This window comes from Lissotriton vulgaris, chromosome 2_1 (genome assembly GCF_964263255.1).
Source record: "Lissotriton vulgaris chromosome 2_1, aLisVul1.2, whole genome shotgun sequence".
Lineage (NCBI taxonomy): Eukaryota > Metazoa > Chordata > Amphibia > Caudata > Salamandridae > Lissotriton > Lissotriton vulgaris.
Window position 1 is genome coordinate 85,085,829 of NC_141687.1, and position 244,437 is coordinate 85,330,265.

The window sequence follows — 244,437 nt, forward strand, 5'->3', positions numbered from 1 at the left end:
GATAAAAGTGAATAGTAACTTGGTAAAAGGAGTAATTCATTTCCCGTAGTGCGTGTTGGAGTCCTGGCGGCCTTTTGGCGCCAGGCCACATACAAGTAATTCCTCTTTCCACCTTAAACCATTACTCAAAGACAATTGAATATTATCCATTATGATACGATTAAGTTGCTCAACTAATCCATTTGCTTGTGGTCTGAATAGCGCCACCCTTTCATGCTTAATACCCAATCCTGTAAGAAACCTTGCCATCACATTGGAAACAATTGAACTCCATTGTCTGTAACTAAGCAGTTAGGTATTCCTTCTTCCAAAAATGCATTCCTTAGAAATTCAATTACAACTTCTGACGTAATATGTTCTACAGATTTCACTAGAAAACATTTACTGTGGTAATTAACTAAAACAATTAAAAATCTACTTCTTACACCTAACCTATCAATTGGACCCATAAAATCCATCGCTAATTTCTCCTGGGATCGATTAGGAACACCTACACACCCCAGTGGTGTTTGCCGGATCACTCTGCATTTGTCGCTATTACTACTCGCTTGGCAGTCTTTTACAACCTTTCTTCCTCCCTATCCATTTCAGGCCACCAAAAATTCTGTTTCAATCTTCTTTTACACATGATTATCCCTAAGTGTCCTTCGTGTACAAGTTTGACTAATTTCCCTCTCAACATACTAGGTGGAACCACACGATTACATCTCAAAACTTTATTCATTTGGATACTCAACTGATCTTTGACCTTCAAATATTTCTTTAATTCTTCATTCAAAGTCATCACATTTTTCGAACCATCACGTATTCCATCCTTAAGCTCCATATACTCCATATCACTATTCAAGGCTTCATCCCACTCTTATTGTTTGAAGGCCAAATCTAAATCATTGATAATGCATAGAGATTCCACTTCAGATACTAAGGAAGAATCCTCTTCTTCTCCCTCAACCGGCATGCGCTACAAGCAATCAGCTATGACATTCTTGTTACCCCTGACAAAATCTATTGAAAAATTATAATCCAACACTGACAACAGCCATCGAGAAATTTGTGGAGTCATAGTCCCTTCAATACCTTTTCCACCTTTGAAAATGTACACCAAGGGCTTGTGATCAGCCCTGAGAACAAAAGGCAATCCCCATAAATAAAATCTAAAATGATTTATTGACCAACAGCAACCCAAAGCCGCCTTCTCAATAGCAGAGTAAGATCTCTCTGCTCCCTGCAAATGTCGTGACGCAAACCCAATCACACTTTCTCCAACTGCTGTTCTCTGGGTTAAAACAGCACCTAACCCTACATTACTAGCATCAGTCGTCAACATAGTTTTCCTTGTCCCATCGAAAAGAGCTAAGGAAGGTGCGGTAACCAATGACGTTTTAATCTTCTCAAATGCTGCCTCACATTAAGCATTCCATTCAAATGACATTCCTTTTTTTAATAACATCCTCATAGGTTCCACAGTATCCGAGAAGTTAGATACAAACTTTGAACAATACTCAGCTAGGCCAAGGAATGATTCTAGGCCAAGGAATGATTTTAACAAATCCTTGTCTGTTGGTTGAGGGGCATCTACAATAGCTTTTACTATACTTTTCTTTGGCCTAATACCACTGGCAGATATCTCATGACCTAGGTAGTTTACTTGTTCTTTTCTCAGTTGGCATTTTTCTTTCTCTATAGTCAACCCATGGTCAGCAATTCTTTTCAAAACTTCACTGATTAAATCATCAGGATCTTTAAAAGATCTACCCACGACCATTATGTCATCCTGAAAGTATAAAACTCCATGCATTCCCTGAAATATGTTCTGCATAATCCTTTGAAACACCGCAGAGGCTGACGCTAACCCAAACGGCATACGGCGGTATCGGTAAGCCCCTAACGGTGTGACAAAGGAAGTTAAGGGTTGTGACTCCGGATGCAAATTTACCTGGTTATAAGCGGCGGACATGTCTAAAACGCTAAAAATCTTTCCACCACCCATCACACTCAACATCTCCATTATATTTAGTAGTGGTTGCCGATCAACCCATATGTTTTGATTCAAGTCTTTTAGGTCTTTACATAGACAAATCTTATTTCCTTCCTTGGGTGCCATGACAATCGGAGCAAGCCATTTTGAAGATTCAATTTGCTCAATAATTTTACATTCAAGCAATTTATCAAGCTCCTTTTGCAACGGTTCTCTCATTAACACAGGTATGGGCCTTACCTTATGCACTACAGGACGAGCATTCTTTTTCAGGATAATGCGGTGAGTAAAATTTTTTAGCATACCTAAATTATCAGTAAATGCATGGGGTAATGACGTCATCAAACTCTCCCCCCAGTCTGAATTATCTTTTACAACAGGTAAACTGCATTCTTGTGCAGACTCTACCACCATCACAGGTTCCTTAGCATTTGGATCAAGAATAATGTTCAGATATTTTTGATGTCGCCATCCTTCTTCAGTCACATATACTCTACCATGAACGCTATTATTTTTAAAAAACATGTCCATCCATTCCATTCCCACAATGGTTATCCTTTTTCCACCATATCCCACAGCACTTATATCGGAATGTTGTAAGTCCTTCAGGTTTTTCTTCAATTCCCTCTGGTAAACTTCTTTAGACATCAATGTAAATAAACTACCTGAATCTACTAACACCTTAATCTCAGTATTCCCAAAATTAATTCCGTAATGGGGTTTCTCTTACTTCTCCGTACTTTCCATTTTTTACCTTTGTTCTCATTAATAATCACCTTATGTACTGACACACCGCATTCATCTATAGAAAGCATCAATTCTTCTTTTTTCTCTCCTAAATTTTCCACAGTCTTTATACTGGGGCTTTCCAAATATGGTGGCAATGCCTGGTGGTCTGTAATGATAGTGAAACGTTAACCATTAAAATAAAAACAAACAAGTTAGTTTCGCCTATGAGGGCAGCCTCCAGCTTCTGGGTCTTGGAGCGGCACATGCTGACAGAGACCGCTCCGCCGCCCCTCCTAAAGAGGTGGGTAATGCAGTGACCAGAACCCAGGTGACCCGGAAGTGTTTAATTGCTTCCGGGTTGCTGCACGCCTGGCTACCAATGCATGCGCCTATTGCAGGCTGGTGTCAGCTGTGTCATACGCTGCCGCACCCAGTCACACGGACAGGCACTCATCGCCCTCCAGCCGGGGTGGCCTTGGTAGACTCTCCTTCTCCGGCTCAGAGTAGGAACACTATTTTTCTGACAGGCTTCTACTGGCATAGGCCGCAAAGTGTCTCTGGTATTTCAGATGGCCGTTGTGTTGAGCAAAGATTGCCCCCATCCCCTACGGGCTCGTATCTACTGTGATCTCAGTATGTCACTTGTAGTCAAAATAGGCCATTTCAGTTGCATTCTCAATTGCATGTTTTATTTCTTTGAAACTTTGGTCGCAATCAGGAGACCACTGGAATGGGATGTTCTGCTTTGTTAAGTCTCTCAATGGGGCACTCATTGTAGCAAAGTCATGAATGTACCTTGATCAATAACCTGCCATGCTTAAGAGGATCGCAGCAAGGTCACGTCTTGTGAGGGGCAAGTCGACTGTGCTTGCACCGTATCCGTATTTAATTTTGGTTTTGTGAAACTCACACTTTGCTGCATTCAGATTGAGACCTGCATCAGCAATTCATTGGCACACTTGTGTAAGAGCCTTGTCATGCTCCTTTTGTGTTGTCCCAAGTACAAGTATGTCACTGTAATTGAAAGCAGGTGTAAGAGGTTGAATTACTTGGCAAACAATATCCTGAAATCTCTCCACAGCTGAAGATACTCCAAAACTCAGTCTTTTGTATCTGAACAAACCAACATGAGTCATAAAAAGTAGTAATGTTCCTACAGTTCTCTTCCAGCTTGAGTTGATGGTATCCTTTGTTCAGGTCAAGAAGGGAGAAGGATTTGGCTCTGTTCAGCTGCATGATCATGTTTCCTATGTGGTAACCAAGATGTCTTTCTTTCTTGATTGCTTTGTTGGCCTGGCGCTTATCAACACAAATGCACACTGCCCCTCTATTGTCCTTTTTTGGTACCACAACTATGGGCAATACCCACGGCGTAGGACCAGTGGAGCGTTCAATGGTGTCATGCTTCAACAGTGTTTCCATTTCTTTTTCAATGGCTTCTTGTAGGTGAAAAGTAACTCAGTCTTGCTGTGGGCAACAGGACGAATGTCCTCATTAATGTTAAGTTGCACTTTCATTTGCTTGAGTCTTCCTAGGCCATGGAACAACCACAGGAACTGACTCACAATTACAGACTGAGCATGGATGTTGTAGTTGAGAGCTATCTGTCCCATGTCAGCAGCAACGGCAATGCTAAGTAGGCATGTACTAAATGAAATTCCTTGAAGGACATGATTTGGCGCTCGCACTGATGTCATTTTATGTTGCATGGTTGCTGACTCTGTAACGGTTTAGAAGCAGCCCACATGTATACCTATATAGTTGATTGGGTAAGGCGTGGCACAGGAGATAGGTTGTTGAACTTTTATACTGGCATGATATTAATTGACACACCACTTTCTATGAGGAAGGTTATGGGGTAACAGTTCTCCTTTAATGTAATTTTAGGACAGTGTCAGTCATTCCTTAGTCGATATCCTCAGCACGCATCTGTCTTCAGCGCTAGTGCTTGATAATGACGCTGAAGAGAGCCTTTATATGATGACTGTGCTTGGTTTCTACTTGTAACTGATGTTGCCTTTTGGCTTAGTGGGCATGGCGTAAATGCTTCTGGAACCTTCGGGTGTTCATTTTCTCCTCTCACTGTGATGCATTTGGTCTCTCTTTTGCTTTACAGACCATTATGTAGTAGTTTCTTTAGTCCGTAGCCTTTGCATATGTGTCCTATGGCTGGAAATTTAACTTTGTGGGGAAATGAAAACCCACATCGGAAGAATAACTGTTTCTTCTCTGGAGACGTCAACTTGTGTGCATCTATTTTGTGCTTATGCTTACTTTTCATGATCAATGCTGATTCATTACGCGCTGTTCCTGCTTTAATATCAGCAGCTTGTCGATCTGCTCATTCTTCTGCCTTTGCAGCCATTAGCATTTTCTCTAAACTGAATGGCTCTCTCTCAACATGCGTCTCCTGAAAGTATCTGAAAGACAGCCATCAACGACTCTGAGGAGCATGTCTTCTTTATAATTAAAGGCACAGAACTAACATTGTTTGATAAGTGCATCAAGTCTTTCAACCAACGTATTCATCATTTCACCAGCCTTTTGTTGTGCTTGGTTGAAGATGTACCTTTCATAGTTTACAATTGAAATTGTAGTGAACTTGACTTCCAACTCTTCTTTTATCTGTCTGTATGATATTGCATCAGTTTCTGAAACTTTCTTTAGCCCTTCTTTCACTCTATTACCAACAAAGTTTTTCATATATTTAATAATTTTCTTATTGTCTTCTTTTTCTAGCGCATCCATGAAATCATCGAATGTTTCGATCCATGCAGTCCACCTGTCACCGATGGTCTGTTTCTTTACAGCGTCAGATGGTGGAGGTGCCTTCAGGAATCTAGCAGTGGTATATTTTGCACTCCCTTCTACTGCCATAGAGAGTATATGCTATTCAGGCAGTGCTCGTTGGATAGGATGCTACCTGCAACTGTTGCACTCATCAATCTCATACAGGGGCTGCTCACCCGCTAGGGCGGAGGAGTGTCACCCCAGTGCTCTCAGAGCAGGAAAAATAAATGATAATGACATGGTTATCATTTTATTTTTCTTTGCTATGGCGCTAGGTTAGGTTAGTGGGGGGCTGGGGTGAAAGGGGGAGTACTGGTGGGCATAATCTAAGTGCGCATGACTGTTTGGCCGGACGTCTTGCACTGGCCAAACAGTCACATGCACATTGCATGTTCCCCACCAGGCCGTCATACACAGCCTAGTGGCGAACATGCACAGGCTCCCTGTCCCCAACTGAGCGCCGAAACCACGGTGCTCAGACCAATCACAACGCTGTATTGCAGCTTTGTGATTGACTGAGGGGAGCCTGTGTGCTTCCTTCTTCCGGGACCGAAGCTGAGGACAGACGGTGGTCGTGAGAAGATAAGTGGGTATTTATTTTTTATTTTTCGTTCCCCCACCTCTGTACCCCCACCCTGCCAGCCACCATTCCCTGCCAACCACCACTGGCCCCTTGTTTGAGACTGGGTCATCATGTCCTATTCGAGGGCGTGCGGTGCTTTAATTGCCTGTGTTGGTAAGTTCTCATACCTGATCATCACTGCCATTAGTATTTGCTCCATATGGATGATGGCTCTGTGTTATGGCGCGGTGCAGTCTTTCTTCTTTCAGACTTACCAGCGGGTTCTGGCAGACTTTTTTGGGGGGGGAATGTACTTCTCTGAAGGGCCTTCAACTTCTCCAATAGCTGTGTATGGGCTAGAGCTGGGATTTGACTCCACATACACCAACCACAGATTGCTTTGCACTGATTTGGGATGCACATGGCACATACAAGCAGTTTGCTTTACTTTTGCAAACTCTTTGGAGAGCAGCCCTGTTTATTTGGGGCATGTATCACCTACTCAATGCCAGTTGTAGCGTTCTCCACAGCCTAGGAGCATGCAAATGAATATGCCACACATGGAGCTCTGTAAAAGATGTCTTTATTTTTCAACATACGATCACTATCTGTACACACTGCATCATAACTCTCATAACCACATCTTAACACCTCCCAGCAGACTACGTAATTTCTGTTTAGAGTCTGTCAAGAAATGTGAGGGTACTAGCGTGCAAAATATCAAAGACACTGCAATCGTGTTCTATCCTTCCCAAGGAATACAGGAGCAAGTGGACAATACTCTCCATCAGGGTATATCAGCGGGGAAGAGCTGTCACTCTGTGGGAAAAATGGGAGTAGGAGTGTCCCCAGGGATATCTTGCTTTTCCTCTTTCTCTCAGGAACAGTGTTCTTATAAAGAGGACTTACTTATTAGATTGCTGAGAGACATGTTTTGTCTAACCCTGAGGGAAAGGGACCATAAATACATATCTAAGAGCCTCTTATCCTGTTTAAAGAAAGAATGAAGCATGATTAAAGATATTTATGTTCTTACCTGGTATGAAAAACTATCCAGAAAACCATGACTAGAAGAAAATGTACCTGTAACCCATGTGAGCCCTTGTGTACGTTTGTACAAAGCGGTATCAGAAGAACTCTCGTGAACATGGAGTTGATTCTACAGAAACAAGCAGAAAGTCAGCAGAAATTAAGCCAAGTCCTCTGGCATCAGCAGGTTCAAACAGATTGTGAAACTTCGAACAAGCAATTCAACTACTGGCGGGGCTCATCAACTGGTGACGAACGACTAACATCAAGGAGCTGTCACTCACGGCACATAAGTTATCATCCTCTCCCTGTGCCTTCCTAACATTCCTCATCACTGGGGAAGATTAAGAATTTTTTACAGCCTTTGAGAGGGTAGCCCACAATACCAATTGACCGCATGAATACTTAGCCTATTATATAGCTCCTTTCTTTTTTTTTTAAACTCTTTTTATTGAAAATAGAACAATAACAAACAAGGCAATAGTAGGCATACAGCTGGGTACCTGTTCAAGTAGGGGAGAAAACGCATCACAATGTAATACAGAACATCAGTAAGAGAAATAGGGGGAGGGGAGCAGGGGGGAAACAAAGCCGCTTTACATTAGGATTAGATAGCATTAGGATTGTCGGATCAGGGGGAGAGAGGAGCATCCAGAACTTCGGTGAGGGGAGGTGTACACACATCGTCCCGGTACGCATTCCATTGACCCCAAATTTCACCCCACTTCCTCGGTCTACCACGTGCCACATACACCGTTTTCTCACGAAACATACACCAGTCCATGTTCTCCTTCCATCCCGAAACCGTGGGCGGCCTCTGGGAGCTCCACAACTGTGCTATATCTGTCTTGGCAACCATATTCCCCAGGGTCGCCCACTGAGTCTGGGCCACATTATAATCAGTCGGTTCCCATACATTCAGCAAGCAACGCCTGGCTTCGGGTAGTAGTGCAACTCCCGTGACCTCTGTCATCACTGCGTGCACTCGATTCCAGAACACTGCTATCTCCGGGCATTCCCAAATTATGTGGAGGAAAGTACCAGTTAAACCGCACCCACGCTTGCACAATCCATCAACAGAATAACCCATCCGAATCAAGCGAGGGCCAGTCACGTAGATCCGGTGCAGGATCTTAAGCTGCACGAATCGAAGACGGGCAGGAATCGCGGCCTCCTTGGGAGAGGATATCGCAGATTGCCAGTCCTCATCATCTAATTCTAAACCGTCATTGGTCCAAACCTCTCCAAGGTGTATCAACAGGTCAGAACAGTCGTTAATCAATTTTTTATATATCAGAGAAATAGTGCTGTCTGGAACGTATCCATCAAGCACCCGATCTTCGAGTGGGGACGATTCCGGGATAGCAACACCTGCAGGAAAAACCGAATTCACTTGTGGCGGACCTGTATATAACGGTAAAACTCCTTGTCATTAAGTTCGTACTCCATCTTCAGCTCCTCGAAGGTCTTAATCCTACCCTTGGCCCAGAGGTCGCTTACCTTGCTAATACCGATCCTATCCCAGTTCGCAAAGCCTTTCGTCCTCCACAAGCTACCCAATTTATCAGACGCATAGAGCGGAGTAGCCCGGGTCAAACGGTCCGCCCATCCCATTGCCGCGTTCGCACACTTCCACACTCGCACTGCTATATTAGTGGGTCCCAACAGTTTCCCTCCCGCAGATTTGGAGTAAAGCGCCCTGTTATAGTCTCCACCCGGTAGCTGCCACTTATCCATCTCGAACGCGGGGTTCAAAACCGGACCGTACATTCCATGGTTGATCGCTCCCAGCTGGGAGGCCCAGTAGTAACGCTTGATGTCCGGAAGTGCGATACCGCCGTCAATTTATCGAGGGCCATTTGCGGACGTCCGCCCTACACCAACTGCCTCTGTAGACTCTCAACCTCATGGAAATAACCCGCCGGAATTACATCAAACGTGTTCTGAAGCGCATATAAAAACCGCGGCAAGGACATCATTTTGAACAGGGCTGCGCGCCCCAGAGGGGACAATGGCAATCTACTCCAGGCCGCCACATCAGATTTTAACCGTTGGAGTGGAGGAAGCAGATTCCGTTCATAACGGACACCGGGATCCAGTGTAATATAGACCCCCCCAGATATTTAAATCCCGTCTGTGTCACCTGTATCGGACAGCCGCGCGGTAAAGAGGGAGTGTCGCCCGAAAGTACGTAAACACAGGACTTAGTCCAATTAATCACAAGGCCGAAGTTCCTCCCGAACGAGTTCAGTACATCAATCAGTACTATCAAGGACTTTCGAGGTGACGAGAGATACAACAAGATGTCATCTGCGTATAATGATATTCGATCCTCAAATTCTGGGGTCCACTGAATACCCTTCATTGATGGTTCCCACCGCAGCCAAGCGGCTAAAGGTTCCAAGGCGAGGGCGAAAAAGAAGTGGGGACAACGGACACCCCTGTCGCGTGCCCCTACCCAGAACAAAGGACCTGGAGACCCAACCATTTACAACAACCTGAGCCAATGGTTCCTCGTACAGAAGTTTTACCCAGCCGATGAAACCGGAGCCGAAACCAAACTTTGCAAGAGCAGCCCAGAGATATGGCCATTTCACCGTATCAAAGGCCATCGTAGCATCCAAAGAAACCAAGATGGCCGGATCACGCAGCGACGTCGCTCTCGCCAGGACGCCATGCAGGCGTCGCAGGTTCAGCGCTGTGTTGCGATGTGGAATGAAACCAGATTGATCCGGATGGGTCAGGTCACCGATCACCTTTATCAAGCGGTTTGCCAATAATTTAGCTAGAATCTTGGGCTCCGCATTAAGGAGCGATATTGGCCTGTAGGATGCGCCGCGATTTCGCGGTTTCCCCTCCTTATGAATCACGATGGTCGCAAGTCGCTGATCATGGGGAAGGGAGCCGATGTCTCGCGCTTCTAGGAACATAACACGAAGATGTGGCGCCATTTTGTCGGGGCGCAGTTTGTAAAGCTCAATGGGGAGACCGTTGGGGCCCATAGCTTTTCCCGAGCGGACGGATCGGATAGCAGCCGCCACCTCATCAACCGAAAATGCTTCGTCCATCAAATCCCTATCTGAGTCCGATAGGCGCGGCAACGCGATGTCCCTTAACAGTAAATGGGAATCTTCCTCCGGTCTATCGGAGACTGGGGAGTATACATTTTGAAAATGTTCCGCAAAACACTCCACAATCTCAACCGGGTCAGTCACACGCACTCCATCAGCTCTCTCAACCACAGGAACTACACGACTCGCCCTCTCCTTTTTGTCTAACCAAGCGATCAGCTTCCCAGCCTTGTCTCCCACATCGTACAACCGTCCCTGCTGCTCTCTACTAGCAATTCTAGCAGCGTCCATTACCAAGGCTCTATAATCAAGTTGTTTGAGACCAGGACATGAACCATCTCCTGAGTGAAATCCACTTCTAAATCCCCTTCCAACTCCGCTATTTCGGCCTCTAGTCGGACCACTTTTTTTAGCAGCAGCGATTAGCGATAGCGCCTGTCCACGGATAACAGTCTTGAAAGCCTCCCACAATGAAACAGAAGAGGATACAGACCCCACATTCTCAGTGAAATAATGATCAAAAGACTTACTCAATTCAGCCCTGGTTTTGGGGTTACGGAGGTACCAGGGGTTAATCGGAGCCGGTCGACCCTCAGCACCCATCCTCATGTCTATCAAAAGCCACAGTGGGGAGTGGTCCGAAATACCCCTGGCAAGATGTCTAACTTCCCTAACCAAAGAGGCCTGCGCCGCCGGCATCAAGATATATTCAAGCCGTGAGAGGCTACCGTGGGCGCCAGAGTGAAAGGTGAATTGCGCCTGTCCCGGATGCATTAGCCTCCAACAATCTACCAGTCCCGGCATCTGCAAAAATTCACCTAACCATGACTGTGATTTCACGAGGTCCCGGGGGGGGCTGCGGTCCTCCCTACCGGAAACAACAGAGTTCAAATCTCCGCCCATAATCAGAGTGCCCTCAGGGAGCCATAAAACCACCCTCTACAGTTCAGCAAAGGTCGTGGTCTGCAGCCCAGGTGGAACATACACAGAGAGCAGTGAGATGGTCTTCCCCTCCCACCTACCGGTGAGCACAGCATAGCGTCCCCTATCATCAAGGATTATGTCCTCTACCTCCAGGGGGAGGGAACTCCTGACTCGGATACTCACCCCTCTAGATCCGGTGGTGAATCCAGAATGTGCAATCAGACGATATCCTCGCCGATTCATAGCATGGCATGTGTTGCCAATCAAATGTGTCTCTTGCAATAAAACTATATCAGGGGAAAGGCGTCTCAATAGTTGTAACACAACCCCACGTTTTATCCTGTCCCCCAACCCATTGACATTCCAGCACAATAACTTCAACCCCCTACCCCCATCCCAAAAGCAAGTGAGGAATCTACCCCATAGCGAACAGAACACCCAGATCAAGATGTACGACGATGTGTTGCCTTGAAACAAAATGAAACAAACCCAAACATCCCTCCCCACCCCCAACAAAGCCCAAAAATACACCCCTCCACCCTGCACCCCTGCGATAGACTCAAAAGCCACCCCAACTTGCAGTGTGCCTGTCGCCCAATTATTAAACTAGTCTTTAAAAAGAAACCCGGAGGAGGAAGAGTCCCATTCTCCCTCGCCACCTCTGGGTACACTACCATAAGTATCGCAAAAGTCATGAAACCATAGCTGCCAGTTCTGTACTTTGTCCAAAAAACAGCTACCACTTCTCATTCCTGTTTCGGCGGGCCACCCTCGGCTCTTTCAGTCCCACCAAAATGTTCCGAGCGATCACGCTGTGCGGGCAAGGTGTCAAGCTAGTCACTCGCGTTCTTGGGGCGATCAAAGAAGAACGTCCGTTCATTGTGTTCAACGTGTAGCAGAGTTGGAAAAAGCATTGCATATTTCATACCCATGTCTCGCAGTCGCCGCTTCACTCCCAAGAATCCCATCCTTTGTTTCTGAACAAACTGGGTGAAATCAGGGTAGAAGCTCACCGTTGTGTTTTCGAACTTCGTGGAGCCACCCACTCGCGATGCCTGCAGGATAGCGTCTCTATCTCTGAAATTGAAGATTCTGGCAATTATAGGCCGCTGCGGGGCACCCAGTTTCAGCTTCCCACCCGGCACTCTGTGTGCGCGTTCCACCGCAAAGAAGTTGCTCAGGCATTTGGAGGCGAAATGGTTCAAGATGAGATCCTCTACGAGGAGATCCGCGGTGAACTCTTCCGATTTTTCAGGGACCCCAATGATACGTATGTTATTACGTCTGGCCCGACTTTCAAAATCCTCCAGCGGACGGGCAAAGAGATCATTGGAGGATCGTAAGTTGCGAACCTCCGTCTGTAAATCGGAGACATCAGTCGTAAGGCTGGAGGTCTTAAGATCCAAGGATTTGACCTTCTCGTTGGTTTTCGATAGGTCAGTCCTGATCAGGTTAACATCAGTTGCCACGGTGTCAAGCTTTAGAGCCAGAGCCTCATATTGTTGACCAATGGATGTTTTCATGCTAGCAATGGCGCCCATGACATTGCGAAGGGTCAAATCATCCACAGCAGTTGAGGAGTCACCGGCGTCCTCCAGAGACCAACTCGCGCCACCGGGGGACCCTTTAGGATGGGTATAGCGATCCATTATGTTCGTTTGAATAGTGCCCCCTGTGTGAATGGTCTTGGTCTTTCGCTTCTCGCTGTCAGGATTGCCCGCCATATCGGGTGCTGCGCCCCAAAGTGGCCTTTGGGACCTGGTAAAAATGACTCCTCGCAATTCACCCACGGGGATCCCCGGATGCGAGCCCCGGCTGGGTGTCCCACGACTCAGGACACCCTGCAGTTGGCACACAGTGACGTTGCGGGGTCTGGTTCCCGGGCTGGCAAGGCAATGCAGAAATAGAAGGAGGCAAGGGGAACCAAAAACGAAACCGAAAGTTAACTCTGAGGTCGTAAGCGGGACCCCGTTGGCCGTTGTTGTTCAACTACCACCTGAGCACCATGATGACTCGAGCCCCGGGCAGTTCCATGGAGCAGGCCACAAAAGTTCAGAGTATCGTAGTTGCGGTTCCCGGAGTCCAAATCTATTTCTGGAAACAGCTATTAGATCAGCTGGGTCACGTTGTCAATAACCCGTCGTCGTAGTCAGGATAAAATTCAGGATAGATGCGGGAGGTGGCGAGGGTCTCGGGAGCCCTGTGCTCACCCGACCATCTTGGTTGCGCGCGAAGCTACTCCCTATAGCTCCTTTCTTGACTGGAGGAATGTAACCCATCTTTCAAGCCATAAACCAGGATGTGAATACCACTTATTCAGAGATCAAGCAGGGAGTGTTGGAATGACTTTGATGAGCATACTTATTGTCTTCAGTCCTGGTGCATCAATCTAGTGAGATTTCTTGCCAACTTCTTTTGCACACCTAGGATCTAATGATAGTTGGTTACAAACAGCCATGATCACAAAAGACGGTGTTTGAACTTAAGTAGGCCTAGAACAATTTACAGAGTCATTGCCACCCTCCATGCAAGGCAGGGTTCCCCTGAATCCCACCCCCACTCTCACTGGAGTAGCACATCTTGACTCGTCAGACCAACATGCAGGACCAAGTAGACACTTGACCCATGTTCCAGTTCCACAAGCAAGTTCAACTGTACCAAATGGAGTTTTTGGGAACCCTAGGTCACATAAAACCCTTCAACAGAGAGAGAAGTCTTTTGAAGGAAACAGGGAAGGGGACATGGCACCTCAGATGGGAGTCCAATGCTTTGTTGTGGGGCATAAGGTCAAATTGCCTGAATAGGTCCCCCCAAGATTCACACTGAACCCATATTTTGGCGATAGTCACACCATCTCACATCCCTTTCTAAAAAAAGTAAGTGCAAATGGAAAAATGGCTATGAGTTTATTAGACAGTATTATTTACATGATATGCTAAGTCCAAACTTTGCCCTGATACACCTACAGGGGGAGAGATGTATATGGTCTGCATACACAGGCACACCAAGGGATTTCCCGTCAAGACCACAACTGTGATTACAGATGAACATGACTTCCTAAATACAGTGGAGTATTTGCCAAACAGTTGGTTTTCGAAAGTTCTAGGTACAGATTTGCCCAACTGTTAAGAACTTCTTTTTGATCCTTTCCAAAATTGGTGGATAAATGCTCCCAGTCCACTGACGAACCTCCAAGGACCACTCCAAAGGAAAGGCTGAAGAACACGGTATAGAGAAGAACAGGGAGGGCCTTTTCTTCCGGCTCAAGGGGCAAATGCATGGAATGAGCCAACCGATTGTCCTTTGGAAGGGAGCAGAAACAAGATCTCACTCTACAGTGCATCTCACACACCTGCAATGAAGAGGCATGAACTCCTCTTTCATAGGGCCTTCAGTTCCAATAAGAAAAGGGGCTGGTGTATTGTATAAGAAACCAACCTCCTTCAAAACACTGTCTGTACAAGTTGTACTACAATCGGCTAACACTTATTTGATCAAAGGACATCGGGATACTGAGAAAACGCAAAAAGTCCTACGTCTGGGGTTCTTCTGGCCAGAGGTATGTGCAGAGACCACTCAATACTTTAAGAGATGTCCAAAATATAATCTAAAGAATGAAAAATATGTGCTAAAAGCTCCTGTAGTACTCCTTTTCTAGTAAATTGGCATGGGTTTGGTGGTTCATCTGGATTTATCCTGGTACATGCTGGTATTAGGAGACTATACTCTGAGGCGTTTCCTTTGCGAGGTATTACAGCTATTCACGTTGGGCGATGTTCTCTTTCTTTCTCTCCCCGAGTTGCTACCTCTGACAAAATCCTGGCAGATCCAGGATGGAGTTTTATGTCCCAGCTCAAGCAACCGATGTTACAGAAAACCCACCTGTAGACTTCTTTCTTCTATCTACAAACTGATGAGTTAGTACAATGACTTAACAAAACAATAAAACTGAAGCTGAGGAAAGCAGTCAGCTTGGATGGGAAAGAATGGGATAAAGTCCTGGCTGCCATTGAATGTATTTAGCTGAAACGCACCTAAGGCCTCAATGAGAGTTAGTTCTTTTGTTTAGCTTCCAACACGGGTTTTTGTTGGATATGGTCATAGACAAATGGACTGAGGATGACAATTACAAAAAGACAATAACAAAATGTCTTGGTAAGTTATAAATTACAGCAACTGTGGTTAAATGCCGTCCAACAGTTGGGCCTGTTGAATTTTTAGAGGGCCTATAGCAGTATTTAGAGGCTCAACAATGGTCAAGAAAAATAAGAGCCAAGGCAGAGAGGACTAAAAGCATAAATTGAGGGGAACAACAACAATGTGGAAGGAACAAAAGAACCTCAGCAATAATGCAACATGTGGCCAGGAACCTTCTTGCTGAAGAAAGGGTCTTAAATACTGCCATATTCCCATACCCCGGCAGTGCTCACCCTATGTAGGAATTGGGGAGCCAACCTGAAACTCAGGACATAATTTTAAATTTTTCATACAACGCAATAAGACGCCTTGCTGTGTTGTGTGTAAGAGAGAGTGCAAGAATGTGCCATATCTATCTTAATAGACAAAATCAATCCTGCCTGCAATCCAGGCATCCTTGCACCATGGGTCAAGAGTGCCTGCTTTGACACCAGGCTTCCAAAATTGCACCATCTCAAGCAGAGAGTAGGAGCCAGGTGAGTCAGGCCCTCCCTTGGTAGCCCCCTGGCCCTCCCAAGGTTCATATAAGAGTAGAAAAAATATATAAATATTTTTTGGTTTTCTTAATGTTTACATGGGCTTGCAGACTTGCTTTCTGAGCTTAACTTGCGAATTTATTGACAAATACCAAAGCGGTGGCTACTTGACGTGCCTGTGATAGGTTTACACAGTAGTAAAGAGAGGACATGTGGGCAGAGCTGCTGGGGTTTTGTGATTCTCCGGATGTGGTGATTTCCGCATAGCTATGAATTGTGTCACAGCGTGCCAATAATTTACTGACTTAAGCAAAGAAAATGTTTCTAGTTCAAGACGATCAAAAGTTACTGAAAACACTAGGGTGTGTTGCCACGCAGTGGTGGATTGTAATCTCAGGAACAGGCAGGTCACTTCCCTGTTGCTGATTTCTGTATTTAGGTGTTGAACTGATATTAGTGGGGTGATATCTTTGGTCACACAGAGTTAACGTGTAAAAATAAGAAAATGGTGACAACTGGTTCAAAATAGGCCACATTAGGCCGCATAAATTGTCTTTTGTTGACACATAATTTAGTGCATCTTGCCACATTATTGGGTCCTCCCTATCCAGGTAACTACAGTTGGCCCTGCATCTGGCAGAAACAATCTGAAAGAATCTTGCCATCCTAAGAAAAGTAATTGAGAATATGCATACAATCAATGTATATCTTAGTAGAGTATGGCTTTAGTTTCTTCCTGCCTTGACCCCCTCCTCTATGTGTAAATGAACTCTGTCAGTGCCTCTCGTTTTGGCGTTTCTGAATTGAAAAGATGTTTACACCTTTCACTGATGCAACCCAGATGCAGCATGGGCAGCAGCAGGGCAAGTTTCTGTTGTACAAAGACCAGTCTTGGCAGCTCTTCTGTGGCAGCACTGGCCTCATGCACTCCCCCTGCCCTCCCTACTCCCAATTTCAGAGGTGCTAGGCGAGTCTGACAGGATTAGAAGGCTCTTAAGGCAGAGGAAGCACCTGCTGGGGTGCAGGGACCGTGTATGTATATTCTCTTCCTGTCACATAGATAGCCTGCTGCAACCCCTCTGTCCTACACCAATCAGATAATATACGGGGCTAATGCACTTGCGACAAAAATGTTCCTACAAACTGTAGAGTTCAAGTATTGCTACTCAGCTTTTTCATTTTCGAGCAAATATTAGGACAGAAGACACTGAAAAACATTGTATGTCCTGCATCAATACATTCTGAGCTTCTAGGTGTCCCTGATCCCTGATAAACAACATGCTTATTTGAGCTGCAAATAATTGGGTTTTGGGGCATTTTGAAAGGCTGAGCACATAACCGGCTTAGACCTCTAATCTTATTAACTATCAATTAACTCACAGATGCGGTGGTGTCTTTTCATCAGGAGCCCATGTCTACAGCTTCCACTGGAAGCGTGGCTCAATGGTTAGAGCGGCAGACCCTGATGCAGAGGTCTGGCCCGGGACCAGGGTTCAATGCCCGCCTCGGCGGCTCTCGGACTCAATTTCCATGGACCTGATAATTCTCGCCTCGGTGCCTAGTGAGTCTAATCATGGGTCCCACTCTGTGACTCTAGGAAATAGCTTGCTTAATCTCCACAACGGCCCCAACAACGCTAGGATGCCTAGCCTCCACCTTGGGGGTGCCCAGGAGTGGACGCCTCACAGGAAAGCCAGGAAGGGTTCCACAGCGGTATGAATACAGCGCTAAGAGACCTCTGGGTTGAAGGCACTATATAAATACAAATACATTTACATTTACAACTGATGTGGCTATACTGAGTAGAGTCCTTAATAAAAAAACACTAGATTCTTGACAAGAGGAAATGGTGATGGGAATGGTGCAGAGATGAAAAATGGAGATTAATGAGAGTGTGAGGATAGAAAAGAAGAGGGTAAGGAAAAAAGGAAGTATAACAAAAAAAGAATTGTAAGGAAAGAGGTGGGTGAAAGAAGGGTAAAGTAGAGTAAAAGTGAAGAGAAAAAACACAACAGTAGGACTGATTGTACAAGAGTAGGTGAGTGATGTGTGTCATAAAGTATAGAATGTGATGAAGAGGTGTTAGAGGTGGATGCATAAGAGGATGTAGCAGGAGAATGAGGAGCAAAGTGGGTGATGGAAATTGGGGGATGGATCGATCCGAACTAAGAAAGGGACGAGAGATGGTGGAGAGAGAGGATTATAATAATATAACAAGACTTTATTGTTTGATTACTTAAAACCATTACAATTTAAAACACATTCGATTCGTTCGTATAAAAGACAACTGAATGAAAAACTACAAAAATGCGTTTTTCTTAAAACTCTCTAAAGCCCTATAAGCAATTAATGTTCAGCTAAGAAGCCAGGTTCAAATCTGCTGTTAATAGCAGTCAAGGGTTCTGTGATTGAGCCTATGGTCAGAATGCAGCACTGCTGGGGTGAGGGAGATTAGCAGCACTGGTATCTCCCAACAGTTTTGACGCCTAATTAGAACATTGAAAAGAATGGAGTGCCCCGGGCTTATAATGGCGGGTATAAGCCCGGAGCTACAACATTCCAATGCTTCTTTGTTCACAGCTCTGGCTGTGAACAAAGGCTTCAGGGAGCCTGGGGGATTCCAATCCCCTCACCCTCCCATAAGGCTTGATTCTTTTTTGTGAGAACATTCTGCCCTCTTGTCGCAGAATGTTCTAATAGACTTATAGCCCTTTGTAGCTGGTCTATACTGGCTATTAAAGTCCCTCTCCCTTGTAAAAGCCCCTCGCCTTCGGCTCGGGCCTTTAACGCTGGAGAGAGCCTGTAATAGCCGGTATAGCACTCTACAGCGGGCTATAAGGCTATATTAACAAATTTGTGAGCCCAATATTCAGCTTCGTGTTATCTGGGTTTAAGGCGGCTATTATGGCTTGATCGTACTCCCAGAGGTGGTGCAGAGAGAGGAGTAGGTGAGGGTGAAAGTGATGGCTGAGGGGCATAAAGGATTAGGATGATGAGGAACAAAGGTGATCAGTGAGGAGCGTTATGAGCAGATGCTAAATTTAAATTGTGTTGTGCAGAGAAGAAGTGTTAAGATGAGAGTGATGGGTGGTGATGGAGGCAGAGAGGGTGATGGAATAGAAGGGACGAGAGGGAGACATGCCAGCCACAATTTAGAAAAGACAGTTCAGTCTAGAGGCACTCACATGAGATATATATCTCCACAGTGTTCCCCCTAAAATACTTTCTACCCGAAGGACCTGCAGCTGAATATTGGTGGGAAAACTAACCAACAAATTACAATTCGAGTCATAATCCTCAGAATCAGGGCTCTTAGCACAGTGGCCAGCTGAGGGAAGAAACAGGCTCGCATTTGATGTTTGGTCAGTTGCCAACTTTGTTTGCTCTTTCAATTGTTACTACATTTATTTGAAGTAAATGGACAGGAGTGGGATCTTCAAAAAGTCGAGTATCCCTTCACAATCTCTTTGAAATATGCAGGTCCCTCAAGTGTTTGTGGATCTTCTGCATGCACACACTGTATAATCCAGGCCCTGGTGCAGCTGCTGATTGAAATGTTGAGAGCTGCCAGAGGACAATAGGTTCAGGGCAGCTGGATTGCAAAGTCCATTCCTGCACACCCACACAAGCACAACCCCCTGAGCAGAAACAGTTCAAGCTTCCTTTGCATACACAAAGTTATCACCCCATAGGCAGCAGCAACGAAGGTAAGGCTGACAGAAGAGGGTGAGGCGGAGAGAGTCGAGGTTGAGACGGAGAGAGAGAGAGGAGGTTGTGTTTCCAAGAGGGGTTGTTGAAGCAGAGAGAGGAAGCGATATAGGTAGGAGTGTGAGAGAGAGAGAGAGAGACAGGTGAGGCACAGAGAGAAAGGATACTTAGGAAGACAGAGTGAGGCCGGTGAGGTGAAGAGTAGAAGGAGGCGGTGAGGAAGGGAATGGGAGAAAGGCATGGCAGAAAGGAAAGGTGAAGCGAGAGAGAAGAATGAAGTGGAGACAAAGAAGAAGGTGGAAATGGAAGCACAGTGAGAGGATAGTGAGGTAAAAGAGAGAGGAGATTGAGGCACAAAAAGGGAGGGTGATGGGAAACAGAGATTCGAGTGAGATGGAGAGAGAGAAAGAGGTGGCTACTGCAGGGAGACACAAGGATAAGATGGGTGAGACAGAGAAAGAGGAGGGTGAGGTTAGTGGTGTAGCTGGGGGGGGGGGTGGGCGGGGAGGGGGAGGCGGTCTGCCCAAGACAATACTTTTTGGAGGAAGGCAGCGAGCCACAAGCGCATGGTACGTTTTTGTTTTTTTATGGTAAGTTTTTTATTGTTGTTTTGTTTATTTCCCCTCGCCGGCATTCATGCTTCTAATCGACCCCCCTCCCACTCGTTGTCACCTTTCACACGCATTCCCCCCCCCCCCGCTTGTCTTGGTCACTCGCCAGCACCCCGCCCTCCCTACCCCTCTTACCGGCACTGGACTGCGACATATTGATGTATCGTCCTGGGAGTCAAAAACTCTAGCCACACCACTGGGTGGGGTGACAAGAGACAACAGTGAGAGAGGATGATGCAGAGGGCTAAGAGAGCAAGGTGGGTGGAGACAGAGTAGAGTGAGGCATAGAGAAAGGAGGATGAGAGAAAGAATAGTGCTGTGGAGAGAAAGGAGCGTGAGAAAGAAAGAAAAGAGAGTGACACTGAGAACAAAGGAGATAAAGTACTTAGGTAGAAATTAAACACTTAGAAATTGAGGTAAAACGAGTAAAGCACGACCCCTACAGTTGGCAGCGCATCCCCTACAAGCCTATCCAGCATGCCCAGACCCAGGTTTCAGACACCCAGGAGATGCTACACAAATCCATTCATCATCATGGCCCACCCATGCTTCTTCATGGACCACTCATGCTTTCTCATGACCCTCCAAGATTCCGAAACCTGAAGCCAGGTCAGGGTAGGAAGGCACCTAATCTTAATCTTAATCAAAGGACTGCCTTGCTGCTTTATGTGGTCCACCAATGGAATCACCTCTATTCTGAAGCGAGTTGTCCTACCATCAGAATCAGATGTTTTAGTTTGATTATCAATCTGTATCCTCCTGATAACTTGTGAACTAGAAATATTATTGGGTAAATTCTTTCCTCCCAGTCTTGTGAGTGAACAGACACCTCTACCTTCTACATCTGGAGACCTTGAATAGCCTGAACAAATGACCTCTTCTTCTATGGACATTCTGCCCATGGAGTCTCCTTAACCCCTGAGTCTGGGGGAAGAGACCCAATCTCTGTCTAGTATCCTTTCCTGATGATGTGGAGAACTCAACAGACTGAAGAACACTCACCCAAGCCTTCCTGAAGAACTGTAGCCTTCCTCCAACTGGACATTCACACCCATTTCCAGAATTATTAGAGCTTTTCTTACATTCCAATTCCTTGTTTTAGCTTTTGAGGATATTTACTTAATGGATGTGTTAGGGAGATTGTTGCTGATGTCTCAAAGGCTGAAGAAAGGATTTCGCCCTGCAGCTGCTGAGAAGGTGTTTTCTGGGTCTGGGATATGAATGAAGGGGTATGTTTCTTCTCTGTGAATAGCTTTTGCATCTAGTCTTGAAGCTCCTGTTCAAACAAGGGTATACCTCCCACAGGCATACGTAAAGCTGAGGCCATTTGAGAGGAATCAGTGTGCCAGTCACTTAGATTTATATTATGTCTGCAGTCTTTTAGATGTATATTACATCTAGCAGTCTCTTAGATTCATATTACATCTAACAGTCCCTTAGATGTTTATTATGTCTAGCAGTCCTTTAGATGTATATTACGTCTAGCAGTCACTTAGATCTATATTACGTCTGAGCTGTCATAAGCTGAGGTCGTCAAAGGAGGGCAGCCTAGCGCAACAGTTATGGTCCAACCTGAACACAAAACGATGGCTAGAGGGGTACCGCTATTTGTCCTGCGGGCTTAACACCCTCGGCCTGAGCTAAGTCTGGGACCTAAATGTAAGCCAAAATGAGTTCAAGAGGCTAGCAAAAATTTGTGCGAAAAAGCTTTCCTCAGCAGAGGACAGGGCAAGTCTTGCAGCTGGAAGTCATGGTTGGTTGACCCTCAAGACATATGATCAGCTGAAATCTTAGTTATTTAACCTTCACCTTCAGTGCACGCACCAAGCTCCACTTTTTAAAATTGAGAATGGGGGTAGATCCCATTAATTTGTCATCTTCCCAAATGGAAAAGAAACCGTGCCATGGAATCATGTCGGCTTTGCGGCCATCCTAGGGAAGACCTGATGCATGTATTGTGCCTGTGTCCTAACCTCCTAAAGGAAAGAAGGGCTCTTCTACGGAGGGGCTGGAACGACAAGGAGGTCAGATCGTGCAGAGGTGCAGTATTGGCCTGTTTTGATCCCCGGATCTACTTAACGTTACCTCGGCCTGAGATACAGACCCCTGGCTCATCGCGATAGCCATTGAATAACTCTTCTGGCGGGGTCAGACAGGCACACGAATAGTTGTCGGAAACACCAAAATAAAATGACTCCTGGAAGGGGGACGGTGCATAGGCTAGCTAAAGCTGGGACTCAAAAGCTATTTCAACTAGGACTACAATTGCCCTTTAAGGGAACACCATTACAGGACTTATGGACAGTGCACGTACAAGAGAGTTTTACAATGGGGATGTTGGGTGCTTTTATCTACAGGAACCGGGGTTATTTTTAATAAATTCATTAAATGCTATATTTAATTTTTTGTATTTTGCAAACGTTTTATCGAATCATGCAATAAAGTTTTTCTATAGATAGTATATTACGTCTAGCTTTCCCTTGGATGTATATTATGTCTAGCAGCAGCAGTCTGAAGGAACGAAAGCTGGAGTTCAACACCAAAAGCCACCAACCTACTCTTCCACATACAGAAGTAAGATCTGATCTGGGGCCAATCCCCTTCCAAACCACTCAGGGCAGAAGACATAAGAACCAGGAAAAAAAAGAAAAAAGGCCCAATACCAACGTTACCCTTCTATATAAAACTAAGACATGCCAGACTGACAAGGAGATGCAGGTGTAACAAGCATTGAAAATGCAATAGCTCTCGCCTTTGATTAAGTTAAAGCCATTTGCTTTGCTAATGGTATTGTATAGCAAAGGAAATGGCTTTAACTTAATGAAAAGTGAGACCTATTGCAGCTGATCCTCTCCCTCACCAACGACCCCGCCACCGCCAAAGCCAACCTCCAGGAAGGAATGAAAGACGTCGCAGAATGGATGAAGATCCGCCGTCTGAAACTGAGCTCAGACAAGACGGAAGTCCTCATCCTCGGACCATCTCCCTCTGCATGGGACGACTCCTGGTGGCCCTCTGCCCTGGGCACCGCACCCAAGCCAACGGACCACGCACGCAACCTGAGCTTCATCCTGGACTCCTCCCTCACGATGACCAAGCAAGTCAACGCCGTCTCGTCCTCCTGCTTCAACACCCTGCGCATGCTCCGAAAGATCTTCTGATGGCTCCCCACCGAAACCAGGAAGACGGTCACCCAGGCCTTCGTCACCAGCCGACTGGACTACGGGAACACCCTCTACGCTGGAACGACAGCCAAACTCTAGAAAAGACTCCAGCGCATTCAAAACGCCTCAGCACAAATCATCTTGGACATCCCTTGCCAAAGCCACATCTCTGCCCACCTGAAAGACCTGCACTGGCTCCCCGTCAGCAAGAGGATCACGTTCAGACTCCTCACCCACGCACACAAGGCTCTCCATGACATGGGCCCGAAGTACCTCAACTGCCGCCTCACATTCTACACTCCCCCCCGCCAGCTCCAAACCGCCAGCCTCGCCTTCGCCTCCGTCCCACGAATTCGCAAATCCACCGTCGGAGGAAGATCCTTCTCCTACCTGGCAGCCAAGACATGGAACTCCCTCCCCACTCACCTACGGCTGACCCTGGACCATCTCTCCTTCAGGAAACAACTCAAGGCCTGGCTGTTCGAGCAGTAGCGACCCCCCCCCACACCCAGTGCCTTGAGACCCTTATGGGTGAGTAGCGCGCTATACAAATTTTTTATTGTATTGTATTTTTAATGCTTGTTTTTTGTTTTCATTTAAAGCGGGTACATATGCCCAGGGTGTTAAAGAGCTTTACAAAGATGTATGTTGAGAGGACAAGCATTTTTACACCAGGAAAACGGGAGTAAAGATAACAAAGAGACATTGTTTACAGACATTAACAAAATGTGTGGTAATCAAAGACATCACTTTGTGAATGAATGAAACACACACCACGCTTGGAAACTGGGGTGGAGAGAAACACAGTGACAGAAATAAAAGCACGAAGGGGGGGTGGGGGGGGGTGGGGGGATTGAGGGGCACATGGGAAATGCATTTTTTGCAAGCCTTGAAACCATGCTTTAATGTAACCCTCGCTACAAATGTTACTCGAAAAAACGCCTTTTCAGGAAATGTTGCTACGAATGTTGTCATTACACAAGAACTTGATACAAAGAACGAAGCTTGCAGGCATTTATTCTGAGTTTATAACATGTGGTTACAGTGTTTGAAAACAAAGAGAGGGCCTGCCGGGTAGAACCCTGGCATGGGAGATCAGGGGAACACATCTACTTTGCAGCCCGGGAAGTAGAGGGAAGGATGAAAGGCAGAGCATGTCCTCTATTTCACGCGCACAAAGGCAGCAGAAAGCAGCAAGTGCAACCATCATTCAGAGGATGCAGACGTCTCTCACACATGCACGCGCTGCTCCAGGAAGAAGAAATAAACAAGTCTTGGTGGCATAGTCTGCCACACTCCACCCACTCACTGGCGCCTTGCTTCTGCTTGCCAGCGCTCTGCGGAGGGGAGCCGTGGAGGGGAGCAGGCCGTGCACCCTGTCTTGTGCTGGCGCTGGGCTGCCCTTTGGCTCGGGTGTTGTTATACAGCAGGCCGGGGATGTGAACAGCTGATGCACAGCGCAGACTTCTTACTGCTGAGCAATGCATTAACAGTAGCGCAAGCCCCCGCCTTCTGCCACACCACGTGCTCCCCGGAAAGTAACTCAACAGGCCCCATCTCTTAAAATATACCCTTTGTATTTCTTATCTTTCAAAAGGGCTCGTGCGTAGGTCTGGGAGACCCGGGGAAGCCCTAGGAGGGGCGGGAGTAAAGACAAAAAAGACAACGGGAGGAGGAGGAAGTAAAGACAACACCTCCGCCTTCGATACGGTCAAGCATGACAACCTCTTGTCACTATTGGAACGAAGGATGCGCCTCTCAGGCCTCCTTCCGAAATAACCGAACACAAAGAATCAAGATGAAGAATTCACTCTCTCAACCTTCCGTGGTCACCCTGGGCGTTCCACAGGGATCAGCCTTATCACCTATTCTTTTCAACCTTTTAATGGAACCCCTGGCGAACGCACTGAAATTAGCAAACATTCTATGTCACCTGTATGCGGACGACACCCAACTGAATTTAAAAATCTCCACTCCAGAAGACTTAATTTCCCTCATCACTATTCTACAGAACACGCAAAGCTGACTCACTAACAACCACCTCATGCTGAATACCAAAAAAACAGAATTCATTCTCATCTCTCCACCGAATCACACACCTAAGATAGACCTATGGTTGAAACATCTAACCTTCTTTAACTGTGCTCCCCTCATCATTGACTCCGCAAAATCCCTAGGAGTCACTATAGACAAATACATGAATCTGCAGTCGCACATCACTAATGCCACTAAGGGAGTTAGTCACAAGTTGAGTATACTAAGGAAACTCAAACCCTTCCTCCCCCAGGCCGACCTAAAAATGGCAGTGCAAGCCCTAGTGCTACCGAGATTAGACTTTGAAAGCACCAGTCTTTTCGGTCTCCTCAAATACAAGCTGGCTCCGCTGAGGGCATCACTTAATGCGGCGGCAAGACTGGTATCAGGAACGAAAAGAAATAGCCACATCTCTCCGACCCGGAAAGCTCTGAACTGGCTGCCCTATGAGGCAAGAATACACCTAAAGGGTGCCTGCATGACCCATAAAGCACTACATAACAATATACCCAGTTACTTAGCGTTAAAGCTAGAAAGTCGGGAGAAGGCAGACAACTACGAAGTGAGAGTACTTTACTTCTGAAACCACAATCCTTCCATAAGAAGAGAACTGGCTGCAGCGCATTCTCAGGGATTGCTCCAAAGATTTGGAACTCCTTACATCCAGTGGTACTTGGAATCTCTTCCTTCACAGCATTCAAAAAAGAAGTAACAAATACTACTAATGAGCAAATTTAAGTCCTAAGACTTAGGGGCAGATTTATGTTGGGAATGCGCCACGTTTGCGCCACGCAATTGCGGCGTAAACGCGGCGCATCCCTATGACCCATTTACAACGTGACGCATCTAGGCAGATGCATCACGTTGTAAAGCCCTGCGCTACTTGTGGGCGTTCCGGCGCAGGGTGGGCGTTCCGGGGCAGGTGCGCCTCGCAAAAGTGGCTGAGTGAAATCTATAAGATTTCACTCAGTCACTTTCAGGCCAATGCTGCGTCAAAACCCTGCGCCTGCTTGACGTTGGCGTAGGTCTTCACGCAACATTGTAAAGATGGGGCACCCGCGAGCCTTGCTGGAGCTGCGTCGCGCTTGCGACGCAACTCCAGCAATGCGCCACCTTTACGGCACAGATGCGTCACGCATCTGTGCCGTTTTTGCCCCATGGTGCGCCGCATTGTCAATGCAGCGCATCATGGGTGGCGGAGCAGCGGCACAAAATATCTGGCACATCCCTGGGGATGCGCCAGTTATCATAAATCTGCCCCTTAATTTTTATGCTGACATCGAGTCACCTATTCGATCCTCTTGTCACTGCCTACCTCCGGTGGAATGAAGGAGAATATTGTATGTATGTTTACCACATCCACTTGATGCTCATTAACTATAGTCAGTGTAAAGCTCTGTTGGCCACGGGTCTCCTATATTATCCATAGACCTCATACCTATGGTGGATCACCTATGGTGGACACCACCTAATGCTCAATAACTGTATATAGGGCAATGTTCTGCTGGAGACGGGTCATCTATGTTATTCATATACTATACACCCCTTCTGTACGTAATGACAAATATCAAATGTTTGTATTCTACCTCACCTTTTTTTTTCTTCTTATGTTTTTATACTGTGTACTGTAAAGCACTCTGATACCCTCGTGGGTCACGTTCACGCTATATAAAACTTAAAAAAAAAAACACAGACATTGGGAGGAGCAGGAGAAAGACAACATGGACAACGCGAGGGGTACTGGAGTAAAGACAAATCCAACAAGGGGAGGGGGCGGGAAGAAATTGAATATGGACAATGGGAGTCGGGGGGGCTGGAAAGACAAAACAAACTACAGTGGGGAGGGGCCGGAGCAAAGTGAACACGGATAACGGGAGGGAGCAAAGTAAACAGGGACAGATAGCAGCAGAGCTCGTAACAGGACTGCTGCCTCTTCAGAGAAGTGAAACATCAGGCATGTGGGGCTGGTTTAAAAAATAAGCTGCGCCAGAGAAATGAAAGGCGCATCAGCCATTGTTGAAGATAAACATGGTAGTACCAAAAAAAAGTGCTTGGAGGCTAATTAAGAGACACTGTCTCCCGCCGCAAGTAAAAGATCCAAACCTGGTGGGCGGGGCCAAAAGCGGACAGGGTGGCAACCTGAAGAACCGGATTCACCTGTCTTGGTATACAGAGACACGGAATACTTCTGGGTGGCGTCAAAGACCAAATTTATTAGCTGCAGCTAGTAACAGAAATCCTAGAAATACAACACGGTGTACAACTCAGGAGACTGTGCAATTTTTGTAAGGCGAAACATCCCTTTTTATGCCGAATAATCACATTACAAATGCACACCCACTGCACAAAAGTCTAGCCAATAAGGTGCATTTTACCACGCAGCATCACATAGCAAAAACCTCAATTTACATTGTCCCAACCCACAAGTTAATTATTAGGAATGTCCCAAATCCAATCTCCACAAGCGGGACAAACCCATAATTGAAAGCACAATGCATGTAATGAAGAAACATAGAAAGGAAACAATGACAGATAACGAGCAAGATAAGGCATGTGTAAAGAACCTAAAAGTTAACGATGCCCTGAACATTGATTGGCAATCTCAGACAACGATAAACCAAGGAAGTTGGCTTAGCGAGGTCAGTTTCAGGTAAAGGAGTCAGTTTCTTACAGTTCACCTTAGAGTCAAGAAAAGGCCAAGTTAATAAGTGCATGAACAACGAAGCCCATGCAGCTTTGTTCGTTTGGTTACCTCCACGGTTGTACGTGATGGCAACGCAAAATGAAGGCACGGACAAAATGGAACCCATATTCGAGACAAATTCTCTGAATACGTAATGAACTCGCTAGTTAGCGTGACGAATTCACTCCATATTAGCCGTACTTACTAAATACGGTACAACATCACCAAAATCGTGACGGAACCATAACCTCACGGGACAAAACAGAATTTACAGAACCTCAGACCCTCATTTTGCCATTACGTAGGCAATAAACCAAACTCATGTTATTCTGAATCTAGGTCTATATCAATATTCATCAGATCATCAAGATGTTGCTGGAGCATCATCCTACTACTCTCTACTTCTCTTGAGACAGGTCTTCGCACACACAAGGTAGCACAAAAACTACAAATGGCGGGACCACACTGGATGCAAAGACAGCAAGAGAAAAGGATAGCTAAAACCATACCAAAGAATGTCAGAATCTTCCATCCCCATTTAGACAGTAGTCCCCAAAACCATCCAGTCAACGACCAGTCCCCGTCTACATGAATAGGCTCAGAGATCTTATGCAATTTAGAGATGACTTGGTATACTGTAGGGGCATTATCTTGTATGAAAACACAGCAACTAGATTGGATCAATTTACATACCCTCCTCTATTTGCGAGTATGATATCTAAAACCATATGGTTTTGTAACGTCATAAGACGATTCGCTCGAAGCTCAGCGGTAACATTACTAAGGGAACCTGCAGTTTCATTTATAGTGGCCTCAACCACTCTCGTAAGTTGTCGTATATTCCTGCTATTGGCCATAAGACCCCAAAACGGTAGGAAACCCTTGAAAAAGTCTCCTACTTCCTGTGCTGCGGTATCTTCCCGATCTAAGACACCTCTACCACATCTTGTCCTATGATATTCCGGAGTTGTAGTATGTAGGGGGAAGCAAAAACGCCACATAACAAGTTCCCGAAAAATCAGGGGGCAACCATGTATAGGCTCTGTCGTGACAAACAAAATATGTGCCTTTGAAAGGTGGAGAAGTCTGAGATGAATAGACATAGGTTTGAGCACACACACTCTTACCTAGCTGAGCTCTCGGATTTCGACCACTACCTTGCAAACAAAAGTGGCCTCGATGGGGTACAATCCAAATCGGGGGAGACCTTTTTTCGTCTCTCCTTCTCTGTCAAGCTAGTACTGTATCCGTCACGTTCCAACCAACGTATGCCTGCACCTCATCCTTAGGGATAGCATTATATGCATCAATATCTCGAATCATATCTACTATTCCCTTTATCAAGGCACTATTACTCGGATTGTCTTTCACGGAACGTAAGGGATATACCTCATTTGCATAGATGAACATAGTCTGAAAAGTCCATACAGACCCATTGAAAGAAAAAGGCAAAACCAAATAAGGCATACCTCTATCTGTCGTATGAGGCATACGTCCACAGACCCAGCAATTAGTGGTATTTACTACCAACTGATGCTGATACAACAGCTATATAAACGAATTGTTGACAAATTCTGACCTCCTTGTCTGTTCATGTTCAGGCAAACTGTAAAATTGGTGCAAAGAAACAGTAGTAAAGGAAAGCATAGGTTGGGAAGTGGGTTCAGATTTCAGTGGTGTAGCATAAACAATCCAACCCACACAAGCTAATGTGATACTTAAAAACATAAAAGAACACAATATGATAAAACATTTGCTACGTATTAACTTACAGAATCTTGTCTTAAAATCCATTTTCTCAACAACCCTTTCAGTTACAAAAAACTCCATCCTTTAATGTGCTGCTCACAGCAATCTTCCATCTTCACTTAAGTGTGCGTCCAGGCGTCCTAGACATCCTAGAACCGCAGACCATTCATCAATACGCAGGTCACCCCTTAAGAACTTATACCATGACCCGGCAGCTGAGCTCGGATGGTAGCTCAAAAAAGAAAAATAGAACAAAAAAGTTTCTTGTCTGAAAGAGTATAATTCTCAAAAAATTCAAATTTTATTTGTCCATGTTAGACCGCAGATTATAGCGTTCTTTACCAGGCACCGTCTGATCCTGGAAAAGTGTCTCTGGTTGCATAGTGTCAAGTCTCAAATGCAATGGCACAGCTTCTTGCAGAACTTAGTCATCCGCACGTTCCGACTTAGTCCATTTCAAATGTGCATCACTAAAAGGCACAAATCTTGGAACCCTTTCAGTCTCAGAATCGGCAAACCCGTCTCTAATCCACTGGTCGTATGGTAAGGGTAAGGGTACCCTTTTACAATGGGCGGCGTGCACCCAATTTTTCTTGCCGCAAACCTTGACAGCAGTCCGAGTCGCCAATAACACCTGGTATGGACCTGTCCACCTCAGTTCCAGATTCTTTGTCCTTTGAAAGTTTCTCACGAGGGTCCACTCGCCAGGTTGAATCGAGTGACCTGCATCCACAGAAGCTGAAGGTAAAGTATCATGCACCTGTTGGTGAAGAACACGCAATTTAACAGTCAAGTCATGTAAGTAATCAACCAACATAGGATACTCAATGTCGCTATATTCATTCGGCCTCGGCACACCCCAAACATTCGGTGGGCGTCCAAAAATAATCTTGTATGGGCTAAGTCCCACACGAGAATGTACTGTCGTCCTCGTTGACAAAATTGCCAACGGCAAAGCATCGGGCCATGTAAGGCCAGTGCTTGCTTGTATTTTGGCCAATTTAAGTTTAAGAGTGCCATTGTAGCACTCGACCAAACCAGACCAAACCAGCTGACTGAGGGTGATTCGCAGCATGATATTTCTGTCTGATTCCCAAACCCGCACACACTTTCTTCATAATCTGACCCCCGAATTCACTTCTGTTGTCACTCCATACTATTCTCGGCAAACCATATCTAGGGAAATATTCTTTGAGCAAAACCTTGGCTGTAGATAAAGCAGTATTATCCTTGAGGGGGTAGGCCTCTATCCATCTGGAAAAGGCACAAACAACCACAAGGACATACTTTAGGTTATTGCGTCTTTCCATGTGAATGAAGTCTAGCTGTAGCACCTCAAACGGATACGTTGGAGGAGCAAAATGACCCGCTGGTGTTGGGGTTCCCTTGCCAGGATTATGCATCAAGCAAATCATGCAGTTTTTAACCAGATTCTCAGCACATTTAGGAATTCCAGCATTCTGCCATACTGGAGCCAACAACTTACATGTCCCTTTTGAACTGATGTGAGCCAACCCATGAGCCATTGTAACCACTGGGAGCACATAAGCATCAGGCAACAACCATCGCTGGAGCTCCAACAACTCAACCCAACAGCCAGTCGAATCCAACATTCCCATAGTCTCTCTCCACACACTCAATTCTTTCTCAGTAGCCTCTGCCTGAATCAATTTCACACTTTCTATCGTGTCTTCACACATTCCTCCGGCCATAACCCATCGAGCAGGACCTGCAACATACATACGACTCGTCACATATTTCGTCGTTTCTCTCGCTACTTCATCCGCAAACGCATTGCCACGACCAACATCATCCGTAACTTTCCTATGTGCACTGCATTTCACAATCCCAACTTGTGTCGGCAAAGTAAGTGACTCAAGAAGTTCATTCACTAATTGTCCATGCTGAATTTTCGTACCATGGGAAGTAAGAAATCCTCTCTCTCTCCACAAACGTCCAAAGCTATGAGCCACACCAAATGCATATTGGCTATCAGTATACAAATTCACTCTCTTTCCTTTCGACAACACACACGCTCTCATCAGTGCAATCAACTCTGCTGCTTGAGCTGAATTCTGTGCAATACGTGCAGTTTCAACAATCGTGTGCAAAGTCGTAACCGCATACGCTGCAGTCGTATCGCCATTCGGAAGCTTAAAGCATGAACTATCTACCCATAAGGTACCATCTGGATTCGAAAGAGGAGTATCTTTCAGATCAACTCTACCCTTCGTTTCTTCCTCTGTCCGGAGAAAACAATCATGCTGTTCCTGAGCATCTGTCTCTACAGAAATCGGCCACAATGTAGCTGGATTCAATGTGTTGCACCACTTAATGTGCATGACTAGCCAAAAGCGTCAACTCATAACCTGACAAACGCGCACTAGTAAGATGTTGAGTCTTTGTTTTATTCAATAATGTATCCACTGCATGTGGGACCATCACAATCAATGTATTATCCAATACCAAACCAGCAGACTGTCGGATAGAAACAGCCGCTGCCGCTGTAGCTCTCAAACAACTAGGCAACGCCCTAGCTACCGGATCTAAAGTAGCTGAAAAATACGCACATGGGCGCTGCTTGTATCCAAATTGTTGCGTCAACACTGACAACGCACAACCTTCTCTCTTGTGTACATAGAGTGTAATAGGCTTACTGTAGTCCGGGGTACCCAACACCGGAGCAGAACACAATGCATCACGTAACTCAGAAAAACTCTTCTGACATTCGTCAGATCAAGGAAGAGGGTTTGGTGTTTCCTTAAGAGTAAGTGCCAACGAAGGCTTCGCTAGCAAAGAAAAATTCAGAATCCACTGTCTACAATACGAGGTGATACTCATAAAGGCACGCACCTCTCTCTCTGTGGATGGCACAGTCACTTGAGCAATCGCTTGAATTTGTTCTGGGGTCAATCGTCTTCCCTCCTTCGACAAGAGATGACCTAAGTAGGTCACTTCTTGGTGGCAATACTGTAACTTTGAGGGTGACACTTTATGATGAAGGTCAGACAGATGTCGTAACAAAGAAAGAGAAGCTTTTTTACAAATCTCTTCATCATCATCAGTGACCAACAGATCATCCACGTACTGAACAAGAGTCGCACCAGAAGGCAAGATAAAAGCATCAAGCTGAGTTTTCAAAGCCTGACTATAGATGGAGGAACTCTCACAATAACCTTGAGGAGCACGCTTAAACCGGAAACTTAGGCCTCCTAAAGAGAAGCCAACAATATCCCTACTTTCTTCAGCAATCGGAATACTAAAGAAAGCATTCTTCAGATCGATTACAGAAAACCAAGCAGCTGAAGCAGGGATCATAGTCAGTAAGGCAGTAATGTCCTGGACAACAGGAAACTGTAGCACGACAATTTTATTGACCTCTCGAAGGTCGATCACAAACCGAAACACAGGTGGCTGGGAAGAATCAGTACGCTTAAGGACAGGCAGAACAGGACTGTTACACACATTACCTCTTGTTTCTTCAATCACATCTTTCTCAACCAAATCATAGATAATCGCTAAAAGAGCTCTCTCACCATCACTAGAGATCTTGTATTGGGGAATGCGAGGTAGGTTAGCATTCGACTTGAGGGTAACAACGTAGGGTGGAATCTGTAAAAGGCCAACATAATTGGGACCTGTAGCCCAGAGAGTATCAGGGAGCGAACGCAATTCCAGTGGAAGCCGATCTTTAGACAAGTACATCGGAGAAATCACTTTCTTATCCAACGTAAGATGTACTCCTGAAGGAGAACAATGTAATGTTGCATGCAATCTTTTCAACAAATCCAAACCCAACAAATTCTCACCACAACCTATCGTTAAAATAAGGGGTGCTTCCAATTCACAAGGCCCAATAGAAAGAGGCAAAGGACTAGAAACCGGATTACGAACTGGGGCGCCAGAAAATCCTACTGAGACATTCATCAAGCAAGACAAAGGTGCGCCAGGGAGTTTAGAGTGCATGATAGAACCCTTAGCCGCACCAGTATCCAAAAGAAAAGGTTCTGCCACACCTGATGTAATCACTTCAACATAAGGTCCATTCTGGTCTACTGGAACTGACACTACTCCCTCCCTTTGTCCATGGCTGTCCTAGCTATCATTAAAACCAGCACTCTTGCTTACAACATAATAGTCATCCGTGTAGTACTGAGCAGACTGAACAATCGGAACATTCTGCTGATCAAAATAATTCATAGAATTCTGAGGGGGAAAGGAACGTTCATTATGAAAAAACGTACCACGTCCTCTACCCCTAGGTGCTTATTGAAAACCACCACGACCTCTCAGACCAGACATACCATTCGTACGTTGGAGCAAAACCAGACAACTATTCTTAAAATGACCTTCTTCTCTACAATAAGCACACTGATTAGGGCCTAGCGGAAGTTGTGGAGGAAAAGACTCAGGCTTCTGCAACAATCTCTGAAACTGTCAAGTCAAGTCAAGTCAAGTTTAAATTTGTATAGCGCACTACTCACCCAGAGGGTCTCAAGGCGCTTGAGGGAGGGGGAAGATTTACTTATCAAATATCCAAGTTTTTAGTTGTTTTCTGAAGGAGAAGTGGTTCTGTGTGAGGCGGAGGTGGGTGGGGAGGGAATTCCAGGTCTTGGCCGCTAAGTAGGAGAAGGATCTTCCTCCCATGGTGGATCTTTGGATGCGTGGAATTGGGGCGAGGGCTTGATTGGACGATCGAAGTTGGCGGGTGGGGGTGTAGAAGGACATTCGCGTGTTGAGGTATTCGGGTCCTAGGTCGTAGAGGGCTTTGTGTGCGTGGGTGAGGAGGCGGAACGTTATTCTCTTGTTGACGGGGAGCCAGTGGAGGTCTTTCAGGTGACCGGAAATGTGAGCTTGGCAGGGGATGTCTAGGATGAGTCTTGCTGAGGCGTTTTGGATGTGTTGGAGTTTTTTCTGTAGTTTGGCTGTGGTTCCGGCGTAAAGGGTGTTTCCGTAGTCTAGTCGGCTAGTGACCAGTGCATGGGTGACCGTCTTTCTTGTTTCGGTGGGGATCCAACGGAAGATTTTGTTGAGCATACGTAGGATGTTGAAGCATGATGATGAGACGGCGTTGACTTGTCTGGTCATCGAGAGGGACGAGTCCAGGATGAAGCCCAGGTTACGTGCGTGGTCCGTTGGTATGGGTGCTGTTCCCAGGGCCGGTGGCCACCATGAGTCGTCCCAGGCGGAGGGGGATGATCCTAAGATGAGGACTTCCGTTTTGTCCTAGTTTAGTTTTAAACGGATGTTCTTCATCCACTCGGCTACTTCTTTCATCCCTTCGTGTAGGTTGGTTTTGGCGGTGTTTGGGTCTTTGGTGAGGGATAGGATCAGCTGAGTGTCGTCTGCGTAGGAGATAATGTTGAGTTTGTGTTGGCGCGCAATGGATGCGAGGAGACTCATGTAAACGTTGAAGAGGGTGGGACTGAGTGAAGATCCTTGGGGTACGCCGCAGATGACTTCGGTGGCCTCTGATCTAAAAGGGGGGAGGCGGACTCTCTGGGTTCTTTCCGCGAGGAACGAGATTATCCAGTCCAATGCTTTTCCTTGTATTCCGACGTTGCTGAGGCGTTGTATAAGGGTGTTATGACAGACTGTGTCGAAGGCTGCGGAGAGATCGAGTAGGATGAGGGCAGCAGTTTCTCGTTGTCCAGTAGAGTTCGAATGTCGTCTGTTGCTGCGATGAGGGCGGTCTCGGTGCTGTGTTTGGCTCGGAAGCCGGACTGTGAAGGGTCGAGGGATTTGTTGGATTCGAGGAAGGCGGCGAGTTGACTGTTGACGGCTTTCTCAATGACTTTGGCAGGGAATGGGAGGAGCGAAATGGGGCGGTAGTTCTTAAGTTCAGTGGGGTCTGCTGTAGGTTTCTTCCAGAGGGCGCTGAGTTCAGCATGTTTCCAGCTTTCCGGGAAGGTGGCGGAGTTGAGGGAGCAGTTGATGACGTCTCGGAGATGGGGTGCGATAATGGAGTCTGCTTTGTTGAAAATGTGGTGTGGGCATGGGTCGGTTGGCGATCCTGAGTGAATGGTGTTCATCAGGCGGATGGTGTCTTCAGTGGTGATTTGGTTCCAGGCGTAAAGGTTGTTGGAGGGGGGTTTTAGTTCGTAGGTAGGTGGGGTGGGCTGGTTTCCAAAGCTGTTATGTATATCAGCAATTTTGTTGTGGAAGAACGAGGCTAGAGAGTCGCAGAGGTCTTGGGATGGAGTGATGTCGTTGGTGCCGGCGGTGGGGTTGGTAAACTCTTTGACAATGTTGAATAGTTCTTTGCTGTTGTGGGCGTTGTTGTCGAGTCGATCCTTGAATGCTGATTTCTTGGTGGATTGGATCAGTTGGTGGTGTTTGCGGGTGGCATTCTTGAAGGTGATCAGGTTGTCAGTGGTTGGGTTTTTTCGCCAGGCTTTCTCGAGGGTGCGACAGATCTTCTTGGATTTCTTAAGGTCATCATTAAACCAGGGGGCTTTTTTGCTGCCTTGCTTGATTTGATGGTTTTTCAAGGGTGCTAATTCGTCAGCGCTGTGGGTGATCCATTGTGTGAGGTTGGTGGCTGCTTGGTTTGGGTCTGATGATTTTGCAGGAGGGTTTTGGTGAAGCGATGTGAAGAGCTGGTCGGTGGTAATTGTATTCCAGTATCTCCGGGGAATTGGTTGTGGGTGGTTGTGGGTCGTAGTCTTTTTGTAGTTGAAGTGAAGGCAGCTGTGGTCCGTCCAATGGAGAACTGTGGTGTGATTAAAGGAGATGTGCTTGCTGGAGGTGAAGATTGGGTCGAGCGTGTGCCCGGCAGAGTGGGTGGAGGTGTCAACAAGTTGTTTGAGTCCGAGATTGGCGAGGTTGTCCAAAAGGGTGGTGGTGTTGCTGTTGTTGTTCTTTTCCAGGTGGAAGTTGAGGTCTCCCAGTAGGATGTAGTCCTCGGAGGGGAGGGCGTGAAACTGGGAAGGTTGCTGACGCTGATTAGAGCGAGGCGGATACACCTGCTGTAAAAGAACCTTCGTCTTCAATTCTTTAGTCTTCTTCTCTGCTTTATCCTTCTCATCTTTATCTCTATTCTCATAATATTGTGCAGTAGCCAGTATCTGGGCCGAGAAAGAAACAGCCCATGAACTCTCAGAGTCCTTTAACTTATTACAAAGCTCGGGAAGCAAATTAAAAACAAACTTGTCTACAAACAACCTTTGACCACCTTCTGTACTCATGTCCTGACCACTGTGATCAATGAATGTTTTCTCAAACCTAGTGAAGAAATCAGACACACTCTCGTCTTTCTTTTGTATGCATGCTGCTAACTTGTCCCAATTCACTCGCATAGGAGGCATCAAAGTTTTCATTAAATTAATAATCCTACCAGGTAATTCTGCAACTAAGGGTTCAGGTTTAGCACCTCCTACCTGTCGACCATCTGCAGCAACAATATTAACCCATGTATCTCCTAACTCTGCCGCATGATCCTTGTGACGGATCTTCGCCCACAAAGGTTAAGGAACTACATTACCCAACAACATATCCACGTCAGCTAAATTCATAACGAATGCATCAACTGTCTGAGACAACTCCTTGTAGTAACCAGCAGGATTTGTACGGGGTCAGGCAAAGTCTGCTTGAGAGCCAGGACCTCAGCTCTCTTTCATGGAACATGTACCCACACTCGCTGAAAATGAGCCGGTGCAGCCGCAATACCATGAGCAAACAAAACAGGTGATGGACCGAATGTGGATCAATGTCACACACTCACCCCAGTCCGAAGATCTGGGCCCAAATCCATCGTTTTTTTGCACTCCACACCACCCTGGGTTAGACAATGGCGATATGCAAATCAGCTCTGACCCTGTGCCCCATGGGAACAGTCCAGTCCGAACTACAAAAGCCATGTCCTTCCCAGAACGGAATCAAGCATCCGAGGACCGGACCGGTTTCGAGGTAACACCTCTCATCAGCCCGGCTAGCTTGACTCCAGTGGTGTGGAGTGCCTGGGACCCACGTCTGGGCATCCACTGGAGTCAAGCTAGCCGGGCTGATGAGAGGTGTTACCTCAAAACCGGGCCGGTCCTCGGATGCTTGATTCCGGTCTGGGAAAGATATGGCTGTGTAGTTCGGACTGGACTGTTCCCATGGGGCACAGGGTCAGAGCTGATTTGCATAAAGCCATTATCTAACCCAGGGTGGTGTGGAGTGCAAAAAACGATGGATTTAGGCCCAGATCCTTGTACTGGGGTGAATGTAAGACATTGATCTACATTCTGTCCATCAAATTGTTTTTTGTAATTTTCTCCCTGAGTGTACTGGGGTAGCTCAGACGTGGGTCCCAGAGCCTCCACACCACTGGAGTCAAGCTAGCCGGGCTGATGAGAGGTGTTACCTCGAAACCGAGCCGGTCCTCGGATGCTTGATTCCGGTCTGGGAAAGATATGGCTGTGTAGTTCGAACTGGACTGTTCCCATGGGGCACAGGGTCAGAGCTGATTTGCATGAAGCCATTATCTAACCCAGGGTGGTGTGGAGTGCAAAAAAAGATGGATTTAGGCCCAGATCCTTGCACTGGGGTGAATGTAAGACATTGATCTACATTCTGTCCATCAAATTGTTTTTTGTAATTTTCTCCCTGAGTGTACTGGGGTAGCTCAGACGTGGGTCCCAGAGCCTCCACACCACTGGAGTCAAGCTAGCCGGGCTGATGAGAGGTGTTACCTCGAAACCGGGCCGGTCCTCGGATGCTTGATTCCGGTCTGGGAAAGATATGGCTGTGTAGTTCGGACTGGACTGTTCCCATGGGGCACAGAGTCAGAGCTGATTTGCATAAAGCCATTATCTAACCCAGGGTGGTGTGGAGTGCAAAAAACGATGGATTTAGGCCCAGATCCTTGTACTGGGGTGAATGTAAGACATTGATCTACATTCTGTCCATCAAATTGTTTTTGTAATTTTCTCCCTGAGTGTACTGGGGTAGCTCAGACGTGGGTCCCAGAGCCTCCACACCACTGGAGTCAAGCTAGCCGGGCTGATGAGAGGTGTTACCTCGAAACCGGGCCGGTCCTCGGATGCTTGATTCCGGTCTGGGAAAGATATGGCTGTGTAGTTCGGACTGGACTGTTCCCATGGGGCACAGGGTCAGAGCTGATTTGCATAAAGCCATTATCTAACCCAGGGTGGTGTGGAGTGCAAAAAACGATGGATTTAGGCCCAGGTCCTTTTACTGGGGTGAATGTAAGACATTGATCTACATTCTGTCCATCAAATTGTTTTTTGTAATTTTCTCCCTGAGTGTACTGAGGTAGCTCAGACGTGGGTCCCAGAGCCTCCACACCACTGGAGTCAAGTTAGCCGGGCTGATGAGAGATGTTACCTCGAAACCGGGCCGGTCCTCGGATGCTTGATTCCGGTCTGGGAAAGATATGGCTGTGTAGTTCGGACTGGACTGTTCCCATGGGGCACAGGGTCAGAGCTGATTTGCATAAAGCCATTATCTAACCCAGGGTGGTGTGGAGTGCAAAAAACGATGGATTTAGGCCCAGATCCTTGTACTGGGGTGAATGTAAGACATTGATCTACATTCTGTCCATCAAATTGTTTTTTGCAATACCATGAGCGGCATCAGCCAAAACTTCCTCTCTCCATACAGGGGGAACCTCTCTCATCGGGTACTGCTTCACTTTTCTCCTAACAGAAGGATCAGGTTCAAACAACGACTGAGAAGGAAGTCTACACCTAAACGCAAGAAGCGTCTCTACCGCTTCCTCAACATCGGGACCCACTATCGTCCCTTTAGCATAGGGGTCTTCAAACTGTGGGGCGCGACCCCCAGGGGGGCCGTGGAGCGATGCAAAGGGGGTCGCGACTTCACAGTCATATTTCTTCCCAGGCCGAAGGGCTTCAGTTCAGCCCCCCTCCTCCCTCGTGGTGTCTCTCAGCCTGGCTGCTGCTGCAGTGTAACTCGAGCTGGGGGCTTGGCTGGGCAGTGTCTGGAGTCATCTCCAGCAGGCCCGAGTTTTTCACAGGTCTTTAAAGACCATTTGCATATTTACATGCCTTTGTTAACTGATTACAGAGGCTGTCTTTTTTCCTGGTTTCCGTACCCCCTGGGCCCCCACTGTGCCTGTTCCTTACATTTGTATTTTACAATTTATGCTGTAGTGTGAAAATGTATTTAATGGAAAGGAATATAAAGTAGGGTTTGCCAAAAGAAAAATGCCTGTTGTTTTGTTTAAAGAGCCTGCAAAGATCTCCTCTAGACACTAAATAGACTTTTAAATACAAAAGTATTTATGCATTAGTTATGTGACTTTTCTGTCTTTTTTCTCTTTGTCAGTCAGGTATCATTGAGGCAGCCCTAGAACACAATTAAAAGTGCTTTCCATTTATATGTGTTGTTCGAAGTATGCACAGATAAGTGCTTAAAATACAGCTTTAGGTGTCTGCTTATTTTTGTACCGACTGTGCCATCAAAATAATCTGCTGGCAACCCTAACCATAGGACTGTAAGTTTGTTGCAGGATCAGCACATTATTTATTTCCTCCACCCTTGATCCCCGATTAATGCCGCAATAGTTTAACTTAGATCTTAAACCCTACGCCGCCGTCAAGAACACACTGAATTACTTCAAGTGTATGGAAATGCACCCTGCATTCAGACAACTCGCTCCTCATTCTCGCCCTTCACTTTCACGCTCACTGTGCACTCACACTGATCACCCTGCACTCACAGTAATCACAATGCCCTCACATTGATCCCCATGCACTCACAGAATTGACCAGCTCAACCTGCACTCACAGTGATCTCTCTGCACTCACATTGATCTCCATGCACTCACACCATTCACCCGCTCACCCTGCACTCACAGTGATCACTCTGCACTCACAATGCACTTGCGCTGTTCACCCTATACCTCACCCTGCAGTCACACAAGTACACTACTCATCCTGCACTCATGTGACACTTCACTCACCTGACCCCCTCACTGCTCAATAAACAAGCCCATCAGTAATCATACATTCATTTGTCCCATTCTGAACTTTCACCCGCACCCAAATTCATAAATTCATACGCCACCTCACTCACCCTGCAGTCACTCCTCTTACCCTACTCTCGCACTGTTGCATCGCTCACCGTGCACTCACACAGGCACTCTTGTCACCCACACAGTGTGGAGAGGGTTAATGTGCCTGCTACAAAGAACGTGCACCATGCAGATCACAGAACTGAGTTTGAATAAACTATGAGTAGCGCTATAAAAAAATGAAATGTTTCTCAGAAAGGTGCTATCGAGAGATGAGGTGCATTATTAAAGTGAGAGGTTGAATGGGGAGAGTTCAGATGTTGTAAAAAGGGTGCAAGAAAATGGCCTGCAAAGTGAGAGAAGGATCCAGGGTTAGGAGAGAAGAGATGGATGGAAGGGAGGGGGTGAGAGGAAAGCTGCATGGGTAAACTGCTTAACTCTGCACAAAACTGCCAGGTTTTTAAGGGACGCCTGCCTCTCCTGGCCAGGGCCAGGTGAGCTTCTAAAGTGGCAGCACATATTCCTGCGGAGTGGAAGGCCCTTCTCAAAGGTTGACTAGAAATCTTTCTGATGTTAATTGCTATATTTTGGTTATAAACAGGTAGTGATGGGGTGAAATCTTTCCTCAGTGTTACTGTGTGTAAAAAATTACAAAATAATAAAGCAATGCTATCTCAAAATACGCGGCATCACATAACACCACTTACATTTTCTTCCCACACAATTTAGTCAAGCTTGTCGCGTAATTTGGTCCTCAATTGCCTCATAATTCTAGTAGCCCTGCCTACAGGATTAGAATTTTTTGTCAGGGGGGTCCTTACGCCTCAAAATGTTGACAGGGGGGTCTCGGCATCCAAAAGTTTGAAGACCTCTGCTTTAGCAAATCAGACTGAACATCAAGCACTTCCTGCGGAATCGGACCCAACTCATTATTTTCCCATTCTTCACGAAGAAAAGTACACATTACATCAAAAACATACCTTTGCTTAGGCGGATCCCACTGTAAGAAAACATCCATAACCGCTTGTAAATTATACCTAGAAACATTTAAAACCCATCTACGAGCCAAAAGATCCAATACTGCCTGCTCTTTGGGACCAGGAGCTGACTACGACTCTGCTTACGTTCCGAAACCGGGGTCCTATTTCGTGACCCAAAGAGTGGAGACAAAAGACTGGCAACAGTCTCAGCCATTTGTTTTCGAGTAGAAGGAGAAGAAGTTGACATAAGGACAGGAGACAAAGTGTTTTGAGGTGACAGAGACGTAGGGTCCGTAGCAAAGGAAGTTGAAGGTAAAGGAGAGGAAGGCAAAGGAGTTTGAGGCAGAACTGTTAGCAAAGTTCGCGGCCCTAGAGGAGGCTGCGCCAATGGAGGAAGAACCACCTGGGGAAGAGCTGGTGGCTGAACAACACCAGGGGGTTGAACAACTGGGGGTCGCGGAGGTGCCGCAGCACTCTGCACATATGGGGGTGGTAATCTCAACAAATGCGACATCAAAGGATCCTTTTCAGGGTCATTTGTCGCATTCGGAAGAAGAGGTGGCAAAGCCAGATAACATTTGTCAATGACCATGCAATGTTGTCTATCTGACAATTATTGGGAATGTCCCAAATCCAATCTCCACTAGCCGGACAAACCCATAATTGAAAGCACAATACATGTAATGAAGAAACATAGAAAGGAAACAATGACAGATAACGAGCAAGATAAGGCATGTGTAAAGAACCTAAAAGTTAACGATGTCCTGAACATTGATTGGCAATCTCAGACAACGGTCAACCAAGGAAATTGGCTTAGCGAGGTCAGTTTCAGGTGAAGGAGTCAGTTTCTTACAGTTCACCTTAGAGTCAGGAAAAGGCCTAGTTAATAAGTGCATGAACAACGAAGCCCATGCAGCTTTGTTCGTTTGGTTACCTCCACGGGCCTACGTGATGGCAACACAAAATGGAGGCACGGACAAAATGGAACCCATAATCCAGACAAATTCTCTGAATACGTAATGAACTCGCTAGTTAACGTGACGAATTCACTCCATATTAGCCGTACTTACTAAATACCGTACATCACCAAAATCGTAACGGAACCATAACCTCAAGGGACAAAACAGAATTTACAGAACCTCAAACCAGGAGGGATTAAAATGTCTCAGGTGTAATCATTACACTATGTTTTGCATAATCCATGACAACAAACGACGTGCACTAATGAAAATTGCAGGCGGAGCAGAGACACAACTTCTGGAACTGTATTAATTCCAAGAAGCTCTGGCATGGCGTAAGTAGCTCATACGCGCTGCTAATACCAGGCGAGACCTAAAATTAAAAAAAGGGTCCAGGCCCAGCAGAAACATTATAGCTACTCCTGAAGTCCCCTCTCAGATACAGGGATAAAAGACTCTGGGAATGCAAGCCACTTCATGGCACTCAGTAGAGGGGGTTCATTTCAGAAATTCCTGTTGTTTCCTGTATCCTGGAGGGAGAGTCACTTCATAGATAATGACTGGGAAGGAGGAGGTAATGCACAGGTACATGTTGTGGTGATTGCATGTGTGAGTTGGAACTGAATATGCATGTGATGGTTGTACAATCATGTGTGCATGGGGATTGCAGATGTTGGTGCTGGTTACACAGGTCCACGTGGCGGTAATTGCACAGATGCATGTGGTGCTGATTGCTCATGTAGGTGTGGTTGCACACATACTTGAGGTAGTGATTGTACATGCAACTGAGGTAGGGGTCACGGGTGTGCATGATGATTGCTGGGGCTGGTGGTAGTTACACAGGTACATGTGGCGGTAATTGCACAAGTGCATGTGATCATGATTATGTAGGTGCATGAGGCGGTGACTGTACATGCACCTGAAGTGGTGGTCACAGGTATCAACGGTGATAGCACGTTACATGATGTTATGATTGAATGTGTAACTGGGGATTGTACATGCACCTCAGGTGTGAATGGTGATTGCACGTGAACATGATGTTATGATTGCATGTGTAACTGGTGATTGTGCATGCACCTCAGGTGTAAATGGTCATTGCACGTGTACATGATGTTATGATTGCATATGTAACGGGATTGTGCATGCACCTCAGGTGTGAGTGGTGGTTGCACGTTACATGATGTTATGATTGTAACTGAAACGGTGATTGTGCATGCACCTGAGGTGGTGGTCACATGTGTGAATGGTGATTGCACGTTACATGATGTTATTGTGATTGAAGGTGTAACTGTGATTGTGCATGGACCTGAGGTGTGAGTGGTGATTGCACGTTACATGGTGATATGTTTGTATGTGTAACTGGTGATTGTGCATGCACCTGAGGTGTGAGCAGTGTTGCACGTTACATGATATGTTTGCATATGTACCTGGTGGCGGTCGCAGGGACCTTCCCGAGACCCCGCCTGGGTGCAGAGGAGCAAGCGGGCTGTCTGCCACCCTGCCCATCTCCTCTTCCTATAAGACAGGCCCTAATGATGATAAAGGGCTCTATTCCCCCGCACAGCTGGAGGCTGATTGCTCCGAGGATTAGGCCGCGTGTGCTCCCACGACAGCTGCTCCCGCCTTAATCAGGAAGCCGGGTGGGCCGCGGGATTACAGTGGTGGGCCGGAGGCCGGGAGCAGAGGGAGTGCGGCGGGAGAGGAGGCGTGGGGACCCCCGGCCGCAACAAGAAACTCCTCAGAGCCGGCGAATGAAGTCCGAATGGTTGGTCTGGCTCGAAAATAGCGCCCAGAAGCAGCCTATGCAAGGTGGGTGCGGCGCCAGTGCGTGAGTTTGTGACAAGTGTGTGTGAGGGTGTGGGGCGGTGTGCCACAGGTGCGTAATGGAGGTCCTGCCAACGCAGGTGGACCCCACCCTTGGGGGGAGGGGGGCTAGGGACCAACGGCGTATGGATATCTGTGATGTATGGGGGCCTCCGGTACCCCAACTCATTATCTTGCCCCGCCCCCCATATTTTTGTGTTTCGGTGCTGGTGTGTCACAGGAATAATGCGCCAGTTTATGTGAGGTGTGTGACCATACACATGAGTGTGTGTTGCTAAGATAGCGTTGCGTGTGTAACACAATAGTTTGTAGCAGCGCACCTGACAATGTGACGCAGCGCTATGTGCGTGAAGAAAGCTGAGAGGGTGCGTGTCTGTGACCGTGTGTGCGTAAGACCCTGTGAAAGTGTGTGTGGCATCGTCATTGATTCTGTGAGGAACCGTGTGCACCACAGCCTTTTTGCCGTATTCTATCGAATGATTGTCGCATACCTTTTATTGTTAAGAACTGTTCCTTACACACCGGAAGTGCCTGCAGACAAGTACCAGTGTGGTCCTGTGTTTTGTATTTTTACAGCGGCTTGAGACCCTCAGGGGTGAGTAGTCGCGCTTTATAAGGTCACTGATTTGTTGATCGATGTCCCACGTCGGTCTCTTGGCGAGGACTGTATTTGATGTCGCTGACTGGCCTAGGCCAGGTCTATCTCAGTTTTTCGAGGGAGAGGAAGGAAGCCGTGCGGTGCAAAGGGGCAGCGCATAAGCAACGTCGTGTAGTAGATGTCGTGGTGTGCAAGGCCACCCACGTGACAGGTGACGTGTCTCAAAGGCTTGCTTTGCACACCGGTAACCCCAAAGAGGCAGATCCAACGAGCCTTGGCAACGTCAAGCCTGTCAGCAACAACTTATAGTGGTACATCGAAATGGGACATTTTTTTCCAGTATGTCGAGGTGCCTCATAAAACATATACAATATAATGCCAATCTCCATGCTGCTAATATCTCATACTAAGTTAAGTACCAAATGTACCAAATTCACCATTACCGTTGTAGAGGGCGTAAGCATTACAAATATGCTCTTTTAACTACATAAAATACTTTTCACTAATACAATATTAAAACGGTTAAAAATAGTTAAAATATAAATAAAAGCGGGAATACTTTACCAGATAGATGAAAAGTATATTTTTCTTTCTGGCAGCAGTAACCTCTGATTCAGCTTGTTTGTGTTTCTGTTTGAGAGCCTTCAAGACATCACAAAACAAATACTACAGGGGGACAGGGGGAGGGATAGACAAGTTTGGTATAAAAAAGGGAGAAAAAAATCGAAAAGTAGAAAATATGAATTTCATCTGATGATTGCAGTAAGTGATTTAAATACTGATGGTTCTAAATTTACAATTTCAAAATATATATCTTTTTGGGATCGCACGTTAATTACGACAGTGTATATGTCAAATTCCATATCACTATCATTACTGGGTGTGAAAGTCGCAGAATTTCATTTGCAATATTATGGGAAATTTCATAAAAATTACACGAAGTTCTGAAAAACGCAAATATTTTACAGTGAAATGCGTCCTACTAATTCACTTGGGACAGGAGAATATATTTCACAATAAAAAATTGCGCAAATAATTCAAGTGCAGCAAACAACTACTGCTCACGTTCCATTCATTCGAGTCGTTCCAGTTGTTCCTTAATAGGATTTGACCTAAACAAAATTAAAATTATGTGTCGTGGTTTACTGGCTTAATTTTAAAAATTACATGTAACAAGTATCGTGTGAAATACAGCAATGATGTGAAATTATGCCGGCAGAATGAAAAATCCACGAAGCCTAATTATTATTATAGTACAACTAAAGTGGTTGAAAAAAATAATGCTTAATGCCTCACAGATTCTATTCTGGAATCACTTTACAAAAGAAACTTCATTGGGGCCATACTCCCAAGGACAGGTTATCATGTTATTCTCTAACTGCACATGTTTACCCCCCTGTGCTGTGGTTAGGGTTACACAACTTGCTGTCTAACTACTGCACACGAAACAACTGCTGGCACAAATAGTATATTACAATCTGCACATTAACATACAATATCAGATGTATATATATATATAAGTGTGTGTGTGTATCTATGTATGTCTCCATCTATCGCCCTCACTCACTCACTCACTCTATCTATCTATCTATCTATCTATCTATCTATCTATCTATCTATCTATCTATCTATCTATCTATCTATCTATCTATCTATCTATCTATCTATCTATCTATCTATCTATCTATCTATCTATCTATCTATCTATCGCCCTCACTCTATCTATCACCCTCTGTCTGTCTGTCTATCTATCTATCTATCTATCTATCTATCTATCTATCTATCTATCTATCTATCTATCTATCTATCTATCTATCTATCTATCTATCTATCTATCTATCTATCTATCTATCTATCTATCTATCTATCTATCTAGGATTAACCTGTAACAAAGCACCTGGACCCGATGGTATACCACCCGACCTATTTAAATCAAACATTTCTTTATAGGCACCAGTCATTACCGCAGTTGTAAATGCAGGTATTTTGGCTGGTTGCCCAAAAGCCTGGGGGTCCTCCACCATAGTCCCTGTTTTTAAGAAGGGTGATCGTGGTAGTGTTACATGTTACAGACCCATATCCCTGATTAACTCAGTCACAAAGGTGGTGGGGGGTATTATCCTAAACAGACTAACAGCCTGGGCCGATGATAATAACATACTGTCCCCAATACAATATGGGTTCAGACCAGGCCACTCCACGATAACCCAATGTCTGAACCTATATTTAATAAATAGTAAATACACCCTAGCAAGAAAAGGGACGATCCATATGGCCTTTATGGATTTATCGTCCGCGTTTGACTGCGTAGACAGAATCAGGCTATGGGAGGTGCTGTTAAAAATGGGGGTGGAACAAAACCTGGTCAACCTTCTTGTTGACCTCCACTCGGACACAAGAGCAAACGTCCGTTACACCCATGACTTAAAGGTAACCAGAGATTTTAGAATAACCCGAGGTGTCAGACAAGGATGCATCCTTGCCCCTTTTCTTTTTAATCTTTATATTAATGAGTTGGAGGAGCACCTACTAAAAACTGGTACAGACTTTCCTTACATTGGCAAGAAGGGCATACCGGTCCTATTATATGCGGACGACGCCGTGTTAATATCTAGAACGGCGCTTGGTCTCCAAATCTTGCTAGATTCTTTTAATGACTTCATGAACTCCCGTGGCCTGAGCATCAATAACTCAAAATCCTTTACAATGGTGGCAGGTGTATCTCCAAAAAAAGTATATCCTCACTCTGTAAATGGAGATAGAATACCCACCACAAAGACCTTCTCGTACCTTGGTGTTCTTTTTGACCACAAACTAACTTGGGCACCAGCAATACAAAAGAAAAAGGGCGAGGTAGCGCGGGCCAACGCAGCAATACTGGACTTCACTAGAAAAATGGGCAATAGCCCGGTGGCTGCTGTCTTGAAGTTATATCAAGCCAAAAGCACCGCTATCGCACGTTACGGAAGTGAAATCTGGGGATCAGAATCACTAGGTGCCCTTGAAGTTACTGAGAATAACTTCTTAAAAAAGGTCCTAAGGTTACCCAGGGGGACGGCCAACTTTCCGGTACATGAGGAACTTGGCATTCCACATCTAAGTGATAAGCTGGCAGTGAACCCCTTGTTATGCTGGCTGAATAGCTGGCTTAACACAGCCATACCTCTCACCAGAAGCATTCTTCAAGAGGCACTACAGTGGGATGGCAGACTTAAGATCCCATGGATAAAATACGTAAGAACGTGGCTTTTTGAATTAGGCCGACCAGATTTCTTTTTATCCCCCGAAACAATAACAAAAACTGATGTAACCTTTGTAAGGAACACTTTTATGCTGTCTAGGTGTATGACACGGGAGGAAAATGAATACAAGAAAAGCAGTGTGAGACAGTATGCCTTAACCAAAACCTGTTTATATATGGAACCCTACCTGCCCTGGCCCATGTCTGGTTATGACCGTTTTTTATTAACAAGGTTCCGATTTGACATGTTCCATTTTTTACTAGCTGTACCAAGTGGAGCGCACAGAGGACAAGTGTTGCCAGCTTGCGGCTGCGACAACAAGTCTCCGCAAGATCTGGCACACTTTTTATTTTTTTGTCAGTTTTATACACTCCCCCGAAACCTGTTTTTAAAACCTTTACTTAAGCACCTGAATTTTGCACAATACAGACCTGCACTGTGTCACCTTCAAATGCTAAACAGCGAATGTACCATGTTTGTATGTAGTTTCTTAAAACTCGCAGTTAAATATAGAAAAAGCATGGAAGGGTAACCAACCCAGCTGCTGATTGCACTCTCACTTTTAATGTATTTTATTCTTTTTAACCATATCATTGTGTATACGCTTGTGAATGTCTTGCTGTAATACTACTCTCCCTATTTTTATCATTGTATGGACTAATTTGTATGAAATGTTCTTTTATGATTGTTACATGTAAACAATCGAATAAAGATATTCTATTCTATTCTAGTATATTACAATCTGCACATTAACATACAATATCAGATGTATATATATATATAAGTGTGTGTGTGTATCTATGTATGTCTCTATCTATCGCCCTCACTCACTCACTCACTCACTCACTCTATCTATCTATCTATCTATCTATCTATCTATCTATCTATCTATCTATCTATCTATCTATCTATCTATCTATCTATCTATCTATCTATCTATCTATCTATCTATCTATCTATCTATCTATCTATCTATCTATCTATCTATCTATCTATCTATCTATCGCCCTCACTCTATCTATCACCCTCTGTCTATCTATCTATCTATCTATCTATCTATCTATCTATCTATCTATCTATCTATCTATCTATCTATCTATCTATCTATCTATCTATCTATCTATCTATCTATCTATCTATCGCCCTCACTCTATCTATCTATCTATCTATCTATCTATCTATCTATCTATCTATCTATCTATCTATCTATCTATCTATCTATCTATCTATCTATCTATCTATCTATCTATCTGTCTGTCTGTCTGTCTGTCTGTCTGTCTGTCTGTCTGTCTGTCTGTCTGTCTGTCTGTCTGTCTATCTATCTATCTATCTATCTATCTATCTATCTATCTATCTATCTATCTATCTATCTATCTATCTATCTATCTATCTATCTATCTATCTATCTATCTATCTATCTAGCTATCTATCTATCTATCTATCTATCTATCGCCCTCACTCTATCTATCACCCTCTGTCTGTCTATCTATCTATCTATCTATCTATCTATCTATCTATCTATCTATCTATCTATCTATCTATCTATCTATCTATCTATCTATCTATCTATCTATCTATCTATCTATCTATCTATCACCCTCACTCTATCTATCTATCTATCTATCTATCTATCTATCTATCTATCTATCTATCTATCTATCTATCTATCTATCTATCTATCTATCTATCTATCTATCTATCTATCTATCTATCTATCTATCTATCTATCTATCTATCTATCTATCTATCTATCTATCTATCTATCTATCTATCTATCTATCTATCGCCCTCACTCTATCTATCACCCTCTGTCTGTCTATCTATCTGTCTATCTATCTATCTATCTATCTATCTATCTATCTATCTATCTATCTATCTATCTATCTATCTATCTATCTATCTATCTATCTATCTATCTATCTATCTATCTATCTATCTATCTATCTATCTATCTATCTATCTATCGCCCTCACTCTATCTATCACCCTCTGTCTATCTATCTATCTATCTATCTATCTATCTATCTATCTATCTATCTATCTATCTATCTATCTATCTATCTATCTATCTATCTATCTATCTATCTATCTGTCTGTCTGTCTGTCTGTCTGTCTGTCTGTCTGTCTGTCTGTCTGTCTGTCTGTCTGTCTGTCTGTCTGTCTGTCTGTCTGTCTGTCTGTCTGTCTGTCTGTCTGTCTGTCTGTCTGTCTGTCTGTCTGTCTGTCTGTCTGTCTGTCTGTCTGTCTGTCTATCTATCTATCTATCTATCTATCTATCTATCTATCTATCTATCTATCTATCTATCTATCTATCTATCTATCTATCTATCTATCTATTCTTACTGAGACTTCAGAAAGTCAACACAGAACTTAGTACAAGCAGACAAAAATTAAATGATGCCATGAACTAATGTATTTTCTTCCAGTTCAGTGATTTGTCTAACGATGCATCCGCTTGAGGTCCTAGTTGACACTTACTGATGGCATGACAAATAAATAATTGCTCCGATTAATTATCCATTAACCTCATTTTTCGGAATCCTACTCTTTGCTGTCATCATCGTCGAAGCAGTATGAAAAGGTAACGCTCCGAGGATTTCACCTTCACAACAGCTGCTGCTCCTCCTTGCCCTGAAGGTGTGCATATCCTGGCCCTTCACCCGGAAGTGATGTTTGCAATGCTCAAGCAGTGTCACAGAGGCCCAAGACACAGATCCCACAGGCTGCAGGGTGGGTCCTCAGGACTGTGGGGTGGAAGAGTGTGAGGATTGCAGATTCATAATCAAATCTTCGCCACTTGTCCCTCTTCCCCACCCTGTCCTAATGCTTTGAGGAGTGTCCAGGCACTGCCTGGTCTTCCAATGAAACGCTTCGTGGTCAGTCACCCACTAATCAAATATCACTCACAACGCGTGGGTGAGTTCTGGTGACATCACACTGCTAGGGAAGATACACCAATGTTAGAGGAAATATAAAGTCAGCTGAGATGGGAAGTGTCACCGTAAGCCCACTGTAGAGCAACTCGGTTGCCAATTGGCAATTACACGTGTGACACATCCAATTATCAGCCACAAATCCCTGGCTGGTAGGGAGGGGGGGGGGGGGGGAGGCTCCTGTCCTGCCTGGGCTCGCCTCTTTACCTCATGTAGAGTTTATTTGCTGCCACTCTTTCCCCTCATACTTTGTTGTATACTGCATTATTGCATTTTAGCTGTGTAAAAGTACAAGAGTTTCAGGCAGGTGTGTTTTGTGAAGTCACACATGCGTAGTTGCTAGATGTAAAAAACGGGGGGCTGTTCACAAGGCATTCTGGAGCCTGTAATGAGGTGCCCCTGTAGTACTCTTTTACTTGCTCTTACATGTCTTTGTGAATTTGCCCCTAAACATGTAAACTAGAAACATTCAGGGGAATATGCATATACGACTAGTGAACATAGATAGGTCTTTGTACTTTGGAGTTTTGGTCCGGTTCATAAAGAAATGTAAGAGCACATAAAAGAGGACCCCCGCAGTTTTTATTTATTTATTTATTATACAGTTAATTAAAACCGTAACATACAAACGTCATGTTGATACTTGATAAAATATTAAAATATAAAGAATAATAAAAGTTGTGTACACATTTGTAAATTTGGGAATATGAATACATTTAAAATCCAAAAAACGAAAGAAAAAAAACGGAAAAAAGGTGTATAGTATAAGAAACATTAGCAAAAAGTGTCACAAATACTTTTTACTAAAAGTTTAACTTCCATAGACGTTCATTTGGGCAATAGGAGTAGGGCTTGTCAGTTTCTTAATACTCGGCATTATGCAGTGCAGTTAAAATAATGTTAACAAACTCCTGTAGTACTTTAGTGGAACGCGGGAGAACACTAACAACAACTATTAACCGCAAGCCGAGAGCCAAACCTCTATTCTTCTGATACCAGTTGTAAAAATTATAATATTAATCTGAGAAAAAAAATGGAACCTACTATTGTTACATGATTTCTTGTATAAAAATAACTGGAAGAGAAATTGGGAAAACAATGGCAAAGGGAGACTGCATGGATGAGAAAGTACCTGCAACAGTGGGATAAAGAGGTAAGGAGTGTTTGATGGTGGGTTAAAGAGGTATGAGGTGGAATCAAGACTCTGGAGCCTTGGCATACTGGCACCCGTCCTTCAATAATGCCGGCTTCTGAGCAAAACTTAAAGCCCTTTCGCGCTTTGCGCCAATAAACCAAGAAATATGTGCAGGGCACAAATTTGTGAGCAGGGTAAGATCTCATGTAAAAACCTGGACTTTTATCTGCATTTTGGCCCAGATTCACAAAGGTTTAGTGTCGGATTACCATTACTTTTGTAACGCTAACCCACCGCTAAACCTCTTTGGAGATCAACAAATAAATCGCTAATTGGTATTACCGTTGGTTTGTATGAGAAAGCAACGCAGAGCAGCGCAAAGTGCTGCTTTACATTACTTTGCGTCAATGAGGCAATACATGAGTGGTACCTGGGCCTTCCCAAGCAGCCACCCAGGCTTTTTGATGCTAAAACCCATCTACTAACAAATGTAGATGAGGTTTAGTGCCAAAAATTAACGCCGCTGGAAAACGGCATTAAAAGGCGAAATGTTTTGATTTCTCCTTTTTTTTCGGCTTTGCATGCATGCTGCACTGTGCTGCACACATACAAAATAGGACAAGCTTTGAGGTGTGCATAGCTAAGGGATTTTGTACAGGATGGATAGCCTTCCTGTACAAAACCTATGGTAGACACAGTCATGCACCCTATGTTTCCTCTAAACAGATTATGGGCACCATTCTTTGTTGCTAATTTTAGTGGCCAAACCAGCGATATTCCAAGACACCATTCTAACTGCCTCATTGGCCACCTTCCCCCTTATGTCTCCCCTGCCTGGAACTTGTGCGTGGGCTGGTTGCCCCTTATCTTTGCTCAAATCAACGTGCGCTAATTTTTGGGGATAATTAATCTTTAGGGGGGAAACATGCACCTTACAGATTACGGGGCGACTTTATAGTTGAGCAGAGGCCCTTTTCAGCTGCAAGATTATCTGCTATATCCCCTGAACAGAGTCAGTCGACACCCTCCATGTCCGCTAGTGCTGCAAAGCGTTTAAAAGTGGGCCAATAATAATCACTTTGATGGAACGTAGGTGGTCTAGGATAATCATCCTGCCTCTGAATGGGTGGCCCAAAACCAAAATTCCTGGGGCAGTATGAGGGGGTTGCTTGGTTGTTCTGCTGATGGTAAAAAATGGGTCTAAAATAGCCATCTTGTCTCTGAGTAGAGTGCCCACGACCCAGTTTCTGATGGCTGAATAAGGGGGTTACATGATTGTTCTGTTGGTAACTCAAAGGCCTATGGTTGGGTCTCGGGGCAACTATTCCTCTTGGGTAAAAGTAAGTTAAATCACGTATAGTGATGGCGTTGCCCACGTTTTGTGGAAACCCATTTACAATGTACCTGACTACTCTGTCATCTTGAAAATTTATGATGACAATGTCACCCGCTAAGCCCTTAATTCTTTTCCCCAACCAAGCTAAACGTCTAACGTTAAGTATTGCCCCGTTTATATCTGGTGGAAGTGGGCAATTCTGCCCCAGCCAATGTATGACTTTATTTTTTAGCCCACGTTGGTCTTCTGCACATCCATCCACAAGTGCTGGTACCCCGGTCAGGACTGCAACAAATGGCGCCGCTTCCGGGGGCAGCTCTACTCTGGGTTTCTTCGCTGGGAGTGTCCTAACAATTTTTTCTTGCTCAATGGGTTTAGAGGTTTTTGTGGGAGGGTGTAATAATGGTCCATTTCCTGGTTTGTCTAATATTGCCCCCTCTTGTATCTTCTTGGCCTTATTCCTACTATTTATCGCTTCAGCGTTAGTGGTTAATATTTTGCGGGGTTTCGGTTTGGGCAAGGACGTGGTTTTGGTACCCTTCCGAGCAACGGTATTTAGAGATGGTACAGGGTGATTGGGCTCTAGTTCAGGTTTGGAGGGATCTATAATTGCCGCTTTGATATCCCCTAAATCTTTTTCTAACTTCTCCATTTGGCCAGTTAATCCCTTTAATCTCTCAACTAGTGGCAACATGAACGATCTTTCTCTCCCTATTCATCCGCTGTGGATCGACAACTCTGAGAGAGTTCAAGGAGCTGCCCAGGTTGCTCCTGTGGGACAGCATTGGAATATCTATTTTCGGGGACCTGGGAGGGAATGGAGGGATTAAATCCTTCCAGGATCAACAGGCCGAGTTGGACCGCCATGACACTTGAGTCTTTCGCTATATCCAAATATGTCATGCCCTGCTCACTGAGGGTATAAAGTGGAACGAGCTGTAAGACAGTAGCCCCTTGGAAACAAGGATACTTCAGGACGACCTGCCTTCTAGGGACATTTCCTTAATGTATCGCACCCTTCTAAACAACAGACTAGACAACCTCTGGCCGCAGAGAGCCAGGTGGGAAGCGGATTTGGGTGCTATTGAGTACGTAGATTGGGAGGCTGTGTTGATGCATCCACAGGAAGTGCCAATTAAAGCTAGTTACAGGCTTATACAACTCAAGCTCCTGCACAGGACATATTGCTCCAGACCACGCCCATGCACAAGGGGCCGGGCAGTGAACCCCAATCGTGTGAGGTGTGGGGAGGAGAGGGGCACATTTTTTCATATTCTCCGGTCCTGCCCATATATACAGACATACTGGAAGGAGGTAATTGCTGTGCTGGCAGGGGTCTTGGGGGCTAACATCCAATTTATACAGCAGTTTATTCAGCAGTTTACAAATAGTTTAGGAATACCAGGATATGTTGACATCCACAGGAAGCACCTCATATTGTGTGTACTGAGCTTCTGTGCAGCCAAAAGGGACATAGCCAGTAAACTGGGGAGCCTTGACCTCGTCTACCCCGCTGGGTTCCAGTTGGGGTAGGGTATGATGCGCGGTCTGGAAGCATAAAGTGTGGTCTGTGAGGCATGGCACTACCCGAGGAAATTTCAGCGAGTATGGGGATAATAGCGAGTCCCCTCAGGGTGCCCCTGGGAAGAGGAGTGCCCTGAGACAACCGAGGAGAAGGAAAACCAGGATTGAGATCGGATGGGATTGGGGAGGTGGACCCGCAATAGACTTGTCCCGTGACCTAGTATGGTAGCCAGTCCGTTTACTCTGGATGCGGATGCAAGTATGATGGTGGCATGTTGTGTTGTATTGTTCTTGTGGGATATAAAAAACGAATAAAAATATATTTTTAAAGTATGTCTCATTTGATTAGTTAAGGCACTGCAGTGATGCATTGAGAGAACCAACCCAAAGTAACCAAGAATCTCCTTTCTGACCATTTGCAGGAATGGAAAGTGCCCATGAGAATGCAATAAAAATACCCAAGGCGAAGGAGATTGACCACTGCTGCTGCCAGAAGGCCAGGGACTTGCAGCCGCTGCACAACAGGAGGAAGGTGGCTATCTTTTCACGTTCTTTACTCTGAGTATGGATGTCTGTTCTCCAGTGCTAGAGGCACAGGAGAGCGGTCTAGCAACACAATGCTTTCTTCACACACAGGCACATGTTGGTTTCACTCTGGGATCAGACTGTGTTTCATGTACTTGGAAGACAGCCTGAAACAGTACATTTAACATGTGTAGCCTTCTCTTGTAAGAACTTGATCAACTATATCATCTCAGCCATGCACTTGCTTGAAGTGAAGGTAGGATCGAAAGTAGTAAGTAACCAGAAACAGTGCTTGCTAGGAAACTAACCTCAACCTCCCTGGAACGCCGTGACGTCACCCAATCACTGTGGCAACCTCTAAACACACTGTCCCAGTGTGGTTAGGTGTTTCTGCCACTGATCCTGCACTGTAATAATTAATTTATAACATAATAACACACCTCCCTTCTCTGCAAATAAACAAATACAAAATCAACATAAAGTGGAAACTGGGAAAGCATGAACTCTGGTATACATTAACTCAAAGTTCTCTACCAGTGGGAAAACTGCAAATCATTGATTTCCTCTCTTCAGTCAACACAAAATTCTTCCGCCAGTGCCCTACATAATATTTTTCTTTCTGAATGCTCCGCCTTCCTACCATCTCTTTTTTCTTATAACTCAATTTTATTATTTTGAAAAAGAGCGCATTGAATGAAGTGGAAACAACTCAGGTGATGTAGGTAAATTCAGAGTAGTCCATAGTGACTACAGCCGATGCTGCGTGTGTAAGTCATGCAGAAGGTAGGCATTGCTTCTTGGTCCTAGTCTGCCTTCAAGGAGTAGTATGGGTTTGTGTTAAAGTCTAAACAAGTTAACAACTTAACAATTTGCTGGAGTTAGTCAGGGTGCCCCTGTCATGGGCTCAGGTGATCTAGGCTGGGAAGTGTGGTGTACTGTATCCATGTCAGGGTGTATGACAGGGAGGCAGGAGGAAAGAGATATGGGCTTAACTACCTAAAAGAGAGGGTAAAGTGGAGGCACTCTGGGGGTGTCGGACCCAGCCCCACTCGAGGGGGTAGGGTATCAGTCCGCGCCCGTCTGTTCCACCGTCTGGGGGGAGAGAAGAGTACCGGATGTATCTAAACGAGGTAGATTCGTAGACTGGTATCCCAAGTTATGGCTTGCTCCGGGGAGGGGATTCCGAGCTCGCTTCTGTGCGCAGGTTCACCCCCTCACATGAAGCCCACTTAAAGACCTCCGTCTGCCAGTGTCTGATGTTCAGGCTTCTGCCAATCCATGGCACTTTGGCGTAGAGCCAAGGTCAATGCCAAATCAATAAAGTTAGTCGTGATGAGTTTCCCCTTCGGCCAGGGGAAGAGGTTGAGAAGGTATTAAATCTGGTGTTGTGAGCATGGGCCAATCGGTGGCCTGAGTCACATAGTGAACAGAATGCCATATGGGAAGAGTCTGCACCATCCATGGTACATTTGGGTCATGAGGCACATATGTCTGGAACACTGTGTTTATCTTCTTCGCTGTGAGGTAAGCTCTATGGAGGAAATTAAATGTAATCAGTTTGAACCCGGCATCCCTGGAGACTCGGGGATCCGCCTCGAGGATGTTGTCCCAGTCCTTGTTTTTGCGTTGGGTAGCTATGTCATCTATCCGACGAGCCAAAGGTCTCGCAGATGAACCTTAGCTTGTTGTACCAGTGCATTATAGAGTGGTGTTATTACCTTAGTCTTCCCTTATATTGTGCATATAGGATGGTATGCTGCGTGTACCGGTGTTCCGGTAGCACTGAGCCCTCTTTGAGAGTGAATTGCAGCCTCAATGGAGCCATAGAGTAAGCAGTGGTGGGGTCAGGGATTGAATGTGTCCACCAAGACCTGGAGGTCTTTGAATGTATCAATCTCGTAGAGATCCCCCAAGGTGTGGCTCCAGCATCCCTACAATCCCATGACTCATACCAATCAGCGCGGGGGTCCAATGACATCAGGGCCCTTAGCGGCGAGTTGAGAGCATAGGGTAGCGTACAATGGGTCTGCTGGAGGGCGTGTGTCGAAGTGTATTGGAGTGTTGTGATGAATATACTTTCCATATCCGCCGGCTTACAATGTGCGGCCGCAGGAGTAACTGAAGTAAGACGTCCCCTAGCTTGTGGTCTCCGCTGACTCCGCTCCCAGTATACTGTGGGAAACTCCCCACAGCCTACCACCCAGACCAGTTGTGTAGCCAAGTAGTAAAGCTCGAAGTCAGGCAACGCTAACTCCCCTCAACAGCTGGAACCAGGAGCATAGCCAGTGAGACCCTACAAAGCATGTTATGCCAGAGCAAAGTCACTAATACTCCAAAAAATGGCCCTGGGGATGTGGACTGTTAGAGCAGCAAAAGAGAATAATAAGAGTGGGAGGACCACCATTTTTGCTTGGGTAGCGTGGCCCACCACAGGCAAACAACACCCCACCTGGTAGATGGAGCGTCGCCAATATTTTGCCCATGAACAATTATGCCTCAGTTTGATACATTTGCACCCCTGAGTAATGGAAGGTGTATAGTTCCCAGCTTATTTCTATTCGCAGCTCCGGGGGTCTGTCTTCCCAATCTAGTGCTCGTAACAGGCACTAGGCTTACTACAGTTCACCCCGAGTACAGATACTCCAGCAAGTACAGCAAGAGCTGCACAAGTGCCTTGCACAGTAGAGTATTCCCTCCTGAGATACAGTAGCATATTATCCACATCGAGTGATATGAACAAAGGTGCGCTTTCAGGCACAACCAAGTGAATAACCCCGACCTTTCCTGAATGGATCAGAGATAAACTGCCTAGTTTTAACTCCCGGTGTGAGAGGAATATAAGAGTTTCGTCCAGGTGACGGATCATCGGCCAAGTCCCACGCTGCCCCTGACAGTGTATAAGAAGCTCCAGTTGAGGGAGTCGAAGGCCTTTTCAATATCGATTGCAAGCACCATAACCCTGGGGTATTCCGACAACTGGGAGAGTGCAACATGAATAAACCTATGGATATTCGGAACCGTGCTATGCGTTGTAATGAATCCCTATTGGTCTGGGTGTATTAGAGACTGAAGGTGAGGGGTAAGTTGATTTACCAGAATCTTACTTAACATTTTATTATCTACGTGGAGAATCGATAGTGGTCCATTCGAGGTAGGCTGGTCCACTTCTTTGTCCCTTTTGAGCAAGGGTACAAATAGAACTTCGCGGATAGTAGAAGGAAGGGTACTGCTATCCCTCACAGCGTTTAAAAGTTTTGTCATGGTTTGGGGGTTAGGATATCGGACAAATTCAAGTAAAACTCTTTTGATAGTCCCTCCGTACCCGATACTTTTCCACTCAGTAGGGATTTGATAACCTCCTTGACCTCTGGTCTTTGGGAAAGCCCCGCCAAGCAAGGTAGCCATGTCCCGCTTTAGACTATCAGTCGCGCCAGCGATAGTGTAGGAATGCATGTCTTTTTGAGCGGTGTCCGGTCCAGTCGGGTAAAGGTCTGCAAAGCATGTGAAGAAGACTTTGCTAATTGCGACCTGTGTATATACCGCCTGTCCCGCCTTGTCTACCAGTGATGGGATGCCTGTGATGATTAGCAAATCATGTGTGTAACCACCCCATTTTATCTTGCTCATTGTGCATCCTGTTGATTTATTGCTTTTAGTCAAAATCCAGTAGCCATTCTAGAATCATCTACAATTTCTTTCTCTCCTCCTATGCCCAAATACACGCCCCGGTGGGTCACACGACTCTTTTTGTGCAGGTCATCCAGGACATGTTCCTGTTGTTTCCTCCCATTTGGTCATGTAGGAAGAGGTGGTACCTGCATCCTCAGTCAGGTAGTTACAGAGGGTGGTCACGTGTGAGTCCCGGAAGATCGGATCCTCCAGGGTGACATTGCTGAGCTGACGGGTTGGGATTGGTGGTTTGTGGGTGTCTCAACTCAAGGACAATAAGAGGGGGTTGCGATCCAAGTGTGTCTTGGTAAGATATTCTAAGTACAGAGCCCTACGGCAGTAGGGCACGGATCACTGAAATAATATCGAGGGACAAAATATCGACTTGCCAAAATATCGTCGACAAAATATCGACAGTCAAAATATCGAGTTTGTATCTACAAACAGGTAAGTACAAAAATATCGAGTACAAAATATCGTTAACAATAATATAGATGTAAAAAATATCGACTTTATTAAAAACAGTGTTAAATTAAATTAATTTTAAATTTTAATTACTAAAATATACTTAAAAATACTTAAATTAAATTATAATAATTAAATAATAAATGAAAATAATAAAAATAATTTTTTACAATCTTATTTGTTGACCCTGAACCCTAAAATATACCCCTTTACCAAAAAACCCAAAACTGACCCTGGACCCTAAAAATACCCCTTTAGCCAAAAACTAAAAACTGACCCTGAACCCTAAAAATGTCCCTTTACCCAAAAACTGAAAACGGACCCTGAACCCTAAAAATGCCCCTTTACCCAAAAACTAAAAACTGACACTGAACCCTAAAAATGCCCCTTTACCCAAAAACTGAAAACTGACCCTGAACCCTAAAAATGCCCCTTTACCCAAAAACTGAAAACTGACCCTGAACCCTAAAAATGTCCCTTTACCCAAAAACTGAAAACTGACCCTGAACCCTAAAAATGCCCCTTTACCCAAAAACTGAAAACTGACCCTGAACCCTAAAAATGCCCCTTTACCCAAAAACTGAAAACTGACCCTGAACCCTAAAAATACTCCTTTACCCAAAATGTATCAATATTATTTAATTACCAAATAATTATTAATTAACAATAATAATAAATATATTAGCACATTAGATGTAATTATTTTAATAATTAATATTATTTTTTCCCAATTAATTACTTAACAATAACAAAAAATAATATATATTAAAATGTACTCTAATTAATGTAATTAACTAATTATAATTAATTAATTACCAATTAATTACTAATACAAAATATGTACAAAATTATATAAATTAATTAACTAATTCTTATTAATTAATTATCAATTAATTATTAATTATAAATATTTACAAACATATATTAATTAATTAATTAATTATTATTAAATTACTTCCCACCCTATTCCCCTATAAACCCACAACCCGCTACAGAATTACATTACGCAATTATTAAAAAAACAAAATTCATTTAATACAACATTTTATAACATTAATACACACTTTTCACACATATTATTACATTAAAATACACTATAAAATATTATATATTATTAAATATTCGATATTTTTGCTATCTATATTTTACACAGTCGATATTACTTCACTTACCTGAAAAACGATATTTTTGTAGTCGATATTATGTCCAGTCGATATTTTGTCCAGTCTATATTTAAAACTCGATATTATGTCCAGTCAATATTTTGGAGTCGATATTTTGTCTGTGCACCGTAGGGCGCATTACAGAGGCATTTGTCATACGTACATACAAATCATGGAGGCCTGAATATTATGAATAGCCCCTGATGAGCGGGTCCGGCATCCACCCCTTCAGGAACTGCCATGATGGCAATCCTCTTGACCCAAGATGTGCAATCCAGTCCAGGTGGGGTCCCGCCCCAGTCACCCCTGCCTTATCCGACCTGGTCGCCAGCACCCATTGGTAGCAGCCCCCTCGGGATGCTCTGGGGCATGTGAGGCAGTGCTATGGGGGGACGAATTCACAGCTGCACTCCCAATAGGCCCCTGCCAGGGGTGTCAGTCCAACCTGCCTGTAGGCAACTGCAGGCAGTGGCAGGCCTCTCCCCTTAGGCCATACCAAGAGAGCCCACATGGCTGCCTGTCCTTAGATGGCATAGTTGCTCTGTTGGTGGCTCAATCTTCCAAGATCGCCGACATAGCCAATCGGTTGCCACACGCAGGGACCGCCACCGTTATGTCGTGAAACCAAAAAGCAGGAGGCCATCCCGCTGCTACAACAGCCAGAGTGACAACAATTTGCCACAAAATACATTTGACTGGTTTCCCCATTCTGAGTGGTATTATAAGCCCAGAGCATTTCCTCCACAGCCTCTCTCACACATTTCTTACCTCTCACCACCATTTGGATAGTACCTTTGATCCTTCGAGATTATGTTTTTTTCCCAGGCTTTCTGTGCGTAATTCTTTGTAGCAGATGTTTCTGCATATCTATCTAAAAGCTTGGCAGTGAACTGTTCCCAGTGATCTATTTTGTCTTCTGGGCCGAATGATAGTGAATTGAAGAGTTGGATGGCTGCTTCGGCCTTGGATTTTGTATTGTTTGTTGTACATTTGATCCTTCTTAAGTTGGAGGTATAGATGGTACCCAATGTTGCATCCATGCTGATTGGTCTTGCTCCCATTGCTGTTATTTGGAATTCTTGGGGGCGATGGTCGCTGTCGCCCTTGTCCCCCATTCTATACCCAGATATATGTAGAAAGAGTGCAAGGCTTGCAAAGGTGCAGTCCAATATGGAGCTTGTTGTGGGGGAATAGAAAGAGTCAAAGGGTGGAGTATCGACCGGAAATCTTCCATTTAAGACTCGAAGATTTAGGTGTTCTAGATCTGCAAGTAGGTGACTGTTGCAGTGCTTCTTCTTTCTATACGGTGGATGACACTGTGTAGAAATGTTGTAAATTCCGTTCTGTAAAGCTACCTCCTCTCCTTGTAAAGAACCTATAAGATATTGGTTTAGGTCCCCTGTCAAGATGAAGATCGGGCTTTTCATCGCTGTAGCATGCTTTGCTACTTGGTTTGCAAGTGCTTTTGAGTCTTTCGCTTTCCGTTTGGAGTGGACATACGAGTTAATTAGGCACACCTCCTTTACTTCGTCCTTAAGAGGGATTAAGATTATAACTGCAATTGTTGCATTTGTCGTCGAGTCCATGAGAGTTGTTGAGGATATACTTGTTGTGGAGACATAAGTTGCCAGCCCACCTGAGCTGTGACCAAATCTTTCCAACCTTGTTGCTGGAGTAGCAAAGCAGGTATAGCCCTCAATTTGCTGAGGAGCCAGGAGCCAGGTTTCCTGTAAACTGATCATATCAAAAGTTGTTACATACTGCAGAAATTCTCGATCCTTGATTTTAGTTGCTAGGCCATTTATATTCCTCGAGCATAATCTGAGAAAGGACTCATTTGCTATGCTGTGGCTTCTGTTGCGCCGATCGCGTCAATGGTACTCTGTGTGTAATGTGATGGTGCGCAATATTACTTCCTTATTACAGCCTTGGCTTGTTCTAGCGGCAGCCCATGGAACCGTTCTAATTGTATAATGGAGCTGAACAGCTGGGTCAAAACAGGTAAGTAACTCTTCTTTATTTGCAAGATGACTAGCAGCAAACGTGGAGCTTCCCTGCCTGCTTAGAGATCATGCCCACTGTCCATAGAATCACACAAGCTCCCCTGATCACTGTGACATCCCCTCAAGCATACACAGTCCACAGCTATGTTATGTTATGTTATGTTATGTTATGTTGCCACAACTTGTATAGCGCAACAGCTGCCCCAGCAAAGGGGTGTCCCGGTGCTGACAGCGCGAGTGTGGTCAACTGTTTCTAACACTGATTCTGTAATAATTCATTAGTAGCATCATAACAGTTTCTACTTTCATTGTATCTGATTATTCATATTTATGGCCACTGAAAAGTCCACAACTTTCTAATGTTTTCCAATTCGGTGGGTGTTGGGCTTAAGGTACAGAGGTGTAAGGTCATTTGCTCAGGATCACACATCGCAGCCAAGATTGGGATCCATGAAAGACTACAGGGTGATTCTGCAGGGAGCTACCTCTAGCCCATCCTCATACTCAATGGAAATACTTTGCTCAAACGTAGCTGTTTCATGAAGCTCTTGTGATGATGCCCTGGTATTGCAGAGAGCAGCGGTGGTCATGGTCTTTTAGTATCAGCATATTCAGTGAGCTACTGCAAATTCATTCTGGTATTTCTAGGAGCTACTACAAGATCTCTGGTCATGGAAAGCTGCAAGTTACACAGTTACCTCCTGAGATTTCTAGTTTATTTGCTAAGTAGCCAGATTGATAACAACCTTGTAAACTACACAGCAGGATTTAATGTTTGGCAAGCAAAAGGGAGTATTGTGGTTTTTTTGTCAGTGGTCTGGAGGGCTGCTGTGCAATCTTTACTGGAAACCTTTGGTGGAAAGAAACTGAGGGGCTTGACTGTGAAGCTGAGGTTGATTTATGGAAGGGACACTTAATTTAGTGCAACATGCTGATGCGGAACCTGGGTACCTAGGCAATTATTTTGAATTGAATTCCGCGATTGAGGTATGGTCTTTCTAAGTTAAGGATGACACAGTCCATCAGCCACTTTGCTCTACATGAAAACAACATGTGAAAAAGCTAGATTTCTGCTGGGAGGAATCCCATCACATGAGCAAAAAGCGTCACAGACATTAAAAACTCCAGAGCAAAGGAAAAGTTGGAAGGTGCCAGACCAGGAAGATCACAGTAGAATCCAGGAGAGAAAGAATGCAAGCCCAGAAAGAGAGCAGTAACAGGACTGAAGAGGACCCGGGGTACTCCACACTACAGCCGGAGCCAAAAGAGACGAAACCGATGAGAACTGGACTGTGTGTTGCTTTATCTCCTTATGAAGTGCTGAATATCTAACAGGAAACAGAAGGTTCAAACCAGGAAGTAGAATCCATCTTGGATTGGACAGGAGAAGTAGAGTAACTATTATGCTACCATCTTGGAATGGTAATCCTTGGAAGTTTCTAGAACATGTTTGACTCTTCCTTTTTGTAATAATCCCAGTTACTGTCAGGTCAAATCTGTACCAGCACTCTTACAAGAAAACGATGCTTCATAGAGCATGGCACCCACACCCTAATCTGCAGCATTCCTGTCTGCCATTAGCCCACGCTCATTAAACCCACAATGGTGGCTGGGCCCAATTGGATGGAGGGTAGGCAGGGCCACACTAAAGTAATACAAGAAAATTTGCCTATGCCTCCAATTCACATTAATTCAAGCAATGAATGATTGTAGATAAACCATAAGTTTATTAGTTTATCCCGACAAAACTTTTTTGTCACTGAATCAATTCGTGATTTAAACAACTTGCTTTATAAAGAACAGACAAAGAATTACCATCAACTTCATTTCTAGCCACACGTAATTCAGTGAAATGATATGTGCGTATTTACAGTGAAAAAGACTTTTTTTTGAAAAACCAAAAACATTGCATTGAATGATACATACATGGACATAAATAAATCAGAAGTGAAATGAAAAAACAGGTAAACAATTCACAGTTCGAGAGTTATGAATACAACAGCGTGCAAGAGCGGGGGTGAATATTTTCAAAGGAACAACTCCTAGCACATGAACTGGATTCGTTTGTATCAGATAATCAGAAAAAGCCCATTTTATATATGACTGACAAAAGCCATTAATGTCAAGTCAAATGCCATTTGACTTGACATTAATGGCTTTTGTTTTTGGTTTTTCAAAAAAAAGTCTTTTTCACTGTAAATACGCACATATCATTTCACTGAATTACGTGTGGCTAGAAATGAAGTTGATGGTAATTCTTTGTCTGTTCTTTATAAAGCAAGTTGTTTAAATCACGAATTGATTCAGTGACAAAAAAGTTTTGTCGGGATAAACTAATAAACTTATGGTTTATCTACAATCATTCATTGCTTGAATTAATGTGAATTGGAGGCATAGGCAAATTTTCTTGTATTACATTAGCCCACGCTCAGCAGGCACATCAGTAAATGCCCAGGTCTTTTCTGCTGGTTTTTTTTTTTAGTTCAGAAAGAATTTTATTGAAAAATAAAACAAAAGTTACAAAATAAGTCAAAGAAATTTACAAAGAAAATCATACAGCAAGATAAATAGTGGTAATAATACAAAATGGAAAAAGAGACACCAAAAATTGAGAACGATTGTAAACAAAACTGGCAACTGGTATATTATAAAGCAATGAAAAGCACAATAAATATGTAGTATAGATAAAAGAAAATTGTAAAATAAGAGCAGTCCATTTAATAAGATATAGGAAGCTATGGAGGTTTAGGAACTTCTTGTTGCATCGGAGATAAAAACAGAGAACATTGAGCACTTAAATCAAAAAATAATGTAACTGGACTCCACAATTCTTTTCTCTTTGTAGCTAGAGTCAAGGGATAAACAAAAGTCGTATCCAATCTATGATTGTAACAGACAGCATATCACCAAGCCTGATAAGATATTTTAGTAAAATCTTTCCGATTTTTGGTAATTTGTTGAAATGCTACTGCCAATAATAAATCAATTATTTTAACCCTGAAAGTACAATGATCCCAAATAGGTGAAATACTCCCCAGGAAAATGTGAGAAATAGAAAAGGAATGAGTGGAAGAGAAACTCTTGTTAATTTGAGACCAAACTTGCACCCAGAAATTATGAACAAGGGGACAATTGAAAAGCATATGAAATAAGTCTGCGCATGGTAAGGAGAAAGACCAACACTTGTCAGAGGTGTCTGGAAATTGTTTACTAAGAGTGAGTGGTGGCAATAATAGACGGTTATAAATAAAAAATAATGTCTGAGTTGTATTAGCAGCTCTGGAAGATTTACGTATTTTCAACCATAATTTGTCCCATAGCTTAATAGGCCTAAGAACCTCTAAATCCTCTTCCCAGGCTTCTTCTGTTTTTGTTTTCATGCGGGGTGAGGGTAGAGTTTGAAGAAATGCATAAATTGTTGAAGCTTTGGAATGTTTAACAAGTAAAGATCTTAATGAAGGTGTATCAGAGAACATGTGACATGATGGAGAAGAGGAAACAAGAAAAGCATCATAAGCATGTTGCAGTGCAAGTGTCAATAACGAATATTTAACACGGAAAGCAGGAGGTAAAGTAAAAGAAATGGCAGCTAATGAGAAAGAAATAATCTGATTGTGATAAAATAATTGGTGTACCCAAATGAGGCCACGTGATCTCCAGGATTTTCAAAAAATCTGTTTATTGTTAATTAAAGTAGATGTGTTATGCCAAATAGGCTGATCAAAGAAGGATGAAATGGGAAGGCTAGGAAGGATTATGGAAATATATTTAGGAATGGGAGTAGATAAGGATTGAGGTTTACCAGAAAACATAAGATACTCCTTGAAGGAAAAAGGAGATATGAAAGATTGGTCAAACAGAGAGGAAAGGATGAAATGGAATCTGAAATCCAATTTGACACTTGATTTAATAAAAAAGATTTGTGAAATGAGGAAAAATTCAGAAAATTCACCCCACCTTCTGTTTTAGGATGCATTAATTTGGATAAAGACATGCAAGATTTTTTATGTCCCCACAAAAAGGAAGATAAAATGGAATTAATTTTCTTAAAGTGTTTCAAGGATATAGCAAATGGTATATTGGAAATGGTAAATAAGACAATAGGAGAGAGCATCATCTTAATTGTATCTAATCTCCCCCACCATGACAAGTATAGAGGATGCCATTTGGTAGTGAGAGTAGTCAATTTTTGTATACTGTCTTCCATACACCTAGTATCTGTACCGGAAAGAGAAGATGTAAAATGAAGACCTAAATATTTAATTGAGTTGGGACTCCAAGTAAAACCTGAAGCAGAGAAATCATCCTTGAAAGTAACTTTAGTAAGGAGTAAGATTTCGCATTTATCTTTATTTAACTTATAGCCGGAAACTTGTGCTAAAGAGTTAACTTCATCTAAAAATGCAGGAAGGGATGTATTAGGTTGGGAAAGGAATAATAAGACATCGTCAGCATAAGCTGCCATCTTAATATCAGACTTATGAAAGTTGTAGCCATGTATTTTATCATTTTAACGAATTCTCAATAAAAAAGGTTCTAAAGCAAGATTGAACAAAAAAGGTGAAAGTGGGCATCTCTGTCTAACCCCTCTGTTGAGGTAAAAATAAGAAGATAGGCCGCCATTCGCCGAAATTGCGCTCTAGGGTGAGAATATAAAAGCGAAATCAGGGTAGAAATTTTTGGAACAAAACCAAAGCACTTCAAAGTATTAAAAAGATATGACCACTCAACTCGATCAGAAGCTTTCTCGGCATCCAAAGCTATGGCTGCACGGGGATGAGAGGAATGCGAGGTCTTAGAAAGAATATCAAAAAATAATCTAGTATTATCCGTCAGCAGTCTGCCTTTAACGAAGCCGGAATGTTCTTTTCCTAAAAGATCGGGTAGATAAGATTCTAAACGCAAGGCTAACGCTTTCGAAAAAAATTTGTAATGAATATTTACCAAAGAACTAGGACGATCATTTTTGCAATGCTGTGGATCTTTACCTGGTTTCGGGATAATACAAATGAGGGCATCAGAAAATGTACCAGAAGCAGAACCAGTTTGAACAAAAGTGGAGAGAAGAGTATGTAATTTGGTAATAAGTAATTTTGAGAATTAAGAAAAGAATTCAACAGTAAAACCATCGGGGCCTGGAGTTTTCCCATGTTTGAGAGAATTAAGTGCTTTAAGGAGAGCTTTTTGTGTAAGGTCCGATTCTAATGAGAAAAAGATCTGGAGGAGTATCGAAAGGTGAAGAAATTTTGGACAAGAATTGGGAAATGGATTGCTCAGAGGATATTGATTCAGAGGAGTATAATGTTTCATAAAAATGTAGGAATTCTTGTAGGATTTCATCATTCTTGTGTTTTAGTGAACCATCGTGACTATAAATGGAGTCAATGCTAACTTTATTTTGCTTTACCTTCAAATAATTGGCGAACAATTTCCCAGCCTTATTCTGCCCACCATAGAATTTAACACTAGACTTTAAAAGAAAATTGGAAGCATTATAAGTGGAATCTTTATTAAATTGAAGTTTAGTAGCAATGAGGTCATTTAAGCAATGTTTAGATTTGGACGTATAATATGAGTGCTCTAATTGTTTAATTTTAGAAAGAAGGTCGTTAGTGGCTTGTTGAGCTTTCTTCCTTTTGCGAGAAACATAGCTAATGATAAAGTCTCTAGCTGATGCTTTGAAAGCGTCCCAGACTACAGGAAATCGGATATCATCAGTGTGATTAAACAAAAAATATTCATAAAAAAAGGATGTAAAGGAAGAAACAAATTGTGAATCGAGAATGAGAGCATTATTAAAACGCCATTTTTTAATAGAAGTAGACTTTGGTAATACATCCAAATTGATAGAGACTGGCGCATGATCAGAAATTAGGATGGAGCCAATGTCAGAAGAGATAAGGCACTGGGTAAGGTGATGAGAAATAAAAAAATAGTCTAATTGGGATTGAGTATGATGAGGGGGTGAGAAGAAAGAGTATTCTCACAAAGTGGGGTTGCATAGTCTCCATGCATCAATAAGCTTATATTGTGAAATAAGTTATATAAAAGATTTTTATGACTTGTGAGGGATGTAAGCACTAGATGAGTGTCTATCTAGGAATGGGTCAAAAACCTCATTACAATCAGCCACTATCAACATAATGTTGGCTAATGTGCGGTGCTAAGGAGGTCCAAAATGAGGCATCACCAGCCGTTGGGGCATAAATATTTAAAATGGACATGGGGACATTATCTAGAGTAAAATTCACTAACACCCATCTACCTGAATTATCTGTACCATGCGTCATTAACTTGATGGGAAGAGATTTTCGAAACAAAATCAGGACTCCGTTACGCTTACCATCACCTGGGGAAAAGTAGACTTCACCTACCCAACCCCTTTTCAGTTTAACAGATTCATCAGCTGATAGGTGTGATTCTTGTATACAGGCTATATCTGCGTTTAGCTTGGCTAGGTGAGATAATACTCTCTGTCGTTTGATTGGTGAATGCAAACCTCTAACATTCCAAGATAAAATATTTAAAGGCATACAATAAGATTAGAAAAATATAGCAAAAAACCAGTTGAGGTACATATTTGAAGAGTAAAAACAATTAAGGCATATAAGAAATTAAAGAAGAAACAGCAAAAACCAAAGAAAATAGCTCCATGAAAAACAAAGGGGAAAATAGAGTAGAAACTAGTTATATGATGAAGGGAAAAACTAAGAAGAAAAAACGAAGAAAGATAAATGAAAAAAGCAAGAAAATATGAAGGGAAGTGAGGAGACTGGAGCAGGAGAAAGATATAGAAAATAAGAAGAAGAACAATGTAGTAAGAAGAAAATTGAGAGCATAAGGAACATGAAAAGAAAAGGGAAGAAACGTGAAAACAAAATAGCATAATGAGAAGGATGAACAACTTACATATTGTTGAGAACATATAAAAGGGGAGGGAGGATGGAGTCCACAAAGAACAATGACGGGTCCTAAGCTCAAAAGGGAAGGCAGGGAAAGAAGACGACCACAACAGACTCCAAGGACATAAGGATGGGGTATAACGTGGAGGAAGAAAATCTGTGTAAAAGGGGAAAAAAGGATAAAGCTTAACAATAAGAATATAAAAATAGTGTAAGTAAACAACTAGAAAAAATGTCTAAACATAGCAATCATATAGAACAATAAAGAACTTAACAGCAATGTAATAAAACAAAATCAGCATGTGAACATAATCATTTAGAGCTTGATGAAGCAGCAGTATCCATTGAAGCATCGCTGTGAGAATAAAGGAAACTCTTTAACTTTAGTGGATCATCGTAAGTAGTAGTTTTGTAGTTGAAAGTCATTCTGAAAAGACATCGGTGAAAGAGCCCATATCTCGCTCCCATAGAACGCAACTGTGGTCTAAGTGAAAGAAATTCTTTACGACGATCAGCAGTGGATTTTGAATAATCCTGCGAGAAGAAAGAGTATTTCCAGACCAAGTGATGCGAGGCATAGCTCTGGCTGCTGATAAAACTGTAAGTAGATCTGTATATTCGAGGAAGTAGATAATGACACCTTTCGGCCTTTTGACAGTAGGGTTAGATGGCCCAGCAGGAGGAGGACCTAAGCGATGAGCTCTTTGTATGTTGAGATTGGTGCTCTGCGGTAACTGAAGAATTTTCGGCAAGAAGGATTTGAAAAAAGCAAGAGCATAGGAACCTTCTGAATTTTCTGCAAGGCCGTAAATGCGGAGATTATTTCTCCTATTCCTGTTTTCCAAATTTTCAATTTGTTTGTGAAGTGCTAAAACTTGTGCACAGAGCGGATCAACTTTGGAATCAGAAGAAGTAAGAGTATCCACGTTGTGTTCCAGAAGAGTAACGCGCTCATCGACTTTTGACCACTTGTCAGATAACAACTGAAGAGTAGTTTTAGTTTCCTCAATGAAGGGGCGCAGGGCCCTAATCTCCTCTAGAATATTGTCCATTGTCACTGATGAAGGTTGTTTGGGAGCAGAAGGCGGATCTTTTTTCAGTCTTTTAATTGAACTTTTAGTGGCTCTACCCGTTTGTGGAGCTGAAGGTGAGGAGGAGCTTTTAGAAGAGGTGTTGAGGGAGTCATCCATCTCGAGACACTGATACCTAGAACTTGTATGAAGGAGAAATTTACGTGGGGTTGGAGAAGGCTTACAAAGATCCTAAGACAGTCTACCCATAGAGTAAATGAATAAGTACAAGAGTATAGGGGAAAAGTGAACAATTATAAACACATGGAACTAGGAAATATTAGAACAGATATGCGATCAAAGTAGGCTGTCTAATATAAAGGAAAACAGTAGGAGCGAATCATGGCAGCAAAAATAGCACATAGTAACCAAGGCAAAGGTGCTACCAACAGCTAGTGAATTCAAGAATAAGTTCTACAAGAAGAAAGTGGTAGCTCACAAATGACAAAAAGAAACAAATACCCTCAAAAAGGAGTATAACATCACAGATAAGCAATTACAATAGAAGGTAATGCTGTAAAGTAAAGATGGTATTAAGTGACCTACAGAAAAAAAAAGTTAGTTAAATATATACTAGCCGATATAAAAGAGAAAAGCACGTCATGAAAAGAACATACAATAAGTCAAGTTATTCTGTTAGGCTCATTAAAACAATAGGGTATACATATTTATGTGAATAACTTTGAGAACAAGTATGCCCTTTAGGGGAGCTTCAGTATGTCCACCATGACGTGAAAGTTATTTGAGGAACAATAACTCTAGCAAACCTGAAGGGTAATTGTAAAACAAGATGCGCGCTATTAATGAGTAGCATGTAAAACAACAAGCGCTTATTTCAAGAAAATGCCCAACCTCAGTGAAGCTGGTTATTAGGTTACATCAGCATTGAAGAGGAAATGGCTGCAGCATCATGAAGCGATAGGATCCAGAGCGCATGAGGAAAGCGCTAATTCAATAAAGCCATATTATTGATGCAAGCGAGTGAAGCTTGATAGTACACAGGTTAGAGGAGAAGGCGACAGTAATTAAATGTATGAAGTTCCACTACGATGTAGAACCACTAGGAGCAGAACTCCGTCAGTGGATCTACAAAATGGCGGCCGCGACTCCAAAAACTAGCCTAACACTCACTTGTGAAGTAAAGATAAGCTCTGTTGAGAATGAGCAGATAAACCAAACAAGCGCTTATTTCATGAGAAGTAACAACTGCAATAAAGCTGGATATTAGGCAGCGTCAGCGCTGAGAGGATAATGACTGCAGCGTCGTGAGGAGAAAGCATCCAAAGCACATGAGGAAAGCGCTTAACTCAGCAAAGCTAAAGTTTTGGGGTAATTGAGTGAGGCATGACTATGGTCAGGCAGGAGAATAAAGCGGCAACAGTAAAATTTGTAAAGTCTGGCTTCCATGTAGTACCGCTAGGAGCAGAGCTCCGTCAGCGGTTCTACAAAATGGTGGCCGCAACTCCGAAAGTCAGCTCTACACTCACTTGCAATAAAAAGTCCTTGAAAGGGCGCAGCAGGGTGGGCAAGGGCGCCCCTCTAAATCTCCATAGCTTCCGACATTCAAATCCGTAGCATTTGGGGAGAATTAAGTTGGCAGGAGTCACGCCGGGCTCTCCATTCTCCGCGCCTCCCGGGAGTGCTAAGGAGAAGTCGCCATCGTCGTCGGGCGCTAGCCACGCCCCCCCTTTTCTGCTGTTTGAGGGGAAGAGCGAGAGACTGTCCATATTTATGCTGTTGGGCAGGCTGGAGTTGGTGATGCTGCATTCCACTGCTAATGAGAGTAAATCAAGCATGATTACAAGTGCAGTTGATAAATGAATAAATAAGATTTGATGGATTATTTTTAAGGTACTAGGCTGAGGCCTATGTTTAGATCATGCCTAGACATAAATAGCGTAGAAAGAGCGTGTGTACTTGTGGGATGTTGTGTAGAATGTTGCTTAGTAGAGATAGTAATATGAACTAATTGCACTGCATCAGAGAAAAAAAAGTGGAAGGAAGACGTCATTTTTGCAGTTGTTCCCCACTTTTTCCTCTTGCTGTGTGCTATCACTCTGCAAAATACTGTCACAGCATGTGTGCTTTCCTTCTAAAACTTGCACTTTACATTAGCTTCTCCAAATTGGCTTTTTTTATCTCTCCAATACGATCATGATAGATAGCACAAAAAAATCACCACAGGCATAGAAGTTACATGTCAAATGTGGGCTGCAGCCTGTAACACCACCTACACGTGACCAAAGTGCATGGCTCCAGAGAGAACCATTGTGCTCTAACTACACTGCAGTTCAAAAACACTGCAGATTTGCAGTGCTTTAGCAATGTAGAACACCTACTTTTAGATAGAAGCTAATTCACCCCTAAAATGTGTCTCATACGCTGAGAGGGCTGGGTGAAGCATATCTAAAAGTGTGGCATGCTAGATATGGCTGCACTGTGAACACTTACAAACAATGTTTGTCACAGTAGGCAAGGCTACATTTTCCATGAGCACACAGTTATGATTAAAACCATTTTATTGTTTCTTGGTCTGGGAACAGAATAGAAAAGTGAAAGCAATTTTTCTATGTGTTATTAATAACGAATTTATTGGTGAAAGTAGATTTTTAATAACTAATATTTATATCTGGAGCCAGCGTTTAAAATGGAGGACTTCCTATACTACCCTCAAATCTGGTTCTGGAAAGTTCTTCACTTCCCCTGTCAAGGCTAAAAGAATTTGGTGTGACAAAGGACCAGTGTTAGGTTCCTTTTTAGGTCTCGCCTGCCAATGCGCTTGCGCATTCGAGCTGGCAAGAGATATAGGGGCTTATCCAGAGTTTAACTAAACTGGCCATTTGATGCAGTGCCTGTGTGCTTTTAAGGTCAATGCGCAAGCGCATTGACCTAAAAAGCGCGTGCACATCGCCAGCCATCTATTCCCCAGCCTGGTGCCGCAAACAGCTCTTCTAAGGTATCAGCTCCGCCCCCTGCTGTTCCCTCCCACTCGCTCGCACATCAAAGGCTGCTCACTCAAACACCAACTTCTCCTTGTACTGCACACACGTCAATTTTTTGTGTATTTTCCAAAATGTCTTACTTTTTTGATCTGTAATTAGACCGACTTTTCTTCATTGTCTGCCCCAAGCTTCTCCCAGCAGGCAGCCCACCCACCTCCCTCTCCATATGGTCGCCACCACAGCAATGCCGAGAGAGCTTCACACTCGTGCTCCGAGGCCTCCAGACCCCCCAATCTCTCCTCCCAGCACGTTTCGTTTGCTCTTCTCTTCCGCGTTATACCTCTCCTTGTACCAGCAATGCACAGAGAGCTTCACACTCGTGCTCCGAGGCCTCCAGACCCCCCCATCTCTCGTCCCAGCACGTTTCTTTTGCTCTTCTCTTCCGCGTTATACCTCTCCTTGTACTTTGTTCATTTTTGTAACCTGCACACACGGCAATTTTTTGTGTAAAGCTTCTCCCAGCAGGCAGCCCACCCCCCTCCCTCTCCATAAGGTCGCCGCCACAGCAATGCTGAGAGAGCTTCACACTCGTGCTCCAAGGCCTCCAAACCCCCCCATCTCTCCTCCCAGCATGTTTCTTTTGCTCTTCTCTTCCGCGTTATACCTGTCCTTGTACTTTTGTTCGTTTTTGTAACCTGCACACTCGTCAATTTTTTTATTTTGGTGTAAAGCTTCTCCCAGCAGGCAGCCCACTCCCCTCCCTCTCCATATGGTCGCCACCACAGCAATGCCGAGAGAGCTTCACACTCGTGCTCCGAGGCCTCCAGACCCCCCCCCCTTCTCTCCTCCCAGCACGTTTCTTTTGCTCTTCTCTTCCGTTTCAGTGCCTGCCATTTATTGCCGTGTTATACCTCTCCTTGTACTTAGTTCGTTTTTGTAACCTTGTAACCTGCACACACATCAATTTTTTGTGTATTTTCCAAAATGTCTTACTTTTTCGATCTGTAATTAGACCGACTTTTCTTCATTGTCTGCCCCAAGTTTCTCCCAGCAGGTAGCCCACCCCCCTCCCTCTCTATATGGTCGCTCGAGCTGCAGGCAGCCCACCCCCTCCCTCTCCATATGGTCGCTCGAGTTGCAGGCAGCTCACTCCCTCCCTCTCCAGCGCTTGCCTTCTCTCTGCCCACGCATCGCGCGGCACGCCTTTTCTATTCATTTGTGCCTCGTTTATTTTTTATTTATTGTATACTTGGCTCGTTTCTCCATTGTCAGAGTGCTCGAGCAGCGTCTCTGCCCTCTGTGGCATCCACTGTCTTCTGCTGCAGTGATGGGTCAGTGATAAGTTGGTGACAAGTCTGATGTTCTGTCAGTCTGACAGATAACTGATTAAGCCTACCTTATTTATACTATTTTAGGTGTATGTACCATCCCCCAATGTTTCAATATTTGTGAATGCCCTACGTCTGATTGAACAATGGGATGGGGAGAGGTCATCACACCATACTAATGTAATGTCATTTCTTAAACTTATTGTTTTATGTTCCAACCCCTTACTACTTTCCCAAGCTTTATTTCCCACCCGCATCTCACATTAGGATCAATACATTGTATTCAAATTTTGACTTTTTCTCCTTCCCCTCTCCGGGTCAAGAGGTGGTGTTCCAAGGCACTTCTCTGGTTAAAGTGTCCTTGGCTGGGTTTCAATGTCACAGCACAGAGTTTGACAGAGTCCAGTGCGATTGCGCATAATCAGGCAAGATGGAGATTTCGGTCACCCCCAGGCCCAAATACGAACTAATAACAAATTCAAAAGAAAAACATATTAGAATACAAAAATAAATGAATGCACTGTATACCATTTATTCCTACTCCAATCTCTTTAATTTATTTTAACTATTGAATTAGTAGTTTAGTAAGACGTGCAATGTTTTAGTTTAGGAGTACCATGTGCATTTAGCTTGTGAGGTTCAAGCGGCCATTTTAAATACTACTGCGAAGCTGCAAAGATTTCCCTCCAAAGTGAAAGACGTCATACTACGTAGATACAGTAGACGCATGCGCAGAAGATTCCCGCATTTTCAGCAGCCATAATAAGCCACCCGGTTTACTTCTTAGTAAAGCACATTGAAAAGCTTCCCCTAGATGATGTAAAATGTAGTTTAATGCAATTATTAGTATCCACGAAACATGTTGGTTACATTATTACATGTTATTCGGGAGGATTTCATCTCAGCAAGTTTCTTACGTACGAAACCTTGCTCCATCATGTTGTTAACCCATTGGATATTCCAGCTAGTCCTCCTCTATTCCTTGTGCTTTTGGTGACAAGCGCAAAACAGAATAAATCAATCAATCAATATAGCTAGTAAATAAATATTGCATTAATGTTCTGGAGCCCAAGGAGGCATGATTCAATGTTTTGGGTGATCCCAAGGGAATAGTCAAGTATCTGGGCCATAGCAATTTTTGTACTCCAAGCAACTGCTGCTAGGAGTACCGCCTCCCACTACAGGGAGTTACTGTAAGGATTTCTAGGCACTCTGGTGAGCGATAATACTCAGGTTAGGTATATAATTATGTGTATAATATTATATTTTAGGTAATAAGAAACAGCAATCTCACAAATCTGCCCTCCTGACATTAAGTGACTGATAAGCTGTTGAACTAATTAGTGAGTGATTAATACTTTCTTGAACATTGCCCCATATCTCTTGCTATACAGTTTCCTGGCGACATCTTTTCCCATAATAATGACAGATTGGTGCCCTGCTGAACTCTGCCCTCCTACTATCAAGTCATAGGTACATGGCTGACCTGTGCCAAATATCATAGAGGGATATGTGCCCTGCAGAAATGTGTCTGAGTGACTGAGATCCTACGGTCCTTTACACAGGCACCTACTCACGCCCATGCGATTGCAGAGGCAAATGTCTTCTCAATATTTTTGTAATCTCTATTACATATATGTATGTGGTATTTATATGCTGCCAATCTAGCAGATTCCAATACCCCCGATGTCTACATCTTTCTCACAAGGGAGCCACTGTCTTGTAACCTTTTCCCAATACATTGTCATGCTATACTGTCCCCCAGGACCGACTGGATCATTCTTCGCACCTCTACCTATAATTCATGATGGGGCATATTATCAAGCCTGGCCGATAAAATTATCGCTGCTTTATCGGCAGGAAACTGCAGCTAAAACGGCGATAATGAGCTTGATAATATGCTCTTGTGAATTCCCATAGAAGCCCAGGTTCTGGTGTTAACCTGGGCTGCTATGGGAATTCACAAGGGCATAATATCAAGCCCATTATCGCCGCTTAATAGGCAGTTTCCTGCCGATAAAAGCGGCAATAATGTATCGCCCTTGCTTGATAATATGGCCCGATGTCCCTTCATTGTTCTTGTGAATCTTAATGTAAACTCGTCTCCAACCAAGACTAACATACGGGAGTGAATCAACCCTAGGAAAGGATGCACAGACACTAGACAATGTGATCGGCAAAACCTACAGGTCAATTTTTCAGCTTCCTAGATATGTATCACCAGCACAAACTCGTCTGGAATTTGGAATTTGGGATACAAAAGCAAACGGTGGAAAGAAGGGGCAGCTTCATAAAATGCTGGCACAAGATCAGAAACGGAGAGCCAGGCACCCTAAACACACACCTCTGGATTGAACTGCAAAGACGTGATCACACGCTAGAGAGTACTTGATGCAATCGCTAGAAAGCCTAGAACTGACTGGCCTCTGGAATAGCTCAGTAGATCATAAAAGCTTTAAAAAGCAAGTAACAAAAACAACGAAAATAGTATCGCTACTTGAAGATAAAGTAACCCTGGCGAAAAGAGCCCACGGCTGGATAGTACTAAATGACTATAAAACCCTCAAACCACAAGCATATCTAGACCAAGGCTTCAAGCAGAAGACAAAGGAAAAATTCTTAAAATTCCGACTAGGCGTACTACCGATCCTCCCCCATCTGGCGCCATGGGAAAGGAACCATAAAGATCTAACCTGCCGTCTTTGTGGGGCAGGACCTGAAGACCTAACGCACATAATATGCACTTGTCCCAGTTTAATGGACATAAGGAGAACACTATTACGTGCAAAATGGAACCAGGAGGGGGTCAGGTCATGCCGTCAGGCAGTTAAACTGTGCTTCAACCCAAGCGAGATCCAACTAAACTGCAGAACCACAAAATTTCTTGATGCAGTGGCAAAGAGAATCAAGGAGGCACAAAAAGAAGCAACTGCCCAATAGCCGGAAACATGTTCTGGGGTATCTTTTGAACTTTTGGTCAGACTGCAGAAGAAGTTGAACCATTGAAACATTTTAAATTTTGATATTTATTCTTTTATTCTTACTAGTAACCACCCTTTCTTTTAAACAATGTATTTGAAATTGTGAGTTTTAATTAACTGTGCAATAAACTTTACTTACTTAATGTAAAGATGGTATCTCCTACATGGTATCATTTTACGGAACTAGTCTCTGACCAATTCCTATCCACCACTTATTCTAGTTCCACTCTCCATCAGACAGTGCCCTAATCTGAAAGGAAACATAAATCCCCCTCCTCCCCCCTGTGCCTCAATCACAGCTGCCTCCATTTCTAAATACAAATTCTCAGAAAAGTCCAGTCTCTTTTACATTGAACAGATCTGTTTAACCATGCTCCTCCACACACCTTCACTTACTAAATGAAGTCTCTACTGCCTGCTCTTTTTTTTCCTATTCTATTGTCCTAAACCCTTAAAACCTTCTCCTCATAAAACTGGCCTTTTTCCCAGGGACACTTTCAGATGTCTGAACTCCTGCTGCTGTATTGGCTCACACTCTAACTTATTTGTGACAACCCTTTTAGCCCCCGCAATTAATATTCCATCAACTCTGTTCCACTGTGACTAATTTGACTGAGATTTCTAACTGAATCATTTCTGAATGACATGGCTACAAAATGCTGCTCTACCTTCTTCTCGCCTGTATATACCTCGCCATGTCCCTCTGAGGTCTCTGACAGGGTGCCCTTTGGCCATCAAGCCAGCCCTCTACAAACTGTTTAAGATCATTACCATCCGCCCCTCTGTGATCCCATTCTTGCGGTCCTCCTTCGTTTTTATCTTTTCTCTCTGGGTGACCCTGTACTTGCTTATTTCCTTTAATCAATGCGGGATGCAGACTTTTACAACTACTCTTTTGTCAATAAACTCTTCTGAGCATTTGTCTATAGTTGCAGGGATTTGATCTGCTGTGTACTCGAGGTGCTTTAATTTTATCCATATTAAACTCCATTTTATTAATAACTCTGCTAATTTATTCAGCTGGATACAGATTCTGAATGGTGTTTTTTCAATCTTTCAGATAATTTCTATGAATATATGGTTTGATGCAACAGTTGCCCTGGGGTACAGCTAGTTGTAAACTCCCTCGCTTTGAGAGACCCTCCTTGGTTCGAAAAAATCGTCCTATCTTCTGCCCTCAATTTGTTTTGACTTACAGACATATTTAAAAAATATGAGTTTCATGTTCTGTGGTAGAAGATGACTGAGGGGCATATCAACAAGCAGCAGCGATAATTACCACTGGCCGCCCTTAGCGTGAGGAATTGTATCGCCTGCAATCTCAGATAATTATCGCCATGCTAGCGCTGTATTACAAACGCATAGCGCAATGGCGATAATTGTTCCTGAGATAGCAATGTTTTTCATCTCCCTTTTCCGTGGAACATCACTGGAAAACCAGTGATGCTCCATGGAAAAGGGCGATATCCTTGTTGATAGGGCTGGGTGGTCTCAGCCTTATAATCCACCCTCCATTGACTAACATTGTTTAGTCAAAGGAAAAGCAGGTGTAAGGAAAGTAGCGATAACCAAGGTTAGCGCTACTTTTCTTATCGCTCTGCTTGTTAGCGTGCCCATTAATAATTGGAGAAATGTCGGTTAGCGACATTTCTCCAGTTATTTTGAGCTGAAACGCCCTATTTGCATCTCATTAGAGATGCAAAGGTGGGCGTTACAGGAAAGGGTGCTAAAGCAAGGATTCACGCGGTAGCTTGACCGTGTCAATATTGCGATAAAATTCCCACCGATTTTCGGCCGAAAACGGCTGCAAAAGTGGCGATAATTTTTTATCGCCACCTTGTTGATATGCCCTTAAGGGGCATATTAGCAAGGGCTGGCGATAATTATCGCTGGCCCCACATAGCGATAGAAATTTATCGCTGGCTATCGCTGAATATTATCGCCATGATAACTCTATATTTACAATGCATAGCGCTATGGCGATAATATTTCAGCGATAGCGATGTTTTCAATGGAACATCGCTGGCTTTCCAGTGATGTTCCATGGAAAACAGCGATAATAATGCTGATACGACCCGTTGGTCGTATCAGCATAATGCACCTGCTATTAAAAGTATGCCTTAGTTAGGAATTTAACAGAGGTTAAATTCCTGAGTCAAGGCTAAGGTTGCGAGATTTTTTTTATTGCTGCACCTCCTTGTTAATATCACGACGCTGCCTTCACAATATTAACAAGTGTTGTTTTCACAGCCACGCCTTCTTTGCATCTCATTAGCGATGCGAGGCTGTGAAAAAACGGGCTCTACATCAAGGAAACATGCGTTGGCGTGTCCTTGATGATATTGTGATATAATTATCGCCGCTTTTCGCCCAAAAACGGATGCTAAATCGGTGACAGTTATATCGGCAGCACTTGCTAATATGCCCCTGAGTCCTTTCCAGTAGCTCCTTTTATAGTTCTCCTTCACACATCACGATGTGTTGTGATTTTCCTATTGACTAGCTGCTTTCAGTCAAATTGATTCATAAGGTCTGGTTTGACAGTACTGCTGTCTGCATGACGAATTGTTGCCATTTATTTACCATATACAACGAGTGGGCTTTGGCGTTACCCAGAAGTATTACTTCACACCTCATGCTGTGGGCTATTTGGTGTATCATTCTGTCTTACAGGAAGTGTTTCCATTGGAAAGCATACAGGCCAATTCTTGGTCTAAAAAGTATGCTGTTTGTCACATTAGTTTTTTATCTCTTATATACATACTGTACAGAAAGAACCCCATTTCTGGTACTTTCTTTTTCCCAGCACTAGCAAAGCCAATAAGGAAGGCTTGAAAGTAATAAATAGCATTTGTGCATGCAATGCATGTAAACAGCATTTGTGAATGCCTGTGTTAGTGGGCGCAACACTGACATTTTGACTTGCCAGGGCTTCTTTATGGCGAGTCTCCTTGTATTCAGAAATGGATGCCCAGCCTCTTAAAGAAATCCTGTCCTGCAGAAATATATGCATTGCCTCTGTAAGAAATCTGCGTTGTCTTTTGTCTGTGTCTATGGCCAAACTGAATAAAGTATTTACCACTGCCTTAATTCAATAGGGCAACCCTACTCTGGGAGGGGAAACGTCGTTTACAACACGGTCGTTACATCGCGATGCCATTACATCGCGGTTTTTAGAACGCAAGTTGTTACAATGACTTGTGCTGGATGGCGCTCTAGGACAAGGAATAATATAATTTACTATCCAACACCTTCCCTACTGTATGTAGACTGGAGTTTGAATAGTAAATATACTACTCCTAAGTCCAGCACCCTCCAACGCAAGTCGTTGTAACGACTTGCGTTGTAAAAACCACGATGTAATGGCATGCGATGTATTAGCATGCGTTGTAATGTCATACAACCCTCTGGGAGAGCTCTTCTCTTCACTCTTTGAGAGGAGATCCCCCCAAAACACCGTAGGCCCCAGGTGACATTTATCATGATCTTGTGCCTCCTTGCTCTGAAAGGACGTGTGCCAATGGTCTTCTACACATACCCTTCAGCGCTGACACCTGTCCTGGGACGCTTACACCATACGCACCCATGCTCTCAGCCTCCCTTCTTCACCCACCGTTGCTATTGGTAGCAGCTTTTAACAATCTGCCTATAATTATAATTTGTCTTTTATATATCACTTTATCTGCTGAAGATAATAGAGGTTATGGTTTCCCAACTTACCGACCATCTGGAGAACAGAAGGTGATTGAGTGTAGCCCGGATTTGAGTGTACGACCAATTAAGATTTTAACTTATTGAGCTATTATCTTCAGCAACGGATCATAGTTTGACAGCTGGGAGAAGAGTGAAGGATGACAGGCCAACTAATAAAGGTAACATTATTTTGATAATGTGGCCTGCACTCATATTTCTCCAGAGTATTTTAAACATATGAATTCAAATTTATGGCTGACATATAAAATAATGTCAAAATTCTTGAACAAAAAAACGGTAACTCTGCTGCTAAAAGTATCACACGAAGCCGCTACAAATAGTTGTAGCAGTCCCACACAGAGATGCATCAGATTTAGCAGTAGGTCCTACTGCTCGTGTGTACCACCAGGTTTTACCCTAACTATACTAATCTTCAAATATATTAGTTTTAAAACAAGGTCTACCTTTGTTAGTCTCTTCTCTACAATATCGCTACAGTAAGCCTGGTGATCCGAAGTGGCCATAATTCAGCGGTTTCTCCCAATTTGAAATACAGAAATATATCACTGGGAAAGAAGATTTTGCATAAACCACCTTAGGGTCATTATATGACATAATTCACATTTTCCCTATTGTAAGCAGGCTTTCCCACAATCAGGTCAGACAGTGACTGGTATTAGAACTCTGCACTTTACTTATGCTAGACAGGAGTAAAGGGCCTGTGTTCTCCCTTTAAGCTTCATTAAATTAGCTTAGCCCTGATTGACATATTTAACTTGCCTAATAGTTTCTAGAATACGGTGTAGAAATTGTGCCAAAGGCCAGGAAGTTAAATGCCACTTGTGGACTTGAGCACCTATATTGCCACCCACCAGGTTGGTCTGTAAAACAGGGTACAGGCCTACCATGTGTAGGCTGACAGCAGCAGCCTAAAAACCCGCAGTGAACCCTGTCAAAATAACCCTTTTTGACAGGTTCAAAACCCAATTCTTTGGTGAAGTTAGATTTTTAATAAATATGTAGGAAAAATAACGTTTTTAAAGTTCCACTTTCCTTGAGTACAACCAACTGTATAGCCTATACTTGGCCTTTATGAGTTGTGAGAACTGTTCTCAGAGCGAAACAATGGCTTAGGCCTGGTGACAGGAGAGCCTGGGGTGGAGAGTGTTATATATATCAACACAGTAAAAGGCAGCTGTGAAGGTTCCACAAACTTTATTAACCTGAAAAGGACGGATATGAAGCCTGTCCATTCACAGTTTAGTGTAAGGGGAGACCTAAAGGAAAGGACAGCCTTTGATCTTTGGGCCCAAGGTAGCCAATTGGACACCAGCCCATTGGGTGAGGGGGTAAGAGCTGATCCAAGAAGCAGTTTCTGGTAGCTGAGAAGGAGGGGACTGCTCATTTCTCTAAACACACCACTGAATTGCACACAAGCTCATTGAAAGGGCAGAAGGACTGTGCAGTCTTGGATTTCCTTTGTCTACCAATTTCGTAGACTATCATTGGCACTTATTGCTTTTTGGCACTACTCTTACTTTGAACTTTAAAGATTCATATCTCTGGTTGCTCTTATTTGAGTTTTGTATTTTTGGTGTCATTTTGTTTCTTGAATTGTACTCAATTTTTCAAATTTGGTTTGGGATTGCCATAGCTACCTGGCAGATGATATCAGGCTAAATTAGTAACTTTGGGGTTCGCCCTCCCAAGTTAGTGTTATTATTCATTGAGGTGGTTGACTGCCTAGCCCAAATAATAATCCAATCTCTTACAGTGACACATTCTACATGATTCTAAATTTCTATATTGTCTCTTCCTCTTTGCTCAGTTGCTGCACACCATACCACTCTTTTGGTATATTTATCTCTGCAGGTCCTGCTAGTGCCTGGTGGAGTCGTTTGAAGGGTGTGTCTTTTCTTCACTCCTGTCATTTTTCATTTCTCAGATAACACCTCACCCTTTTCTTCTCTCAGAGAAGCTCCAGCTAGTCAGCTGCCCCAGATGGGCACTCTAGCCAATCAGTGGCCTCGAGAGAGTTGTTGACTTTTAGCCTAAGTCAGCTCTTCACTAAGAAAGTCTGGTTATGGCCATGCAGGAGGGAGGGAGAAAGCCCCAAGCAGACATAAAAACTTCAGTTGCACTCACTAAGGAAGGCAGCAATGTGCCATAAATTAACGATATCCATGAATTTCTGCCTACATGTCACAATAAATCTCAAGTATTTTACCTGTGGCTTAACTAAGATGACAACTAGACTAGTGAAGTAGTGTGGCTCACTGGTTAGAGGCGGCAGACCCAAGAGCAGAGGACGGCCTGGGACCAGGGTTTGATTCCCGGCGCGGCAGGTTTCTGGACCAGGGTCAGCGGACTCGATAATTCTCTCGCCTCGGTGCCCACTCTGATCAGCGATCACACTCGGCAACTCTGGGCATCAGCTTGCCTCATCTTCACTAACGGCCCCACCAGACCGCCGGGGATGCCTGGTCTCACCCTGGAGATGCCCATTAAGGGACCATCTCTCAGGGAAGCCAGGAAGGGTTTCGCAGCGGTCGAAGCGCCTTGGGACCCTAAGGGTAAGTAGTGCGCTATATAAATGCCTATACATACTGTTGCATGTAAAAAAGGTTTACCCTTGACTTGCTAGCTGCAGCTAGGTGCCAACCGGGTAGAATGCCAGGGTAGGCCTGAGGCCTTTTATGTGTTCAGCACAGATCATACATTGGACCTTTATGCCACTAGCTCATTTTCTTCTGCCATTATTCTTAAGCCTTATTTAAAATTTAGATATTACAAGCTTAATCAGCCAATCAACAGTTTCCCAGTGCCCATGGTCTAAATTACCAGCAGGTTTATTGGGGGATTCTTACATATCTACATCTGAAATTATAGATCAGAAGAGGAAAAATATCAGGGTAGTCCTGGAGGCGCATTTCAAATTTCTGCATATGCTTAAGACATTTAAATCTGTAACTAGGGGAGTTAGGCCCAGTGGGCCAGGTTCTGGCTGGGCCGTTTATAAATGTGTAGCAGGGAAGTGGGCCAGGGCCTGTGTTGTTTGTTGGTCTGTCACTCCTCACACAGAGCCGGCTTACGAAATAATATAAAGGCAGAGAAGCCCTTAGTTAAGCACCCCTGGCTGAAAGAAAAGGTAGGCTTTTAAATCTGCATGGTGCAACCTTGTATTTACTAGTGCCCAGGTATACTAATTGGTGTACATACTTAAAGGGAAAGGAAACATTTAAGAATGTAAAAAGGGAGCTCCAGGGATTTGGTTTGGGCTTTTTTTAAACATGTTTTTATTCATCCCAATTTCAGAAATCTACATTGCTGTCAAAAATCAAGAGCCCCGATGAGAGTCCGCCTATTTAATACCAGAGTTCTGATATTCAACGCGTTGGCTTTATTATGATTCGTGATATGAACATGGAGGAATTATGAATGTATTTGTTGTCAGGATATAGAGGAAAAATCCCATGTATTTGACACTAACGTTTTCCCCGTGTTTGCTAATTTTTTCATGTTTCCCTAATTGAAATGCTGATACATACAACATTTGCTGAAAGTTCATGAAATAATATCTACATATGAATTATGATTTTTTTCACATGAATGTTTATTTAATTTTCAATGCTTTATTAATCATATGTACACAAGCATTCTCTTTTTTAAAAAAAGTTGAAGAAAAAGGTATAAATAAAGTACCAGATCAAATAAAAGAAATAGTTTGGTCTAGCGCTAATTCAAGATGCAAAAGCAACACAGGTCCTGGCCCACTTCCCTGCTACACATAAGATATTTTAAAGCCATAATATGCAGTTTATTGTATCGGTAGTAAAATACCAGACAGTCAATTTCAGGCTTTAGAAAATTGACTATCTTCTGCTTATAACTTTACCAGGTAACCAGATGATCATTAAACAACCTAATGCATTCTTGGAATTTGTAGTTCTTGCTGACTTTAATTGAATTAACATTTTAAATAGCATGTTTCTAGAAGGTAAATTGGTCTGAAATATGGTGTTTGTGATGGTGTGGAATCATCTGTGTGTGACTTCTCACACAAGCAAGCAATGGAACACAACATTCAGGAATGAAGTGCACATCAGCATCTCAATCTTTGGTGGTTGTGTCTGATGGTTGCAACAGCAATAACCCCCGCTAAATGTGATAGTCATTTCTGATGTATTGTCAACCCAGGCATGCTGATGGATTCCATACTGAAACCAGAGCAAAATATGGAATTCATGAGTAGGCCCAGGGGTGAGGTGTAGACCATCTTCCTACCATGCCACATCTTTCTACCATTTGCAGACTCAGGAGTGAGGATTTTTCAATCCATCACAGACATTCTAGAAGTGAGTGCTGCTTCAGGGAGCAAGATGGCACCCGTGTAGGACGCTAGTCTTCATGTCGCTCCTCCGTCCCGAGTCTCCTAATTTAGGATGAGCCCCACATGGGAGTATGTGGTCCTGTTTTTGTGACGACGGTTGTTGTTAGCTAGGTGCGGTTGGCGCAAATGTGCATATCAGACAGGGCTGGCTGCTTCAGGCTCTAGTGTATGCAGCATTATGGATGGATTCATGCCCTCTGGGACTCACTGCTAGCTGCTACGTCTTTGGGTCATCTTTGGAATGCCCGGCTGCGGGTGAGAGAAAACGGTATCTGTCAACTAGTGGGTCGCTGCAGGACCCCCTGCCCCTTCCACTATTCTCCATGATCCCAGTAAGGAGCTCAAGGGGGAGAGGAAACCAGAAGGAAGCTCTGGCAGGGGCAAGCTAATGCCTTGGGGAATGGATGGTGGACTAAAGGAAGGTAAACGATCAGGAAAGGCTGGCTTACCTGGAGATTTCTTGAAGATCCAATCATTAATCCCCGCATTATTTTCAGTTGGTAATAAACCCCTGGCAGTGGTTACTGGAGGGCTGGACCTTAAATCTGGATCTAGTAATAATGCAGGGGATTCCCTTATGAATGGGGGTAATTCTGTATTGCCTCCCCATACGCACATGAGCAAAGCTAATGGTCGTAATAGTGATGCTTCCCAATCTTCTGAAATCTGACCCTAAAGCAGAAAATCCAGCATAAGTCCAAAGCCTGGGTAGAACACATTATGCCAGATATCAGTCTGCATGCTGACTTCAGTCTTACCTAACAGTACAGACTTGGCAATGAGGGTCAGTAATCTCACTTTGAATAATCAGAGACAAGCTGAGACACACTTCTGGGTAGATTCCCAGACTGCGGGTTGAGCTCCAGCTGCTGGCAATATGGTAGCACAGGCATCCGGAATCACTGTGACAGAGGCTCTGAACTGGAATAGTGTGGGGAATGAACAATAGTCACGGCTAAATCCCCTGAAATTAGAGAGAAATGTTTCACCCTAACCGATGACTCAGATCTCTCTAATCTGGGGAACTCCTCGTCTTCCTCTTGTGATGATTTGGCCTCCTATTCCTCTTCCAGTGATTCTCCCGATAATACTGCATGTCTAACACAGCGTAAACTTACAGGGAGGGGTGAGAAGAAAAAAAGGAAAAAAAGGAGTGACTGTGCTAATGACTCCGATAGTAGTAGGAGGGGGGCCTCCGCAGAGAACCTACGGTGGGATTACTCTGCAACCCAGTTGGTATTCTTGGCAGATGAACTTGGAGAAACACCTAAAGATGCTATTGAACCATCAGGGGGTATGTCTTCAGAGCCTTCCACAGTAGAAGCATCGCTCACTGTAATCCTCCGAGCTATAGAGCAAGTGCAGGAAGAAACACAGAGCTCGAGTCACTGCGCACAGCTAGCCACAAACAAATTGCACGGAACTATAAAGAAAATCCATAAAACATGCTCGGACATTGCAGAAAGAATAGCGATGATTGAGGAATGGACAGAGTCCCTCGTGTTTGAAGTTATTGCACTCAAAACTCAGAAATCCTCTCAGGAGATTGCTATTGCGGACGTTTTCTGGAAGATCAAGAAAACAGTCAGCGATGGAATAACTTGAGATTTTTGGGGATTCCCAAGTGGGTGGAGGGCCTCGATACAAGATCTTATGTAGTTAAATTATTGAGAGGCACCTTTCCTGAAAGAAAACAAGTGGAACGGGGATGTAGAAATCCAACATGCGCATAAATTACTACTGATGTTGAAGAAATCTCGCCCCTATGAACCAGAGAGACCCAGGGTTATATTGCTGTACTTTGGGAACTTTTAGCTCCATCAAGAAATATTCGATTTAGCCTGCACCAATTCAAAAAGTGAGTATGAGGGTGTCACTTTTTTTGTTCTGCACAACCCACTGTAGAGAGGCGATGGTGGCTATGACAACTTCTCAACCCGTTTCCGAAAATTGGCGCAGAGGTATACTTTCAAAACCCTGCTTGGCTGTAAGTGGTGTATAAGGGTCGCACCCGTAGTTTTACCTCTGAGATTTTGCCCCAGGAATACCTTAAAGAGATTAGCAGGGGCTTGGTCCTGCGCCTGGAGTGAAAAATAGTAAGATGTCTTCAATGGGTGACTCCTGCGTGAAGTCGAGGACTAACCTATTTTGCTGATTAACTGGGCAACTCTCTCCTAAGGGTTGTGGCACATTGTATATACACTGGGCTCCTGTTCCGGGGGATTTAGGCAGCTGACTGATGGGGCCTGCTGGCTCTCATGGGTGTCTTCACTCAGGCATGTCGCCTGATTGCTCCTATTGATCTGCAGGAGGGGGAGGTTGGATTTGTGGTGGGGAGGTTTGAGGAGTTCCCAGGGGACTTTGGGAGGCCGCAGGAGGGGTGGGTACTACACAGTTAATTGAAAACGTGCAGAGATTTGCCAAGAAGAGGGGACAGTGGAAGTCATTGGTTGACCGGTATTTTGAGAGAATGAGTGGTGATTCTAAGATGAATTTAAAAGCAGGGGGGAGATGAGAAAACTGAGAATTGCAACTATGAATATTTGTGGGCTCAATGATAAAAAGGAGAGAGCCAGAGTAGCTTTTGAGTTACAAGCTCTGGAGGCTGATATTATCTGTCTACAGGAGACGCATATCAAAGGGTCTGAACTGTCATTGCTAGACACTCTGGGGTACAAAGGGGTTAGTGGTACTCTGCAAGGGACACGTACCTGTAGGGTCACAATCTTATTCCGAAGTGAATTAGGGCCTTTGACACTAGTGCGCTCAGACCGGCGCGGGAGGTGAGTTATCACTGAATTTTTTTTTACTACAAGAAGATTCACCCTGTGCACTGCAAATGGGTTCACCTCAGATGATCCTAGACTATTTGACTTGCTCTCCAACGAATTAGTACAGTGGCCCTTACCTATAATTCTCTGTGGGGACCTGAATATTAATCTGCCAACCAGCTGGTCCTTTGAAGTGCATTATAGGTACTGTGGAAGGAAACCGAAGGTATTTTATTCCCTTAGTGGGCTCTGTAAAGATCATGGTTTGACAGATGTTTGGCAGTTAAGGAGACTAGGGTTACACCTTTTTCTCCTCGCTGCATCATACACATGCACGAGTAGATTTTTTCCTCGTCTCTCATTCTGTTGTACAGGAATGTGACATCAAGCTCCAGCCCTGGGACATGTTTGACCATAACCCCCTTGTGTTGGTGTTAAACAATAGGGGTTGTACCAGGAAGGGAACTTAATGGACCTCCGAGCGGGCGGTATTAATTAATGATGATTATCTGTCCCACATGAGGGAATGGATAACGACATTCCTTAGGGAAAATCTGGGAAGTGCTCTGGTCGATATTGTCTGGGACACTTTGTAAGCAGAGATCTGGGAGGAGACTCTCTAATTTATGCTAAGTAACAGGAAAAAAGAAAAGTGAAGAATGCAGGATCTTTATATCACTTTAGCTAAGGAAGAAAGTAAATTAATATTCGAGAGGCACAATTAGGGGTAGCTTTAGCGAAAGCTGCGATCAATGAGTTAACTACAACAAAAGTAGCAGGCAAGTACATGGTGTGGTGGGAGAAATCCTACGAATGTAGTGAGCAAATTGAACATCACTTAGCCACAAGAGTGAGGCAGAAGGGTGGATAAAGTGAAGTCCAAGAAATAGGGGATCCTGCATTGGGTTTGATCTCTGCTCTGACAGAAATAAGGACCACATTCAAAAGATACTATCAATCCTTTTATTTGGAAACCTTTAAGGATGAAGCCGTAGCTATAGATTGTTTTTTGGACTCGGTCCCACTTACCAGAATTAGTGAATAAGAACAGTAGAGTTTAAAAGGGGCCCCTGGGAAGAAATTTTAGCAGCTGTTTTCAATCTTGCTGGAGGTAAAGCGGCTGCCATCAGTGGTATCCAGTGGAATTCTATAGAGTATTTGCACCAGAGCTAAAAGATTTCCACACCAGCCTGTTTGCGCAGATTTGTCTCCTGGTCGCATGCAAAGATTTTTTGTCTTCCCCAAGACAAATAAGCCTGCAGCGGAACTTGGGTCTTATAGACCAATCACTTTGATCAACTGGGACTCTAAAGTATATTCGAAGGTTCTGGCCTTTCGCTTATCTCCAATCATTAGCAGGGTAGTATCTGGACACCAGCACAGTTATATACCTGGGAGAGGCACCACTGATCATATTAGACAGGTAATCTCCATCTTGGAGGAAGACCCTATGGCTTTGATCCTGCTGGATTTATCTGCTGGATACAGAGAAAGCCTTTGATAGATTCACCTGGCAATACCTGTGGGCCGCGATGAAGAGGGTAAACATTGGGCCAGAATTTTTGCAAGTTATTAAGGAATTATATCATAACCCAGAAGCGAGGGTGTTTGTGGCAGGGGAACTCTCTGAGTCTTTTGAGATTTCTCTGGGAGCCAGGCACGGGTGTCCCTGCTCAGCACTCTTGTTCCCATTATATATAAATCCATATATCCGTAGGCCCGTGCACAATGGCTGCATTCCACCTATGTCCCTCAGAGGATGGGATACTAAAACCCTTGCCTATGCAGATGACACAGCGTTAATAACACCAGATCCGGCTACAGCCCTGATCGAGATAGAGAATGAAGTGACCGGTTTTGGGCTTATCTTCGGCTATCTGTTAAAAAAAGAAAAAACTGTAATCGTGGTCAACAAAGGATTGTCTCTCAAAGATGCACGTGTGGCTACAAGTGCAGTAAACCTAGGCATAATTATCATTTTGGTACTAGAAAACATTGTTCAAGAAAACCTTGACTCCTCTATTGAAACTGTGAAAAGGGACCTGGGTAGATTGAATAATTTACATCTATCATTGGCAGGGAACTGCAATATAATCAAAATGATCATTTCCCCTAAAATTCTTTACTTTTTCCATGCTATCCCTTTAGAGATCGGAAATTTATGGTTAAAAAGCTGGATAAGCTGGTGTCTCGATTTGTCTGGGCATATGCTCAGCCTAGAAGGGCTCTAAAGTATTTGACTCTCCCTAGGGATAGAGGGGGTTGGGGATTATGAAACCTAAAACTATATTATTGGGTCACCCTTCTTCGAAACTGTTTGGTTTTACCGCTAGAAAAACCCTCCTCCAAGCTAGGTCTGATTATCCCCCCTCCCCCTCTGAGTTACTGGTAGGTGAGGAGACTTGGGGAACCCTATGGAGACAAATTGAATTTCATTATTTTTAAGAGAGTGCGTTTTAAGACCTTACTGAATCCCTTTAAAGTATGGTCAGCTGTCCGTAAGTTATTGGGCATAGGTAGACTAAATGTTCACACTCCAATAGGTAACAATTGGAATCTACCAGGGAGTTTTGCAGACCAATATATTCAACGTTGGGTTAAAGTAGGCTTAAACAGGGTAGGTCTCTTTTTCCCCTAATGTGGTGAAGTCTGTTCAAGAGATTAACAATGATTTTGATATTAGTCAGAAAGACTTCTTTAAGTACCTCCAGGTAAGGGTCTTCCTAACCCATAAGGGAGGAGGGCGGTAGGGTTCCAAAGGTGTGACTTGGTGGACTTCTTGGTAGATACTCGTATACCCCCTACTGGAGTTATTTACACCCTCCTCAATAAAATGATGAAAGACGATCTTGTCAAATACTCTTAGAGATGGTAGGAGAAATTGGATATTTCTGAAAGTAGCTTTCTAGAATCCTTTTCATTGGCTCAAACTGTCTTACTATCCTCAAAACAGTATTATAAAATGTGTTTTAACCTTTATTACACTCCCAGTAGAATTATCAAATGGGGGAGAGTAAGGGATTGCGTTGCCCCAGATGTCAACTCAGGGGAGCCGATAGTATTCATATTTTTGCCCCCTGCCACGCATTAACAACGATTAAGGCAGAAATCACCTAGGGCCAGATGTAGGTAGCCCAATACCGGTCGGTAACGGTCGAAATGACCGCATTTTGGCTGTTACCAACCGGTATTTAGGGTTGTAGATGTAGGAGGCAGGTTTATGGATTCGGTAATTTACCGAACGGTAATTTAAGGAATCTGTAAATTACCGAATTCTTAAAATACTGATTCGGTAAATTACCGAATCCTTAATGTAGGGAGCACTCAAGTGAGGGCATTTTTCATTTAAGGATTAGTTATTTACAACCAACTACAAGTTGGTGGTAAATACCGAATACCTTTAAAAAAGCAATTATTTGCTTTTTTAAAAGTGCCATGTGGCAGACATACATGCCCTTAGGGCATGTTTGTTTGCTATGGGTGCACATGTGGCAGGCATACATGCCTGCCACATGTGCACCCATGCACTATTCAGGGGTGCAACAGGGTGTCAATGTAACACCCTGCCACCCTTGAAAATGTTCCCCCTATTACCGATTCGGTATTTACCAAATCGGTAATAGTGAATGGCTTCCCATTCATTCCTATGGGCCACCAGGCCCATAGGAATGAATGGGAATTACCGAATCGGTAAATACCGAATCGGTAATACCGAGTATTACCGATTTGGTAAAATTTACCGAATTTTTATCAACATACCATTTACCGATTCTGAAATACCGAATGGGTAAAATCGGTATTTTAGAATCGGTAAATAGAATTACCTACATCTGGCCCCTAATCTTTTAATGAGAAATTACATTTGAGGGTTTCCCTGATGCCTGCAGTGATACTACTGGGAGTACTAGAGGGTGAGAGGTGTGATAGAGGTAGAGAGCTTTTATTTATATCCATGCATATTTTTCAACTATGTCTTCTATCGGCTTGGCTGGACATTAACCCACCTGTTTTCCAGCAGTGGCTAACCCGGGTGCTTGCAGTATGTATTTTGGAAAAAGCAATTATTTGAGGAAAGGGGCCCAGGGTAAAAACAGGGACCTCGGAGGTGAGCGCCACTCCTGGCCTGGATGGTTTCGAGGTGATGAGATCACCCGAGTATGATAGAGGGTGGTACACAAGATTATATTCAGAGGTATACAAGATTTGCACCTTGCACTTTAGTAATGTGATAGTACTCTATTTATGGATACTGTGCTTGTTTTTTTTTTTATCCCCTTCTTCTGTATCTGCTCATCTATTGACAATTTGAAGTTATTTTTATGTGATACTGATTAATTGTGTAGGGGGTGTGTTGAGGCTTCTTGGGGTCAAATGTTGTTTATTTCTATATGGATCACTTCATTGAAATTGATAATAAAAAAAATGAGTCTAGTCTGGAGACACTAACTTGAGTGAGTTCTGGAGCACAGTGACTAATGTTCTTCTGGTTGTTTTTGCAGATGGAGTTCAATGAGATCTTGCACTGGCGCCGCGCGGTGTTGGCGGTGGTGCTGAATCTCCTGTCCTTGACCCTGTCTGCCATAGCCCTCCTCAGCAGCTACTGGTGTGAAGGAACACAGAAAGTCCCCAAGCCCTTGTGTGGGAAAGGCAAGACCACCAAGTGCATTGTGGTCCCAGTTACAGTCGAAAGCACCAACGCGTCGGGGCACGAGGTGGTGCATTACAGCTGGGAAACTGGAGACGACCGCTTCGCATTCCGATACTTCCATACTGGAATATGGTTTTCCTGTGAGGAGAACATTCTTGGTGCAGGTAATGGTGGCACCTTGACAAGGAGGAATGTTATTCTGTTATTTACTTGGGAAGGAGAGGAGGAAAGCATCTTTGGATAATGTCAGTTGTTTATTATGGTCCTTCAGGAGGACCTACTGCTAATGTTTTTCAACCCCAGGTCGTTTGCGTGGTGGATGCTTCAGTAAACCTTCTAAGACACTGCTTCTCTATTGCACTATGGGGCAATTTAGAACTCGGTGAAGGACACTATGGGGCAGATTAACTGATATTGAATGTAACATAGCACAGCAACCAGTGTAGCTGCTCTGCATTGCACAAGGTTGATAGAGCAGTTCAGAGCCATATTTACTAATACAAAAGACCTGTCATCCCTTGCTCTGGTGCAAACAGCCTGCCTCCGGTGAAAGAAACCTTTTGCGCTGGAAAGTAAATACTTTTTCAACACTTTGTACAGCTTTGAACTTGCGGAAAGTATTGATATATGTGCTCCTATGCCTCAGAAACTTCTTTTCCCCAGAACAGTGAGTTTTGAGGTCTGTATCTTACTGAGAGAGCCCATAACTCATTTAACCCCTATATATTCAGTGCAAATTTACACCATTTCTACTACTGGCCACACAATATTCCTCTTGTGCAATGTGTACCAATCCCCGCATTTTGTTAAAGACGGCTCCTCACCAGATGGCAGCTTTTAAAAGTTGGAATCCATTTCTAGGTCTCGCAAAGACAGCGGATGCGCTGTCTCTTCAAGACATTTTGATTACAATTAGTGGGCTGCAACCCTCCCACTGGCATACCATTGGTTAGCATAAGCGCGGCTCACATTTGCTTCTTTTCTATTTGGCAGGCATTCATGCGTCATATTGTCTCTGAAGTTTGCACCTCATTTGGAGCATGGACTAAGTACTTGTGTCCTTCCACTGCTCCCGTTTTAGGAGCTTCTTTCTTTTTCTTTTCAAGCACTTCGCATGAGTACTTGTGTTTTCAGTCACTCCCATATCTCCGTCCATCTTGATTCTTTTGCCACTCAGTATTTGAGAACATTGCATACACTAAGCACACTGCACACTGGAGCAGACATCACACACCGCAAGCACAGTTCACATGCTGTGAGCAGCTCAAGCACACATCATGTCAGAACATTGCACACATTATTATCACACTACAAGCTGTAGCACACAGCACACACAGCAAGCACATGCAGTGGGCTCACTGGAAGCCAGGATCTCCAGAGTCTTTTGAGTTAATTATTTAATGGTGTGGTTTTCATTTTGTGGCTGGTGGAGGACGTTCTCATCAATGACTTCTGAGCCTCATGCCAGGGCTTCGCTTTCTTTTGTGTTAAGCTTAGAGAAAGGTCACACAGACGGGCAAAGAGTGGCAGCATTAAGCACTTATTGCCACCAACATATGCAGGCCATGGCATCCCTCCAGACTGCACAGACCTGCTGTTTAGGTTTCGCCTGCACAACATCTATTGTATTAACTATATCTTAAAAAAAGTGGGTTACATCCCATTCCCGCCTTCACTTCTCCTTCACTACTTATTGGTCCTTGTGCTTGTCATTTTACTTTTCTTAGTTTCTATTGGTTCTTGGTATTCTATGTCCTGTTCTTCCGTGTGTGTGTTTCTCTTATCAGTTTCCCATCCGCAAAGTACTGTGTTCATCCGCTTTGGTAGAACTTCTATTAAGCGTCTCAAGCAACGATATGGAAAACAAAGTAAAAAAAAAAACAAGTGCTGCACCCTTGCTTTAAAGTTTTGTCACCAGTGTGTCCATGACAAAATCTTTTGCAGGGGCTCGGAGCGCTTCACTGCGCTAATTCTACACAAAGTGAACATCATTAAGCAAAGGTTTTCCAGCAAACCAAGCTCCTTAGCACACAAAGTAAAAGCACCCTTTGAAACTACCTCCATACAATGCGCCTATTAAATGAATTGCTTTATAGGGTAAGACTAGGAGTAAGTAATTTGTCACCCATACTCCTGCACCTCATTGTCTCACCGTTCTCCTTAGCACTGCCTGCGTCCCCACCGGTGGACTTTATCCTGTCTCACGCAACACTCATTCCCCTTACTTAACTCACACCAACTCCACCTCACAACCCTCTGCCTCTCCTTCAGAGCTGCTCCTGGCCTCAGAGGGAAGCTCGCCTTCTCTACAGAAGTCCCCCACTCTGTGCCCAGAGCTGGAAAGCTCATGGAAGAGGCAGCAACTGCACCTCGGAACAGCAGCTCACCGTCCCAGGACAACCCCCCAATAACACTGTTTTATATAGCGCTTTAACCACATCCTTATGGTCTCCAAGCACTGAAAATAACATCACATCACAGCAGAGCGCAGCCTTCTTTTACTGCCCACACTTACCACACACTGGAGCCCCCTGCTTGGATGCAAATGTCTGCAATTAATGCCCACAATCAGGGAGGTCTTTTGATGGCTAGAAGGTGACCTTAGGGCTGAAGCTTGGAGTCTTATGGCACCAGAAGCAATTATAGGTGTTGCCACCGCTCTACAACCATACAGAATACTGCCCCATTTAACTAATCTCCCCACCTTATAATACCACCAGTAACAGCACAATATATTTCCTTTCTTAAAAAAGAAGTCATAACATTTGTACGGAGTTTCTGTAACTTATATTGCACAACTATCCACCAAGCTGCAACTTACAACAAAAAACGGCTTATTTTTATTAACATAGGTGAAACCTATTGCATTTACCAATGCTTGTTATGTTTGTTGTATTTTGCAAATGTCAGTGTGGGTGAGTCCTTGTGGAGATGTGGATGTTTGGTAACCAATGCAGCCATGTGTTTAGGAGAGTGTGGTGTGCCTACAGGCCGGACTCTGCCATTTGTTTACTTTTCCAGAAGCCTCAGGAGACTTTCATTATTCTCCAGAGGTTTGTGGTCAACTTCAGTGGTGGTGGTTAAGGGAGCAGGCTGCAGTGAATTTGTGCACTTGCTGAGCTCTTTCCTTTTATTCTTCTTTCACGCGGTTTTGAAAAAAGTTTGTTACTTTCTACCAAAACCTGTGTTCGTGATATCCTGTTCACATGCCAGGGCCATATGGGTAGACCCTTTGGCCCATGATTTATTTTCGGCTGCAAATGGAGGCTCCAGGGAGAGTGCGGAGCTAGGGCACACCTTGTGTTTCATAGAAACGCGCTCGAGGCATAGCTACAAAGCTTCCCAGGTTCATGCTCGATGTACTGCCCCAGTCCAGACTTTATCCGTTTCATTCTGGGCCGAGTAGTCCTGATTTTAATGAAATAAACAAGACTATAAGTCCCAGAATTCAAAGAAAAATCCTGGACTGGTGCAGCACATTATGTATGGACCCGGGAAACATGGCAAGGCTGATGAGAAAGCAGTGCCTGTCCTGGAGATAAGTTCAATTTTTTTTTAAACAATATTTTTTATTCAAATAAAGAATTGATGGATTACATTTCACCACCTGACAGTTGTACAATCAGACATGAGGGTTATGCCATCGCTAGTTATGATCCTGCCCGTTAGCCACCATGCATTATGACTTTATCATCACTACCCCTCTTTATCCATTAACGTCGTCCGACTCAGGCTCGCCCCACCTGGACTCTGGGGGCAGAGCATGGGTGGCCTCTGTATTCATTCCATTTATTCCACACCCTACCCCTTTTCTGGGGGCTACCTCTGTTTTGGTAGATAGTCTTTTCAGCCACCATACACCTGTCCATCCCTTTCTACCAATTGTTTAGGGACCGTGTCGTATCAGATCCACAATTACGCGCAATGTTTCTTTTTGCAATCATCAGCACTAGAGTTACCCCGATCTGTGCCCCCCTCCCCAGGTCCGTCACCTCCCACAAATTAAGCAGGCACGACTTTGCTGATACTTGGAGATCAACCCCATATACCTCGCACAAACACTGTGTTATTGTGAGTAGGATTAGGATTGCATTTTGGGGCAGGCCCATAGTATATGAAAGACTGTACCTCTTGTCCGCAACCTCTATGACAGAGTGCGTCGGGTCACCTACCCATCTTTACTAATGTGGTGCATGAGATATAAGCTCTGTGAAGTATTTTGAGTTGTATCAGGCGAAAGCGGGGCCTATTATCAATCTGCCATGGGGAAGCGTGTGCCTGAAACCAGTCATCTTTCTCCCAGTGAGATTGCCTTTTGTGTGATATGTTCCTCCACTAGTCTACTCTCAAGGAGCGAGGACTCTGGCAGGGTTTCACCCATCGGTATTACCGCTGGCAGGGTGTGCTGAATTTCTAGGTAACAAAACGCCTCAGTGGAGGCTAGGTTGTATGATTTCTGTAGGTCTGCAAAAGGTATTCCCCTTGCCGAATTAATGTCTCCCACTGTCAAGAGGCCCAATAGGTCCCATTTATGAAATCCCTGCCTTTTACCTATGTTACCTAGGAGGTCAGAATCCTACATGGGTGTTTCCAAGGTGATCTTGTTTTTCCATTCCAACTTGTTGAGTGTACAGTGCCAAATATGGACCGTCAGTGCATTCGGTCCTGTCAGGGAGGTGTTTATTGGTGGGATATGAAGAGCGTGCAGATATCCCCTTTGGTTGTAGGAACAAGCTGTCCATATGATAAGTTGCTTCTGTCATAGGTTGGTGAGACCATGGGTTGATCACTGTCAGTTGTGCTGCATGGTATTAGGCCTGGATATCTGAGGTATGTTCCATTTTTATTTTTCCTTAATAACTTACCAGTTGTCTGCATATGTGTTTGTCCTCTATTTCTTCAATCCTAAAACCTCTCCATGGGAGTGGGGGAGAAGAAGAGGAATCTTCTTCATAATTTTTTTAGGTGGTCTTCTCAAATTCAAATTCAAATTCAAAATACTTTATTCGGTTAAAAAAGAAGAATAACCATAAAAGTAGCATGAAAGGTACAATTTACAAGGGGTCAAGTAAACATTATTTAACACCTTGGCTGCTAGGTGTTTTCCCCTCCTATGCTGACTTTTTGTCATTATCATCGTTTTATGACGAGCTCAGCTCGTCATCAGCACAGCTCAACCGTGCATCATGACGAGCTGAGCTCGTCATCAGCATCGAAAGGGTTAAAATCACAAAGGAAAAATACCAAAATTAAGTACATATGTGCAACATAGAAAATTAGTTCATTTGAATTGATTTACGACACTTAAAAACTGATTTTAAAAATTCGGCAAGTGAGGCTACCATAAAAACAGTTTCCATTTTCTGACACTCTAAAAACGCTAAGCGACATCTGTATACATTTAAATCTTTAAGAATAGGGATGATAAGTTTCCTTTGGAAAAAAGTATAAAATTTACAAAAAAATAGTATATGTATATCAGATTGTGGGGACACATCATCACATGAGCAAAAACATAGATCTTTCGACCAACAATTCATCACGGGAAAAGATAATGTCCTAAAAACAATGTTAAGTCTAAACCGGGTTAAAAGGAAGCGTTCATGGTTGGACATATACAATGATAAATATGGCTGTAATTTCTCTCCACATATAATATCCTGATGAGCAGAAACAGTCTCTTTACTCGCCTCCTCTATATGTCTTTTATCCCTGAGATAGGACATACACACATTTTTCAGGTCTCTTCTAGATATGTGTGCCATTGATAGTGGATCCTCAAAGTATTGGGGGCAGCTTAATTCTTCGAGAAAGTTTCTGACATAGCATATCCATTTAAAATCATTAATATTGTCCAATGCTAAAATATCCTTTAAAATAGCCCGGTTAACCACACATTCATCGTTTGTCCAAACCCTATGCCAAAGAAGGATTGGCTGAACCTTAATCGTTTCAGTAACATAAGGTACTCCCAGTTCAGCGTGGCATATCATAGTCGCAGTACTTTCGGGCACGGACAAGGTGTAATGTAAAAACTTATTTTCCATAGTTTGAATTGAACTAATATTTGAGTAACCCCACAAACCTGATCCATAGGTGGCTACAGATAAACAAGTCGCATTGTAAATAGTTAAAATTTCCTTTATGGGTTTTTTCCCTAATTTGTTCATGAAACATTTTAAGGCCATAATAGTTTTTGAAAATAACAGAGATCTAGCATGAATTGCAGTAGTCCATGAGCCACTTTCGTGAAACAATATCCCCAAATATGGGAAGGTGGGGGTCCTTTCTAAGGGATTGGAATTTATAAAAATTGGCTTCAAATGCTTGCTTGTTCTTGACCCACAATACATAGACAAAGTTTTGGAGCAATTCATTTTCAAGTCTAAGCCAAGCATGAAACTGTTAAAAGATGTGACCAAAGTTTGTAAAGCCATTGGGGTGCGTGCCATCAAAACAGCATTGTCAGCGTACATCAGGGCAGGGACAGGCCTCCCACCCACCATAGGCATGTCCCTACCCTCCTGCACGAGGTGCTTTTCCAATCCATTTATATATAACAAAAATAAAAAGGGAGCTAAAACGCACCCTTGGCGGACACCCCGACCAATCCCGAATTGTCTACTGCATTCACCATCTTTCCCATATCGGACACTTGCGGTGGCCCCGGAATATAGATCTCTCAGAAAGCATATAATAGCATTGTCTACCCCCAGTTCAGCCATAATTGCCCACAATTTATTGTGTGACACACAGTCAAAAGCTGATGATAAGTCAACAAAAGTGAGGTATAGATGTTGTTTTTTAGCCTTTATATACTTCTGCTGCAAGGTAAACAGATTCAATCCTTGCTCTATGGTCCCTAAACCCCTTTGGAACCCAAATTGAAAATCGCTTAACACCCCGTTGTCTTCAGCCCAGCTTTGCAATTTAACTAAAACCACTCTCCCCAAAATTTTTATAGAAGAGTCCAATAAAGAAATTGGCCTATAGCACGTGCAATTTAGCCTGTCCCCTTTCTTAAAGATTGGGACTATGACCGATGTAAACCAAGTAGGAATTAGACTATTTGCCAAAGCAACATTAAAAAGCTGGACTAGCAATGGCCCCCATAATTCGATGTTAGCCTTATAGAGGTCTGCTGGTATACCGTCAGGTCCAGCCGCCTTACCCCCCTTAGTCGCCTTCAAGCTCGCAAGGACTTCAGGAAGGGTTACAACCAAGAATTTAGATGTATCTAGATTTAACAGCGTAGGGTCCTGGCCTGTATCAAGGACTGGTTCCGCAGCTCTATAAAGGGAGGAAAAGTGAGCCACCCACTCATCTTCTGAAACGCCGATTTCCATGCGTGCCTTTTGTTCGTATAGGAGGGGGGTGTTAATAACCTTCCAAAAAGCAGCCGGATCCTTTGATTGTGACGCCGCACATAAATTGTCCCAAGCCTCCCTTTTTATCGAGGCCTTCCTGTCCTTCAATACTATGTTATAGTCCCTCCTCAAATTTCTAATTAGGGTTATATCCCGTGGTCTTTTGTGAATCGCATATCTAAGCTTTGTTAAGGTTTTAGTGCACTTTTTGTCGAACCATTTCCTATTGGACTTTTGGGAGTTTTTCCTTGCAACCCACAACGCCTCCTTAATTGTGGTAGAGATGATATTAAAATGGGTTAATATTTCACTACTCTCGGCATATTCATCCAAACAGATCAAAAAGCTACTCATGCACTTATTCAGTAATATGGACAAAAAATCAACCGGGACCACTCTACTCCATTTAAGGTTATAACCATTTTGGGTACCCAACTTCACATCCTGCACCATTTGGTTGGGACATACTCTATTATCGGGTGCAGCAAATAGGTTCTCCATTTTTATTACCTGTGGAAGGTGGTCACTCAGTGGTAAGTCCATAATACTCGAGCTAATCAATCTACCCGCAGAGCTATGTGTACACAAACTAAAGTCAATAATAGATGAAGCCCCCCGCCCAACAAAAGTTGGAACAAATGACATTGTGTGGTGGGCTAGCTCATTTGTAAATCAAAATCAAAATTAAAAATCATCTCATTTAATAAGTCACCTAATAGGGTATGTTCAAAGTGCGTCAGGTTAATGTCCTGTTCCAACATCAAACCGCAAATACCCTTCTGGCCCTTTTTACAAAGAGTACAATTAAAATCACCCCCCCATAATACCATAACTTCACCCCCTTTACTCATATCAAGTTCATGCTGCATGTCTGTGGTTATAGTGACAAGTACATCCTTAATCATGCTACCTAAACAGTTATTGTAGAAATTAAAAAGAACCATCTTTGGACCCTTCCTTGTGTCTATCACTATTTTGTGATAGTAACTGGATCCAGGGAAAAAGGAGATCTTATCGTAAACTAGCAGATTAGATATATACACAGTCAACCCTCCCTCGGGTCTTCCGTGTACTCCCCCCACCGCAGGGGTAAAATAAGTTTTATAGCCATTAAGATGTATCGGTGCGGTGGCCCAAGTTTGTGGTGGTCTTCTCATTCCCTGAAATGTTATATTTGCAGTGGGACTATTTTCTAGTTCTATTGGCTTTACCAGTGCTTGTTAATAGGTGTGTGTTTCAGAATACAATGGCCTTCATTTGTGTGACCTGCTAAATTAATGCTATCTGCCTAAGCAGTTAATATTTTAACCCATGCAGCAAGTCACTTATATAAAAGGTGAAATCCATATGACTCCTTCATATCATCCGTGTGATGCCTGTCAGCCTCTTGACTCAAATATGAGCATGAAGTAAGCCATTTAAGAGGGTTTTCCTATTAAGGTAAATTAAGAATGAATGCTTTTTTTGGAGGGCAATATAGATTTGAAAAACTGTTGACTCCAGGTCCATGGAGGGATCTTGTTTTTCAGGTGGGTGAGTAGGAATAAAAAGATGATGCCCATAACAGGAATGCAGCCTGCTCACAGGCCCTCTGGCGCTTACTCCTGTGGCCTGGGCACCATATGTTTAATGGTCAGCAAGGCTATTCAATGCCTTTTTTGCATGTGATCCCAGTGGCTGGAGCTGTCATTACTGCTTCATGCAGCTACTGCAAAGCAGCTTCCTTCTCCCTGAAGGGGAGTTTAAAGAGCGACCACATTGTTGCATGCTGGCCACCACACCCATTCTTATTTTCACATGCTCAGGGTGGGTGTGGAGAGGCTCGGGCGTTGTGTGCCAGGTTGGCAAAGGTCAGGTGATTCATTTCTAGGTCTGGACGGACAGCAGAGGAGTCTAGACTATATGTGATTACCTGTTAAACAGGAGAGGGACTTAGGCTCTACCCCACATGTTGATCTTCTCTTCATGACATGTCCCCTGTATGTTCGTTTGCTGCGCTTGTCACAGGACGAATGTTGAGGCACTCTGAAGCGGATGGTTGCGTTGACATGGAGGGGTATTGGACCTGGAACGTGGGAGGTGGGAGGAGGGAGGGTAGGCGGGGGGCGGTGGGGGGGTGGGCGGGAGGGTAAGTTGGGGGGATGGTTCTTGTACTTGCTTTTTCTTTTGGACATTGGTTTGCTTATACAGAACTGCCAGTTAGGAAGAGGGCCTCACACGTCAACTGGGCTCTACATATGTTTTTGTCAATGTTTTCCCATGCCAATTCCTCATGCATTGAATGTCTTTAGACTTATGGGAAGTTGTACTGTCTGTATATGCGCTTATTTGTAAATAAAAAGTTTTAATACTAAAAAGTTCCACTGAAGTTCATGCGCATTGAAATTCGCAAATTCCAATAATGGTTGGATGTTATCAAAAATACTGATTTCAATTAAAAAATATATATCGCTGCTGGTTTCATGTCATGTGAGCCAGCAGCAGTATAGCCGTCTAGTTGCAGCATCATTTGCTAGAAAATCGCTCAATGAAACAAGGCTGCCTGTGTAAGAGTTTACCTGTTTGAAAGATAATGGTGTTTCTCTCATCCAAGCTGGCTGCCGTGTGCAGTGTGACGACACTGCAGCCTGAGCCTGTGTGTTTTCGTCTGAGCTGCCACCACAGCAGCAGTGTTGGAGATGTAGCCATCAATTCCACACCACCTCTGAGGTTTCAGCTTACTCTCTCCTTCCACACCCTCAGCTGCATTCTCTCTCTTCCTGCAGCAGCCCTGCAGAGGACCCTCCCCATGAAGACCAAGGGGGTCCTTGGTCCTGGTACCTGCTTGTCCAGGGTGCCCCAGTATTTGCACGGCCTGACTTTGGGTGTCTTCTGACCCACTAAGAAAGCCAGCCAGCAGAGCTCAGACCACTCCCCGAACCTCTTTGTTCTGATCTGAGTGACCACCAGATTTTCTAGGACAGTCTGCTGCCATCCCGGGTAGTAGAGGTCGTGGGCGACTAGTGCCGGGCAGGCTCAGGAACCAACTGGACGAGGGAGGGCTAGTGCCCACCAGTCTCCAAGTCGAGACTTAGTATGAGTTGGACTTTTCTCTCTCTTGGTGAGACACAGGGACCGCAGGCAACCAGCGACTGCACTGCAACCACTATTCAGGTAGTGAGGTGCAGGCAACATCCTGTCCCTGGCTTTGTCGCTGGCAAAGGAGGATTGCACAGAATAGGATGTAAGTGAGCGGATCTGAAAGTGTATTCCCTGTATGTGGCACTGTGATACTTTTTAGTTTTCGCTAGAGAGCACATGCACTGTCTTTGCAAGGCATGTTGTTTAAACTCAGTGGGCTTACAGCCCACCTATAGCCTACAGTTTGTAAGCTACAGCATCACTTTTATTTCCCCATTTATCAGGGAACGTGGGCGTCATGTACTCTTCTGGTTTTAGACCTTGCCCAGGAGCATGGACCAAGTACTTGTGTCAGGCCACTGCTCCCGTTTTTGGAGCTACTTTATTCTTTGCTTTCAAGCATTCCATGTGAGTGCTTGTGTTTTCAATCTGTCTCCCTTATCCTGGTCCATGTAGATTCTATTCCCTCCCACCTGCCCCCCTCCATGTGGCTTCTTTTCCCTCCCAACCCCATCCCCATCCCCCTACCTTGTACTCTGCACTCCATACCACTGCACTCTAAGCCACTGCACTCTACGCTACTGCACTTTTCTTTGCACCCCTATACACCACTGACTCAACAGTCTGCTCTATTCTTCTCTTTGCCACTGCACTTTACTCTGCACTACGCCACTGCACTCTAAGCCACTGCACTCTACGCTACTGCACTTTTCTTTGCACCCCTATACACCACTGACTCAACAGTCTGCTCTATTCTTCTCTTTGCCACTGCACTTTACTCTGCACTACGCCACTGCACTCTAAGCCACTGCACTCTACGCTACTGCACTTTTCTTTGCACCCCTATACACCACTGACTCAACAGTCTGCTCTATTCTTCTCTTTGCCACTGCACTTTACTCTGCACTACGCCACTGCACTCTACACTAATCTACTCCACACCACCCTACTCTATGCTACTGCCCTCTATGCCACTCTGAACTACCCCACTATACACCAGTGGACTCTTTGCCACTTGGCTCTTCTATGCACCAAGAGTCAGAGGGCCTGAGACAAAAAAGAAGTCCCTACTCCACCTCTGTAAATAACTACCTTGGTGTGTCCTCCTCCTTGAATAATTGTGTTTTTGTGAATTAGATCATTAAAATGTGGGATGAAATTCTCCAAATTGTTCAAGTGGTGCATTTCTCATGGCACTATTAGCTACTCTTTAGGTGGAAGGTTACATGAAGATACCTGTGGGTTTTATTTTGGGTAATAAGGATCCACCATGTCTTTTCTTTCTATTCCTTTGTACTAAGCCCTTGGTTATGAAAATCACAAGGACCATCTCGAGAAGGTGATCACAGATCCTAGTAGAAATGCCGCTCATTTACTGGTGATGCAGAGCTCACTTTGAGAGCTGTGGTGAGCTATCAGGTGATTTCATCATGTGAACAATGCTGACCCCCTGCTTGCTTTGATGAGCCATCTTTGGGATAGAGTTTCTCTCATGATTTTCTCATTGATATTATGGTTGGTGTAGAAGCTAAAATGAGGACATATTACACATTTTTGTAAGTGCCAAATATCTTCCTCATCTGTATGAGATAAAAACTCTGACATGCTGAATGAGACATGGACTTCCAAAATTTATCTGTCAGTTGATTCCTTAATGCTCTTCTATAGCTTCCCCACTCTAATAAACAAATATTATACAAACGTTCTATATTCATGGCAAAAGTGGGGCTCCCCTTGTTTTGGGAAGAGAGGCTGTTGATCTTTTCTTTACCTTTCCAGTGAATTGATGAGGCCATTAACAGTTGCCTTTATAAATGGAACATTAATCAGAAAAACAGCGCTCTCTTGCTCTTTTTTTTACAAACTTAAAACGCATCTCATGCATAAACGTGTTGGAACAGAAAATTGCTCAAAAATAAAATTTATTTAATGAAACATAAAGTAATGGTGAAGAAAGGACATGGCATAGCAGCAAACGTTATGTCTGGCAGGTTAGATGCCGCTCCTAAAAAATGGGAGACTAAAGCAGTTTTTTTCTCTGACAGTTGCAAATGAGATGGATCTCTTTTTGTTCGATATTTAAGACTATTCCATGTTAATGGATTTATAAAGTGCTCCATCCGCCAGTCAAGGACAATCTGGCACTGAGGAAAGCAACTTCAGATGAGCCGAAAAAACAAAACAGAGGGGCTGAATCTAAAAAGCCATAATGAACAAACAGTGGCGGCTCCTCCTTTAGTACGGAGGAGCGCCCCCCCTGCCACCACCCTCAAATAAAAGAATAATAAAACGTGTTTTAAACCTGTTTTATCATCGTTTTATTTTAATCCACCTGGACCCGCCCAGGACTCTGACGAGTCTTGTGGGTGGTCCAGGGGATGACACTTCTTGTGGAGGAGTGGTGGGCACTGTTACAGTGCGGATGACAGTTTGGCTGGCCGTCTCAGGCCGGGAAAACCATCATGCGCCCTGAAGCTCTCTCCAGTTTCAGCTGCGTTGCAGGGGCTGGAGAGAGCAGGCACAGGCTCCCAGTATGCCTGGGAGCGCAAGTTGACAGCGCTCAGACCAATCCTGATGCTGCTTTCGTGCAGCGTCAGGATTGGCCGCAGTGCAGTCTGGGAGCCTGGCCCAGAAGAAGACTGCAGTCTGGATTTATGAGATGATGAAATGTGTTGTGTGTAGGGGAATTATGCAGTGTGTATTTCTGTGTTGTGGAAGTGTGCAGCACTTAATGTTGTGGCATTGTGCTGATTCATGTGGTGTTGAATGCTTGTTGTCTTCCCAGACTAGCTGAATATGGGGCACAGTCTGCATCTGTTGGCTATACAGCTGTTGATTTGGAAATGTAAACAGCATATTTACAGAAGTGTTGAGGGAGCAGCCATCATGGGAGGTGAGATGATGCTGTTTCTCTTTCCTGTCCTTTCACCCTCCCCCGTAATTGGCTAAAACATTATGAATGTCATCCAGCAGCTGTTCCTGTTGAGAAACTGTGCGACTGTGGTTGGGGGAATAAAGAAGGACTAGCAAGAGTGGTAGGTGAGGAGGGTGATAAATAAAGACACACATTACAGCACAATCTGTGGATGGAAAGATGCAACAGGGATGGGGGTGGGTGGTAAGAAATGGAGCGGGTGAAACAACTGAGCTCTGTTCTAGAGTGCTTAAAGACAAATAGAAAAGTAGCTCTGAAAACAGGAGCAGTTGATGGACATAAGTACTTGGTTCATGCTCTGAGGGTGGGCTAAGCAGAAAAAGAGGACATACGTGTATGAAGGATACGAGAGCAACATTGCATGGAACAACTGGTAAGCCTATGGGGGGGGGGGGGGCTGTAGCCCACTGATTATGAACAACATGTCTTAAAGAGACAGCGCATGCACTGTCTAGCTGATGACCTAAAAAAAGGACAGGACCACAGCATTTGAAATGAAAGTAAATCTATCCACTGAAGAAGCAAGGATGCCAAGATGAAGAGAGAAGCAGTAGGCTAGGCAGGAGCAAATAGGCACCAAGACTACAATTATCTAGCTGTGGGAGAAAAAGAAACAGAATTATCAACAAGCACTGGCAATGCAAATCGGTCTCACTTGTATGTATAGTTAAGCGAGACTGTTTGGCATGTCCAGTGTGTGTTTTGTTAGAATGAGACAGACCCAATTTTTTTCCCTCTTAACCAAGGGGATGCGGTGGAAAACATAGTTTTCCATTTCAAATATATCTCCTGCAGGAAAGCACTCATGATGAAAAACATTACGCCTCAATAGAGAGCCTGTTAGACCTGGCTTGTCCAGCTGGTTTATCCCCAGACTTTCTGTTTTTTAGCCTCCTGTTTCTGAACTGTTTTTGTTGGTTTTATGACTCTGGGCAACTTTACCACTGCTGATCAGTGCTAAAGTGCATATGCTCCCCCTGTAAATTGTGTTTATGGATTGGTGATTCCATGATTGGCATATTTGATTTACTGGTAAGTCACTAGTACAGTGCACCGTGTGTGCCCGGGGCCAGTATATCAAATGCTGATAGTGGGCCTGCAGCATTGATTGTGCCACCCACATGAACAGTCTGTAAATGTAACTCAGACCTGCCACTGCAGTGTCTATGCTCAGTTTGGCTTTGCCATGTCAACCTGGCAAGTGCACCCCCTTGCCCGGCCCTAACCTTCCCTTTTCTTACATGTGAATCACCCCTAAGGTAGGCCCAAGGTACCCCCATGGGGTGTTTACTCGTTACAACGCATTTTTTACAACGCACTACTGTTACAACGCATCCATTACAACGCGGATACTGTTACAACTCATGTTTTTACAACGCATTTTTTTACAACGCAGGTACCTTTACAACGCATACCATTACAACGTAAGTATTGGTAAGTATATAGTTATATTTTAAATGTTATATGTTTGGGGTTAAGGGGTATTTTTAGGGGTTAGGGTCAGTTTTGGGTTTTAGGGTAAAGGGGTATTTTTAGGGTTCAGGGTCAGTTTTGGGTTTTAGGGTAAAGGGGTATTTTTAGGGTTCAGGGTCAGTTTTGGGTTTTAGGGTAAAGGGGTATTTTTAGGGTTCAGGGTCAGTTTTGGGTTTTAGGGTAAAGGGGTATTTTTAGGGTTCAGGGTCAGTTTTGGGTTTTAGGGTAAAGGGGTATTTTTAGGGTTCAGGGTCAGTTTTGGGTTTTTGGGTAAAGGGGTATTTTTAGGGTTCAGGGTCAGTTTTGGGTTTTTGGGTAAAGGGGTATTTTTAGGGTTCAGGGTCAGTTTGGGGTTTTTGGGTAAAGGGGTATTTTTAGGGTTCAGGGTCAGTTTTGGGTTTTTGGGTAAAGGGGTATTTTTAGGGTTCAGGGTCAGTTTTGGGTTTTTGGGTAAAGGGGTATTTTTAGGGTTCAGGGACAGTTTTGGGTTTTAGGGTAAAGGGGTATTTTTAGGGTTCAGGGTCAGTTTTGGGTTTTAGGGTAAAGGGGTATTTTTGGGTTTTTGGGTAAAGGGGTATTTTTAGGGTTCAGGGTCAGTTTTGGGTTTTTGGGTAAAGGGGTATTTTTAGGGTTCAGGGTCAGTTTTGGGTTTTAGGGTAAAGGGGTATTTTTAGGGTTCAGGGTCAGTTTTGGGTTTTTGGGTAAAGGGGTATTTTTAGGGTTCAGGGTCAGTTTTGGGTTTTTGGGTAAAGGGGTATTTTTAGGGTTCAGGGTCAGTTTTGGGTTTTTGGGTAAAGGGGTATTTTTAGGGTTCAGGGTCAGTTTTGGGTTTTTGGGTAAAGGGGTATTTTTAGGGTTCAGGGTCAGTTTTGGGTTTTAGGGTAAAGGGGTATTTTTAGGGTTCAGGGTCAGTTTTGGGTTTTAGGGTAAAGGGGTATTTTTAGGGTTCAGGGTCAGTTTTGGGTTTTAGGGGGTACAGGGTAAAAAAAAATTATATTTAATTTAAATTTAAATTATTTAATAGCAAATAAATTAAATTAAATCAATTTGCATTATTTTTGGGGTTTAGGGTCAGTTTTGAGTTTTTGGGGTACAGGGGTACAGGGTAAAAATAAAGTAACATTAATTTAAATTTAAATTAATTTACGGAAATTAAATTATTTAAAATTACATTAAATTATACTTTTAAAATTAAGTTACTATTATATTATTCTTATTTATATATACTTACCAATACTTACGTTGTAATGGTCTGCGTTGTAAAGGTACCTGCGTTGTAAAAAAATGCGTTGTAAATACATGCGTTGTAACATGACCCGCGTTGTAAAAACCGCGTTGTAACAGTATGCGGAGTAAAAGTCCGCGTTGTAACATCATATATCCCCCCCATGGGCATGGTGCAGTGTATGTGAAAGGTAGGACAATCCCTGATGTGTGTGGCAGTTTCTGACAGTGAAATACTGCCAATTTCGTTTCACACGGTTGAAAGGCTATCTGTTACATAGATAGAATGGGAGTTTATTTATAACATCTTATAAAAATAATTTCCCATTGGGACAAGATGTAATAAAGGAGTTTAGTATGCCTGAACTCAGAATGTAAAAATGCATCTTTTAGTAAAGATGATTTTTATATAGTGTGTTTGAAAATACCACTTGTAGAAAGTGGGTATTTTCTTGCTTAGCCATTCTGTGTGCCTCTGCTAGTCTGTGGATTGACTGTCTGGCTTTTGAATGACAGGGGATGGGGATATGCATTCTCTCGGATGGCCACCGGGGGGTGGGGTTTATGTGTGTCCTGCCTTCACTGAATGAGTCAGGGCTGGGCTGAATAGACTGCATTTAGAGTAGGGGGAGGAGATTTCTTTCACACCTGAATGGTCCTGGTCTGCCTGAGACAATGCTGTCTCCACCTCCTGCCGGGCAGCTGCACCAGAGAGGACAGAATTGGTTTTGGCTGGGCAAAGAGCTTCTCTGCCACCAGAGAACAAAGGACTTGCTGCTATAAAATGTGGGGCCAGACCCCTGAACTTTAGATTACTGCTAAACTAAGGAACCTGCCAGGAAGAAGAACTGGGAAAGCAGGAGGAGGAGTACTGCCCCTGTGCTGTGTGCTGTTGGGGTTGGCCTGCTGTGGTTGCTTCTGTCTTAGGCAGGGAAAGGACTGGACTGTCCCTTCATCATTATGCTGTTAGAGTTTTTTCCCAAGGGCTTGAAGTAGAGCTTGCCTCCTATTGGAAGTCTCAGGATTAGAAAAGACTTCAAAGATCACTTCTGGCCCTGGGAATCAAGACAAACATTTTCCAAGGGTAAGTGCTGGAGAAACTGAGGAGGAGTACTGCCCCTTTACTGTTTGCTGGCTGTCTGGGGTTGACCTGCAGTGGCTATTTCTGGCCAGGAAAGGACAAGGACTTTGCTGTGGGCTGTGTCTCCTGCTTGAGGAGGATCTCCAGGGGTTTGAAATAGAGCTTGCCTCCTGTTCTGAAATCCCAGGGACACATCAACTTCACCACCAGCTCCCCTTAACGTCCTTGCTGGGAGTTCTGACCTTCTAAGAGGTGCCTGCTGCTGTTTTGGAACTCTGGAAGCTGTTTGCCACTGGGCGGTGGAAAAGCAATGCAACTAGAAGCGCGATGCATCCGCACTTGTTTTTGACGCATCAGCAAAGTAATCAACACAGTGCCTGCCCACGGCTTGAGAAATCAATGCACGTCGCATTGAGTGCACCAATCTACGAAGTCCGAGATCACTGCACCGATTCCGACGCAGGCCCTGGTGTGCGGCTGCAAGAACCAACTCATCGTGGGACCATGGTGAGCAAGAACAACGTGGTTTCGCCACTGCCACCATATCGAGAAACAACGCATCCTCATGCATCCCATCTGGGAGCCACACCGGCAAGAACAAAGGGGTCGAAGTAAGAAACCAACGCATAACCTCCCCGTACAAGAAACCCCTTCAGTAAGGAACCGACGCATCACCGCCCCTGCGTGGCAGTAAGGCACAAACACACCACATAAGGAACCAAGGCATCACCATCCCTGGGCGTAAGGAACCGACGCATCACCTTCCCTGCGACAGTTTTTGTTTGTGTGCGCGACTCATCCAAGGTAGTTGGTATGAAAAGTGTTGCATCTGCAATTTGCTATGAACAGTACTATTTTTACCTTTTAAAAGTCATATTTTGATTACTGTATTGCGGATTTGGTAGTTTTAGTTTAGTTTTGTTTAGATAATGATTACTTATTTTTCTAAACTTGTGTGGTGTCCATTTGTAGTGTTTTCACTGCAGTACTGTATGTGTTCACAAATGCTTTACACACTGCCTCTGAGATAAGCTTTCTGCTCGTGCCAAGCTACCAAGGTGGTGAGCAGGGCTAACCCAGAGTAGGAAGAAGGTTCCCAACTTGGACAACAGGGTAAACCATTGCCAACTAGAGACCCCCGTTTATAACAGAGTCCTTCAGAACCAGTAATAACAAACTTCTTTTCTTCTTCAGCGGTCCTGTTTTTCAGTAACTCTGGGGCGTATTATCAAGGAACGGCATTAAAATTATCACCACTTTACCAGCGATAATTTTAACGCTGTTCCTTAATAATATGCCCCTCTATTCATCATACAATATTTACCAAGGCCACAATAATGGACTCGTTTAGAGCATAACTTGCTCAAGAATGCGGATTGTGGCAGGGGTCACCTAGAGGTAAAACAGTGCCATAGGAGCAGTCTGCACAGCTTCAAAGAACAGATTGTTTGTTTTTTTGAAAAGATTTATAGAGTGCGAACAAGACTCAGGGTGCTGTTCAAATGAAGCAGACTGGTTCATTTAGGAGAACATAATAGATAGCTAAGCTTATTCAGTAGAATCACAATGGAGACAAAGTAGACATGTAAACAGTTAACAAGATGAAGATTGCGTAGTAGACACAGGAAGGCAAGGTTGTAGGGTCAATACCATGAGTATTGTATTGTAAGGATACTGTACTATTGTCACATGTAACTATTCAGAAGCAAACCTTTGACTTCTTTTTTAAATGCATAGGTCGAGGGGTTCGTTCTGATTTCTGGTGGGATAGCGTTCCAAATTCTTGGAGCAAGACCTGAGAAGGCATGGCTATAGGTTGTCTTCTTTTTGACCTTTGGTGGTTTCAGCAGTAGAGTGTATGAACTAGTGGGCTATTCCCACCCGATAGTTCAACTTTATTTGCAAGGCATGTAATCATGTTCTGATGGAACGCTTTGTGCGTCAGGCAATCTATCTTATACCCGATACTTGTATCAATGGAGAGCCAGTTGAGTTGTATTAGGTCTGGTGTGATGTGGTCACGCTTTCTTGAGCCCCTGATGAGTCTGGCAGCAGAGTTAAGAGTGGCCCTTGAAGGGGTCAGTTTAGCTTTGGGTCACCCTGCCAGAGTTGCAATTCCGTAGTTTAAACTGGAGATAGCTAGGAATTGGACAGCTTGTTTCAGGTCAGTAGGCGGCAGGAATGGTATGATTTACCTTAATGTGCATACTTTGAGTTTGGCTCCTCTTGTTGTCATACTGATGTGATCTTGCATATTCAGGCATTTGTTCAGGATTGGTGATCTAGTGGAGCACACAACATGTGGGGTGCAATCGAGGGCTGTTAGTTGTTTGAGCCAGTCCTAACTGAGTGCAGTATGATTGTGGGGGATAAGCAAGAGGAATTCTGTTTTGAGTGTATTTACCATAAGGTGTTTGTGAGATAACCACAGTTGAGTTTTCAGAAGAGCATGGTTGAGAGTAGTGAGGTTGTCCGGTTAAGAAATTTTCAAATACAGTTGAGTATCAACCACTTACATGTGGTATTGTATGTCAGACCGTTTCAGAATTTCAGTGAGAGGTTCCAAGTATAGGTTGAAGAGAGTGGGTGAGAGTGCGGATCTTTGCAGAACTCCAATAGGGACCGGCTTACTGTTGGAAAGGTCATTGCCGACTTTGATTCTATGCGAACTATTTTGAAGGAACAAGGCAAATCAATTTAGATTAGAGAAATAAAGGTAAATGTATTGGTATTAGGTATCAAATTTGAGCATTTCTCCTGCTATTGCACTGTTTTAAAAGAAAAACCAACGTTTTGCCCTTGTGAGTTTAGTGAAAAAAAATTCTTCAAAATTGTGTGAAATTATACACAATTATGCAAAATGCAAATCTGCCATTCAGCTCTATATTTTAGCACAAAATGCATTCTCACGTCAATTTTTCATATGAAGACACATGTTATGCCAACAAAATAGAAAAATAAGAGCTCTGAGAACAACAGACATTCTCATTTTGTTGTTCGTGTCCAATTATGGTACATTTTTATCACAAATGGTGCATTAGCTATACATTTTGTACCATGAATGGTGCTTAATTTCAGGTTTTTCGCATATCAAGCATAACATTAAATTCACAAATTTACATGAATTGCACCAGTTTAATTGACATTTTTCCCAGGCCTAATTAAGACGTGATGGTCCCTGTAGATATTGAGACAGGGACCAAAAGTAATGGAATGAAATGCCCCTCAGCATAATTGGTTTTATGTAAAATATCAGCTACATTAATGCTGAGTTGAAATTGTCTAGGCAGTATACAGTGTAAGCTTCAATGTTATCAATCACAACTCTAAAATTGTTGATTTTTAAAAGTTGTTTTTATTATATACATTTTTTAATGTATCGAACTGTATCGTAATAACCTGTGAGGATTTGGGTGTATTATAGGATATGGTTTAGCGACTTTACCGTATAATACACTTGCAAAAACTGTCTTGGGTCCAGTCAGGCTCATTTGCAAAACCTTTCACTCAACCCTAGGTAGATGTGGCTGCATGCAGTATGGCTTAAATAAAGGAACTATTGTAAAACATTTAGAAGCACCAAAGAACAAAGTCACACAACACAAAAGAAACCCGACACCAATTTATAAAAGTAGATTATAATTTTATGAATTTTTAGAGACCAAGATGAGCAAAATCTACCAGCAGATTCTGGACTATAGATTTTTTTTTTTTTAAACTTAAATATCAGTTCAACTGCAAACAAGCATTGGTAACCGTAGTTTGTGAACTTTTGAAAGGTTTGTGAGAGTTGTGTTGAAATACTCTAGCCCAATTCGGACAAACAAATCAGACAGGTAGTAGGTCAGGAGGGCTACTAAGAAGTATTTTGTCAGTTACTTCGCCACCAAAGTGTTCTCCAGTTCTTAACTTTACAGCACTACAACCATAGACTTCAATGAAGTGGTCCTGATTTGTGGATGCAGAAGATGGAGGATGCTCAAGGATGCTGTGGGTGCTCTGCAGTTAAAGGGGATGTCCTTGTGGTTATTCCTCAGTCCACAGGTAAGGTTTGGCGATTTTGGAGGCAGAGGTCAGGATCCCTCAAAGTCCTTCCGAAGCCTGTAGAAGGACAGCTGCTGATGAGCTACTGGTTTCAGTCCACAGTGGCTTCAGTGGCATATTTTGGTGGACGCTTGAAATCCCTCTTGGGCGACTACGCTGGACTCAGATGAAACTCCCGGGTCCGACAAGCTCAGGTGCAGATTTGGGCTTTGATGGCCCTGGTGCTGATTCCAGAGTGTCAGCCAACTGACTCTTGGAGTCATTTCTTTGGTCTGGGGCTTGAGAGTCACTTTTCCTCAAGCCAGTAGCTACAGGCACAGTCCTTAGCTAGCGCAGGTTCAGCAGGTGCAGTCTAGCAAACGGCACAGCCTCTCTTTGCTAAGTCCAGGGGTCAGCAGGGCAGTGCTTCTTCAGTCCTTTCTCCAGTTCCATACTGATCAGAGGTTCAGGGTGCGAGGGCTGCAATATTTATGTCCAGAAAGCATCCTAGCGGGGATGATGTGGTAACTAGCCAATGGCCCATCAGAATCCCTCCCGCCCTCTGACAACTTCCGGCTATCTGTTGCATAGCAATCCCAGAGTACACTATTCTGCCCACTCTCACGATGTCTGAACCCTTCCTCAGATGTTAGGAGCTTGGTAGGCCAACTTAAAGGTGTAGTTACCTCTGGGCTACATGTCCTCTGGAAACCCAGTTTGTGCACTGGTCTCCCCTCTCAGTTCCTGCTGCCAGCGGTGAGGGCTATGCCACTTGGTTAAATCGCAAAGTTGAACTAGAAGCTTTAATAGTGGCCTTCAAGTCTGTAGTGGCAGGCTCATAGTCATTTTGTACATTGTCACACACAGATTGGCACAATCAGTGCTGCAACCCTGCATAGACACTGTGCCTTACACGCCTTGGTTACCATATACTAGGAACGTACAAGTAAGTCAGTCTCTGCCAACTGGGGCAGGCATTCCAACATACACCTTGTAATGGGTTAGAACACTGGAACTGAGGTCTGGTTAGCAGGCCTCAGAGTAAAAAAAACAACAGCATCAGTCCAAAATTGTGGGGATGAGTACGCAAAAAGAGGCATTTCCTTACATAACCCATTCATGTCTATTTATGCATCACATTCCTGAACCTTTGAAACCCTGAACTACCTTTAACATTACCCATTCCAGGACCCTAAAAAGCCCTTACTGCCCCTCAATGCTAACTTTCCCTAAACCCTACAAGCCTCTAACTACCTTTTAATGCTTCCATTCCCTGCACACTCCCAACCCATCACTACCCCTTTAAAATACTTGTAAGACATTGGATTTTCAGTGGTGATTCCTGTGCAAGTAATACGTCTACAAATGTCTTTTTACTGAGAACCAAGTACCCTATTATAGCACTCGACTCTTTCAGGGTAGTGAAGCAAAGCAGTCTAAGGCCTACTCAGACAAACCCCTTGTGCGTTGGATCCAGAGGTCTGGGCTCCACCTTTGCTCCAAAGGGCCTGAACTGTCCCAGCCCAGGTGCAGTCGGAGTAGCTAATTACCAGATGCAGATTTTTCCCACACCCCTTTCCATTTCCAGGAACTGGATCAATCACTGCTAATTGCTCCTCTTATGTGGGGAGGAATTTGTTCCCACTGCCTGGTAGCTCAGTATATAACTTGGCCCAGTAGGCTGGTACAACGGCTTGGAATCTCATTATGAGTTGAGTCAGTCAAATATGGCAACTCCTGAAGTCCCATAAGATGTATAATGTAGTATCTTCGGAACTACAAAATCAAACTTGGTGTGCATGTTTTACCCTAGTTTGACACCTTGCTGGACTATGAAGGCCTAAGTGGCGCAAAACTGCATTTCAGAGCAGATGTTGGCTACATGTATAATACAGTGAAAGCACTCAGATTTGCCAGTAAGCCCTACTTGACCTATCTATGACTGCCTACCCCAGGTCATCACCTGTCTTCTATATCATCCCTTCTGCATCAGGGGACCTGTGCACATTTACAGGGTTGTGCACAACTGTTGTCTCACATGTGCCCAGGTGCCTCTTAATTTTGCTGTGCGGCAGAGGCCTTCTGTTTTAAACACACAGAAGACCTCTTTGCAAAGGAGTTGGAGCTTCGAACTGAAAAATGTGTAGCGCACATGGACCCGCTCTGGGAAGGCATCATTTACCGTTCCTGAGGGTTATAAAAACTAAATATGGAACAGAATCCTGGAGAAAGTCAACTCCCTTGATGTCACCCAGAGGGCCACACCAGATAATGGGAAATGCTGGTATAACTTAAAATCCTGCACGAAAGAGAAGGCAGCTCGTGGCACAGGTGGCCGACCCTCCAAACACTCTCCCATGGAATCACTGTTTGAGGGGATACTTGAACCTGAAAGTGTGGAGGGAGTGTCAGACATTGAGACCTCCAATCCTGCTGGCTCCAGCCAGGATAAGTCATCTTCACTTTAATTACTTAACATAACAGATTGTTTGTAATTCCTCAAGTACAGCATATATAAGCTAATAAAAATCCAGTCAGATATTTGCTGTACTTTAGCAATGTATTATGGATGTTCTAGTACATCTAAGGGACAAAGTGCTCCATGTGCTGATACTACCACGACACATAAATGTACATTATATACATGTCACAAACACATAAATCACAGTTTTCAACAATATTGTGAATGAACATTACCTATTTATTTACAATACCTTTATCCATACATTTTTACAGACCACACCCAGGACTTATCAGAAACACTTGAGCCTGATGAAGGTATTGACTCGCACATGGAAACTAAAGACAGCACAATTGCAACTCCTACGCCCATTACTCCAACTCCAAATACTAGGAGAGCAAATGTGGCACCACTACCAGACTGTGAAGATGGTTGTGAGGAGCTATCCCAAAGCAGGAACACAACTACATCCGTTTGCAGAACACACAAACCGTGTTGAGTCCAACACACAACAATCCCCAATGATAATGTTTCTGATGACATGGCAGGCAGTTCTCCTTTGTTTGGTGGCCTGCAGAAATCCATCTTCTCAGTACAGCGCCTGCAAGACAAACAGATCAGAATTGTTAATAGGTATATGTAAAGCATGTCAAGGTCAATGCTGCAATTGCAGAAAGTACGAGACTGTTGGCTTGCTGCCATGGATGTGCTGCATGTGACGCAGGCACACGCAGCCCATGCCACGCTATGATCAATCAATTGAATGGCAGTAGCCACGGCCACCCTTGCCTGGAGAACTGTCAGTATACAAAATGACATGGGGCACTGCTGTCAAGCTGTTGTACGTGGGTTGCTCCAAGTGACCACAGCCCTTGGAAATATACAGATGCATAGCGCAATCTCTGTCTTTAATATTTTGCCGCCCCCTGAGAGTTACGAGAGCTCTAGCCCCAGTGCAGAAAAAAAGAGAGGGACCCCTTCGTCTCACCAAAGAAAATAGTGTACTCTTAACAAGTGAAAACAAAGTTTTTCCTTGGGTTTCTAAACACACAATTTCACAATCCTCAATCTCATTATCATATCAGTCACCCAACAGAAGTAGAAAGTAAACAATTATTAAAGCCCAAACAATAAGTCAAAAGACAATGTCCAAAGGAGAAATCAATACAAAATGTATTTAAAAAAGATACAATTAAAGGTTAACAATATGCTATCATAAAATCCAAATTATTGATGTATAATATATCTGATCAATATTATTTAAAAAAATCAAACAAAGATAACAATTTCATCCATTGGTGGTCTCCTATGTTTTTGATGGGGGACAATCAAGAATCTATTAACAGAACTAAAATCAAACCCCTGAAAGAGAAATAACAGACAGTTAAATGTATCATAAGCTTCTAGCCTCAGTGCCACATCTGTGCACATCAGAAACAGACACATCCCCTGCTTCACAACTCAGTCCTGCTGAAAAGGCAACCAATATGTTTTTATATTTGGTTGCTTTGTTGACACAATGGCACATCCTCTGTGGATACAGTTGATGAAGGAGATTAACATTGTTGCAACCTGAATAAAAGGTGATTGATCAGTCATGCACAAAACATTACGTTGTGGAGATTGGCACATGTGTCAACGATTTTGCAACTTGTCTCAGGTCTGTAATGCAGTACTCCACCAGTTTTTGTGGAGACATCCGATTCTACACTTCAGTTTACCAAAGGCCGTGTTGTCTTATATGCCCTGCTGTAGTGGCTTTCACTCCTTGTTCTTGGAATCAAGAATCAAGTATGGAGTCAATATCCAAGGGTGCAAGGCATATATATGCACTATCTCCTTAAATAGTGTGAGAATGAGAAACCAATAGGTCACATTACAAACACAATTTTGCACACTGTATGAATTGAGTTAGCAAATCACTTACCAAAAAAAAGCCATCGCTAAAGTCACCCTGAGAAAGACTTTTATGTATTCCACTGTGGCGGAACATAAAGGAGTCAGTTGTGCTGCCTGGGAATCTGTCTACAAGGTTAGTTATGATGCACAAGGCATCACACACAACCTCTACATTGTGCAAATGGGGGCCTTTTCTATTTCTAAAGATGAATCCACGTGCAGAAGGCGACATATGTGGGCCATCAACACAGCCAGTTACACTGGGAGACTGTGCTACCCTGTAAAACATTTAATTTTGTATGTTGAAAATTTGAGAAAGTATTTAGAAATATAATATTGGTTAACTTTGCTAACCATGATGTCCAGAAACCTATTACAAAAGTTGGAAAATGTATATTGTTTCACTGCCCCTTCCACTGTTATGTCTCACTGATACCGGCCAGTAGACGACAGGTGTGGACAACATAATACCTGCACATGTGGTGGGATTGCATTGCTTCTGACTGTTGGGGGTGTAACTCAGCAATTAAATCCCGAATTACCTCAGTACTCAGTCTGTACTTCTCATATATCTCCTCCTGAGTCTGTTTAAAAAGAGTAATCCTCAGGGCCGGACTAGCCGTAGCGGGCTTCCAGGGTGGGGCCAGTTTTAGACCCCTGGAGGCCCTTTTTTGTTACTGGGGGCAGGTTTTGCTGCAAAAGCTGCAATTTTGGCCCCTAGCAACAAAAGCCCCCACCCGGGGCCGACCAAGCTCGTTGCCAGGGTTGGTTTCAGTTCCCAGTCCGGCCATGGTAATCCTCACCCTAAATATCCTCTCCTGTCTTGTCTCGTCCTCCTTCTCTGCCTGCCAGCTAAAATCCTCATCCTCATCGCCAAATGCATTTTGGGTGCCTTTTTATAGTTTGCACCTGGTTACCACCTCATTAATGGTAATTGTATTTCCTAAATGGTCATTTCACAATTTGAAAATCCTTTGCACATAGTGTTAGCGATTCACTGTTTGCGAATCCCAATTTGCAATTTCCTATGATTAACTGGATTCCAAAATGTGATTCCTACATGTTGGAAATCACATTTTGCACCACCGAAAATGCCTTTTGTGCATACCGAAATGGCATTTTACATTTCCTAATAGTCTGAAATGGTGTTTCGCACAGTTAGGAAATGCAAATTTACTTTGTGCAGCTGGCCCCTAGACTGCATTAAAACCCCTCCTGGTTCTATGTTGGGTGCATCCAAGACACTTAGCACCTACATGGCCTGATCTGGTCTATGCCCACCATTGTTCTGACCTGTCCCACAGGTCACTGTCTGTTCCCCCTTTGGAGACTACACAACCCAGTAGCCTCACTCATCTGGGACACTCCAGCCCAAAGATGCAGAGGCAGGCCGCTCACAGGACCATTAATCCTCACTCACATCATTTATACTGGGGTCTATAGCTGCCACCACGCTTGGGGGATGGCTGACTTTCCTAAGGAAAGAATAGCCTACTCACAACAGAGTCCTCCCATGACAACAGTATCCCATTGATAGTCCAGAACCACTCCTGAAATCCTGCCCTCCCCCATCATCCTTGAAAACAGGGTACATGTCCCTCCTGTGGACTCTTAAGCCCCACTGGGCCACCTAGAAATGTCACTGGGCACTGTGCAAGCCATGCTTCACCCATGCCCAACTCAGACCACTCTCTGGCCTTCAAGTGGTCAAACCGGCGACTAAATAGGCCCCCCTGTGAAATTTGACAGCTCAGTCTGTAGGCACACACTGCCGCCTTCCACCTCACCAGCAGAAGGGCCGCCTCCACCTACTGTCTCCATGCTTGGCAAACCAGGACTTCCGCGTTGCCTTTGGGATGTACCCAAAGGCTGGTACATCTGAAGTGCACCAGGCAGGTGTCTGCTAATGCAGAGCCTATACTTTCCGAAAAAGCTTCAATCTCTAATAGACTGATGATCCAGGTCCTCTCCCTCTGGAGCAGGTCCCACCCGGCCACATTGCTATGCCACTGCAGGCACACCGCCTTCAAAACTACCTCCTTCTGATGGGAATCAGCCCCCAAAACTGGGCCAGCCACCTAAAGGGCAGACACCTAAACTGCAAACAGCAGAAATCTGTCTTGCAAAGTACTCGGCTGCCTGCCCTTCTGACAGGTCAGAGCAACAGTCTCAGATAGAAATGCAGAGCACCAAATCAGCCTGATATACAAGATCCCCAACCTTGAAGCAGGCATTACCAGGCCATCTGCTTTGGCCACTAAAGGTGCCCCCTCCATTACACCATGACACTGAGGGCCACACCCACCAGCCAAACCAATGCCTGGCAGTCAAAACCTCAAGGGGCCTCAGGATTGCACCCCAAATGCTGTTATCCCTAAAGTGCACCTGGCAGAAACGTACGTAGGCAGTGACGATGGGCTCATCCACCTCCTGCACACTTTCCATCTACAGGGCATCTGCCCCTTGTCCTATGTCTAGTTCCATTAGAGCTATTTAATTGGACACCAGGATAGGCATTGCCACAGTCGCCTCCTCAGGTTCTGCGTAACCTTCTCTAGGATGACATCCTTCATTATACTGGAGCAGCCGCCTTCTGTACCTTGACATTTTAGGGTCCACCACTAACCCATCCTGGGCAATCTAGGGACCTCACCAACCCTCTCAGATCTTCTCAGATTCAGTCACTAACTTGCCTGGAGAAACTAGGACACTCACTACCTATGCTCTATTTCTTCAGGGGCTAACACATCACCTCCTACCTCAGAAATCATCCCCTCACTGGGCCACCCACCACCCTTGGCCTGCCTTGGGCAACCCATGGGGTCCATGGAAACCCTATCTTTTTCTCTGCTCCTCCCTCCCCTACCATGGCAGAATTTCGAAGGTACCACTCCACCATCCTGGTGAGAACCCCTAGAGAAGCAGCTAATTTCTGGGTACTCTCTTGCCTCACCCTTCCAGTGGTTTTTGGCTCGCGTCAATGACAGGAAAATCTCTGCATAAAGCAATGACTCAACATGGACTTCCGGATGTGAAATCTGCCGTTACCATGATAAGTGCAAGAATTTCCGGAAATCCCATCCAATCACCTCTCACAATCTAAGAAGCAAGGTCCACCCCTTCCCCAAATCTATGGTGTGAGTACCTGTCGCAGTCCCTAAACCTATAGCATATGTTTTTTTTTCTTTCTAATATGGCATAAAGGAAAGGTGTGCTGTGCTGGGATGCCATTTTCCCTGCTGTCAAGTTTTCAGGAACAAGTAGTATTGCTTTAAAAAAACAATCTTTTTTTGCAAACTTTTATGCATTTTTCTAAGAGATAGTCCATGATACCTAATTTCTGTGGTTTCAGCCTACTTGCAGATTGTGCTGGAAACTGGTGTAGAATCTACTGGTGATCCGGGAAAAATATACATTTCTGAAAAATAGATACAATTCTGAATTCAGCAAGGGATCATTTGTGCAGACACTAACTATTGTAATAAAAAAATAATGAAATAATGAAAATGAGTAGCAAAAAAAAGTCATTTGCAACATAGTTTTCATCTGTAACTTCTTGTCATAATGGATGATTTACAACAGCAATACATCATTATGGTTGAGAAACCCGTCTTGTTAAACAGATATATATAGCGTTTGCAGGTTCTTGAAAAACACATGCTACCCAGAGTCAACAACTGAGCTGCACATCAGAATGATTTTTCATTGTGTGCCAACTATACAGCAATTCCTTTGCTAAAATATAACGAATTGTATCAACAAAAGAAAATATGACACGCACTGCCAAAATATCCCAAGTTGCGTGCCCTTGAGGATTCACTTTCCAATCCTTCAAGTGTTATTAATGAAAATCTCAAAGAAGCATCCCCTGATTAGGGGATGTCCCTCAGTGCACAGCTGTGTGGCCCTTCTGGGCCTGTATTTTTAGAACAATAAGTAAACTTGCCGAAGAATTCGGTTGTGGATTAACGTTTATTTCATGTTATTTTTACATAAATTGTGTCGTCAAGAATCTTAAATTCAGATATTTCATCAGCATTTTTCAATTATGTACATCAATCTCGATGCATTTTGGGCAACCTGGTGCCCTTCTTCAGGGGACCCATCTGTAAATGAAACCAAACATATGTGAGCCTTGGGGACGATGGAATGAATAAGTCAGTTGGGCCAGGGATTTACTGAAGGAGTAGAACCAGAGCTTGAATGAGAGACGGAGAAGGGAATTAATAAGCCAGATGAATTGGGGATTTAATGAACGAGTAGTACCAGAGCTTGAATGAGCCGCCCCAGAGTGAGAACAGTGAAAGTCCTCTTGAATGTGACACTGTACTGGTTCACACCAGGTGGTGTGAACCAGTACAGTGTCACATTCAAGAGGACTTTCACTGTTCACACCAGGCGGTGTGAACCAGTACAGTGTCACATTCAAGAGGACTTTCACTGTTCTCACTCTGGGGCCGCTTTCACATCTATGGCTTCTTAGGATTCACTGTTTGGAGGGGGCCCTTGGCAGCCAAGTTCACAACCTTTACCAACTCCTTGAGGCTACGTAGGGCACACACAAGTTGTGCCATGTCCACTGATGGTGTATAGGTGTCTCCTTGTAATTTGGATCAGTAGGCGATGGCTGGGCTAACATACGGTCTTTACGACTTTTCCTAGGAAATGTCGGACATCACTAATGGATGTTTTCACATTTGGTGCATGAAGTTTCTACGCACCATTGTATTCTGGACCCTTGGTGAATTGGACCATTGGGCTTACTGTTTCAATACTTACCTGTGTAGCCAGGCCTGGCACCAGGCTTAGGTCAGTACAAACATTACTTGGCCTCTCTAGCCTACCAACACACATAACGCCTGTTCTAACTAACATTCTCACATGTAGGTTGCCATCCCATGTCCTGAAGAAGACTCGCAGCTAAGGCTTCACTCTCCCTCATTGCATCAGTCGAGTCGAAACGTCGATGCTCTTCATCTGCCAAGACCTGTACCTACCTCCATCCTGTCATTCCATTGAAGGTGCATTAATTGCACATTTATGTATATTTACAGATTACATGTAAATGAACATTCCACATTGGACAGGTCGACTGTGTCTGGTTCTGATTACCAGTAACTCTGAATTCATCTAAACTGTTTGTATTATATTTCCTTGTGATTCACCCCCTTCTCTCTACCCTCCACCATCACTACCCTATTCTTTTTCTTGCTCGCAACCTCATTATATTGAAAAGTAAATACTCTGCTGACTATTGAATTAAATACTATTGTTGAAAGCATTTCATATTGGCTGGCGCTTAGTTTATATTTTTGTGTGTGGGTCTTCCACATATGTATTTATGAATGATTATTGAGTATGTGCATGTAGGAACGCTTCTGAATATTAATTATTAGTGTTGTAGTACTCCACGCAACACAGATTGTACATATTCGAATTCAATTCATGTAAAAATTGGTCACGGACCATTCTTTATTCTCGTATTGCACCCAGGTCTGTTCTGACTTTTTGGGTTACCCCATTATCTATAAGGACCAGAGAATGAGCCACATTTTTGAAGCCAGTATCTGGGATTAAACCTTTGATATTTCTGAAAATCTTGATTTGGACCTGGGCATTCAGTATTGATATGAGCTTTAAGGTTAAACATCTTGTCAATTATGAAGCTGAGAAAGTTTATGCAACTGATGATTTTGAGGTTGTCGTTTAAAACGTTGATCTGGCACCGGAAGCGAGCTGTGGCGGTGGATGGGTGAGAAGGAGGAATTCAGATTTCAGTGAGTTGGGTTCTATGTGGTTTAACGAATGTCAGGTTTGTATGTTCTTCGTGGTTTGACCAAGAAAGAAGATATCTTCGGGAGATAAGACTTATTAAAAAGTTGTGTATCATGGGGATACAGATGGTAGGAGATGTACAAATATTTCAGGATTGTGTTAAGAGGTTTCATGCACAAGTCGAAAAGAGTTGGTGATATTATTGAACCTTGAGGCTCCCCCTGTGTAATAGGAGTCAGTTTTGAAAGAGATCTGTTGAGGTTCATTTTTTAAGATCTATATTTAAGGTAAGAGGGGAACCATTTTAGTACAAATCCTTTTATCCTCCAGTTTTCTTCAGGGGTGTTCAATTGGACATTAAGGTTGACTGTGTCAAATGCCGTGAATAGACCAATGAGAATGAGAAGGCAGGAGCCTCTATTGTCCAGGAAGCATAGGGAGTGCCCCCATGATACGTAGAATGTTTTTTTCCACGATGTGCCTAGCCTTTAAGCCTGCCTGGATATAATCTAGTAAAATGTGGTCATCAATATATTGTTTGAGTTGCTCAGAGATACAACTTTCCAAACTTTCTGCAATTAAAATGAGGTGTTATTGGTCTGAGATTGATTAGGTCTTCTAGGTCAGCTCCAAGTTTTTTTTTAAAGTAGGGTAACGTGTGCTATTTTCAGACAGCTCGAATTTCCCTTCTGCAAGCCAAGAGTTGGTCAGGTGCCAGAACATATGACTTTTGACCTCAACCTCTACTAACTACTGTAGAAATGTCATCCATAATTGGAATATCCAACAGGGAAAGCACCTCTAACTGGATGAAAAACACATACTTTTGCAAGTAGTAGGAGGAGAAAATAAGTGCTTGGCTTTGCTGTTTGCTGCCGCATGTCACAACCGATTTACACTGTACATAGTAGGATTGTCGGCCATTGCATCTCATCCCCTGCAAAGCCAGAGCTCAGCTTACCTGCAAACATCTCCACCTCTGACCCTGTTATTGACAGTAATCTAAGGTGTGACAGGCAACAAACTGGACATGACCACATCCCGAGACTGGTCATCGCATGACTACTTCCATGCCCATCCCAGTCCTTAGAGTTGACCTTCTGTTACCAAGGACCAGACAAACACTGATGTACCATGGATGAGGCATTTTTATCCTGCTGTTCCTCAATGCAAACCTTGCCTCCCTAATGATATTCAGCTCATGCTATTGATATATTCGCTATCAGCATTGCAACCGGTAGCCATATTGATGCTTTTTTTTGCGTTTGTTTTCAGATGAAAAATGCAGAAGTTTCTTGGAGCTTACACCACCCACAGAACGAGGTAAGATCATCCTTGCGCGGGACATCACTCATAACATCTAACACCTCAAATGACATCATTGATGGATCACTGGTGAGCTCACAGATGGTGTCACCAATGATCAATGACACTGCTTGGGAAACACCTAATGTTAGAAGTGAACTTTTAAGAATTTCAGACAGTTTCCTTCTGAGATGTAAGTGCTGCAGTCTTTGCAGTTCAGGGCTGCAATGGCAGGTCTGAAGTCATCATCTGAAGTCACTCAGGTGGGCAATCTAAATGCACTGCAGCTTGTTAGTACACTTTCTGTATCAATGTACAGTGGAAAAGCATAGTGAGCTATGACAGATGGTTTTAGCCCTCTGAGTATCAGGTTTATGGGTCAGAGTACATTGTTGTGGGAGGGGGGGGGGTGTAGTAGTCTTTTTGCCCAGGTTCCAGAAATTAAGTTAAAGCCAGTCAAGCAGGAGAGGGCCACACAAAAAGATAAACCCGCCTTCTGTGCACCCAACCACCGCAGCACACAGCCTTGCGCCATGCTCAGGTGTAATAAGGTAAGATGGTAACATAGGAATAAATTGCATTTTACACATTATGTGTTTGTTACTATATATATTTAGGTTTGTGCCAATAACATGAAAAGGGTATTTATTGGGAAACTAAGTGAAATACTGAACAATCGGAAGTTGATTGAAAGACATGAAAATTATTTGATTATAGTCAGAAATATAGGGTATTTAAAATAACAGGCTTTGCTTTGTTTAATAGCCCATTTTGTCTTTAGGATTTTTTTAGGTTGCCTTCAGCAAGGTACAGCGAACTATGGGTCTTGTTGGAATGCTCATGTTTAGCTTCGCTTTCATGACTAGACTGCCGAATAGCCACTAGTCGAGCTCAGTCAATCAATCAATCAATCAATCAAAGCATTTATATAGCGCGCTACTCACCCAGAGGGTCTCAAGGCGCTAGGGGAGGGGGGTCCGCTACTGCTTGAACAGCCAGGTCTTGAGTTGCTTCCTGAAGGCGAGGTGGTCCTGGGTCAGGCGGAGGTGGGTCGGGAGGGAGTTCATGTCTTGGCGGCGAGGTAGGAGAAGGACCGTCCCCCTGTGGTGGCTCTTTGGATGCGGGGGACGGTGGCGAGGGCGTGGCCGGTCGATCGAAGCTGGCGTTTGGGAGCGTAGAAGTTGAGGCGGCTGTTGAGGTATCCTGGGCCTTGGCTGTGTAGGGCTTTGTGTGCGTGTGCGTGGGTGAGGAGGCGGAAGGTGATTCTCTTGTTGACCGGGAGCCAGTGCAGGTCTCTCAGGTGTCCGGAGATGTGGCTGCGACGGGGGATGTCCAGGATGAGTCGTGCTGAGGCATTCTGGATCCGCTGGAGTCTCTTCTGGAGTTTGGCGGTGGTTCCGGCGTAGAGGGAGTTGCCGTAGTCCAGCCGGCTGGTGACGAGGGCCTGGGTGACCGTCTTCCTGGTCTCGGTGGGGATCCACCGGAAGATCTTACGTAGCCTGCGCAGGATGTTGAAGCACGACGAGAAGACGGCGTTGACTTGTCTGGTCATGGAGAGGGAGGAGTCCAGGATGAAGCCCAGGTTGCGTGCGTGGTCTGTTGGTTTGGGTGCGCTGCCTAGGGCGTAGGGCCACCAGGAGTCGTCCCAGGCGGAGGGTGAGGATCCCAGGATGAGGACTTCCGTCTTGTCCGAGTTCAGTTTCAGGCGGCTGTTCTTCATCCATCCGGCTATCTCTTTCATCCCTTTGTGAAGGTTGGCTCTGGCGGTGGCGGGGTCGTTGGTGAGGGAGAGGATCAGCTGGGTGTCGTCGGCGTAGGAGATGATGTTGAGGTTGTGCTGGCGTGCGATGTCTGCGAGGGGGCTCATGTAGACGTTGAAGAGGGTTGGACTGAGCGAAGAGCCTTGAGGAAACCCGCAGATGACTTCGGTGGCTTCAGATCTGAACGGAGGGAGGCGGACTCTCTGTGTCCTTCCGGCGAGGAAGGAGATGATCCACTCCAGTGCCTTCTCCTGGACTCCGACGTTGCTGAGGTGCTGAGACAGTGTCGAAGGCCGCGGAGAGGTCTAGGAGGATGAGGGCTGCTGTTACTCCGTTGTCGAGCAGAGCTCGGATGTCATCGGTGGCTGCGATCAGTGCGGTCTCGGTGCTGTGGTTGGCCCGGAAGCCAGACTGCGAGGGGTCGAGGGATCCGTTCGTCTCGAGGAAGGCGGCCAGCTGCTTGTTGACAGTCTTCTCGATGACTTTTGCAGGAAACTGGAGCAGCGAGATGGGCCGGTAGTTCTTTAGGTCGGTGGGGTCGGCTGATGGCTTCTTGAGTAGGGCGCTGAGTTCGGCGTGCTTCCAGCTCTCCGGGAAGGTAGCGGTGTCGAAGGAGGTGTTGATGATGTCCCGCAGGTGGGGTGCGATGACAGCGTCGGCCTTGTTGAAGACGTGGTGAGGGCAGGGGTCGGTCGGAGATCCGGAGTGAATGGAGTTCATCGTGCGGACGGTGTCTTCGGTGCTGATCGGAGTCCAGGCGCGGAGGATGGTGGTGGGGGGCGGTGGTTCAGTCGTGGCGTGCGTCGGTTGAGTGCTGAAGCTGTTGTGTATGTCCGCGATCTTGTTGTGGAAGTAGGAGGCGAGGGAGTTGCAGAGGTCTTGCGAAGGGGTGATGTCGTTGTTTCCGGCGTTGGGGTTGGAGAGCTCTTTGACGATGTTGAAGAGTTCCTTGCTGTTGTGTGCGTTGTTGTCCAGTCGTTCCTTGAATGCGGTTTTCTTGGTGGCGTGGATGAGTTGGTGGTGCTTTTGGGTGGCGAGCTTGAGGGCAGCCATGTTGTCCGGAGTTGGGTCTCTGCGCCAGGTTCTCTCGAGGGCTCGGCAGTTCTTCTTGGAGCTCTTGAGTTCGTCGGTGAACCATGGGGCTTTCTTGCTACCAGGTCTGCTCGGCGGGGTCCTCAGGGGGGCGAGTGCGTCTGCGCAGTCGTTGATCCACTTTGTGAGGTTGGTGGCCGCCTGGCTTGGGTTCGTTGTTCTGGTGGGAGGGTTCATGCTCAGGGAAGTCGCGAGCTGGTCGGCTGTGATCTTGTTCCAGTTTCTGCGCGCAACCTGTTGCTGGTGGTGGTGGATCGTGGTCCTTCCAAGCTGAAGTGGAGCCTGAAACAGCAATGTTTCAGGCTCCTCCTGTAATGTTCAGCTTATATTTGGCTTGACTGCAATTAGGAGGTTTATGGCTTGCTTGCTTATCATGAAGTTGTTTGTCATTAAACAATGGATGGTGGTGAAGAGTGGCTTCGAGCAGACATTTCTAAATCCACTCCTATGCCTAAAGATTAATTAGTGAAGGCCTCTGTTTAGATGAAATCAAGATATTTAAATTTCACATAAATTATGTAGTATGTGGTAAATAAAAACATGCACCAGTGAAATCTGATTTTGTACCAGTAGTTCTGTGTAATAAAAGCACGCGATAATATCTAATGTGACAGTCTACAGCTGCAGATGTATCAAGTACTCTCATATGCCGATGATACTCAGATAATTGTCTCCACTTCCCAACCAACACAAGACTCTGCTCCTAAATTTAGAGCATGTATGGAAGAGGTATCAGTATGGATGATACGTAATCATCTTAAACTAAACGGAGAGAAGACTGAGATCTTGGTCTTTGGGGGGAACCACGAAGTGTGGAATGAGGATTGGTGGCCTGTTTCTCTAGGGGAATGTCCACAACCTGCACAGGTAGCCAGGAATTTAGGTGTCATAATTGACCCGGCCCTTTCATTTAACCGTCAGGTCAATAAAACAGTGGCCACATGCTGTACCATTATTCGAACCCTGAAAAAGATCGCCCCCTATTTGTCCCTGGAGGCACGTAAACAGTCAACGGTCGCCCTGGTATCTTCCAGGCTCGATTAATGCAACGTGCTATATGGTGGAATTAATAAGAAATTGAGTCAACGACTTCAGGTGGTTCAGAACGCCGCCGCTAGGCTGGTTCTGAATCTTCCCAGGCGCTCATCTGCCACCAAGGCGAGAAAAGAACTTCATTGGCTGCCTATACAGGACAGAATTTCGTTTAAACTCCTCTGTCTTGCCCACAGGGCGGTTTTTGGACCAGGGTCTGAAGGGATTAAATCCCCAGTTAGCCCCTATACCCCCAACAGACTACTTCGCTCTTCCACTAAAAACTTTCTTACCGTCCCGAGATTCAACAAGGTAAGATGGGGTGGAAGAGCATTCTCCTTCCTGGTGCCCAAATTATGGAATATCCTACCGTCTGAACTCTCTAGTCAACCCTCACTGGTGGTTTTCCATAAACTTTTGAAGACATGGCTTTTTTCCCTGGCGTAATAATTAACTTATTATGACTTCATCACCTTCTTTCTTTGTTACCTGCGCCTTGATGCCCTTTGAGGTTAAGTTTTTGCGCATTATAAGACTCATATTCATTCAGATGTGATTCTACAGCTGCAGATGCGTTGGAAGTCTTAGCTGCAGGTGCTGGAGGCATTTTTCTACTGCATGTTTCAGTGCAGTCTTCCACCTGCACGCGTCAGTGGAAGGTGTCCGCTGGAGTTGTCGCTGAGGTGATTCTGCTGCAGGTGCCGGCTAGTCCTCGAACCGGAAGTGACATAAAGTAGTTCTACTCTATCAGCAGGAGGTGACACTGGGGTATTTCGGCTGCATGTGTCACTGAAGGCTTTCAGCTGTGGGTGAGGGGTTTTAGTTGTACGTGTCAGGCAACGTTTCCAGCTGCAAGTGTGAGTGAAGGGTTTTAGCATTGTGTGTTGCTCAGTGAAGTATTTCATTTGAAGTTGTCGTTGTAAGTTTGCAGCTGCAGTTGTAACTAAAGTGTTTCAGGTGCAGCTATCAGTGAAGTGTTTGAACTGCGTGTGTCAATAGAGCTTTGCAGCTGCATTGAAGGATTTCATGTGAAGTTGTCGCTGAGGTTTGCAGCTGCAGCTCTTGGGAAAGTGTTGCAGGTGTTAGCGCAGTCTTTCAGCTGGAAGTGCGGGTGACGTCTTCCAGCTGTATGTGATGATTGACTGTGCCACTCAAGTATTTCAGTCGTGTACGTGATATATTTCATCTCCAGGTATAGGTGCAGAGCGTCAGCGGATGTATGACGTTACAACGCATGTTTTACCACGCATGCCGTTACAACGCAGTTTTTACAACGCATACTATTACAACGCATAGCGCTTTGGGGTGCTGGATAGTGAATAGTTTAATTTACTATTCCAACTTCAGTCTCCGTGGATAGTAGGGAAGGTGTTGGATAGTAAATTAAACTATTACCTATCGTAGAGCGCCCCCCGGCGCAATGCGTTGTAATGGTTTGCGTTGTAATGGTTGCGTCGTAATGGTAGTACGTTGTAAAAGTTTTGTTATAAAGGCTGTTTACCGCGTCAGCTGCTGGTGGCAGTGAAGTGCTGCAGCTGTCGCTGGAGGTGTCAGTGTCTCCAATGCCAGCCCTCCACACAGTCTGTGCATAATGTCTCCATGGTTTCTGATTGCAGGCATCCTCTGGCTGTCCCTGGGCTCTGAGATGGCCTACATGACGCTACTGGTGGCCAGCTTCGGGCTGCTGCTCCTCGAGATGTTCTACACGGGGAACCCGGTGTGCAAACTCAAGGTCAACGCCTTCGCTGCAATGTCCTCGGTGCTCTCAGGTGAGACCCCTCTGCTTTACTCAATCAACCTGAACCTTGCCTACTGACCACAGCTCCTTCCAAGGCACAAACACCTCAAGGATCTGCTCTCGGTGTTATCTTTTCACCGTCACCACTGCTTGATTCTATGTATGCACCAATCACAGGTCGCATTCCATAGATTGCTCCAGTGCAACATTCCCAACTCACAAAGAGTGCAGCCGTTCTGTTGTGATTTTACACTGACCTTCGTGACAGCCGTCCAGTGCAGAAAGGTCGTTTTGTAAGATATGGTAGGTCCAAAGGTCTGCGAGATCAGCAACAGTCCCTCTATGCAATCTAGAAACGAGTGTGCAGAATTGTAATCCAGCTCAAGAAAGGTAATCTGATGTTCGTTTCTTCATGAACCCACAAGGGCCAGCAATGTTTTGCTCTACTTTGTTGAGCTTTCATGAACATTGCTTTTAAAAAGATTTTTTTTTATTGATTTTGTCTTATACAACAAGAAAAAGTAGATCATACATCAGTCATGAGCACCAATTACACATATCTCAGTGTTCCATCTTTAGATCTAATATGTAATATATAAAGTTAGCACAATGTCATAATTATAGCACAAGCATTGATTCTAACAGTTCAGTCATGTTTATTGATGATAACAGATAGTAAGGTCTAGGACTGGAACGTGGTGTCAGAGACCATTGTTGACAGACCTGGGTTGCTACGTAAATAGTCAGATAGCGGCACCCAGACATCACATGTTGTAGAGCCTGTAGGCAGCTCCTCAGCAGACAGTAGAAAGTTATCTCTGCAATAGGTTGTGTCAACTAACCAGTCCCTAATCTCTGGAGTGCGTTTGCTGTCCCAGTGCATGCATAGTCTACATTTCGCTAATAATAATAGTATGGACACCAATTTCTTTCTCTTTGCTCTTAGCGGCACATCTTGGCCAAGTAAACACACCCTGGGTGTGCATGGGATGTCACACGACATCATTAGTGACAGAGTGTTGGCCACTGGGGCCCAGTACTTCCCCACCTTTTCACAGCACCAAGCAAGATGGCCGAAATCCGCCTGATCTGCCCCACATCGCTTGCATCTTGCATTATCACGCAGCTTAAGTTTGAACAATTTCAGAGGAGTGTGGTATACTTGATGAAGATATTTATAATGAATAAGACGTAGATTCCCATTGGGTGTCAAGAGTATGATCAGTGTGCAGCACGCCGTCCAGGCATCCTCTAAGAGAAGTGCATCCAGCATAGCCGACCACTTGTTTCGTGTTCGGAGTGTATCAACTCCTATCTCCGCCTGTGCTTGTTTATATAGTCTGGATATGATGTGTGTATGACTTGGTGAAGTTAGCAGCAATTGTAGCGAGTGCAGAGTAGGGCGTTCATCAGGGAATGAGGTGTACAGTTCACGAACAGCTGCTCGTATTCTATGGTACAAAAAGCGAAATAGCGGTGTCTGGTTGCTGACATATGCTAAGTCTTCTTGTGTGATAAATGTGCCATTCGGGTATAAGTGTCCTAGCAGCGATATGCCCACTTGCTCCAAGAGCGCCAGATTGTTCTTTTCCATCGTAACTGATAATCTAGAATGATAAGCTAACGGAAGAGTCGGGGCATAAATAGGAGTTTTATGTGCCAGCTGCCCGAGTCATTCCCATGCCTGAGATGTGGTGCGTACGGTGTTTATTTCCTCCAGTGTGAGGTGAGGTCTAGTATGTGATATGATGCTCGTGAGTGGTATCGGATACGCATCTCCATGTTCCACTGCTAAAAGCGGCATATACGGTACTGGGTGGCGGCAGTAGTACGCAAACTGTGCTTGCGCACATAGACAGTAGAGATAGATGTCTGGGACCGCGAAACCACCTGGATGATAAGGAAGGGTAAGTGTGCAGAGGCCAGTCCTAGCCTGCTTCGCTGCCCAAATCAGCCTCACAAAGATTGTGCGTAGCCTAGAAAAAACTGATGCAGGAGGGGTGATCGGTATATTTACAAATAAATACAATAATTTCGGAAGTATCACCATTTTTAGCAATGAGATCCGGTCAGCCAGGGAGAGGGGAAGTACTATCCACCTCTGTATCTGCTCTTCCACGCGGTCAATAGTCGTGCCATAATTTTACCTGATCACTAATTCTACATCCTTGTGTACCCAAATTCCTGAGTATTTAATTGGGTCAGCTTGCCACACCAGAGGGAAGTCTAGTTGTGGTGCGCTGGTGCTATCAGTCAGAGGCAGCACTGCAGATTTACTCCAATTTATATGTAGGCCTGATTGTCTTCTGAATTTTAGGTATTCGCGTAACACAGGGGAGAGGTTAGCCTCAAGGTCCCGGATGTAGAGGACCATGTCATCCGCATATAGCGAAATACTAATTGGCCGCAGTTTGAATCGGAGTGCCGTATGGGCATATTTTTGGCATAGTTTGCAAGCAAGGGTTCCAGAGCTATTATGAATAGCAAGGGAGAAAGCGGGCAGCCTTGCCGTGTACCTCGCTGGATGGGTATCGGTTCGGATATATGGTCGTTCACTTTAATACGGGCTGTGGGGTTCATGTAAAGTAGGTTAATCCATGTCAACAGTTGCAAGGGGAGGCCAATATGTCGCAAAACATGTATGGCCACTCCACTGAGTCAAATGCTTTGGCCGCGTTCAGCAGTACAGCCACGGCTCTAAGTTCTGGATTTACCTGATGTAGCAATGCAAATATCGTTCGCAAGTTATGGGTGGTGGATCTGTCTGGGATGAAGCCCGATTGGTCTGGCAGGACCATCGTGGACATAAGTGGTTGGAGTCTTGTGGCTATGATTTTGGCTAATATTTTAACGTCTGTGTTAATTAAGGACAAAGGTTGGTATGAGTCCGCCCTTGATGGGTCCTTATCGGGTTTTAGAAGTGCCACTATGAGCGCTTCTCTGAGCGTTTGTGGGAGGGCGCCAGTGTTATGTGCCTCTTCATACATTTCGAGTTGATGGGGAATTATATCTTCTGTGTAAGCTTTATAAAATTCTCCAGTAAACCCGTCGGGTCCTGGCGCCTTTCTGTTCGGTAAGGCTTTAATGGCCGCAAGTGTCTCCTCTTCCGTTATCGGTGGTGCTAGGTATTCTCGATGTGTATCAATGAGCCATACCAGAGCTGTAGTGTAGTTCCTATTTTCCCAATAGGCCCTGCGCATTGGAATAACATAAACAGTAGTATCGACGTAGAAGTGCGGATCTTCTAGGCCTCCACTGACTATGCTAAACTTAATTGGGGGTGTTACCAACTAGCTCAGAGGTCACTGGAAACTTTCTTGACTGAAATAGGAAATGATCAGCTTCCCTGGCTCAGCCAAGAAGGGATTCAGTTTTCCAACAACCGTGCAACATGACAACTTTGCTCCTCAGATCAAGAGTCAATCTCTAGGGTCGTGTGAAACAATAGACAGTTATTTTACTCAGTCAGTGGTTGTGCAGTTTACTTTCACAATATGTAGAGAATAGAGAGACGGGCGTTGTCAATAAAGGGTAACATTTATTGAACAGTCTTTCTTCTTGTACAAGAGAAATGAATTGCCACAATTGCAAGACTTGTTATTATAAAAAGTACGTACAGTAAGATGAGTATTACGAAATAATACTGTAAAAGCATTGATATGGTTTCTTAGCCATACAATGGTTTAAAATGAATAAAACATATATACATTCATATATACATTAGGCTAAAATACTCAACTGGTGCTTCTAACTACGCCTACCCCAGTGCACCTGACCTAAGCCTAATACTTGGGAGGGGAGTAAGTAAGTAGCTTTAAGTTAAGTTGGTTTTGCCAAGGTTTGCTTCAAGAATTCTCTCTAAGGGTTTAGTCAACACCATACCTCTGGAATAGAATGATGGAGGTCTGGTATCTCCTTCAGGGGTTCGATATCCCAGTCACCCGCAAGGGTAGACTAGAAACGCTGGAGCTGGATTTCTCTGCAGGAGAAAGACAGCGTCTCTTCTCAGCGCGTCGAGGAGGAGGAGGAGGGGCAGCGTCCGCGGGCAGCTTGCATCTGCTGGGCTCTTTGCAGGGGACGGCTGTTCAGCTCCTAAGTTCACCACACCATCGTTCGCTAGTTAGCAGCGATAGCAGTAGTGATAGCAGCTATGGTATCATCAGCATGACAGCTTCTTCAGCAATGGCATTGATAGCTTCAGCAACACAACAGCGAGACAGCGTTTGCTTAAGGCAACGTTGGTAATATTTATACCTGAAAGGTGCCTTGTTTGACGTAAGTTTTTGGACATAAGACGTCAATCAAGATGTCTATCAGTGCTCATTAGAGTTCTATTACTAATCAAAACACAGCAAGCGGGGATTTCCAGGTTGCTGAGTTTTTATCTTGTTGAAGAACTCAGAGTGTTAATCTAGGAATCTCAGATAGTAACTTCTGCTATGTCATTGCACTAATTGGTTGCAAAGGAAGTGGCAGAGAAAGCTATTCTGAAATGTGTCTCTGTTTGTGTGAGGCCAGAGACGAGTTTCTGAATATTGCACTTGAACGTTTATGCCAATATAGGGAATAAATGGATTTACAGCCGAATAGGGGCATAAGGTCACAGTATCGATCAGGGTCCTAGATTAGAACGTAACACCCACTCCACAAATTCATGTCCATCAAATTACTAAAACTAGAGCAATAAGATGCATGTGTAACATTGCCCACCCCAAAATACATATATGCATTTGAAATAGGCGTATTTGTAATATGTGAAAATTTAGGTACTGTACGTTTTTGAAGCATAGAAATCATTCAAAAATTATAGCATATGAAATCAATGAACGATTATGCAAAAAGAATTACACATGAAATATCTCTGAAACAGAAGAAGGGCGAGATAATTTCATCACATATAAATGCATTGCAGTAAAATGTGCTAGAGGCTGGTGTAAAGATATTATGTCTCTAGATGTATTTAGAAATAGAAGTTGAAGCTTCTGTTCTCTATGAATAGTTTTACTTTAAGCAAAGAATCTTTCGTGCCAAAAAGGGTGAATATTAAAAAGTGTTCAATTCAAAAGAATTAATGCTTGAACGGGAAGAATAGAGTTCCAACGCTTTTAGCAGTTTTTGTTGTTCAAAACTGAAGGCCGAATTCAGAGGTCATGGGAACGCTGTGTGTCAGAATGCTTCTCTAAAGTTATTGTTTCTGTTCGGGTGAGAACATCATATCAGACGGGCTCTCAAAGAATTGGTCTACAAAATCAGGTGACAGTTCGACCAAATTCGATAGTGCTGTAACTTGGCAGGTGTGAGAATGATTGCTGTCATCAAAGTCGGGATCAGCAATGCTCACAGAAGGTCGTACCTGGGTGATGTTGCTTTTGTCACTCGCTCCACTGTTACCACCTAGTCGTAGCACAGGAGTCTCAACGAATGCCGTCATCAGGATTGGTAGCCGCTGGGGACAACACAATGCGTGAGCCGTTATTGGACTGAGCAAAGTATCGATATCCATTGGTACTGCTGATGGAAGTGAAAGACAGATGTCCAACACGCACTCATCTCCGCATAGCATACATCGTAGTACAGGTAAGATGGAATTTTGCCATATCGGTCTGAATGAAAGGAACCAGGTCATGTTTAGATCTCTCAGCCTGGCCAATCCAAGGACTCTGGTTATTCTGTCCCGGTAGCCAACTGCTAGGATTATTTCTTCCATTCCCATAGGAGTCATGTCTGAGCTGTGGCTTGCCATAACGAAGCAGGAGGGTCAAAAATAAAATCCCTGCTACAAGTCCCAAAAATAGGGGTATGCCGCCAAAAACAGAGTGGACAAAATTTGGAACGATTCCCAGAATTGCTTGAAATGGTGTTAGCAGTCCCGTAAAAATCGTCTTAAATATGCCTAGGATGCCTGTGGCACTAGACATGTTAAGAGTTGGCTCAACATTTCTACGAAATGCACGGGGCAATTTGTTGATAAAAGGTCATGAACCTCCGTAGCTGTCCTTGCAACTAGGAGATCATACGTCTCTTTTGATGACGTTATGGGCACTGTTGTCTGTAAAAGCACAGACTTCATTTTGCTTAAAGTATCAATTCGTATAGAATAGAGATTCAGACGAGGCCAGATGGGAGTCTCTATGTCTCCAGGCCCGCTCGGGAACAATGCTTGCATACAGCATTTGACCATGGAAGTTACGCTTACTAGATAACTTTTCCCTGGCACAAGGCCACAACATCTGTGATCCGTTCTTAGAATGTAACTCCCATTCGCGAGTTGCATAAAGAAGGGCTCTATCTGCGTTGCAGGTGTGACAAGCTGGTGGCATGAAAGGTAAGTATGGGAGGAAAATCCGTTACGCTTGTGGATTTTGCGGATTTTCGGTAAATTCGCGATCCGCGAACACCCGCGAATTTACCGAGAATTCGCAAATCCGCGAGCGGCGGATCTGGGGGCAAAAGTTGAAGCCTGGCCTGTTGTAACTATTTTACGATGGCGCCGGCAAGCTGCCAGCGTTATCCTAAAATAGTTACTAAGTTAGCTTCAACAGGAAGCTCTAATAGATAAAATAAAGCAGGTGCTCGATTTTATCTATTAGAGCTTCCTGTTGAAGCTAATTTAGTAACTATTTTAGGATGGCGCTGGCAGCTTGCCGGCGCCATCGTAAAATAGTTACAACAGGCCAGGCTGGTGTGCTTTTTTTCTCAAATGTACCGTGGAAAATCAGCTGTGATGCTGGATAGAGGCTTTTGCATCCTTGACTTTCACGAGCGCAATACCCGTGCTGTTCCTGTGACCAGGGGCGTCTTTCTCTTCATCTGCTGAACTGATCTTTCTCTGACCTTTCATGCACACAAGAGGCATGTGAACTCGCATGGAAGCCCCGCACGTTTGGCCCCGCGCACACACTCGTGGTTTGCACCGTCTTCCCGCCATTCACCCACTATGATGGACAGCTCACTCAAGGGACCCCTGCGCCCTTCGGGGCGATTGCATAGTAACACACACATGGTCGCTCGAAGTAGTTGATGCTCAAATTCAGTGACTCATTCATTAGCCCAAAAACAATCATGAGCGTCTTCGAGGCGGGACAGGTGTGCCTCTTCCCAAATCTACTGTGGAAAATCAGCTGTGATGCTGGGTAGAGGCCTTTGCATCCTTGACTTTCATGAGCGCAATCCCCGTGCTGTTCCTGTGACCAGGAGCTTCTTTCTCTTCATGTCATTGTGTTCGCACGAGTTGCTGCAAGTTCGCACGCGCTTTGTACAATTTCGCAATTTGCGAAATTGTACAAAACCCTCGCGAACTTGCAGAAACCCGTGCGAACATAAAAAAAAATCCGCAAATTCGCGAGAATTCGCGGATTTTGCGGATTGCGAGTTCGCAAATCCGCAAAATCCGCCAACGCGAGATTCGCAAAATTCGCCCATGCTTAATGAAAGGTTGTTAGAATTACCTTCACAGGCGCCGTGTAAATTAATACCCTGACACAAAAGTATACCTCTTAGTGAATGTTTACAGTTTTCACCACTAAGAAATACATTTTTGTCGCTGTCACTATAGCATGAATGTGTGTATGGTAATTTCCATGCTGACTTAACATATCCTTTACCCAATCATTCATACTGGCCAGTAGGTATGTATTCAAGGCACTTTTTAAATCGGAAAGTTGTTATCGGAATAGTGATAATTCTGTGTATTATCCATTCAATGACAGGACTTTCTGACATTGTCAATGGTAATCTCTCAAGTTTTTCGATGCTCAGGATTGTATAGTCTGCTCCTTTCTGTGCCAAGCTGATTTGTTTATCAGTAAGGGTAAAAATGGAAAATAATGACGTTGTGTTGATTAAACGCCAAGGCACATAGCCTGAGCGAAGATTTTGCAGCGTCCAGCCTAATTGTACAATAGAACGTAATTGTGACTGGCCATGCTGTAACATTAGCAAGTCCTTGTCTATCATGTCAAAGGCAGAGGATACAATATTGTCCAACGAATATATTCTGGAGGACAGAGTCATTAACCCATTGTCCACTACAGAAACTGATTTTTCCAAGTGAATACGATCAATTTCTCATATTTTTTCTGCTGTTTCAATTTGTGTGACTTTCCAAGCCTCGTTGCACGCAGCATAGATGCTGGCCGCTATCAGCACCATCTTTAAGCACCATCTTTAAGTAAAGATAAGTGTTGCTTAATTTCAGCCAGTGTGGATGATCCTAGCCATTCGAGGCAGAGTTTCCCTACACTGTATGTTGTTACTATCCCTGGATGTTGTCTCTGGGAGTATCTAGGGTCTTGTCTGGTCATTTTTAACCCCTGTGTTTTATTCAGGAATCTATCTTGACAGTTGTTTGTGTCGGTAGGCCAGATTAACCACTTTTTCCAATCAGGATGTGTTCTGTTAAAATGTAAAATTTTAGTTACGTCTATCTCAATATCTGTTGTTGCATTCTCAGGTATTGGCTTCGGAATAGACGGTTTGTTTAGGTCTTTGATCTTAGCTAGGCCAAGACAGGATGTTTGGTGAATTGTGTCATTTAAAAACATCATTTGTTCTGGTATCATGCAGGTTCTGAATAGTGCTTCTAGACCTTGTACCTGCCAATCTTTTGTACCCCAAATGGTTTTTGTTTCAATGTTATTTTTCCAATAATCAAAACCAAATGTCATCATTTTTTCATTTTTTCATAAAATGCTTCTGAATATATTAATTTAGTGTTTGTCAGCATTGTTTTCATTCCTGTTTTGTCTAACAGTTTGTAATAAAACGTTTCTGCATCACTGGTGTTAGACCCTGAGAAGTACTTGAATTTCTCAAAGAATTGCTTTTAGGTGGTGTAGCACAATGTTCCCATTGATTATACTTAAAAACATTTCAAGGCTGTGCAGATTTATGCAAATAATGATCGCCATAATGTGTAAAACAGAACAACTGTTCATAACTAGACGAACCTTGTAAATAATCATGTTCTGTAAATCTAGCTGACATTACTAAATCAGACATCATGTCATTAATACTGTTAAAGTCCCAATCATCAGAGAATGTACTAGGTTTTACAAAGTCACTTAAGGAAACCTTCAGTTGATGAGGATACTTCAGGATCTCGACCGGACTATAGATCTCATAGTCAGTTTTCTCCCATACTACCCCACCAGGTATTGGAATGGCTGTGACATTTACTGTTGACAGTTCTCTTTTCTTCACGTGGGATGATCTGTGTGGTTTGAGGACTAGGTTGATGTTCTGACTTGCTGTTTCCATTCAATTGTAATAAACGTTCCTAAAATTAAAACTAAAATTAGGCTTAGTAGGAGTATGAATACCCCTGAAATAATCCAATGCTCAATCAACGGTGAATCCAGATATAATTCTTTGATTTGTTGAAAGAGTTCTGTTGTATTTTCTTTTGAAGTCTTTTTTGTTTCTGGCATCACTTCGGGGTTACTTTGATCCTCGGAAAAGTTGTCGAAGTCGATGAAATAACCAGAAGCAGTTCTGTCAATTGTTGGGATTGTTCTTTCAATCTGTCTTTCGGTAGCACTTTCTGATGCCACATTATTGTAGACTGGTGTTTCTTGACAAACTGTTTCAATCTGTGTCTCAAGAGGCACGAGTTCCATGGCATTATTGCATAGTTCTTCTCTGTGCACTGCAGGCTGATCGAATGTGATTAGTCTTTCAGTTTGAACCTCTTGGATTGTTGCAAGTTTGGGTATTCTGTTGTTTCTTGGGAGTCCACTGGGCCTACTGTTGATTATAGGCCACATGCTTGTGGTTTTACCAGGTCGATTGTTCTCCTTTTTACCAGCAAGTGGCGGTAGTACAACTGATCTTGTTCCGGTGACTGCCAAGACAGGTACTGCTTTTCTGTAAGTAGTCCCAAATTCCTTCTTCACCGCTATTTTTTCTCTGACTAGATCCCCAATCTTTGGAATCCAGACAGGCCTTGCTGGGGCTGTTGCTTGTGGTGCCTCGTCAGTGGTATCTGGCTGTTGCTTTAACTTTATGTTGCTTAAGGATTTTCTTGTTTCATTCAGTTCCTGTAAAACAGCCAAACGATCTTTGATGTCAAAGTCTGTTTTATTATCTTGTACCACTGATACTTGACTATCTAAGTCCTGAATTCTCATTCTAATTCCGAACAATAGTTCGTATGGGCTGAAACCTTTTAGAGAATTTCTTGGCAAATTGTTAAGACTGGACTGGACACTTATTAAATGTTTGACCCACCCAGCGCCTGAACCTAATACCTTCGCTGTTATAGATCGCTTTATGTCTCGGTTTTTTCTTTCTACCACACTATTCCCTTCGGGGTGCGACGGACAAGAATACCGCAACCCAATTCCCATGCTGGCCATGGCCTCCTTATAAGCTCGAGAGCTGAAAGCAGGACCCTGGTCAGAATGGAACATGGTAATTGCGTATGTGCCGATAAAGACTCGCAGATCTTTTATAACCGTTCTAGCGTCCGCCGAGCGCTGGGGCCACATTTTTTAAGTGTGTTTAGCCTTAACGATTAATAGGACGCAGGATGGGGTGTAGACAGCGTTACGCTGTTTCTGATTGGTAGCCGGTAGCATAGTTCACTACTGCGATCCCTGTTGCAGTTTTCACAGTTGTTTGCATATATTTGGTGTTGTACACTCATTCCCGGCCACCAGTATACTGATTGTAATTCAGTCAGGGATTCCTTGATCTTTCTGTGCCTAGGACCCAAACCCATGTGTGCGTCTGCTAATAAAAATATTCTCCTGTTCATGTTTAGAATTACCCTATCCCCCACTCCAGGGATTCGAGCAAAAGGAACGGAGTTTGCATTGATTACGTATGCATAATTGAGTGGATAGTTCACGGGTAGTGCTGCACAGTCGCCTTTTACGGTCGTTTTTACTGCCAGCATGGATTCCCCGTCTATGTATTTTTCTGCACGCTTTTTTGTGGCTACGGAAGCCGGTTTAGTTGCTTCCGCTGTGGCTGTGTTAGCCAATGAATTCCCTGCAACGTGAACGCCATCACGTTGAAGACTCTGTGCGTGTATCACGTGAGTCTTTTGTAGTACTTTCTGTAAAAGAGCTACCTGTTTCCAGAGCAATTTATGCTTTATTGTGGCACCTATGTCATCTTTGTAATCGTTTTCAATCCAGCTCTGCAGTTTATTATTGTAAGAGTTGACGCATAAATGAGAATCGCACACGATAAGTGTGGGGAAATCACGTTCTGCATTTTCAAGCGCCATCTTTAAACATCTGATTTCAGCTCTCTGAGCCGAACAATTTCTTACTGATTCAGTTTTTGTTACTTTCGGTCTGAATTTACCGCACAGCCAACGACCTTTAACAATCGCACAGGCTGCATCGTAGGATTTGCTCTCTACGTTGAAATGCTGTACAAATCTATCTGTATAGATTATACAGGCGTATTGTGGGAGAGGCAGAAGTTCGATTGGCAGAGGATATTCTTCTTCATATTCTAAATCATTCAGTTCTTCGAATTGCGGGGCGAAATAGTATTTCACATCTTACGCTCCTAGATAATCTACACACTGTATCCATTTCGGATCCAGTGACACTGTAGGCAGGTTTACTAGGCTGAATAGCGCCTCGAAGGCGGATTCCGCTATGAGAATATTAATCCTTTTACCATGTGCTAGTTCTCGTTCATTTGCTAATGCAATTTGCACTGCTTTCACAGTATTTTCTGTGTGACTGAATGTTTTTTCTGCTTGTGTGTACAAGTGAGATTTAATTGAAATTGGTACCTTTTCTCCCTCATTAGAGGTCAGGTACGTGAATCCGAATCTTCCTGGGATGACTCGGATTACAAGATCGCGTGTGTTGTCACGTGTGTCTAATTTTGTTTTTGTTAACATGTCTGTTTGCAATGATTTCAAAATTTCTTTGTGTTTTTGAGTCCAATTGATTTGTTTAAAATCAGGTTTAATTAGTTCGTAGAGAGGTTTAACCCTCTCTGCGTAATTTAGAATGTATGTTCTTCCGAAATTCAGAAAACCTAGTATGGATTGTAAATTCTTCAGCGTTTTTGGAGCTTGGAGTACAGCGCACTTCTCTAAGAAGTTGTCCGCTAGGCTTTTTCTTTCACTTGATAATTCGTATCCTAAGAATAGTACTGTCAGATGGGCAATTCGAGACTTTTTAAAGTTGAATTTGTAACCCTCTGCTGCAAACCCAAGTATAATGGTGTTCACTCTTTTCAAGTGAGTATCCAAGTCGTCATCTGTGAGATAGATATCATCTACGTAGGATAATGCCTCATCGTCATATATTTGTAGTAACTCTGTTACCCTAGCTGAGAATAGTCCTGGGCTGTTCTTGAACCCCTATGGGAGTCGACAGAAATTTTTCTGAGACCCCATTACGGAGAAAGCAGTCAAATACCTGCTTTCTGGTGCAATGTTTTGACAAAAGAAACCATTAGATATGTCTAATGTCGTTTTATATTTTTTCCTAAATATGTTATTCATTAGTGCAGCACTAAGCGAATTTTGTACTGCAAATGTTTAGCAACATGCATTAGGTGTTTGTAGTCCAAAACTAGACGATATGAATTGTCTGGCTTGGAGACAGGAAACAAAGGATTGTTCATTTTAGAGGTGCATGTTTCCATCACCCCCTAGTACTCAAGTTGATCTAAGATCTCCCTGACTTGTTTTTTAGCTTCTTGCTTAATGGGATACTGCCGTTGGGCAGTTGGTTCACTTTTTAATTGGATTTTGTGAGGAGGTGAGTCCTCATCCCATCCTACATGATTTTTATATAATGCCGGTGCCTGGGCTACTGCCCATTTCCTTGCATAAGTATATTTTTTGTGAATCGGAATGTGATTCGCGACGGCAGGCATAATCATTTCTTCGCCATGAGGGCACTCCCTGACAAACTCTGGGGGCCAATCTTTTTCAGCTAACAGAATATCATAGCCTTTTGAGAGCTTATCCCAAAATAGACCCTTTATTTTCCTAGTCTTATCACCCTCTATACGCAATGTTATTTCGTATATCTTATGGGGCTCGCTAAGTCTGGTGTCGGCAGATTCAACCTGAATGTATTCATTCGTGTCCACTGTCTCCAGATGACTCATCAAGATCTTGCGGGCTATACTGATTTCTGCTGCACTGTCTAACATTGTCTGTGCCCACTCCCCGTTTTTCAACTGTGTCCTCAGTATTCTCGGCATGGTTGATTACTCTAATACTGGCTACCTTCTTTTTTGGAAATTGAGATTTTTTACTTTGAGCAGGTTCCTTGTCTTTGGACTTGGTGTGCTCTCCTTGGTCTGACCGTCCTCTGCGAAAAAGATCGAGAGGGACGTGTATCAATACTTTGATATCTATCAGGTTTTTTCAAATTATCCCTATTTCTAAGGTTGTATCTTTTCTCAGAGGGCTCCCTCTGGGGAGACTGGTGTTCTCGAGTCGGAGTTCTTTCCCTCCGTCGAGGAGACCTTCCTCTGGACTGGAAAACTTTTTCCTTGGGAGTGGATTGTTTATTTCCATCCCAGCTCTTTTTAGGAGTGTTTGAATTATTTTTAATAAATCATTTTTCAGGATTTTCGAGCAGTTGGGGCTTTACTGGTTTTCTACCCAAGCTGTCTCTACCTAATTCTTCATAGCATTTCTTTATGATTTTGGCAAGCTCAATTGGCTGATCTGTTATATCTGTTTCCTTCAACTTCTGGCGGATCGCCACAGATGCTGCTTCTCCCTTTATGTTTGCTAATAATATAGCCGAGACCTGCTTAAAGTCTTTCAGTAATTTCATACCAAGAGTTAAAGCAGGTTCTGGACCGTATTCATTTTGAATCTGTCTTAGTACATCCGGTATTACCGCCATAGACGGAACACCATGTGTTTTTGTGTAAATGGAAGCAAAGACTGTACCCCAAGTGTCACAGTCCTCCACGTGTGGTGCGATTCCCATAGGAAGGCAGATGGCCAAGATTCTGTGTTTCTCGATAGGGGTAGTATCCGGAAATACTGCCTCTATTTGAGTGATTTTCTGTGCTAACCAGAAAGGAATTTGTTCCCGTTTTACGGGTGTTTTACCAAGACATGATTGTATGTTCTGTGGTGTCATTTTATTAGTGTTCCCCTGATGAGGGGTCAGCTGTGGTACATTAACAGCTGGTTGAACTGTTGCAGTCCGCATTACATATTGCACTAATTGCCTATGTATTTTTATAAGTGTTTTTAGCTGTACTAACAGCTCTTCTTTAGACATTTTTGCAATGTCCGGATGTGGTGTGTAGCTGGCTAGAACCGGCCACGTTGCTCCTGGTCTAACTAGTGGACCGAGCCTGGTAATATGATCATTATGTTTTAGGGCGCCATTAAACCAGAGCAGGTGCTCTTGGAATTTTAGTGGGATTTCAGTCTCCTCGAAAGGAGCGTTCTCATCCGGAGGTTTCTCTATTTTGTAATAGTGAAACTCTTTTGTTCTAGCGTTTGCCCCTGGAAAGTTTATCCATGAATAGAATACCTCTGTCTGCCGATATTCGTGTGCCTCTATCACGAAAATTACTGTACCACCTTGTGGTGTCAGTCCATTTTCTATAAGTTTTAAAGTTATAGATTTTCTTAAATGTACCGTGATGATAATTGCATCCGGGTCAGTAGTCCCATCGGGACCCTGCTGAGTCGCATCTGCTGCAGCATCAGCTCCGTTTTCTAAGTCTGCCATTTTATTGTCAGACAAGTTTTTGCAGAGTAGGTCTCCAAGGAGACAAAGATTAGGTGCACAATATTTTGCAACACTGTATCCTTCAACGTTGAATAAACCAGAGCTTTACATAGGAATCTCTTCCTACTGAGTTCGGGCGGATTTTAACCTTTCACCCACTCCAGACGTCTATTGCAGTATTTATGGGAGAAAGGGGTCTGTGTGAAAAATGCACAACTGAGTTACTCTAACGTCTTGCGTTAGTTTATCGCCTTACCAAACGTTTGGGCGCCATGTAGTGTAGTTCCTATTTTCCCAATAGGCCCTGCGCATTGGAATAACATAAACAGTAGTATCGACGTAGAAGTGCGGATCTTCCAGGCCTCCACTGACTATGCTAAACTTAATTGGGGTTGTTACCAACTAGCTCAGAGGTCACTGGAAACTTTCTTGACTGAAATAGGAAGTGATCCGCTTCCCTGGCACAGCCAAGAAGGGATTCAGTTTTCCAACAACCTTGCAACATGACAACTTTGCTCCTCAGATCAAGAGTCAATCTCTAGGGTCGTGTGAAACAATAGACAGGTATTTTATTCAGTCAGTGGTTGTGCAGTTTACTTTCACAATATGTAGAGAATAGAGAGACGGGCGTTGTCAATAAGGGGTAACATTTATTGAACAGTCTTTCTTCTCGTACAAGAGAAATGAATTGCCACAATTGCAAGACTTGTTATTATAAAAAGTACGTACAGTAAGATGAGTATTACGAAATAATACTGTAAAAGCATTGATATGGTTTCTTAGCCATACAATGGTTTAAAATGAATAAAACATATATGCATTCATATATACATTAGGCTAAAATACTCAACTGGTGCTTCTAACTACGCCTACCCCAGTGTACCTGACCTAAGCCTAATACTTGGGAGGGGAGTAAGTAAGTAGCTTTAAGTTAAGTTGGTTTTGCCAAGGTTTGCTTCAAGAATTCTCTCTAAGGGTTTAGTCAACACCATACCTCTGGAATAGAATGATGGAGGTCTGGTATCTCCTTCAGGGGGTCAATATCCCAGTCACCCGCAAGGGTAGACTAGAAACGCCGGAGCTGGATTTCTCTGCAGGAGAAAGACAGTGTCTCTTCTCAGCGCGCCGAGGAGGAGGAGGGGCAGCGTCCGCGGATAGCTTGCATCTGCTAGGCTCTTTGCAGGGGACGGCTGTTCAGCTCCTAAGTTCACCACACCATCGTTCGCTAGTTAGCAGCGATAGCAGTAGTGATAGCAGCTATGGTATCATCAGCATGACAGCTTCTTCAGCGATGGCATTGATAGCTTCAGCAACACAACAGCGAGACAGCGTTTGCTTAAGGCAACGTTGGTAATATTTATACCTGAAAGGTGCCTTGTTTGACGTAAGTTTTTGGACATAAGACGTCAATAAAGATGTCACTAGGAAGTGATCGTCTATCAGTGCTCATTAGAGTTCTATTACTAATCAAAACATAGCAAGCGGGGATTTCCAGGTTGCTGAGTTTTTATCTTGTTGAAGAACTCGGAGTGTTAATCTAGGAATCTCATATAGTAACTTCTGCTATGTCATTGCACTAATTGGTTGCAAAGGAAGTGGCAGAGAAAGCTATTCTGAAATGTGGCTCTGTTCGTGTGAGGCCAGAGACGAGTTTCTGAATATTGCACTTGAACGGTTATGCCAATATAGGAAATAAATGGATTTATAGCCGAATAGGGGCATAAGGTCACAGTATCGATCAGGGTCCTAGATTAGAACGCAACAGAGCTATGTCCTCAATGTATTGCAAAATTTCAGGTTCTGTGGCTGTGTGATGTGCAGTGTAAAAATCGCCATAAGTTTTAACAAAAGTGGATAGAATCCCCGGTGTGTCATAGTGTAGTTTCCCCTCATTATCCTCAATCTGCATAATTACGTGGTTTTTGTGGCTCGTGCATATTTTCTGCGCCAGATTTCAAAATGCCGCCCACCCTCGCCCAATCTGCGTGCTCTGTAACGCTTGGATGTGTAATGTATTTCTTTCTCCGCTAGGTCATTATATCGTTTGACTGCCTCGCGTATCGCCCCTAGTGTAGCCGCATCATGCATGATATCATAATCGGCTTCTAATGTTTTGATGTCATGTTCACAGTTCTGTATTTGCGTTCTTATGTCCTTTAATATTCCTGCAGTCATGCCAATACATACCCCGCGTATCGTTACTTTGAAGGCTTCCCAGAGTGTGCATGCACTATCTACCGATTTACTGTTGATGGTAAAAAAATCCTCCACAGCTGTAGGTAATGCTTCTTTATACAAACGGTCCAGCAGTGCCATTAAAACGCCATACAAAGGGACGTGGCACAAATGTGGGGATATCCAATGTCAAGAGAACTGGCTTATGGTCCGACAACATTTTGGGGAGATGTGATATGTCAGTAGCCCATGTGGACATTCGGTCAGCTAGCAACCAATAGTCGAGCCTTGACCAACTGTTGTGTGCAGTGGATTAGTGTGTGCTTTATCGCAGTGTGGGATGTTGTTCTCTCCAGACATCATGTAAGCCAAATTCAGCTATGCCATTGAGAAGAGCATCTACTGCTCGCTTGTGATGTTCAATCGTATCATGAGATCGATCTAGAGTGGCATTCAAAGCAACATTCAGGTCCCCCCCCAGACCCATTCTACAGGCGGTTGATCGTGCAGCTTGTCAAATAAGGACATGTAAAAATCTGGGTCATCTATATTAGGACCATATGTGTTTACGATACCCACTCTCGTGCCCCTCAGTGTGCCAGTAACAATAATAAACCTGCCTAATGGATCCGTAGTAGTGTGATCTAGTTGGAATTGGACCCCCCTGCGAATAATGAGTGACACCCCTCTGGCATAGGAGTATGTGGCTGATATTGAGTGTTCTGCCCAACGATGCCCAAGTGTCCTAGCTTTACTGGGGAGCAAATGCGTCTCCTGCAGAAGCGCTATGTCTACAGCATGCCTATCTAGGTATGCAAATATCTGACGGATTTTCTTGGGACTGTTAAGACCTCGAACATTCCACGGCAGTAGTTTCAATCGCTTACCCATCGCTTCTGAACCACCACCGTGCAACATATAGACACTTTGTGCATTTCATACGGGTATAGAATCTGCTAGAATTATAAGTATTGATGTGATAACGTGCAGTGACTGTTTCGATCGCAACCAGAAACCTGCCCCCTCCCCCCACCCACTTCGCCATCCCAATCATGACAAAGCCCAGTACCCCGATCTTCTGCCCAAAACTAAGAGAAAAACAAGTGAGTACCCATACAGTTACAAGTAGTCCATTCATTGGTCCCTCAAGTAGGGCAAACAACGTGGATCACACAAGGGGGGCCGGTAGCCGCCCGCCATAAACCCCAGCATCGAGATGCTGTGAGATCAAGCCTTACTCGCTACATCGCGAGTGAATAGTGACAGGTTAGTATAGCATATAAGCCTACATATTCAGTCAGGGGTTCGTATCACACCATGCAGGTATGTGATCATGTCTCACATTTCTCTAATACACTGCCAGAGTCAAATGCAGGAGGGAAGAGAGACAGTTAGCAAAGGATACATAGTGAAGAGAAAAGAACATTCCACAGATTGTTCGCATTCGTTTTGCAATAATAATCTCAGTCTAAGTATTTTAAATCTAAGGAAGGTAGATCCTCATTCTACATCCGAGAGGGGGTCTTGCTCATTCTGTTGGCCACGTGGAGATCTGCGTCTCAGTGCATGGGGGTGATTTGCCTGCAGATACTTTATCACTTCCTGAGCAGTGTTACAGATCACACTCTTCCCCTCCAAAGTTATTTTCAGGCGAGCTGGGTAAATCATAGCGTATTGGACATCATCCTCTCTCAACTTCCGCTTGATATCCAAGAATGCTTTCCTCGCCTTTTGGACCTGTGAGGTAAAGTCTGCGTAGATGGAAATGTTCATGCCTTCATGCGTGAGGGTCCCAAGTTGACGGGCTCGTCGTAGTGCTGCGTCCCTGTCCCTTTAGTGCGGTGTGCTCGCTCCACTATGAAGACAGGAGAAAAGGTTTCTTTATCGAGGATGTTGGTCGGGAGAGTTTCGGCATAAGCCGCCATATTGCCTGTGTGGGTGGTCTCCGCAACGCCCAAAATGCGCAGGTCGCAGCGCTTAGACCGCGCCTCCAAGTCCACCCTATATGCTAAAGAGTCAATCTTACCGTCCATATTGGTTAGGGTGGATTGAATAGTAGCAAACATCCCCTGTACATCCACCGCAGAATGCGCAGTCGGGGAGACGCCGCATCTCGAGTCGGTGTGGGCCAGTCAGCAGGTGGTGCAGTTACTCTCCTCTGATTATCAAATGGAAGCTTCGACTGCGTTTTCTCCGGCTTGCCCATGCTTGCTCCGTTTATTGGCAATATTTGAGATGGTGTCTGCCGGTGTCTAGCGCTTTGCACCCCAGCAGCCCGGTCCCAGTGGCTCAGGAGAGGTAGCCACAGGAGTAGCGCGTGTCGGGGGCCTGGTAGGCTTCTAACTTCTAGTGTCAAATTAGTTGCGCCAGCTGAAAGTAACAGAGTGTAGCCCCACGTCGTGTAAAGGTATACTCTAGTTGAATCGCAGTTCTTTCAGTGTTTTTTTCACGGCCCATTATCAGGAGGTTCATGGAGATCTGATGACCGGGGCTTTCCAAGTGGTTCACACTGCCGGCATCTCACGATCCTCACAAGCCGGTCGGGCCCCGTAGTACTCCACCTTTCCTACCTCAGTGGGTTTCAGTTGTTCCGCTATGCAATCAGGCTAGTTAGGGGGTGTAGTTTGGTTTTCTCATGCAGCAGCCATCAGCAGCGGTGCTTGGGCCTCTGAGGCTCGACGCGGCCTTGTCTCCGACGCCGAAGCCACAGGCTTGCGTAATTGTGGCGCCGTTACGCACAGCAGGGCAAGGTTTCCGAAGCTCCCGATGAGTGCTGGAGCTCTTCCGGCAACGTCGGCCGATCCTCTCAAGAAAGGTATCGATGGAAAGCGCAGACCTTCCTCTTACAGGGTGGCTAAAAATTATTAGCAGCTAACAGCTAGTAACCCAGGATTATTGCAGGATAGGGGCTTAATCTGGAGAGCTCGCCTACGGCGAGGCCATTTCCTAGCGCGGCTAGCTCCGCCCCAGCTTTCATGAACATTGCTGACCTTAAATGGAGCTACCTGTCAAGACATGAATCGTCAGTGCTCTCCAGCAGACACAGAGTTTTCAATCTCATGCCGAAATCTTTTAAATAAATGAGTACAAAAAGTGTAATTTCTTCAAAATTCTAGTAAGGCATCACATATCTTGAATAGGGGATGTTTGAAAGGATTCATATATGTAGCCTGTTGTCTGTCATGTATATGTGAACTGTGTGTGGCCTTTGAATACCGCCCTTTTCTTACACTCGACCCTCTCTAAGTGCTGCTCCCTCTAAGTGCCACCCCTCCATCACCTCTGCTCTCCTCTGAGTGCTTCCTGTTTTAGGACTGCCCTCTCTCAGCTCTGTATCTCTCTACCTATTACTGCTTTTTCAATACTGCCCTCGCTGAAGTCTGCCCATTCTTTCTATTGTGTTGAGCTGAGGTCTCAGTGCTGGAGGGGATTGATCCAGGACAGTCACATGAGATAAATATACCTTAAATTACTCTAAAGGGGAATCAGTCTCATAGTTAGAGGAATTCCATTTTTCTGGAATGTTTCCTCAAAATATTTTTGCTATGGAGATCAGGCAAAGATTCAGCCCGTTGTTATCCTTTTAAATGATAGACCTATTTATTTGAAGAATTGCAGTAACTGTCCCTCTTGAAAAACCTCCCTGTGTGCAGGTTCCCCGTGCAGCTGCCAGGAGTTTACATATGGGAAGCACTGAAGGATGGAATTGTCCTAATCGAATTATTTCATTCATACTGTGAGATTTTATTCTGCATGCCTTCTTAGGAGCTACTTCTAAATTAAGTCTGGGTGAACAGGGTTGAAAAGACCATTGCTGTATTAAGGTTCTATTATCTTTTACCCAAACTAACAATATTCTACCTATATTCATCTGTCTTTCAATCCAGTGAAGTGCACATTTCTGTGTGGAAGCACTTACAATTCAGATCACTTGATTACTCTGCTCTCCTGTCTTCTATAAAGGTGCTCTCCCACAAACTTTGATTATGGGCTGTCAAGAAATTCTAGCTTTTCTATATAATCTATACAATGCATGGGTGCCTGAAATACGTGCCTAAAACCCATGTCTAATTTCCTCCTAACAGGCGACTTGTGGCATCTCTAGTTGCCTGTAATTAAGAAATTACACAGCTGCCCGACTGTGATCCTTATTACCTATGAGTTCTGGCATCAGAATTCCTGCTGCCCAATCCAGCAGCAAAGGAAAAGGGCTGGACACAGAGCTGCAGTTTAAACAACGAAAACAAAACCTGGCTTTTTGTTCTCGAGTTCCATGACCTTATAGAGGAACTTGGCCATCTGGTCAGTGGTGGCTGGTGACATTTCAAAGTGGTGGGGTATAAAAGTTCGCAATGAGTGCCTGGTGGCAAGCGAGCGTGCATGACTGTCGTAACAGGGTCTCAGGATGGGGTTCTCCCCCCGAGAAAATCTTTACAAAGAGTGAGCAAGTAGTGCATTTTTAAGCACATTTGAGAAACCAAGAAGGTTAATCAGGGCTTTAAGTGGGAAAAAAACTGGCAGTTCTCTAAAAGAGGCGTGACAAATTTCTTAAAGGGGTGTGGCCTATCCTAGTAGGGGCGTGGTCTAAATCAAGATAACTAGCAGTGAGTGCTTAAGAAAATCATGAAGTTGCATCCAGCAAAGGATAATGAAATAGGCAAAAAAGTATATTTATTAAGTACAAGCCATAAAATTCCAAACACTTTAAAAAAACATGTACAAATTATTTACATTACTTAGAAATCTATTGCAGGATTTCCCTAAACCCTTGAAGATATTCACTGTGTCTATTTTGCTGGGGTTTCTCACACCAATTTTCTTCAGCAGACCTTCTACCTTTTGTCAGCCAACTCTTTACATACAGCTTTGCGTCAAATATTTCAAATGGAGGACCATTGAGTTTTACCCATAAGCATGAAGAAATGGTCTCTACAAGAAGAGAAGCCCTTGTTGGACAAGCAATTAAGTTCATTGCGCTGAAACCTTTCTCGCAATCTGCATTACTTGCTGGCAGGGTTTCCATGCAAACTACTAACTTTTTTAATGCTTCAGGGGTTTCCTTACCACCAAAATCTTTGAAAAGTCTAAAAGCTTGGATAGTATCTCTTGCTGGCAGCTGAAACTCTGAACACAGTTTCTGGATCTCTGTTTCACCATAAAGAATGCATTCATCACAAGAAGGCAAGTTGCCTGCATCTAGCACACTGAAGCTGCCTATTAGTTCTTTCTCAGAATCTGGGTCACATTGTTTATTGATATTTACCTTGCTGTTATGGGAAGGTATGCAGGTAAACATGTTACACAGCAATCCTCATGTTATCCTATGGGCAAGATAGCCTTTCAATAGTGAAAAATGAAATTGTCAGTTACCATGTTACCCACACTAGTAACACCAAACAAAAACTGGGACGTCTGGTCACTCTACCTTTGACCTTTGAGGCCCGAAAATAGAACCCCCTAGAGCCCCCTTTCGAGGCCCTGCCCCCTAAAAACTGGGGGGGGGCTCAGACCCCCACAGACCCCCCCCCCCCCACCTTAAAGCCCTGAGGTTAATAAAGGACAGAAAATGTTATGACATCAACAACGAGATTTCAGGAAGCTCCATGCGATTCCATCAATTAAAGCCGGCTTGCAGGCACCCTTTACATTTGCAGATTGACTAGTTGCGCACATCACATTTCTTTCTGGGAAGCAGGCACACTGCCAAGAAGGCTTGTTTACATGTCTACCCCTCCCTCAGCTTTACAGCATGGGAGACTCATGCCGTACATTTCAGTTGACGCATTTCAACTATCAGAGCAGGTGTGTTTTCATTTCATGCCCTTCAGGTCCCCCCATTTGACCACTGGTTCACAAACGTGACACCAAGACTTGACCTCCGAATTAAGACAAATGCGACTTGAGCCTGGCCACAGCCGAGGGCACGAGGTGTGATCTCTATTTGCCCTCGTCTTTCCTTTGTAACTTTGTGCAAGCAATGTTTGACGGCCGTTGGGCATACGAAGAGGGGAGGCGGAGACAAGACTGCTGCGCTTGATTGCTTGCAGAGTCCTCATTTGCATTTGGCCTGCACACAATATCACAGCATGAAGCAAAAGTAGTAACACCAACTTTGGAACAAAATGTCCTCTTACATTGTACAGAAGACACAGAATATTGAGTATGCAGAGGTACTTTGCTTGACTTTTCATAATACATATCCTGGATTCACCATTATTTACAATGAAGCCATCCTACCTTTATTTAGCAACCCACTCAGAGCAATAGTTAAACTGTTAAAGAGTAACTTATGATAGGTAAACTAATAACAACTGCAGGGGTGGTCCATGCTGGTAACAGCCGTGGGGCGATGGGGCCAGGTAAGGAGGATTTCGAGGGACGATGCAGAGGGAAAATTAAATAAATAATTAATTTTCCCTCGGCATCGTCCCTTGAAACCCCCCCTCACCTGGCCACACCACTGTAACATGCACGGACCGCGGCTGAACAACTGACATGCTTGCCTTTGGTCAGTAGTGAGCCATATTTCAATCAATGAAATGGAACATGATGGCATTAAATCAAACTGGAGGACACAAAATACATTTTGCTGAGCTGCTATGCGTTTCAAGGAAGCATAACAGAACAAGCATTTACAATGCAATAGGTCTCGCAGCATTAAAGTTTGAGTTATTGGCATTGTGTATGACAATGCCAATAGCTATAACATTTGCAAATGTGACACCTATAGCATTTGTAATGCAATATGAGTTGTATTTACATGACTTAGATGTATTGATATTACAAATAACAATGGCTTTTCATTTTTTTAATACGTAAATAAAAGTTATTGTAATTGAGTTGGTGGAAGGGTGAAGTGGGTCGTGTCCCCGAGTGATGTGGTGGTGTCCCGAGTGATGTGGTGGTGACCCCGAGTGATGCCCCCGAGTGATGTGGTGGTGTCCCCGAGTGATGAGTGGTGCCCCTGAGTGATGTGGTGGTGACCCAGAGTGGTGTGGTGGTGTTCCCGAGTGAAGTGGTGGTGTCCCCGAGTGAAGTGGTGGTGTCCCCGAGTGATGTGGTGGTGTCCCCGAGTGATGTGGTGGTGTCCCCGAGTGATGTGGTGGTGTCCACGAGTGAAGTGGTGGTGTCCCCAAGTGATGTGGTGGTGTCCCCGAGTGATGTGGCGGTGTTCCCGAGTGATGTGGTGGTGTCCCCAGAGTGATGTGGTGGTGTCCCTGAGTGATGTGGTGGTGTCCCCGAGTGATGTGGTCGTGTCCCCAGAGTGATGTGGTGGTGTCCCTGAGTGATGTGGTGGTGCCCCCAGAGTGATGTGGCGGTGCCCCTGAGTGATGTGGCGGTGCCCCTGAGGGATGTGGTGCATGGCAGTGGTGGTGTCTGTGTGTGCATGGCAGTGGTGGTGTCTGTGTGTGCATGGCAGTGGTGGTGTCCGTGTGTGCACGGCAGTGGTGGTGTCTGTGTGTGCATGGCAGTGGTAATGTCCAAATGGACTTCAAGGTACACTTTTCCGAACGGAGGTTTTTTTAATCGAAGACTGTGATTTGTGATTGTTGAGACTGTGTGGTTCTGAATGAGACGCCGACAATAGTATATCTTCTTTAGCTTGGATCTTGTGAATAGTGCCCATTCAGAGATTGTCTTTTTATCAAAAGAAGGTATTTACAGCCCTACACCAAAATCATTGTTATTACTCTTGCTGGATGAGTATTGAGTTGTTGACGGTCTGGGGTGAAAAGGTAATTAGTCTTTGCATTCTGCCCCAACAACAAGGAACTTCGGGTAATATTCAGCTCCAGCATTTTCCTACAATTCTCAGTTTCCACCACAAATGAAGCTGCCACGTTCCATCTCCTTCACATAAGTCTGCAATTGCCACCTCTTTCTGTCGAGCAAGCCCCTCCACGTTTTTTGCATGAGCAACAGTGACTAGTGTCCACCATCAAATAGTCGGGAGAGCGATTTAACTGTAACAACATCGTGACCGTGGTAGGACCCACAAACAGGCACCCTAAAGACCCATAGAGAAGTGCTCAAAGTGGTTCTTCTTTAAAAACAAAAGGAGTTACTAGTACACAAGAAAAGCGTGGTCTTCCCCTGATTTGCACCTTCCCGAAGAAAACTGGTAAAGGCCGAGATATTCTTAGTATAAATAGACAGATGCTGTGGTTCCACCGGGAACTCTGACAATTGGAGTAGCTTCTTGTGTCCTGGGCCCACATGACTAGTCGATCCCGAATTAAATTACTAAGTACTCCCCCTTCGCACTTCACTATGAACGGCAAAAAAAAACGAGCAGCCCAAATGTTAATGAAGGAAGTGATGAGGCGTGCACACTTAGGCAACAGAAAAACAAAGCAGTGCCTCTTTGACTGGATTGTCATACGTTCTTAACTGTAAAAAAAAAAAAAAAAGCACTTTAATGCATATGAACTAAATGCAGCACATATAGTATAAATACGCAAAATAAGTATTCTCTAGCTCCTTACCAGCTAAAGATCTAACTCCAGACATTATAGCATCTGCATGCTAAGCACTATGTGTGAGTCGGACCACGTATGCGCACATATGCTCACAGCGACAAAAAACCGGGCTGTCCCGGAACAGAACTTGCCAACAATGACTGTACAGCCGTAAGTGGGCCGTCGTTCCAGGAAGAACACGTTTTCAGATTAATAATATAGCTGCTGCCTGTCTCTTGTGGCGAAAGAGTTGAGCAGGCAAAATAATCTCGAGGAAGTCACAAGGCCCTCTGCCTACAGCAGAAAGTCGAGTTCATCGGTCGCACACGGTGCTGTATCGCTAGGAGCGGAATGGCCCGAGAAACTAAGGGCAGCCGGTGTTTTGTTGGAGATAAGGAAGTTCCAATAGCTGACAAAATGGCCAGACCAACCCCTACTACAGGAGGCTGCTATTAAAATGCCCCCGGAATCCCGCCGTGGCCGCCCCGGAAGTCAGGCACGGTCGCCTGTGACGGGGGCGGGGCCACGTCCAGACCGGAAGAGGAGGCAGGCGGAGTCAATGCGTCTCGCGGCCCGGGGCTCCTGTGAGCGGTGTAGAGCCCCGGGGCCGCGCCAGCAGGAGGTTGGGCGCCGCGTGCTGAGAGCAGAGTCCCCGACATTGGCCAGGTAAGTTCCAAAAGGCTGAGGGGGCTTGGTGCACATGTGTGTGTGTATGCTCGTGTGTGTATGTATCTGTGCGACGGTGACGGCGGGGGAGGGGGGCCTCGGTGCACTTGTGTGTGTGTGCGGGCGTGTGTGTATGTGTGAGGGGGGGTGTCTCTGTATGTATGTATGTGCGTGCGTGCATGGGCGCTTGTGTGTGTGTCTGTGTGTATGCGCATGCGTGTGTGGTGCTTGAGCTTCCCAGGAGACAGCGCCTGGCCACAGCGTGCGTTCGCGTGCGCGTGGCAGTTTCAAATCGCCTCCAAGGCGTTGCGCGCGGCCGGTACTGTCTCCTGGGAAGCACAGTCAGCAACAAAAGATCTCTGGTGAGACACAGCGCTGGCGCGCTGTGTTTTCGCTACGAGACCTAAAAAGGGAACTATGGCATGCGCATGTGTTCCTTCAGGCACAACGTTTCTCCACAAAATGTTCTTCACATTCATTAGAGGATTGAAATTGATACAGCTCTGCAATAAAACGGGCTAGGGAGTGATTGAATGTATTCTGTGGTATGGATTTCTTGCACAAGCACTTCTTAACTCCTTCCACGCTCATGACGAGCCCAGCTCGTCATGCAGTAGCCTGCTGCTACACTCATGACGAGCTGAGCTCGTCATGAACTAATGGAAATGGGCCAAAGTCAGCGCAGCAGGGGAATTCCCATAGCATTGAAGGTGTTAAGCAATGGCAGCCTTTCCATAGCCATCACAGTGCCCTTACAGCGCCCTTCACCGCTTGGCCATTCTTCAGCTAACTTATTTATTTATATATATATATAATTTATAGAGCGCCTGAATCACCCCAACCGGGGTATCTCCACACTATGAACTGCCTTAGCGTACACGGGGAAAGAGCATTAAAACAGTGTGGTTTTTAGCAGCTTTCTGAAAACGAGATAATTAACGCTCTAGTCTAATACACTGACTATATTTGAAGTTATTACCCCTCTATCAATCTCTCCCAGTCTCGCGAGTGTGTGCATTTGCAACACGATTTCCCAATGGTTGAGTCCCCCTTTTGGTGAGATAAACCATCAGCCCTCTGACAAGAAGCCTAAAATCTAAGGCCAGACCCTCACAATGGATGAGCCGGGCTCAGCCCGCCCCACGCCGCTAATGATGACGGAGCGGCCGCTCGTCGCGTTTGTGATTAAAGCCATCATTGCATTCGCCACACAGTAACACACAGATAAATAGCTCCTGCTTATCTCCACGACAGACATGACATGCCCCATTTACTCCATTAAATTAACAAATGATAGGCTTTGCCTGACGGTGGGAGAATTATTGCCGGTGCATAAATGAGAGAATAATGTCCTCTGTTGCAGTGCTTAATTTGTAAAATATTAAGTGTCAGGGCTCTGACCAGGAGGCCACTGCAGCTTGCGTCACCCTTCGCACTTGTCATCGCTGCCAAAACAAGTGCTAACCATCTCTCTTGCATATAAATGCAACAGTTCAGATTATCCCAGGTCCCCAAAGCTAAAGGAATGTCTGGGGAGGCAGGTATTGGCAATTTTAATGTATATTGTATTCCTAAACAACCGTTGTTCTGCTCATCTCTAAATTAGATGAGCAGCGCCACCATGTAGTGGACTGTTCTATGTATGGTGTTGACAATTAGATGCCGGTGCTGAGCACCAGAAACCAATTAAGTGCCGGTGCTGAGCACAGGAAAGCCCTGGCTCAAATTAAACACTACTCTGTTAACGAATGCGGTATTCTTCCACCTGTGCATACCCCCCCCACCCACTGCCAACATAGTGCCCCCCACGCCAGCATGAATGTGTTTTTTCTGCTCACCCTATGGAAATTCCTTACCATTTGATCAAAATGTGGCCAAAGCTTAATCTCCCGGTGATACAGCTTGACTCATTATTTTTAGATGAATACAGAGATATTTTAATATCCACAGCCATATCCGCGGGAACCAGAATGTAGCAGGCACACAACGCACTTTAACGACCGGACTCCCACCCTTATTTATTACTGGATGAAACGTGCCAAAAGCCAAAATGTACTGCACTTTAGCAATCCTCTGAAAATTAAGCAGGCCAGTTACAACGCAAGGGGTCTCTCGCGACTAAGCAAAGAGATGATCTCAAAATACATACCGCCCAGAGACGTTTTAAGGCATGGGCAAAGTGGGCTCTGGCCTAGGGCCCCAGCCTTTCAGAGGGCCCCTGATAGAGCCAACTCTGATCTGCAGAGAGTCTTGCCCTGATGACCTTGAATAATTATTTTAAAACAGATTGTTTTAAATACTGTTTTCCTATAATTCATTTTAATGAGGGTAATGTGTGAGAGTCGATTACAGACATTTTGCAGAGAATTGTTGTGTTTATGTTTTATGCAACACCCATAAAAAAGTTTATTTTAAATCAAAACAGGACGTCACATATGAGAACTGGGAGGGTGCCACAAAGATTATTCTCAGTGATATTAGGAAGCTGCTCCTGTATTACAATATTGTCACTATCCCTGAATATTAGATGTAATATATTTAGAATTTGGACAAGGGTGCCTGTGCAATGTCATTGACCTGGCTAAATAGGGCAGGAAAGAGCTGAAATTGGATTATAATTTCAAAGCTGTTCCTAACAGGGGCCCCAAGTTACGTTTGGCCGAGGGCCCCCAAAATCCTTAAAATGTCCCTGATACCGCCATGACTTGTTTGGACTTGCAGCATACACACTTCTGCAGCACACCATCTCAAAGGGCAACATGGCACTGACTTGCCCCCCCTTTCTTTTGCCTATCTGGATGTTTTTGAACTATTTTTTCTGCTTTTTTAATGAAGTTGTACAATTCATGATGCATGTAATGTATAACTTTTCAGAGTCTGCATTTTAGTCTCTCGGTGTCTTAGAAATGGTTTCACAGCATCCGTCGTGGACTTTGCGACAGCCAGCCTAGATGCTGCCCCCTTGCAGTTAAAAAGCATGAAAGTAGCTCCATGATTGGCTTAAGCAGGCAAACTCACTGCTCATTGGGAGACCGGGGTTGGGGCTTTGACCAACCCCCACTCTCCTAATGTGGAGATGGAGAGAAGCCTCTATTGCGCATGTTGGGCTGGCCGTAGAAAGGCAGCTGGTCAACCCCACATGTGGACTTTGCAGGCCAGGTGCCTCGCGCTCACTTGCTTTAGAGTGCTACTGGTGTGTGCTGTCTGTCAATATTAAAAGCCCACCCACTTCACAGCAGCTGATGCCCGCGATTGAAGGCTAACTGCTGTAGACACATGAAAATGTATACATGCAAAGGGTTTTTGAAATAAAAGTTAATTTAAATCTGCACATAAAAGAGGTGTTATGGGGTCCAAAATACGAATGGGGCAACACCCCAACTCTCAAAGCAGGAACCACCCCTGCTTGTGCCTCGTTCCTCTAAAGGTAACAAAGGTCCTAAGCCTTTAGATGCATAGACAAATAATAAGCACAGGCTTGAGATAAGAACTGTGTGTCTTTTTCCTCCAGTGTCCAGCCGGACAAGGGGGTGTTTATTTCAAAGGATTGTTGAAAGTATACAAGGTTTAGGAGTGGAGCAAGCCACAAATTAGTAACTGGGCACAAGCCTGTACCAAGTCAGAAAGAGAAACAATACATGGGGAAAAAGAATAACAGGCAAACAGGTTGGAGAAAAAGGTGGCTTACAGTACAGTGAAATCTTACGTAGGCTCTAACCAACAGTAACTGCAGCACATATTACAAAATGAAAAGGAAGCAGTACTGTACAAGCAGTCGACGTAACGTTTCGATCCCTGTCTCCAAAATTAAATTGGGATCATCTTCAGGACTATATATATCAATTTTGCCTGATTGAATTTATACAAGGCGAGGCACTAGAGTATAGTGTGATCACGGCGGTGACGGGGTTGAAGCAAGTGGAGGCTTCAATCTGTCTAGGACGCCAAGCGAATAACGTGGAGCGGCGTCACGGTTCAGGGGGGAAAAATTCCAGTTGCGTTTCCCTTCCAGAAACTAGTGGTGTGACCTGAGCGGTAGTTAAGTTAACGCGGGCTTGTGAACGGCCGTGCACGATGGGGCGAACCTGTTCGTAGCGATCCGCAATGTGATCGTAGAGGGACAGCGAGTGGGTCCCGTCTGGTGAGCGTGGTGGCTGTGGCTTGTCCGGCTGGACACTGGAGGAAAAAGACACACAGTTCTTATCTCAAGCCTGAGCTTATTATTTGTCTGTGCATCTAAAAGCTTATGACCTTTGTTAGCTTTAAAATTAGTAATTACCCGAGGTCCTCCGCTACCTTTACGGGTTCCCTTGTTTCATATATTCGTTCCTCTAAAGGGTCACGGAACTCTTCAGTGACTTTATATTGCACTGTAATGTAGGGCAGTGGATACTTTATCCCATATATGCATAACACGTTTTCCTTTCAGAGAGCCCCAAAGGACAACTAGAGCATGAAAGCGGTCTTGGTTATGGACAGGGATGTGGGTCCTCTCAAAATATCTTTTAAAACATGGCACACAGTAGAAAAAGTTTAAAGAGCACAAAATATTTTGCTATATATTTTAAAATATTAGTATTGTTGTACCTTTGAAACTAAATCATTGCAGAAAGTGGTGACTTTTAAAAGCACATTGAGACAGAAACACTGGCAATGTTTTAGGAAATATATGTGTCAAGTGGTTTCCAGGAACACCTCCTGCATCAAAATGACAAAAACTCATTCAACATTTTAAAGGCTTCAGAAGGTACTATGCTGTTGGCATCTTTGACCACCCCTACAATGTTTTAATATTCAGGAAGGAGTAGGTAATGACTCCCCAACTGTGTCCAGGAATGTATTTATTAAAACATTTCACTATAGCACTCTTATTTTTAAATCCATTAATAGCCCTGTAAACCAGGCAAAGTCCTGACAGAGCGAATGTGAGAAAGGGTAATGAGATCCATGTGAGTGAGAGAGCAATACACAGACTTCTATGCTTAAAACAGTCTAACATAATGTCTTTGGACACGCTGCCAATGAGAAGACACTATATACCCTGCATCACTTCCCTTTTACATTAAATATGCGGTTTATAATAATCAGATTAAAAAAACAAAATGTTTTGTAAACCCTGGAAAACATTGTTTTTGTTTATCTTGGGGGTTCAGTAGCCGAATAAACATTGGTAAGCACTGAATTCAAAAGGTTTGGAAAACACTGAGAAAACACCACTGAAATCCACAAAAACCCCACAGAAAACAGGACAGCCTAGGAACGTTTCCTTAGTGTCCTACCAGACAATCTTGTGGGCAAAGCAGATAATCCACCTACATTTATGGGCAACAGACATGTCTTCAGCTGTTTGTTAGAAATAATACAATGTAGTTGCTTGTCTAGTGCCAATGGAATTGAATATTCACCCAGCGCCTCAAAGCTACACTCTCCAGTATGAGATTTATAGACAGGCCTGGACTGGTGGAAACCAAATCAGTCCTGGGAAAAATCTTCAAACTATCAGCACTATGCAGGAGGCCACAAATTGAATGGGCGATGAGGGCATGGTTGACTCATGGCAGCCCATCCTACTCTAAAGCCAGCCTCCATGCCAGCAGTTGTCCGGTAAAAATCCAGAATAGCCAGTCCAGTCGTGTCTATGGAACTTAGATACCTTTAAGAGTTCCTCATTAAAAGATTAGGCAACATGAGGGGGACTGTGGCCCCCAAAGAGGGCAAGTATGAAATCTTGCCAAGTTCCATTAAGATCTTTGTGTAATAAAGAAATGGACTTAAACTTCACTCTCTGTCCTTCTAGTAGTAATTGAAGCTGACCAAGGATTAGCCAAATGTTTTATTGCCAACAATGTGCTCAATTGATTCGCTCCATTCTTAAGACTAGGGGGAGAACTTACCAATATTAGGCAAAATGCAACAAGACAATTGTACATGGCTATCCAAACGCGCAGCGGGCACGCCGAAGGCGCGCCGAAAGCAAGCCCGTTTGCGCCTGTCCGCGCCCCGGTACGACCAGCGCCAGCCACTCTGGTCGAATTGTGCCCGGCCCGGCCACTAGGAAGCTCATTTACAGCCTCAGAACCTCTGTTCTTAGAGGAGCAGCAGGGCCATGCGGAACAGGTAATGGTGACCATATTGAAATTACTCGATGGAACGGAGCAGACAGGGTAGCCCCAATTGAGCTGCCAGATCTAAGATGGATTGTGTGAACAATAAAAAACAACAATTGACAAACTGGCCTAAATCCACGCGTGAGCAAGCATGACCCACTGCGTATATGCTCGTGGAATAACAATGGCCTAGCCACTAAAATTTTAGACTCAGAATTCATAGATTATATAAGAGCATTTGACATAGTGGCTCTACAGGAGACATGGCTTGCTGAACCTCCACATCTCCAGGGGTACCTACGCATTTAGTCAGGCGCAAAAAGGACAGCCAAATATGGACACTTGCAAGGCGGCCTAGCAATATACGTAGCAACTACAAGTTTTGTCACAGTAAAAGAAATTGGGCCTTCTTCTACAGCAACATTGGCAGTCAAGTTATCCTTAGCACAGCCGATACCGACTGCATCCTGATCAATGCCTATGTTCACCCCAAAAGAAAAATAAATGCAGCCAAGGAACTACGCAACTTCTTGGAAGAATGTATTATGGGAAGTTCAACAACAAACCTTGTGCTCACTGGGGATTTTAACCTCAACCTCATGGGCACCTCACAAGAAGACGCAACCATAGCTCAAAATTCAACCTGGGATATACCACCACAAGGGAAGCTGCAAACATCTAAACGAACAAAATTAGGATCCCAGATACTAGAAGAATTGGAACATTTTAATATCAGAGCTCTAAATGGCAGATTTGTTGGAGACAGCCCGCCGGCCTCTCTTTCAACACACAACTTTGTTTCGGATAGGCAAAAAAACAGACAGCGATCACTGTCCTCAAGAAATTGCTCTGGATATCGCGAAACCCATATTCGAGCGATAAAACGCATCAAAAGACACGGTCTATACTGTCAACTTAAAAAAATTAAACACTCAGCAGCTACTGGCGAAATTCTAATAGAAAGGGCAAAACAGCACTTTGTGGTACACATCGGATCTAGTGAAGTTGCGAAATGGGAACATTTTACAAAAACCTTGTCCATTTATGCTTCAAGCCCCAAAGTATATGCAAAGCTTGGCAAAACAGATAATCTCTCTCGAGAGAACAAAGAAAAAAAATCAGGGGAAAAAAATCATCGATTTATCGTCTGATGAGAGAATTACAGCAGGAACCCAGGGATATTGCCAAGCATAACCACCTACGCACACTGAAAACATTAAAAAAGCTAAAATGGGAAGCCAATAAAACACTGGAGGACAACTTGTGGGCAAGACTTAACTCAGATATCAAACAGAATGACGGGGCAAGGTTTTGGAAATACATAAACTCCCTTATCAGGCCAACACATACTGGGGTTTCATCTAACATCACAGAGGAAACATGTGCAAATTATCTTGGAAATCACTTCAATCAAGCTGTGCCCAATAATCAGGATTTAACAATGACCGATATTACAAATGATCACAAAGATGACAATCCACAATTAACGCAACTACACAAAAGTACTAAGGACAGTCACGAATCAATTGAAATTCCAAACCTGCAATACAACATCAAGCGCCAAATTAAAAAAGGCAGAAGGGAAGGAGCCCCGGGACCAAATGGAATCCCGCCAATCCCCTATAAACAAGACGTAAATGGCTGGGCAGCAGCTCTTGAACCTCTGTTTTTGGAGATCAGAATTTTCAATATCTTGCCAGCCTCTTGGAAGGGCTCCATCATCTTCCCAATATATAAGGCAGGCGACAGGGCGCTCCCACAAAATTACCGACTAGTGGCTTTAATTGACAACAAGGCAAAGTACTTTGCAGGCATACTTCTGGAGGAACTACTGGCATGGGCCACAAAGAAATCCCTAATACCGGTCAACCAGACAGGCTTTGTCAAATCAGTCGGTACAATGACTAACATCTTAACTATGGGCATGCTAATAGACAAGGCAGAGTCAAACAAAATGCCCATTCATCTCTGCTTCATAGATTACAAAGCAGCTTTTGACCATATTAATCGGAACATCTTATGGTCGAAGCTGAATGGCTGGGGGATTTCAAGACCATTGTTGGACTTGTTGATAAACCTGCATACGGAGACCTGGGTTCAGATAAAAGTGGGGGACGGCTCACTGCTGTCAAGGCGCATACAGACCAACAAGGGTCTCAAGCAGGGCTGCGTCTTGGCCCCCACTCTCTTCAACCTGTTCTTAGGTGATCTGGTACCAATCTTGAACAAGTGTAACTCTCCTGCTCCCAAAATAGGAGGGCTTCAACTACCGTGTCTCTTATATGCAGATGGGTAAACAGTCAAAATATCGAGTTCTTAATTTCGACCTACACTTATATTGAGTTGCTAATATCGATGGGACAGAATATCGATGTCCAGAATATCGATGGCCAGAATATCGACCCTAAGGTAAGTAATATCGAAATTACTAATATCGATAGCATATATATCGATGTAAGTAATTTCGATTTACTAATATGTGTTAGAAATATTAGTTAAGTATTTAAATTAATTGTTATAATATGTGTTTAATATGTTTTTATAATTTAAAAATATATAAAAGTAAATAATATGTTTTACTACCACAGCGGGTTGTGGGTTTATAGGGGAATAGGGTGGGAAGTAATTTATTTGTAATTAAATAATTATTTTTCAATGATTAATTTATTTTGCAATTAAATATTAATTGGCAATGATTTATTTTAATTGATTAATTGATTAATTAATTGATAATTTATGTATATTTTTAACTAAATTATATGTTTTACTACCACAGCGGGTTGTGGGTTTATAGGGGAATAGGGTGGGAAGTAATTTATTTGTAATTAAATACTTATTTTTCAATGATTAATTTATTTTGCAATTAAATATTAATTGGCAATGATTTATTTTAATTGATTAATTGATTAATTAATTGATAGTTTATGTATATTTTTAACTAAATTATATGATTTACTACTGGAGCGGGTTGTGGGTTTATAGGGGAATAGGGTGGGAAGTAATTTATTTGTAATATTAATTAATTTTGGGTAAAGGGGTATTTTTAGGGTTCAGGGTCAGTTTTCAGTTTTTGGGTAAAGGGGTATTTTTAGGGTTCAGGGTCAGTTTTCAGTTTTTGGGTAAAGGGGTATTTTTAGGGTTCAGGGTCAGTTTTCAGTTTTTGGGTAAAGGGGTATTTTTAGGGTTCAGGGTCAGTTTTCAGTTTTTGGGTAAAGGGGTATTTTTAGGGTTCAGGGTCAGTTTTCAGTTTTTGGGTAAAGGGGTATTTTTAGGGTTCAGGGTCAGTTTTCAGTTTTTGGGTAAAGGGGTATTTTTCAATCAATCAATCAGTGACACTTATAAAGCGCGCTACATACCCGTGGGGTCTCAAGGCGCTGGGGGGGGGGGTGGGAGCCGCTACTGCTCGAACAGCCAGGTCTTCAGCTTCTTCCTGAAGGAGAGGTGGTCTTGGGTCAGGCGCAGGTCGGTCGGGAGGGAGTTCCAGGTCTTGGCGGCCAGGTGGGAGAAGGACCTTCCTCCTGTAGTCGCTCTTCGGATGCGGGGGAAGGCGGCGAGGGCGTGGTTGGCTGATCGGAGGTGGCGTTTGGGAGCGTAGAAGTTGACTCGGCTGTTGAGGTAGCTCGGGCCTTGGTCGTGTAGGGCTTTGTGTGCGTGGGTGAGGAGGCGGAAGGTGATTCTTTTGTTGACGGGGAGCCAGTGAAGGTCTCGCAGATGTCCGGAGATGTGGCTGGTTCGTGGGATGTCGAGGATGAGTCTGGCTGAGGCGTTCTGGATCCGCTGGAGTCTCTTCTGGAGCTTGGCGGTGGTCCCGGCGTAGAGGGCGTTGCCGTAGTCCAGTCGGCTGGTGACGAGGGCCTGGGTGACGGTCTTCCTGGTCTCGGTGGGGATCCACCAGAAGATCTTCCGTAGCATGCGTAGGATGTTGAAGCATGCCGAGGAGACGTTGTTGACTTGCCTGGTCATGGAGAGGGAGGAGTCCAGGATGAATCCCAGGTTGCGTGCATGGTCTGTCGGTTTGGGTGCGGTGCCCAGGGCGGGAGGCCACCAGGAGTCGTCCCAGGCGGAGGGAGAGGAGCCCAGGATGAGGACCTCCGTCTTGTCCGAGTTCAGTTTCAGGCGGCTGGTCGTCATCCACTCGGCTACCTCTTTCATCCCTTCGTGCAGGTTGGCTCTGGCGGCGGCGGGGTCGTTGGTCAGGGAGAGGATCAGCTGGGTGTCGTCGGCGTAGGAGATTATGCTGAGGTTGTGTTTGCGTACGATGGCCGCGAGGGGGCTCATGTAGACGTTGAAGAGGGTGGGGCTCAGAGATGATCCTTGGGTTCAGGGTCAGTTTTCAGTTCTTTGGTAAAGGGGTATTTTTAGGTTTCAGGGTCAGTTTTCAGTTCTTTGGTAAAGGGGTATTTTTAGGGTTCAGGGTCAGTTTTCAGTTTTTGGGTAAAGGGGTATTTTTAGGGTTCAGGGTCAGTTTTCAGTTTTTGGGTAAAGGGGTATTTTTAGGGTTCAGGGTCAGTTTTCAGTTTTTGGGTAAAGGGGTATTTTTAGGGTTCAGGGTCAGTTTTCAGTTTTTGGGTAAAGGGGTATTTTTTGGGTTCAGGGTCAGTTTTCAGTTCTTTGGTAAAGGGGTATTTTTAGGGTTCAGGGTCAGTTTTCAGTTCTTTGGTAAAGGGGTATTTTTAGGGTTCAGGGTCAGTTTTCAGTTTATGGGTAAAGGGGTATTTTTAGGGTTCAGGGTCAGTTTTAGGTTTTTGGGTAAAGGGGTATTTTTAGTGTTCAGGGTCAGTTTTCCCTACTGTTGCACCCACTGGAGTGGGAATAGTAATTATTGTTAAGTAATTATATATTATATATGATTTATCATTTTTTTTTATTAAATATGTATTATTATTTTTTTAACAATTATTACATATATTTAAATATGTTTAAGTAATTAATAAGTATTATTTACATTTTTTTTATGTTATTTTAAATTTAAAAAAAATCGATATATTTAACAACGATATTTTTAACATCGATATTATTTTTTCGATATTTTGGTACTTACCATGTTGTACATAGGGCGTCGATATTTTTGCTATCGATATAATTACGCCGATATTTGTGTAGGTCGAAATTCTGTCTGTGGAAATTCTGTCATAGATCCATGCAGATGATATACTCCTAATAAGCCACACTAAGGTAGGGCTTCAACGGTACAGAGCGGTAATATCGTCGTAAAAATATCGACTAACATAAATATCGCCGCAGAAATATCTACAGGAAGAAATATCGATGACAAAAATATAGTTTGACCAGAATATCGACAGACAGGTAAGTAATATCGATAACATTAATATAGTTGAAATAAATATCGTTTAAAAAACATAGTTTACAAAAATATCGTTTTTTAAATAATTATAAGTAATGTAGTGTTTTTAATGAGTATTGGTTGTCAAATTAGTATTTTTTGTAGTATTTTATTAGTTAATAATGTATTTTATGTAGAATTTAGTGTTAATAGTTCCGTAGCGGGTTGTGGGTTTATAGGGGAGTAGGGTGGGAAGTAATTTAAATATAATAAAATAATAGATTAATTAATGTTTTAAATGAATATAAATAGTGTAATAAATAATAGTTAATTAATTTCAATTAGTTAATTGATTAATAAATATGTAAATTAATTATGTTAATTGTTTAATACATTTTCGGTGTGTGTACTGGAATTGTTTAGTAAAAATGTAGTGAATTAATTACATTTTAATTGAATAATTTTTTAATTAATGATTAATTAAATAAAAATAAAGATTTGTTAATTTTTAAATGAGTAAATAAAATTAGTAATTTTTAAACCTACACTATCCAACGCTTTCCCTACTGTTGCAACCTCTGGAGTGGGAATAGTAATTTTTACCCCTACGCTATCCAACGCTTTCCCTACTGTTGCACCCTCTGGAGTGGGAATAGTAATTTTTACCCCTACGCTATCCAACGCTTTCCCTACTGTTGCACCCTCTGGAGTGGGAATAGTAATTTTTACCCCTACGCTATCCAACGCTTTCCCTACTGTTGCACCCTCTGGAGTGGGAATAGTAATTTTTACCACTACGCTATCCAACGCTTTCCCTACTGTTGCACCCTTTGGAGTGGGAATAGTAATTTTTACCCCTACGCTATCCAACGCTTTCCCTACTGTTGCACCCTCTGGAGTGGGAATAGTAATTTTTACACCTACGCTATCAAATGTTTTAACTAATAATATATTGTATATTTTAATTATATGTATGTATTATTGTTGTTATATAAAGTAATGTGTTAAATATATGTATATGTACACATTTATTAAGTTTATAATGAAAAAGTGTAGTTAATTTGTTTTAAATAGTTAAAAAATAAAAGTAATATAATGTATTTTGTTAATAGTACTTATATTTATTTATTATTTAATGTAATTTTAATTAATTTAAAAAGTCGATATTTTTTACATCTATATTTATTACAACGATATTTTTGAGTAGATATTTATGTACTTACCTGTTTAAGTATAGGGTGTCGATATTTTTGTAAACAATATTTTTACAACTATATTTATGTCAACTATATTTTTGTAATCGATATTTCAACACCCTACCGGCTTCAACATCTTGTAAACACAACACAGAGCTACTCGAAGTCAAACGACCTAAAAATAAACCTTGAGAAAACCCAGACGATGACGATCAGCAAAAGGAAATCTTTTTCGTGGTTTTGGAATAACTCTCGCATTGAAGATACTTCGACATACAAATATCTAGGCGTAAAGATCGACAACGGTGGCCAATTCAGTGTGCAAAGATCAAGTATCAGAGGGAAAGGACTCACGGTGGCAATCTCCTTAAAAACACTGAACAATAAACTTTCTGGTCCTTCCCTTATACCCTTGGTACAAGTAATCCGCGCCAAACTACTGCCAACAATTACCTACGGGAGTGAGGTGCAGCGAGGCAGAGACGCAAGAATTCTTGACACTACGATCATAGCTGCATATAGAACTATTTTTAGTCTTCCCAAGTGAACCTCTCCATCACAGATCAGGCTAGAGTTTGGCATTCAACAACAGCTCCTGGCAAGACAGGGGGCCTACATTTGTGCCTGGGATGAAGGAAGGAAATCCACAGAAGCAACACTGAATAACTATTTATGGAGGGAGCTAGAGCAGCACCCAACCTCACCAGCAGCCAAGTACTTGGCAAAAGTCTTGCAAACACTGGTTTAGAGCAGCTCTGGGACTCCTCCACAAGTCATACAATGCTCAAACATTTGGTTAAGAAATCAATTAAACAACTATCGTGGGTTCAAGATAAAGCAGCCATCTCAAAAAGAACACACGGCTGGATGATAGCGTGGTCAGGTGAGGACTTAAAGGCTCTCGATCCCCCATCTAAATGCTGCCCTCACTCTACAGATCCTCTGACCTTCGACCCCCCTCAGATCTGTAGCAACTGCGGGATAGCTTTTGGCAGTGAAGATTCTGTGAAACCCCCTAATCCCAAATCCCCACCCCAAATATGCCTTAGAGCTGGCTTACTGAACTGCAGATCCCTAGCCAAACATGCAGACGATGTCTGGCTTTTATTAGAAGAGCAGGAATGGGATATCCTGTTTTTAACAGAAACTTGGATCAAGGACGACAACCTGACCTCCATTGCGCTTGCAGTCCCTCTGAGATTTAAAATATGCCTCGCCAACCGCTCTGGGACAAAAAGAGGCGGTGGTGTAGCCATTATTTTTAAAGAGCATTTAGTATTAACATCTTCAGCCCCCACTACTATTCAAGGAATCGAAGGCCTCCACTTTTGCTTTCAAGTGAGCCCTCAGCTATCACTAGCAGGATTAGTGATATATCGCCCCCCGGGCGGCGTAGACCCCAACCTAATCACCCTACTAGATACGACTGTCCAGAGCTCGCTCCTCCACCCCCATTTTATTGTGGTAGGTGACTTTAACATCGACATGGATAAATCCGATTGTACCATGGCAGAGCTGCTCAGAGCCACATTAAATACGGCCAGTCTTAGACTGATCAATGAGGGCCCTACACACACAGGGGGCCATACTATTGATCTCATCTTCTCTAACATCAAGAATGTGCTGCCTGAGACACCTCTCCCTCTGACATGGTCAGACCACTCACTTGTCCCATTTACACTGAACATGGTGCATGACATCCCTGCTTCTAGCAAATGCTACTTCCTGAAGAGGCAATTGAAAAAACTGACCCCCGATACTATGTGCCCTGTCTTGGCGCAAACCACCCCATCCTTGACAAACAATGCCAATATAGATGCTCAACTCCTCAATGAGTGGGTCGTAAAGATGGTCTCCTCCATTGCTCCAGCCTCCCGTGCTCTTTCTAAAAGAGACTCTCCCTCAGCACCCTGGTTCTCGCAGGAACTATGGAATGAGAAAGCGGCCTGTAAAAAGCTGGAGAGACTCTGGAGAGCAAACTACGGCCTGGAAGAAAGAACCAGGTACAAGGAAGCTTCCAAATAACTACGGAAAGCTATCAGAAAAAGTAAAAAACGTTTCTATGCGGATTCGATTCTACAGGCAGAGCAGTCTAGCAAACAGATCTTCAAAGTGGTACAGTCGTTTTTTAAACCAAAATGCATTGAAAGGGAGGTTGCACCCACAGTTACGCTATGCGAGCAAATTTCCGAGTTCTTTGACCAAAAAATTAAAAAGGTGTACGACTCTTTTGGTCCAGTAATAAAAACAGTGAAGCAGGACCTCGCGAGGAATGGCGAGCCAGGTGAGACCTTCACCCAGTTCATGTACAGCCCCCTGAGTTAGGTAAGGCAAGAACTTATCCAATGCAAATTCGGTTCCCCTGACGACCCTTGCCCAGCTAAATTATGGAGCTCTATAGCGGACTCTGTAGCTCCCACACTTCAACATATCTGGAACTCTTCCATCGCTTCGGGCTCATTCCCGGACATCTGGAAGCATGCTACTCTCCTACCCCTAAAGAAAAAACCAAATGGGGATCCAGAAGACCTCACTAATCTCCGCCCAATATCTCTATTAGCTGCCCCGGGAAAAATGTTGGAAAAAGTCATACAGCACCAACTGAGCAAATTTGTAGAAGTAAACAATATCCTACATGAAACACAGTCTGGCTTCCGACCCGGCTTTAGCACAGAGACAGCGCTTATTGAGGTAGCCGAGTCAGTAAGGTGGTCGATGGATGCAGGTAACTCAGCAAAGCTGGTACTCCTGGATCTGTCGGCCGCCTTCGATACGGTGGACCACGCCAGACTACTCAGCCGGCTGGCTGAGATAGGTATTCAGGATAGGGCGCTGGGTTGGATACACTCCTATCTATCCCAGAGAACTCAGAAGGTGGCACTTGGGACGATCTCTTTTACACCCAAGACCCTCAGCTGTGGAGGTCCGCAAGGGTCGGCCCTCAGCCCCCTTTTGTTCAACATCTACCTGGCTCCTCTCTTTACGCTAATTGCCAACTGGGGTGTCAAGGCAATCTCGTATGCCGACGACACCCAGTTGGTATTTCCGTACTCTGAGATGACGCAGGAGTCCTTTTCAAATTTTAAAGGCTGTCTCCAAGATATAGCACACTGGATGAACACAAATAAATTAAAACTAAATGCCAATAAGACCGAAGTCATCTTCTTTGGCAAGGGTCCCACCCCCGCCTCAGAACTCTGGTGGCCGACGGAGATGGGCCCGGCCCCTTCACCCAGTCACACGGCAAAAAATCTTGGAGTGAGATGGGATGATAGCATGTCCTTTACCTCCCATATCCAACAAGTCGCCGGAGGCTGCCTGAGCAAGCTGAGAAATCTCCGAAAAATCCTGAAACTCCTTCCGGAGAGCTGCCGGAAAACGGTCATCCATGCGACTGTCACCTCACGGCTGGACTATGCCAACGGTCTCTACCTAGGCCTACCAAAATACCTGACTCACAAGCTTCAGGTAGTTCAAAATGCGGCTGCGAGACTGCTACTGCGAATCCCTTTCAAGCAGTCAGTCTCTCCGCATCTTCGATCCCTGCACTGGCTGCCAGTTGCCAGCAGAATAAAATTTAAAGCTCTGACGCTCGCGTTCAGATCTCTGCATGGCTCCTGTCCACAATAACTGAAAAGCCGCCTCCCGAGATACTCCCAAACCCGCGCATTACGGTCCAACTGCCGTGTTCAATTGGCCGTCCCGCGCACGAAAAAGGCCCGACTAGGCGGTCGGACTTTTTCGGCAAACGTCTCCGCTCTGTGGAACTCCCTACCACAAGAAATCCAACAGGCCCCTTCTGAACCCTGCTTCAAGAAACTGCTAAAAACTTGGCTTTTCACCCAGCCACGCTAGCTTTCCCATCCTTAGCCCCAGGTCATCTGTGTTCTACTAGCGCCGGGACACCTCCTAGCGAGGTAGCTGTTCGCGCTGTATAAAATCCAGTATTATTATTATTATTATTATGACCCTGAATTCGTATTCGGTTAAAGCTCCTCAGGGCTATTTTGGCCTGGGCTACGCCAAGACCACCAAAATGTGCTTTTTAAGATACAGGTTAGGACTGCTACCATGCACTCAGCACTTCCCACACTGGTTAAAAGAGAAAGCAGATCCGTTCTGTCGGCTTTGCGGCACTACGCAAGAGGACATGCTGCACTTGCTATGCTCCTGCGAGAAACTGCTGGATGAGCGGAAACACCTGCTGAAGCACCACTTTATCCGCTGCGGGATACGCACACGAAGGGAAGCAGTTCTCACCTGTTTTTCATCTCAGGACCCTCAGCTGAGCTGCAGGTTTGTGAAATTCTTGAAGGCAGTGGAGAAAAAAATGCCTAAAACTGATGACTAAACTGTCTCCAAAACAAAACTGTGTCTACTGTCAATGAACTTTTAGAGTGAAAAATGATAGGACAATCCATTTTATTATATTACTGTAGTAACTTTAATCCTAAAATTTAACATGAAGTAATTTTTAGTTTAGGAAGAACCGAAAAGTGATGTCTATGCTATGCTGGTTTTAACATATGCTATTTTAAATACTTCTTTTACCTTGTTTTTTCATTGCATTGGTTTTAATTAACTATGCTAATAAATACTTACTTACTCATTTACTCCCGCGATGCCCTGCTTGAAGTGAGGGGCTCCAGTTGTGATGCGGTTAGACAGGGGGCTGTCCTGGACAATCTCTCTAGGAAATGCCCGGTTTGTAATTTCTGTTTGCTGAACCAGACGCTCTATCCCTTTCCCCTGGTCTGATGCAAACCTAGGATTCAGGCAGCAATCATTAACGCGCGCTCGATGGTCAAGCATGCGTCGGACATTTTTGAGCTGCTATCAGATGCCATATTGGATGTTCTTTTCATTACGGAGACTTGGCTCAATGAGTCTTGTACTCCGGTAGTGGAGCTCTCCATTCCTAGGGGCTACAAAATTGTCAGGGCCGATCGGGTGGCTGGGTAGGTGGGGTGGGGGGCAGTTGTAGTATTTAGGGATTCATGGTCCTTCACCAGTGAAGCTATTGGGGATTGGGCGGAGGGGGAAGCCCTTGACTTTGCCCTTACCATCACCCCACATTTCATGCTGGGCGGGACACTGGTTTATCGTCCCTCAGGTCCCCCCGAAGCTTTCCTCAAGGCTTTGGACGACATTATTATCCCTCGTGCCCTCCGCTACCCCATATTTCTCATTTTAGGAGGTTTTAACATCCATCTGGATACCCCATCTGCTCCCGAGTCGAGGGTTCTCTTGGATTCCCTGGGCCTCGCCCAGCTGACTCAACACGTGATGCTTCCATCCCATGTGGGTGGCCATCTCATTGACTTGGTCTGTTCTAACTTCCCCATCCAAGTCGCTGATCTGGAGCCTGTAACGTGATCCGACCACTACCTGATTAGGTTTTCCTGGTCGCGTGGTAGGTCTGGCAGAAGCCCTGTCCCTCCTCCCGCTCCACAACCCAAGAAGATTAATCTCACAGCACTCACAATGTTTTTACGCCAGTCTCACCTGGCTCCTGCTGCGGATTTAGAGGGTGTGGTGGACAACTTTGATCACTGAATCTGATTTCCAGACCAGACGTTTTAAGTTAAAAGCATTGCGTTTGGTGTGATAATTCTCTGGATGGCTCTGCATAGTCTGTATTAATTAGTAACGTGAATGTTTGCGGTCGGTGGTCGCTTTCAGTCCTATCCAATATTTGGAAATTCGTGATAAAGGGGGAAAGCTCTTGATCCGTGAAAGTGTAGTCTATTGTTGAGGCAGATTTGTGAGTAATCATGGTGTGCAGCTGGACAGTCTGTCGGGCTGTTCCCGTTTAGCATTCGCATTGAAAGGTCTGCCAGCCTGGCCGCACATCTCTTGCCGAGCGATTCTCGTAGTTTCGGTGCGTATGTCAGCTCGTCAATTGCTTTAAGTAAGTTCACATTAAAGTCCCCAGACAGGATGATATTTGCTTCCCGATAGGAAGTTTTAAGGTTGTCATTGTTGCTAATAGATGGTCTACGCATATCTTTTTCCGACTGAACGATGGGTGAATATAGATATTGAGTATCAGCAAACAAGTTAGAGGCGGGCTTCAAGTTTGACACATTGCAGCCAAGAAAACTCGAGTTCTATTGTTGATGCTTGCCGTGGAATATCGGTTTAGACAAACGTTGAAAGCCCTCCTTTGGCTCTCCCTATTTTTCCTGCCTTTTCGGTGGGGCACTGAAATTCCTTGTATCCAGTTATACGCTGAATACAAGCGCCTATACTGTTACTGACCATCACTCCTGAGGCGGAAGCCGGGAGAGCGAACAGCGCATTCTTTTAATCATTCTGTCACTTGTTACTTGCTGAAATACTTTTTTTAAATTGTAACTCACCACTTACAGGGCACTTCGAAACAGAACAGGCACGGGTAGTGGACTCTAACGCTGCTGCGTAGCCTAGCCTGCACACACCTCACGACGCCAGCAGCGCGAGGAATCAGCCCACGCCCCCTTTCGCAGACCACGCCCACAAGCGACCAGTATAAACACGCTGAATACAAGCGCCTATACTGTTACTGACCATCACTTCTGAGGCGGAAGCCGGAAGAGCGATCAGCGCATTCTTTTAATCATTCTGTCACTTGTTACTTGCTGAAATACTTTTTTTAAAATTGTAACTCACCACTTACAGGGCACTTTGAAACAGAACAGGCATGGGTAGTGGACTCTAACGCTGCCGCGTAGCCTAGCCTGCACACACCTCACGACGCCAGCAGCGCGAGGAATCAGGCCACGCCCCCCCGGACCTCCTCAGCAACTGCCTATATCATGTGCCTCGGCCAGAAGCGCAGCGGACGAGCACAGCGGGAGCGCAGTTTGCGCGCCGAAGGCGCGCCTAAGGCAAGCCCGTCTGTGCCCGTCCGCGCCAGACCGAGCCCAGAGCCCACAACCCCTGCTACCTCCACTCAACCACATCTCAAATACTCCCAGGAAACACTGCATAGACTAAGGGGCCTTCCAGCCACCCTATGCAACGGTACTATTGCCCTGCAGGAAGGACACTCACGTTGTCCCAACTGCTCCTACAGGCTCAGTCCGTACTCCCCACCTAAACCAATCTGTCTCGGTATGGCCCTTCTCAACTGCAGGTCCCTCCCGAAGCACCAGACAGAAATTAACTTACTCCTGAAGGACTCGGATATCGAAGCCCTCTTTCTTACGGAAACCTGGCTCACATTAGGTTCAGAGCCAGATATCATCCAAACTCTACCACCTGGCTACCTTATAAAATTTCACAACAGACCCGCAGGTATTGGAGGGGGAATAGCGATTATACATCGAGACTACCTGTCCTGCCAGTTCAAAGAAAGCCCTATATGTTCATTTCTCCATCCACCGGACACCATCGACAACCCTATCAGGGATACTAGTATATCGACCGCCTGGACCGGTACGACGCTTTAGTGACTCCTTAATTGAAGCCATCTCGTCCCTCGCTTGCGTATCCCCGAACTTCACTATCCTCGGAGACCTAAATCTACACTTCGATGGCCACTCCAGCAAGCCAGCTGCGGATCTTAAAGCAGACTTAGGCTCTCTAAGTCTACAACTACAAAACAACCTCCCCACCCATATCAAAGGACATCTGCTGGACCCCATATTTTCCAACCTTACCAGACTGTCAGTACAATCCCCTATCCCTCTCCCCTGGTCAGACCATTTCTTAGTTCCTTTTAAACTGATACTCTCGTTCAAGGCTCTTGACACCGCCCCCCCTCCCCCAATCTCCCTCTCGCCCCTGGAAAAACCTGGACATAAACTCCTGGGCCCAAGTACTTTCCTCCACCATACCAGTACTGGACTCAGATCCGGCCAGAGCCGATGCCCAACTACACGAGTGGATCAGCCAATCTCTAGACACCACCCTACCACTCAAATCCCTCCCCAGTATTAGGAAATCTACCAAATCACCATGGTTTACCCAGGAACTACGAATTCTAAAATAAAGATGTAAAAGACTTGAGCGCCTATGGAGAAAAAACTGGACACTGGAAAGTAAAAAAGAATACAGAGCCACCATTAAGCTCTATAAAAACTCTATAAAAACTACGCAGGCTATCTTCTTTGAGGAAAAGATAGCAGCAGCAGCCAATTCTGCAAAAGAAACTTACCGTATTGTACGTCTCCTCACTAAAATCCAAGACCCCTTACCCCCTCCGGACCCAGAGAGCGTTAGATGCAACCAGATGGTCGAGTTCTTTTCCTCATAAATCGACAAAATTATGACCTCACTCCCGGCCCCCACTTCCCCACAAGCTCCCATTACTCACCCCCCCCCCTCCCAGATGCTCCATGCCTTCGAACCTTGCCCCAGATCACTACAGAGACGTTTTTGTCCATCCTACAATCTGTAAAAAGTGGTTCCCCGTCAGATCCAGCTCCCATCAACAAGTTAAAATTGGTTGCCTCCACAGTAGCCCCCTCTTTCACCAATCTCATTAACGCCTCCTTTAAATTAGGCTTGGTCCCGGCCAATTGGAAAAAAGCCATGGTCAAGGCTCTCCTAAAAAAACCTCACTTAGACCCTTTGGATCCAACCACCTTCAGACCCATATCGCTTCTCCCTGCTATCAGCAAAGTGGCCGAACGTATTGCCAATCATCAACTATCCAATTTCCTGGAATCCAATTAACTACTACGTCAATCCCAGGCCGGATTCAGACCTGGACAAGGCACAGACACCGCACTGTTAGCCATGGTCGAAGAGGCTAGAAGCATCATGGACGCAGGAGGATCAGTGGCAGTGATCCTCCTCGACCTGAGTGCCGCCTTCGACACGGTGGACCACGCAACCCTTGTCCACCGGCTAAGTCTGATAGGAGTCGCTGACTCCGCCCTGGCTTGGATCAAATCCTTCCTGGAAGAAAGATCCTTCCAAGTGTCGGATGGCACCGCTACGTCCAAGGCTCAGCCACTCCAGTGTGGGGTCCCCCAGGGCTCCTCCCTGAGCCCTACGCTTTTTAATGTTTACATGTCCCCTTTAGAGGACATTGGCGCTCCCTTTGGCATCAAAACAATAATGTACGCAGACGACACCCAGCTGGTGGTTTCTATCAACCAATCGAGCAATAGCCTAGATAGCCTGGCAATATGCCTAGACAGGGTGTATCAGTGGATGTGCGAATCACGACTAAAACTGAATGGAGATAAGTTGGAGATACTCCTCCTGGGAAACCCACAAAAGATCCCTACAACCCTCTCTTGGCCTCCATGCATGGGAATACCTCCAACCCCCAAGACCGAGGTTAAAAGTCTTGGCATTTGGCTTGACCAGGACCTCAATTTTAAAACTCAGGCCAGAAAAACTTCAGGCACCTGCTTCGGCCTCATCCGCATGTCCCGAAAGATCCTCCACCTGATCCCCTTCCAATCAAGAAAACTACTGATGCAGGGGCTGGTGAACTCCAGACTAGACTATGGCAACGTCTTGTATCTGGGGGCCCCGGCATCAGTGGTCCACAGACTACAGTGCGCCCAGAACGCGGCTGCCAGAATCCTAACTGGGACTAAAGCTAGATGCTCGGCCAAACCAGCTCTCAGAAGCCTTCACTAGCTCCCCATGAAAGAACGAATTACCTTCAAGACCCTGTGCATTTCCCACAGAATAATGCACGACAAAGGCCCTCCAATTCTGAGACCCCTGATGAAACCTCACCAGTCCAACAAACAACTAAGATCTGATTCTCTCGCCCTTGCCAGCGTTCCAAGAATAAGAAAGGCCAGATCCGGCGGCCGCTTGTTCTCTTACAAAGCTCCAAAACTGTGGAACTCTCTCCCACTTGCTCTGAGGAAAGAACATAGCCTCCCCACCTTTCGGAGACAATTAAAAACCTGGCTCTTCCCTTAAACCCTCAACCTTCCCTCCCTCCCTCCTCTCTGGATTTAAGGTCATTATCAGCGCTGGGATGCCCTAGGGTAGCTACGCGCTTTATAAATCCCAACTCAACTCAACTCAACTCAACTCAATAATCATCCAGGTTTCCTGGAAGAGAAGCATTTTATACTTTAAAATGAATTCCAAGAAGCCTGGATCTTCAAGTTTTGTGTTAAGCCCGAACACATTCCAGGAGCAGATGTTGCAGCCTTGGAGACGATTGGAAGCTGCATGAGTGTTGATTCATGCCATATCTTGAGATGATCCGGCTGTGGTTCGGTCCAGGGGTCCAAGGGACTTAATGGATTCTGGGTTAGCAAAGGTGATAGTAATGTTCTTGGACATGCACTCGTTTCTTTTTGGAAAGTTTGATGGTCCGAGCCTTTTGCCCCTTTTTGCAGACCCACTGATGGGTAGACTGGTTGGAGCAGGTCGGGGTAGCAAGGGGGTCTATCTTTTTTAACTTGATACCCCACGTTTCAAATTGATCCCTCTGCTGCCAAATTTGTTCACTAAAGGAGGTGGCTGAGAATGAGGCTGTGGTGATTTCCTGTCCCTTGAAGAACGTATTCTGTTTAAATGCAATACTAACAATGTCACTGGTATTTATGTGACTCAGGGGGGGCAGTGCTTTAAAGAGTTTAAGTAGAATGCTTCTATTTAAAATGTCATGATTTCCCCTTGATACGTAGTGGGGGATGAAGTCTAATTTGTTGGAATTTGAGGAGAAATCCTGGTGCGACACTGGGTGTACTGCCCTTCCCAAGACGTTGTCGGGCAGTGATGGCGCTGTTGTTCTCAGAGAAGTGGTCAAGGTTACGTCAGCATTGTTTTCAGTTGGATGTTTATGGACAATTGTCCGGGTTGCTTGATTGCTTCCCGCATTAGAATTGTTGGCTGTGTCGGTTTGACAGATATTGTCCCCTAGATTTTCAGTAACTGAAAGTGCATTGCGTGGACTTAGTGTGGTTGTATCTATCATAGGTTTCTTTAGTTTAATTGGTGAGTTCACTGAGTGGGTTTCCTTGGTGGATTTCCTTTCGTTGGTGGCTTAAAAATACTATATACTTTCTCAGACTGCGGTAATTCCCTTTTGATGTTAGTTGGATGGTTTGTGTGGGTGAATTGCGTGGGTGGGTGATTCAATTGATTATTGTATGGAGTTGTGTCAGGAGGAGTGAGGGCTTCATTGTGGGCCCTCTGATTTGGTTACTGGTTGGTTTGCACAGGAAATTAATTGATTGCCTGTCAAGGTTGCCTTTTGTTTCTTGTTTTTCTTAGGCGTTTTCTCTCACGCTTGGTTAGTAACTTGATTGGTGTGAGTGGCTCGGATAGTGGGTGCTCCACATTTTCAGCTAGTTGTAAGACTGAGATATTTGGGTTGGTGACAGTAGTTGCTGGACTAGGTGCTGGAAGGTCTGACTGCAATTAATTTGAAAAGGGAACTGCACTGCTTTGTATCTGTTTGCCCACATGGTTGGGTGATTCGGGGTCAGTCTCCCTTAGTGCTTTATTATCTTTCACTGTTTGGGGGGAATCCTTTTCTGTGGCTCCCCTACTTGAGACAAGTAGATCTGAGAGGATGGTGGGGACCTCCGCTAGTTTGTCTATTATTTGGGTGCAATGGCAGTTACACGTTTGATATGTAGTTTCCTGGTCTCGCTGCACCCTCGAGACCATCTCGTTGAAGCTTTGCAGTTTCTGTTCTACCCCCTGAACATGAAATGTTTAGAAGGTCCACTTGGGTATCCAGCTTGTCAGCGTGGTAAGACATTGCTTTGGTGATTGTGCCCATTGTTTGTAACAAGAGCTGCCAGGCTGATGGGGTTGAATCACTGCCTGGTTCGATTGGGGAAGCCTGCGCGCCATTTGTCCTTTGTATTGAGCAAGCTGACCGAGGAAGGTGTGGAAAAAGACGGGGTCCTGCTAGGTGATTCCCTGTTTGGGGATAATGGCTGAAAAGGGTCTAGGTCCTGCATTGCTGGGAGGGGGGATTGCACCTCCTGGGGGGTTGCCTGACGAGGGGACTGGGAGTGGTTCCGTACTGCATGTGCTTCAAACCAAAGTGGAGAAAAACAAGACTTGTTAATGGGGCTGGGGTTGGCGAATCCCTGGGCCCCGGGATTCTTGACGCCCTGGGGGGTGGTCTGGATCCCCATTAGGTTCCCGGTTGAGTGCAGGATGTTTGTGGTAGTCTCCTCGGCGGGGGCCCCTTTGTTGTGACCTTGGGGTCCATCTATACGTGGGAAAAATGAGAATGAAATTGGTGTCCAATGTTTGGGAAAATCAACTGGAGTAGGAGGGTTGTGTATTTGTGCCTCGAAGACTTGATTGTACTGCTTGTATCTAAGTTCAGAAGGGATAAGGGCATTGGACGATAGGAACTGGAGGCTTGGGATGCCGGTGGGTGCTCCTTGGGGGGCTTCCAAACGTTGTGGTGGCTGGAAACCTTTCCTGCCGCACTCCAGGTTCGGAGTTTTCCCACTAGGGGTGCATATTGTAACCTCACTTGCTAGGGTAATACTAGTTTTGCCTCTCGTGTTGAGGGTCCCGCAGTTGCTACGCAGTCGGTTGGATGAGGTGGATTCTATTACAACTTTTAACAAGTCCGTAATCAGTGCCCATTTACTATCGGGATGGTCTTGGTGCTGCTGCCCCATCTCGCTGCAGGAGTTGCCACAATAGTTTTTTTTTGTGCGGCAGTTAACCAGTTGCTTGTAGTTGCTACGGTAGTTGCTTTTGTAAGCAGTGGTTGTTTATCTATTGAGACTCCGAGATCTGGCCCCTGGTGTGTGTCATTACTGGCAGGAGAACGGGGGCCGAGGAAGGTCGTACTTTGGAGTACTTCGGCTGCTACCGCTTTAGCTTTCTCCTTATTCTTTAGTGGAGGTGTGCCTCTTACTCTCCCTGACCGCATCCTCCCTTACTCTGCCCCTAAGGGAGGGGGTTGTAATTGTAATTGTAATTGTAACGGTATTTGTAGAGCGCGATTGCTGCCCGTGGGCGTCCAAGCGCTGAGCTGACCAGAAAGTGACGGAGGGGGTGCTAGGGTACAGAGGATTTGTCAAACAGCCATGTTTTTAGGTTTTTGCGGAATGAAAGAAGATCTGAGTTGGACCGGAGTGAAAGGGGAAGGTCATTCCAGAGCCTGGCGGTATTCAGCGAGAACAGTCTTCCCCCGGCTCTGGCTCGCTTTACTCTGGGAATGACGGCAAGGAAGGCCTCCTTTGATCGCAGGTTCCTATTGGGATGGTAGGGGGTGACAAGATTTCTGTTGATCGCTGGGCTTGTGTTCCAGAAGGTGCTGGAAGGGGTGGATGTAGGTGCGATTTAATAGAGGGAAATTAGGAGGTGATGCGAGTTGCACGGGATGTGCGAGGCAGCTGGATACTGTGTACTGTATGCTGGTGTGCAGTGGCAATGTGACCGGTTCGTGGTTGCTTGCGGCGGCAGTGGGAAGGGGAAGGGGTTGGGGGAAGCAGGTAGCTAGTCTCGCTCAGGATCGCAGGCAGGGCTGTTACCGCGACCCTACTGGTGCTTCAGTCTGGGAGCCTCCTCCTGCTCCTGCTCGCCGTACTATACACTTTGGGAAATTGTCGTTGCTTGGCCGCTTAGTGCTTGGGTGCCACACCACTTTGCTGCTTGGCTGCCACACCACTTGCAATGTCAGCTCACCCCAAGACACACTCTATCCGGTCCTTGTCTCCGCTGCCTCCAGTGGACTCTGAGCCATTCCTCCGCGCCGCTGGCCACCAAAAGGCGAACTGGCCACTTGCTGGGAGGACGTTCACAAGCGGAACGGCAAATGGAATGGCCCAGCAGCAGGCCGAAACCTGTCCGGGATCCTGGAATCCTGGGTGCAAGAACCGGGACCAAGCTGGGAATCGAAATGCAGCCACAACGATGCATGAATGAGCGGGAGCTAGAGCAAGGGTCGGGGTCACCACACAGCAGCCTCTGTCCCCCTGCAACGGCGTTCTCGGCCGCCCTCTCCGCTGGCTCTGCTCACTGGGTCTCCTCTGCTCACAGGCTTGCACTGGCGAGAGACTCTGAAAACACAGAGTGGCTTCTGCAGCAGTGTGACGGGAAACATCCTTTACAACGCAACTTTTACAATGCAGTGCCTTTACGACGCAACTTTTACAACGCAAACCATTACAACGCATTGCACTGGGGGGCGCTCTAGGATACGGAATGAGTTTAATTTACTATCCAACACCTTCCCTAGTGTCCACGGGGACTGGATTTGGAATAGTAAATTTAAACTATTCACTATCCAGCACCCCAAAGCGCTATGCTTTGTAAAGGTTTGCGATGTAAAAACCGCGTTGTAAAGGCATGTGTGGTAAAAGCATGCGTTGTAACGTCGTACATCCCAGCATGACGGAGGAACTCTGCTCCTTACAAACTCTGTCAGAGCTCGATCCGATAAGCAGCTCAAGGGGTCAAGTAAGCTTCTTTAAAATTTGCACTTTGCACTTTAAACGTCTGCACTTTAAACTTCTGCTGAAGGCGTGTGGTGATGGGGAAATAGCAGGTGCAGTATGCACAGGGTGCTGGGCGGTGGGTGCAGAAACACAGAAATGAAGAGCAGAAGTGACCTGCTGGGTTAAGCTACCCCCAAGTCCCGCTGGGTCCTGTTGAGTGCTTCTGACGGCAATACGGGCAATGCTAGGCGGTGCGAGGCAAGGCAGGGCTGTGGGCCGTGGGCAGAGGGGCTGCGCTCTTTCTCCTCTTCCCGCCTCTGCCTCTTGCTGCTGCTCACTTCTCCTCTGCCGCCACTGGTAACCGCTGCCGCACTAGATACAGGATGCTAGATGCCAGGATGCCAGGCACCTGCGGGCCGCTACCACTACCGCTGCTCCACTCTGCTTTGCTCTGCTTGGGCTCGCTTAGACTCGGGCTCCTCGGGCTCCTCACAGCTTCTCACTGCAGTAGATTAATACTGAAACTTTGGTCACTGGATCAGTCAGGGGGTCAGGGCCAGCTCCAAAGCTAATAGTGGTAGCATTCGGTGCTCTTTCCCCTCGCAGCCTTGGTATTCCCCCAAGCTCAGGGACCTGAAACAGGTGTGCAAGAGTCTGGAGCTCTGCTGGCGCCAGAAATATTGTACGACAGCTAAAGCGACCCTGCGATTAGCACAGAGGGAGTACTATGTGGCCATTAGGAAGGCTAAAAGTGACTACTTCGCCGGGAGGATTGCACTGTCTCGGAACAACAGCAAGGAGATCTTTTCTATTGTCTGGAGCTTCCTATCTCCCTGTGCTGAACAAAGTTCGCTACCAGTATCCCATGAATGGTATGAGGAGCTATCCACTTTTTTTGTTGACAAGATACTAAAGATTCAGGATAGTGTTGGCCCACCTTCCAGATCTGTGGTGACCCCTTCCCCGGAGACCTCCCCACTTCTGTGTGCGGTCTCCGCCCAGTTCACCTAATTTCTGCCCACTACTGAGTAAGACATTTTAGGCATTCTTGGGTCTCTTAAGTCTGACTCTCCCGCTGACCCTGTCCGGCTCGGGTCCTAGCTGGTGTAGCAGAGGTGGTCTGTCCAGTAGTTGTGGACATTGTTAATTCTTCCCTTCAGTCCACCTTTATACCTGTCCAGTGGAAGCAGGCTAAACTACTACCCCTCCTGAAGAAACCCTCATTGGACCCTCTGCTTCCGGTCAATTACCGGCCTATTTCGCTTCTACCAGCCCTGGCCAAAGTCTGTGAGAAAGTGGTCTTTCGGCAGCTCAGGACGTTTGTGGAAACATCAGGGGCTCTCCACCCTGCTCAGTCAGGATTCAGATCTGCCTACAGCACAGAGACTGCTTTGGTGGAGATGTCGGCGGCTATCAGAGAGGGCCTTGATGTGGGTGGCAGGGTGGCCCTGATTTTACTTGATCTCTCTGCCGCCTTCGACACGGTACCCCACCAACTGCTCATGGCCAGGCTATCTGCAATTGGGATCTCTGGCTTGGTCTGGGAATGGGTTAAATCCTTTTTGGACTCCCGCTCGCAGTAGGTCTGTATGGCTCCTTGCGCTTTCTCTGTCAGGAACCTGGCAACTGGGGTTCCGCAGGGCTCCACTCTAGGTCCTCTGCTATTTAATATTTACTTAACCCCGCTGGTTTATCTGGCAGAGGAGCTGGGTGCGAAAGTAATAGCGTATCTATTTAATATTTACTTAACCCCGCTGGTTTATCTGGCAGAGGAGGTGGGTGCGAAAGTAAGAGCGTATGCTGACGACACGCAGCTGTTATTTACTTGGGGGGGCTCGGACCTGGACACGGTCACCGCCCAGACGTGCCTAGCCTCAGTATTTCCTTGGCTGGCCCAGGCCTCTCTCAAATGTAATGAGGATAAATCGGAGGTCCTCCTGTACGGCCAGTTTTCTGCGGATTTCAGAAACTGCCTTTGGCCACCCAACTACCCTAGCCCGCGGTCCGAGGGCGGGCCAGAAACAAATTCGGGGGTATGGTTTAGCGAGGACCTACGATTTAGTGATCATGTAAAAAAACTGACAGGAGTTTGTTTTGGTACCCTCAAAACACTCAGGAAAATTTTCCTGAGAGTAGCCAAGTAGACGATTACCCGTGCCCTGATTTTGTCAAGGCTGGACTATGCCAACGCTCGATTCATTGGTCTGCCTGGCTACCTGTTGCGTAAACTCCAAATTATTCAGAATGCTGCGGCCAGACTCCTCTTTAATGCCTCGCGGAGATCCAGCGTGCGGCATTGCCTACGGGAACTGCACTGGCTGCCTGTGGCTCAGTGAGTGCAGTTCAAAGCTATTACTCTGGCCCACCGTGCCCTACATGGGCTTGGACCCATCTACCTTAGGAAGCGCTTTGCGCCTTCTATGTGCGGAATCGTCCCTTACGATCGGCCTGTCGCCGCCGAATGATCCTCCCGCGCTTCCGCAGAGTTCGCCTGGTTGGCCAGTCACTCTCTGTCAAAGCTGCTGAGGCCTGGAATGCGCTCCCTCCTGATCTGCAACTTATGCATGAGTTTCAACTCTTTAAAAAGCATTTAAAAACACATCTGTTCAGCAAGACCATCTAATCTGATTCTCGCCTCTACCCCAGCTCTCCTCCACGCCAGGACACTCTAGAGTAACAGTGCGCGCTACAAATTCAATATAACATATAACATAACATACTGCATCGAATGGAGAGGGCAGAAATGTGCCATATCTACTAAGATGTGGCGCATTCCTGCTCTCCCTCTGCGATATCGAAGCTGCGGCCAAGCGCCAATGTAGGTACACTTGCAGCATGGTGCAAGCGTGCCTGCATTACACTTTCTATGCATGCTGCAAAATGCAACACATGTAGAAAGAGAAGAAAATTAGGAGAAATAACAATACTTCTTGTTACACTTCCACTGGGACGGCGTGCCATTCTGATGCATTCCCAGGGTTACTTGTGTTAGTAAATCTGGGAATGCACCAAAAACCATTGGTGGATGTGTGGGAACACTCACGCTCCACCGATGGGACACCTTCCCAGGGCACAATAACACAAGGCTGCGAATTGTGCTGCTTCTGTGTTGCTCCAGATTTACCAGACCACGCAGAGCCATACAAGGTGGCTCTGCGTGCATCGTAAATCTGACTTAAAGGCTTGAGTCGCCTTGTATGGCACAATCCCTTAGTAAATCTGGCTTCAGAATCTTGTAAACCTGTTATCCTAGCAGGCCAAAGGTTGGACTTTTACAAAAGTGAAAGCAGGTGGAGCAAATAACTTTTTTTCTCATGCAGATAAGCGAGCATTGTTTTAGGATGCAAAACTGGAGTAGACGGATGCCAAAATTGACATCCAGGTGGACGCCTAGACTTCTTTTAATTTAATACTTAAATTAAAAAATGTTGGTGTTCATGTATACATAGCAAAAGGCCGTGCATCATAATGGTAAACATGATCACAACAGTGGCTTAACAAAACTTGAGGGAGCCCCCCTGCAAGGTACATGGAGGGGCCCGCTCCGGATTTAATCCGAAGCTGTCAGGCCAGAGTACTGTGCTGAAGGGGCCCCCTGCAGCTCGGCGACCCCCCCCGCACTGCGGGGGCTGCGGTCGCCACTGGATCACAATCAATTTTTTAATCCTTTATCATACACACAGCTCTTTCTAGTAGGAAGCAACTAATGCACAGCATATAAAGCAATATAAACAATTTCCTGTACCACGTGTCCGTATTTCTGGTCTGGTACCATTAGTCAGGGTCCTCAGAGATGTGATCCTGTTCCTCTAGGCACAGTTTCACCAGGTTGCAGACACCTTTGGGTCTTGATGTGCTCCGTTGGACTGTTGCATATCTTGCTACATTATTGTTGCACAGTGTTAGATCCATGAGGCAGTCTATAAGTTTAGGTGACTTGCCTCTTCCTGATGTCATGGTGACCATATGCTTTGTCAATATTAGTGCTATAACAGTATACAGTGAAATGGCTCAGGATTAATAAAGGCTGGTATATCCCATCTGCTCCAAAATTCCAATGCTTTTCTTTCTGTTTCTCCTTTTTTAATTTAACAATATTCTACCCTCACAATATTTTACCCTAGTTTAGGCCTTCACTGGCGGCTCGGCCTATAACTCCGGTTCAGGGCCAGCAACAACAGGTATAGTCATTAGGAGTGGGCTATAAGCCAATGTTAAATCAGCAACAATGTGTAAATTCTGAATTTGATGATTCTAGGCCAAACCTTACCAAAATTGAAATTAATTTGCAATGAATGTCTATGTCTCTACTTAGGGGAAATATATTTACTCTGTTGACAACAGTATGACCACTGATTGTCTGTAATGTCTTGTTTTAGATCTTTTACTCATTGATCACTTGAATTATTGTTATCCATGTTTATATCATTCTGAATGGTAGTATACTTATTTGCGTATCTTTTGCTTTCTTGCCCTAAGTGCACCGGGTATGCCCAGATGTGGGTCCTGTGCTCACTGTGCCACTGGATTCAAGCTAGCCTGGCTGATGAAGGGTGATTCCCCGAAACTGGTCCCAGGATACTTGTTTCTGGTCCAGAGAGAGTTTCCTTGGCAGTTCGGTCTGGTCTGTGCCCATGAGGCCCATGGTCAAGACTGATTTGCATATGGCTGGGTCTAAACTGGGGTGGCATGATGAGCAAAAGAACAATGGATTTAACCCAGATCTATTGACTAGGGGGTGAATGTTTGTTTTGCTTTGCATTCCATCCATCATCTGTGTGTCTTTTATTATACTTATTTGCAATCAGGTTGGCATGTATTGGAATGGAGCTGACCATGCAAAGAAGTTTCCGAGCTTCTGACTCATTTGGTGATGTTGGAAATATCTCATTAATGACATTGCGTAGTCTATGGTATAGTAATATAGCCAGATGTATAGTCAGTTATTTGCCTTTACATGTTTGTAAGATAATGTATTTCTTGTATTCATATATGCCTCTCATTTTAAACATTTGTCTGTGGTACTATTGTTTAATAGCTTTGGCTTCCATTGTTAGTCCATAACTGTTTTTTCTTTTTTAATTTCTTTTCTGGGTCTCTGCACCTTTTTCATTACTACTGTTTTCAGAGTGAATGGGCTGGCCAAGCTTCACTCTATCTCATATTGTGAGCATGTCTAATACTGTGATAGCAGGAGTGCTCATTTTGTGCCTGTACGAAAGTGCCTCTTTTGACATGGTTAACCCCCACTTTTTACCTGATGTAATTTCAAACTGTAAGCACACTGGGTTCTTGCTTATTAGGGTCACACTGCCGGATCTCTTTCCAAAAAATGGTACCACGATTGGCACAAATTCAGTTACCCCTGTAAGTCCCTAATAACTGCTACCCCTGGTTCCTAGGGCATGGGTACTGAAGATGGTTGTCTGGGGCCGCAGCACGGGATGCGCCACCCAAAGGACCCCTCACCAGGGCTATGCACTCTGCCACTGCAGGCTGCATGTCTTCGTGCAGAGAAATCCTAAGAGTCGACATGGCACAAATCCCTGCATGGGATATCAGTAAGTCACTTCTACTGCAGGCCTTTAGCCCTAAGGCAGGGTGCACTATATCCTATGTATGGGCATATGAGCATGTGCAAATATGCTGCTACAATGTTCAGTCCATTCAGAGATGTTGTAAGTGAACAGGAAAGCCATAAAGAGTAGATTGACTGGATACTTGTCACCATGCGTTTCCTAGGTCCATGATGGCTTCACTGATTTCTAAGGTGTTTGGTACCAAACATCTTTTCTTAATAAATCCTCACTGTTACCAGTGTTGAATTTATTAATAAATTGACACAGTAGACCCTTTAAAGGTCCTCTGAAACCCTACCAAGCACTGGTATGGTTCCAGAGTTGTTTTTGCCACCCTGTCACTGTCAGACATGTTTCTGACCTCATGGGGTGAGAGGCACACTCTCAGAGGACAGAGACACAGCCTGCTCTAGGCAGAGGTGCTTTACACCTCCTCCAGGACAGGATGGCCTTCCTGGGTGGGAAGCTTCAAAGGCGGCAATGCTGCTTTTTGAAATCCAACCTAGGAACCTCCAGATAGCGGGGGAGGCCAGGCCTCCTTTCCGGCTCCACTTTTGGTGGGAGGAAAGACGAGAAAATTAGTTAGACGAGGAGGAGGGGAGTGTCGTCATTTAACCTACACCACCCCTAGGGCCAGGCTGGGGAGGTGAACCCCTGTCCTGAAATTCCACCATCTTAAGATAGTGAGGAAACCTTCTAACAGGAAGTGGTCACTAGAGGGTATGGACACCATACAGGTAAGTAGTCACTGGCTTCTACCTGTCTCCCCTTGCAATGCCCCAAAATTCAGTATTTAGGTAGCACCCTGAGACCTGAACATCAGATTTGATGGACAACAGCAGACCAGGACAAAGAAGACCCGCTGGTCGAGTCCTGAAGCCCTGCTGTAGAAGTAAAAGGTGCCAAACCCTGCCTGCTGCTCCCAGGACTCAACAGTCACTGCTGCAGTGTCATCCTGGAAACTGAAAGGTCTCCAATAAACCAGGAGCACCTCAGGCCTTTATGAAATCCCCATATAGCACCCTTGGAGTGAGAGCACCAATCCCCTGTACACCGTAGGCACCGATCCCGTGAAGTCTGGTTTGTTGGCGTGCGGCTCCTCGCCCACCTGGACACAGCACCAAAACGAGAAAAAGTACAATAGCTCGGGAGGATCAAATCTGTCTCCCCATCAAGTTTGAAGACACCAGGACCTACCGGAGCCAGGCCATACCAATACCTGAGATACTGTCTCCCTATGGCAAACACTGAGAAGAAGAGTCCACTTCGGACTCCCGAAGCACCACAAGCAAACACCCGTCAAGGGACATCAAGACACCCAATGCCCACTTCCTGGGTGACCCAGTTGTCACGCGATCACCTCTCTAAGTTGCCTGCTCCTGACCACGAGGACCTCAAGCTACATGTCGCCCAGCTGGCCTATTTGCTTTGTACCTGGCCCAGCACCGACCAATCAGCTCTGCTTACATGGTCCCCTGGCCCTTGCAACTTCCTTCCTCTAAGGAGAACCACTGGACTTACCTGCAAGTCTCTCTGTGCAGGTCTTAATCAAGTGGCCCCTTTCGTCCTTGAGCACCAGCTTCCAAGAACTTTGTCCCGACATCGACTTTGAACAAGAAGGTGAACTTTGTGTAAGCATTGCATGAATTCCTGTGCATTTTTCTGCTTTTTTACACATTGTTTCCTATGGTGCTTAACTGCAAATAGAAGTGATATATTTATCGAACTAAATCGTATCCCCAAAAGTACTTACCTTAGAACTGTGTTTATGGTCTTAAAAATTATATAAAAATCAACATTAGTATTACAAATTGGTCTTGGATTTATTCTTGAGTGTGTGTCTCATTTAATTCCTCTGTGAGCACAATAAATGCTTAAAACCGCCCTCTGATAAACCTAACTGCTCTCCCACATTACCACAAAAAGAGAGTTAGTCTTATCTGCTTTTACCTCTCCCTGCCTTTTGGGGATTTCTTGTCCTCACTACATAGTGTACTCCATTTTAGCACACTGTACAGAGAAGGTGTTTCCTACATTGCTATGAGATCAAATAGAATACCTAGAAATTCAGCTCTGCAAAGATATCCTCCTTCTATGATAATTGCAGTGTTTGCCAACCTGCACTAGGTTGTATCCCTGTCAACGCTAGTTTGATCACAAGTGTCCTCAGTTGACCAAAAGGCCTGTGATGCAATGGGATCTGAATGTTTAGGAGCACATGTAACAACCTGGGACTTTTATAGGTGTGCCTGGGCAAATTACAGCCATTTCAACAGAGCAAAACACAGCCCCATTGATAGCTGCAGTCTGTTCCAGCTCTCTACCAGTCTCTCTATAGAGACCATGTTTTACCGTAGTTCTCTTTTATAACACATTCTGTGTCCCATTGGTATTATTGACGCCTAGATTTCTGACTGCCTGTGCGGATAACTGAGGCAGGGCCTATTCATTCTGTTCAAGAGCCCAGGAAACATCCTATATTGTCTCCAATCTGTGGCACCTCTATCTTGTTTCCATTTAGCCTAGGTCAAATGCATCCTTTGGCTAGGCGCCTTGACTCCCGTTGGGCTAAGTAGCGCTATATAAATCTAGCTTCATTCATTCATTACTGACACTACTAGAGAGGACCTGGTGAAGGAAGATGCTGCAGTACTGGAAGTGCCAAGCTACCGAACAATCTGGCATTAGATCACTTTTTACAAAATTTTTACAGGATGCCACATTTTACAATTGACTGCAAAAAGGTTGAAGTTAAATTATATTCCTGGTCAATGGGCAAGTTCTCATTCACCTGACTCATGCATGAATTCCACTGAAGATTATTTACATATTTGTCGAGCACTCTGTATTGCAGGTAAAGTGAAATAATTATATAGGGGATCGAGTCTTCTTATCTCAGTAATACCTAGATTCCATGTGTGTCATGGTATTACCACCCACCGTTGCTTTGTTAATGTGATCTGTTAATTAATGAGAGGATTTTAGTAATTGATAATGCAGTCATAAGAAAGTAGCTCATCAAGTCTGTATTGAATGTCACCTAGTGTAAACTTCTAATACTGATTTATGAAGCTATAATTATAGCTGTAGTGACGTGAAATGTATTTTGATTCTCATTTATTATTTACATAATGGTGCTCTGGGCAAGCAAATAAACATGAAACGTGAAATATCCGCCCTTCCTGAGTCGTGTCCATCCTCATTCCTCCCTATCAGTGCTACACCACTCACTGGGCCCAATTCACAAAGAGCCTCTGCACTCGTGGCGGGGGCTCCGCAGTCATGGTGGGATCTCTGCACTCACTGCGAGATCTTGCCAATGAGAAACTGCAGTCCAGAGATCGTGTCACAAGTGCGGAGATCCTGCCATGAGTGCAGAGATACCGACACAGGTGCAGAGATCCCGCTACAACTGTGGTGCCTCCACCATGAGTGCTGAGGATCTTTGTGAATCTGTGAATCCTCCACCATGAGTGCCCAGGCTCTTTGTGAATGGCTCTTTGTGAATCTGTGAAGCCTCCGCCAAGAGTGACCATGCTCTTTGTGAATCTGTGAATCCTCCACCATGAGTGCCCAGGCTCTTTGTGAATGGCTCTTTGTGAATCTGTGAAGCCTCCGCCAGGAGTGCCCACGCTCTTTGTGAATCTGTGAATCCTCCACCATGAGTGCCCAGGCTCTTTGTGAATGGCTCTTTGTGAATCTGTGAAGCCTCTGCCAAGAGTGCCCACGCTCTTTGTGAATCTGTGAAGCCTCCGCCATGAGTGCCAAGGCTCTTTGTGAATGGTTCTTTGTGAATTTGTGAAGCTTCCTTCACAAGTGCAAGGCTCTTTGTGAATCTGTGAAGCCTCCACCACGAGTTCCCTGGCTCTTTGTGAATCTGTGAAGCCTCCGCCATGAGTGCCGAGGCTCTTTGTGAATGGTTCTTTGTGAATTTATGAAACTTCCTCCACGAGTGCAAGGCTGTTTATGAATCTGTGAATCCTCCAGCACGAGTGCCCAGGCTCTTTGTGAATCTTTGAAGCCTCAGCCACGAGTGCCCAGGCTCTTTGTGAATCTGTGAAGCCTCCACCACAATTCCCGAGGCTCTTTGGGAATCTGTGAAGCCTCCACCACGAGTGCCGAGACTCTTTGTGAATGGTTCTTTGTGAATTTGTGAAGCTTCCTTCACAAGTGCAAGGCTCTTTGTGAATCTGTGAAGCCTCCACCACGAGTTCCCAGGCTCTTTGTGAATCTGTGAAGCCTCCGCCACGAGTGCCGAGGCTCTTTGTGAATCTGTGAAGCCTCCACCACAATTCCTGAGGCTCTTGTGAATCTGTGAAGCCTCCACCACGAGTGCCGAGGCTCTTTGTGAATGGTTCTTTGTAAAGCTTCCGCCACAAGTGCAAGGCTCTTTGTGAATCTGTGAAGCCTCCGCCATGAGTGCCCAGGCTCTTTGTGAATCTGTGAAGCCTCTACCACAATTCCTGAGGCTCTTTGTGAATCTGTGAAGCCTCCAACACAATTCCTGAGGCTCTTGTGAATCTGTGAAGCCTCCACCACGAGTGCCGAGGCTCTTTGTGAATGGCTCTTTGTGAATCTGTAAAGCTTCCGCCACAAGTGCAAGGCTCTTTGTGAATCTGTGAAACCTCCACCACGAGTGCCCAGGCTCTTTGTGAATCTGTGATGCCTCCACCACAAGTGCGGAGGCTCTTTGTGAATCTGTAAAGCCTCCATCATGAGTGCCGAGGGTCTTTTTGAATCTGTAAAGCCTCCACCACGAGTGCTAAGCTCTTTGTGAATCTGTGATGCCTCCACCACGAGTGCAGAGTCTCTTTGTGAATCGAGCCCTCAGTGTTCCGTCTCTGTCTGGGTCAGAGTACACAAAAAAATCAGAACTCTAGTGCCAGTGGAGAACCCTGCATGGACCTGCACCCCATCTGTTTCCTGTGTGCTCCATGCCTTTCTCACACGGGAACGGAATTTGGTCCCAACCTTAACAGGAGTAAATCTACAACAGTTTCTTGGGTCAGAATGCCAGGTGTTCCCGCCCTGGAGAATCCCAACCCTCGCCCTTTACAGTAGATTTACTCAGACGAAAATGTTTGTGAGAGTAAAGGTTTGTACATGAGGGTGTTTACCTTCTTTTTTGAAAGTTTGACAAATCATCAAAGTAGGTCAAACTCTAAGTCATGAATAATCTACGATAAAAGATACAATTCACTAAAACTGGGGAGGACACTAGAAACATACGCATGGGAACAGGAAACCACAAGAACACTGGAATGTTTGCTTTCCATGGCTTTGAGAAGTTGCTCCATTGCATGATCTTCCCTGTTTGTGTCCTCAGGCCTTCTTGGGATGGTGGCTCACATGATGTACACACAGGTCTTCCAGGCCACGGTCAGCCTTGGGCCCGAAGACTGGAGGCCGCACTCCTGGGACTACGGATGGGCTTTCTAGTAAGTATTGTTCTCTAATGTTCTGTGCATAAACCTTCTGACAAGGTATCAATCAGGCAAAGTGTCAGCAAAATTACTAATACATGTAAAATGACTGTTGGCAAAATAATATATAAATCCTCTTAAGAAGGCATAACAAAGCTTGTCACTGCATATCTTCTTGGGTTTAACTGAGGGGGTCACCAAGACCAAAGCCCTTTTTGTTGAGATAATTGTTGAGCTACCATGTAACAAATCACCAGTCTACAGCCTACAGCACATTGTAATAACAACCCACCTGCAAATCCTATTGTCTTTTACAATTTCATTTCCCAGTAAGTAAGGGGGACCTGCTAACTTTGTCGTAACTTTTCCTAATAAACATATCAGACCTGTATCATTGGTAGTAATATTTTCACCTGAAATAATCAAGCCTATATTCTTTATAACTGCCTTGTCGCCATAAACAACTAAGGTTTCCTGCATTGCGCATAACCTGGCACCCTCAGGCATAGACATAAAATTACAAATATATACAACATTAAATTGTCTAGACAATATATAACCCCTCTGAAAAACGGTTTACAAAGGATTATCAAATTACAGATCTTCAGCTCCAGGTGTTTGAGGGGGAAGGGGCATAACAAACTCCAAAACCTAGCATTAGAAGGTAATCTGTGTGATTTCATGTAACAAAATATCTGTCTACAACCTTTAACACAGTGTATTGACAATCCACCCTTAAAGGCCTATTAGGTTTAACAAATGTGTTTTAGAGTGAATCAGCCAGGCTCACACCCTTTCTTGTAACTATTAATAATAAACATATCAGACCCATGACATTCGATATAAATGTCCTCTGAGAACCAATCATGCCTACATCCTTTATTGTTGGCTTGTCACCATAACCGTCTCAGGTTTACTGAATTCTGCATTAGCTTTCCCACAATGCAGCCTCAGTCTGACAGTCAGGAAATTATAAATGTATACAAAATGTCAGTTGGCAAAACAGTAGTCAGCCCACATAATAGAGTTAATAACGGTTATCAAAATGCAAATCTGCTACCCGCAGACGGGGAAACCAACATCAAACTCCTTGCCTATTACAGTAAGCTGGAATGAACCAAGTATTACAACCTATATACAGGCATTTACACGGTGTGATTACAATCCACTCTTAAAAGCCTATTGGCTTTAGCATATAACATTCACAATAAATAACTCGTTTCTCATATATTTTCATAATAAAAAAGATTAGACCTTTGATCTTTGACATAACCTTTCCAATAAACCAATCGGGCCTACAGCTTTTATCACTGGCTTGTCACCATCACCAACACAGGCCTACTGCATCCAGCACAAGCTTTCTCACAAGGCATCTATCACTATAAAGTCATTAAATTACAAATATGTAGAAAATTAAAGTTAGCAGAACAATATGCAATGCATCCTGAAATGGAATGAAAACGATTCTCAGAGCACATATCTTCTCCCATGAAGTTTGCCTCAGGGGATAACTAACATCTAAACCCTTGACTACTATGGTAATCTGTGGGAATCCCTGTAACAAAATTAATTCCTGCCTACACGCCAATCAGTCCAACTGCCTTTGATATACGTTTTCATAACATAAATATCAGACCCATAGCCCTGATCAGTGACTTGCCACCCTAACCAACTCAGACTGCTGTGTTGAGCATACACTCCCTCACAGGGCATATAGTGCAATGCATGCACTCTTTTCCAGTGTAATCACACAGCTTCTGCCCAATCAAAATCTGCACTCAAGTAAATCAGTAAGTGAGTCCACACTAAGCCTCTTTCTCAGTAAGGCTTCTTAAAGCTCTTTTTCTGTTGATCACATAAGGTCTAGTATTGCTGCACTGTCAAGCCGGACATAAAAATGAAAACACCCTCCCAGAAAACTACTTGACCTAAGAAAAATGTCTGTGACAAGATATTGATCATAATAAAGACCACTCTGAAGGCTTCTGATTGACTGATGGAATCATGGTGAAAATGTCTCTGTAAAAGTCGACATTGCGTCACCTTCATAGAACCTCCAAGGAGATCCTGACGCAGATCCTCTTACTCTCTGTCAGCAGTGTTTTTACTGTCTTGGGTTGAAGGTGATCTGAGCTGATCTATCCTTTCCTGAAGGAACTAGCTAGTCAGACCTGCACGTTCAGCACCAGCTCTGATGATGTGAAGCCGAATGGGCCGGCCTCAGTCTGGACATGAATCGCTGGAGTTGCAGAAGCATGCCTACTTGGCGGGTGCACTACTTTGGAAGCTGCATCCTCCGAGCCAGTTTCAGATGGGTGGTCATCTTTACCACCTGTAACCTCTGATGAGGTTTCAGACAGGTGTAAATCCTTGGGACTTACGGCCATCTTTCCGATAACATTGCTTCTGCTTCAGCAGAGACGATAGATCTCTCACCAGGTAGACCAACTTGGGGCAGCAACTGCACCAGTTGTCTGGGTATGCTGCCGGGCTTCCAGAGAGCACAAGGTTACTTTTGGGCTTGACTTTGTGTAGTTATTCACTACTAGGCTGCAGGGCTGCCAGGTAGCACAATGTTTCTTTTTGGCTTGATGTTTAAGTGATTCACTATTGGACCACAATGGGAGACTCCCATAACCTGGGTCAGCTCTGGCTTTGTTCCTGATGTCGGCCAGCTGCATGTGGGTATTCCTCTCACTGGGAACACAGCCGGACTTCTCTTCCTGGAGAGTTCTCATCCTCCTGGGCAATGCATTCCTGGGCAAGGCATTCTTCTTCCTTCTCTGAGCAGGCAGACAGGCTACTAGTCACTTGGAAGACCCTTAGTTTCTTCAGGTAGTAGCATAGACTGATGTTCCCTTACCTCTGGGAGACTGCCAACTATCCCACTCAGCCCTGGTCACATACCAGCTCTCTGTGTACTTTGTGGACCCACTTATTTATTGTTCAAGAAGAACTTGAAAGTGGAATAAAGGTGGGTGCTCTGGGTCCCACAGTTATGCTCATTTTCTAGACAGGGGATGGAGATCCATTATCTCAGAGTTTAAAATGGTTCTTTTGCAAATGTTATTTTCTGGTTGTAGTGCAAATATAGCTTTCTTGTATGGTGATGGGCTTAAAGGCAGGTGGTGATGAGGTTGGTTCCAAGCAGGAACATCCAAAACAAGGGCACAAGTGGGAGAAATATCTGCGCCTGATAGTCACCAATCTTCCTGAAACAGTAGTCAGCAAAAGGCAAAAGGGCAGACCCTGCCTAATAACTTCCTTTTCTTTAACAACAGGAACTACTTACCCATTCCTCACCCCTACAATCCATCCTATGGCAATGCTCAGGAAGAATTATTCATCAGCCCATTGCTACAGGACCTCATTGACTTTCTAATGGTAGCCCTGTCTCCATCCTACTGGGTCTGGGTCGCCACCCTCTAGGCACAGGAATGTGGTGAATAGACTTTAATTGTCTATATACAACCTTAATTTCCACATTAGGTAGAGTGTCTTTAATGAGCAGCATAACCTTTGGTGGTGGGCTACAACACTGTATTACTACCTAGGAGTGTTGAGAGCGGCATTGAAGACAGTAGAGGGGCAGAGGGACGATAGTGACAGGTAGAGGCCTTCTGCTCCTAACTTCAAAGGCATGCCTTTCTGCTTCTCTGTGTTTATTTAGAATAATCTACCCTCAGTGAGATGAATGTTCTATTAGTATTCCAACCCTACTTCGAGCAACAATAGGTGGTAGAGCCCCTCTCAATCATATCAGCCCTCCCCTGCGGCCTACGCCTATAACCCGCGAGAGAGTCCTTGTCATGGTTCTAACTTAATTTAGGTACATCTGTGCCTTTCAGGCTTCTGAATGAATCTTTTAAAGTGTGGCCCCTTTTCCAAACTGCTTGTCCCCACTGGCTCCTCTCCTTTAATGGCCTTTTGTAGAGGACTGCATTGTGCCTTCTGAACTCAATAGGCAAGAATCTAGAGTCTTTGGACAAGATTATTTTGATATTTCCATTTACCCAATCTGCTGAATAGGTTTATGTAAAACTGAATGTGCCCTTAATTTGCAAAAAGCGGTCTTCCATCACTACATACCTCTTGCTTGTAGGAGACTGATATCAGAAGTAGGATTTCACTGAATCTTTATAGCAATGACTCATGAAGATAGGTGGAAGTAAATGTGAATAATATCTCTCCTGTGGCCTGTACTCTAGTGGTCGGCTGAGTGTTTGTGGCTGAGCAGATACATGGGGTGCCAGGCTGCCTTCAGCATTGGTGCCTGAGGATATGAAAGGAAAAGCCCAATCCTTGAACCTTGAGGGCTCTCTGAACAGTCACCTGCATGCCCATAGCATCAAGGGGCCTTGTGAACCTACAGGGCAGGCATTGGAAATGTGGCAATGTCTTACCTGAAGTGAAAGCACATGACTAGGCAGTGGAGGTGTGCTGTCATCTACTACTGGACTGCAAACCAGTCCATAAAGAAGAGCATAACGTGAGACTTTAGAAACTGTCTCTTGAAATGTCTACCTCAGTTACAGTATTTTCATATGTAGGATGTCCTCTGTGGGACACACAAGAGAACACCAATGTGGTTCAGTGGGGAACAGCTGTCAGTAATATACAACTGGATCAATGTCTATATAACAGTGCTATGAATGAAGGCAGCAATGAGCAAAAGGTGGGACTACAATATGCCAATAGTGATTGGTTCATATATTCATAAATGCAATATGTGCCAAGGAGTTGTGATATGGATAAGCGTGTGTGTTAGAGTAACATGTATGCACAAGTCACATATAGTGACTTGTACGTACAAATGTCCGGTGTAATGTTTGCATAAGGTTCTGCATATATATTGTTATTGCAAATATTGTCATTACTCATGTTGCCAACACGTCTTGTTTCCAGCACTGCCTGGGCATCCTTCACCTGCTGCATGGCTTCCGCCGTCACCACCCTCAACACATACACCAAGACGGTGCTGGAGTTCAAACGCAACCAGAAGATCTATGACCAGACAGCTTCTGACCCACAGGGCTTCCCAGAGTCCACCGAGATGGGATTCTATCGGGATCAGCCCATCCGCTCTGTGTCGGATAGTGTTGATTTCTATTCAGAGTTACAGAGGAAGGTTCTCCTCCGGGACCGCACAGTGAACCGCACCATGGACCGCACAGTGAACCGCACAATGGACCGCAGCATGGACCGCAGCATGGACCGCAACATGGACCGCTGCATGGACCACACCATGGACCGCAACATGGACCACACCATGGACCGCAGCATGGACCGTAGCATAGACCGCAACATGGACCGCAGCATGGACCGCAGCATGGACCGCAACATGGGCCGCAGCATGGACCGCAACATGGACCGCAGCATGAACCGCAGCATGGACCGGAACATGGACCGCAGCATGGACCGCAGCATGGACCGCAACATGGACCGCAACATGGACAGCAACATGGACCCCAACATGGACCGCAACATGGACCGCCCCAGGAACCTGCAGGATGCAGATGAGTCACTTGCAGATGAACGGTGTTAATCTGTCGTGAAAACACATCGAGATGTCCAGACCTCTCTTTGGCACCTATGGCTTTGTGGACCTGAAGAAGGAGCCCCTGGGTTTGAAGGGGTACCATGAACTATGCTTTCTGGGCACTGTAGGTGCAATGCCAGTCCCAGGTGCAGACTGTCCTACAAGTTCCCAAAAGGTGTGGTCCCTGCTTTCTTGAGGGTCTCTGATGACATACCCAGGACCAGTAACCATGCCATTGCTTCATCTGTATACTAGGACAGGGGAATCTTATTACATATGAGACTGGCCAGTGGACTGCAGCTTAAAGAAGCCTGAGAGTCTCTGGACTTGGTGCTAAGGCCATACCCATCTCCCATTGGATGTGTTGTTTTAAAATGTTTACTTATGAAATAATGTGGGGCCCTTATCTAAGAACATTGACAAAGCCAATGAGCCTGATTTTTCTAAAGTGCACTCCCACACCAACAGGTCTGCAGACCCACAGCTTGACTGTGAGCAACAGACCTCCAGACACACCTGCCAACAAATACTGAAACTTCACTGTGCACAACCAGTAGTCATATATTACCCATTGCAGCACGGTGCATAGGGCGATATTCATCAGTGGAACACATAATGGGGTGCAGCCGGAGCTGTACGTCAGAGGAGTAGAGTGGTGGCATCCATGATGAAAAGTACCTAGGGTGCACTTTTAGGGCAAACAGAGTGATGCACCCCCTGGAAGCCCTGTTTGATGTGTTTTATGGGTGCACTGGCTGATACACCTCTTGATCTCAGTGGGTGTTGTGCATCCTGGTAGCACTGGGTGCTTTCAATGAGCTGGCGCTGAGTATTGTGCATCAGAGCAGCACTGTGCAATGTAGAGTAAGGAGCACCGAGCTAGGTGTACAGGGTGGAGCACAGGGAGTGCACGGTAAGTGCCAAATCTGGATATGTAATATTTAAGCAAAGGGTGATGACTGAGTTGTCCCTCGAGAACCACTAATGCAGTACTGTTCTTTTCTTTGCATTTTAGGGGTTGAATTATTTTCCTATTCTAAATGCACAGCTGCATATTTCTATTATAACTGCATAGCTACGGATACCAAGTACTAGAATGCAATGAGAAAATATGGGTGACTGGATATGCTGATCGCCTCTTTTAGTTTGGAAGAAAATTAGGGCATTTTCAGCCTTTCTGATGCATGTGATTGATGTGTTTACAAGGGTAGGAAGCTGTTTGTTTGCACAGGTGCAAAGAGGCACATGAGGCACAGACAACTCATTTGCCGACACACATGAAGACCTATGAAGCTGAAGGGGGGCCCATGTCATGCGTGACTCCCATGTCACACGTGTGACTCCCTCCAGCCAGACCTAGGTCTTTAGGCAGCAGCACTTGAGAGGTTGGGATTTTCCTCGATGCTTCCAATTGTAACGGCTAGACAACGAAGTCCCAGAATGCAATGTGCTAAAAGGCCAGAACTAGCTGAATGGCTCACACATGTCAAGAGGCACTTGACAATACATTTCCTTATCTTACTTGTAGAACTAAAAGTCGTTTTCGGAAGCATGTTGATGTACTTTTATATACCCTACTGCACAGCTGTTTTCCTGGCAGTGCTTGTGCATCTATGCATTTCTGTATGTATGTGAATGAGTGGGAATAAACCACAAACCTATCTAGGAGGCAACAGAGCGCCGCACGACCACCAATCCCAGGGTTCAGTCCAGGTTGTATACAGAGAGGGGGGTAACAGGAGGTCCATGTTGTGTAAGGACAGAGCATCCCTTGAGGAGAGGAGCACTGTGTTTCTTCCTGATTTGCAGCGGTGTTAGCATTCCTTTTATTGGTGTGTCCTGTTCCATATCCTGGGCCCAGGATAGAGGGATGAGGCCTGCCTCTGGTGCATTCCTTCTTGCTCATGTCCACCTCCAGGCTGGCCTCTGGTCCGCCACAGGCCACTGGAGGTGAAGAGGTTCTGGTCAGGTAGTCCAGGGAGTTGGTACCTGTGTCCTTGTAGAAGATGAGGCTGGCCTTGAAGTTCATCTGGGTCTGGAGAAGGAACCTGTGAAGTTCCTTCAGGGGGGATTAGAGGGGGGGGTGGCCTGATCCAATTTCCTTAGACCTCTGATAAGATGTAATGCGATGTGTAAGATTGCTTTCAGGGGTGCCAGAGGAACTCGAAGCATCCCAGACCCTAAATCCGTGCAATGGGATGTCCAAGGCACCATGGCCTTTCTGCACCTTGGTGAGGCAATGTAGATTCAAATGACCTGCCTTTTTACCAACACAGAAGCAATGACAATGTGTAATAATTGAATGCTGTGAGGCAACAGTGCTCCATTCCTGAACCATGGCACCCAGAGGCAGCACTGCAGCATGTCACAGCATGGCCCCTTTTACCTCTTTTGGGTGGCATTACAATGCCTGCAGGATTTATATAGCCAAACCTTAAATATAAACGTATGGAACTTACACGAGGCCACCTTACATAGGTACTACAGATACTGGCGGGTGCTGACACATATTCAATGCACTTATTTTATACATCAAAATGCTCCAATGAAGGCAATAAACATGATGCCGAACCCAATGTATTTGTGGTCTCTGCTCTTTACAAGATTAATAAAACCTGAAAACAAATTTAGGAAAACTTAAACATTGAAAGAAAGGCCTGGGATTAACTTGGGTCTAGAGAACCATGGAGAAGGAAAGAGCTGATTTGGGAAATAGGGCTGGTTATTGGATGATAGAATGACAGGCATTTACATATGATAATGTTGTTTTTATATAGCACTCCATGCCACATTTCTGCCTATTCCACGAGCTGTAAGTACTAGGGGTTACTTCTACGGTACTCAGTTACAAGTTAGGAACGTAGGGTGGTGCCCTCTAACATATGGGGTAGCCGCATCATGGCATGCTGAGAGCGGTGCCCTCTATCATGTGGGGTAACCGCATCATGGCATGCTGAGAGCGGTGCCCTCTATCGTATGGGGTAACCGCATCATGGCATGCTGAGAGCGGTGCCCTCTATCATATGGGGTAACTGCATCATGGCATGCTGAGAGCGTTGCCCTCCATCATATGGGATTTTTACAGCACCATTAGGACTTGTTTAAGATTAATCACAGTACCTAAGCCTGAATTTGATCAGTGGCTGTTAAATTTAATTCAAAGGAAACACGTTCCTAAAAAAGGAACACAAGATGTTACCACACTAACATCAAAATTAAACACGAATAATCAATAAAACGTGAAACCAGGGTTTTTTTGTCTGAGAGTTATTATTGAACTTCAAGGCAAAATATATAAATTTCTGTACAAAAACAATGAACAATCATAAAGAATAGGGTGCATACATAGATATAATAAGGATATTCAAGGCCTTGGTTGCTTATCCTTGGACATATCCAAATTTTGAGTCCAGACTGCTGGGTCACAGTAGTTGATTGATTTTAACTCAAAGTCAGAAGAAAATCAAAAGATGACATGAGACAAACTAAGCAGAGTTGGACTGAACAAGTCGACGTTTCGGTCTTATTACGGTTATTCTTAAGACCATCATCAGGACAACATAGTGGTATATACAATTGATGACCCTTTTTCACATCAAAAGCACGTCAATTAAAAATTCTTGACGGCACCGGCACTTTTGAATAGTAGCGTTGAGGTCGGGCACAGAAGTAAATCAATTGTGCATGAGGTACACTTGCAACGAATTTAGCGAAGCAGTAAAAGGATTTTGGCAGTTAGTCCAGTTTAGGTTGATGATCAATTGTCTCGAAAAGAATTGAAATAAATCCGCCACGGAACGTCAATAGAGTACGATCCTCCTCGATCGTACTCTATTGACGTTCCGTGGCGGATTTATTTCAATTTTCGAGACAATTGATCATCAACCTAAACTGGACTAACTGCCAAAATCCTTTTACTGCTTCGCTAAATTCGTTGCAAGTGTACCTCATGCACAATTGATTTACTTCTGTGCCCGACCTCAACGCTACTATTCAAAAGTGCCGGTGCCGTCAAGAATTTTAAATTGACGTGCTTTTGATGTGAAAAAGGGTCATCAATTGTATATACCACTATGTTGTCCTGATGATGGTCTTAAGAATAACCGTAATAAGACCGAAACGTCGACTTGTTCAGTCCAACTCTGCTTAGTTTGTCTCATGTCATCTTTTGATTTTCTTCTGACTTTGAGTTAAAATCAATCAACTACTGTGACCCAGCAGTCTGGACTCAAAATTTGGATATGTCCAAGGATAAGCAACCAAGGCCTTGAATATCCTTATTATATCTATGTATGCACCCTATTCTTTATGATTGTTCATTGTTTTTGTACAGAAATGTATATATTTTGCCTTGAAGTTCAATAATAACTCTCAGACAAAAAAACCCTGGTTTCACGTTTTATTGATTATTCGTGTTTAATTTTGATGTTAGTGTGGTAACATCTTGTGTTCCTTTTTTAGGAACGTGTTTCCTTTGAATTAAATTTAACAGCCACTGATCAAACTCAGGCTTAGGTACTGTGATTAATCTTAAACAAGTCCTAATGGTGCTGTAAAAATCTTAGAATAAACAAAACCCCTTGCTGGCCATTTTCTATTATAAACTTTGCCCGAGCCCGCAAGGGTATATTGGGTTGCTCACCTTTTTGTACACAACACACTCCATCATATGGGGCAGCCGTGTCATGGCATGCTGAGAGCGGTGCCCTCCATCATATGAGGCAGCCGTGTCATGGCATGCTGAGAGCGGTGCCCTCCATCATATGAGGCAGCCGTGTCATGGCATGCTGACAGCGGTGCCCTCTATCATATGGGGCAGCCGTGTCATGGCATGCTGAGATTGGTGCCCTCCATCATATGAGGCAGCCGTGTCATGGCATGCTGAGAGCGGTGCCCTCCATCATATGAGGCAGCCGTGTCATGGCATGCTGACAGCGGTGCCCTCCATCATATGGGGCAGCTGTGTCATGGCATGCTGAGAGCGGTGCTCTCTATCATATGGGGAAGCCGTGTCATGGCATGCTGACAGCGGTGCCCTCCATCATATGGGGCAGCCGTTTCATGGAATGCTGACAGGGTTGGTAAGATTCAGACTTAATAGAAGGGTAGAGGAGGTTGTGGCACAGAGAACAGAATGGATTGAGGAAGGGTGGGAGGATGAGCGAAATTGATAAATAACAAGAAGATGGGGTGGATTCAGGAAGGATTGGTGGACAGGATGGGTTCAGGTAAGATCAAATAAAACGAAGGGGTGCAAGGAGATATGCCAGAAACATGTGATGGAATCAGACATGTGTAAAGTGTGCTTTGAGTATGACATATGAGCAAAAGAGATATCACCCTAGCAAAAAAAGGTGGATTCAATCGTGATAACGAGCTTTTCTATTTTATCATTCAATGCATGAGTGGTCATCCAGTCCAGTTTTTTCTTTGCACGCTGATACTTGAAGGCCTGTATATCCAAATATATTATCATGGCTACCTGCACCACAATGAAAATCTAAAACGTGGAGCTGATAAGGTACTCATGCCATGAGCTGGGAATAGGATGATAGGGTGGATTTAGACAAGCGAGGAGGAGTACAGGGTAGAGTGAGGCATGATGGTAAGATACAGAGGGATGTACGTTGTTACCACGCATGCTTTTACCACGCATGCTGTAACAACGCAAGTTTTAAAACGCATTCCATTACAACGCATTACACTGGGGGGTGCTGGATAGTGAATAGTTTAATTTACTATTCCAACACCAGTCCCCGTGGACACTAGGGAAGGTGTTGGATAGTAAATTAAAACTATTCCCTATCCTAGAGCGCCCCCCAGTGTAATGCGTTGTAATGGTTTTCGTTTTAAAGTCTGCGTTGTAATAGCACTGCGTGCTAAAAGTTGCGTTATAAAGGTTGTTCCCCGATACAGAGGACTCGACTATGATATGAAGAAGGTGTGGATTCGGATTGGCTGATTCAGATCTGAGAGTAGGAAAGGGAAGACTGAGATGGCAGGTTTAGATCGATTACCCTGGCTGGATTCAGGCATGATAGGAGGATAGGGTAGCAGAAGATAACAGTAGATTGTGACTGATGGGAGTATAGGGTGGATAAAGACCTAATTTTAGAATAAGAGTGGATTCAAATTGATTTGAGAATACTGTGTGTGTGACAGTATAGAGTAGGCTTAGACATGATAGTAGGATATGATGGATTCTCCTTGACAGGATGGGGTAAATTCAGACATTTAAGGTGAATGAAAAGAAGTGTAGACGTCTTGTATAAAGAAATAGGTAACTTTATTTACCCAAAAGAAACTGCACCTAATAGTGTGTAAAGGCACCTTTCTTCAAATCATGTTCAGAATTATTTATTCTAAATAATGATGCACACAACGCAGTAAGTGTTTGATATTCCCAACACATTTCCCCCTTACAATATGAGCAAAAAGCAATAAAAAAAACTGAGCAGGGAGAAATGTTACTTGCGCCTCTGTCATTGGCATAATTTTGGTAATTTTGAAGAACAAAAGGTACCCAGAATTACAGAGATTATGCCACATCACATACTTTTTTAATATGAGCGGCATTTTAGATAGACTCTTTACCCGAGCGGACCCTTCTGGTAATTTTTTAGCACAAAACTACCAAGACAAATACGAGGAGCAGTGTTTTGAATGCAAGCAGCAGTTTCTTTAACATGGGTCCCAACCAATATTTCAGAACATGAGCAGCAGTGTGTTGAACCTGAGTGATCGGACATCAACTTGAAATTAAATTTTTAGTTTAATTTTCACCTAAACAGGCCATTTAGGTAATTTTAGAAGTGCAAGATGCATTTTGTGGTAACTTATGCTAAAGCAAATTACGCAAGATTTGCACCCCTCAAAAACAAGCAAAGAAATATACTTTCAATAAATACCCAGGATTTCACCAACAACCAAACATCACTGGTTACACAAAATCTTTAAAACTCTCAGGTAGAACAAACCTCCTCTGGGATCTTCTGGCATCCAACAGACCAGATTGAGATGAACGGGTCCTACTATCCTGGAATAGATCACCCCTCATACCATGGACACCATCTTCAAAATGCGATATACGCAACCAGGCACTACTGACATTCTTTCTTCGTTCCACTGTTTGCCATCCTCCAATTTCACTGTACTAGTTTTCACATCTACAACTCTCTTAGGAGTGATGAACCTTCTGTGAGTCTTTGATTGAACACGCAGGGGCCGATTCACAGAACTAACTTAAGACAAAATACTAAACTTTTAGTATTCACAGAAGGCATTTAGTAGTAGTAAAGTTAGGATTTTGTCTTAAGTTTGACTTAAGACAAACTTAAGACAAACTAAAGACAGACTTAAGACAGACTTAAGACAAAATCCTAACTTAAGTCTGCCTTAAGTCTGCCTTAAGTCTGCCTTAAGTCTGTCTTAAGTTTGTCTAAATGCCCTCTGTGAATACCAAAAGTAGTAAGTTTAGGATTTTGTCTTAAGTTAGTTCTGTGAATCGTGCCCGCAGTATTTTCACTCTTATTATATCACCAACAAACATATGAAGATTGTGACCAGTTGAATCAGCATACTTTCATTCAGTTGTGCTCTTTTTAATCGTCTCACGTTTTCTCTTGCCTAGCACCACCTATTGCACATCGACACCCTTTTGAGTTTTGCCCCAGGATCTCTCCCTCTTAAAAGGACAAAATGCAACACACCAGTGTTAGAGTTAGGACTGTTGCGGATAACCTACAACACTTTCTGAAACTCTATGGAGCAGTTCAAACCACTGGCATGAGTAAGCAATATTCTCTTTAATCACTCTATTCATCCTTTCCACTAAACCAGTGCTATTGGATGATACAACAACATGGTTACATGACTGATGCCCAGGTCAGTTAGAATCCTCACTAAAGGGCTAGTTTTGAACTGAGAACCATGCCTGCTAAAAGCTCATCAGGAATACCCTCCTTAACAAATGAAGGAACCTGGAATTTTCTGACATTATTGCTGAGTGCATAGGAAACAAATTTGACCTCCAGCCAACATGAATAGTAATCCACAACTACAATTCCAAATCTAGTGGTTTCTTTCATAATCCCAAGTGGACCAATAATATTTAGGTCAATCACACAGAAGGCGATGAGAGTAATGTTTGCAAATAGTTTAACCACTGGCAATTGCGCAGCATTTCGACCCATTGTTTTTGCCCATGGTGTCACTCTAAACAAAGGTCTACCTATGCAATTCAGCACTACCCCTACCCTTATGGGAATAGTGCATTCCAAACTTTTTGGTGAGGCTCCTTGCAGAAGGCACCACAAGCAACACCAGACTGGTTTTGGCCTCATTAGTGAGGTAAAAATTATGGGTTGGAATGCTACCCCAGGCGATTGCCACTGGTTAGACCATTTGCAAGCATTCCTCCCATAATATTTGTGTGTTTTCTCTAACACCCTAAGTGGCCACGGGTATGCCTAGAATTGGGTCCCCTTCTCACTGTGTCACTGGTACCATGCTACACCAGACTGAAGAGGTGCAACTTAGCTGAAACCAGTCATGGTTGGCTGTGTTCTGGCTCAGAGAGGGCCTGACTTGGCAGTTTGCCTGGACTGTTCCTATTGCAGCAGGATCGAGGCTGGTTTACATACAGATGGGTCTAATCTCAGGTGGCATGGTGAGCAAAAAAACGAACAATTGCCAGTGGTTAGACTATATACAAGCATTCCTCCCATCAGTTTTTGAGTGTTCAATGATATCGAGGCCCTACTTTGAACATGTCAAATCATGAATTGGAACAATACTGGTCAGACCTGACACAGTGACTTAAGACTTGTCACTGATGGTACAAGGTAAGCATTGCTTAAACATCCTCATCACCAGATGAAAAGATATGTGGACATTTTGTAGGAATAAAGAGTTGACATTGTTTACCCAAGATAAACCACATCCAATAGGCTGAAAGGGCAAGGAGCAACTGGCACAGAATGCACCTACATTCTAGGACGCCTTTCTTCAAATTATATTCTTTACGTAAACATCAAAATAATGACACACACAATACTGTAAGTATTTGATTCAGAATGAAAGTGTGGAGTCAGGCATTATTGGAGTATAAGGATGTTTGACAGCAGGAAAAAAAGAGTGCACTTTGTACTTTGTAGCATTGCTGGACAATCTTCTGTTAATTATCTGACCATGTGGAAACAATACACTTGATATGTAGAAGTCTTCAAGAGATGTCAACAGATAGAGTGAGGGCCTTTTTGTCTGTAGCAGATTTTTCAGCGTAATTCAGAGATGGTGGGAACATTTCATCTCATATTGTGACTTAAATGGCAAGGAACTTGAACAAAACAGCTTTTATCAGAAAGTCGTAAGATCATTGAGGTCTGATAGTTAGGATGGATTTCTGTTTCAAAAGGTTTTGGTACTGACATTTACTCCAAAGAAAGACAATGCTGGTCTTTTGGCCATCAGATACATGGTCACTCCTTTTTAGCACACTCTCAAATTAACTCCTACCTATGCTTTGTACTCACAGATCTTGTTGATGTTGTCAATTCTTCAACTTCCAATCAAGAGTGCTTGATTTTTGTCTGGTTGTGCGGGATAGCAACTGAACATGCAATTGTGTTTGAATTAAATGTATTGTATGAACTTTTCTATGAGGCTGTCCCAAAAAATCTAGCTTAGATCCAGACCTCCTGGCCCAACAGTGGATACAGCGGATCCCAGCCATCCAGGATACGCCATATGGTAGAAGATTACTATGGATCATGTGAGTCACTGTCTTGAGGAGAGGCAGCTCACAGATGATGTGTGGCTGCATCCTTGGACTACAGAATGAGTACAAGTGTTTAATCAAAATTACATTTTTCATGTTCCTATTTTTAGTGGTGTAGTCTGTTTTTGTATGAAGAAATTAAGAATCTGAGATGTAAACTTTTAACAAGTCCTTCATGCCTACTAAAACAAATAAACCTTCACCTGAGCAGTATTAAGCTTAAATTAGCATTTGCTCAATAAAAACAACTAGTTTGTACTGTTGATCAATAACTTCAAGGACAATTTGAGCATTGTTAAAATAACTTAATACAAAGAATATGGTGTCTGCTGAGCTCGATAAGAGATTTCATATATAAATTGAATATACAAAGAGCAACAGCAAGTCTTGAGGAATCTCAGGAGTCAATGATGGGGGAATCTATGTGAAAAAGCATCAGTTGTAGCATGTGGGATCACAGCACTAGAGGGAACTAGAACCAAACCAAGGTGGTATTTTCTAATTCTTGTTACATGGTTGAGAGACAGCTGAGTCGCGAGAGAAGGTTTGGAACTATCATTTAATAATAAAATAGTGTGGAATTACGGATAGTAGGATATTTTACTTGGGATATAACAGGAAGGTGGAGAAGATGTAAGAGTGATAAAAACATACAGTAAATAAAGGCATGAGGAGGATGGTGAGGCTCATTATGACATGCTGGGAAAATATAGCAGATGGAGGGAGACCTCATACGAAAATAGGGTAGATGAGATATGGTAGGGTAAATTGTGCATATGGGTTCTGACATAATAGTATCGTGATAGTAGGGCTGGGTGGATTGAGGTTTTTGGAGAATATTGAGCTTACTTAAGCATGATATGAGTATATGGTGACTTTAGGTAGACATGATAGAGGACTAGGGTGGGTGGGACTTTTTTTAGCATAGGGGTTCTTTAAGCATGATATGAAGATAGGGTGGAGTCAGGCAAATCATGAGAGCATAGTGGATTCAAACGCGATAGCAAAGAATTGAGGCATGACAGCAGACATAGCAGACTGGTATATTATATGTGGACAAAGATGGCAAAGTCTTGAACTGTGACTGACTCTCCCAAAACCTCCCAAATCTGTTTTCTGCTAAGCAGATTAGTCCCTATGTGGAATATGCAACTAATCCGTAATAACTGACTCGAGCAGGAAGGCTTTCCTCAGCGAAATCTTTGCGATGCACGTGCAGCGACTGATCAAAACAACAATACATTGTGTAAAAAGTCACAAAAATTAAAGGTATCTGACGTAAAGATAAGAGGTTATAGCAAGATATATCTGTAATGATTATTGATAAAAGGTTGCTTTGAAAAGGAGAAGAAAATGGTAAATGTCTGGAGTTGCTTTTCAAAAAGAGCCATAATTGTGTCAGGAACTGAAAGAAAACAACACCCTTCACCAGCCACCAGCACATAGCTTTCAGCTGCAAGGTGCTTCCCACCACTCCGTTTGAGGCCATGGACCAGCTCCAAAGTTCATCGCCAATGTCAAGCTCCAACTGGTAATATTGATCTCTCTGCAGCAGCACCAGCTTAGTTTTGTGGTGTAGTATCTTAAAGATGTATTTATGCTTCTTCCCTGTCTCATTTGCCCCAGCTGCTCTGCCAGTGTGAATGTGCTGCGTGGAATGTTGGTGTGGTGATGATGAATGACATGTTTTGGTGCCTGTGAGGTGAGGTGTGACAGTGGAGTATGGGCTGAGCAGAAGGCAGGCTGCGCCTGGTGGGACTGCCCTACATAGATTTACCAACTTGCAACTAAGACTGAATAAATAAGTTAGAGCAACACTTTGGCTACCTGATCTTCATTACTACACTTTGTCCTCAGACCAGCAGTAGGACACCACAGGACAACAGATCTCTCTGCAGCAGCACCAGCTTAGCTTTGTCCCAGGTGCAGTGAGGTGGTTCTACAGACTGTCCAGCTTTGCAGTCTTTATCCATTGCCTATCCTTAGTTCTCTGATGCAGCTTCCTTTTGCATGATGCACTCAACAAAAATAAACAAAAATCATACATAGAAATGTCCATGTTCAGTTGTTGAATTGTTTGGCTCCCAGGCAGGCACAGCTCCCTTTGTCTCGAGGGCATTCTGATCTCTCCGGCCGCAGGAGAGATGTTCCAAGGGAGACAAACTGGGCATACTGCAGGCCTCAGGCCTCATGTCCTTGGTGGTCAATAAGAGTCTGACATCACTAGACATTGAGAAGTGTCCTTGAGCCAGAGATTAAAGTCCAAAGTAGTAGGCACTTCACTCCTGCATGAGGATAAGCAAGAATCCATCATGTGAAGCATCTCATCTTCATCTGTTCCTTTTTCTAAAGAGAGGGTCGTGGTGGTATTTAAAGACGGAACCCAGGCTGACTGGCAAAGACTCCTGAGTGAATCAAACTAAAATTGTGGCACTATCTCCACCCAATATTTTCAGAATTGTGACCTGTGGTGTTTTCCACATTTAAATAAATTAACAAGATGTTGTAAGAAGTTAGCACGCTGGATTTTATTAACCTAATCACAAACTGCCTCCAGTCAACTGATCACTTTAGAACCTCACCATAACAATTCTAAAAGGAGCACTTAGAACTGGAACTCTGTGTAAGTACATTCACAGTTCTCTGATTACTATTTGCATGAAACCAATGTTTTGAGAAACACATTATCACACATCTTCCACCTTACCAAAAGGAAAACACAATTAATAAAATAAGCTAGAAGAAATTAAATTAAAAGCATTAAACAAAAACAAGATAAAAGAACATAAACAGGTGACCATAGATAGTCTTTCATATATGCAGGAAGTCTGCGTGTTCTTTGACTTCTTCCATGAACACTGTAAGTGGGACTAGCCAAATCTGTGGAAGTATTACAAGAATTAAACAACTTATAACTGGAATTAACATCATCAGAAACTGACATATTATAGCCATATAGCCCGCCGTCGAGGGCTATTATGGCTATTAAAGGCCCTCTCCAGCGTTAAAGACCCCGAGCCGAAGGCGAGGGCCTTTAACAAGGGAGAGGGACTTTAATAGCGGTATAGCCCATCTACGAAGGGCTATAAGGCTATTAGAACATTCTGTCACTAGAGGACAGAATGTTCTAACAACAAAAAGAAAGCCTTTTGGGAGCGTGAGGGGATTGGGATCCCCTCAGGTTCCCTGAAGCCTTTGTTCACAGTTGTTGGAGCTCTAGGCTTATACCAGCCATTATAAGCCCGGAGCACTCCATTGTTTTCAATGGGGCTCCCAACATTCCAATGTTCTAATAGAATTTACAACAACTATACGACTTTTGTTACAAATTCGTCCATCTTTAGTTTTACCAGCATTTTTGAAAACTTTTACCACAGGTCTGACATCAGTGTATTTAGACCAAGGTCGACATCCAACTGGAGCTTTGATCTTAACCAGATCACCTATTTTAACTCCCTGAAATTGAACACATTTCTTGTCATCAAAATACGCTTTTCTATTTGCTTGTTTATCCAATTCTCTCTCTCTCCATTCTCCTATGCTTTTGTCAATCCTTTGTTTAACTTCATCCATCCTGGGTACATCTTAGTATTAGGAATCCTACCTTTAAACAATTCAAAAGGAGGTCTCCCAGTTGTGGAAGGAAATGACTAGTTGTAAAAACTACCACAGAGCTCCCCTCACTACAGACAAGAAGTTGACAGCTGTTTAGCTTCTTCTTCTCCTGTTCGCCCTCTTTTCCCAAATAACTCTGAAGATTGGCCCAGCTGCCCCCTTGAAGACTGAAGGAACATCTCCACCTCCCAGGCTGTATGTCCTTGTTTCCTTGTAGTGAATGGCTTCATTGGGCAGACACCTATTTCTGGAGACCACACTGGTGTTAGTTTTATTTCACAGATAAATGTGGCCTGTTGTACCTACTTTCCTACGGTTTTGTGGGCTTTCAAGCCAGGCAGCTAGCCTCCTTTACCTCAAGGGACAGTAGGTATGAACAATGCCAGTGATATGTGAGCACCAGAAGGCCACCCAAGGAATGGGAATTACATTTTGATACACACCGTTTTAGGTAGGAAATCTTACAAAAGTATAAAATGGATACATAGTGCATGTAACAAAATACTAAAGGTCTCATTGTTTTATTATACTGTTTTATCTATATTCTGCAATACTTGAAGTGTGTAACATATTCATAATAAATATTAGCCAACTAGTGTTCCAGTACTTTTACAGACTGCTGCAGAAACATGGGCTGTTTCAGCAAGATAAATTTTAGGTACAACTCGGGAAAATATTTCCTTGGCTCATTTATTCAAATGAACTCTGCACAGATACTCAAAACATTTGCACACAAACACAGATGGATTTCCAATGAATCCTGGCAACTCTCTTAGCAGAAGCTTTTTCTTTTTCAGAGAGGCAGCTAAAGTCTTTATCAGCAGGTATTGCTACCGCAAAGGTAAAACACTGAGTGAAATTAAAGGGGGGAAACAGCAATGTAGTTTTGCCCTGCCAGGTATTATAAGCCTTATAAAACAACTGAATAAATACATAAATGTCCGAATAGGACAAAACAAAGCATGAAGGTTTAATATGGTTGGTTAAGACATTGGCAGATTAAGATATTTTTGAGGGATGAATGAGGTAATTATGAAAAAGGAGAAAAATGCTGATGATAGCTTTATATCCAGTAATGGTGAGAAAAAATATTAGGCTTCATAAGACCTGATAGCAAGAGATGATCGGACTGAGGTATGACAGCTGACTATGACGAGGATATCACAGAATTTAACTGGGGAGGCATAGGGGCAGATTTGCAAGCCCCTTGCGCCGCTTTTACGCCGCTGTTGCGTCACAGGATGCACCAGTATTTGTAAATCTGCCCCATAATGCATATAGTTTCGTGTAGCGTAATCACGCAGAATTTCCCAAGAATTCCACAAGATTATACGGAATTAAGCGAGAAGAGAAATTCTGTGTTCTATGCTATTTCTTACCTCAAAATCCCCCCTTGCGTTCAAAATGAACGTGAGGATGCATTTTTAAGAGCTAAATGCAGCAGAACACGATTAGTGAGAGGCCGGTTGCTAAATGTGCTGTTGAAGTAGGATTTTTCCCCAATGTACTCACAGCAGTTAGCGATATTTTCTCAGAGCAAACTGTACCCTCATTGTAATTGCAATTGTAATTGGAATTTATAAAGCGCATTATCACCAACAGGTCTCTAAGTGCTGTAAAGGAGAGCCTACCCTGACATCTGGGGAAAACACAGTCAGATAATGCTCCAAGGTTCTGAAAAAAGGACTGTTTTTAACTTCTTCCTAAATGGAAGAAGGGCATGTTCCTTACTTGCAGCCACATGCATCAAAGGAAATTGCATTCGCAAACGGTGCGAATCGCAAAATTCGGCCGTTTGCGAATGCAATTCCCATTTTTGGGATGCTTTAACATTTTAGTAATTTTCGCAATTTAAGAAATCGCAAAATTGCCATTTCTTAAATTGCGATTGCATTTAAGGAATCTCAAATTGGGATTCCTTAAATGCAATGCATCAAACGTTAAAAATGTGCGAATTCGCAAATAAGGGGAGCAAATTGCCATGAAGTTGACCTTCATGGTAATTTGCGAAAACTTTGAAAAATGCACTAAAGTGCATTTTTCAAAGTTCCATTTTACACACACACATGCCCTTGGGGCATGTGAGTGTGCAAAATGTACTCCTAAGCAGATTTCAGGGGTGCAACAGGGTGTCCTTTGGACACCCCTGCACCCTTGAAATTGCATTCTTAATTTGCGAATTTTTAATGGTGAATTGCAAATTAAGAATGTCTTTCCATTCATTCCTATGGGCCTTTAGGCCCATAGGAATGGATGGGAAGTATTCCTTAATTGCGATTCTCAATTAGAGAATCGCAATTAAGGAATTTTAAGAAATCACTATTTTTATAGCGATTCCTTGATGCATTGCAGTTTGCAATTCCGTAATTGCGATTCCTTAATTTTCGCAATTAAGGAATCGCAAAATGCAATATTGATGCATGTGCCTGGTAGAGTTTCTGGCAGATTATCCCAGATTTTGGGGATGGCGGTTGAAAAAGCTCCCCCCCTTTGGGGAACAAACTCAAGCGGGGGCAGACCAGCATCCTGGCCTCTGGGAGCGTAGCACCCTGCTAGGAGAGTAGTTAACTAGGCGATCTTTAATATCTAGGGGCCTGGCCATAAATGGCTTTATGTGTGATACACAGGCCTTTGAACTTTATTTTGGGAGCCAATGTAGCTGAGACAGAAGTGGGGTGGCGTGGACTCATGGCCAAACTGGATGAAAGAATGCATTTTTGCACTAAGAAATGATGCTAAATGCAGCAGGGCACGATTAGCGAGTAGGCGCCCTCTAAATGTGCTCTTGGGGAAGAATTTTTTTCTCCAAATTATGTGAGCAGGAGTAAGTGCGTAATTATCGGTAAATCCGCATCAAAAAAGTAACACAGAATTACCAAAACTAATCTGATTACTCTGGCGTAATTCTACCCAAGCCGAATTTTACATTTATAGTGAATAGACTACAGTGAATAGAGTTTCCAAATGGGATTAGTGGAATACATCCAATTAAATTGAGGTAGCAGGATAGTTCAGAAGAAGGTACAACAGAGGAGAAGAGAGGAAGATATGAAGAGGTGCCCCTTGGTGGAGTGAAATTGGACACTTTTGGAGGAAACATATATTTCAGTTTTCCCCTAATTTCAGAGTGGTCTCCCCTTTTGTTTCCGATATTCTCCTGTGAAACTGGTCCCAGTAAGTATGATGTCCCCGAGGTGGCAGGTCGAGGCACACACGGCTGCAGTGACCTCTGGGACATTAGCATTCAGCCTTTTTTGCTCAGAAAGTTACTGTTAGGCCAAGGGCCTGACCAGGGCGGGACTGGCCGAAGCGGGCACGGGGCGTTTCCCTGGTGGGCCAGAGGGGTGGGGCCCGGTTTTCTGGCCATGGGGGCTTGTTTTGTCACTGGGGGCTGGTTTTGCAGCAGTGGTGCAAAACCGCAGAAAAGAGGGAGTAGTGCTTTATACTAGCACCCCTGCACCCCCGCTCCCAGGGCCGGTCGAGCAGCAATCAACCAGGGCTGGTTGCTGTTCCCAGTCCGCCTTTGGACCAGACTGAGTGCCAGGAATGCTCACGAGGATTCTCAAATACATAAACAGAGCTTTGTTTATGTGTTTGAGAATCCTGAGCATTTGTTTGCTGTGTAGTGACTGAGTCTGAGCTTTCCCTTCTTCGTTCTGTTCAGCGCCGGGATGCCCCTGGGTAACTGCGCGCGCTACAAATTTCATATAATAATAATAATAATAATAATAATAATAATAAAAATAATAATTTTTGCTAGTTGTATGAATTACAGCGGCCAAGGAGGCTCTTAGTGGAGCAACTGAGAGAACATTAAAACCCTTCTAATAGGGCCACATGAAAGTGGACTGGTAGTAGTGAAAGGAGTGCTAAAGCTCGGGGGCCACATAGTACCACTTTGTCCACTGTCCCAAATCTTGGAGCATAGTCTCACTCATTGGGTGTGAGGAACACACTTTAGAGCGCACGGAGTTCAGAAATGCAGTGAAAGGTCAGTAAAGATGGTGTAGGTAGTTGGGGATCTGGTGAGGAGAAGCAAACAGAGGGGTTACAGGAAACATCTTGCGAGCACTGTCACAACTTGGTATCTGCAAAAATAACAAGAGAAGGGGCATCTCACAGGCTGTAAAATAGAAATAGTGGTGAGGTCTGGGACGGTGGTGTGTCCAGCACACCAATTATCATGCCACTAGGCGCTACAGAAAGCGAAGCCACAGAGTAGTGGAAACGGGACCAGGGGGACTCACCATAGGAGGCATCTACCTGTGAAGGGAAACCAAAGCCACCCTGCTCCAGCTCCTAGCCTTTCACATGAAGCTCCTTGTGCTGTGGCATCTATTCCTGGTGCTCTGAGGATCTGTGGCTGGAAGCAGATGTGTGCCTGAGGCTAAAGCTGCAGCATCCATACAGAAAGGAATTAAAAGGGCTGAGCCAGAGGACAAGTGAGCACAGAGCAAACCATAAGGCACCAGTAACAAGCACAGCCTTTTAAGTGTGTGTGTTTACTGGTCTGCAGCACAGTCACACTCTCTGCGTGAGTCTCATTTTGGAGCAGTCTCACACGTGGTCCGTGAGCTGTACTTCTTGGAGCTATGCAATTCTATGCTATGTGGTCTTATAAAGTTTGTGGCTACCCGAAGGCTTCTCAGTGTTTCACTCATCATCATCAAATACTTTATTCAGCTCAACTTAGCCATTAAAGTCAGAGCAAATAAAAGAAAACCACATACAGTATTAAACTTCATAAGGCTGAGAGAGACATTTGTTAAAACCACTAGAAACAGGTATTAAGAGACATCTATCTGTAAGATAATAGAATCATTCAATAAGAAGGTCGTACCTTGATAGCACTTCATATGTCATTTAAAACAGCATGTATTACGGTTTCATTTCCCAAGCAGTGCAAAGGCCGCGGCATGATATCTGGTTTTTAATGCTCATTGTATAGGTCAAAGAAACCGCACTCTTTATGCAGTGTAAAATATGAAAAAAGCAAAAAGTGCAAAGGGATTTGTTCTGGAGATTCACAATGACAGCAAGGGAGGAACGAAAATCACGCGCCTTTTACTGGGAAAGCAAGCAGAAAGTGTTTCCCTCTTTTGGAGGAAGCATCATGCATTGTTACACAGTCTTTGCGTTGGGCATGTGAGTTTCAAAGTTGGACTACAGCATGACATACTGAGGGACATGTTTACAAGGAAGTGGCGGAGCGTTTCGTTAGCCTCCTTGGTTTAATGCCGTGCTCCACCACTTCTGAAACGCAGGGATATACCGTATTTACAACAATACGGTGCAGCCCTGCATTTCCACGTGCGCTGGTGCTAATTTCAGCTGCCTAGCGCCAAAGCAGGCACTCTTTAACCATAGCGCAAGGGTGCCTGCGTTGCGAGGAATGACACCTTCCAGCACATAAACAATCTTAAATAGCGATTTGTAACTTCTATGTGTGCTGCTATGTGCTCGGCATTTTTAAAATGATTGTTTATGTGAAAGAAGGGGCACCTTCCTGCACATAAACATTCATGGATGGCGTTTTGCTGTTTTTATGTGAGCTCCACAATGCAGCACACATAGAAACAGCGAAAACGAGGTAAAATAAAGTATTTCTCCTTTTTTGGTTATGTTGAGTGCAGGTTTTTTTGGTTCTTAATTTTGGCACTGCCTCCTATTTACGCCACGCTTGTACATAGGAGGCAGCATCAAATTCAATGGGTGTTGCTGCAGAATGCCACCGGAACACCCATTTCCCACCCTGTTCACAGGGTGCCTTATTTACAAGGCAGCATTAAGCCACCTTATGTGATGATGCTATCATTCCATGTAAATCTAAAGCCTGCTCCAATCGAATTCGGCAGTCAGCTAAGTGGTTTACCTCCGAACTAAGCCTGGAAAAGTCTTCCTGTAAGAGACTGGAAAGACGGTGGAGACGTCACAAGACGGCTCAGTCCAGAAAACTTTTTAAAGCAGCCTTGATGACCTATCATCATAATTTAAAGGCTGCACGATCCCTATTCACTGCAAGTCAAATCAAGAACTCAAACAACTCTGCCAAAGCACTATTTGATATTGTCAAAGGCTTTGTTGAACCAGAGGTGTGTAAGCAACCCACCATCGAATCCAAAGAGCTTTGCGACTCGCTGGCACGATTCTTTCAGGAGAAAATCGAGAAAATCTATGCTAATTTTCCTCAAGAGAACCTGGCAGCTCCACTCGGCACTTCAAACCTACCCTTTGCTACGGCAAGGATTAACTGCTCGTTGGAAAGTTTCAGACCCATCTCCGTAGAAGAGACCCAAAAGGCCTTAGAGTCCGCTAAATCGGGCTCACCGACAGATCTTTGCCCTCCTAAGATCTTGGCACTTCTTTTTCAGGGTCTGGCCCCTATGGTGCAAACATTTTTTAACTGCTTCATTATGGAAGGGGCTATCCCTTTGCCCTGGAAAGAAGCATTTGCCCGCCCCATCTCGAAAAAACCTACGGCAAACCCCTCGGAACTAGGCTAACTACTGCCCTATATCCTTGCTTCCTCTTTTAGGAAAAATACTTGAAGGGTGGATCAACAAGCAGCTAAACTGCTACCTGGAGGCAAACGGTATTCTGGACCCCTCACAGTCCGGGTTTCGGCGGGGTATAGTGCGGAAACTGCCCTTCAGGCAGTGACAGATTCCTTGAGAACAACGGTGGATGCGGGCGGTTCAGCCGTTCTGATTTTGCTTGACCTCTCCGCGGCCTTTGATACCATCTCTCATACAAGGTTTGCGGAGAGGCTAAGCTCCATTGGCATGGCATTGGTGGTCTAGCACTTAAATGGTTGAGACACTTTCTGACTGACCGGTCACAAACGGTCATCATGGGCTCTCATCAAGCAGTAAAAACATCATTAGATAAAGGCGTTCCCCAGGGCTCCTGCCTTAGCCCCACTTTGTTTAATATCTATATGGCCCCTTTGGCTAAGGCAGTGGAAGCTCTGGGGTTCGAAGTCATCTCGTACGTGGATGACACCCAGCTGCTATTTAACATCGGCCTGAACCTGGAAGTAGATAGACTCTGTTTTGTCTCAGGAATTACTGCTATATCAAACTGGATGACCGACAATCGTCTCCAGTTAAATCCGGGCAAAACGGAAGTCATGCTTCTAGGGAAAGCCACAGCAAACCTCTTCTGAAGTGATCTCTAGCATCTGAACTTAGGCCTGGTGTGGGGACCAGTTGTTCTTAAGTTTACCTGTGAAGTAGGACGAAATCAATCACTGCATGGCATGGGGTAGGATTTCAAAGTGCCCTTCTGCTCGGAGTAATCTATGCAAAAAGATGAGATTTCTGCCTTAACCATGAAGTTTGCAGGTACCCTGATTCAACTATAAGAGCCCCTGATCTTAGAGACAGATGGAAAGAACGGGAGAGAATCTCGGGGGAACAAATTGAGAAAGTGGAGGAACAGAGGGTGGAATGGTGAATAGACACAGAGGGGAACACAGGAGGAAAGAAGGAAAAGAAACACCAGGGAAATGCACAGACAGAAAGAACAACGAGAGACATGGAGGAAACCGAGATGGAGAAAGAATTGATTGGGTGAGGGCATAAATGCATCATCATATAACTGCATCCACTGGGACCTGGAATATGCATCGTCATCGAAGACACCAGGATATATCTGATCACCAAGGCAGACATGGGCAGGGAACAAGTAGCTGAGCAATTGTAAATATGCCTCGGAGGGTGCAGTATAGAGATGAAGAAGGGGCAGGGTGTGGGTTACCTTCTGTCCGGCCGCCCCCCTAAACAAAATCAGTACCCCGCAACCACTGACTGGGGCTACAGTAAATGAATAACATTTAACCAAACACCATAGCGACAGATGAAGAGAGTTGGCGTTCCAACATGGAGGATGCAATGTGCATGAAGGAGCTGGGACGGTGCATGCGGAGCATGTGGGGTGGTGCAGGGCAGAAGAGCAGGGGCGGAGGGACAGAGGCACAGATACAAAACACAATCTGGCAGTGCATGGATGCAGGAAGGGGCACAGACAGCTTATGAAATGGGTGCTGGTTTACTGGGACAAATGAGGAAAGGCAGAGACTAGGGCAGACACCTAAACCTCATGACTGCCAACATGGCACCTATAACAACAGCAAACAAGCATTGGCCATGCTTTCAAATATAAGCCAGACCTATTAGCCTTGTTCCAAGACTCTGAGGGGTGTGTGAGTGCTGTGAGTAGTGTGTGAGGATTAGTCTCTGTGGGGAAGAGAATGCTGATGGCAGTGTGTGACTGCTAGTGCGTGAGGGCTGTGAATGTCTGGCAGTGTGTGACTGCTAGTGCTTGAGGGATGTGAATGTCTGGCAGTGTGTGACTGCTAGTCTTTGAGGGGCGTGAGAGTGATGTTAGTGGATTAAGACTGCTATGCAGTGAGGAGTGTGAAAGTGAAATTGCTGGTGCATGAGGAGTGCACGGGCAGTCAGCAGTGTAACACACCTATTCTGTGTGGAGTGTGATTGTTGGATCAATTACATGGCTCGAGTGGTGGGCTAGGCCTCTGGAAGTAATGACTGCTTCTTTGATCAGGGCGGCAGTGCTGTCGGGAGTCCAGTGCTGCTATTATGTGGGGTGTAAGAATGCTTCCGGTAGTGTGTGACTGGTACTCTTAGAGACCCTTCTAGTGCTGTTTGACTGCTAGTCTGTGAGCAGTGTGAGGGGTGAGCAGTGTGAGGGTTCTGTGAGCAGTGTGAGGGTTCTGTGAGCAGTGTGAGAGTGCTGCGAGTAGTGTGAGGGTGCTGCGAGCAGTGTGAGGGGTGAGAAGTGTGAGGGTTCTGTGAGCAGTGTGAAGGGTGAGCAGTGTGAGGGTGCTGTGAGCAGTGTGAGGGTGCTGTGAGCAGTGTGAGGGTGCTGCGAGCAGTGTGAGGGTGCTGCGAGTAGTGTGAGGGTTCTGTGAGTACTGTGAGGGGGCTGCAAGTAGTGCGAGGGTTCTATGAGTACTGTGAGGGTGCTGCGAGTAGTGTGAGGGTGCTGTGAGCAGTGTGAGGGTGCTGTGAGCAGTGTGAGGGTTCTGCGAGCAGAGTGAGGGTGCAGAGAGCAGCGTGAGGGTTCTGCGTACAGTGTGAGGGTGCAGCGAGCAGTGTGAGGGTTCTGCGAGCAATGTGAGGGTGCTTGGAGCAGTGTGAGGGTTCTGTGAGCAGTGTGAGGGTTCTACGAGCAGTGTGAGAGTGCTGCGAGCAGTGTGAGGGTTTTGTGAGCAGTGTGAGGGTGCTGCGAGCAGCGTGAGGGCTCTTTAAGTAGTGTGAGGGTGCTGCAAGCAGCGTGAGGGTTCTGTGAGCAGTGTGAAGGTGCTGCGAGCAGTGTGAGTGTTCTGCGAGCAATGTGAGGGGTGAGCAGTGTGAGGGTTCTGTGAGCAGTGTGAGGGGTGAGCAGTGTGAGGGTGCTGCAAGTAGTGTGAGGGTGCTGCGAGCAGTGTGAGGGGTGAGAAGTGTGAGGGTTCTGTGAGCAGTGTGAAGGGTGAGCAGTGTGAGGGTGCTGTGAGCAGTGTGAGGGTGCTGTGAGCAGTGTGAGGGTGCTGCGAGTAGTGTGAGGGTTCTGTGAGTACTGTGAGGGTGCTGCGAATAGTGTGAGGGTTCTATGAGTACTGTGAGGGTGCTGCGAGTAGTGTGAGGGTGCTGTGAGCAGTGTGAGGGTGCTGTGAGCAGTGTGAGGGTTCTGAGAGCAGTGTGAGGGTGCTGCAAGCAGTGTGAGGGTTCTGCGAGCAGTGTGAGGGTGCTGCAAGCAGTGTGAGGGTTCTGCGAGCAATGTGAGGGTGCTTGGAGCAGTGTAAGGGTTCTGTGAGCAGTGTGAGGGTTCTGCGAGCAGTGTGAGGGTGCTGCGAGCAGTGTGAGGGTTCTGAGAGCAGCGTGAGGGTTCTGTGAGCAGTGTGAGGGTGCTGCGAGCAGCATGAGGGTTCTGTGAGCAGTGTGAGGGTGCTGCGAGCAGTGTGAGGGTTCTGCGAGCAATGTGAGGGGTGAGCAGTGTGAGGGTTCTGTGAGCAGTGTGAGGGGGGAGCAGTGTGAGGGTTCTGTGAGCAGTGTGAGGGGTGAGCGGTGTGAGGGTTCTGTGAGCAGTGTGAGGGGTGAGCAGTGTGAGGGTGCTGCGAGTAGTGTGAGGGTGCTGTGAGCAGTGTGAGGGTGCTGCAAGTAGTGTGAGGGTGCTGTGAGCAGTGTGAGGGTTCTGCGAGCAGTGTGAGGGTGCTGCGAGCAGCGTGGGGGTTCTGTGAGCCGTGTGAGGGTGCTGCGAGCAGTGTGAGGGTTCTGTGAGCAGTGTGAGGGTGCTGCGAGCAGTGTGAGGGTGCTGCGAGCAGTGTGAGGGTGCTGCGAGCAGCGTGAGGGTTCTGTGAGCAGTGTGAGGGTGCTGCGAGCAGCGTGAGGGTTCTGCAAGCAGCGTGAGGGTTCTGTGAGCAGTGTGAGGGTGCTGCGAGCAGTGTGAGGGTTCTGCGAGCAATGTGAGGGGTGAGCAGTGTGAGGGTTCTGTGAGCAGTGTGAGGGGTGAGCAGTGTGAGGGTTCTGTGAGCAGTGTGAGGGGTGAGCAGTGTGAGGTTTCTGTGAGCAGTGTGAGGGGTGAGCAGTGTGAGGGTGCTGCGAGTAGTGTGAGGGTGCTGTGAGCAGTGTGAGGTTGCTGTGAGCAGTGTGAGGGTTCTGTGAGCAGTGTGAGGGGTGAGCAGTGTGAGGGTGCTGCGAGTAGTGTGAGGGTGCTGTGAGCAGTGTGAGGGTGCTGTGAGCAGTGTGAGGGTGCTGTGAGCAGTGTGAGGGTGCTGTGAGCAGTGTGAGGGTGCTGCGAGCAGTGTGAGGGTGCTGCGAGCAGCGCGAGGGTGCTGTGAGCAATGTGAGGGTGCTGTGAGCAGTGTGAGGGTGCTGTGAGCAGTGTGAGGGCGCTGTTGGACTTTACGCTGCTTTTCTTTTTTACCATAAGAGCTTTAAGAGTCCCCTGTGCACTTTTCTTGAAAACACATTGTGTTGTTATTACAAGATGGAGAGTCTTACTCTTGAAACAGCGCTGCAGCAGTTATTGCTCAGTGAAATCCCCTTCATCCTCTCGTCAGCCTTGATGGTCTGATTCCACTAATAAGCAGCAGCAGCTGCTGTGGAAAAAAAGTGGGAGGGCGGTGCGGGGAACAAAAATAACAAAAAAAAAGAAAATACACTTACCTCCTACCCGCTTCCTTGGTCCTCTTCTGCACCTCTCAGCTCCCAGCAGGTTCCCAGCCTCCCTACACCAATGAAAATGCTGCTGTCAGGCTCACATTACCCAGCATGGGAGCAGCGCTAGGATTGGTCTGAGCGGCCTGGTCTGATAATCAACCCCCTCCTATGGATCACTGACCTCACAAAAAGGGCACAACTGGTTGTTTTTTACTTGTTGTCACCAAGCACCAGATACACCAGTGAACAGTCTCAGCCCTAAAAAGGGGGTGGAGTGTATGGGGCAGAAAGGCAAACAAACTGTGTCAAGGCAAAAGAAGGCCTGTTGGCTGCGACTGGGGAGCAGTAGTCAGCAAGACCTTATTAGACGATCCGCATTATCATTCACAGAAAAACTGGTTCCTGGAGTTACAATACTAGTGCCATTGATACCTCCGAGGAGGGGGTCTTCTTAGAAATGAGCAATTATTGGGAAAACTGTGACTCTTGCCTCAGTTCTGCTGATAATTCTTCATTCTTTCCTGATATTCGTTTAAGCAGGCGGACTATATGGATGGAAGAACACAAATCCACTGATTTACCTTGAGCATGCTAGTCACCAAGTCTATATGGACCGCAGTGATCGCCCGCTAAGGAGCAGCAGCTGTGGGATACCTGAACGGTGAACGGTCACTGAGGCTAGCATCAGCTTCTGCAATGCAAATGAAACTGCTTAGGTTACCAGAGACACCCCAGGATGCCAATAAATCTGAGCAGACCGCTCAGCAGAATAACAGTCAGTGGGCACACTATCTTTCAGAAGTTGCCCCAACATCACATAAGACTGCAGCATAAGAATTTTGCAACTTATCTCCCCATACTCCATACAAACAGCAAAAACGTGCTCAGACCACCAAGCCTCCACCTAAGCCCTACAAGACATGGATGTTACAGTGCAGGGGATGGGCTCCTCGCTTTAGACACCACACCCTGTGCAACTTTCAATCCATTTTTAATTTCCTTACAGTAACTGCAATTCTCACACATAACAATCCCGAGCCTCATTCTTAAAGACATTAGCAAATCAGAACCTATAGGTTCATAACTTCTTACGAATATAGCTTAATTTCATCCAGGCATTCTTAACACTCTTCCAAGGTATGCCAGGAAACCTACTATAGTTCAAGCATTTCATGCATAATCCTGGAAAAGTTATAGGAAATCCATTTTCATATGCGAGATCATAAGTGTGTATTCTCACATGTGAATCATAAGAACAAGCGCAAACGTGCACCCCATTGCTTTGTGAGGTCAAATTGTGGTTTATCAACTTAGGCCGTTATTATTATCACAGTGAGACATGATTAACTATTATTTCTCCTCAACCCTCCTCTTCCCATACAGTGACCCCCTTCAGCACAGTGGATTTAACTTGGCACTTGCCCGCGGTTTCTCAATAAAGAAAGTCTATTCACTGCCATCCGTGCATTTTCCTCTGTTTGATGTTTCTATAACATTTCCTCTGTCACACTAATCCACCAGTTTCCGCTATATGCAAACTGTTCTTAATGAAACAATTTGTTCTTTCCACTAATCTATTATGTCTCGGATTATGTAATGACATCATCTGTTGGGCGACTGGCCTTCCTGGTAATACTCTGTTATCTCCTCAGAAGACAACTGCTCTGTAATCTGTAAAGAGTCCTTCTGTGAATCCTTTTCTTTGAAATATTTAATCCAGAAACTCAATCATTTCCCCGATTTTAATATCCCCACACAAGACGGAGAGACTGAACTTGGTTGTGAAAGGAATGCAAAATACATCTTTAGATTAAAAGAGTTGTCAGAAATGTCTACCATAAAACTACTGTGTACTCGTATCCCACCTAAGACACCTGGTAAATTACTGAGAAAATTAATATAGACCTCTCTTGTGTAGGCAGAGTGTACACGTATCTATACTGGATGGTTGGGGGCTTTACGCCGAACAAGGGACACAGTTACATTCACTGATTTTGGAAGTAGTGGTATACAATAATGCAGCAACCAGCGTTCTACAGAAACAGCCGTATTGGATCCAGCTTAACCTAGTTATGAATTTTAGAAGGAGGTGTGTGTTAGAGCCTCATGATTTACAGATACAAAATCATATGCTGTCACAACGCTAACCAAAATTATTGCTATTGGATAGTTCTAAGGGGGCCTCACACTTGAAATATAACATATAATGCAGACAAGGGGGGTGGTCATTTGAGTTAGGTGTAGAGGGCTTTCCTACAATATATATGAAGAGGTTTTCTGCACAGCAATTAATAAAAAAATGTGTATGGACACGTTGTTTTGAGATCAGTCCCAAGTTCCATGAACTCTTTATCAAGGTTAATGCTCACGGTGATAGACACCCAAGGAATCAAACTTCAAATGTTTGATACCTTGCCCACGTATATATGACTACATTGAAATATTCAACATAGGTCTTTTCCGGATGTCTCCAAGTAAGCTAGCTTGTCCTCTGGAGAAACAAGAGAGAATGAGTGTGGTACCTGTAATGTGTTGGGGAACTGGTTTGTCTGTGATGATGTAGGGAAAGTGGAATGTTTTAGGGGATGTTGTGCAGGGGAAGCAGTGTACTTGTTTTTGTGTGGTGGATGTATAGCTGTATTTTGGTTTCACTGGACATGGGCACCGAGTGCAGTGGGCAAGTATTAAATGATCTGTGTGTACAGATGATGGGATGCTCATATTTAAGGTCCCTGTTTTTCCAGTTGTGTTTTCCAGTGTGCTTGTGCTGTTGGTATGGAAAGGATATGTCTTCTATGGCTTTGGTGCTTATATTCTCTTTCCATACCCTTTCAGGCGTTAAACCATTTCTCAATTGTTGGGTAAGTAGCTTCTCCTTGTGTATATTGGAAGCACTTTGTAGCCTAGACAGGTTCCTGGAAGCTCTGTGATTTTTCATCAGGTTCCTCTTTGTCTTTTGGGTGCATGATTGAAAGCACTTTGGTTGTCAGTTGTTCTTTATGGGTGAAAAGTTGGATGCGGCGCATGAGGTTTGGTTGTTACCTCCAACTGTAGCATATGGAGTAGGCGCACATGGGTGGGTGTTGCAAAGAGGATGAGAAATAAACACAGCGGCACATGCATTGGCTTACTAAATATATGTTGATAATAATATATATAGGTTTGCCATTGATGCTGCCCGTAATTATGAATAACAGTTTTGGATTTCGTACAGTGGTGGGTCAGAATCGGGAGCCCTTTAATAATGTTCTGGTCCTAACGGTGCTGTGGGCATAGCTCACTGGGACGTTTTGAGAAACCATTAGGCAAATGTTTTGTTCTTTTGATGTGTGAATAGCAAATGGTCTTCTACTGGTTCAAAGTACCAAGGAATTTTTCTATCTGGTCTGTGACAAGGGGTCCTCCTCACGGCAGCCACACTCTAAGCAGATGGAACACGTGACCAGGCACATGCTCTGGTCTCTGGTACAGAGAGCATCACTCAGAACATCACACCGAGCCCCAGATGGTACCTCTCCCCAGGTGTACAGCGCCCATACAGAAGAATGTCTGTGTCAGTGCATACGTTCATGCCAGCATGTGCTTGGTACCGTCTTGAGTTTCCAGGCGCTGCATCATTTCCTTGAGTTTCCAGTGACTGTGCACTTTCCTGCCTTTTCATGAGTCTCGCTGCACTGTCAGTATTTGGATTATACGGATGGAACTGCTTAGCGAGGGATTGGGTTGGAGAACTTTATTTATTATACACCTTTAATCTAGGTAAAAGGTCAAATGAGCTGAAAATCATATCAATCTGTGGTGTCTTAGCGTGGACACGCTCTAGTGTTTCTATGAAATGTAATACAATCTACACCCACCCACCACAGACGTCATGGTGTCACATGACGCTGCCAATAAAAGAGGCTGAGCGCACGTGCTCAGGACCTTTCCTACCACTCTATCCTGGTGTCCGTGTCGTCCTTGCTGCACCTACCATGAGGGCCCAGGGCCCACACTTTCAATCATTACAATGGCGACGAGGTCGGTAGTGCAACCCACGCGTGCCACTACCAAACACTGCGAAGAAGGGGGAGTGGTGCCTGCCTGAAGGGCACCCCCTGCAGCAAGGCACAGCGAGCCGAGAAGCCGGTGCATGTCGGAGCCCAGCAGCCACCAAGAGGTGACCAGCTAGCCGACTGAAGCCACCTGCGACGGCCGCCACCAACATGTGCCTCGAGGAATGAGCGGACCGCCCAGAGCCCACCTGAGACGGCCGCAAAGCAAGAACCCCACCAGAGTGGAGCACGGGCCGGGCGGAGTCCACCCGCCACGACCGCGACGCAGCATCTGGCCTGCCGGCCGAAGGTGAGCCCCTGGCGGGCGAAGTGCCCAGCAGTAACTATGCCAATATATAAGCAGGACCAGCGGAGCCTACCCGCGGCCTGCCCGAGTCATCCCCTGCCCCCGCCGCGTGTGTAAAGGAAGCGGCGGGGCCCAGAGTAAGCCACGGCGCGAAGGGAAGGCGGCCGGACCCAAAACCCTACTACACCAACGAGGGGGAGGGAGCGGAGTAGCTAACCGCCTCCCGACCCCCCTCGCGACGTGGTCCAGGCCAGCGGAGCCCACCCGCGACCTGCCGGCGGCACCTCCACCGAGGGAAGACACAGCAGCGCCAGCGGAGCCCACCCGCGACCTGCCGGCGGCACCCCCAGCGAAGAAGAGACGAAGCAGCGCCAGCGGAGCCCACCTGCGGCCCGCCGGTAGCGCCTAGCGGGGGACAGTGACTGCAGAGCCAGCGGAGCCCACCCGTGACCTGCGACAAGCATGGCAGGCCTCCGCCGCGCAGCGTGTGAGTGAGAAGCTGCAGCGGCGGGAGACCGGCGAAAGTGGGGCCAGCGGACCAAGTACTTTCAAGACAGAGCCGGCGGAGCACAACCGCGGCCTGCCTAGTGCGTTCCTCGCCGAGGAGGAGTGACCGGAGCGACGAGATCCCCCACCGGAGAAAGCAACCCCGCCCCCGCCCGCGTGAGCACTGCCGAGGCGGCCGCGGACGGGGAGAGAAAGTGAGGGAGAAGCGAGAAGCTGCAGGTGGCCAGCGCCGCCGAGATCAGAAGGCGCACTCCCCCCTCGTGTGCTCCGCGTTGAGGAGCAGTCGGGCACGGGAGCAAAAGAGAAGAGACCGTCTGCCAGCGCCGCCGTCAGGAAGGAGCCCCCCGTGTGTGCTCCGTGTGAGGAGCAGAGAGCCAGCAAACCGGTCACCACCGCCAAAAGATCCAGCAACACTTAAATAAGAGGAACCACACAGAGAACACACCAGTGCATCCAGCAAGTCAGCCAAAGTAGCCCCCAGCATCAATGCCTGCACAACACGAGAAAGGGAACTTAAGGGTGCTCCTCCAATGCCTGCCTGACACCAGCACAATTACAATTTGGAAAACAATTCTTACACACTTAAAGCAGAGGAAAAGAGACTCACCCATCAACAGCAGCAGCTCCAAACCCCTGTGCACAGAAGCAGTAGAGTGCACACCAGGGAAGGACAAGTCAGGCTGCTCGAAAGATCCAGAACACTGCCACCCAGTGGCCAAAAGTATTACTGCACCAACATCTTCAAGCACAAAACAAGCACTGCTCAAAGCAAAAGAAGTTAGCACCATCTAGCGGCAACAGACGGAGTAGTGCCCCAAGGGAAAGCATCTCAACGCCGCAACCCAGAAAGCGCGCTCCGCGCAGAAGACAAGGAGGAGAAAACACCAACACGCACCAGCAAGGAGTCGGCAGACGCCACTTCCAGAGTGACGTGGGAAGAGGCACCAACGCCTCACCAAGCATCCAAGCAAGGACGAAACGTCTGGAGAAAACAGCTGCCAAGCACCGGAGGTAGGATCAGGGAATAAGACTGCCGAGATCGGAAGACGGAGAGAGCAGTGACTTCTAGTGGCCACGGGAGATCACCGCAGAATCAACTAACCCCCGCCAACGGTCCGAAGCAGCAAACTTCTGACGCCATCCAAAGCAGCAAGTACCCGACGGTCCAAAAGCAGCAAAGTACTGGACGTCAGCCAAGCAGCAAGACAAAGGACGCCAGCCGAAGCTGCAAGTACCGACGACACGCTACAAGTGTCCGAGAGCCTTGAAGAAAACGGGCGCAGATAACGCGCCACGTGGCAAGGCACAGCCCCCACGAGATGGAAGAAGGGCACAGGTAACGCCACAGTGCAGAAGAGTTACCGAAGAAGACCACTAAGCGTGGCACCCCCAGAAGCCGATCCACAGAAAGATCGCGTACCAAGTATGACCCGCGATTGGTTCTTTAACCAACATCAGAAAGTCCGAAAGGACGACCGAAGAAACCTGCCAAAACATCAGCAGGAGCGGACCGCCAAATGGTCCAGGACGTTCGACCTAGTCAAGGTCTCTAAACACCATCCCACGAACGTCACCTACAAGAATCCAGTGAAGAGGGTTCGCGACGCCAACTCAGGAAGCTGAGGAAGAAGGAGGAAGTGTTCCAGTCGGGGACAAACCAGGATCACACATGCAGCGGGCGCGCCCTGCATGGAGGAGCCAGGTCAGGAGAGAAGATGCAAGATGGGACTGAGTGATGTCGCGAAACAGAAAGGAAGAAGAGGAGAGATCTGTGTGGCACGTCTGCCACTGCGAAAAGAATGGAAGAAGAGGAGAGATCTGCGTGGCACGTCTGCCACTGCGAAAAGAAAGGAAGAAGAGGAGAGATCTGTGTGGCACGTCTGCCACTGCGAAAAGAAAGGAAGAAGAGGAGAGATCTGTGTGGCACGTCTGCCACTGCGAAAAGAATGGAAGAAGAGGAGAGATCTGCGTGGCACGTCTGCCACTGTGAAAAGTAAGGAAGAAGAGGAGAGATCTGTGTGGCACGTCTGCCACTGCGAAAAGAAAGGAAGAAGAGGAGAGATCTGCGTGGCACGTCTGCCACTGCGAAAAGAAAGGAAGAAGAGGAGAGATCTGTGTGGCACGTCTGCCACTGCGAAAAGAAAGGAAGAAGAGGAGAGATCGGCGTGGCACGTCTGCCACTGCGAAAAGAAAGGAAGAAGAGGAGAGAGCTGAGTGGCACGTCTGCCGCCATCAACAGAAAGGAAGAAAAGGAGAGACCTGCGTGGCACATGCCACAGTGAAAAGAAAGGAAGAAAAGGAAAGACAGGTGGCAACCCTGCCACGGCTTGAGAGCAAGGAAGGATATCCACGTGGCCGTTGCCATAGTTAAGCAAGGAAGGACATCCACGTGGCCGTTGCCACAGTTAAGAACAGCAGAAAGAAGTATATCCCAGTGGCCGTTGCCACAGTTAACAATAGAAGGAAGTAATCCACGTGGCCGTCGCCACACATAAGAACAGAAAGAAGTATATCCACGTGGCCGTTGCCACAGTTAAGAACAGAAAGATGTATATCCACGTGGCCGTTGCCACAGTTAAGTAAAGAAGGAATGAATCCACTTGGCTGTTCCTACAGTTAAGAGTGAAGAAGAAGTCAGGCGCAGTGGGTCCCCACAGTGAGCCCAAGGCCAACCATCATTCCACGGCGAACCACAAGAACTCCAACCGCACCCGTCACCGAGGAGGTCAGCAACAGAAAGACTGTGAGTACAACGGGGTTCCCCAAGGCTTGCAGACTGTTTCCATCGGCACCACCACCAGGCCTAAGCGGACAGTTGTTCCCCTAAACAAACTGAACTCCATCTGCCCAACCCCAAGCAGCGGCGAAGTGAAAAGCTTGGCGGGACTGAACACTTCACTGCATCCTGAGATAAGTTATTTCCTACAAATGTAAACTCTGAGGCTTAGTCTTTCCATAGATTAAAAGGGGGAGTGATGTGGTGTCTTAGCGTGGACACGCTCTAGTGTTTCTATGAAATGTAATACAATCTACACCCACCCACCACAGACGTCATGGTGTCACATGACGCTGCCAATAAAAGAGGCTGAGCGCACGTGCTCAGGACCTTTCCTACCACTCTATCCTGGTGTCCGTGTCGTCCTTGCTGCACCTACCATGAGGGCCCAGGGCCCATACCTTCAATCATTACACAATCAGGGCTGGAAGGTCGAGGGAACCCGCTGGAACCCGGTTCCCACAGCTATTTCTGAGAAACATGATGCATTTGTCCTGGTGTCATTTTTAGTCAGCGGTGCCCTCTCGTTGCCTGCAGTCAGCATGGAGCAGCAACCTGCAGGCAATGAAGGGGTTTTCTCATGTTTGCTCCCAACTGGACCTAAAACAAAGGCCTGCTTTAAAGGGTCATCAGCCCTTCTTTTGTTCAACTATCACCATCTGGAGCCTAACACCTAGATGTCAAGAAAACAAAGGCACATATCTTATCACTTCACAAGTACTTTAGAGAAGCTATGGCTTGCGGGCAGGATTTTGACTTTGTCCCACCCCCTCCCTCCTATAGGAGATGTGCATGTTAGAATGTAAGATTTATCTGTGTGTATGAGTAATTACAAATAGTGATTTCAAAGGCACCAACTATTTTTAAATGTAATTCTTTTATAGCGCTACTCATCCCAGTATAGGATGTTATAGCGCTTTACATCACATATAAAGTCACAATAAATCGAATAAGTATGTATATCAATGTACAGGAATGTTGCATAGGAAAATGGGGGCTATAAGGTGTAGGAATCACATAGCGTCCATACTTGTAGTTATTATGGGTCCCACTCAGCAACTCTGGGCAATAGCTTGCTTAATCTCCACTAACGGCCCCATCAGCACCGGGGATGCTTGTCTTCACCTTGGAGATGCCCAGGAGGGACCATCTCACAAGGAAAGTCAGGATGGGTTCCCCAGTGGTATACAGTGCCGGGACGCCCCTTTGCTGGGGCAGCTGTGCGCTTTACAAGTATACGACATTTAACATTTAACATTTATGGACCAGATGTATTTTAGGGTTTTACCCACTCTGTGTCTATGGGAAAATGTGTTTGTACATAAGGCCCTATGTGTTTACAGAGACTGGTCAGAAGGAAAACAAAGTCAGGATATAAAACGTAACACAGTGATTGTGGTTGTTTGTATTACATAAACCTTTTCACTTCCCAGAGGAACCCTTCTTCGCAAGCTTAGAGCTGACTGAGAAAGAAAGTAATGAAGATCTAAACCCATGATTTCGGTTCTATGCAGCTCCTTCATGTGGGTAAATAGATCACTGTGCTATATCAGTATTATTGTGACTTATGAACTGAGGCAAAAAATTATACCACTGTCAAAAGCAGTAACCTATTAACCTATCTACATAAAAACCTAATCTGTGATTTGCATGTTACACGATGTGTTTTGCAGCAGACACATTAACCCTCTGTGCTACTTTAAGACTCAAAACTGTGACTGGAAAAACACTTAACGCTCCAAGAACTGTGTTAACCTCATGAGTTCTCTTACCACTATTATAATTTATTCTAAATTATTGGACACACAAAGATCTCCGCAGCATCTTAACCATGTAGGATATTTTAAAATGCAGCCTCTTTTGTGACGAGTAAACAAGAATACATTGACTGTCAAGTATGTCCTTTTTGCCAATTTCTTTGCAGCAGATTTTTAAAAATAAATGTATGCGTTTATTGACTCTACTTTTCATGCTCCGCCTCCGGTGACTACACTTCCTTTCCTCTACCACACCTTCACCCCCAATTTATGGGCTCCTGGAATAAATTATTAGTAATTCCAGCACTGACATCAGTGCCCTCAAATTAAATTTTCCAAACAATTTTTGGTGGAGAAGAAGAGCTACTGTCTCTAATATTTAGCTGATTTTCATAAAAAAATAATAATGGGGAATAATAACATAAGCAACAAATACAAATCAAAAATGCATTGCACGATTTAACATCTCACTAAAACATTGGAGCATATTTGTAAAGACTTTCTTAATTCTCTCTTTGTGATATAACAGGGTTCAAGGATCACCAAAGCATAGTCTCTTGACTCTGGTTCTGGAGAGCTGGAAGTTCAATACCTTGTGTATCTGGTGTAGGGCAAATGTGGAGGCTGGAATGGCATGGTGAGCAAAAAACACGATGGATTTAGGCCCAGATCTCTGTACTGGGGTGAATGTGTGACATTGTTCAGCATTCTGTCCATCAATTGTTCTTTTTGCATTTGTCGAGTGGGACGGGTATGCCCAGACTTGGGTCCCATGCTCTCCATGCCACTGGAGTCAAGCTATTCTGGCTGATGAGGGCGGAAAGCCCAAAACCGGTCCTAGGATGCTTGTTTCTATTCCAGGGAGGACCTGGCCTGGCAGTTCAAGCTGGACTGTTCCCATTGGGCGCAGGGTCAAGATTGATTTGCATATGGCTGGGTCCAAACTTGAATGGCAAAAAAATGATGGATTTAGGCCCAGATCTCTGTACTGGGGTGAATGTATGACATTGTTTTGCATTCTGTCCATCAATTGTTGTTTTTGCAATTATCTGGATCTACAACCCTTTGAATGTACCTTGCTCCAAGGGGAATAAAGAGTAGACTCACTGCAAGCTACGGGTTAACAGAGCTCACCTGGACCTTCATCTCCAAGAATCCCATGCCTGGAGTGCACCCAGTGGATTTGTAAGGGTTTGGTCCAGGTGCATTGTGGGAATTGTGGTCCCAGCCTTTCATAGAGCAACCCTTGTATGTATGGGTGAATTTTGCGAATCAGCGGTTTGCGAATTCGGAAAAAAATCCACGAATTTGTGGATTTCCCCGTGAAATCGCAGATTTTTTTGCGATTTTGCACCATACTTAACTGGAGTACTTTCTACTGGCTAATTAGTAAGTACTAACTCGTTGGGTAAATGTATAGTGCTTTTCCTGCACTCCAGCTGCGTAGGGCCAGAAGAGTTGCCTCCAGTGACCATGTGTGTGTAACTTTGTCATCGCGCTGAAGGGCGCCGGGGTCCCTCGAGTGAGGTGTCCATCATAGTGGCTAAAGGGAGGGGAAGACAGTGCACACCGCTAGTGTGTGTGGGGGGAAAACGGGCCGGGCTTCTATGCGAGTTCACATGCCTCTTGTGTGTATAAAAGTACAGGCACCGATCACAGTAGCAGATGAGGAGAAAGAAGCTCGTGGTCACAGGAACTGCCCAGCCTGGACAAAACGCACATTTTTGGGGGCTGATTAACGTTGCCATCGCGACGAAGGGGGGTCCCTCGAGTGAGCTGTCCATCATAGTGGCTAACGGGCGGGAAGACTGTGCACACTGCTAGTGTGTGTGGGGGGTGGCAAACGGGGGGGGCTTCTATGCGAGTTCACATGCCTCTTCTGTGTATAAAAGGACAGGCACCAATCAGAGCAGCAGATGGGGAGAAAGAAGCTCGTGGTCACAGGAACTGCATGGGGATAGAGCTCGTGAAAGTCAAGGATGCAAAGGCCTTCATCAAGCATCATAGCTAATTTTCGACTGTAGATATGGGGAGAACACACACCTGCCCAGTCTCGACAAAGCAGAAATTGTTTTGGGGCTGATTAACTTTGCCATCGCACTGAAGGGTGCCGGGGTCCCTCGAGTGAGCTGTCCATCATAGTGGCTAAAGGGCAGGAAGATGGTGCACACCGCTAGTGTGTGTGGGGGGGCAAACGGGCCGGGCTTCTATGCGAGTTCACATGCCTCTTGTGTGTATAAAAGGACAGGCACTGATCAGAGCAACAGATGGGGAGAAAGAAGCTTGTGGTCACAGGAACTGCACGGGGATAGAGCTTGTGAAAGTCAAGGATGCAAAGGCCTCCATCAAGCATCATAGCTAATTTTCGACTGTAGATATGTGGAGAACACACACCTGCCCAGCCTCGACGAAACGCAAATTTATTTTGGGCTGATTAAGGAGTTACTGAATTTGACCTTCAACTCAGGCACCTGCTTTATCTATATCTGTAAGTGCTTCCTGCAGGAGCCTCGTTGTCTACTTGTAACTATTCTCTGACCCTGCTTCGAGGGTCAGAGCAGGGTCAGAGAATAGTTGCAAGTAGGCAAGGAGGCGCCGGTCAGTAAGCACTTACAGGGTTACAGCAGGTGCCCAAGTTGAAGTTAATTTCTTTGTAACCATTTTGTAAATGGTTACAAAGAAATTAGCTTCAACTTGGGCACCTGCTGTAACCTTGTAAGTGCTTGAGCAAAATTCGTTCCGCTCGCGAATTCGCAGATTTTGCCGCGATTTCGCGCGATTCGCGGATCGCAGAAAATCTGCAAATTCCGCGAGCGGAACGAGTTTTCCACCCATACTTACTTCATTCCTTCATGGAGGTTGGTTTTGGTGGTGTAGGGGTCCTTGGTGAGGGAGAGGATCAGCTGGGTGTCGTCTGCTTAGGAGATGATTTTGAGGTTGTGTTGTCGGGCTATGTGGGCGAGCGGTGCCATGTAGATGTTGAACAGTGTTGGGCTAAGGGATGATCCTTGGGGTACGCCGCAGATGATCTCCGAGGCTTTGGATTGGAATGGCGGGAGGCGGACATTCTGGGTTGTGCCGAAGAGGAAGGAGGAGGTCTATTCCAGTGCCTTGTCTCGGATCCCTGCGTTGTGGAGGCGTGTGCGTATAGTGTGGTGGCAGACGTATCAAAGGTGGCTGAGAGGTCCAGGAGGATGAGGGCCGCACTTTCTCCATTGTCCAGCAGGGCCCTGATGTCGTCGGTGGCGGCGATGTGGTACTGTGGTTGCTGCGGAACCCGGACTGGGACGGGTCCAGGATGTTGTTCTCCTCGAGGTAGCGGGTTAGTTGTCTGTTGACCCTCTTTTCGATGACCTTTGCCGGGAACGGGAGTAGGGAGATGGGCCGAGAGTTCTTGAGGTCCTCGGGGTCCGCCTTGCATTTTGTGAGTAAGGCGTTGATCTCGGCATGCTTCCAGCTCTCCAGGAATGTTGCGGTATCGAAGGAGATGTTGATGATCTTGCGGAGATGGGGTGCGATGGTGGAGCTAGCTTTGTTGAAGATGTGGTGCGGGCATGGGTCTGACGGAGAGCCGGAGTGGATGGTGTTCATGATTTTGGTGCTGTCGTTGTCGTTTACGTGGGTCCAGGCGAGCAGTGGGTTGGTGCGGATGGTGGGCGGTGGATCTGAGGTGTCGGTGGCTGTCGGGTGGTCTGGTAGTTGAAGCTGTCTTGGATGTCTGCGATCTTGCAATGGAAGAAGGTGGCTAGGGAGTCGCACAGGTCTTGCTATGGTGGGATGCCGTGAGATGTCGGTGTTGGCACTGGGGTTGGCCAGTTCCTTCTTTTTTTTGTAACTTTCTTTTTAATTTCATTATTAGGCTTTTACATACATCAATCAACTACAGTCTTCTCCATGTACAGTGATATAATACAATTTTTAGACACTGCCAACTCCATCAGGTCGTTCAATAATGTTCAATCTCCATTTCCTTAGTAAACAACCCTCCCTCACCTCCCCCATCTCCACCCTCACAGTTGCCGGCTACAAACTTAGTAGAAGGTCTCCCCTCCAGTCAAGGGCTACTTTCAGGCGTTAATGACGCACATGGTGGTTCACAAACATACCCCCGGGATTCATTCCACTTCCCCCATATTCTCGTCCACTTTTTGGGGCAGCCCGATGGGTATAAACAGCTCTTTCAGCTACCATAGCTGTGTCCATATCATTCTCCCATTGTGACTGCGTGGGTAGTACCCCAGATCCCCAGGTCCTTGCTATATTCCGCTTCGCTGTCACCATCCCCAGTGTTGCCCATGCTTTCAGCCCCGTGTTCAGATCCGTTGGTTGCCATATATACAATAGGCAGCACTTGGGGTCTGTCTGGATCTCCACCCCACCCACTTCTGAGATTCGATTTACAACTTGCTCCCAGTAGAATTGTATCTTTGGACAATCCCATATTATATGAAAGTATGTTCCAATTTGTCCGCAACCCCTCAGGCAGAGTGAATCGTGTGTGTGACCCAGTTTGTGTATCGTGGTGCGGGGGTAATATATATATACGATGCAGTACTTTGAGCTGTACTAATTTTAAGCGAGACGGGATCGCCACCTCCCTGGCCGATGCCAACGCGTTCATCCAGTCCGAGTCCTCTATGTGCCCCAGTTCCACCTCCCATTTGCTATGTAAGACTACCGCGGGATATGGATGATTATTTATTAATTTACGATATGTCTGTGATATGGCTTTTTTGTCCATGTGGTCCGTGAGGAGTCTATCTTCGAGGGGTGCAGCGTCAACCAGTTTAGTGGGGATAGCACTTTGGAGTGCATGTCTGATTTGGATGTAACTGTATAATTCTGAGTCTGCCAGTCCGTATTACCTCTTGAAGTGCTGTAAACTGGATGATTTCCCCTCTTACCCACAGATCGCCAATGCTTGCGATGCCTATTAGGTCCCATTGTTTGAACCCTTTAGTGTTTGTCAGGGTGCCCAGTCGTCGTGTCTCCCAGAGTGGAGTGGCCAGTGTAAGCTTCCCCTCCCATCCCCGAGCTCTCTGTGCAATGTGCCAAATTCTGATTGTATGGGGCGAGGGGCCTATCAGGTTGTGAAGTCTCCTGTTTGTGTAAAGGGCCTTCATCAAGCGATCGACCGGCAACACGTCCCTGTCTAATCGGTATGCTGGGTCGTCTTGTGGTGCATGAAGCCATTGATTGATGATCGCTAGCTGTGCAGCCCAGTAATACAACTTGACGCTTGGTAGGGCGATCCCCCCGTCATACCAAGTGAGTATCAATTTGGAATGTGCTATGCGAGCAGGTTTCCTATCCCATAATAAAGAAGCGATTTCTGCATCAATGGCCTTAAAATACGAGAGTGGGACCGGGAAAGAGGTATTTTGGAGTGCGTATAGGAACCTAGGGAGTGCAAGCATTTTAAAAAATGCTGCCCTTCCCAACAGTGTCAGCGGGAGGGACCAACAATGTGAAACGTCGGCCTTCAGTCTCTGTAGGGGTCTCATCAGGTTTTCTTCCACAACTACATTGTCCTGGGGGGTGACATATATTCCTAAGTACTTAAATCCCCTGGTCACAATTTGCACTGGACAGTCTAGGGGAAGTGTTGGCACTTGGCCGTGCAACAGATAGAGCAGTGATTTCGACCAATTTATAGTATAGCCTGACTTCTCCCCATACGCTGTGAGGATATCTAAGAGGGCCTTCAGGGACTCTGTCGGGGATGTCAAATATATCAACACGTCATCCGCGTAAAGGGAGATTCGGTCTTCCCAGCCCGCCTCCCATGTTAGCCCCCGGAGCAATGTCGTCGTGCGTATCTAAGTTGCGAGAGGTTCTAATATTAAGGCAAAGAGGAGCGGTGAGAGCCGGCAGCCCTGCCGTGTCCCTCTACCCAGTGCAATCTCCCTAGATATATGACTATTTGCCACCACATGTGCCAAAGGTGCTGTGTGCAGCAACCTAATCCACCCACAGAATTTGGGGCCAAAACCCATCTTCTGAAGCACAGCGAATAGGAATAGCCATTCCACGAGGTCAAACGCCATCATCGCGTCTAAGGAAAGGATGGCTGCATCGTCTTGGAGCAATGGGGTACGGGCCAGAACCCCATTGAGGCGCCGCAGATTAAGGGAAGTGTTACAGCCAGGCATAAATCCTGATTAGTCCGGGTGGACCAGCGCAGTTAGATGGGACTGCAGTCATAGTGCTAGTGTTTTCGCCAATATCTTTGCTTCTGCGTTTATTAGGGATATTGGTCGATAGGAAGAGGGTTGCTCCGGAGGCTTCCCCGGTTTGTGTATTGTCACAATAGTGGCCAACCTTTGGTCCCTGGGTAGCGTCCCCTGTGTTAGGCAATCAGTGTACATGGCTATCAGATGGGGGGTTATCTTACTTGTTACTTTTTTATAAAGTTCCACCGGTAAACTATTGGACCCCACTGCCTTGCCTGTGTGCAGCGCCGCCAGTGCCTTTCCCACCTCTTCTGACCATAAGTCGGCGTCCAGTGTTTCCATATCTTCTATCGATAGAGTGGTCAGTGGTTTGTCATCTAAAAACTGCATGCACTCCTCTTCTGTCACTTCTACTCGTGGTGTGCATACCCGCTCATAGTAAGCTGCCAACTCTTCCACAATCAACTGGGGATCTGTCATTAGTGTACCGTCCTCTAGTGTCAGTTGGGCAATCCACCTATCCGCCCTCTCCTTCTTTTTAAGCCATGCAAGCATTTTCCCTGTCTTGTCTCCCAGTTCGTATACCTTGTGCATGGTGTCTGAGTGCCTCGCCTTTTCCATGTCCTCGGCATATGCCCTGAATTCCTGAGCTGCTAATGTCATGGTCTGTGCTGTGGTCTTGTTGGGGTCCATGGCGTGAGCCCTTTCTGCCTGCAATGCTGCTGCTTCTAAGGATTCAATGATTTGTCGTTGTTCCCGCTTGTGTCGAGTGATAGTCGAGATGGCTTGCGCCCGGATGACTGATTTGTATGCCTCCCAAAGTGTGCATGGTGACTCTACTGTCGCTGTATTTTCGGCAAAGTAGTGGTCAGTGGTTGTGACTAGGCCCTTAGCAATTTTATGGTTCTGGAGGTAACCGGGATATAGGGGGTAGATTCGCTGTCTTTTTGGGAGCTGTGTAGTGTAGATTAGTTGTATCGGGGAGTGTTCCAAGATCCCCCTTGCTAAGTGCTTAATCGTTGTGACCTTCTCCGGGGCTATCGATAACGTCAGCATATAGTCTATACGGGAGAGACTATTATGTGCTCCCAAATAGAAGGTGAATTTCTGTTCTGTGGGGTGTTTGAGTCTCCACATGTCAGTTAATCCCATGGCGCCAAGGAAATCCCTAAGGGCCTGATTGGATCTATTTTCCTCTCTGGGTGGGTGACGGTCGATGGCTGTGTCACATACTGCATTCAGATCCCCCCTAAGATCAGTTCGCCCTCGGGTAAGTCTAGTAATAGTTTCCCAAGATCGTGTAGAGCTGTCTGGTGAAGAGCTGTCTGAGATCAGACTATAGATGCGCCCCTCCCATTGACAAGTAAGTGCGGCGAATCGCCCATTGTCATCCGTCTATGTTTTCGTGACCACCAGCGGAGAGCTTTTATGAATTAGGATACCAACCCCCCGGGATCCTGAGGAGAATTCCGCGTGTGCTGCCATTTTGAACCCCATCGGTTTAGTGCTTTACATGCCATCCCGTCAAATGTGTTTCCTGAAGTAATACCACTGTGGGGGCCTTTCTTTTTAGGTATTGCAAGACTAGACCCCTTTTAATTTTGTGGCCCAACCCGTTCACATTCCATGATATGACAGTCAGGGGTGGGGAGTTACCATTCGTGGCGTCTGGGAGCTATGTCCCGATACTTCGCTTCTTGGCATAGTGTTCGTGAGATGGATTGTGCCTTACGGTCTCTTTGTTTATCACCTGCAGCGTAAGGGCACTCCGTCTGTACGGAAGCCCGTCATTATCATTAAACCACATCCTTGTTCGCGCACCCAGTGCCCATGTCCATGTTGGTGTCGGACTGAGGAGAGACTGTGTAACTTTAACCTGTAAACAAAATCGCACAAACTTTGCATTACATAAAACCCCAGCCCCCCACCCTACCTCCCTGCCCGGCGGATCCAGAACCTGTTCCACCGAAAAGTAATTAGATAGACCTCGTGGTTTAAGCTGGTTTTGAATTATATCCTCCACAAAGAGGTCAAGGCCAGACCCCCGGCCGTCTCCGGCACGCCAACCAGGCGTACATTATTGCGTCGCGATCTACCTTCTTGTTCATCCAGCTTAGTCTTTAGCATGGCGTTGTCCTGCTCCAGTGTTCACACTCTGACCTGTAAGTCCGCCGTGTCCGCTGAGAGCCCTGTCGATGTTTTCTCCACTTCTCCCAAGCGGTCCGATACTTTGGCGAGGTCAGCTCGCATGAAAGAAATGTCCGTAGAGATTGTGCCCATGGAGGATTGCATCGTCTGCAGTGTCGTAATTACATCTTTGAGGGTGATCTCACCGGTGGCGCCAGTGCTGTGGGGCGCTTGGGTGGATGGCTGCGGCGCGTTCACTTTCACCGAGTCCGCGCTGTCTTTGTTGTAGGCATATTTCTCCAGTCGGGGAGCCTGCTGCGCCCGCGACCCCCTGCCTCTCATTGTTGCTTGCTGTGGCGCCCTTTAAATTGGTCTACCTGGGGCTGATGAGTATTAGTATGCCACTCGGTATCTTCGTCGCCCTCAACACGTCGGCGCCGTCCTGGGACCGGAGCCGGGTATTCTCGCCCAGCAACTCCCTATCTGGGCCTTCGCCTTTCACGTCGCCTCTCTGCTGGGGGCCCCTGGATGCCTATGAGTGTCTCTGGTTTCTGTGCCACAAACGTAAGTAGCATGAAAATGTGGCTGGTTAACAAGCAGTTAACACAGGCTCAGTAGCGCACAACTAAAGTAAATCTATTGATCAAACCTTTTCAAACCTTTTTTGAAAAAAACATATTATTTATTCATATGTTTTTACTC

At 44.9% G+C, this 244,437-nt stretch overlaps 1 protein-coding gene across 1 annotated transcript; it reads left to right on the top strand.

The window, feature by feature from the left end:
* Positions 1-44,304: 44,304 nt before the first annotated feature.
* LOC147729613 (germ cell-specific gene 1-like protein) lies at positions 44,305-202,212 on the top strand. The gene is made up of 8 exons (XM_086958466.1): positions 44,305-44,434; positions 55,639-55,748; positions 93,618-93,930; positions 126,400-126,447; positions 131,930-132,082; positions 195,864-195,975; positions 200,866-201,121; positions 201,446-202,212. Exons 1-8 carry the CDS (start codon positions 44,377-44,379, stop codon positions 201,503-201,505), a joined length of 1,110 nt encoding a protein of 369 aa, XP_086814592.1. The 5' UTR covers positions 44,305-44,376; the 3' UTR covers positions 201,506-202,212.
* The last annotated feature ends 42,225 nt before the right edge of the window (positions 202,213-244,437 follow it).

What these genes read in the sequence shown, in the direction of transcription:
- LOC147729613 (XM_086958466.1), top strand. Translation starts at nt 44,377, where the DNA reads ATGAAGTCCGAATGGTTGGTCTGGCTCGAAAATAGCGCCCAGAAGCAG. An exon ending in CGCTGCACAACAGGAGGAAG is followed by an intron (nt 55,749 to 93,617) that starts GTGGCTATCTTT and finishes TTGTTTTTGCAG; the next exon opens with ATGGAGTTCAATGAGATCTT. An exon ending in AATGTCCTCGGTGCTCTCAG is followed by an intron (nt 132,083 to 195,863) that starts GTGAGACCCCTC and finishes TTGTGTCCTCAG; the next exon opens with GCCTTCTTGGGATGGTGGCT.